General features: G+C 42.6%; 18 protein-coding genes across 32 annotated transcripts in view; 8 read left to right on the forward strand and 10 right to left on the reverse strand.

Annotated features, from left to right (window-relative positions):
• The first annotated feature begins 16,826 nt into the window (after positions 1 to 16,826).
• On the forward strand, positions 16,827 to 31,911 carry LOC121624662 (catechol O-methyltransferase domain-containing protein 1-like). Of its 2 annotated transcripts, none has more exons than XM_041962470.1 (7): positions 16,827 to 16,954; positions 18,673 to 18,797; positions 18,916 to 19,021; positions 20,095 to 20,213; positions 21,194 to 21,248; positions 31,315 to 31,448; positions 31,555 to 31,909. In XM_041962470.1, the coding sequence occupies exons 2-7, from the start codon at positions 18,693 to 18,695 to the stop codon at positions 31,705 to 31,707; spliced, it is 672 nt and encodes a 223-aa protein (XP_041818404.1). In that variant the 5' UTR covers positions 16,827 to 16,954; positions 18,673 to 18,692; the 3' UTR covers positions 31,708 to 31,909. The 2 variants fall into 2 exon arrangements, with proteins under 2 accessions (XP_041818404.1, XP_041818403.1); XM_041962469.1 differs by lacking the exon at positions 16,827 to 16,954 and adding an exon at positions 17,306 to 17,458 and having other exon boundaries at positions 31,555 to 31,911.
• Positions 31,912 to 31,986: 75 nt separating this feature from the next.
• Positions 31,987 to 36,854, reverse strand: LOC121624661 (voltage-dependent anion-selective channel protein 2-like). 2 transcript variants are annotated; one of them, XM_041962466.1, is made up of 9 exons: positions 36,740 to 36,854; positions 35,686 to 35,756; positions 35,509 to 35,558; positions 34,889 to 35,041; positions 34,748 to 34,800; positions 34,422 to 34,649; positions 34,097 to 34,247; positions 32,911 to 32,968; positions 31,987 to 32,815 (listed from the first exon to the last, which is right to left on the reverse strand). In XM_041962466.1, the coding sequence occupies exons 2-9, from the start codon at positions 35,750 to 35,752 to the stop codon at positions 32,724 to 32,726; spliced, it is 852 nt and encodes a 283-aa protein (XP_041818400.1). In that variant the 5' UTR covers positions 35,753 to 35,756; positions 36,740 to 36,854; the 3' UTR covers positions 31,987 to 32,723. The 2 variants fall into 2 exon arrangements, with proteins under 2 accessions (XP_041818400.1, XP_041818402.1); XM_041962468.1 differs by lacking the exon at positions 36,740 to 36,854 and having other exon boundaries at positions 35,652 to 35,733.
• Positions 36,855 to 37,775: 921 nt separating this feature from the next.
• On the reverse strand, positions 37,776 to 42,601 carry LOC121624815 (sphingomyelin synthase-related protein 1-like). Its single transcript, XM_041962734.1, has 6 exons — positions 42,429 to 42,601; positions 40,973 to 41,548; positions 40,432 to 40,527; positions 40,235 to 40,352; positions 39,987 to 40,137; positions 37,776 to 39,492 (listed from the first exon to the last, which is right to left on the reverse strand). Exons 2-6 carry the CDS (start codon positions 41,527 to 41,529, stop codon positions 39,188 to 39,190), a joined length of 1,227 nt encoding a protein of 408 aa, XP_041818668.1. The 5' UTR covers positions 41,530 to 41,548; positions 42,429 to 42,601; the 3' UTR covers positions 37,776 to 39,187.
• A 305-nt stretch (positions 42,602 to 42,906) lies between these two features.
• LOC121624816 (dual specificity protein phosphatase 13-like) lies at positions 42,907 to 43,827 on the forward strand. Its single transcript, XM_041962735.1, is given in 4 exon segments — positions 42,907 to 42,984; positions 42,986 to 43,167; positions 43,268 to 43,498; positions 43,635 to 43,827. Coding segments are annotated over 4 exon segments (684 nt in total).
• A 2,087-nt stretch (positions 43,828 to 45,914) lies between these two features.
• LOC121624821 (dual specificity protein phosphatase 13-like) lies at positions 45,915 to 47,855 on the forward strand. Its single transcript, XM_041962739.1, has 3 exons — positions 45,915 to 46,042; positions 46,216 to 46,433; positions 46,989 to 47,855. The coding sequence occupies exons 1-3, from the start codon at positions 45,915 to 45,917 to the stop codon at positions 47,198 to 47,200; spliced, it is 558 nt and encodes a 185-aa protein (XP_041818673.1). The 3' UTR covers positions 47,201 to 47,855.
• Positions 47,856 to 51,634: 3,779 nt separating this feature from the next.
• On the forward strand, positions 51,635 to 54,264 carry LOC121624819 (dual specificity phosphatase 29-like). Its single transcript, XM_041962737.1, has 3 exons — positions 51,635 to 51,804; positions 52,844 to 53,064; positions 53,845 to 54,264. Exons 1-3 carry the CDS (start codon positions 51,650 to 51,652, stop codon positions 54,069 to 54,071), a joined length of 603 nt encoding a protein of 200 aa, XP_041818671.1. The 5' UTR covers positions 51,635 to 51,649; the 3' UTR covers positions 54,072 to 54,264.
• Positions 54,265 to 55,662: 1,398 nt separating this feature from the next.
• On the forward strand, positions 55,663 to 57,555 carry LOC121624820 (dual specificity phosphatase 29-like). The gene is made up of 3 exons (XM_041962738.1): positions 55,663 to 55,790; positions 56,004 to 56,221; positions 56,846 to 57,555. Exons 1-3 carry the CDS (start codon positions 55,663 to 55,665, stop codon positions 57,067 to 57,069), a joined length of 570 nt encoding a protein of 189 aa, XP_041818672.1. The 3' UTR covers positions 57,070 to 57,555.
• Positions 57,556 to 59,328: 1,773 nt separating this feature from the next.
• Positions 59,329 to 61,037, forward strand: LOC121624817 (dual specificity phosphatase 29-like). Its single transcript, XM_041962736.1, has 4 exons — positions 59,329 to 59,416; positions 59,553 to 59,772; positions 59,847 to 60,070; positions 60,652 to 61,037. The coding sequence occupies exons 2-4, from the start codon at positions 59,591 to 59,593 to the stop codon at positions 60,864 to 60,866; spliced, it is 621 nt and encodes a 206-aa protein (XP_041818670.1). The 5' UTR covers positions 59,329 to 59,416; positions 59,553 to 59,590; the 3' UTR covers positions 60,867 to 61,037.
• Positions 61,038 to 61,418: 381 nt separating this feature from the next.
• kat6b (K(lysine) acetyltransferase 6B) lies at positions 61,419 to 83,988 on the reverse strand. Of its 5 annotated transcripts, none has more exons than XM_041962733.1 (17): positions 83,813 to 83,988; positions 80,856 to 81,714; positions 76,654 to 76,762; positions 75,120 to 75,235; positions 74,816 to 74,897; positions 74,189 to 74,318; positions 73,006 to 73,967; positions 71,769 to 71,890; positions 71,016 to 71,128; positions 70,751 to 70,892; positions 70,454 to 70,615; positions 69,781 to 69,874; positions 68,006 to 68,237; positions 67,553 to 67,712; positions 66,840 to 67,124; positions 65,682 to 65,973; positions 61,419 to 65,556 (listed from the first exon to the last, which is right to left on the reverse strand). In XM_041962733.1, the coding sequence occupies exons 2-17, from the start codon at positions 81,471 to 81,473 to the stop codon at positions 62,708 to 62,710; spliced, it is 6,468 nt and encodes a 2,155-aa protein (XP_041818667.1). In that variant the 5' UTR covers positions 81,474 to 81,714; positions 83,813 to 83,988; the 3' UTR covers positions 61,419 to 62,707. The 5 variants fall into 5 exon arrangements, with proteins under 5 accessions (XP_041818667.1, XP_041818663.1, XP_041818666.1 ...); XM_041962729.1 differs by having other exon boundaries at positions 61,419 to 65,559; XM_041962732.1 differs by lacking the exon at positions 83,813 to 83,988 and adding an exon at positions 82,476 to 82,586 and having other exon boundaries at positions 61,419 to 65,559.
• A 2,612-nt stretch (positions 83,989 to 86,600) lies between these two features.
• On the reverse strand, positions 86,601 to 195,784 carry LOC121624755 (adenosine kinase-like). 3 transcript variants are annotated; one of them, XM_041962619.1, is made up of 12 exons: positions 195,738 to 195,784; positions 195,409 to 195,589; positions 192,320 to 192,394; positions 192,159 to 192,212; positions 178,367 to 178,445; positions 146,456 to 146,628; positions 144,410 to 144,518; positions 116,684 to 116,854; positions 101,001 to 101,036; positions 95,777 to 95,891; positions 88,124 to 88,210; positions 86,601 to 87,802 (listed from the first exon to the last, which is right to left on the reverse strand). In XM_041962619.1, the coding sequence occupies exons 2-12, from the start codon at positions 195,456 to 195,458 to the stop codon at positions 87,678 to 87,680; spliced, it is 1,074 nt and encodes a 357-aa protein (XP_041818553.1). In that variant the 5' UTR covers positions 195,459 to 195,589; positions 195,738 to 195,784; the 3' UTR covers positions 86,601 to 87,677. The 3 variants fall into 3 exon arrangements, with proteins under 3 accessions (XP_041818553.1, XP_041818554.1, XP_041818555.1); XM_041962620.1 differs by lacking the exon at positions 195,738 to 195,784 and having other exon boundaries at positions 195,409 to 195,656; XM_041962621.1 differs by lacking the exons at positions 195,409 to 195,589; positions 195,738 to 195,784 and adding an exon at positions 193,339 to 193,431.
• A 1,770-nt stretch (positions 195,785 to 197,554) lies between these two features.
• On the reverse strand, positions 197,555 to 224,776 carry LOC121624887 (vinculin). The gene is made up of 21 exons (XM_041962846.1): positions 224,447 to 224,776; positions 213,206 to 213,276; positions 210,535 to 210,685; positions 208,856 to 208,964; positions 208,056 to 208,178; positions 207,741 to 207,901; positions 205,282 to 205,372; positions 205,023 to 205,170; positions 204,331 to 204,484; positions 204,061 to 204,236; positions 203,259 to 203,449; positions 202,150 to 202,349; positions 201,264 to 201,392; positions 200,976 to 201,125; positions 200,708 to 200,816; positions 200,322 to 200,624; positions 200,103 to 200,227; positions 199,829 to 200,014; positions 199,536 to 199,739; positions 199,336 to 199,440; positions 197,555 to 199,236 (listed from the first exon to the last, which is right to left on the reverse strand). Exons 1-21 carry the CDS (start codon positions 224,612 to 224,614, stop codon positions 199,090 to 199,092), a joined length of 3,201 nt encoding a protein of 1,066 aa, XP_041818780.1. The 5' UTR covers positions 224,615 to 224,776; the 3' UTR covers positions 197,555 to 199,089.
• An 8,229-nt stretch (positions 224,777 to 233,005) lies between these two features.
• Positions 233,006 to 236,830, forward strand: LOC121624997 (C1q-related factor-like). The gene is made up of 2 exons (XM_041962999.1): positions 233,006 to 233,671; positions 236,325 to 236,830. Exons 1-2 carry the CDS (start codon positions 233,024 to 233,026, stop codon positions 236,502 to 236,504), a joined length of 828 nt encoding a protein of 275 aa, XP_041818933.1. The 5' UTR covers positions 233,006 to 233,023; the 3' UTR covers positions 236,505 to 236,830.
• Positions 236,831 to 247,041: 10,211 nt separating this feature from the next.
• dcakd (dephospho-CoA kinase domain containing) lies at positions 247,042 to 251,120 on the reverse strand. Its single transcript, XM_041962974.1, has 5 exons — positions 250,808 to 251,120; positions 250,013 to 250,124; positions 249,263 to 249,466; positions 248,539 to 248,626; positions 247,042 to 248,274 (listed from the first exon to the last, which is right to left on the reverse strand). The coding sequence occupies exons 2-5, from the start codon at positions 250,122 to 250,124 to the stop codon at positions 247,989 to 247,991; spliced, it is 690 nt and encodes a 229-aa protein (XP_041818908.1). The 5' UTR covers positions 250,808 to 251,120; the 3' UTR covers positions 247,042 to 247,988.
• A 596-nt stretch (positions 251,121 to 251,716) lies between these two features.
• Positions 251,717 to 254,993, reverse strand: pus3 (pseudouridylate synthase 3). Of its 2 annotated transcripts, none has more exons than XM_041963120.1 (7): positions 254,899 to 254,993; positions 254,135 to 254,555; positions 253,721 to 253,992; positions 253,452 to 253,635; positions 253,075 to 253,184; positions 252,773 to 252,945; positions 251,717 to 252,139 (listed from the first exon to the last, which is right to left on the reverse strand). In XM_041963120.1, the coding sequence occupies exons 2-7, from the start codon at positions 254,549 to 254,551 to the stop codon at positions 251,868 to 251,870; spliced, it is 1,428 nt and encodes a 475-aa protein (XP_041819054.1). In that variant the 5' UTR covers positions 254,552 to 254,555; positions 254,899 to 254,993; the 3' UTR covers positions 251,717 to 251,867. The 2 variants fall into 2 exon arrangements, with proteins under 2 accessions (XP_041819054.1, XP_041819053.1); XM_041963119.1 differs by having other exon boundaries at positions 254,135 to 254,552; positions 254,899 to 254,992.
• Positions 254,994 to 255,862: 869 nt separating this feature from the next.
• On the reverse strand, positions 255,863 to 260,846 carry LOC121625262 (CD63 antigen-like). The gene is made up of 7 exons (XM_041963344.1): positions 260,736 to 260,846; positions 258,483 to 258,671; positions 258,101 to 258,175; positions 257,893 to 257,997; positions 256,812 to 256,949; positions 256,638 to 256,721; positions 255,863 to 256,111 (listed from the first exon to the last, which is right to left on the reverse strand). Exons 1-7 carry the CDS (start codon positions 260,790 to 260,792, stop codon positions 256,040 to 256,042), a joined length of 720 nt encoding a protein of 239 aa, XP_041819278.1. The 5' UTR covers positions 260,793 to 260,846; the 3' UTR covers positions 255,863 to 256,039.
• Positions 260,847 to 264,946: 4,100 nt separating this feature from the next.
• Positions 264,947 to 274,027, forward strand: LOC121624794 (myosin light chain kinase, smooth muscle-like). Of its 3 annotated transcripts, none has more exons than XM_041962698.1 (18): positions 264,947 to 265,079; positions 265,558 to 265,703; positions 266,502 to 266,648; positions 266,805 to 266,957; positions 267,080 to 267,220; positions 267,654 to 267,698; positions 267,782 to 267,915; positions 268,023 to 268,179; positions 268,457 to 268,768; positions 268,860 to 268,956; positions 269,088 to 269,291; positions 269,456 to 269,673; positions 270,370 to 270,493; positions 270,983 to 271,135; positions 271,510 to 271,639; positions 271,803 to 271,884; positions 272,077 to 272,217; positions 272,696 to 274,027. In XM_041962698.1, exons 1-18 carry the CDS (start codon positions 265,063 to 265,065, stop codon positions 272,899 to 272,901), a joined length of 2,607 nt encoding a protein of 868 aa, XP_041818632.1. In that variant the 5' UTR covers positions 264,947 to 265,062; the 3' UTR covers positions 272,902 to 274,027. The 3 variants fall into 3 exon arrangements, with proteins under 3 accessions (XP_041818632.1, XP_041818631.1, XP_041818633.1); XM_041962697.1 differs by lacking the exon at positions 264,947 to 265,079 and adding an exon at positions 265,234 to 265,335; XM_041962699.1 differs by lacking the exons at positions 264,947 to 265,079; positions 266,502 to 266,648 and adding an exon at positions 265,234 to 265,335.
• On the reverse strand, positions 273,469 to 280,067 carry coasy (CoA synthase). The gene is made up of 10 exons (XM_041962700.1): positions 279,924 to 280,067; positions 277,978 to 278,754; positions 277,639 to 277,853; positions 276,945 to 277,076; positions 276,356 to 276,545; positions 275,617 to 275,681; positions 275,441 to 275,525; positions 275,193 to 275,290; positions 274,766 to 274,912; positions 273,469 to 274,652 (listed from the first exon to the last, which is right to left on the reverse strand). Exons 2-10 carry the CDS (start codon positions 278,663 to 278,665, stop codon positions 274,566 to 274,568), a joined length of 1,707 nt encoding a protein of 568 aa, XP_041818634.1. The 5' UTR covers positions 278,666 to 278,754; positions 279,924 to 280,067; the 3' UTR covers positions 273,469 to 274,565.
• A 669-nt stretch (positions 280,068 to 280,736) lies between these two features.
• Positions 280,737 to 285,945, reverse strand: part of zdhhc6 (zinc finger DHHC-type palmitoyltransferase 6) — a 6,173-nt gene continuing 964 nt past the window's right edge. For 2 of the 4 annotated variants that reach the window (XM_041962803.1, XM_041962804.1), the window contains exons 2-11: positions 285,068 to 285,613; positions 284,804 to 284,895; positions 284,291 to 284,450; positions 283,992 to 284,150; positions 283,599 to 283,652; positions 283,157 to 283,324; positions 282,987 to 283,028; positions 281,654 to 281,802; positions 281,499 to 281,545; positions 280,737 to 281,404 (exon numbers count right to left, since the gene is read on the reverse strand). In XM_041962803.1, the coding sequence (XP_041818737.1) occupies positions 281,304 to 281,404; positions 281,499 to 281,545; positions 281,654 to 281,802; positions 282,987 to 283,028; positions 283,157 to 283,324; positions 283,599 to 283,652; positions 283,992 to 284,150; positions 284,291 to 284,450; positions 284,804 to 284,895; positions 285,068 to 285,334 (1,239 nt within the window). In that variant the 5' untranslated portion in view covers positions 285,335 to 285,613 and the 3' untranslated portion in view covers positions 280,737 to 281,303. Of the gene's footprint in view, positions 281,405 to 281,498; positions 281,546 to 281,653; positions 281,803 to 282,986; positions 283,029 to 283,156; positions 283,325 to 283,598; positions 283,653 to 283,991; positions 284,151 to 284,290; positions 284,497 to 284,803; positions 284,896 to 285,067; positions 285,614 to 285,945 lie in introns of those variants that run through there. The other 2 variants (XM_041962806.1, XM_041962807.1) reach the window with 2 other exon arrangements.

Here is a 285,945-nt window from a genome sequence, read left to right on the forward strand (position 1 = left end):
AGAAATGCTTAAAGAAGCAGTTTGTCCAAGTCCTGTACGGACTCGCATGGCAATATTCTTGATTGATGACAGCAGCAAAGTTTAGAAGACGCCCCAGAGAGTTTTCCAATCTCATTTGTTTGGGAGTTTTACATTTGAGCATAATTCCTGCTTGGCTGTATTTATGTGGGTTTTGGACTCCTCTACTCTGAGTCTTTTGTTCCCACAGTTCACTAATGAGGCAGAGCACCACCAGTGGCCGTGGTCATCTCAAAGAGCATTTTGTAGAGGGATGCTGAGATGTAGCCACCCGAAAATAGGAGTGTGTTTAAAAAAAGATTTCAAAAGATCTCCAGGAAAACGTTAACATGCTCAGCCAGCTGATAGGAGGTAAATAAGTTATTATACCATGGACGGTAACTTGGCAGGTGTATGCTTTTTATGAGCAGGTCCTGATAATCAAAGTATTTTTTTGGATTTTAATTCAATAACAGAATTATACTGAATAGTTCAATATTGCATGGGTTTATATGTTAGAAGACTACCATGATATGATAAGCTCATTGACTGTATATTGTAATGACACTTGACACTGACAATTTGGTTCAGTCAATATAAATAAATTGTGACCTGATTGCGCAGCCTATTCTTTTTGAGAATGGTGAAGTACGCTACAAGCCGTCTGGTCTCACTCCACAATCAGACGTCAGAACTAATACACAAACAGTCTGAGGCGTAAGTAAGCTAGTGCACAACAAAGCCACTAAAACAGCGACATTATGCCAGCATCAGCACCATAGACAGCACTACACCAACAAGGAAGACTACAACAGCGTGCAGCTCAGGCGACATTCCATCGTTCTCCCTCACATATGTATTACTTGACATTGGCAAACAAACAGTGAAAAAAAACAACATTTTTAATCGTCTTAAAGCTGGAGGACAATTCAGGAAAACAACTTGCACACAAACAATATGACTAATATGCTTGTGGCCTACTTACTACAATTTGGTGACTCAGGCAGGGCCGAATAAAGCTGCAGCCAACGTTTCCCAGACTCATGGAATCTCTTCAGTTAACTGTCTTTCCACTCTGTCTTGTGTTTCATGGTCAGGTCTTTCTCAAAATCAAGTAGAATTAAAAGTTTTCCGAGGTGTGACATGCTTCTTCACTGCTCAGTGAACACTTTTTTCAAAGTGGAAAAACACTTCTCACAGCCTTTTACTGTAAATGTTAAATCCGATGATGCATGAGCCCTAAAATGTCTACAAGGGAAACAGTACGCAGCCTCGCCTTTCACCGAGTACTCAAGCCAGGGTCTGTTTTGGTACCATGCACTGGCAAAAGTGTGTTTCTTCTCTGAGATGAGCTGAACTGGAAAACTATCCAGGAGTCCCTGTTTGGTTTTGTCCACCCCTAGGCCATCTGGAATTACACTGCTTAATTCTCCAAGATGAGGGTTGGGAAAAGGGCTGTGAACAGCTGCACAACTGCCATATGCTTCTGAGGTAGCTGCTGGGTGCGAAAACAGCGACCCAGGCCCTGGTAGTAGTGGTGGTGGTGGTGGTGGAGGAGTGGGTATAGGCGATGGCGGTAGGGGGTGGCTGCACTTGTCGCTGCTGTGGTTGCTAGCTCGATGGTAGCGCTAATGCTAGTCCCCATTTTAGTACTGGAATCTACAAAACAGCTAGCAGTTGCTTCATATTGTGTGGCTGCACCTGCTGAGCTACCAGCTCATAAGGTGAGCTTTTCATGCTGGTACACTACCTTCTTATGTCCATTTTCACAGATACAAATACTAATACTAAAACCAAGCTAGCCGGACGGTCGCTAAAATGCAGCATCATATTCATTTAAAAACAAGCAAAACTCTTGATGCTGACGTCACTCACATTGTTACACACAACTCAAAACCAGTCTATCAGATCACCAGCAGAGGGTTTACTTAGACTACATTATCAGAAACCGAGTCAATTTTTCCATCCCACTACAAAAACATGATATTCCATACACTAATGCTGCAAGAAAGTTGAATACAGAAGAAACATCTGGATAAACCACATGTATATCCAATAACAACAATAATGATAGAAATAAATCACAAAAAATATATATACTATGCTGATTTTTTTGAGAGGGTCAAATTCCATTATGTGCGGGCGTGGCCCTCTGGGGCCCAGACATAACACCGGGTCCGATCTTACCATCTGTTTAACCCCTCTTCAGCAGGCCCTATACTAGGATGGACAAACTGGGAGGTCTGTGTACACAACTGAATGACCCCCTGCTAAAAAATAACTCAGCGGGGCTATACATAGAGAAGAGCCCCTTTAGCTTTTTCTGGGACTGATATATGGTAGAGCAGCAGCTTGACAGAGTGACGCTATCCCAACCAGCAGCTCTAAACTATCGTAAATACCTCCCATTGCACAGAGGGGTGGGTCAGTGCTGGGACTTGTTGAAATCATTCCTATAAAACAAACTTTTCCCTTGATGTTATTGTTGATTGACTTTAAGCGGAACAGTATGGCAATGACATATTTATATCTAACAAAATTCAATAAATGATCTCAAATTGTAGCCAAAAACACAACAACTTACTTGTTTTTTTAAGTTTAGTTTTAGTTTAGAGTTTTATCTCCATAGCAGCAGATCATAGCTCACTGCTTTGAACATCAATTTTATGACTTTGTGTGTGATGCGTACTTTTTCCATGTTGTGACATATGTCATTATACTGTTAAAATACTGTTATTAATAGAGACACTGATTTCAACCATAACACCGACCCCTAGTTTCACCTGAAGTCTAACCTTTTTCATTTATCAAATGTTACACTCAGTTAACGACACGTTCATCCAAAACTTGTGTCTTGATGTCACAACTTTATTCTTATGTGAAAGATACGTTGATTAGCCACAGATGCAAACAGCGCTATTTTAATACATAGAATTAAATTAATTAATTGCTGTCATCGCATCAATCCAAGGCCAAGCCAAAGGAGATGACACCCAGACAGAATTAACTGCTTTCAACTAATACTTCATGAACAATGTCATTTCAAAAACAAGCTAACAGCTATAGGAGGGTGACATCTTAAGAATATATTTGTAGTTTGGGTAAATGATAGACAGAATAAAGAGAGACTGACTGAAAGTTTGGTGGAAGGCATTCTTTTCCTGCACCCTGATGTTTCCATGGCCGAGACATAATTAACACAATTAACTGTCCAAGCTAAGAATGCACTGAGCTTATAATGGCGGGGTGGACACAAGTTCATTAATCTGACCCATCTGTGTGTTGGCCTGCCTGTGATCTTCTCTCTGGTTTGAAGCACTGGCGGAATGTAACTAAGTACATATACTCAAGTACTGTATAGGTTTGCAGTGATATACCAGTTTCACGCTATACTGTAGTATGAAAAATGAATTTTACCAAATTAGCGTTTCATGCTTATATCAAGCTTCATGTCTGTTAGGACATAATATTTTATGAAATTACTTTAATAATAAAATTTCATATTAAGTCCTTAGCATCATCGTATCTGATATTAATTGTGCAATACCGTATACAGTGATCCCATGAAACCATGATATTTTCCAAGACAGTTATTGTACCATGAAAGTCTTATATCGTCGCAAACCTGGTACTAAAGCCTACTCAAGTACAAATTAGAAGTACTTACACTTTACTTGAGTTTTTCTTTGCATGCCACTTCCTACTTTAGCTGTGTACTTTTACTCTGTACAGCTTTAGTTACTAATCGTGTCACATATTGTGTACACAAAAATAATGATGGGCTTATAAAATATGATGTTTTGTTATAAGTGAAACTATCCAACACTATATACAAGTACAGCTAAATTGATAATGGAGAGGTAGATTAATAAACTTGATTAAAGAAAAAGAATTGGCAACTATTTTGATTAACATTAATATCACTGTCATTTTTCATGCAAAAACATTTTATGATTCACAAATGTGAATATTTGCTGCTTCTGTTTTTGATTGTTGTAATAATTTTAATTTCACAGTGCAGTGCCCTAACCCTACACGGCTATTTGTTTGGCCTCCAGTATTGCTCTTTGTAGCTTTCTCAATATCATAGACTTGCAGAGCCCCAGTAGTTCTAGGCGCAGCAGTCCCAGTCCCAGAGTTTGAGACGTATGCATGCACCACCAGTTTTTCTTTTCCTTTTTTAAACTTAATTAGCTACACAGTAATCTTACAACACGCCACCAATTTTACAGAGTTTGACGTATCTCCATAACATGAGCCACACCTAAATAATTAATCAGCATTTGCGGGAGAAAAGACCTGTCACTGATGCCTAATTCTAAGAGGGAACAATGAATGACTGAATGAAATCTTTTAACGCCATATCATTACTTTTCAGAAAAATTCATTAATTGATTAATTAATTAATCATTTGTCGTTGATTCATGCTGAATCTAGCCAGCAACCTCAAGTTATAGTTTGTTCCCAGGGCGTTAAAAGGATAGGCAGACATTATTCACAGAAGCTAGCTAGCTGAAGTTACTTTACATATCCCATCTAGACAAGTTTATGATGTATATAAAACACTATATTTTGACCAATAATGTGTTTCTGATATGGCTTTTCTACAAAAAAAATTCTATTAGCTTGTTGATATCCTTAGAATGATCTATCTACTCCTTCACCTTCAATAAAAATCCTGAATCTATGATGATGCAAATTTTTGTCATTTCAAAAGTTTAACTATTTCGTAGGAGATCTCTTACTTCACTGAAAAGTCCATTCTCGGTGTTTGTGCATTGAAGGCTTCAGGTTTGAATATTGGACGAGGATAGGATGGTGAACTATCTGTGACCTCTTAAAACTGTTTCTCCATTGAGCACAGAGAATCTTTCAACAAATGAACGAGAAAACATCCTTCTAAAGTTAAACTCTGTACATACATCGCTCTACACAGTGAAGCTCAAACATTCAACTGTGGGTACAAGAAGAAAAAACATAAAACCCTAACCCTCTCTCTACATGCCTCAGGCTATAACATAGTCATCGACTATCATTTAAACTCGTGCATGCACCCCTCTAAAACTGTGGATCTGAAACTGCTGGGTGTAGACCTGCAGAGGATCTCAGGCTCTGCAGGGTGATGTTTCTCGCTTTCTCAAGAAACACTCATCCAAACAACTTCACACTTGACACTTCTTTGGATCTTCAGAAACACCAAGTGTGAAGTCGAACGGATGAACTATCGCAGGATAGATGTACAGAGACTCCCTCTATTTTAGTTGCATTGTGAAGGTGTCGCTTTGGGCTTCTGTGTAATCCTGATGGCATTTTTGACTATTTTCAGTATCTTTACAAACCAAACAATCCATCAGTATTTCAGCAGTATATCAAGAACTAAAACTACTCTACTATATACCACTCTCTCCACTTCTCTACTTCAGTGACATTTTCAATGCAGAAAATGAAATTCTAACACTTTAACAGAGTACTTTAACAGTGACTCCACCATCCTGCCGTAATTTACATGGAAAAAAAGGGAAAAATATAATATATAGCTCCAAGTGATGGATAAATTGCTGAACCATCGAGCTTTTGTCACCCAGGTTCAAATGCAAACTTGACCAAAGGACCTGGAAACATACAGACAAAAAGCGAGCAAGTCTAAACAAAGACAATTTCAGAATCACTATGGCTTGCATGAAAATCTAGCATAATAAAATCCAGTTTTATAAATTACATCCGGGTTAAAATCCATTCAGAGGAGCCTATTTGGAACATGACAACTAGTATCAATGAAGGGGTACTAGAGCTCATCAGACAGGGCTATGGGAGAACATCAGACAAAGAAGACTGGGACCAACTGCTGTAGACTGAGAAAATTCTCCAACCACCTGGGATCAGAAAACCCTTTCAAACCCTGTCAGACTATAGCTAATTTCAAAACGAATATCGGTTTCTTCAATGACAACACTGATACATAAGCAGAGACCTGCCCTAATGCCTGTTGGGTGATCCGGAGCAGAAAGTGACAGCAGTGCTGTGAGCCAAGTGGACAAGACTTAATCAGACTGAACAACTGGCCCACATGGCTACCCAGATAAATACACTGTAATGCAGCATTTAGCGTCACATTACAGTGCCTTATGCTTTCCCAGTCAATAACAAGATGATTGGTTGGCAGTGGCAAGTCTAGTTAGCGGGACATTCTCGCGCTTGACATTTATCATAGCTCCAGGGTCGTGAACTTGAAGCTAAACAGCAATTGAATCATTAAATGTGTGCGGCTGCAACAACTTCGCCATCTCTGAGGCACTGACCTAAGTGTTTTCATGCTGAAACGAGTGACTGACTTCCGCTAAGCTAAACACGTCTTTGTTCAAACTGGGACAGTATACGCTAAGAGGGACATATACTCCGGGGTTGGTGAAACAATGGGCGCTTTAACAAGCAGATTATTTGCTGCATTTGATATTAATACCAATTACTATTGTAGATGGATGTCTTCCTGAAAATCAAGTCATGTGTTTTGTCTTGAGAGGCCAAGAAGGAACAATTACTCCTTTTTAGACTGGATACATTACTCACTTCTTGTGTCTGTAGAGGAGCATTATAATTGCACTTTACCAGAAAACAACTGGCACAAAGATCCAGTTGTACTTAGCTATATAAAACAATTGCTGCCATGGCCTTTCAGTTGTGCATTTAGCTAAGATTTCTACTAGCAACATCTGTCATGTTTTGTAACTCCACATTTGAAAACATTTCCACTGTGAATGGAAATTAAACAGGAAGAAGGCTCAGTTATTGGATAAATTAATCACAATCTGTAGTTCGATAAAGAATCCAAATAGCTCAATTTCCACTCCTAAGCTTAAAGCAAATAGGATGCTCAATGAAAACATTGCATTGGCCCTCTCTGTTAAAAAAATCAATAGCTAGAGGACAAAGAACCTATAGCCATCGCTTAATTCTCTTATCAGTGTGATTTAGGGGACAAGGATGATGTTAAATAACTGTAAATCCTTATCTTTGACTTTGTGGGTGGTTTATGGCAGTTTCAACAGCAGTTCAGAGACAGAATGTCCATACCTTCTGCCGGATACATGATTTATAGCTTTATTACTCTTTGTCTAAAAGAGCAGAGAAACATATAATTGAAAGGAAGAGATAGCAGCTAGCGAGTGGAAGAGCTGTAGAGGGGGGCATGCAGGAACTGAGAGTCATCATTGCTGGAGACATATCACGGCGACAGTTTTATGGCTAAGGAGCTGGCCCTCTGTTTTTTGGGGATCGTTTTTATGAAACAAGGGAGATCCAATTTTCTGATTCATCTGCAAACGGTCCAGATTGAGTTTAGTATTCTAACGCCGGGCTTCAAACTGGCCTACATGAGGAGTGTAGAGGTCACCGAGGGGGCTTGAGGAGTTGAAGTCATGAGTTTGCGCTCACACTGTCACAGGCGCGCTCATATTTTTGCCCTTAGTGACAACAAGCCTATTGTTCTCCCTGATAAGGCTTCAGTGTGCACAGTAATGGGAATTAAGCAGGGCATAAGTCACGGTGAAATTGGGTGACAGCAGATCAATAGATAGTGGTGAAGCCTCAGGGACCATTACTGAAGAGGACCCCTTTGTTTGTCCACCAGTGGGGAGCGTTAGTGGATGTTCGGTTTTGAATTAACTGTCGAAACTAAGAATACATTGAGCTCATAAGAGGGGAAGGTGCTTGGTGACACGAGTTCATTAGCCTGACCCGTGTGTTTCTGAAAACAGTGGGATGTCATTATGAGGTCACACCAACACAGGCAATCTACTGTTGTTACAGGCTGCATACAACCACTTTGAGCTGCAACTAAAACAATCTCCTTCATTGATAAATCTGTTGATTATATCTTTGATTAAAGTGTCAGTTCGCCAAAAACACAAAAAACATGTTCTCTACAGTGGGTGCCTGACCAGGCTGATAATTTTGGGTTTATTTGCAGAGGTTATGCAATAACTACTATACAATTCACCTTCACTGAGTTAGGGTGGGGACAGAAATCTCCTACCAGGGTATCTTGAAACCTATTGACTCTTGAATTGTAAACTACACTTCAAAGCACATTTTGTTTTTAGCTTAGCTTTCTTTGTAATTATTCCAGATATTTAGCATATTTTTATATATTTAAGCTATTCAGCTCTTGAATTGTAGCTCTTTTTTAAACCTTTGTACTTTAATTTGTTTATCGAATTATATTCATATTCATTACGTGTATTTTATTCCATTTTATTGGAATGCTGTCTTAAGGGTTGTCTGTCCTGCTGCACTATGAATTCGTAGAGGCAAGTCCCTAACATCTTTTATGTAAAAGCAATGAAGTTAAATAAAATCACCGTGGCAAAATAAAACCAAAGCCAAGCCTGCATGACTAGATGGTAAGTGAGAAGATATGCTGCATTGAAAATTGGGGGAACTGACCTTTAATTAATTCATTGTCTATAAAAGTCCATAAAATGCCCGGTAATATTTTAAAAAACCATCAAGTTGGCCACATTTAATTGCTTTTTTTTGTCCAACAACAGCCCAAAATACTTTTTTTTTTTTTAATTTAAAGTGACATAAGAAATACAAGCATCAGGTTCTTCATTTAATAAACCAGAATCAGCAAATGTTTGGTATTTTTACAACAAAAATGTCAAACAATTAATCATTTGTCGTTTAATTTTCTGCCAATTACCCGACTTAATGCTTAGAAACTACAATGAATTGAAAAAAGAAATCCATCCGCTTTCTCAGCAAAGCTGTTTTCAGCTTTCGTTTTTCAGTTGTTACTGAAAGCATGTGTTTTTGTGGACTGTGGGGAAAGCATACAGCGTGATTAGAGACGCCCTGCAGCCCTACACTGGAGCTGGAGGATGGAAATGCATTAGCCCCAATCTTTACAGTGTTCAAAATGATTAGCCAGAACATGTGACAACCCCGATAAAACAGATTCCCCCATTAAGTTCTTAAGGCAAATGCATATTGTGGCAATCACTCCGAGACATTCCCACTTAAATGCACAGATAATTTGTTGTTGCATTGCATTATTCCTGCCCCATAACCAAACCCCAGCTGAGTGAGCAATGTGCCAATGATAACTAAAGATATTAATTAGTATATCACGATGGCGGCACATGCATTTTCACTATTAATAAATTCCAAGCCATCGGGTTGTGATTTAATTATGAATTATGTAAATGGTTGCCATGAATCATTTAGGTCTATGCATTTTATTAGCTAAATGGGAGAGCAGAATGTAGGCATATCACCATGATGAGGATTTACACACTCGAGTGATGACAGCACAAGTACAAGAATATTTAGTGACTTGATCACAACTTCATGTAGGCCCCCTGCTAATGGCAGAAAACATTTCACATTGATGAATAATTGACGAAAGATGTTGTTTAATGGCTATTAAAGGGTCATGTTTACCCATAGGTCATAGGTTTTAAAAGTTCTTTGGTGTGTCCATTAAGATTCTAGCACTGCATTATATATTATTACAGCAACATTATTGTCATCATATATTCTATACAAGTTCCATACAGTGCAAGGAGGGGAGTTGTTCAGATTCTATACATATAAGGTTGCATATTGTAATAGTGGTAAAGTCACGGTCCATCTGTTTGGATATTCAATTTTTAAGCACTAATGCCAAAATGGTCTTTGTCCAGCTTTTCAATAGTGAAGATTTGCTGATTTTCTCAATTTTATACGATTGAAAATTGAATATCTCTGGTATTTGGATTGTTGGTTGGACAAAAGATGTATTTGAATACATAACCTTGGTCTCTGGAAACAACTGATGGATATTTTCACTAACCTGGTACTAAACCTCTGAACTAGGGCTGCAACTAACAATTAATTTCATTCTCTTATTTCATAAATCTATTGCTTACTTTGTTGATTACTCAATTAATCATCTTAAAATAATCTTCAAATGTCTTATTCTGCTTGACCAAACATCCAAAACCCATAGATACTCAGTTTACTATCATAGCAAACTGTGACAACCAGAAAATATTCACATTTGGGAAGCAGGAACAGAGACATGTTTGCCATTGCTGCTTAAAAATTGAATATCCAAACAGATGGACTTCTCCATTAATTGACTAATCATTTCTGCTCTATTCTGAACGGCTGCCTAGATCTGTGGTTTGTTCAATTCAAACAATTCAAATAGGTCTGTCGTGTGGTTTACTGATGGCTGTTTTCCCTGGTTGGAGAATTAATGGTCCAATCAGAATTTTGCAGGCAGAATCAAGAATGAGGACATCATCTTCCTGTGCCAGAGCGAGAAAAATAGCAACATAAAAAAGCCTGCAAAAATGGCAACAAGCACGGATGAGATACATGCAGCTGTGCGGTTTGTTGTAAGTCAATTTCCAGAAATGACCTAAATTAAAAATAAAGCTGAAATCTAACTAGTAACAAACAGCAGCTATGACATGGCAGGGCAGATGCATCAATAGTGACTGATGGTTAGGAAAAAACAAAACCAAAAAAAACCTCCCAAACAGTAATTGGCATAAATGAATAGGATGTGACTGACTGAATAAAGTTTCCTAAATGGCAAATCAGCCAAATTTGTCACTATTTTCAGACATTTTATGGACTAAAGCATTCATTTAAATCATTAATCAATAGATTAATCAATATTGGAGAGATAAGTTGCAGCCCTAAAACAATATAAGAGACAAACAAATTATTTCAACACTTGTCCGACAATGACGGGAGAGCTAAGCACTGGGTGGCAGGTTTGTGTATAGGGACATTTTTTCCTATTATTATTTCATAGTGAAATCTATACCAGAGTATAGATATCTACGTCTTTTTTATTTTTTTTTAACCACTTTTCTTCTTGTCAAGTTGATGTAGTGCCAGGAACAAGGAGTATATTTGGTTTGAAGAGGGCTGTCAAATCAAACTGTCAGGCTGCACTTTTTGATGGAGTCGTATCGCTCGCTCATCTGTCAGTCAAAGAGAAAGACTGCTGCCAAAGTCAAATTCGAGAGTTGAGAGGAGCGGACTTACATGACATTTCATTGTCTGGTGAGAGCAGAGAAGTCTGACGGGCTCTGATTTAAAATTTGTAGGGCATGTTTGCTAAGTAACAAAGTGTAGTAGCAAGTAACAATGTGGATGGTTGATACAGACGTCATCTAAATCTTAACGAGTGCTCTGAAATGATATGTAGAGAAAGATAATAGACTCATAACGTTTCCTGTAATGTGTGATAAAAACAGAATATTGCCTCATCACACATACAAAGAAGGCCTTCACATTTCAGAGCACATTAATCATCCCGGCATCATAAAACACTTCATCTCACAGACAGTAGACTCGAGTCAGGCCGGCCTATAAAATTCAATCACCACAACAGTGTCAGACATTGTTCTGGCACACCAGAAAATTCCCCAACCCGGGGAGCGTGTCTCTCTGCTGGATTGTTATGGTGTTTACTCACATGAGAGGCTTACCCCGAGGCAAGCTCCACACCTCAGCAGACCAGCTGGAAGCGTCCCAGCCACCCCTGGAGGAACACTCTGCCCTCCCCTGCTGTCCGGACTCTGTCAGGAAGCAGCAGCAGCAGGCCAGCAGCCAGGGCTGCCTGTGAACTGGAGATCAGTGAGCAGAGAGAGCATCAGGTAGCAAGCTATCCGTGAGGTAGAGCGGGTACAAGGAGGAGTAATCTAGAAAACAACACTTGGTCCCAATCTTACTCTCTGTGAGGATGAATACTCCCCTCTACACACTGACAGCATCACATAGGAACCTGTGCTACCATTGTGGCCTTCACATACACTGGATTTGGAGCCATTTGTATTTCATACAGCTTCTCTATCATTGTTTAGAAATATTAGACTATTTTGATTTTTATACTGTTTTCTAGTATGCAGCACTCATAAAAATAAGGCTTGTTTTCCCCCTCTAGTGGAGACATTTCTATCTGCATCTGCAAAACAAATAAAGGAAATGGGAAAGTGACTACATTGCCTCCACAAAGCATGCGATAATTTTGGCAGAGTGCTGCACGTACACTGGGGCACTGGAACCCTTAAACTTCCACAATAAAAAAAGAATTAAAATGAAATGTACATGGAATAAGTTTATGGAGAAAAACAAAGTGTAGCTCCAAATGCTGTTAATACTCCTGAGTTTGTTCTTACACAATATAAACGATTAAAGATTTTAAAACTTTGTTCAGTAAGTTTATTGACGTGCAGATTAAGGAAAGTATGAGGAATTCATTAAGAGATTCATGTGACCCTGAGTTATTATTTAGGGTTGTACGTAAGTTTTGGAATAATTAAGGCATTTTAAGGATTATTTTTCTGTTAGTCATTAGTTTTGGCCTGTCTTTACCACCTAAAACAACCTTTTTCTTATCACTAACACATGGTATCATTGTTTGCCTAGCACAAATATACCTCTTAATTTTGCTTAGTCATTTCAGTTGAAGGTCATATCATATCAGGTGCTATTCTCGTGCATTTATCAGAACAGTCTGACACCAAACTATTTCTTCCCATCCTCAGTATTTAAAAAAATGCAACTTGCAAATTGCAAATTTAATTGTTTACTAGGGGCAAAGCCAACATGTGTAGCATCAGTGGTGAGCTTCATTGTCTTGACAATACTGCCCCCTTCTGTATGAACACCAATATTACTCCAACTTCAACTTCATTACTGTCCATTTAATGTGTTTGTAGTTCAATTAACAGTCCAAATGCTGAGTTTTTATCCCTGATTGATTCTTTTAATTCATCTCTCTCACTAGCTGGGCCCACTCATTGTCAGGGCCGTATGCTTGATCTTTCTTCTTTCTTATAGTCTTACATTATCTGATTTGACATGCTCTGATCTCTATTGTACCGTATGTTTTAATTTGGTTTTACCTTCTTATTTGAGCAGTTACAGATAAAGTTGAGAGTTTTTAATTCTACCTTTATAATACTTTTTATAAAGCCTTTAACACTATATGAGACTGAGCTCCCATCACCAGTGGATGAGCAGCTAACACATTTAAATATTACCTGCAATTCCATCGCACCATTAAAGATCTGGAAACATAAACACACACCCCAGCCCGGCATGAACGAAAGCATTCATACTCTAAAATGTAGATGTCATAAAGCAGACTGTCAGTGAAAGGCCTCTAAGCTCCCTGGCCCCCATGAGGACACTGAAACCCTGATGAAGCGCTTTAATGCAGAGGTTAAAAAAAAACTCTATACACTCCAATATTCCAATCTTATTGACTCAAACAGTTTGAATCCCAAGGTGCTTTTTAACATTGTAAACTGTGCTACTGATGCCTCCCCTTCTGTAGATGTTACTCCTGAAACCAGCAATGAGTTTTTAAACTTTTTTAATGAAAAATTATGCCTCACTCCACAGAGTATTACCTCATCCATAGATCCCTCCTCAGTTTGTTTCCCCGCTCGGCCAAATACATGCTTCACTCTCTTCAACCCTGTCTCTCAAACTACACTGTTAGAATCTGTCAACAAAATGTGCGCCTCCTCCTGCCCTCTTGACATTCTTCAAACTTTGACATACTTTATAACACCATCCTCTTGTTGAGAGCAATGACATGGCCCTGGTGGGGATTAAGTCATAATTAACAGACAGGACTTTCTGTGTTGGCATTGCTGAATCTAGGTCTTCCACCTGTAGACTGCTTTGTGGAGTTCCGCAAGGTTCAGTGTTTGGCCCAGTTCTGTATACCATTTACATGCTGCCATTGGGACATCTCATAAGATCACACAACATTAGTTTCCATCTTTATACAAGCAGATACCCAGGTATCTGCCTGTGAGCCCAATAACTTCAATGAAAGTGAGACTGACTAATAAACTCTCTCGAGAACATTCATAAATGGGTGACTCAAAATTTCCTTCAGCTCAACTCTAAAAGGACTCATCTTGTTACTCCACAGTGTAGAATCTTTGGTGTTTTATTTGACAGCAACCTCACTCTGAACAGCCGTAACAAATCTGTCATGCAGCAATGCTTTTTTTTTTTTTTCAACTGAGGAAAATTTCTGAGATTAAGACTTTTGTGTTTGTGTCTGCCAAAAACCTTGAAACAATCTTTCATGCTTTTATTTCATCACGGCTAAATTATTGCACATTTTTTTTCTCTCTTCTCTTTACAACTATTTTAAAATACAGCAGCAAAGATTTTAACAGGTGCCAGAAATCAGAAGCACATTACAGTTATCCTTTCATCGGGCTGCCTGTTAGTTTTAGACTTGATTTTAAAATTTAACTGATCACTAAAGCACTTTGGAAAATGTCTTCCTAAGAGTTTTTGTTATCATACAGTGATAAGGTTTCAATCAGTCTCTCAAAGTTCAAGCTAATACTCGATGGTATTAATGGTCAATCATACTGATCAATAATGGAAGTCCCTCACTAGTTCCATTTTCTGTTAATTAATAACCACCACACATAATGCACCTTATGGAATATTTCTGTAAAGAGTGAGTCTGTCTTTCAATATAAAGTTTTAGTGTCACTAGATGGTCTAAAAGCAGTTTAAAAATATATTTGATATTATATATCGACACTTTGGTCTAAATAACTATTTCTAGCAGAAATAAATGCAGCTATCAGTCAAATCCCAAACCATTTTCTTCAGTCCATCAGTACTACTATCTCACGCAAGATCTACAAAGTCAAAACTAACAATGAAAGAAAAATAATGAAATATGCAGTTATGGACACTCACATAGAATTAAACACACTCCTGTTTCTTTTCTGCAGGACTGGCAAATGCGTTAACCGTATTAGCTTTTTTTAATAGTCTCTTCAGTATTATTGTGACATTGTATCTCTCTGTATAAATCTCCACAACATCTTTCAGTAAAAAGAATCTGCAACTGTGTCTGGTGTGAAGATCATTAATGATAAAACAGATGGTTATAAAGCCATCATTATAAATGACTGGTACTTTTTGGGGATGCAGAAATTCATTTAGTGGAGTGCTTCTTGCAATAAATGCGTATCAACCAGAAATGCCAAATATACACACAAACCAAACTGTCTCATGCACAACATTATTGAAGAAATATATTATATATTTACTGTAATTTATGGTTCAAGATGTGAAACAATAACATAATGCCTTCACAACTAGTAACCAGCAAAGTGCAGATGAACCATTTGTTAACACTGAGGACGTAGCTAAGCTTCATTGCCATGACAACACTGGCCTTCTCTGTACAAACACCTGTTTTAGAGGTCTTTAGGGTTACACAAAGATAATGGCTGGATATGTTTAATTTGTTTTCATTCATCCAAGAAGGAAGAGTCTCATGTTAACTTCACATTATTTTTCATTTAATTTCATTTTTATTTTCTATATGTCGAGTACATTGTTTATTACCTACTTCTAATAACATTAATGTTACTGTGTTTATTTTATCATATTTGAAAACAGTTCCAAATACCTTACAATAGCGTCCTGTGAAAATGTGCACAGTCAATGCTAACTGTTTACATTATATGTACAAAATGCAAATATGCCAAGTTACCAACCGTATCCCCCTGAGAATAAACCATACGTTTACAAGCCTACTGGGTTTTCATACCCAGGGACACAGTGAGAGTGTGCGTTTCTATTTAAAACTGAAACAGAAATTATGTAGTAATTTTATTTACTAATCAATTGAGTATTTAATCTATAAAATGAGAGAAAAACATGAAAAAGGAGTCCAAGGAGACATGTTCAAAAGTCTTGTTTTGTAAGATCAACAGTCCAAACCCAAAGATATTCAGTTTACAATGATACAAAACAAAAAAAGCACATACAATCTTCACACTGGAGAAGTTGGAATCAAGGATTTTTTGGTAATTTTGCCTAAAAAATAACTTTGTATTTTCTGGTGGTTTCACAAAGACATTATGTTACATGACTAGTTATTGAACTGAGTCTGTGACATCATCTTACTGTGACACGAAATCTCTTTACTAAAGGGGCTTGGAAAGGACGTGCATGTGTCTGTTACAATGAGCTATCATGAGAGCTGCAGATGGCCAAATAACCCTAACTCTAACCGCCATTATCTATTCATGACAGACTGCTAAGTTGCATAGAAACTATTCATTTAGTCTGATCATTATCTGGATTCGGGCAGTGAGGGTGCCACAGTGCTGCTGCAGTTAAATTGGATTTAAAACACAAAGCTTTTCTAACAGTGTTTGCTAATTAAGAAAATAAACAGTAATTAAGTAAGTATTTATTATAATTGTATTTTTTTCAGTCATGTCACACTGTCCTGCTTTGGAACTAAGCATTAATAATTTCACAGTGACTTATGGCATACTTTTAACTGTCTATAATCTTAAGTAGTGATAGAAATTTACTGTACTCTACTTGAGTACAAATTTAGATATTGCACTTTTTATGCAACTTTTATACTTTCTGCCCCTCTGCATCAATCTGACAGCTGTTATGAGTTACTTTCCAGACTTCAGATGCATGCTGTGTACATGTTAATTCATCTAATCCAATGATGTATTATACTGTGTATAATAACAAACGTGTAAACGGTACCATTCTGCATTGAAGGCACTTTCACTTTTGATACTTTAAGTACAGTTTGCTGATGATATTTCTGCACTACACAGGACTTTTACTTGCAACAGAATACATTCATAAGGTGGCATTGATGCTTTATTCAAGCAAAGGATTTGAATAAAACGACCAACAGCGTTCAGTCAAATGTCCGTTGTATTATCTTTCATGTTTCCATCACAGGAGCAGCAGTGATTCGTAACAGTGGGCGTCTGTTTTACAACCCTATCATGAGGGCTGCTGCAGGTCATATGACCGTCATTACTTCTACATGACTGACCGCATTTCAAACGCTCGTTTAGGCAAGAATTCATCCGCTCGCTCTCTCCGAAGACCATCATCTTCATCAAGACGCAACTTTGTGGTGAGTCGTTTCCTTCATGTAGCGATTTGCAGCTGCATAAAGGTTTCACTTCATGGCTCACGCCTAAGCCCTGCAACATGTTTCCTTAGAAGGGGTCCGTCTAGTTTAGAGGGGTTATCGAGTTCATTCGACTTTTATCACATGTTCCGCGTAACTGGCCATAGTTGGAATCGTATATTTTATATTTTCCTGGCTACGTTCCTGACAAACACAGCTGCATTGATTCGATAGTCGTGGCCCGACACGTACGATGCCGATGTACACCTAACAGACGTTTACCGTGCTGGTCACATCGCTGTAATCGGATCGGAGCGTCGCCTCTATTCGCAGCATTACGGCACAATGCTCAGCCAACGCGGAAGAGCGTGATCTGGGGCTGTTAAATCGTGTGGGGTCACAGTGAAATCGTTAAAGGTACCGGTATGTCTGTTCGTAATATCTCCAAAGAGGCTCTGGCTGGATCCATCACACTGGGAGTTGTTTTTGTCGCCGGCTATTTCTTTGGTAAGAGCGAAAGTGTTAGAGGCGTGAGACTTTAAAGCTTTACATTCCACCAAGGCAACCTGTCTGTAGTAAGGTGTGTGTCGGCTCACTTAAATCAGTGAAGGGCACATCACGTTTGTTTTGTCTAACTAAATGATATATATTCAGACTGGAGACTCTGCACAGACGAGGGAAAGCTCTTTGTGGAACTGTTAATTAATTTTTGCACAAGTAGAATAAAAGTTTCCCAAAGGCATACAGGGTTTAAAACCGCCTTTAAGGTCTGAGTGGAAATCTAGGACTGTGCCAAAGTGCAGCAGTTTTCAGTGCACATCTGGGCTTATGTGTTCTGGATATAGGGGAAACAAATAAAATCACTAGTTTTCATATGTCCTAAACAGTTTTTTTTAAGATGGTACATGTTGGATTATTGATTACATTGATTATAGTGTATTACAATTGAGAATTAGAGAATCATCCTTTAGGTTTTGTCTATATGACATTAATATGCTGCATTTCCATTTTTCCATATTCAACAGGTTTTAATGAAACAAACGTAAGCTGCACAGTGTCCCAAATTTGAGGTAGTGCTACGTCAAAGCACCTTTTCTTCACAGCCATGATTACATCATACACCAGTTAAGCATTAAATCCTGCGAATTACCAGGGTAGGCATGGATAGAAAAGAAAGTATTTATTAAAAGTTGGACTAAAAAGGCTTGCAAGGTCATGTGAATCCTATTTTTCACCTCATTTCAGTGTCATATAATCTATTTTCAAGAGACACTGCCTCGTGTTTACACAGTTGCACAATCAAACACCCACTACTGCTATTGACCCTCATTACAAAACTGCAAAGCCTTTGAAAAAACGTATGGCAGCTGAATATTAGAAACCATCTGGTGCATGCGCCAACCAGAAATGTCGGGACACAGATATCATGAGATTGTGTTTGACTAGACTAATTCATTTCATTGCCCTCAAGATGTCAAGCTATATAGTCTAACCATTTCCAGTATTCATTTCTTTATCTGGATCTGTTGCTGCTGGTGCAATAATTGCATTTTCCCCACTGAGGTCATTTAAGTTATATCTAATTCAAATAACTACTGTACATTAAGTAGACCAGACTTCAGTTTCCTATAAGATGTATAGGAAATGGATGGTAGGTCCCATGGCATCATCATGCTCTTAAGATCCTTATAATTGTTCCATGGTTTAATGTTCACCCTCAGGGAAAAAAAAATCTTCCACAATGAGCATCTCCAAAAGTCACTGCGGGGGAAAAGACAACCCTCTGTTGCAGTACGTCCTCAATCACTCCATGAGGGAGCATCCGGTCCTGAAAAGCCTCAGACTGGTAAGAATATCTTGGTGTCTGGAATATTGCTGTGCTCTGGCACAATTATACATTCAATGTCTGAATGTCACAACATGTAATCACTTTTCACAATGTAATTTCCGCCTATTGCATTCAGAGGACAATGGAAGACTCCTGGAGCATCATGATGGTCGCTTGTGAGCAGTCGCAGCTCATGGCCAACCTGGCAAGACTAATAAAAGCCAAGAAAGCATTAGAGATTGGTAAGGGCCTCAGACTTGACATTACATCTCGTCTCTGATGCGTGCACACCTGCCACAATCCTTACCCTGTTCAGACACAGAGTACATTCACATGCACACAGGCAACTAGGAGGAATTAGCTTGTTCCGGATTTTCGGCGCATAGGCGTAAGATATGATTTATATAGCATTTCAAACACAGGCAGTTCAACATGTTTTATACATAAAGTAGCTAAGAAGAGCATTAGGATGACAATCAAAACCAATAAGCAATAAAAACCAGAATAAAATCAGTTAAGATAGAAACAAATGAGTCCTGTGGTAACCTGGGTGCTCTAAAATCTGCTTTAATATGCACACCCACCTTATTCATGCTCAGTGGTTTACCTATTTTAAGTGTATCAAGTGGTAGAATATACTTCTTTTCAATTATTGTTTTTGGCTGAATATTTTGACTGTTCCTTAAAGCCCAAATTTTATAAAGAAGCTGGTTAAATGTTAAGCAGTGGAAACCGACTTATTTAGACTTACAGTGGCTACATGGTGTCAGTTTTAGTTGTAGCATGACTTTGAAGGCTACTGCATTAGGCGTTTTTTGTTTTTTTTTGGTACTTGTATGTTTGCTTATAAGATAAGCTTTTATTTGTTTTGTTTTTCTGTTTGTTTGCCAGAGGAAAGATTTGATTGTTGCAATAGCACAAGGACAGAAATAAGAAAAGATAGACAGAGAAAGTAAAAAATAAACCAGATTAATATATAACATGATAAAGTATACTTAGTGTTTGTCTGTATTAACATAATAATATAACAGAAATAAAGTACATATAATGTAATAAAACAGTATATAATATTAACATAATATAGTATTAAGTGTCATATATACAGTATGTCTCTTTTTACTCTGCTATATTTTTGACTCAGACCATTTATTTATTTATAGATCTTGATGCATCATTACACCATAGATGTTTTATGTTTTTCATCTTGATGCTTTCATGTTTTGTCAGTTTGCAAAAACAGAATGTTGTTTTAAGTGTCCATTTTGCATCTTCTATTGTCATTCGTCATTCTGATTTTAGTGTCATCTCGCTGCAGGAGTATACACAGGTTACAACACGCTGAACATGGCACTGGCTTTGCCTGATGATGGAGTTTTGGTGGCATGTGACATCAGTGAAGAGTACACCAACATTGGCAAACCCTTCTGGAAAGAGGTACCATGTACACCAATGTTTTATTATTTGTCAAACCACTGTATTGATATCATATCATAATGCTGCTGTTTTGTTACAAAGTGCTGATCAGTGCAGAGGATTTCATACATCACAGGTAATAGACGTACTGCATTTCTGTTTGATGCAAGTCTGTGTGCCTTCATGTGGAATGGGCTTCGGTGTCAGTCTTAATCTTTTCCTTAGGGTTTAATCTTTTCGATGACTCTTTTGATAATCCTGTCTGAAAAGAAAAGGTAGTTTGGATGAATCAACAACAATTTTGATCATCAATTAATCACTTAAGTCATTTATCAGGCAAAAATGACCAAGATTTGCAGTTTCCAGCCTCTTATATATCAGGATCTGCTGGTTTCTCTGTCTTCTGTCAATGCAAGTTTCAATATCTTTGGGTTTTGGACTGTTATTCAGACAAAACAAGTAGAAATTTGGTTTCCATTGTATACTATTTTGTGACACAGAATGAATGATTTATCAAGCAACTAATCAACTAATTCATCGAGAAATGTTATCATTAGTTGTCCTATGAGAGTCTGATTATACAAGTTAGTTACACCACCTTCAGACCTTTATTTTGATTGGTCAAAGTCAATAACTGCAGACTTCCACCTCCTTCTCAATGTTTCCGTGCAAACAGTATTTTGAATTCTGCTCATTACTGGATTAAGATTTAATTTCATACAAAATCTTGTGACATGCTTTCACATATACATTCTTGTACTCATTGGCAACGTGAATATATTGAATAGGCCTGACACGCATCTTGTGTACAATATGTACATAGTCAGATACATCCAGGCTGATATCACTTCATCTTATTTTATCCAGACAATAGCAAGACTGGGTTATTGTAAACAACATCCTGTTTGCACAACCACTTCATACGTTGTTTCCCATCTGTTGTCAGACAACAAAACTGCTGCACTTTTTTAGAAAATATTCTTGTTTCTTTATGTTTACAGGCTGGAGTCGAGCATAAAATTGATCTACGCATACAGCCAGCATTGAAAACTCTAGGTACAGTAATGCATGTCTTAATTTACTGTTCAAAATTTGACAGGGGATGTACAATTTCAGTGACAGTGATGTAACAGTGACAAGTCATTCCAGAAGGCTTGTGTGTACATCCATGACTTCTCTATTCTCCCTAGGGCTGTTGCTCTTTCATTACCTTAGCTGAGGTTTAAGGTATTAAGTGGGTATGTTTGTTAAAATCTCTTGCACACATGGTTAAGATGAGGTTAAAGTTCAGTGTAGGAGCAAACTATAGGGTCAAATTTCTAACAGACCGAAAACACAGCAACCATGTGTTGATAAATACACCACCATAAGTGCCACAGAGTGTTTCAGAAGCATCCCAGAGGCGGCTTTCCGCTCTGCTCAGATCGAACCAGGCAGGAAGTCAAGACACCAGAATGACATAAAGAATTTGGTCACTTTTCAAAATAAGGCACCCAATGCAAACTCCCTAGGGATGCACGATAACTGTTTTTTAAAACCGATACCGATAACCGATAACTTTCAGCTCCTAAATGCCGATACCGATAACCGATAACACACACATATACCTAACATCATGACATCAATACCACTAACAAAACCAAAAACAGTTTTGACTCTTTAAATGAAGAGATATTTATTTTTTCAAAGAAAAACTATTGGTAAGCCTCTCAAACATGTTCTTAAAGCTATTAAACAAACCTATTTGATATCTCACACCAATTTAAATAAGGTGCATTACTTACTGATATAAAAAATAAAGGCCCCTTAAAATGATGCAAATACATGCATCAGGATTACAAACTGAAAAAGTGTATTCCAGAAGTTTACAAAAAAAAATATACATAGAAAATTAATGCACTGGCCAAGCTCAATAACACATCGCCAGCTGATTTGAGAGGCAAAATATGGAGCATTTTCCGTACATTATTTTTAATTTGTTTGGAGAGGACCAAACACTTGGCTGGAGAATGATGTCCCCAGCAAAAAAGACGAGAAAAGTAAAAAACAACGCTGGACCAACAGGAGGAGCGATATTAAGACACAAAAGACTTGAGGACGCAGAGATTGACCAGACTGAAGCCGACAGACACGAAAAAAACACCAAGAGAAACACAGCATGGACGATCGGTCTGCTAAAAGACTGCTTAGTGGAGACAAAACTGGAGTCAGATTTTTTTAATGTCTGACGCTGAAAGCAGAAATCAGCTGATGCAGGACTTTTATCCATCAGTCCGAAAAAATAGCGGTAAACCAAACTCTGTCTCCAGCTACGTCTCTCTCAGGTCTGGGATATCCCATCACTTCTCCACATTTGACATGATTTCGCTGAATATTTGTAAAGAAATAAGTTTTCCTGCCTGCCGGTCTGCGCACAGTGAGAGGCGGTTGCTACGCAACGTACGTGTTTACTTTCAGAGCCGCTGCGCAGTGAGAGCGGTGACAGGCAAGAGTAGACTCATTTTAAATCAATAAAATATGTTTTGCTCAGTATTTTGTGTCACACTATTGAATGCTGTAGTAATAAGCCGTGTTCTAAGCGGGATAATGTATAGTGAGCAGTTTCCTACGGAGAAGCGTCGCATCGGGCTTCTATGTCATCCTGAAGGAAGATACATGATCCCTTACTTCGACTTATCTATGTAGACAAACTGAAGAAGGGCAGTCCATAGTAAGTCAAGCACCATCACGTCCATGATTAAATCTTCAATAACCTGAGCCTGAACCTGAATCTTTGGCAAATTTCTTGGACTTTTCGAAAGCCTCGCCTTCGCGTAAGTCCCGGTGGCTTCTTTGCGGCTGCCTTGCTAACGTTAGCGTCTTTAGCAGGCTTGGCGTCCTCATAAGCTTTCCAAACTCCGTCAAAGCGGTGGTTATGTTTCAGGTGACTGATCAGGTATTAAAGCTCGTGCAATTCCTCGCTCCTAGTGGAACTCGCTTGGATTTGTTATGAATAACCAGCGAACAATCTTCTTTGGAAACTTTGAAGAAGTCTGAACTCTGTTTTCATTAGCACACTGTGCTGCATGCTGCATTCAAGGTGTAACGTACATTCCCTCGTTCGACAGTCGTTCTTTCAGCCTATTTAAGTTCATGTTTCTATTTTTTGTGTGTAACATGTGGAAAAATACTGCGAATATTAATTCAAGTCAGCAACTAGCAAAATTATGACCGAGTTAACGAGTTGTTTTCTGGCATGTGGGGGTATTCTTGATTTTTCCCAGTGAGAGAGTTTGTCTGATTATGCCAACGTCACATGAACGCAGCACTCACTGCAGGCCATTCGGGTCTCATAGTGGGAGCGAGGCACTGCCGTGCTGACAAAAACATATATGTTATCTGGGCTATTCGTGATGATATCGGACTTATCGGAATGACGTCATAATTTCTTGTTATCGGCCTGATAATTATCGTGCATCCCTACAAACGATGATTTAAATATCTCAGAGTGATATAATTAGAAATGACCATCACTGTGACATCACACAGTGACATCACAATGTGACATTACACACTGACATCACACACTGACATCACACAGTGACATCAAACTGTGACATCACACACTGACATCACAGTGTGACATCACACAGTGACATCAGAGATAACACAGTGACATCACGCACGGACATCAGTGTGACATCACACAGTGACATCAGAGATAACACAGTGACATCATAATTTCTTGTTATCGGCCTGATAATTATCGTGCATCCCTCCAAACGATGAATTACATATCTCAGAATGATATAATTAGAAATGACCATCAGTGACATCACAGTGTGACATCACAGTGTGACATCACACACTGACATCACAGTGTGACATCACACAGTGACATCACACAGTGACATCACACACTGACATCACACACTGACATCACACAGTGACATCACACAGTGACATCACACACTGACATCACACACTGACATCACACAATGACATCAGAGATAACACAGTGACATCACGCAGTGACATCAGTGTGACATCACACAGTGACATCAGAGATAACACAGTGACATCATGATTTCTTGTTATCGGCCTGATAATTATCGTGCATTCCTCCAAACGATGAATTACATATCTCAGAATGATGTAATTAGAAATGACCATCACAGTGACATCACAGTGTGACATCACACAGTGACATCACACACTGACATCAGTGTGACATCACACAGTGACATCACACAGTGACATCACAAAATGACATCACACAGTGACATCACACAGTGACATCACACACTGACATCACAGTGTGACATCACACACTGACATCAGAGATAACACAGTGACATCACGCACTGACATCAGTGTGACATCACACAGTGACATCACACTGTGACATCACACACTGACATCACCACAGTGTGACATCACACAGTGACATCAGAGATAACACAGTGACATCACGCACTGACATCAGTGTGACATCACACAGTGACATCAGAGATCACACAGTGACATCACACACTGACATCACACAGGGACATCACACGAAACAGTCGCAAACTACAGCTAAACTAGCCGACCGCCGCAGAGTTAGCCGTGTTGTGCCTGGTTGCTGGCAGCGCGCGTCGCTCGAAAATTACATCATCCACGTTAGAGGTAGTTTTCTAGAGACTACACATGGTGATGTCAGTGACATGACACGCTGTCATCACACACTGACATCACACACAGTGACGTCACACACTGTGACATCACACACTGTGACAGCTGGCCAAAACAACAACAAACGGCTGCGCGTCCACGAGAAAACGGCAACTGGTGGTGTTCTTGTGGACAATGTTCATCGATGACAACAGAGAAGGAATGCCTCTGTTGCTCAGAGTGGGACTTGCGGCCAGGAGATACGCGTTTGTTGTTTGGCCAGCTGTTCCTCTCTCTGCCTCCGCATCCTCCTTTCAACGAGCTCCTCGTCCGTGTACTCTAGCTCAAAACGGTAAGGACGTCCATCGTAAACAAAGTCATCGTCCACCACCTCAGAGTCGGAAAAATATTCATCCATTTTGTGAAAAATAACAGTCGCAAACTACAGCTAAACTAGCCGACCGCCGCAGTTAGCCGTGTTGTGTCTGGTTGCTCGCAGCGCGCGTCGCTCGAAAATGACATCATCCACGTTAGAGGTAGTTTCCTCGAGACGCTGTATATTGATAACATGCCACCACGGGCTCAGAGGGGAATAGCGCCAGCATATCAACAAAAATATTGGAATATGACAATCTTCTTTGGAAACTTTGAAGAAGTCTGAACTCTGTTTTCATTAGCACGCTGTGCCGCATGCTGCATTCAAGGTGTAACGTACATTCCCTCGTTCGACAGTCGTTCTTTCGGCCTATTTCAGTTCATGTTTCTATTTTTTGTGTGTAACATGTGGAAAAATACTGCGAATATTAATTCAAGTCAGCAACTAGCAAAATTATGACCGAGTTAACGAGTTGTTTTCTGGCATGTGGGGGTATTCTTGATTTTTCCCAGTGAGAGAGTTTGTCTGATTATGCCAACGTCACATGAACGCAGCACTCACTGCAGGCCATTCGGGTCTCATAGTGGGAGCGAGGCACTGCCGTGCTGACAAAAACATATGTTATATGTTATCTGGGCTATTCGTGATGATATCGGACTTATCGGAATGACGTCATAATTTCTTGTTATCGGCCTGATAATTATCGTGCATCCCTACAAACGATGATTTAAATATCTCAGAATGATATAATTAGAAATGACCATCACAGTGACATCACAGTGTGACATCACACAGTGACATCACACAGTGACATCACACTGTGACATCACACAATGACATCACACACTGACATCACACAGTGACATCAAACTGTGACATCACACACTGACATCACAGTGTGACATCACACAGTGACATCAGAGATAACACAGTGACATCACGCACTGACATCAGTGTGACATCACACAGTGACATCAGAGATAACACAGTGACATCATAATTTCTTGTTATCGGCCTGATAATTATCGTGCATCCCTCCAAACGATGAATTACATATCTCAGAATGATATAATTAGAAATGACCATCACAGTGACATCACAGTGTGACATCACACAGTGACATCACAGTGTGACATCACACAGTGACATCAGAGATAACACAGTGACATCACGCACTGACATCAGTGTGACATCACACAGTGACATCACACAGTGACATCACACAGTGACATCACACTGTGACATCACAGTGTGACATCACACAGTGACATCAGAGATAACACAGTGACAACACGCACTGACATCAGAGATAACACAGTGACATCACACACTGACATCACACACTGACATCACATGTAACAGTCGCAAACTACAGCTAAACTAGCCGACCGCCGCAGAGTTAGCCGTGTTGTGTCTGGTTGCTCGCAGCGCGCGTCGCTCAAAAATTACATCATCCACGTTAGAGGTAGTTTTCTCGAGACTACACATGGTGATGTCAGTGACATGACACGCTGTGACATGACACGGTGACATCACACACTGACATCACAAACAGTGACATCACACACTGTGACATCACACACTGTGACAGCTGGCCAAAACAACAACAAACGGCTGCGCGTCCACGAGAAAACGGCAACTGGTGGTGTTCTTGTGGACAATGTTCATCGATGACAACAGAGAAGGAATGCCTCTGTTGCTCAGAGTGGGACTTGCGGCCAGGAGATACGCGTTTGTTGTTTGGCCAGCTGTTCCTCTCTCTGCCTCCGCATCCTCCTTTCAACGAGCTCCTCGTCCGTGTACTCTAGCTCAAAACGGTAAGGACGTCCATCGTAAACAAAGTCATCGTCCACCACCTCAGAGTCGGAAAAATATTCATCCATTTTGTGAAAAATAACAGTCGCAAACTACAGCTAAACTAGCCGACCGCCGCAGTTAGCCGTGTTGTGTCTGGTTGCTCGCAGCGCGCGTCGCTCGAAAATGACATCATCCACGTTAGAGGTAGTTTCCTCGAGACGCTGTATATTGATAACATGCCACCACGGGCTCAGAGGGGAATAGCGCCAGCATATCACAACAAAATATTGGAATATTGGAATATCTTCTTTGGAAACTTTGAAGAAGTCTGAACTCTGTTTTCATTAGCACGCTGTGCCGCATGCTGCATTCAAGGTGTAACGTACATTCCCTCGTTCGACAGTCGTTCTTTCGGCCTATTTCAGTTCATGTTTCTATTTTTTGTGTGTAACATGTGGAAAAATACTGCGAATATTAATTCAAGTCAGCAACTAGCAAAATTATGACCGAGTTAACGAGTTGTTTTCTGGCATGTGGGGGTATTCTTGATTTTTCCCAGTGAGAGAGTTTTTCTGATTATGCCAACGTCACATGAACGCAGCACTCACTGCAGGCCATTCGGGTCTCATGGTGGGAGCGAGGCACTGCCGTGCTGACAAAAACATATGTTATATGTTATCTGGGCTATTCGTGATGATATCGGACTTATCGGAATGACGTCATAATTTCTTGTTATCGGCCTGATAATTATCGTGCATCCCTACAAACGATGATTTAAATATCTCAGAATGATATAATTAGAAATGACCATCACAGTGACATCACAGTGTGACATCACACAGTGACATCACAGTGTGACATCACACACTGACATCACACACTGACATCACACACTGACATCACAGTGTGACATCACACAGTGACATCAGAGATAACACAGTGACATCACGCACTGACATCAGTGTGACATCACACAGTGACATCATAATTTCTTGTTATCGGCCTGATAATTATCGTGCATCCCTCCAAACGATGGATTGCATATCTCAGAATGATATAATTAGAAATGACCATCACAGTGACATCACAGTGTGACATCACAGTGTGACATCACACACTGACATCACAGTGTGACGTCACAGTGTGACATCACACAATGACATCACACAGTGACATCACACTGTGACATCACACACTGACATCACAGTGTGACATCACAGTGTGACATCACACAGTGACATCACACAGTGACATCACACACTGACATCACAGTGTGACATCACACAGTGACATCAGAGATAACACAGTGACATCACACACTGACATCAGTGTGACATCACACAGTGACATCAGAGATAACACAGTGACATCACACAGTGACATCACACAGTGACATCACACTGTGACATCACACACTGACATCACACAGTGACATCTGAGATAACACAGTGACATCACACACTGACATCAGTGTGACATCACACAGTGACATCAGAGATAACACAGTGACATCACACACTGACATCACACACTGACACCACACACTGACATCACATGTAACAGTCTCAAACTACAGCTAAACTAGCCGACCGCCGCAGAGTTAGCCGTGTTGTGTCTGGTTGCTCGCAGCGCGCGTCGCTCGAAAATTACATCATCCACGTTAGAGGTAGTTTTCTCGAGACTACACATGGTGATGTCAGTGACATGACACGGTGACATCACACACTGACATCACACACTGACATCACACACAGTGACATCATACACTGTGACATCACACACTGTGACATCACACACTGTGACAGCTGGCCAAAACAACAACAAACGGCTGCGCGTCCACGAGAAAACGGCAACTTGTGTTCTTGTGGACAATGTTCATCGATGACAACAGAGAAGGAATGCCTCTGTTGCTCAGAGTGGGACTTGCGGCCAGGAGATACGCGTTTGTTGTTTGGCCAGCTGTTCCTCTCTCTGCCTCCGCATCCTCCTTTCAACGAGCTCCTCGTCCATGTACTCTAGCTCAAAACGGTAAGGACGTCCATCGTAAACAAAGTCATCGTCCACCACCTCAGAGTCGGAAAAATATTCATCCATTTTGTGAAAAATAACAGTCGCAAACTACAGCTAAACTAGCCGACTGCCGCAATTAGCCGTGTTGTGTCTGGTTGCTCGCAGCGCGCGTCGCTCGAAAATGACATCATCCACGTTAGAGGTAGTTTCCTCGAGACGCTGTATATTGATAACATGCCACCACGGGCTCAGAGGGGAATAGCGCCAGCATATCACAACAAAATATTGGAATATGAACGAGTTTCGCCGCAGATTATGCGTTTATAGAGGCTACTCACGGATGCCCCGATTACTCGCATTATACGGATATACGCGCCGCTCCTCTGGGGCTAATTTCTTCAAAACGACTCCAAATGCCACCAAAGTTGTCTCGGTGTCTAAATGGTCGCATTTAATGCCACAAATAAAGTCCAGGTTGTAAAAAAATGAAAGTTATCCTTTAATGTACCAAGCTCAATAACAAATCATCAATAAGTTATCCTTTAATGTACCAAGCTCAATAACAAATCAGAAAAACAAAGAGTTTTTCTGATTATGCTAACGTCACTTGAATGCAGCATTCACTGCAGGCCATTCGGGTCTCATAGTGGGAGCGAGGCACTGCCGTGCTGACAAAAACACATACGTTATCGGGGCTGTTCGTCATGATATCGGACTTATCGGAATGACATCATAATTTCCTGTTATCGACCCGATAATTATCGTGCATCCCTAATACTCCCTGATCATATATCAATAAACACAATTAAAACTGACAAAAAAGAAACCATTTAACTATGCAGCCTACTTACGCATGGTAGAAGCACAAACGTTACCGGCTCCTGGTGGGGTTTAAAGCCATGACGAGAACTGAACAAAACACTGGATGAAGTCTATGGATCAAATTATGTGAAACTTCCTTTACCTTGTTTGTTGGAAGGCACTTTAGTGCTAAGGACCAAACTCCAACAAAATGTTACTGTAGGAACAGAAAACATGTTGTCCTGAAACAAAGCCCTTATTTTGGACTTCACACCTCTATTAAGAGAAAAACAAACCTCTTCTAATGGAAAATGAATTGTAACTAGTGGTTGGCAACCTTTTTGGTCTTTCAGTAATTGAATTGCAGTCTTGGATTTCCTATCTTTAGTAACTTGGACTCCAAGATGTGTTAGGGTTAGGGTTAGGTTTTTCATAGGAATATAAGAAACTATGGTCACTGCACATCTATTCAGAGTCAGTAATTCATGTTAATTAAGATTTAGAGACACCTCAGACGCCTTGGATCAGCTGTGATTTAGCTAAACCCACTGAGCGTGGCTTTTCAGATGCTAAGTAACACAGAAACAGACGCCGCGGCAGTAACGTTACCCAAAAATATAGCTAATATAAGCTAGCTACCTGAATACAGATAATGGCAGCTAACGGCTAACATTGGACAAGTTTTGGTACCTGGATTCCAGTTGTCCTGTCAAAGAGGTCCAGTTGCAGCGCTTCTCTTCATCCTTCACACAGTTTATAAAAAAAACGGAAGTGTGATTTCTTTCTGAATTTGCCGAATACACAAACGTGTTTACCAATTTCGGTCAGTTTTAAAAGTTTTTTCTTCTTGAATCAAACGCTAAACGTCGGCGTAACCGTGAAAACGTAAGTGACGTCACGCGCACAAATCGTCGAAGAAGTCACCGGGATCACGTGGCCTCAATTTTTTTTTAATTATTATTATTTATTTTCAATAATGACACGTTTCTAACTTACTTTACTAACCAGTATACAGAATCAGTTGAATGCTTCTAATTTGTTACTAATAATTTCATGTATATAATTAAGCTTTTACGATCAAAATAACACTAATTCCATCAGATCTTATCATGAAATATTTGAATTTGCTTTACGGTTAGAAACTTGCATGGAGGATTCATAAAATTACTGTAAAGTGGAACCGTTTGTTTTTAAAATCATGAAATTATGTTTTCCTCAAAGACAACATTTTACACTCTCTAAGATTTTTAGATGAGCAAAAAGGAGAAACATGTTGTGATTTTCTTGATTAATGGGTAAAAACTATGGACAATTTTAGTCAACTTATTTCACTTTCTTAGCTATTAAGAATCTGTCTTTCAGTGAATACTGATTAAGAATCTGTCTTTCAGTGAATACTGCTGACCAGAAGAAGATCAATGTTGAGTAATACAGTTAAATGAGATGGGCTTGTTATGTATAACCTGTAGTATAATTTACCTTTCTGTTTCGGGTTGTTTCTTTCAGATGATTTGTTGTCTGCTAGCCAGGCTGAAACGTTCGACTTTGTCTTCATTGACGCAGACAAAGTTAACTATGACAGCTACTACGAAAAGTCCCTGCAACTGTTGAGGAAAGGGGGTATCATTGCTGTCGACAATGTAAGGGCTTCAGCCAAGACAGACATTTAAGTATGACTTCTTGTAATAGGGTACTTCTAAATCATCTAAATCTCTAAACTTGTGGTGTTTTTTTCTGGTTTTACAGGTCCTCTGGGGTGGAAAGGTCATCAATCCAGCCCCTGACGACCAAGACACCGTGGCCATTGACAAGCTGAACAAGAAGTTGCACCGAGACACTCGAATCAACCTGAGCATGCTCACAGTGGGAGATGGGGTCACACTGGCGATCAAACTATAAGACAAAGTGTCTGACAGAAGTTTCAGATGTCATTCTGAAAATTATAGAACGCTGTATTTTTAAGTAATTTTCAATCCAGTTTAATTACATCAGTGAAAAACTTAATCATAGTTCATTTTACTGTTATGAGACAAAGTGCTGCATTTGAATAAAATAGTGATTGACTTTGATTAAAAAAAAACAACTGTACACACCTTTGTTTTTGTAGTGAATCATTATTTTACCAAACTTATACCATGCTAATTATGTATTATTGTCAAATTACAGGACAGGATGATAGTTGGTTTCAGGACTTTATTGCAAAGGTTAGACACACGCCAACACACAAACTGCTTCCTGATTAGTGTCACAGTTCTCAAAAATGGGAAGAAAAGTGGATGATTCACTCACGTACTCTTTCACTCGAGTCACACTGAGGAAAGGAAAATCCATTTAGCATTGTCTTGCAGCTTAGAAGCAGGTGCTCAAACTCATCACACAGCACAATTAAGCCTCTCTAGAAAGATAAGTGAAGAGCAGCCAAAAGGTTGGCTTCGACCTTGATAAGCATATTTTGTTGGAGTAACTTCCAACAGGCAGTGCATCACTACCAAAATACAAATAAAGTGTGCAAATAAAACAAGGGAGAAAGAGCTTAAATAAAGATATATTCTACTGTGCAAAATAACAGCTCAGATTTACATTCTACGTTATCACACTTCAGCAAAATAACAAGGTTTTGATTTGTGAAACCATTCCAGGACATCGTGCACTCAGCAGAGGGTTTTTCTACCATTATAGAGGATAAATTGGCATAAGGAGTGGCTGATTTATAAATATATGTGATTAAAACATGACTGGTTACTGTGACCACAATAAAAGGAGGCTGGTGGAAAGGTTTCCATCTTAACAGTGCTTAAGAACTGGGCTTCGTTTTTGTTTTGGCTTGAAAATATCTGTTGCTGACCAGACAGGAACACTCAGGGTTAGATTCAGCTGATATTCCTATTCCTCCTATGGACTGGTGGAGCAGACCCTCATGCCTCCAGCTCCAGGCCCAGACCAAGTTTGTGACCACCAGCATTGATATTCTTCCCATCCACCAGTGCAGAGAGGAGTAGTTTCATACCTGAAATACAAATATATAGTATAAGTTACTGAAAAAGAGGCCCAATGTGTTTGTAGATGTTTTAAATTGTATATTAGACTACAGATAGTTCTTACCAGGCCGCAGTGTCTGGGTGTATCCAATTCCTACCAAGCTGGCATTATTAACCTTGGCCTGGAGAATACGCATTAAATCATTACACCGGCATTCCAAGAGTGTATATAGTACTACCTGTAATGCTAAACAATCGGTCAGATGGTGGCGCTGTAATTAAGGCCCAAAAATTCTATTCTGGAAAGGCCACAACCCTCACACCATAAGTCTGATCAACTTGACATTTGACACACAGGTTGAGCTCAATGTGCTTTACAAAAAGGACCAAAAAAGTGGATTTTCTGCCATCCTGAATTTTTTGAGAAACAATAATATGAAAAGACCATGTTGGATTTTTACTGTATCAACACCAAAATCAGCATACAGCATTGCAGGGCTGAGATACACGTTTCTATTATAAATCAGCCAGAGCTTAGCAAGAAAATGGGCATAAATTGTTGATGATTTGTCCAGTCATCGGAAATCCTGATACACGTTTTCAGGGTGTGTTTAGGAATAGGGCTACAAAAGCATTCCCTGCCTAACCCATAGGAGGCGCCAAAAATTCCAAAACAGAACAAACAGAATGACAGCGGTTTTGGTGTGCGTGCTCGAGGGGCAAGTATGAGCCAAAATCTGAAGTGCAATATTGATTCAGTCATAACTCTTTAACTGAGCAATCCTAATTAAACTGTCTGGAGAGTGTGCAGTTATTGAAATGCTGCAGGCTTTGTGATGATAAAACAAGTGTGTGATTGATCTCACAACTCCTTTAAACAGAACTGAACTAGCTAGAGTGACTTTGCCCCCCTTTGTGAAGCAGCGTTGCTGCTCGCTGCTTTAATTTTGACAGACTGAGCTGCTGCCTTCTGTTGTGTGCATAAGGGCTCTGGCCCTTATGCACACAACAGGTCTCCAGGGTTCCGGTGACCTTGCTGGTGTCTACGTTGGATGAGAGCCCTTATGCACACTATATTTATCATGTGATTTACTGTATGTACTTAAAATATCAGTAAGTAAAAAATAGTCCATGAGAAAAAAGTGTAAATAAAAAATGTCCAATCGAAATGTTAAAAATCCACACAAACATCAGTCAATTGTTCCTTCCAAATACATTTTCACTGAACTGTTAACACATGTTTAAGACACCCGCTGGCAAACAGGAGAGGAAACATAACTTGCTTTGGGGAGGTAAAGAAAGATACTTACTGATATGGAGGCACTAGAGTCTAACTGGTATTTTGCAGCAATGCCAAAGCGAGTGCCGTTGCTGCCTGCTGTCCAGGCAAGATTCACAGCAGTCTCCAGTTTGTCGTTTACCTTCTGGTAAATGGATCCACCAAACTCTGAACCATCATTCCTAAGAGAGAAAAAAGTGCACTATCACCTGCATGTCAGTATTCCTTAAACAGTTTTACCTGACCAAAATACCACATGGTCAAAGATCAGTGAGTCCTTTGAAAAGCTTTTTGTTACTGTACAGTTAAGTCACTCATATTGCTTAGTTCAAATATTTGCTCTTCCCCAAACGTACACATTGGTGTGGAGCTGGAAGTCCCCGGTCTTGTAACCAACGGCAAAGTTGCTCTGGGTCATCTTGGATTTGGCTGTGTCAAAGGTCATCTGGTAGCCAGCCAGCCAGCCCTCGTAGCCGGCTACAGCTGCTCCATGGATTGTAGGACCAGCAAAATCTAAATCTACATCCACGCCGGCATTAAGGTATTCCCTTTTATAAGCCGTCTTGACCTTGCCACTCTTCTTGCTGTGAAATAAAAGAAAATTAAGTGAAGTTTGAAGGACGTTCTTGATGCAATGATTGCAAGTCATGATTTTATGATTAAGATACAAACTGTAACTTACCCAGTATTTGGTGAAAATGTCGTGTCAAAAGTAAGTTTCAGCCCTTTGGTGATCTAAAGAAGATTATTTCATCAGTCACATTTAATTTATAGCTGTTTAATTTGTCAGATGATCAGCAACATAGCAGAGTTTTCAATTTACCTGATCCTCAACACAAATTTCTGTTCCGAGTGTGTTTTCTGTGGTCCACTTCTCTGTGAATGTCAGCCCATACTCAGCCCACTTGTACTTGGTCTCCAGGGTTCCGGTGACCTTGCTGGTGTCTACGTTGGATGAGCCGGACGTTTTAAACTCCTGAAGTGAATACAAGAGGAAATTAATTATACCTGTCCTGGAAACAGCACAGCAGGTTGTAGAAGTTTATCCACGATCACTACAGTACACTACAGTTGAGATGGAGTAAATATAGTAAAATACAGACACTAATACACAGTTAGTAGATTTTTTTTTCTAATCTTCTATCATCCGAAACGTATTTCTAAACATAAACACATAATATGAACTAAAAGTTGGTTATTAAAAATGGATTGTGACATATGATATGTACTGAACACAGAATTTTACAGCTGAAAAATAAACTTTTCTGTGCTCTCTGATGGATAAACTATGTTTCTGAAATACCTAGAAAATGTATTAGGCATTTCTGTGCTGCATTTGCTACTTTCAGCCAACCTATAATATCATTATACCTGTGATAACCAAAAATCAACTGATAATACCTGCAATGCACTATGTATATTTATAGTAACAGCTGAACTCACCACTCCGCTTGAAGACTTTGTCTTCACATCAAGCTTAACCAGCCCAAAACCTGCAAGGACAAGGACAGTGAGGGACTACTTTCTGAGCTGGGTGGTGCATTTCAAACAGCCGGCCTGTCCTCTGAGGGGCAATAAATACACACTTATAAAACTGCCTTTTAGCTTGCTTCCAGTTACCATATCCCTTATTGAAGATGTCCTTTGCTGATTTTCCAAGGTCTGCATATGCTGGAGGAACTGCCATTTTGCTGTCAGAAAAAGGACATTTCAGAGAGTGTAAATGGTGACAAAAGGACCGTAAGTGCACTTGTTGATTGAAAGTAAGCATGTGTACAGAAAAGTGAGAACAATATGCAGCTGCAAACCGGTGAAGTCTTTAAAAGAACAAGAATTTTGAAGTTTAACTAAAACCAGGGCTGTAACTACCAATGAGGATGCTGAGATCATGTCCTCAGGATCTTTTCTGGGAATTTGCGCATTATAGCCAACTTAAATCTATTACAATGTACTACTTTTATACTCAATTTACTTAAAATTGCTTATTTATGGGCTAACAACTAAAACAATAATGGTGGAAAAAATATGAGGACAGTATTTCCTCACCAGAATTGTATTTCTTGCAGTGTGAAGAAGCCTACATGTATTCTATTGAATAGTTATAAACTGCTTGGTTCTTAAGACATTTGTCTTGTCAGACACCTGCAGCACTTGAGTCACACGGTCTCCATGACTCTCAGATTCTGATGTCACGCCTCCTCACTGTCAAGGTTAGAGGCTTGTCTGAGACTGTCTGCTTACAGTAACCAGCAACAGCACACCTGGCAAAATACCATTAAATATGTCTCTTTCTCTTCACCACTGCCATCATTTCTGCATGAATATAATTATCAAAGCAGCCGTTTGTAGAATAGCATTTTGTATAAAATGGGGAATAATGCTGAAACTTATCTGAAATTAGAAGGATTTTCTGGTAATTAGATGCATACGCAATTGAAGATTGCTCAATCGGCCTTTGTACTATTCAAAGAGGTACGAAACTCTGCCAGTGATAAGAAATATTATACTGTGACCGGTGCCTGCTTCAGTAACGTTATTTTGAAGGAGTTTGAACACATGAGAATGGTATGGGGCGTTTTCTAGCTAGCAAATGGGATGCTTGATAACCATCTTGCTGACATTTCAACAAAATACATTATGAACAACCCCAGTTATTACACGGCCATCCACTTACCGAGTATTAGTGTTGTTGGTGATGTTGCTGTGAACTTGTGAGGCAGGAAAGGCGGCAGGGACCGGTGTAGGACGATATGGAGGAGACACCGCAACAAACACCCTCCTGACCTCGGCGCCGCAGGACCCGAAGTTTAGCTGTTTACTGTGTGCCTGTGTGAAATCGGAGCGAGATGACAATTCCGTAATTCTTAGTCAGTTGGTTAGGTATTTGCTATACGGTTTGGCAGCATTATATGTAATTGTTGTTATTTGTGAAAGTCAATATTTGCCGTGTCAAACGTGTGACACCAGTACACCGGCATGTGAAAGCCCTCTAAATCGCCATAGTAACCAATACGCTAATGTGGCTTACCTTTTACTTATTACTATGATGAAACAAAAATGACAGTGTACTTAGTAGTTTTAGTATTTTTCATATTTTCTGAATTAATCATCAGTTAATTACTGTCAAATCTGGCCAAAGTTTGCCACGGTGTCAGGCCATAGCTCTTATGTAACTATCTTATATTATGTGGACCTAAATTAAACTATTACATAGAAAAACGAAATCTTAATAATCATCTTTTAATTAATAGTGAGTTTTATTCTCTTTCATATTTTATATAATTTTATATCCGTTTTTATGTTCATTAAGTCTTTTTATGTGAAGTACTTGGTGTATGTGATTTCTTTGTTGTAAAGCACTTTGAACTGCATTTCTTGTATGACAGTACTATACAAATAAAGTTGAGAATTATTATTACTATTAAAACAGAGTATAAATTCCTTGTAAAACTTTCACAGAATGTGCACATTATTTTTGCTTCTCAAAAGACAATATATGACAATTAGTTGGCCAAAACAACCTTCCAGAAACTTAAATTACTTCATTACTGACACAACATTTCTCAAGTATTTACATGTCCATTACCATTCGACGCTTGCTGTTTTTAGCTTTCGACAATTTCTATAATATCAAACTATAATAGACATTCCTTATGTAGCTGTGTAATGAGTGAGAAAAATACAAAATATCTGGTCTTCGATTTCAGCTCTTTATTGATGGAAATGACTGAACGAGACATGAAACGAGTAATGTGGCTTTGCAGGAGGACATGTACACAGCAGCATCATTCCACAATGAAAGGATGTGTTGCAGTCTGTCAACTCCTTTCAGAATAATCATGTTTTGAACATGCTGTAATGACCAAATCAATGACAACATGTGGCAAGTTTCACTCGATGAAATGCAGAGGCCAACCTGAAATCAACATTACACTTAAAAAGCACATTGTGTTTCAAACAAATACATAGTTAAGAGCAACTGTAAACATATTTTTCCATGTGCATGTTGCTATAACACCGTATATGAAATATAAAAATACCTATTGACATTTACAAAATTAAATAAATTAATATAAACAAAATACATACAAATTTAAGAGTCCTTTTGAAGAACTATTACTACAGTTTAATGTTAAAGATTATCATCAGGGAAAGCTCAAATCCTACACAAGTCTGGTCATTTACACGCTATGATGATTTTTAAAAAAGCACTATACAACTATCCAACAGTAAACATGAAAGATTTGGGACATTTCTACACAGAGAAATCTTTTGTAACACTCAAGGTAATTGGCAAATGGAATTATACTTAAGACAGGTGGAAAAAAAGATCTTTGACTCCATTTTTTTTGGCTAATAATATTTAGATAATTTCCTTCACTGCATCTTTTCTAGGTCTGGTAGGGAAAAGGCAGAAATAAGTGAACAATATCAACAAAGATCTGTTGTACTGTTTGTTTCAGTGATCCATGAATTACTCTGTCAACATTTAGTAATACTGTCAAAATGTAAGCATAATCTCACGGAATGAAAAAGACAGATGTGTTTCTCAATACTGTATGAAATGTAGAATTTATATATTGCTTTAACAGTGGTCCATAGTCTTATGTTTTGATAAATTCCACAGTGGGAGGTAAGACGAAACTTTCAGTCAAGAATCCAAACTTTAAAATGAAATTGTGGTTGCTGGGTACACTGCCTGAGAATTTTTTGATGTGGCTTCTTTCTATCGTGTGCTAACCAAATACTCTAACAGACAGGTATGTTTTGAAGTTGTGAGGTACTAACAAATGCATTTCATGCTACATAAAATGGTATCACTTTAGAGGAAAATAAGCAACCAACGCGGAGGCACGGTATCTCCACTGTGTTCACTTTTTCAAACGAATGAATGTAGGGTTTTGTGGTTTTTGTTCTATCCGCCTAAAAATGGTGACAGGGGAAGCGGGTCTCAGAATATAAGAACGTATGGCTCTGTGTATCCCATCAGGCCTCAGTGCTAACAGGATCACATCAGTTGTCTTTGTTGATGAAGATAACACACACACCGCCTCAGTTGGCAACTTGACAAAGCAGACACAGAAACAGCACAAGCTAAGAAGTGTCTGACTGATGCTGCTCATTATCCAATCAGCCTTCTCATCACCGCAGGTCTCGAGAAGGGCCAGCAGTACTCGTTGGGGACCGGCCCGTTCACATTGCACTCAAAGAAGGAGAACATGGGGAACCAGATGCGAGCTCGTCGACTCTGCTGGTAGGCCCGGGTGTTGGCCAGAGTGTGGTAGTACAGGAAGAGTCTGGTAGTGATGTAGAACGCTATGAACACGTCAATGGAGTAGTGTTCATGTGCAGCCAGGATGAAGAAGATGCCAAAGAGATTCAGGACCCAGGACAATGTGTGAATGAAGTTCCAGCTTCGTGGAGTGTCTGTTTAATGAGAAAAAACAGTTGAGGACACATTCAGCAGTATTGATTGTTGGTGCTGTTGTTGGTGTTTGGAGTTTTAGTGCACCATCCAAAAATCTACTACTTCTATCCAGGTGGGACTGAGGAAGGCTAGTTTTCATTTCAGTTGTAATACCAGTGAAGGACACTGGATGGCGACAATGGGACAACATTGCTAAATATGGTTACACCGTTTCTTCCTCTATATGTCTTCCTCATGATTTACTACTCTAATGTCAAAAAATTGTAATTAAGTTCCCATAATTTTCATGAATGAATGTGACTGAAATCTGATCAAAATTGTTAAATGTCTTCTGTGTTTTTCTTGGCCACAGTAAGGGAGGGTCACTACACGCCTCTAAATCCTACACACTAGGCCTTTAACATATAAAGTTTAAGGGGCTTTTGAAGTATAAAGCTGGTTCTGTTTTCCACTTAATGTAAAACAAAAGTGACCTCAGACTGAGACTACTCACACTCTGTGACAAAGAAGTTGAGCATGGTAAGGACCACAGTGTGGCCGCTGAACATGTAGTCACCACATGTATGAACTCCTGTCAGGGTCATCCCAAAACCGCTCCAGATAGCGACAGCTCGCTGCAGTTTGGCCCACATGTCACCATAGATCTAGAAGGAGAGGAGAACTGAAATTGTCAGTACTGTAACCTTTCAAAAACAGGATGTAGTGTTTCAGACCTGATATACAAGAAATGCATCATGTTACCTTTCCTGAGCATTGCAGGTGCTGTCCTGGCACAGAGAGGGAAGTGACAAACATTGTAATACAGCGCAGCATGAACACCGTCCCCATGAGGCTGCACATGCGTCGCAAAAGGATGGACCTACAAGTCGGGAGAAACAGTTAACCCGTGTATCCTACAGCACAGTCCCTGCAGTGGCAACTGACGTGAAAGACTCTACCTGTGCTTGTGGAGCAGCAGAACCAGCAACCAGATATTACAGAGGATTACTCCACATGCTTCAGCCATGGCAAAGGCCCACGGTATTCTAGGCACACTGTTTGAACGAAAAAAAAGAAAAGAAAGATGTTAGCGGTCAGGTGTCGAAAATACTGATCCTAAAACACAAAAAAAAAACCCTAACAAGCATTTCCGTGAAATTACATTTCCCAGTAAACTAAAAAATTCCATGAAAAGTTCAAGGCTGGTCATAAACAACGGGCCACATTACAAAGTAGGTCGCTTTAGAAAACACTCAAAGATCTCTTTGAACCAAAGCTAGCCCATCAGGAATATGTGAGGACAATAATAGAAACATGCTACAAGGAAGTAGGGCAATTATAATGTCCACCATCTGGTGTGATGTTCCGAAAATGTATATTTTTGTTGTACTGTCTCTTTGGAATTTCACAGCTGACTGTTTTTGTTGTTTTTTTGAAGGCTACCCAATGCCCCAGGTCAGAAAAGAAGGCTGAAGAGTGCCTTAGCTGTCACACACTCACCTGTCGAGGAAAATATCTGGCAGTGGAGGGTATGTGCGCATGTCAGGCACCCTCTCATGCACTATAACCATGACAAAGGACGTGAACCCAAACACAAACACCACATAGATGGAGCTGAGCACTGTTTTCCAATACTCTGGATCCAGGCGCCTCGTCTGCTGCTTGTACTTCCCATTAGTGTACTGGTGATACTCCTCTCCCACTGGTGCTGTGTCAGTGCTATCACAATCCCTGCCTGAGTCTCCATTACACAGCCAGTCCAAACTGCCTCCGGAGCCTGTAGGAGAGTGGCCATCAAACGGCAATCCGAGCTCCTCCAACACGTCTAAGTTCTGTTTCTGGAGTTTGCGGATGGACACCATCAGCCGTTTGATGTCCCCCAGCACCTTGAGCTCCAGAGGTGGCGAGCGGAGGTCATACTCGCTGAGGGCGAGCAGACTGGTGCCGTCCAGTCGGTGCTTGTTGCACAGCAGGTCCACATAGTCACAGAAGCCCTCTTCCTTCAGCCACTTGGCGACGTGTTTGGGCGTCCAGCGACGGACACTCAGCTGTGTCATTTCCTCCTCGCTCTGAAGGCTGAAGACAAGCACATAAAAAAAAATTAAGTGCAACTCTAACAACTGGACTCTCCCTTACTGTCTGTTCCGTACTGACTTCCTCACCAGCAAACAAAGGAATCATAAGAAGTAGGCACTCTTCATATCTACTGAATCAGCAATACACATTCTAAACCACCCACATAGTGGACTGTTGCATAGACAGAATATAACTTCACTTTATGACAAAATCATAAGTGATGAACAAGCTTAAGATGATCTCTGAGCTACAAAGGGAGGCTGAGCATTCACAACTTGAGCAACTATGTGAGGCAAGACTCTGGCCAGAGTTTGCTCAGATAAGTTTACACAATGGAAACCACACCTAAAAATTTAGGTGAAGGAGCAGACAAATTCCCCAGGCCAGATACTGACTTTAAGACTGAGGAGACTGACATGGATAAAGACATGTTTGTTATTATCCCCAATCTTATTTGTAGCTGACACTATCCTACACACTGAAAAGAATAATCTTTGTAGTCTGATCCAACGATTGTAAAGACATTCATACAACGTTAGCATTCTATCTGTTAAGGGATTACATATTGTGGCACTGTAGCTACAGGCGGACAGGAACTTGTCCATTTAAAACAGCTACCTGCAATAATCCACATCACCGGCTATCACTAAGGTGGGGCCAGGAGCTAATACTATTCACGTCTTTCAAGATAACTAGCCGGCCTGGCAGTTGACGGTGCACGCAATCGAAAGCATGTCTGAGGCTGACACGAAAACAAGCGAAAGCATCCTTTCTTCTATCACAACAACCCTGCCCCAGCAGGCTAATTCTGCTCTAGCTAGCGTTAGCTAGCAAGCTACTTATTAGCCTTGATCAATGCGTGCGCATTACCCCCACTCACCCGGACTGAGATGTAACAGAGGACGACACAGAAACTTGTTTATGCAGCTAGCTAACTAAAAGGCATCTCACAAGAATCTGGAGAAATCGTATTAGCATTTGCTGAAATAACAAGGGCTTGCTGGAAATCATTTCGCCTTGGCTTCGCGCTGGTTAGCATTTGTTGACAACAGAATGCGGTAATGTCTGGATTAGCTGCGCACGTAAAAAAGATCCGCTTCATGTGGTTTGGCTCCAGCTGGCCAACGTTGACACCTACTGGTGAAACGTGGATACTGCAGCGTGTTTAATTCTACAGTATTGTGGCTGTGAAGAGGAAAAGCAAGTAATTCCTTGGGCAGCTAAAAGCCACAAAATTAGAAATCGTAGCTGAACATAAAATGTGCTTCATAAAAATTTGGAGGTGTGAGGCTGACATTTAGAATATGGGTCACCGAATTAATTTTAGAACAGGGACACCTGTCCCTGTCAATACCAACATGGTTGTAGTAAAGGCTCAACAGAGTTTGAAAATAAATGTTGGGAGAAGAAAATCATACAAATGGGTTTTTTCAGAGTAGCATTTTGTTATGCAGGTAACTATAAATGTTCATGCAGTCAACTATGAACAATCTACACGACAGCAACGCAGTTTCCCCTGCCACTCCTTCTGTTAAAGACTTAGTGAAGGTTTTGTATGGAGGAAAAAGGTTTGGCAATCATGTGGATGAAGTCTGGCCTAACCTATTCATTGGCGACATGTAAGTGACATTTCTCTTGACGGTAAAATAAAAATAATCCCAGATTGTTTCTTTCTGTGTTTTTTTTTAATCATAATCCTCCTGTTTCCTTTGTCCACAGGTCAGTGGCCAATGATCGCTACAGTCTATGGAAGATGGGAATCACTCATGTTGTGAATGTGGCTCATGGGAGGATGCACTGTCAGGGGAGTCGTGACTTCTACGGCTCCACTGTGGATTATTATGGAGTGCCTGCTGATGACTCACCATCCTTTGACCTCTCTCGCTACTTCTTTCCCGCTGCTGAGTACATTCAGAGTGCACTTGACACAGCAGGTGGTAAATACCCATCGTGTTGCTTTATTGTCACTCAGTTTTATCTCAGACTGTGCAGGCCTCTCTGCACGCCCATCATCTTATCCACAATAAAATCCCAGTATCATCTCATGCTTTATGCTCATTGTAATCTTTTTCTTCTTCTTGACCAGCTCGGGTTTTGTCCACTGTGCTGTTGGAGTGAGCAGATCTGCCTCCCTCGTCCTGGCCTACCTAATGATCCACCACCATCACACCCTACTAGAGGCCATCAATAAGGTCAAAGAGCACAGGTGGATTTTCCCAAACAGAGGCTTCCTCAAACAGCTTCGTGCTTTGGATATGAAACTGTGCAAGACATCCTGAGTAATCCCCTGCACCTTATAGATTTTCTAATTTACAGAACCTCAAACGCCTGTTTTCCTCAAGATAAATGAAGGATTCAGCAACTGCCAGTGGAAGGAGATAGTGTACGTTGACTTTAATCAGTTTGTTTCAACAAAGGTATTGAATCAAATGTATTTTCATTAACTCTGGTGCTGTGCCTGATGTGAATCATGCTGCCTGTTCACAGGATATTGACCCTTATATTCATAGGAGATCAGTGTAATCAACACATCCTTAGGCAGAATCAATTTTAAGACTGAACGCGAGACGAAATGACTTATTTAGCCTTTGCATTATGTTGAAAAACAATTGCGACCCTGCTGCACACTTTCACAAAAAGCATCATAATTAACTTTCAAATTTCTTTATTTCATTTGTTACATATTGCTCTTTTTGTTCTGTATTAGGTCATGTTGGTACCACTTTATTTTGATTCAATCCCTTGAATTACCATTTATAAACAGTCAATAGGTGGTTTATAACAGAATAATGCAGTTGTAGTTAGAGTTTAGGACATTTTAAAGTGATTATTAATGACAACCTATGAAGCACCTATGACTAGCATGCAACACACCTGTGAATGATGGAGGTGCATGTGCATTAATAGTAAATGCTTTAAAACAGGGTGAAATGTTGGGACACAACAACTTCATGTGTATGTTTTAAAATTTATCTAAAACATAATTTAACTCTTGAATGAATAAATATGTTGTGAAATTTTATCACTGAAGTTTTAATTCTCAGGAAAAACATCATCAAATTCATTTTGGGGTTATTTGCCACCTTGTCTAAACTCTCTAAAATCGTTGGTGTGTTGAGTTGCACTGGGGAAGAATTTGTACTCGTGACTTCAGTATTTCTAAAATCATGGCTGCAACCCATCAGGTTCTTAAGACAAAAAACAACTGGTGTTCTTGTTGTGCACACTTGCTAATTTGTAAAGTATTTAAGCCCATAACCCAGAAACATCTCTTACATGAGCTCTTCTAAGTAAAACATCATTCTTCTTGCCTGGTAAACCTCACTATTAAGTGTCTCTCTCAGAAAAGTGCTTAAAATGCTTAGAAAACAGCTTCTCACACACAAGGCTTATCCACACATGATGAACCCAGGCTCTTCCCACACAGGAACGTACATGACTACAGTTTGTCAAACTAAAGCTGCATCTGGATCGCACCAGAATCACACATTAAGCAGCAGGTATGGATCTTTTTTATAAGTATAAGTATTACAGACATATCAGGTGGGATTTGTTCCCACCACATACGCTACCGTACATTGATCAATAAGCAGAAGCAGCACTTTAAATAATCAATCGATAACTGTCTCCAGGTCAGAATGACCCGCAGACCTTTATTGACTGATTTTGTGCACAACATCAGTACTGACTTTTCACAACACACCACCGCATCCACGTTTTACGTACACACACATGACCCTGAATGAAGAGAAGTCATTACATTTCATGCCTTAAAAGAGAGGTTAATTATGTTTTTCTTCCACTTAAAAAGCTGAAACGGGTGAAATTGACCTGCAGCATAACAGGAGGGTTAAAAGAGACATTTGCAGCAGTGTGAGGGCTGTTTGTTGTCATGTGCAGCCAACGGCAAAGCTTGGTTTTTAACTCCTTTTCAGCCAATTTGCTTTCACAAGACATCCGTGTCAGAGCAGTAAAGTAGCCACATGAAGCTGTTTCAGCATTTCCATTCCATGAATGCTGCATCACATTGGACTTTCTGTCATCATAAGCAATACTTAAACATTCTGTCCTTAATTACATCTAATTATCACTGTTTTATGAAATGGTTCATCTCTGTTTGAGGCTTATTAAATTAGAGTCCCTCAGCGGTGTGAAAAGCAGAGCCCGGGCTGCTCTGTTTGTTGTTCTGCCCTCTGCACGAGTAAGACTACACGCTAGGTTAAGCACTAAATTGGGTAGCTGTCCAGTGACAGCAGATAAACACCTGCTCGCACAGATCATCCTGAGCCGGAGCTGACGGGAACCGCTTTGATATAACAAACATTTGGACCAGTAATCGATCCAAGACGGGGCATTTGGACTTAAAATGTCAGCCCTGAAAGACAAGAGGAAAGAATATCTGACCGTGAAGGATCTGCAGAAGGTTTTGGACTCGTGTAAACTACATCTGAATGAAGTTGACGAGGTCTGGCCAAAAATATACATCGGGAATGTGTAAGTATGCATTTTATTTCAAATTAAACCTGACTTAGTGAGTTTGCCCTGTATGGAAACGTGAAACCTGTTACTTGTACTCTTTTACAAATAATTGTGTTGTTCTACTCTGTGCTGCGATGCTCAGCATTCACATATGTCTTGAACCTCTTTCTGTCTCTTTGTCTTGCTAGGGCAGTAGCCCAAAACAAGGCTGCCTTGCTGAAGTTAGGTATAACTCATGTATTAAACGCTGCACACTCCAAGCGAGGCAGCATAGGGAACCAAAGCTTTTATGGCAACGGCTTTGTGTATTGTGGCATTCCAGCAGATGACTCAACATACTTTGATCTGGATGTTTACTTCCAGCCTGCAGCTGATTTCATTCATAAAGCTCTGAAGTCACCTGATGGTAAGAGTCCTCGATGCTTCATTTTCACAAGAATTATCATATTTCTGAACAGTGAGCTCTAACTATATCAATCGGTAGCTAGGCTGAGTAATTTGCTGCAAAAAAATATGGTAGTTTTTTTCATTTCTGCACATCTTTTATGTCACTCCTTTAATCCTTAATAAACCCACCTACTCAAATTCTCCCATCATGCCGTCCTTTCAATGTCACCACAATGTAACCCACCTTGTAATGGTATTTAAGTGTATTTGCAGCCAGCAGTAATAATAAGGGTCTTACCTTGCAGAATTTAAGTCTATAATGTGACCATGGCTCTTTTCGGAGAAGCTATCAAGCAGAGGACGAGTTGGGATTAAAGAGACAGTCAGGCCCAGTCTGCAAAGGGACCTTAAATGAACAAAGGCAATGAATTGTGGGAACTATTTTTAGCTCACAGCAGGAAAAAAGAAAGGCCACAGCGTGAGACGGGCAGCCATGTATGATATTAATAAGACTGAGGCCTCTCGCTAATCCTTCCGTCACATCCCCTTCCCCTCCGTCCTGTCTGTTCTGCAGGGAAAGTTCTGGTGCACTGCATCATGGGAATGAGCCGCTCATCGACTTTGGTGTTAGCATACCTCATGATCTACCGTCACCTCCCGCTCAAACACGCTTTGCAGAAATTGATCCAGAAGAGAGCCATCTACCCCAACAGGAATTTCCTGGCTTTGCTGCTTGATCTGGATTTGCAGCTGACGAGAAAAAAGAAAACATGTGTGATCCTGTGATCACAAGAAGTACTAAGTACACTTCTTAGCCACAGGAGCGTGGTTTCTAGGGATGGTGATGCCTGTCTGTCTGTTGCTCCTGGTGAAATATCCCTACAGCTAATGGACTGTCGTGAAATTTGTTTGTTGTTTGTCAAGTTTAATTATCCTTTGAGATTCACACTAATTTTTCATGCTATTATAACAAGAAAAAAGAAGGGGAAAACTGAACACATAATGCATTTATATCAGCCCTCAGATTTTTAATAGATTGTTAAATAACATAATTAAATAACTTATGACACTAATTTAACATTAACATTGATAACTGCTGCAAAGTTGCAGCACATTTTGCCTTCTTCGTGTTATGCTTAATATTCGCATGTTACACCATCTTGCTAAACATTAGCATGTTAACATGGCATGTAGGCTACACCCATGTTAACACCCTAACGTACATATGCTGAACATTAGCAAATTAACATGTTGTTAGCATAGTGACATGCTATTGTAAAAGTAAAATTCTAGCAGAATGTCACCATCCACTAAGCTTGCTGTTAACATGCAAGGAAGCATGATAGTTGTAGGCATGTTAACACGCGAGCACATGTTAGGCTACACCCATGTAAACACGTTAACATACACATGCTAAACATGAGCATGATACATGGCAAGTAGGCTACACCCATGTAGACACGCTAACATACACATGCTGAATATTAGCAAAGTAACATGTTGTTAGCATAGTGACATGCAATTGTAAAAGTAAAATTCTAGCAGAATGTCACCATCCACTAAGCTTGCTGTTAACATGCAAGGAAGCATGATAGTTGTAGGCATGTTAACACACTAGAACATGTTAGGCTACACCTATGTTAACATGCTAACATACTAAAGGTTATATGTTAAACATCAGCAAATCAATATGTTGTTAGCAAGCTGATATGTTATTGTATAAGTTAGATTCTAATGGCATGTTAATGTCCAGTAAGCTAATTGTTAACATGGAAACATGATGGTTGCAGGCACGTTAACCCGGCAACACGTTAGGCTGCATCCATGTTAACACCCTAACATACTAAAGATGACATGCTAAACATTAGCAAATTAGCATGTTGCTAGCATGCTGACATCCTATTGTTAATGCTATATTCGAGCAGCATGTTAGCATCCGGTACACTAGTCGTTAGCAAGCATGTAAAAAAGCATGTGAACACGCTAGCACATGCTAGCATTTATCTCACTGCACAACTGAGCCAAAGTACAGTTGAGGCTGATACAGCACGAAAGCTGAAGAAACGAAGAGCAGCTGAGCCCGTGGATACAGTATAAGAGCTTATATTTTTTAATCTTATAATTTTATGATACATCCATGGCTGTGAGGTGTGGCAATAATTAAAGTAGCTACAACATGGCCTTTCCTCTGGCGCCACCATGAGGCCAAGCTTTACATTTTTGGCCTCAGGATGGAAGACAGCATTGCATTGTTACCATAGACTTTTTAGGCTTTTTTATCTTTTTGGAGGTAGTAGTGTTAAGAATGTCTTAACAAAAAGACGGGTTGTTTGCAGAACAAATTAAAACTTAATGTAACGTAAAGTCAAAATTGAACAATGAACACTAACAATAAGAAGATTTTAGGGCTTTTCATGTTTTTCAGTTAAGTCTTTACTTCTCATTCATGTAAGACGAGAGTTGTTTTTTTTTCTTCAGCACCCCACTTTGTTTTACAGCAGAATGGACCAAATGTTTTATGGAAAATGTTTCACAACGCATAATTTTTCTAAACTCTGTCGAGGACTCAGGAGAGACAGGACACGTTTCTTCGAGCCAACAAAATGGGAATCAACCACAGCGTCTGTCTCTGCACCGATCAGTGCTCACAGTGTGAAGCTCCTTTGGTGTATTCATCAAGCTGGTTTGAGCTGATCAACCCTGCACTGTGCATCAAAGGTTTCCAGCTCTTTTGAATGTCATCTGCAGAAACATTAGAAATGTCAAACACAAAAAGATACACAGATTCATCTGAAATATAGTTTGACAGCAGTGATTCCAACCTGGCATAAATCATTATCTCTCAAACTCACTATATCACACACACACATGCACACAAACACACATTTGAATCTTCACCAGTTCATTTTGAATAAGTCCTCCGAATATTATGGAATAAAACAGCAGCATGTGGAAAAATACACTGAATTATATGCAGGAGTTGTATTAGACTTCCAATTTCAATATAATGGTTTTATCCTTGCCTATTTTATTTGGATACAAGAAATATGAAAGAAAGTTTTGCAGAATGATAAAAAAAAAATGTTCGCATTGTTTGTACATATGTTCTTCTTTAAGTAATTCTTTTCAACATATTATTTCAATGCTTTAGCCAAGATATGTCTATATTGCAAGTGTTTTTTTTCTGATGCTGTGTTGAAATCTATTGAGATAAACCTTATATCGGCTCATGTGCTCTCATTCACTAAATGATCCACACATAAAGCAAGAGAGATCAGAAACTCCTGACTTGACCAAATGTCCGGGTGCTGATTTAAACACACCTCGCTGTAGAGAGGAATCTCAGCAAAGACTGTGTCAGATTTAAGCTCAAGTGCAGCAACACTGATCTAATTCTCTTGCTATTGAAAAAAGCCGTGTCCTATCCTCCCTCCTGCGCTGGCAGCTCGGGTAACCTTTAAGGAATGCAGAAGATGATGCCAGAATTATTTTGGGCTGAGATTCAGATGTTAAAATAGCAAAAAAGGTTGCAGGGTAGATTACCAAGGAGAACGCAGACAGTTGTGCTGTCGACCTACATGTAGCGCTTGAACAGAGAGACCTTGAAAAGCAACGTTTCCAGCCAAGGCAAGTGTCTACTAACAATGTGTTCTTACGAATTTATTGCAGATAGAGGTCCATAGTGGAAAATATTTATTAGTGTGTACAGTGTCTATAAACTACAGTGTATGGATTTATTGTACTGTATACCTTTGTTTGCAAGGTAAACATGTTTCTAAAGCACTTTTAGAAATGAGTATTCACTGTGATGATTCTGCATTGCCTGATGGATTACCACATTTTGTCCGTTTATTAATTTGCTCACAAATCCCAGCCACATCCAAAAGGCTAAAGAGAGAAGTGTAATTCATAAAACCACCAGGAAAAGGCCCAGAGGAGGTAAAAAGCCATTTTTATTTGCCCTCCATGTTAACCGTGGGCACTTTCCCATACATAGCATCTTTAATTACACAGAAGTAGAGCAGGAAGGACAGGTTAGCCTAAGGGGGGAGGCTATGAAAGCAGCGCTGCAGCTCAACATGTGCACCAGGGAAATCAGTTCTCTGCCCTAACGGTGGGAGGGAGGGAAGGGTTGTACTTATAGATCAATGAAGAGAAAGAAGAGCCTCCAGGTACTCTGGGCACATGTTGTACTTGTGCAAAGACACACTTTACTCTGCCTTCATGACTCACAGACTCATATGCATGGAACATATGCCGGGTCAGACGCAGCTCCTCTTGCATGCACATGCTCTGAGTGGCACACATGCAACCATGCACATGCAGAGACGGATAAAGGCATCATGATGTTTGAGTGCACCTCCATATGCCACGGCAGCTTAACAAAAGGTCACTGAAACAGATTTGGTCTCAATGACTCATCCCCGTGGACACGACAATAAGTCTCCGAACCCCGAATGCCACATTATGTCTCCACACACCAGCAGAATGCAAATAAGAAGCTGAGCCGCCATCGGTTTCTTTACTATAACAATGCATACACATCGTTCGTACGTCCTCAGCCTGGAGCAGAATCACACAGCTGCCTAAATGGATGCTAATGTATACAGTACCCATAGTGTAAGTCTCTCTACAGCCCAGTGTATAAATTGTAAATGCACAGGTTAGACTTGCCTGCAGGAAATGAAAAGCTGATGTTTACAGGCCTTGAATACCAATTTTCTGTATCTCTGGAGAAAAATAAACCCACCAAGTGCTACTGAACTGTAGATAAAATAATGAGAGCATCATAAGGTCATCTTGTACTTATGTGTTCTTGTGGTCCTTTGCCTGTGTGGAGTGCATTTATTGGCATATGTATAAATTTAAAGGCTACAGGCCTGTATACCTGATGTCCGAATTAGCAGTCCTCACTACTGCATTTCTCTTTCAGTGGTAACTAAAGTGAGGCTCTTAATTCAGTAAAGCCAATTAGAAATCATGTTCAATTGTTCAGCATTTACAGGAACATGCCTGAAACTGTATCCGCATTTCCTGTCTTAAACTGTGGATGAGCAAGGTGAAGAAAACAACATTTCCGACCCTTTTAATGACTCCTTAGCACTCATTGTGCTCCAAATGTCATAGCACCGACAAGTTCTGTTGGTTCAGCAGACCCGCTGGTTAAACTCTGCTGGAATATCATGTGGTACTTCTATTCGACAGGTTGTAAAAGCAGAAGTGGAGCATCCAGACATGCCCAGAGGCCTCAGCTGCTTGGCGAGCCCTGAGGGGGCAGACGGCAGGTACGAGACCCCCCCGGCTTCAGAGCTCCAGAGGCTGATGTGGACAAAGAAAGGGACCAGCAGCCATCTGGATGAAGTTCAGCCCAGAATCTATATTGGAGACATGTGAGACCAGAACAGAAAAAAAACTTTCTAACTCCATGCCTTGTCACCAATGAATCAGGCCAGAATTCAAATCAATGCTAAGTGCTACAGCACTTTTGGGTTGCCAGGTTTTGAACCCACGTGTAAACAAATGAAATTTCCTAATGAAGCCCTCAAGTTTTCAGCATTTGTCAGACAAATATGCTAAACATTAGCACGGTACTGCACTAACCCTACATATGCTAACATATTAACATAAACATTTGGCTATATGTTAAACATTTGCATGGTACTGCACTAACCCTACATATGCTAACATATTAACATAAACATTAGGCTATATGCTAAACATTACCATGGTACTATGCTAACCCTATGTATGCTAACACAATAACAAACATTAAGCTATATGCTAAACATCAGCACATTAAAGTCCTAACTTCACACAAATTAGCAATGGATGTAGCACTAGCATGTGAACATGCTAGCGAGCCAACGTGCTAAATACAAACTGTTTCCAGGAGATGCAGAGCTGGTCCGCCCAAACAGACAACAGCTAGCCGAATGTTTCAGCTGCCCACGTAAAGATAATTGGGTTTCCGTTGACATGCAAATACGACGGAGCTGAAATAAATTTCATTTGTGCTGTTTAAAGTAGCGTTTAAAAAATTAAACAGCAACTGGTCTCTCTAGAAGCAGCAACTGTCAACTGTTATACATGTATTATTTCTGTGAAGGAAAGTTGCGCCAATGAATTATTTATTGGTTGTTGTTATTTGGGTTTTAGAGCCTTAAAAATCTATCTAAACCAATATAACTTATAAAGTGGGTCCACAACTTGGCAACATAAAAGCTCTTCTAATTAATGCATCATACAGCTTATTAATTATCTATAAGGCATTAGTAAATGTTTTATTAATGCTAAATATGACAACCACTTATTAATTTATAAGCATTCCTTATTGTGCAGTGGTCATATGTGTTGTTTACAATCATGAACTGCTCTCATAGGAACGACTAATCTGCACCGGACAGATAATTATGCTTTTTTTCTTTTTAGGTATGCAGCCAAAGACAAGAGGGCTCTCCAGGCTCACCACATCACCCATGTGCTTAACGCCGCTGACGGGAAGTTCAACGTGAACACAGGGCCCAGCTTCTACCGAGACACCAACATCACTTATCATGGAGTGGAAGCTTTCGACATGCCGTCCTTTAACCTGAGTCCCTTCTTTTATTCGGCCGCCAGTTTCATCAAGAACGCTTTGAGCTCGCCCACAGGTGAGCAGCCCTCACCGTGCTCAAGGTACTTCTCATCACTTAACTCTGGGAGGATGTTTTTTTTTTTTTTTTGTTTCTGCAAGGCAAAGAAACAGAAACATTTGTCAGTCAATTCCCATTATGCCCCCCACCCCCCAGTTGTATTAGTCATTAAAATGCAAATCAAACACTAAACATAATATCAAGCTAATATCTTTCCCCCACGGTAATCTTCTCATAAGCTCAGACCTCGGCCAGGAAAATTGGTTTTAAATGGATTGCCCTGGTAATTTGTAAGCAACACTTTTATTGGACATGGAAATTACACAATTATGTTTGTGGCCTGTGCCTGCCTGGCCTGTTATGCAAAGTGAAGCCGGTATCTGACATGACAGTAATAATATGAGGCCTCCTCATTCACACGCTGGCTGATCGGGGGCTCCAGTGTGTGGCGGGGCCTACAGTAATCCCCGGCAGAAATACACAGACGCCAAGACAGTTCAATTACGCGCTCCTATGCCCCCTAATCCTCAGGCCCGATAAGGAACCAGGGATTACCGTGTGTAGAAACATTTGTTGCAACATTGTTGGAAACTTTTAGTCAGGAGTTAGAAGCACTCCTCTCTGTGATGTGCATGGTTTTTAATCCACAGAGGAGTAACAAATTAGACACCAGAATAAAGTTCACCACAATAATCCAGTCATTGCGTGCTTGTAAACACAGAAAAGGAGCTGGTAGAGGATGGCTGAGCTGTGCTCTGACATGCAGGAAGTGAGGTTTTGTCTTCCGCTGATTGGCAGGTAAGGTGTTTGTCCACTGCGCGATGGGTCTCAGCCGCTCGTCCACCTTGGTTCTGGCCTACCTGATGATCCACGAGAACATGACGCTGGTGGACGCGATCAAAGCTGTCAGCGCCAACAGGAACATCTGCCCTAACGATGGTTTCCTGGAGCAGTTGCGACAGCTGGACAAGGAGCTGCACTATCAGGGATCATCGAGGAGCTGCAGTGTCAACAGGCGGACTTGAGATAAAATCTATCAGGCTATAAATCTGGATTATATTGCTTCCTCCTGCCAGTATCTGTGTTTTGAGTAGATATTACAACGATGATATGAGTGTAGATTATCTTTTCTTTGTATGATTAAATTCTATTTTTTGTTAAGAATTTAAAGTGACTTATACTCCATTAAAGGCTTTTTATTGCAATGAATAAATATTATTTGAAGATCACAACAAACAATGACTTTATCCTAAAAAAAGAATTGTCTGAGCCATGACGTTGCACTGGGTGACATATACTTCTTTACAATAAACACAACAGCTATTAAGAAAGAGCAGCTACTAAATGGGCTTTGCAGTGTTGTTGTCTTGTCATCTGCTGTTTTCTCAACGTTTGACAAATCCCTAAAAGGAACAGTTCAACATTTTGGGATCTGCACTCACTGGCTTTCCTGCTGCGAGATAAATGAGAGGATACCACTTTCATTTCTGCACGCTACAACCTGATTCCAATAAAGTCGGGATGCTAACAGAATGTGCCGCTTTGCTGATCCTGTTTGACATTCACTCAAATAAAAACAGTACAAAGACAATATATCTAATGTTCAACTTCAGTGATTTTTGTAAATATCTGCTGATTCTGAATTTGATGCAGCAACACGTTTCAAAGAAAGTGGGACAGGAGCAACTAAAGACTGGGAAAGTTGAGGAACGCTCTAAAAACACCTGTTTGGATCATTCCACAGGTAAACAGGTTGATTGGTAACAGGTGATAGCATCATGATTGGGTACAAAAGGAGCAACTACTAAATGAACCTCAAGGTGAGATTGTCATCAAACAATGTTTACTCCTCTTGCAGTGATGTTTGTCTGACTTGGGGTTACTCTCCAAAAATCTGAAATGTGTCTGAGTGGTTTCAGAATTAAGTACAGCGTCCACACGCACGTCCATCATAATGACAAAATATTTCACCAAATATAAAATGTTTTCTGTGCTTCTCATAGTTTTTGTATGGTAATGTTATGCAGTGGCTGAATTCATGCAACTAAAATAAATTCTTTGTTGTTAGTCTCTTTAGATGATTTCTTGTTAAAATTGAAAAGGTAAAAAAACAGCAGCATTATCCTTTAAATTCTCTATATTACAAATTAATAGGTGGAGCGGTTTCGATGGACTCCATGTGGCAACCTGACAGTAATTCCTCACCATGCTTTGAATCACTTCCACCATTACAACTGTAAACACTGCTGTGGCTGCGGAGTAGCCGAGTTGAAGTTGTCACCACACGGGCAGCCTGGCTTCTGTCACACTCGTCTGAGGAATAAATAGTCCACCCAGACTCTGGCATCTTCAGCTGTCTCATTCCAGGGGGGCGCAGCCTCGAAACAACACTGATTCTCTGCTCAGATGGAAAACAGAGCAAACTGTACTAATAAGGTTAGAGTTGACTGCAGCTCCTTTTCCTTCAGGAGGAGAAACTAGCAGGAGAGCAGCGATAACTTCTCGAGTTTGCCACCCAGGAACAGCAAGCATTTGAGGAATTTATCTAACAGCTGTCTACGTGCTGAGTTGAATATAATTTGTGATAATTATACGACAACACCAAAGTGAAAAGACATGAGCCCAGAGGAGGAGCCAGAGTATCAAACACCGCCCACCTGCGATCTGCTCGGCCTTCTGCTGAAGAACAGACGCCCCACCGGAGCTGTCAACGAGGTCTGGCCCAACCTCTACATCGGAGACGCGTAAGTGACATTCTCACTTCAGGGCCCCGCTGCAATATGCTGATCCGATTGAGAAACTGTCGCCACAAACAAGTCCTCTGTTTGGCCAACTGATTGGATAAATATGAAATCCGTACGTTTGAGTCACAAGTGATGCATTTTCACACACATGCTCACAGAGCTGGTGAGAGGAATCCACTGCGTTCCTCGCGTCACCTCTTGTGTCGTTCACAGGGCGACGGCTCAGCGCAAACCCCTGTTGGCGGATCTGGGGATAACACATGTGGTGAATGCTGCAGATGGCCCCCAGCACATTGACACCGGGCCACGGTTCTACAAAGACACCAACATACAGTATCATGGGGTCGAGGCACCAGACCGCAAGGATTTCGACTTGCGCCCGTTCTTCGCCGAGACGGCTGATTTCATTGATGGCGCTCTGAGTCAGGAAGGTACGAACCCGTTTGAGCCGCAGAAAACAAAAGGCACACGCTGGGCCTGGGGTGTAATAATACTGCACAGCATCGCAGAGTACACTGTGGTATAAAAATGAGACAAGATGAGTGGTTAAAGCTGAAAATTTGACTGAAATATGAACTAGGTCTGAAAAATGATGACCAAAAAAATGCACATTTTATTGCTTAGTTAAAATTAATATTATCCATTAAAGCTAAACCGCCGTAAAAAGTGAGTTTTAATTGGGGTTTATGGCCAACTGAAGCCTTTGGAGACTCCAGACTTTGCTCTTTATTTTCATGATTCAGCCATTTTATTTAAATTTCTTTAACTTAATTGTATTTGAATTGTATTTGTTTATATAAGATAATCTATTTTTGCATTTTGCACCAAAATCTATAAGAAGAACAATTAAAGGAGGAATGAATATATAATTTGTATTTGTAGTCTTATCAGTTTGTTTTCATCCCAGCTTTGTTATATTGAGTTTATGAAATCTAGCTGTCTTATAGGAGGAAACACTAACATCCTGACAGTTATTTAGCTGTATAAGCTACAGATGGCAGGCCTTGTACAGACGGAGCTGATTTTTAACGCGACCCTTCCTCTTGTCCGAGCAGGTAAGGTGCTCGTCCACTGTGCGCGAGGAATCAGCCGCTCGGCCGCTCTGGTTCTGGCCTTCCTCATGATCAAAGAGAGACTCACCGTCGTGGAGGCTGTGGAGGCCGTCTGCGGGCGCAGGAACATTCTTCCAAATGTCGGCTTTCTGGATCAGCTCTGTCACCTGGACTCTTCCTTGGCCCTGCAGAGGAAGAGACATGGAGAAATAGAGCACTGGGGGTGAATTCCCTCCAACGAGGACTATCGCACTAACTTTGCATAACAATAATATAACTGACAAAAAGAAAAGCAGACTTGATATTCTCTGTAGATTAGAAAACTAAAGCATGTTTCCTGAGCCTGTTAATGAGGGCTGACTTCAAACATGAGCCTGACGAACAGAAATGAGGACTTGATAGTTGACTTTCGCTTCGCTGTGAGACCTGACTGACTTGAGATGTTCTGCTGAAGATAAACAACAGGCCTCACGCAGTCACACAGCTTGAATATCTGCATTTTAATATTGTGGCTGTGCTTGAAAGGAATTTATCTCAGCCGTGTGTAGAGGAGGAAAACGTTCAAATGCTGTGTCACTTTAGACTTTAGACTTGTCGGGAATGACTTGTATCCTGGCTTGGACTCATCTCAAGTTACTTGTGACTTGACTTCAACTAGTCTTGAATTACTTGTGTCTTAAGTTGGACTTGTCTCAAATTGCTTAAGACATGAGTTGGACTCGTCTTGCATTATTTGAGACACGACTTTGACTTGTCTTGATTTACTCGTGACTCAACTTGGACTTGTCTAAAGTTACTCTTGTCTTGACTTGGGCTTGTTTCAGATTACTTAAGACACTACTTGAACTTGCCTTGACTTGTCTTGAATGACTTGCCTTGGGCGAGTCTTAGGACTTTCTGCGCTGGACCTCAGACTTGGCTAGCACTTGTCTTTTATAAGTTGTGACTTGACTGGAACTAGTCTTCAATTACTTGTCTTGACTGGGACTTGTTTCAAATTACTTGACATAATTTGGACTTGTCATAAAAAACTTTGCACATGGTTTGGACTTGTATTATTTGAGACTTGACTCTGACCTGTTTTGCTTTTGACCTTACTCTGACTCGCCTAAAAGAACTTGTGTCTAGACGTGGACCTGGACTTCTGACTTGGCTAGGACTTGTCTTGATTGACCCGTGGCTTGACTTGAATTAGAAAATTCTAAAGAGCTCTGTCGTGAAGTGGTTTTAACCAGAAATGAAATCTGAAACCAGAGGCTGTCTGCAGTGTCAGAAGGAATGCACCGGAAACATTTAAAAACAGCAATAATGTGAAGTGTGCATGATTTGCAGTCAAGGAGCTGAAACATACAGACACGCTGGTGTGGCCCTTTAAGCTTATGTCAAATACACAGCACAATCAATGCGCTTCACAGGGGCCATTAAAACAAATGTAGCACAACTGCCAAAACCCCTGCTGCACTCGAACAACACGAAGACAGCGTATTCCTATAAATAAACAATGCTCCACTTATATATTCACATTTCTCAAAATACTGTGTCTTAACTGCTGCGATCCGCCGTCGTACAGTTAAAACTGTGATGTCTAAAGAGGCTTGATACAAGATGATAAAAATATGCCAGCATGGTTCTGAGTGTGTGTATACAGATTCAGGTCAGACTTTGAAAAGAGATGAAACGCTGAAGCCATCTTAATAAGAGATGCTCTCCAGAGCACACTGGGAGAAAGAGGGAGAGAGATGCTGTCAAAATAAAAGGAATTGGATATCACAGGTTTAATGATTTCACTGTCAGAATGAATGATGGCAGAGTATGAAGATATGAGGGAAAAATAAAGGAGTCTGATGGTGTGAAAACTCTGTCTGACATGTTAGCAGCTTCATCCAGCCATTCTGCAACACAGTCATCATCACACTCTCACTTTGGGGGCTTGCATTTAGATCACTGAATGGACCATGCATATCATATAACGGGGAATCAAAGACATGTGCCATCCTGTGAAAAACCTCATCTGTCTAACAGTCTGACACATTTCAGCTCTCTTTTGGCCCCGGAGAGGCTCCAGAAAATGCAGAACATCCTTAACGGGTGTTGTGAGGCAGCGCTTACACGGTTTCTCCCAGCGTCTGAAGATGTGCAGAAAGGCTAAGAGAGACTGACACAATTTCAAGGATTCGCTCATACGGCTGAGCAAAAGCTCCGAGTGTCCTGTTCACTCCAGTGAATATGGGCATCCTTTGGCAAGTGCAAAGTTTGGATAAGCACGGCTTCCTGCCAGCAGCGGAGATTAAAGTTGTGTGTTTAGAAGTGGATGGCAGGGACTGGCTGGGTGGAAGTTTTCCCCACAGGCGAGGAACGCGGCAGCTAAGGTCAGGGGCCAGCCACATCACAGCCCTAAAAATATCCTCCGCATTTGATGCCCGTCACAGAGCGGTTATACAATCTGTGCCCCGACTTGAGCCTGCCAGAATTAAACCTCACCGTGTTCTGCCTTTAAGGACTGCTTCACAACAAGCTGCCAGAATGATGAAAACGAAATTTTCAAGCAGGAAGACGGACGACTTCAGACTCCCGGTGAGTGGTGTTGGAGATGCATGTGAAAACAAAACAAAACGAAAAGCAAAGCCGTACTTTTTCATGAGTGCAGAGGGAAAAAAGTGGAAGGGGGGGAAAGAAAAAGCGAGTGTGGTATTTCTTTTTTGCCCTTAAGCTAATAAATCATGTGTGAAAGGAAGCCACAGTGAGAAAATGGCTTCTCACAAGTCAAAGACTGGCACCAAGATAAATGTTACAAAGGCAGCAGAGGAATCCAGTCCAGTGGATGAATATGTCACACCTGGGGGCTATGAGCTGGAGAAAATCCTCAACCGTGGGAGTGTGGCTTATACTCATGTCAACGAGGTCTGGCCTAATGTCTACATCGGGGACGAGTAAGTAAAAAAGTATTACCAAACTGAATAAAACGACAGTGGATTAAAATAATGTTCACACTGGCTTCTTGCAGGCAGACTGCAAAGGACAAGTATAATCTGAAGAGGTTGGGGATTACGCACATCTTGAATGCGGCAGAGGGGACGTGGAACAACGTAGACACCGGAGCTGGTTACTACAGCAACATGGACATTGTCTACTATGGCGTGGTGGCAGAAGACGTGGCAACCTTTGACCTCAGCCAGTATTTCTTCTCTGCGGCCGGGTTTATAGAAGAAACACTGCGCAATCCTCACAGTAAGACAACACGTAGTTAAAGGGTCATTTCAGCCACATCGCATAAAGGATTTAGTGGAATCTTGATGTTTGTTTTAGTACTTGTGACTTGAGACGTTCACGTGTACTGCCACCCGAGTGTGCAGTGTGATGATCATTTGCGATCCTCAAAAACACTGAAGTCTTTTCAATCCTTTGAGAACCACAGTTGAAATTTAATTCATCGTACTGGGTCGGTGGCAAAAAAGGTTTGGTTGTAGGCGCCAGATTTTTGAGATATTCGCCCCTGTAACATCAGCCACCACCCTCTCCTGGCATGAGGGAGTTTTAATTTCTGAAGATCAAAAAAATGAAAAACTCACCATCATGATCTTTAAAGGGACTGTGAGGTCTGTGGATCATCCAAGACATTGTTTCGGGAAACGTTCTATTCTTCGAGGACCACAAATTAAATCTGGTGGCAGAAATCTCAGTCATGGGTATCCCTGAGCCAAAACTTTCTGCATGGTTAGATACCACTTCTAGGAAAGTGAAAAATATTTTTTTTGTGGTTTGGGTTAAAGCGTGTTATGAAGCTTTTCCATGATTGTGTGGTTCTCCAGATAAACTGCTGGTGCACTGTGTGATGGGAAGGAGTCGGTCTGCCACGCTCTTCCTCGCCTACCTTATGATCTGTGAGAACATGACGGTGGTCGACGCCATCGAGCACGTGAAAAAACGCAGGCGGATCATCCCCAACTGGGGCTTCCTGAAGCAGCTAAGGGAGCTGGACATGCACCTCCTGGAGAAAAGGGAAGAGTCGACAGAGCAGAGCTGATTGAACGACTCGTGCGGCAAGTTGAGCCTCAGGTCGAGCCTCAAGTCAATGGAGACCAACTCAAGTTGAGTCTCAAGTGAACTAAGACAAGTCCCAGTCAAGTCCCAAGTGGTGTGACATAACTCCAAGTCTCATGTCATTCTACATGTCTAAAATGAATGCTGTCCATGAAAATTACACTGCATTTGAACACCACTTCCTTTCAACGCAGAGGTCTAATAATTAAATATTCAATGTGTGTGACCGTGCAAGACCTGTCTGATGTCCCGTTTTGTTTTTTATATTATGGGACTTTACCAGGTAAAATCTTGAGATGATAAAGTTTTATGTTTTCATATCAGGTTTGGAGGGGTGAAAGCTCAAGTGGATCAAGCCTCTGAGCAGTCACGTCCAAGTCAACTTCCCTTTTTTACTTCTTTATATTTTAAAATACTTTTCTGCAGAGGAAACAGCTGCCTGCCTGACCACAAATTCAAAATCGATCACTGCATTTTCATTCTGCGACACGCCTCGGGCTAGTAAACGCTTCAAATTAAAAGGAGAACAATCAAGTACATGGTCAATCATAATTTATTCTTATGCTAAAATGTACAGCATTTTAAGTAACTGACAAAAGGAGAAAAGTCATAAATACAAGAATGTCATTCTGTCCGATTTTTGTGCACATAGCCAGGTATTTCCCCCCTGTTCTTACCAGCAACTCTGTACAGGTACAAAGGCTACAAAAGAGCAATATAAACAAAAACACAAGTACAAGTTGCGTTTTACATGCAATCCATTAGCTTAGTTTGGTCTATTCACAGGCTCTATTCTTCTACACTTCGGTAAAATATAAATCCAACATTTTATAAAGATAGAAAACAAATCTACAGATGGAATGAAAACGTAGCTTTAAAGGCATTATGTAAAATATCAACTTTGGACTAAATTTATATTTTTCTTTATTGTTATTCATCGTTATAATCATTTAGTTCTTTTAAATTCTGCCACACTTCTGGACATTTTGAAATGTTTTAGAATTTTCAGGGTACAAACACTGAGATATGCTTTGTTATTTTGACAGAAATCAGTCTGCTTTATTAAACAGAAAGCTGCCTCAAGGAGATCTGTTACAAAAGACTTCAGAATTATACATACATAGCAATAAAACCTCTCAAACCGAACAGGAAACAGAACTAAGTTTACATTTTTTTACATTATTAGAATTAACAAAATATAGTTTCATCTTTCTCCCTGTGGAGGGAAACCTAATAAAGGCCAAATATCTTTAAAATGGCTTGCTATTAAGCACAACACTTGTACAGTACTACTCAATGCACTGTCACTAACAGAGACTGAAGCATGCTAGTTGTCACTTTACAAAATAAGTACAATAATTTAAATATACAAAGGCATGAGTATAGTACAAACTAATTGTCAGCACTGTTAGACAGGTACACTGAACAGGTTCAAACAGCCACTAACTCCACTTGTAGCAGGCACATTAAATGGCTTCATTTGAGGCTGCTACACGACTGCAAGACCACTGATGAAATCTCTACCTCTGAGCTCTGAACCCGCCTGCTCTAAAGACACATCAGAGACACTAACACTAATTAAATAGATTTTCATCGTAATGATGTAAGGCTTCCCATTTGGAGAAACAAAAATACTTTTTAACATTAGCTTCAAAGTTTACTCACTGATGAAAATTTTTGCATTCTTTCCAAGTGCTGCTGCTGGTTTTTAAGTAATAAACAATAACAAAAAGACACCAAAAGAAGAAAAACAAAAAGGCCAGATCAGTGCATCTCTAAACAGCAAAATGCACGTGAGAAGAAACAGCTCAGTCCTGCGGAGAGTTACCGCCTGATGAAAGGCCCTTTCAGGGACTGCTTGGACATGCCTGTGTTCATGTAACCATGGTGACCAGCTGGAGTGTACACCATGTTGCCATGTGGTGGAGCCTGCATGGGCTGCTGGGGGTATGGCTGTGTTCCCATCATTCCCATCTGCATAGAGTACTGGGGTGACTGGTTCATATAGGCATGGTTGCCATGGTAGCCACTGTTCATCATGGGCTGGCTCATGCTGTAGCTATTCATGGCATTGAGGGAGGGCATGTTCATGGAGCCGACATTGTACCCTGGTGCCGGCATGATGTTCACGCTCATGTTCATGCGCGGCATGGCGGCCAGCGTCCTGGATGGCGCCTGCATGGCCACAGTCTGTGGCGGCTGGGCGTACATCTGCTGCTGGTGATGTGACAGCGGGGCCGACTTGGAGCGTGCAGAGATGTGACTCTTGGAGGCCATTTGGGGCTGGATCCGCTGCGAGGGCGTGATGCCCATGTTGCGCTGTAGCATCATGGGTGGTGGGGAGCTGAGATTCGGGGGTGGGGTCATGGTGGCCTGCACCTGTGGGTTGGGGACTCGATGTGGGGTCTGGGACAGGGAGACCAGGCTGGAGTGCTGAGATGACAGTGAAGGGGTGTTTGCATAAGATGTGATGGGGTGTGAGGCCGAGTGGTTGAAAGGCAGCGAGTGAGGGTGGTCTATGAACGTGTTGGTGAACTGCTGCAGCTTGGCCAGACTGAGGCCAGACGACTGAGAGTAATGCCCGCTGCCATACTCCCCCTGGTGGTTGATCCTCTCATAGAGGGCGAAGTTGGGGTTGCCAGATTCGGGAATGTCGGCCAGCTGCATGGTGGTGGTGAAGTTGGTGGGTATGGCGCACTGTGCCATGGGCTGCTGCTGGCTATGCTGACTGTGTTGATTGTGAAGGCTATGCTGAGCGTGCTGATTGTGCTGGCTGAGCTGATTGTGCTGCAGGTGGTGATTGTGGTGGTGACTATGCTGGTTGTGGGGATTGTGTTGACTGTGCTGGCTTAGCTGATTGTGTGGACCGTGCTGATTGTGTTGGCTGTGCTGATTGTGTGGGCCGTGCCTGCTGTGAGAGTTGTGTTGACTGTGTTGGCTGTGCTGGCTGCGCTGGCTGTGTTGACTGTGCTGGCTATGCTGGCTGTTGCTGGGAGGCCTTTCCACCACCACGCAGCCCTGCGGCGACTTGACGTTGCAGTGCGGCGGCGAGCTGAGGCTGTTCTGCTGAATCATCCCGCAGCTGCCGGGGTTGACGGCAGCCATTTGCTGGCTCACGGCACAGCTGCTCTGGGCCAGGCCACTAGGGGGGATGCTGCCATAGGAGCAGCTGTTCTGGGAGGGGCCTGCCCCACAGATGCTGCCCCCCATGGTGGAGTCGTAGCTGCTGGGGTTCTCGTAATTCTCTGTGGTACTCTCGATGCTACCCAGATCGCTGAAGCCACTGTCCACCACCTGCTGCGAGTGATCCGACACCGACGGCACATCCATCATGGGGCTCGTCTCCATGTTGTGGAGCGAGGGCACTGAGATGGCACTGTGGTCGGGGCTGATCTGAGTGTAGCCGCTCTCCAAGATGGAGACAGCCGGGCTGTTAACAGAGCGTACCGACTGGCTGGGATGGGACTGTGCGGAGGAGAGGGGACTGCTGTGGTCTGACTGGGGGCAGTCATCCAGCGAGGTGAGCTGGGGGCTCTGGGCCACGTGGGCGTAGGTCTGCAGGCTTCTGCAGGGCTCCTGGCTCTCCACGCAGTCCTGGAAAACATTCTCCCGCTCAGTCTCCTGCGTCAGGGACTGAACAGCTTGGGCTGTCTCTGAGTCAATCTCTGTGCAGATTGGAGGATCCTCCCTCACCACGGGACTAAGTGTTGGCCTCTCTGCAGGCAGAGGAGGTGGGTGATCCGGACATGGACTGGGCGTGCTCTCTTCCTCTGACTCAGAGTCTACAGGGTTATCAGAGTCTACAGCTGCTACTGAAGCGACTGCTACTGCTTCAGGTGGTGGTGTTGCTGCTACTGTCGTTTCTGTCACTGCCTCCTGGATGCTTTCTGCAGCAGTAGCTGGTTCCTCTTCACGACATGGTACTGTAGAAACCTGCTGACTCAACTCAGAGTCATTGTCTTCTTTTGGATCTAAAAAAGGTGGGGTGCAATCGGGTATTTCTTTCGAACTCTGTTCCAAATCTACTTTGCTGCTCTCAGGTTCTGCTGTCTTGTTGTGACTGTCATCTTCATCATCTGCATCCTGATCCTCAATTTGAGTTCTCTGCTCATCCTCCTCCTCATCTTCCTCATTGTCATTCTCCAGTGAAACAGCACCCACTGTGCTGTGTTCCACATCTTTGGCTGGGGAGTCCTGCCCGTGTTCACTCTCTTGGTCTCTGTGGTCATCTTCAGGTGGTCCTGGGGAATCAGCTCTGTCCTCAGGCCTTGGGGACATGGCACTAGGAGAGGCAGCAGGTGAGCATACTGGAGAAGCCACTGGCGATCCTTCAGGGGAGCTCGACTTCTGGGAGCCATGGTCAGCGGGACTCGAGGGCTCAGAGGGGAGCCTCTCTAGCGTTATATCTGGACTAGCCGAGCCTCTGCCTGCTTTGCTGCCCTCGTCTGCACTGACAGTATCCTGGTCTGGTTCCCCTTTCGCTTCTTCAGTCTGAATATGGTGCTGCTCTGCCTCCATTGGGGTTTCAGGGGGTGTGTAGAGATTGAGCTTGAAGCCCATCTTTCGTTCATTCTTTAGCCTCCATTTAGGAGGGCCACGTTTCACTCCTTTCGGCCAGCCTTTCTTCCGTTTCACTGGACGTGGTCTGCTGGGTCTCTTAGAGAGGATGTCAGCTGCTGAGACAAAAAATAAAAATAAAATACCCTTTGGTCAGAGAGAGAGAACAATCACCTGTTCAACTATTTTTTGAGAAGTGATGTTTTATGGAGTATTTTTACGACAGTCGAGATGCAAATACCTTCATTCCAGTGTTCAAGATTGTCTTTCTGTGCATTTTTCTCCAGCCTCGGGCGACCTCTCCGGCGTTTCATTGGTGTTATCGGAGTCTTGTCCTCCTGCTCCTCCTCCTCTTCTTCTTCCTCCATCTCGCCCACTCTGCAGGTGCGCTCCAGCAGGGGCATAGGACGCTCATCCTCTGAGTTATCGAACGGCTCGTTCAGCACCTCAGTTGTCTCAGAGATGGTTTCTGTTGTAACACTGCTGTTTATTCTCTTCCTTTTACGCCCTCTCTTCTTGAGCACAATGTTTCTCTGAAACACAAATAAAAGGAGAACCAGTGAAAACAGAATAAAACCTCCAATCAGAATACAGTCGCTTTGTAAAGACTGAAAACTAGGGCACTAGGTGGATGACCTCCATGAGGATATAGCAGGAAGTCATTCAGGCTTTTGTGCTAAATGTAAAATGTTAAAACCACACTGTGAGACTAAATGTTTGAGCGATGCAGCCTGGTGTGGAAAACCACAAATGAGACAGGCAGAGTAAGCAGAAACCACAGTCTATATTTTACATTCTCCAGTTGTTTCCCACAGGCTGCCTACGACTCAACCGCTCTCTTCTCCGAAATCCTCCACAAGAAGAATGTGAAATCAATACTGTAACTAATGCACTAAATAAACTCCAACAGCCAGCGTCGTTCTTTCCTGGTTGCCACAATGTTTTTGTTGAAAAGGTCTCCCTGACATCATGCACCCGGCTGTAATATTATCTCCAGCACAAGGGGGCAGTGCCATATAAACAGAACAGATGTGAGAAGCATAGAGGAGGGCAGTAAATTAACCATGACCACTGACAATAGTACAAGGTTTAGCCTGCACAGTCTCGACACCAGCAGTGAAAACACAATCTATTATCTACAGCTGCAGGCACACAGGGAGGCTCCAGATGACAGGAGGAAGCCACTGAACCCTCCACTGAATTCATGAATATTTATCAAACCTTTCCATCTCACCAGAGTACACAACATGGTCCCTAATGAAGGAAAATACCTAATGATATACATTCAATTCCACTTTGTCCTAGAATAAAACTCCAGATAATCAATGAGATAATTCCACTAGGGAAAACAGCTGACTTGTAAGAGGAGCATGATTCATCAACAAACAATAAAAGTCACCTTTCTCTTTGCTGCGAGCATTGCATGGGCTTTTGTTAGGATGGGTGGTGAACCATCGGAGTCATCATCGTCGTCGTCGTCGTCGTCATCATCAGCTTCGTCATCACTCACTTCCTCTGACTGCTGGATGCGCCTAGTCCAGGACAGTGCAGGGCGGCGTTCGTAGGTCCTGTAGGGAACCTTGCAGTGGACCTTTGTGAGAGGTTGCCTGCTACTGTGAGTCATCATGTAGCCCTCTCTCTCCTCCTTCTCCCAGCAACTGGCCTGCTCCTTCAGCCGCTCAGCCTGGTAATTAAACAGACAAGACGCATTATCTCTGGGAAAGGCGCACGCACGGCTCCAACATCTGAGCAATGAGGCTAATGGGAAAACAAGAGATTGGAATTAACATCATGACAAATGAATCACTGCAGGTTTCTCCTGATAATAAGAACAGCGTCCTGATTGGATGTCTGCCCGTCATGGAGGAAACATTTCCGTTAAACAACCGTGGAAAGATTGCATTTCATGGAATATTCAGCACTATCAATTATGTAGTGAACTGATTTAGGGCAATTTTGCACAACATTAGATGCCTGCTGACAGTGAGAATGCTTTTCCGCTTAATGGCCTCTATTTGAACTCTCCAGCTAATCCAACAAACATCCAATAATAGCATTGTAGGGAAGTGTAAACAAATAACTACTGTGTCCTGATTAAACAAGAAAACCTACATCCATCTCTGCCTCCCTCTCCTCCTCAGACAGGACGGCACTGAGAGTCGTGGAAGGCGTCCAGCACAGGGCATCGGGGTCCACCTCATTCCGGCGTGGGTTAGCCCTCAGGCTTTCCATGTGCCTTTGAATCAATCGCTCTCTTCTGATCAACACGATCCTAGGTCACAGTGAGAAAGGCCCATGAGTTCACGTGCACAAAATAGTGAAGCACCAGCCAGGGTAGACAGAAGGTAGACAGAAGGTGATGTGTGGTTAAATACGAGCACAAAGACGGGCTCCTTGGGACAGCAGGTGCTCCATGTCCTTGGGGGTGCTTAACCTGACTTACTTCTGTCAATATTCAGCAGCATTAATGGATATGCTGTTAAAAATACCCGCTGGCCTGGATAAGTCAGACAGCATACAGAAGCGGCAGCACAGGCTGAAGGAGACTGCGGCTGCGGAACTGACCTGCCATCCTGTCTGTCAATCATGCCGAGCTGCTGGAGAGTAGCGGCGATGTCATGTGGACACATCCCAGTGGCCCTGCTTATTCCTTTAACACTGATGTGTTTATCTGGGTGCTTATAAAGGTACTCCAGTATGACACTTTTCCAATATGCCAGGTAGGATAAGCGACCCAGATCTGACAGCGGTTTCTCCGGGGAGCCGGCTTGTCCTTCTTGCCTGGTGAGAAGGTAACCTAAAAAGACAAGATTCAAACACAAACAAAATGCTTTAGTCAAGCTAGAGGCTGCTGCTGGGTTATTTCAGATTGCAATTCAGTCACTACACCCCCTCCCTTATGGATTACATATTCATGTAAGGATGTGACACCAAACCCTGGTTTGGGATTTCACCTTCAAATAGTATAAAGGGAAGCGAGGCAATCAGTTTTCCTCTCCTTCAACCTCTGTCAGAAGCTATGATACATGCTGGCAAGGGCAACAAAGGAGGTTGAAAGAGGGGAGTAAAGAGGAAACAAAGCGACAGAGCGAAACAGAGAAGCAGCTGGATGTCATTGCTCACAAGAGACTGCACTTAGGAGAGATAACGAACAAGAAAAAAACCTAATACTAATATGTATCTGTGTGTAATTAGTTTTATAGCGGCCCTGTCAAGGGTCATCCATTACGAGCGGCATGAAATTAATTAATGCCTTTTAATGTGCACCCACTACTGAAAACCAAACAAGCAAATCTAATCACCAAACAGTGAACACATAATATTCCAGTAATCATGACAATATTCATTACTAAAGCTGAGAAGAGGAGCCTGTGATAACAAACACTTAGCAATGAATATTCAAATAAATTAATTGAAAAAAGCCATATTTCATTCTCTGTCATTTTACAAGTATATTATCATTAATAAACGAATACAAAAGAGCTACTCTGCGTCCTTTGAATTATGATTTGAAAGAAAACATTTTTCACGCAGGCACCCCCTAATGCTCTGCTCGCAGAGCTACCTGAGACAAAGTGTTCCTCTAATACAATCCAATATAACAGAAAATCTTAATCTAAACAACTTCCAGCTCCAAAGCTACATTTTCCAATAAAGCCTTCAAAGAGCTCAGAACTCAGCTGTGTTCAATCTCCCTTAATCCCTGTCTTTGTTATCAGCACACTCTCAATATCACAGATCCTCTTGCATCTCTGTGTCTCAATGGCTCCCAAAGTGAACAGGAAATCAAATGCTCCATTACCGCCCGCCCACCCCACACTCGCTCCTTTTCCTTCTCTTCATCACACACAAACTCGGCAACGAGACAACTCTTGAAAACAATAAAACGCCTTTAATGACAAAAAAAACTGCCTGCCTAAACACAGAAATCCACTCAAGGCAGCAACTGTTTTCGTAAGTGGACCGCAAAGCTTTAAATATTGTATGTGTTGCATTTACTGGTCTAAAACATAACGCGGTATCTACGCCTCGTCACAAGTCAAGGAGAGAAATGGGGGCTTTTTATATGAAAAGCTATTCAGGCGAAGCTTGGATGAAATACTACTGGCCATCAAATAATGTATGCAGTCAGAACGTTATGTTTCTCACTCCTAATCTTCTGTGATTGCCTAAGCACCGTACATGAATGCTCTTGATTAGGCTACTTCAAAGCCTTAACCAAATAACAGCACCTTGCCACAAGCTACAAATTCACCCCTTAATCTGAAAGCGTTTGTAAAGACCAATGAAAGAAAAAAAAAACTCAGTTCAGTGTTCTAAAAAAGCATTAAGGAACTTACTGAAATCAATAAGGAACCTTCCAAATCCTTGCCTTTGGTACTGAGGCATGATCATTATGCAGGAGACATTGTACTTCTGCTGGCAAAGCTTTTCCTGAGGGAAGGAGAAACAGATCAAGTATGTCAGAGCTCTGCTGAAGCTGGCAATTTACTGCACCTGCCATTGTCCTTGTCTAAAGCTGTGCACGTGCACGCCACAGACACAGGGTAATGAGCTTTCACTGAAAAGTTTCACTGTTCTGAATTATGGCTCCAACAAATGATAATTATCTTTTTGTTGGTTAATCTGTCAATTATGTTTTGACTATTAATCCTTTAATTTATAAAATGTCATAATCGTCAATAATAATAACAGCCAATGATTAAAGGAGAAAAATGTGCATCTCATCTTCAGAGTAATTTTTTCAAAGTCCAAAAATTTATCTACTCAAATTACAATGGTGTCAAACACACAAAAGCAGCAAATGGTTAAACTTTTGAAGCCTGAACCAATAAATATTTGGCTTTTTTGCTTGACTAATTGATTAATCGATTCATTGTCCACTGTGAATAAGATAAATTCATGTTACAAGAACGGACAAATAACAGTGAGGTCTTACTGTATCAGCATCACCATTCAAAAATGATGTGCGGTATTCCTTCATTTCCCATATAATCACTCTGTAATTCTTACCTTGGAGAAATAGCCCACAAGATGACAGCCTTTCTCATCATTCTTTGTAAGTATGTAGAAGAGGAAAGGCTCCACATCATAATACAAGGTCTTGTGATCCAGGAAAAGCTTGGCTAACAGGCAGAGGTTTTGGCAGAATAGTTTGCTGACATTTCCATCAACCTAAACACGGAATAAAAAGAGCAAGAGGACACTATTCAAACAGTTCCCATTTTTTCCCTCCTCCTCCCAGAACCCATTCAGTGGAATCTCATGCAGCATACAGTTATTGCTTTATTGCTGTAAAGGGAGGCTGACCTCAAATACGGAAAGGTCGTCCTTTCTGTAGATTTCATTGGCTGGCGGGTGGAACCAGCCACACTTCTTTGTGTGTCTCTGGAGAATGTTTTTGCTTCTCATGTACTTCAGACAGAACTCGCACAGATAAAGCTTTTGTAATCTGACAGAGACAAAAGGGGGAGCTGTGGTTTGTGCTTCAGCGACACTGAAATAAACATTTAAATAAAATGCACCTCCAGTAACAAAGACAGCAGCATTATTTGTCACGTAAAAGCAGCATTACCTTGAATACTCAGGCGGGTAAGGCGATGAGTACCAGGTTTGAATCTCATACTTCCCAAATTCAATGATGGCAGGGCATCGCATGGAGTCTGTGTTCATCAGAGATCCGGTTCTCTGTGAAAAGATCGAATACAAGCAAATGGATACATGTGGTGACCCACATAATTGAATCTTACAGATTCTCAAATCAAGATTGTGGTTCACAGTTCTCATGGCTAAATGAAATATAGATGAAATCTGACCAAAATCTGTCACCAGTAAGATCTTAAATACTTTATATAATCTTTAAGTCCCTGCTGACATTTGGTTAGCTTCTGATCCACTCCATTTCTGAATAGCAATGCAAAACAAACTGGGATGAACTAGAGTTTAAATTTGTCCCATGGTACATTGAACACATATTTTAAATCAAGGTAGTACTGAGATACCTTTCAATATGTAAATTTTGTCCTTCTCATGTGCGTCTATCCTTAACACATCATTGAGGGTGAGGAACAGTTAGCAAACATTTGGGAAAGCCAAACTGAGACCACAAACTCATGGTCCTGTCTCCTCTCTCTCTATATATATAATATAAAGATGTATATATAGATATAAGATGCAAATTCCTTGTCACTAAAAGACCTTGTTCCTATCCAAGCTGTCCATGTCAGCCACCCTTATTTAACTTGAAAATGTCAATAAAAATAACCAAATAACAATGTAAAATTCCAGTTGATGTTTGAGATGTTTAGCCCTCTCCCAGTCTTCTCACCTGCACAGCGAGCTCTTGCACATGCATGAACGTCTCAATGTCCTCTTCCGTGACGTGGTCTCTGGACATGGCCGCAAACTCGGCTCTGGCCTCCTGCTTCACGCGCAGCTCCCCGTTGTGGCCTGTTACAGGCACAATAACACGACATCAACACATCAGACAGCACATCAACACCGGCCTGTTTGAAGCAGCCGAGGCTGAATAATCTCATAAATGCATTCTATGCAAATGTGTTTACTCTGTGAGTACTTCTGCTGAGCCTGTTTGAGGCCGTGTCTCTGAGGAATTTCATAATGTATCATCTTTGCATGTTTATATGAAAATCCCTAATGTAATGAAGTGAAACTAAATCACTCTAATTGCGTAACTGCTTTCATGTGCTTAGTCATCCACCAAGACAGTTTCCCATGAATGAAGAAGCAGATGCAGTGAAGGGAGCGAGTGTCGACATGAAAAGCAACTGATGTTGGAAAGCAGGCAGTAATTTTATGAAAGACATCAACACCATGACTTAACCACCAAAACAAAAACCCATTACAAGTGGACGTGATGTGTCATTAACATATTTATAGAAATGTGCTGTTGGGGTAAGTAGTGTTTGTGCAGTATATTGTTTAGAACTGCTTAAAACATATATCCATTTGTTTTTCTTTTTACCGTGTTATTTTTTTTTAAGTGTGACTCCACTCCTGAAGACAGTGAAATGTAAGGGTTACTGAACTTCTGGCTATAATCATCATGTCAGCTCTGAGTCAACTTGGGTGGGTGAATCACTGGGTTGTATGTGTCTAATGACCGCTGGAAGTGAGGTTGAGTGGAGACAGAGATTTCAAGAGTGAGGGTGGGATGAGGAAGAGTGCTGATGTGACTACAGCCTCTACTAGGTAGTGATCACAATGTGTGCACTACTGCAGAGGGTCAAGGACAGAGCAAGGAGCAACATGAGGGAGTTAGTGGGCCATGCACTATGACAAAAGCCAACGGGCGAGAGGATGGAAGCCACGTAAACTCCGCAGCCAAGTCAAAACGCAACGAAACTGGGTTAAGAAACTAAAAGAATTCAAATTAGGCAGAAGATTAGTAGTCTGTTAGAATGTTGAGGGTGTCTTCTCAAAGAAAAGATTAGCTCTAGTCTGGAAAAAAAAAATAACTGCGAGTGTCAAGCTTTAAAAAAATAAAGAAGAAGCTTAAAGGTGTGGAGACGCAGGTCTTGGCTGGAGTTTCGAGCCTTGCTTACCATGATTATTCTCAGGCTTAATTCTTCCGTCTGTCAAGTCTCCCTTTCCTGGTGAGGGGGCTCCCTTCTGAGGGCTCACTTTATACCTCAGCCTGCCTAGTGTCCTGTGCTTTTTAAGGAAGGGGTTACGTTTGAAATGACTGACAATCTTAAATGGGTGTCCTCTGGGTCGGCCCGGCCCAGCAGATGTGGAGTGTAACCTATTTTTATTAAACTCATTCTTTCCAAGGCGCTGGGGCCCCGTTTTGGACGCATGGGGTGAATCCTGCTTAGGGTGCATGCGCTTAGGCGGTGCGTAGCAAGGTAGTCTCTTTTTCCGCGACTGTCCCTGAGTAGTATAAATGTGAGAGAGTCCGTCAAATAGTCCCTTAAGTTGGCTGCTATTGCAGAGGCTACTCAGGGAAGGAACACTAGACTGGCTGGAGGAGCTCTGGGGTGAGTTAGCAGAGGTGGAGCTGCTGGACACCTGCGAAGGGGGGCTAAGTCCCGGCAACGTGGGAGCGGGAGGAAGTGCAGCGGACGAGGGGGTTATCTTTTGAGTGGCGTCAGCAGCAAAGGCAAATGGCTCTGGTGGCTTGGACAGTTTGGGAGGACCCTTGTCTCTAGAGCTTAACTGTTTGGCGGGTGACTCTACGGCAACAGCTCGCGAGCGACGGCCCACGGGGGAAGGGGTAAAGAATTTGGAAAGCCCATCGATAAGCCCTTTGGTTTTCTTGTTTACGGTGAGTGTAGCTGGGGTGGAGGTGGGCGTGAGGGGGGGAGTGGTGGTGGGGGTGGAAGTGGTGAATTGGGTGGCGTCGACCGCACAACAGGGGTCTGCAACAGCCAATCTGTCTCTGGCGTCCTTCACAGATGCAGCATGACCAGATGAAGGTGTGGAACAGACGGTAATCTTTTGACCCCTACCAGGTGACCCCCTTCCTCCAAGTGCTACCATGGAGCCGTCACCACTGGTTACAGACCTGCCAAGAAAAGAAAAACATAGATCTCACTGCCAGAAGTGGAATGCAACAACATTTACTCACGTACAGTCCTTAAAAACAATTTTGAGGTACACGTTGAGGTACTACTTAAAAATGCCCCGTTAGCAATTAACTTGGAATACAATGAATCCAATGTTATTATGACCAAAATGGAACTTCCCTTTAATAAAGTGCTAACATTTAGATTATTTCACACTTACATTCTTTGTTTAAACTTATTTCTCGGCCTTCCGATTGGCTTTGCATATCGACGTTTGATCTGATCGGCTTTCTTTTGCAGCAGTTTCTTCCCATTCTCCTTCGGCCTGCAGACTTGGCAGATCCAGGTTCCTGGAGGGTGTCCAAACACAGAGAGTACCGTTTGGGTGGGTTCATCAATTCAGAGGACATACAGTACATTCATTGGAAACATTTCCTTTAATACCGAGAGCTGGCGAGAATCCCACCAGCTCACAATGACAATCAATTACTCAGCACAAAGCGAAAATCCATAAGAAAAACATTGGGTCAATTCTCTGTCCAGTGAAATAGACTTCATGTCAGATTGCTGAGCAAAGCTATGTGACTTGTATGAATTGCCTGCCAAATGTCCCACTATGGTACGTGCACCATCATTACAAGCCTCAATGTAGGGTCAGTACTGTAATCCAGAGATAGCAAATCTCCCCAGGGATGCTGAAATAATTTGATATGCATGCAAAGCTTCTAATAAGCCACCGCTGCCTCTCTGTGCTGACTGACAGCCCCATACGGCCGTCTGTGAAGAAAAGGCTTTGAAATGACAGCAGAGAGAGAAACAGAGAAGCCAGACAGTGTAAACACCTCACCTTTTGGCATTCTTGAAAGCGGCGGGTCGCAGCATTCCATGTGAAAGCCCCGATCACATGAATCGCAGAATAGCATCTCATCCTGAAAGGGAACAGCAGGCATGTGTAAGGGATGCCCCTGTTGCATACATGTAACACCCCCCCTGTCATTTTTTGGGAAAATAAGCCCAGTCGTGCACAAGGGGCTTTTTACAAATCTGAGGGAAAACCAACAAATCCTCAGGGATGCACAAAATGAGATCTACCTCCAAGCCAACAACACTGAAAATGGTGTGTGTTAAGATGTATGCAATATTATACTTACAGCATTTTTCCCCTGTATTCTACAGGAGCTGCAGGTTTTGCATTCAATACACTGCCATCGTAATCTCTTCACATTTGAGGTTAATTCTGGGGAAAACTTCAGACATGATGGATGCCCTTCAAAAGCAATGGAAAATGCATGTTAGCCAGCCACACTTTTACCAGCGTTGACTGCATCACAGCGCCAGAGATGAGGCTTTCTATTTATTCACGCAGTAAGGTTAAATATTAACATATTATCTCATCAAAAACAATGGTGTGCCTGTATGTCCGCAACACTTTTCCCCCCTGCCACAAGTTGTGTCTAAAAACAGTATGATCAAACATCTGAGCCGCTAATTACAGATAATTTGATCTTAATGAGGCAGAAACAGTTGCAGCACTCATTCTAATGGAAGCCGATCCATGAAAGTCATGTAAAAGCTTGCCTTCTCCCTCACCCGGCTCCCTCTCATGATTGTAAAACAGCTGTTTTACAGTGAGAGCACAATTTGTGTACACTACGAGCGGTTAATGAAAACCACCTCGACGCTACTTAGTCAAATTTGAGCTATAAAAATGTCACCAGGAGAACAATTCCTTACGGCATTTAAAATAATTGTTCAAACATAAATGACTCCTTGGCAGAGGTAATTTTATGGGGGTTTAGCAGTTTTGTCTGGAACAAAAGAACAGTAAAGGAAATGCCACCAATCTGCAGCAGGAAAAGGGTTGATCTTTGATCCAGTGTGCCTGGTGTGCTCTATAAGAAGAATCTGAATTGAGGGAAAATGACTTGTGATTTCAGATTCTAACAGCCACTTATGGAGCATCTGCCCTTCTTGAGCCCACTGAGGGTTGCAAGCAATTTGGATCCCTCCAGCCACTCAATTTGAACATTGTTCTTCCATTAAATCCCTTAAAGGGAAGTGAAAAATGTGGAGCAAGAATGTGACATCTGCCAAACCAATGCTGAGAACTGCTGGGTGATATTATTGTACACTGTGTATTGTGAGGTGTAAGAAATCAGCCAACAATCACAGATTTTTATAGCCTTTATACCAAGGTAGCTTTGATATCTCTGGTTGTATAAGGTGATAGTAAGCAATTCTGCAAATCAATGGGAGGGAATGCCTTATGAAAATACTGGATTTGTAGGATCACTGTGGTCGAGTAAAATTATTTTTCTCGTATTTTCCTCGTATTTCAGGAAAATAATAAACATTTTTATTTAGTTAGATAAATATTTGGCCAAGTGAATTTCTAGAAAATGCACTATATGATAAAATAACCATTAAATACTCCTTGATAGAGGATGTTATTTTACATGGGATTTTGCATATATATGCAATATCATGATGCATAGAATATATATTGTTATAACTGTTCTTCTAAATATTGTGATGAAAATATTAATCATATCTCCCACCTCTATTCCTCCCAATTTTTATTGTAAGCCTTTGCTAACATAGACATTCAACAGTTTTGTCCAGACTACAGTATGTCATAGCTTGTGAGAACATCCAAAAACTGAAGCGTTACACAAGGCCACTTACCACTGCTCCCACAGTCTGCACAGGACAGCAGCTCTTCTGGCCGCTTGTCCCGATTTGACTCTTTCGTTCCAAGACAGAAACTGCATATTGGGATGGGGTCAACCCGGAGCTGGGTGGGAACACAAACAGAGACAAACTGTTTAAAAAACAGAAACGGGCACAGACTGTGTATGAAGTGCCTAAAAGCCTGTTTGTTTTTGGACATTTTATCCTCTCAGGATTTTTGAGATCACTGTAGACATATTGTTGGTTAAAGCAGGACATAAAAGCAGGTTGTGATTTAATGAAATAGCTGGAAAAATATGAACTAGAAGCATAAGCTCAGAGAATGGAAAAAAAGAGTTGACTTCTCACAGACTAGAAATTAATAATAAATGAATCTCATCCTCCGAGATACACTTCGTTTGAGATCCACCTCCTTTATCCATTACATCTGAATGGGTAAGTGATCTTAGTAATCATAGTTTAAGGGCTTAATCCAATTCTTAAAGCTTGCACTCCAGTCTGAAAGGATTAACCAGCATGTAATCAAATTACCTCAATAATAAAACAGGCTCTCATTGTTACTGCCATGATCCACTGTAAATGTTGCAAGTCTCAGAACAAACACTAATTTAAGGGCTTACGGTTAAGTTCAGAAGAAGTAAAATATGAGCTCAAGGTTTAAGAGGATTTCCCCATTGATCACTCACAATGAAGAGAGGCTGACTTCACAGAGGAAAACTGCAGAGGACTTAGTGTCATCTCTTCATAAAGCAGCCAGTCAAAACTTAACCAATCTCAGGCTGAAATCATGACCAGACTAAACTCAGACTGACGTAATATGGCTTTCACAAGGTGTCCCTTAAAATATGAGATCATATACACAAGCCTCTAGAGGAGCATCAAACAAACTGCTGCCTCTTTTCCCTGCTTGAGAGGAAGTTCTTAACAGAAAATAACACTCACAGGGTGTGACCATAAATAACCCACCTCATCGTCAGTTTACACACTAAGGCCTCATCAATTGACTGGACCTTAGAAGGGATCTCTGGGGATGCCCATAATAAGATCCTGGTTTCTATGACGCAGATCAGCATCCTGACCTCGACAAAATTTGCGACCTCCAAATCTCTATTGGTCATGACCTCCTCCTGACCCGGGGAGATGTTTTGTTTTTTTTCTTTCATATGTCAACAAACACAAGACAGGAGCATTCTTTTAACCTGCCACACCATCCACATGAACCCCAGGGGCAAATGCATCAAGGACACAGTTGGGATTTGGTCATTGTTCCTGGTTGTTGTATCAATTACTTGTTACGGTGAAGGGAAGCAGTTTACTGCCACATCAATGATTACTCTATTTTCCAACCTGCCAGGTCAATATTTGAAAGCAGGCACTGGCATTAAGAGCTGACTGCTGCTCACACAGCTGAGATTTTGGACATAAAAACACTGAAATGCTGCTGCGTGATGAGGCTGCACCTGTACGACATAGCACGGTGGCTCAGAGGTAATCAGTGATTTTCATACTGCCTCTTGCTATGAAAGAGAAACAGAATATATTTTGCTCAGATTCAAGGCGATCAGGTCTGCAACTGTGAACAATCTTGCTGAAAGGGGCTTGTTATTTGTATTCTTCATAATTCAAATGCACAGAACTGGTGCTGAAACACAAATAAGTGCAGACAAAATTTAATGGCAACAACTCTGAGAACTGTACTAATGGTTCAGGTTATTTATCAGGCTAAAATGCCAAACATTCTCTGTTTTCAGCTTCCCAAATGTGATGACTTCTCTGTTTAAATATCATTGTAAATTGAATATCACTGGGTTTTAGACTGTTGATCAGACAACCGAACCAAATCGAAGATGAGACCTTTGGTTCTTAGACCTTGTGATGAGTGCTTTTTTCAAACTATTTTTAGACATTATATAGACTAAATGAATAATTGAAAAGATTAATCAATAATGAAAACATAATGAAGAAATGTTGGCTTCTGTCCTCGATCACAAGCTATTCTATGTTATCACTGCTAAAAGACAGAGCCAAAGGCATTCGAAAGTAAGGCCTCAGTGAGTTATTACTTCTTGTTCATGCACATAAAGTGCATGTGTGTCATGTTTATTATGTTGCCTGCAAAGGCTAAATGAAATCCCTGAGTAAACAATTTTCTTAAAGGCCCTAAAACTCTGATTTGGGGCTACGAAACATCATAAATATGATTTCTGCAAGAGAATTATAGATACAAGCAAGAGAATGAATGTAAAGAACTTGAAATTAATAAGACATCAGTGCTGATATGCAGCCTGTGCATACTGCTGATGAAATGCTCCAAGCTGATAGGCAAGTATTTTTTTTAATAAGTCTTCACTTCATAACATAGTCTCCACTGACTGAGCTATGAAGTCTAATCCAGGAACTGGAGAATTAATTTCCATCAGGAATATTCTGAGGCCTGGTGATTAAAACCAATAGCAATTTGCAATCTGCACAGCACCAAAATGCGAAAATAGAGAAACAAACACAGCTGAAGAGATGCTGATGATTTACTTGGGGATTCTAAATTAAGTACATTACAGGAAATTATGCTGCTTCAAAAAGAGCAGGCTGTCCTGAGTGAGGGGGTGGGGTCCTATTAGAAAACTGCTGGTAGAGAGAGAGAGAGAGCTCAAGTGGTTGCATAACGCAGCAGGAAAAAAAAAAAAGAAAAACTCTCATTCCTTGCCTTTGTTCCTGCCAGAGTCTCTTCAGAATCTCATAAACTCTGCTCTTTTTTACCTCAAAGTATCTCTTATTCTCAACACACACACTCGTTCTTCAACAACTGAACAGGCAGAGCTGTCTCATCCTTTGAAGTGGACGGTAAACCTGGACTGGTCTAGGTGATGTCATCAGGCCGGGAGCAATAGGTTGAAATGTTCCAAATGGAAAACAGCAGGCCCTCCTCAGCTATGAGAACCATTGCAGGACACTGTGTCTCTAAACAGTTCTCAGTTTCACTTTTGGCCTGACCACAGACACAGTCACAGTTGTGGCTGCAGTATCAAGGTGTCGCTTCCTGATTATTCACTGTGAAACTGGTGGGGAGCAGGGTGACATTTCTATAGCCTGATGCTGCTAGCCACTTCAGCTGCATAACTTGTGCATAAACTATTAGACCGCACTTCGTCTTGATAAGCCTCAACACATGATCTGCAAAAAGCCTTCGCAACTATCGAGATGACTGTACACTGCATTTTAGGCCCACACAATGAAAACTATTTTCCATGAAACACTTGACTGTGCCTGACAGCGTCTTAAAATTGTGATGCAATTAGAAAAATGTTGTCATTTTGCAGACATTTGTCTGCAGTGTGTGTTATAGCTAAGTACCAGTAATAGAGACACAATCTGTGCAAACTATAAACCACCCCTGAGGTGCCAAAAGCAGCAGAAACAATGCAACCTGGAAGTTTGTTTATATGGTTTTATTTCCTCTCTGGGCCATCTCAGTTAGCACAAAGGTCATAATAGCTGCCTGCAGTCTGAGAATATTCTGTCCTACCACACATACCTCAGCTTCCATTTCTCAGCACTTAAAAAAAAGATTAGTTTATGCTCATGCTCTTGTAAATTACCAATAAAATATCCCAAATCTGTTCACTTATGCTTTGCTACTCACAAGACAGCCAGCCACATCCCCTAAGGTCATTAGGCTAGAGTTACATAACCTGTGGGAAGCCTACAGCAGACTGCCTACCACACACTGTCAGCATGACTTTCTGATTATCCAAGCGCTCTTATTATGGAGACCAAAAGCAACACAGCCCCAAAAGGACACACTCTAGATGGCGTTGTTTCTGACCTGCCATGATAGAGTGCCACAAATTAAGACCACAATCATAAAATCCCTATCAAGCAAATTCTGCTCAGCGGTGGCCCAAACTTTCTGGGCCCTCCTTGGTAATGATATAATGGAAATGCCACCGTGTAAGTTCCCAAAAAAGTCCTTAGTTTTCAAAAGACAAAGTTTTACTACATGTTAGAGCTGGGTAAGAGTTTGAAATCAATAACACTAATATCTAAAAAATTAATAACGAGAATATTTTGGCTGGAATTTTACTACTGTGGTCATTGGGATGTTCTATTAGGGTGAAAGCAGCATATGTCAGACCAAAGTCCACAGGGATAAGCATGGGGTGAAAAGAGTGACAATGCAGAGGCCAAGGTGTGTGTACCTGGTCTCGCTCATGGGGGAGGAGTGTCACTGATGACAGGACCAAGGGGGAAGCACTCGGACACCTGGAGCCCCTTCCCTCCGCACTGCCATGGCTGATCTTATACCGGGGCCCATTTTTTAACAACCTGCCGTTGTTAACTGACCGCTTGGCCGCCAGCCGTAACCTCTGCCGGAAAGCAGGGTTATCAACAATGTTTGAGAGGTCATCCTGGTTCCTCAGATACCTCTCGATGTTCTTTAGTGAGGAGCCATGGGTATCATCCAGGCCCTCGATGGCCCTCTTAAGTATTTTATTCCAATCAATATGGCGCAGATCACTTGAATTCCATATAGATTCCTTTGATGGCACAGATACATTTGCAGGCGGGATTGATCCAACTCTCCCGGGATATCCTGGGTCCTTGTAGGAGGCGCTCCCCTTATTTGTAACCTTGAGAATAGAGCCATCATGAACACTTAATTCCAACTGCTCAAGGACGGTCTTCTTGTCCAGTCCATGCGATGTGGCCACCGCATGACAAATTCTCTCCTCTGAGGGCCTCTGCTTTTGCCTTTTGATTTTCTGTATTGCTTCGAGAATCCACTCCGTGTACAAAGGGTTTGCAAGTTTTACCATGGTTGAACAATTAGACTCACAAAAATGTGATCCATACAGATTCCCCCTTTCTGCTGCAGAACACTGGATACATCCACATCCTTAATAAGGTCAAAAAGTTACGCTCCACGCCGGCATCCACATATTTCTTCTCAATCCTGGATATTTGACATTGAGCTTGAGGAAAAGTTGGCACGAGTAAATTCCACAATGGTTGTTACCGGCTGACCTGGAGCTTTAATTATTTAATCCCAGATCAAATCTAAATGGAAAAAGAAAAACACACACACAGATCAGATACATTTTCAAATTACAACCTCCACTGTAATTTCTAGTGTTTTCCTCTCATTCACAGCCTGAAACTAGCTTATAGCATGCTGGATGTAGAGGCTAAGCTAGAGGAATGCAGGACTTTAAGATGTGTTACAACATGAGAAACAGATGGATAAAAACAGATGCAGGGGCTGTCATGGTTGCTAAAGAAATTCGAGTGACTTAATCCATAGTCTGACACCATAATCCACGCTGCAAACCAGATGTCCATTTCCAAAGAGACTATTTTGTGAAAGTAACAAGTTTTCACACAATGTCAGGTAACGTTAGCTGGAAACTTCTACCCACTTCTGGGAAAGTATAAATAGTCTCCTCGACGGATAAATATTTTCGGTTTCAGATTCCTTGTCGACGTGAGAGCAGAAGAAGAAAAAACACTTACAAGTTCATATTTATTTCTGCAGCACGTAATTTCCAAAATGTCACCGTAACATGTCACAGTCTAACACGCAAGAGCTGACTAAAAGCACAAAAAGGAGATCGTACGTAAAGTTTAACCGTTAGTTGTCCGCACGCGACTTTTGACAGCTCGACGTCCGCAACGACAAACCGATCGGCGCGAGCGTTAATGACAGATGTATAATCAATGCTCACTTCCTGACAGCTGCCGTTAGACGCTCGAGGCACGTCTTCAAATAACCACCGAGCCGTTTCCCGAAGGAAGAAACCGGTAATAACTACGTAACAAACCCAGAGTTGTGTTCCGCTGAGTTGAGCAGATAAATGACAGTGTTGCCAGCATTACTGATGTCACCTAAACAGTCGCCATTTTGTTACAATGTTGTAGTTTACATGAATCCGACATGACGCTGATTACAATCCAATGGAGTCTCATTAAACCTTACCTACACTAATGTGCCCTCCCTAGCAACTTCAATATTGGCTGTAAAGACAAGATCCGATTTCTGGTTTGATAAAGCACATGTCAATCTTTATGTATGAGCTCACTCTAAGAGGCACGGCACTGGCTGTATGATCTGTCACTTCACTCAATTGACCCGCCTCTTAAGGTGCCTTCAGTGATGAATTTGATATCATTTACCTCCAACACTCATTATATCCGAACTTAAAGCTCCAACCGCGGCGATAGCACGTTAATAAGTTATAAATACACTATAACGGACATAAACTGGCTGAGTAACAATCAAATGAGATGAATATTTAACCTCATTTGCTAAGCGTTTAACACCGGCCCACCTTTACTTAGATTCCTCCTTGAAACAGTTGGTTACACTTGAAAGTGATTTGGAACATTTTGGACTTTAATTGGCTGTTTGTTAAATCTATCATTTCTTTGCATAAAACCTGCAAAGGCACAAGCGCCGATTTAAAGTGGAACACATTTCATATTATATCAATTCCAGGTAGCATATTGAAGACTCCTGCAGGCTAAACTGTGTCTAAGCTATCGCCTTTCCCCCTCCTCTTTATCTTCCTCCCTTTTCATTATTTCCCCGAGAGGAGCCGTAATTCTCCTGATATTTAACATTAAAACTACGTGACGTGAAATTGGAGGCGATAAATAAACGATCCGCAGAGCTAAAAAGTAGGTTTTCCGCTCGCTCCGCGTCTGCCAGCGGAATTATTAACGTCCTGTGCTGCGCTGTGCAAGGATGGCATGACCTCTTTATCACCATTAACTATCAAATATCTCCAATGAGGGAAAATAGTGAGCCCCGGAGAGAAAAGAGGCGTTCAGGGGGGAATACAAGTTAACACGACTGCTGGGAGAGCAGCTCCTTCATCACTGCTTCTCAATTATGTATCGCTGGTTTCTTTAGCTCCCATTTCTCAGCTTCAGCTCCGCTCTCGCTTTCCATATTTTATTAGGAAATGATACGCAGCCTCCTTGGGTTTTTTTTGTTACATGTTACACAAACAGACCTACCTATGCGAGCTGCCGCCGCCGTGGGCGAGAAGGCACAACAAATTAACGAGCAAGTTTCATGCAAGGATGAACATATAACTAGTATGGAAAAAAAAAGAACGAGGGCACAGGCTACCGTAAATATTTGCTGGTAGTTTACCTCTTCAAGTTTTCCCCCCCTCGGATACTCCTCTTCATTATCGGGGAAACGTCGAAGGATAAATGTACAGCGACATATCCGAGCGATTTGGTGGGATTTGATCTCTTAAAACGAAGGCTGAAAAGCTCGCGCCGAGACATGGAGAGGACCTGATAACAACTAATTGAAAGGTTAATCTACATAGCAGCCTGTGACAAAGTGGTACCCTCCCCCTTCTTCTTCTTCCACTGTAGACATCCCTACTTCAGTGTAGTGGAGCGGACCGTCGCCCCTTTAGTGCGCTCCTACAATGATATTGTCAATTTCACTTCCCCCCCTCCTCCTCCTCTCCATCAACATGTCCAGTGATGAGCCAAGAGAAACATTTTTACACTTCATATATATATATATATATATATTACTGGATTAGTCTCGGCAGGGTACATTGCACTTTCATGTCATAACACCCCTATTAACATTTATTCCCTATGGGCACTTTTAACTTCCACTGATGTGCTTGTAGATAGAAGCTCAAATGTGATTGATTTTGACACAAACACACAAATCTCAAGTCTTTTATTTTGAAAAACGAGCTAAATCTCGCACTGGCCAACGGTACCCAGGGCAGTTTGGGATATCATACACTAACACCCTAATCTGCTAATTAACTTCAGCATGCCTAAGGAAGAGCAATAGTTGGTAGCAATAACGTAGATCATTAAATTGTCAAGTCTTTAGATTTGCGCTCCCCTCGCTCATTCACCAACTCTTTAGCGCATTAGAAATGCCAGAAAGCTCATTTTTCATGCAGTAATACAGATGTAATTAGAGAGATAATTGCTAACTTCCCATCAGATTATAAACACATGCTGTACTGCACAGGCAGCTTTAAAGGGATCTCAGATGAAAACATTTAACCCTTATAAAAAGACACTGCATGTGTAATTTGCATTCATTTAATTCACGTGTCTTGTTATTCTGTCACCATCTTCTTCAGGTGCTCTTCTTATTACCTTGATGGCCTGGTTTTTCATTTACCTGTACACATTTACAGTGTTGATATCACTCAGTGTCTGATTGTCGTTCAGTTCTTGACATTTATTTAAATCCACTCACTGATAATTTGGGGTAAATACGTGCAAATAAAATACTATTTCACTGAGGCGCTGTTTTAAGATGTTGTTCGAGCAGGTGAAATGTGAATAATGGGGGACGCGTTTAGGGCTGGTGTCACGATGGAGGCGCTGACCAAACCTGCCTGTGTCTGGTTATAATGAATGCCACCCTGGGCCCCAGCAGGTCCTCCACTGCTGCATGGGTCCAGGGATAATTTGAATTGGAGCATGTGCCATTGCAATCTGCCCATCCCCCTCCTCAATCCCTGCCAACTGCCACACTGGTGTTCACAAACACTGCTGCCCATCTGCGGGGCAAAACACTGGCCAGGGCCCCACTTACTCCTTTGCCTGCATTCAGAAAAAATATATTCCGGTCGTAAACTCATTTTTGTAGGCAAATATAAGTTTTTCCTCTCCCTAATTCAAAGTTGTTAACAGCGTATTTAACTCAAAGCAGTACATGAAAAGAGATTTTGCAGATTGCTGCGACACAATAAAACCGGCATTAAACGTTTTCAAAATGCCTTGGGCTCACTAGCTTACAAAACAGATAGCGTAGGTACTGCGAAAAGTAAATTAAATGCACAGATTTAGTGTTTGTTCTCTTCCAGCCTTTGCATTCATTGAGCAGCAAAGCAAAAGTTTACAAGGAAGAGTGAGAAAAGTACATTTAGTAGTTTCCTTATTGTGGCAGGCATTCTCATTACTTGATCATGGCTCCCTCTTTTTGTGTTTGTGTTTTGCCATCTGTCATCTTGAGAGGCAAATGAACCAGCTGCCATGGAGTGTGATCTTGCCCAATCAGAAATGTGGTCCTTTTCAAAGCGCATCTGTGTGAAACCTTAAAAAATGCTGATGAAAAAAAAAGTGTCTCAAAGTTGTTAATAACATTTTGGCTGGAGAATGTTTTCACCTAGACGCCCCCAATTAGCATAAATGCATAAACTATGCCTCATTACGGAAAACAGAGCTCTTGTGCGGGGAGTGTAAAAACCGGATTCCTTCTGACATGCTCGGAGAAAATAAAAGAAAATATGATGTAACAGGTTGTTCTAGGGGAACCAAAAAATGTTATTCTCAATCACACTTCTTTGTGGAACAGATGAGTGTTGAATTGTTTTCCACAAAACACTTGAGACACTGCCCAACACTTCTGCTGGCCCACAATCAGCGGGAGCGGGGGGCGACAGGGGAGGGGCCTCCCTCTGATCCTCGTCTCCAACCCCCAGCGACAGCACAGCTGGGCACGAAGGATCAGCCTAATTTTCAGGTCCCTCTAATGATCGCCAAGAAGAGCAACCACTAATCCCTTAACTGAGAAAAATGATCTCCTGTAGCCCTGCAGTGCAGCTCCAGACCCCGAGAGTCCGGTTAGGACCCGACAGGCGCGAGTGTGGGGGGACTGAGCGGAGCCAGGGCACCAGGCTGGTCCTGGTCCCCCGCCCCCGAGTCCCCTCCATAATGGAGGGTGTTGAGCTGTCCAAAAGTGATTAGCATGAGGGAGCCTCTGGCTGATTAAATAATGCTGAAATACAGAAACACTGTCTGGTATAACTTCAACTGCTGGTAAAACAAATCTTATACGTCGAGCTTGACTTGGCTTTGGTATCGGAGTATCTTGATAATATGGGTTTGATATTCAGTTTTATTTGTGTAACAACAACAACAACAACAACAAAAAAAAACCCAACAACAAAGTTTCCAATTTTATCCTGTTAAAACTGTCACTTTTGAAACCACCTCATCCACAAATTCTGCAGCATGACAGCAGAATATTAAAGGAACACTCAGCCGAAAATGTACTATATTCTATAGTGTCTAAGTATCACAACTCTCATCCCCTGCAGGCTTGAAAAAGGCTCTAAAAAGTTTGTAGCCTGCTGCTTCGTGAAGTGTGGCACTCATAGTTTACGCTACTAAACACACCACTTCTGTGTCGCACTACTGCCAGCTCATAGCTCAGAGGATCCAATGGAAGTAGTGTAATTAGCAATTTATTGGCAAACCCATAATTGCTTGGAAAATAGTCAGCGTGAGGATCGACGGCGAATAAAAGTGGATTGTGCAGCAGGAGTGATTTGAGAAGTTTCTCCGGACGTTTAAATAAGTTTTTTGGCCATGACTCTGGGTCACCGTGAGAATCGATTGTAACTGGAAGCGGACTACAGATGACGTTCTTCATGAAGTATTTAACAATAAACTTTTCAGAGGCACTTTTCTATGTCCGTAGAAACTTTTCAAACCTATCCTGCAGGATAATTCACTTCTCCACCGCGGATCCAGTTCTTCAGCGTGATCCAAACTATCGTCGCTGTGCAAATAAATCACTAAATACGCTACTTCCAGCAAGGCTTCGGAGCAGGAAGCAGTACTGGGACAAAGAACTGGAGTGTAGCTGTCTTGTGGAGGTCCTGAGAGTTTGAAACATACAGAGCATATGGATCAAGATTGGAGAAGTTTCCACGCGCAGTGACACATTCTGACATTTTTTTCCCCAACTTTCAGGCCTACAGTTTGCTAAAAAAGATGTATTTTCAGCAGAATGCTCCTTTAAACATAACCATATCATTCAAACATTTGCTACTGGTACGTTGTTTGAATTGTATTAAGACATCTGAGTTGCTCATTGGAGCTTGATTAAATATTCAAGCTGCAGCACTTAGTCCCATGTAGTCAGTTATTGTAAATAGCAAAATTGTACAGAAAATCCTGAAGCATACATATACAAGTATCTTGTGGAAAAGACAAATATGCGGTGCTTGGTTGCATCAGTGAAAGTCTGGCTTCTCTGGGAAGGTGCATCCGACCCGTCTGATGATGACGTTGGCGGCGTAGTGTCCGGCCCGGATGCACTCCTCCAGCGCGCGCTCTTGGACCAACGCAAAGAGGAATCCTGGGTAGACAGAAGAGCAGAGGTCAACCTGTAACCATGCATCACCTCCGAAGTTGTTTTGGGAGCAGTTAGCATTAATGTGAGCCAGGTGCTAATGGTTCCTGCAAAAGGGGACAATGCTGTTTCATCCTCAACAGGACCCAAATGATGACTGTTTAATGTGGTGCAAGGATCAGCTCATACAGAGTAAAAACAGCAGGCTAAATGTCACGCTCATATAATCTGGAGACATAACTATGTGACATAGCTGGCCGGTATCAAAGGTTAATTGGGAATGTACACAGAAATCAAGCTGCGCAGAAGATGATTTTCATGCCGTACCTCCCACGAAGGCGTCTCCCGCTCCGTTAGTGTCCACGATATCGTTCTGGTCGATGTCCACAACAGGAAACATGGTCACCCTCTCACCTGTGGTCAAGACAACGGAGGGCTGTTAATTAGAGCTGAACACCAACCAACCAAGATTTGGCTTATTTCTTTGATTGTGACTTGATATTAAAGAATTCATGGGTCACGTCACACAGCAAGGCTTTGTTATAATTGGACAAAGTTGGGTATTGTTTTTTAGCACTTCAGCATGGCGTAGTTTTATTAATAGCATGTAAAAAAGAAGATTATGACTTACGAGACGTGTACTACATAATTAGTGCTGAGCAACCATTAAAGAACTCAAAGCTAGTCTAGTCTAGCCATAATAGGACAGGAAACAGCATCATTATGGTCACCAAAGCTGAATATATGCTAACACTTTGTGAAGTTTGGGAAGCTAAGAACCATGCAAGGGTTGAATTTCAAAACGTTACAAAATTTGTTCACTTAGCTTTATGACCAAATACCTGCGAAACAAATAACACTCCTATCAGCCTCAGCTGTACATCGTGTTTAATGCTAATTAGCAAATGTTAACATGCCAACACGCTAAACTAAGATGGTGAACATAGTAAACATTATACATGATAAACATTAGCATTTTAGCATTGTCATTGTGAGCATGTTAGCATGCTGGTGTTAGCATTTAGCTCAAAGCAACAGCTTTATAAGTATGGTCTAGTTAATATATTTGTGGATAAACCCTACACAGCCTATCAAATGTCAGAAATTGTTAATAATGCCCATTAAGTTCCCAGAGCCATCAGTGACTTCTTCAAACTGTTTTGTCCAATCAGCTGTCCAAAACCTAAATATGTTTCATTTATTTAAGATTTAAAACAGAGAAAAGCAGCAAACCCTAGCATTTGAGAAGCTGTATTGAGTGACTGTTTTTGCATTTTTGCATCATAAATGAAAAAAAAAATCTGAAAATTGTTCTTTTTTGTCAATGGACAAAGGGATTATTTAACTATTGTTTAAGGTAAATTAGATGTTAAAGGCAGAATGAGTAGGATTGTCCTAAGAAACAATGCACAGGCTAATCCCTCTCACTCATCACTTATGACCGACTCGTGTGTGGGAGACACTGCCCTCTGCCCTTATTTTCTTATTCTGCTGTGTTTGGGCCATTTCTGGGTGTCAACCTTTGGGCAGTGGGTGTGTAGCCCCCGGCCAATAATGGCGCGCAGATCCAGATCGGCAGATCGCAAGCACACAACCCAGAGGAAGCTATGAATGTTGTGTTTACAAACTGCAACCGTCTAATTCTGCCTTTAAAACAGGGGATACTCCTGTAACTAAAACACTGCAATGTCCTGCAGTGGCTTAAATCAATTTTCCAGAAGCAACAGATGATCAAATGCAAAAATTCTCAACCTCTCTAATGCTTTAGGTGAGCGCTCTGATAAACAGTCACTGTAAGCTGTTTCAGCTAAAAACGGAATCCATTAAATGAGGGTCTCTTTATTATCTTCAGTGGATTATATTGCTTCAATTATCAGTAGCATATGCACTTCAAAGGGACTTCCAGTTTGAAGGAGAGGGGGAAAAAAAGAAACAAAAATCTACCAGATGACAAAGTCTGGAGGTGTAGAGTGACATTAAATCAGCAACTTATGTCAGAACAATCTAAACCACACACACAATCTTCAAACGATCCGAGGGCTCTGGTGCCGACGTGAACCTTCAAAAAGGTGCAGGAGACAAAAGACTGACATGTGGATAAAAGGAACACGAGGAGGCTGACAGACCTCTTATTGAGAAAAAAAAGGTCGGAGTTTAAGAACATGAGGGGAAAAAAACTACAAAAAAGTTGTTTAATGAGGCTCCCTGCTAATCTAACAACGGCTCACAGAATATCTGCGCCGCACAGAAGACACCCCACCTTATTAATTTTTGAATACATTGCTGTCCTTGTCCTACAGGGCAAAAGATACGCAACCTGCCGCCGAGCATATGCTCAACACATGAAGTCAAGGAAAGGACTGTAACACACCAACTGTGAAAACTCCATCAAGTTGTGGTTGAAAGTGACATCTAACGGAGCAGAGAGTGACTCTATTCCAGGTCAGCGACTGAAGATGGATCAGATATAGCGACTGTTTTAATAATTGTATATTGTATTTAAATAATTTAATAATACACATTTTCTCTTCAAAAGGAAAGCAGGTGATTGTCACTTTGATAATACATTACAACAAGACAAGAATCCTTTTAGGATCAGCTAATTAGCAGCATAACGACTTTGCTTAATTAATGCCACAGATGAAGAATCCTCCGCCCTCTTGAAACGATTAACCGCAAAGGAAAATGTGCTAACAATAAATTACACTTTGTCAGCCGCTCCACAGTTAAGGAACTCGAGTCGTTAGATGTGGTTGTGTTTATGCGGCGCACTTTGCGGTTTTAAAGGCGGATGCTTTAAAATCTGAAGCTGCTGCACTTGTTCAGCAGGCATTCGGCTGTTCGTTGGACCTGAAGAAATCCAGCATGAATACCTGTGTAACCTGTGGTTGTTAAAAAAATGGTTACTCTCTCCAGTGTGGGTGTCAGGTCTGATTAGAAATTGGCAACCAGGTAACTTCTCACATAAAGTGATGCTCATCTTTGTGATAACACTAAATCCAGAGGTGTCAGAATTCACTGAACAAAGCTGAATCTGTTACACCTATTGCTATGTTGTGGCATTAATTAATTAAGATTTCTGGAATTGGCCTCGAGTTAAAATGCTTTAAATTCACTGAGAATTGGATAGTTGCACTCGAACATGCATTAGGGTGTTTTTTGTCTTTTTCATCTCTTTGTTTAGTTTTATTTCATTCAACCAGTACTTCCAGGAAATTGCCATATATACCATTTTTCCACCAAACTAGTACGTATTTCTTCCTTCCTATTAACGTGATGCTCTAGCGCCATGATTAGGTGAAAAATACTTTGGTTTATGACTCGCAAAACTAAATAAATTCCCATCAGTCTCAGCTGCACTTTGTGTTTAGTGTTAACTAGCAAGTGCTAGCATGCTAACACATTACTTGCTAAACATCAACATGTTGGCATAGTCACTGTGAGCATGTTAGCATGCTGGAGTTAGCTCAAAGCTCGCAGAGCAGCTAGCATGGCTGCAGACTTGCAATGACTGCAACTTCCTATAAAATCACATCAACATGGACAAATTTAATGCAACTTTCTTTGAAAAGCACGTGCATACTCATTAATTTTGGCCACAAATCACATCACAAAAAAACTCTGCTCAGCAGGTACACATAAGCATTTGAGCGTGCACCTTGAAATTTGGTTCCTGACAATACATGTTTAAAAAAAAAAAAATCGTTATTTTCATAAAACATGTAGATGTGAAGATGTGAAGTTGAATTTCAGCCCCTGAGAGATGAACTCTTTAACATTTCCAACTGATCGGTTCATTGTGGGCGGCGTGATGTTGTTGACGGCGTACAGAACTTTCCGAGAACTCTTTCTAGAAGCATGGCACAACAGACATCCAATAATTCTGTTCCTTCTCCCGTCACGGCCAGAGCTTGTACTCTGCTGCTGGGGGAAAGTTCACATAACCTCATTGATGCAAATTATTAAATTTGACTGACATGTTAACTCAGGTTACAGTCCAACAATTCCCCGGCCGTCTGCAGCAGAGATCCAATTGGCAACAGTGGCATAAAAAAAAAAAAAACATCTCCTGCCAAAATGCTCTGTTGTTACTGGCTTGTAGAACGTCTGAAAACATCACTTTGCTGAAATCATTTCACATTTCACTGTAATGAGATCGGCAACATTATTTTCAATCTCTGTAACTCCGCGGTACTTTTTAACTGTACTTTAACACTAACATATTCTCGTTCCTAGAGTGTGGTTTGACAAAATGAGTGAAGCAGCAGACTGGTGGTGAATATGTGGGAGTGTAGTGTGGCTGTGCTTTGACAGGTAAACTGCAACAGAGAGAGAGAGAGAGGGGAAAAAAAAACTGTGAGAAAAAATTTGAAGGAACTCAAATACTTCCTTCGAGTAAGCTATAATTGTGTGCTTTTGTTAATTCGCTCTTCATAATTCCCTCATTACAACTCTTGAATGGTGGTGATTAAACTTAAGAAATTCTTTCAACAGGCGTCTCTTTGAAATGAGTATCAATTAAGCCCTTTATTATTGGCTATTCTTTTTAACAATGCCAATTCACAGCACAACACTGACTGAGAAAATGCTCTCCTGTTAAAAAAAAAAAAAGAAAAAAAAAAAAAAAGAGCGACTGTACATGCAAATAAGACGACCTCGGCTTTATTGGAAAATGAGCATATGGAGCGATGTTCTGACTCCGACTGAAATTATTACACGCTTCATTTGATTGTGTTCCAGCGCTCACTATTGTTGCTTTGACAGAAAGCAGGTAGATCAAATAGTTGGCAGGTCATTAAAATTAACTTTGATCCTGTCGCACTGTATCATCTTCGCGAGCAAAAACGATTAATACATCATTTTAAATGATGAGCTGCTAAGTGACTGGAAAGTACACACGCATATTTAGCTGAAAGGCACGAACTAAAGGCCCGAACGGAGTTGAAGTACAACATCTTTATGTGAGAAACTTCCCCGAGAATACTACTTCTTCTTCTGGAACGTTTCCTTTTGCTTCCCGGCCAAACTCCGAGCCTCGGAGAGGAAAACAACGTCCCGCTCTTGGCAAACGCGACAGGTTAGGAGCAAGTTGACATTCAATCTGTTTCCCTATCATAACCAGCATCTTTGTTCACAATTGAGTTAGAAAAAAAAAAATGCATATGCCTGTAATTACTGTAACCACAGGCAAAAAGATCATCGCCAACCAATATCCTTTCAGGGAGACATGAAAGAAAACATTTCAACGTGAGATGCCAAGGGAAAAGGGAGGCGGTCTTTCTCACAGCGCTGAATGTTAATTGATTTAGTCTATCACGAAGTATAGACCATAAACATCCTGCTTTTTAAAGAGACTATTCAAGTCGACCTGTCAGTAATTCTGCAACGCTTCATCTGCTGGAACTTTGGAGAGCCTGACAAATAAACCTGCTTTAAAGAAAGCCTTCTGCCGTGCAGTCAGCATTCATTGCTCACTCCACCTTATGTGATTAACATGTATAGATCAGGGTTTTTTTTTTTCCAAGTCGAAATCTGCCTGCTCGGCCCCCTCGAGAGCCCTAAAACTCCGCGAGGAGCCGAGTCAGGCTTTATCAAGTCCTTATCAGCGATTAGAGCGGCGACCCCCGCTGAATGATCGTTTATTAGATCTCCTCACCGTTAAGGTTCAGGGCACAATGATCTTAATTACTGCTTTAATGGGTGTATAAGCAAAAGCCCAGTGTAGTTCAGCAGTGTCAGTGGCAGCTAAATAAAGGGCCATTTCCCCTGCTCCCAGCTCTTAAAAGGCACGTTTGAAGCGGTGGCGTGATGAAAGGCTCCAAATGAAGGGCAGGGGGGGAAAAAAAGAGAACAATAACAAATTGACATCTCTTTTTGGAGAATTATACCACGGGGGAAGGCATTCTCCCATCCTTAATCACTATAAAATGGTTTAACATGACATGCAGAGGCTGGCAAATGATCAAATCCTGACAGGAGGACAAATTGCAAACAAAATGAGAGATCAAGTTTATTAGAGCGCCGCCTCTGGGAAATGAAAATCTTTAATTCTCTTTTTACATTGACATTTATTTGGCTGGCATGAATAGCGATGTTCTCACACACACACACACACACACACACACACCGATTCTGCTGCACCGACTACTGTAACTGCTCCACTGCAATGATAGCACAGTCAATGACATTTATCATGTTTGCCTTTGTAGATGACATCTGAAACACATTGTCTTTCATCCCGCCCGCATTCATCATGTATTTTATATAAAGTTCACAGCGGCGCGCGGCTCTGTCTTCATGCAGGAGCAATGAGAGGAGCAGGCAGGAATTATCCATCACCTCCAGCACAATGGATGGATTCTTGTTCTGTTTAACTGTCGGGCTCCTGCTTAAAGATTTCTTTTCGAATTCTCATGAAAGGGAACGTACTTCCAGGAATTCTGCTTTGAAAATGAATGCGGCCACTGTGTTGCCCTTAGGAGCAGAACAGTGGCTACACTAAGTGATTTTTTATATGTTACTTTGCATATATTTGGCACGTTATGACACACTGTTCTCATTAAAAGTGTGATATAACCGCATCATGCACAGAGTAGATACCACAGTGACATCTTCGTTACACATCCAAGAGACAAAGCAACATTAGCATTAATTTAGGGTTTTGTTTGTGCGCATCAGTTTACAATATTCGCCATCCCTTAATGCTCTGTTTTTGTTCTCCACCAGCTTCTGAGGGAGATGTCTGGATATGTAGCTGCTAAATGCTCCACCATCTAGTCGCTGACTGTGTCTATAGTGGGTTTATCATAGCTTTATTGCTGATAACAGCTGCCTGCTGTGGCTGTTAACAACACTGATGACTGTGAACCAAAACAGTAAGGTTACCGGCCATTAAACCAAAAAATCAGCTAAAAGACGCAAACAACCACAGAGTCGGGTATTGTATCATTCTGTTAATCACGTCCCCTTTGATATCCCACAGTTATCTTATCCATTTCTTAATATAAAAACATTGATTACAGCCACTCTCACCTTTTATTATGCCACACTAGTCTCTTGAGACAATTAAAACACAAATCACAATAGAAAACATTACCAACAAGATTAATTATTGATTCTTTAATAATGCCACCAGTGACATACTGTCGCTTCAGCCCGTAAATCCTCTTGCCAGCAGTATGAAATTGAGGACATTGGACACATGTGAAGGCAGTGTCCTGCAGTGCTAACAGTCCTGCTATAGCTGTGCTTCTCTGCAGTCCCCAGTGATGAGTGATATGTTGGAGTCTTTACCTGAGGCCATCTCTCCCCGCGCACGACTAGTCTGAGCTGCAAGGGCAACGAGGAGAGACACCCTGTGGCTCTAAACAAAGGCAAAGGCTCCCAGCAGTAATCGGAAACTATCGTCTCTCCCCACACCGCTTAAACCTGCAACCCCTGCTCAGTTGTGATGACACTGCCTTTTAATGTCCAACTAACAAATACGCCCTGAATCAAAGGAAGCTGGATTGATTTGTGGACCAACATTGTCAAGCCTCTCTTCAAGGTCACTATGCCAGCATTTTGCAGGGAAAAAAAAGGGCAGGATGTGAGAGTTGCAGCATTAAAAATTGCTGAGGACTGGCCTGGAGTCTGTCCAAGACAAAGTTAGAAGTACTTCACAAATCAATGCCTGCTCTCTGCATCCCCCACATTTCTTTTATGCTCTGAAATGACAGAATGTAGTGCAAGCATTCTTTTTTTCAACATCTGGTGTCAATATTGCAGGTTAACTTCAAAGAAATTACTGATAGCATTCGACTCTCTTCAGTCAGCAATCTACCATCTATTTAAGGCTGCGCTCTGCAGCTTTGAGATATGAGGTTTAAGTGAAGGGTAAAGATGTCCGAAAGGGGCCAGCGTTGGGGTGGTTTCGAGTGGTACTTTAGTGGAAATGTGAGTAAATGAACGGATAAAGACCAGAAAACAAAATTGGCCTACCGACAGTTGCAACAGTGTCATCCTTGCCCTGGGTGAAGACCACCACTCGTTGCCTCTTCGTGTTGTCCTTGGGGAGGTTTTGGGTTTTCTTTGCAATCTCCGCAATGTCATCTGTCTGCAAAAACACCGGACCGCTGGGTGAGTGTGTGAAGCTGAATGAATGCATCATGAAGAGCAATTTCTCAGGAGTTAATCAAAGATCACAAGTGCGACTGAGAGAGGTCAGATTTTTCCAATGCTGGCAGACGGATCAAGTGATAATGAAACCAGATGGGCTATGAAACCACTTCGAGAAAGATCAATAGGACTGCTCAATGATGTTTCCATGCAGTTACAGGAGAGCTGTAAAATATTAGAATGTCATATTCCCTAAGTGAGATGAAAATAGGCGTGTGAAGATACGCTGTTGTCAGATAAAGCTACTTCTGCGAGCTGAAGGGATAGGTGGTGCGTGTACTGTATCATTCTCTTCCTGAAACAGGCCATCTCTCCTCAGCATCTGCACAGAATGGATATTCTCGCCTGGAGACGACAGAACTCTCCGGAGTGCTTGCCTTTGATCATGAGAGGGATAAAAAAACCCACACCTGTCAGTGCTACTTTATTATTAACTCATCATGATGTACTATGAGCAGGTGGAATGTCTTTATCGCCGCCTCGCAGCGGGGTGGACTCTGCTTTTCCGTAATACAGCACACTGAGGAGCTAGCATTAAGGGTCGTAGACGCCTCTAGCATCTGTATCAAAGCTAACACTCGAGCACCTTCAGGGCGAGCAAATACTGTGGTTATGGGAGTAATCAGAGAGATAGGCTCCAATACAAGCAGCCACACTGGCTCACTCAAACCAATGAGCTTTTACACCTCTAAATGCTTCCCAAATGTCCTTTAATCAGCCCTGAGAGGTCCAGGGAGACCCTTGGCTGAGGAAAAATGGGTGTAACACTCTAAGTAAGTGCTAATGGTGAGGTTAATACAGAGGCTGTTAGCAGGCGATGGCAAAAAAAAAAAAAAGGCAATTTGTCACTGTGACTGGATGTAACCACAAGCACTCCTCCAGACACTGAATGCAAAACCGCACAAGGCTTCGGCACATTGTCACCCTTCGGTTTTATGTTCGCTGACATAAAAAAAAGCGCTCTACTCAGGTTTAGGAGCTAAAAGGTTCTAAGGGCCAGAGGTGGTAGGGTAAGCATCATGGCTGTTGAGCAGGCTACACACACATAAACACACATTATCACACGCAGACAACTTCCTCCGTTTTGCCTGGCAGAAAAACTTACCTGTCAAGTTCCTACGGCAAAAGAACGCAGAAAAATAACGTGAGTGCAAAACAAATGAACTGACAAATGATATGGTCAACTGAGTTGACTGCTGACAAATGGCAATAGTTTCAACTGTGCGGCAATTGATCGGGCATGAATCAACAAACCGAGTTTTACAATGGTGCTAAAATGTGTTTTTTGTGTTGAAGCCAGTGAGGCAATGATCATCTCCATTGCAGGCTGTTTGAGAAACACAGCCAGGGAGAGATTCAATTAGAGCTGCGATGCACATAGTTCCTTGAGCATTTAAAGGAAACAGATCACAATCAGGCGACTGTGTTCACATCTGCTGATTGCTGTTTTGGAGAGGACAAGTGTTCTGTCTTGTATTTACACTGAAGAAGTGCCGCTGTCATTTTTATTTGTCATCCGTAATGTGATAACAATGTCTCAGAATACATTAAAAGTGCATCATGCAGTGTTTTTGGGTCAGGTATTGAAGACTGGGCAGCAGCTACAACAGCATCCAATTATAGAACTGACTGGACTTTAAGAGAGTTTAAATGAACTCCACTGGCCTCTAAAGAGGAGATTCAATCTTGAATGCACTAATTACTTGTTTTTTAGATGTTTAGTGTAAATTTGACAGAATAACTTTTGAATCATGTTTGCGCTACAAGTGAATCTTAATTCTCAGTTTTTGTTTATTAGCTTATGCTACAATCAAATTTAATTAAACCGTGCTATCACTTCACAAAAGCCTGCTGTAAAAATGAATGACTGATTATGAATGATGGCTAGTGTGTACACATGTAATTTTGGTTGATAGAATGCATACTAATTAGTGGAGGAAAGTTAAGTGAATTTAACATTTAACATTTGAGTTTGGCAAAAAAAAAAATTCTCAGCACAAGATCTACTTACTGGAAATGTTCCAGAGCCTTCAGCCACATCTCACCTTCCTCACAGGATGGAATTTGCTCAGTTGGGTAGGGCTGTGCAGTATGACCAAAATCTCATATCCCGATATAGGTCTTTTTCTATCCAGATAACGATGTATAATACAATACAGCACAATTTCTGTAAATTCAATGAACAGAAGCAGCCCCTCTTTTAGGTACGACCTCATGGTTTTGTCCCGGCTGGTCGGAGTCCTTCTCCTGTTTGCATGTCTGTGAAGATTTTCACTCATCCAGGTCATGGTACTTCTAAGTGCTTTACAAAGGCAACTGGACTTGCCTGATGATCTCAAAGACGTTTCGCCTCTCACCTAATAGGCTTCTTCAGTTCTAACTGACTGGTGGGGAGTCCCAGGCATTTATCCTCTTGCAGGAACGTTGAACCACCCAGCCATCATGTGTTTGTTAGGGTCACATGAGTCAATGGGTGTTAAAGGGTGAGTCATGGTTTGAATGGGTTGTCCTTGTGGTCTGGCCTTTTTGGATTGCACAGTACACATTGAAGATGAAAAAAAGACTTAACATCGAGGTTTACAGAAAACCTACACACAGATCACATTTTCGCTCTTTGAGTCTCACCACCCACTGGAGCATAAGCTGGGCGTCTTCAGAAACCTACACCATCAAGGTCAGAACGTGGCCACAAGGACAGAAGCTTAGTACGTATGGTTACCCAAACTGGGCCTCCATAAAGACCACGAAAAGACACAGAACATGAAGAGAAGAAAAAGGACCATAAACAGAACAATATTGTCATCCCTTAAATTGCAGGACTATCTGAGAAACTCAGGATGACTTTCAACAAACACCACATCTCTGTGCACTTCAAGCCCAGCAACACTCTGAGGCAGAAGCTTGTCCACCGCAAGGACAAAACACCTGGGCACAAGCAGAGCAATGAGGTGTACACAGTCCAATGCAGAGAGGAAAACACCAACTTGTATATTGGGGAAATAAAACAACTGTTTCGTAAGCACAACACAGGAGCGACACCTCAGGTCAAGACTCAGCAGCCCGTCTACATCTTCAGGGAAAGGGACAGTTATTTGAGGACAATAATGTACATATTTTTGCCAGGGAAGAACATGGTTTGAAAGAGAAGAGAAAGAAGCCATCCATGTCAAACTGGAACTGAAAAGAGTAGGTGGTGGTCTATGACACCACTTATCAATGCAGCCCTGAGATCTCTCCCCATGTGGCTTAACACTCATTCACACCACGACTCACCCATTAACACCCATTCACACCATGACTCATGTGAACCCAACGACTCAAATGATTACCAGGTAGGTCAACAACCCTACAGGAGGATAAATGGCTGGGACTCCCCACCGGTCAGTTAGAACTGAAGATGCCCTTGGATAACAGGCGAAACGTCTTCTAGATCCTCAAACAAGTCCAGCTGGCTTTGTGAAGCACCTAGAAGTTCCTGCTTGCATCAATGTCGTGCCAAAACAGCGCAAAGTGTTGTCCAGAATGACGAACAATATTGCTGTCAAGAGCGTGATTTGCGACACAATAAAATGAACACTAAAGCACAATATGACACAATTTTTCTATCTTTTCGTCACATGATAAATATTGTCAGATCACACAGCCCTAGTCATGGAGAGGGTTCATTTGGTTACATGATAACTGGTGGTTGGATGCGACCATCCTTTAACAATCTCCATAACAACTGAGCTAACTCTTTCTGCTGTTGAAAGCCATAGGATATAGCTGAAAACCTTGGAAAAGACTTGTGCTAAGGCGTTTGAAAAACTATTGTTTCCAAGATCTGTAATTCATCTTGAAAGTCATGGTTTCTGATTATCGTATGTGATTTTTGATGAATATCCTTATATATATATATATATATATATATATATACATACATACGAATTGTGTACAAGTACAGTATGGGGCCAAGTGAAATTGCCATCAGAAAGTGGCAAGAGAAAAAAAAGGACAACTGTGAACCATCTAGAAATGTCCTTAGTACAGTACACACCACTGATGTTATCTGAGAAATCACATTCATCCAATGCAATTTCGCAGAGTGTTCTGGCAAATCAGGTTGACATGGAAAATGTCAAAGAATTGTAACTACTAGGAGAGTCTACACTTTGCCCTTTGTGCATTTTTTTTTCTGATGTGAGGCCCCTCCATCACTGCTACCCCCCCCCCCCCCCCATTTTCCCCTGCCTTCATCCCTTCTCCTCTCTTAAACCTGTCACTGCCATCAGGATTGCATTTCTATTCCAGTCACGTTGATCACACCGTTAGTGATTCTGGATGACAATTATTCACACAGTGCAGAGCCATATTCAAGGCAGCGCTACCTATGAAAGAGAGAAGGCACTCAAAATACCTGAGCGCATTTCAAAATCTCACATACACCGGCCATTTGTGTTTTTGATTTCACATTTAAGAAGCAGCGCGAGGAATATGCAAAATACAAGCAAAATCTAGACCAAGGGAACATTCATTTTACACTGAAGAGGCAGCCCCACTTCAAAACACATAGTGCATATTCTATGGGGTAACAAGCACTGTAATTTTCATTTCCATAATCCAAAACCACAGGTGGCTGTAATTTGGTTATTAAAAGACTACAGTGTGTTTCAGTGTGGTGTGATGCTAAAGCAGTGAAGGGAAGACATACAGTATCATCCCTGAGTGCAATGAAGATAATGAGGAGGCTTTTTAACCAGGCAACCTGATGAGCACCAAGCCTGCAGAGAAAGGCTTGAAACCATGCCCAACTTCTCAGCTTCCCAAGAGGCTTTTCAAAATTCAATAAATAACATCTGTAGGCGATGTTGGGTGCAGACCTAGCAGAGTGCGTCATAACAGAGAGCTGGCTGAACAAAGAAACCATGACGACTGCCAGGTTTCCATAGCAACTGCTGCAAGGCCTGGAGAGTATAATAGCACATCAATCACTGTCCAAAAAGAACTTCATTATCAGCAAAAACAAACCTTTAGAATCTGTTTAGTGTGCAATTGCTGGTCAACTCACCTCAAAGCCCAGCTCTTTGGCAAATGTGGCCGCCTCCTAGAAAAGGAAACACACACACACACACACACACACACAAATGAGCAGTTAATTACAGAGTCAAAAACAGAGCAGAATGTCACACTCCAGACGTGAAGTAAAGACATCTCGCTTGCCTCCGCTCCTCACATGTGCAGCCATGTCACTTGAAAATAAGTAACCTGAGTTAGTGTTGCTCTGCCAACTCCTGATTTAATAGGCATGCAGCCCACCCATTTAATCTATTGCCCCACTTCATCTCATCTTACCACGGCTGCATGAGATAACGCCATGTCAGCCTCCAGCCATGAAACCACCACTGAAACCATGAATATGTGCTGGTATGTGGGATTCCCCAACACTGCAGGCATTCAACACCTATTCTTGTAACAGGTGCACTTTAAGGGCCCATACCAGTGTTTATGGAAGCTTTTGCCTCTTAACTACAATTCAAGCAGCACTGACACTTAACTTTTTCAAATATATGCTGTAGATTTAGATTTCGAGATTTTTTTCCCCCCACTCTTCAGGCAGCCATTGATTTTCATTTATTAATATATCGCAGAAGAATTGGATGGTGAACTCTTAAACCTGTTATAGTTGTCTAATTCGAATAAATCATGTCAAGTTTAAGGTATTACGGATGTCATTGGTTTCTGATCATTTCCATACAATATTAGAAATTCTCTTGAAACTTTTCAATCATACTGGGCACGCCTGCATTATTTGCATTTTTCACTTTCTTGTTGTGTTGTAAAGCAGTGTCAAATTCTTGAATTCATCTTTAATTAAACTGCATTACAGTTTGATTTAAGAGTTCCAAATTTCAAGAGTTTTCAATTTGATTTTCAATGTTTGATTTTTATATCGATATTAAATGAGTGGAAATCAATGGCTGCTAGGAATGAAAACTTTCATCGAAATGTTCCACTAAACTGCCTATATATGTAAGTTATAAAAAACAACAAAACAAATCTATATATCATACTTTTCAGTGTTTCAGTGTTATTGGGACAAATTTCAGAGTCTGCAAATCGATTTCACATTGTTCAGAAATGGATGGAAACCAAAGGATACTTGGACTACTAGGGAAAATACATCCAAAAATCTGCATCAGCAGGGTTTGCAATATGGCTGTGATGTCCAATTTGTGATTTGTAGTAAATAGGCCAGAACACGAACAACCACTGGTATGATCCTTTAACTGGTGACAGAAGCTGTTGCTCGTCAGTTCAGAACGATGCCACAAATTGTGACAGGCAACCTTGTGCACTAAATTCACTTTTGACCCCAGACGGCGCAGTAAGTTGATGCTATGATTCTAAATAATCCAATTATCTGCAGAAGGGGGGCTGGTGTTTGCGTGACCTTGGGGAGAGGTTGACAACCTGGTCCTCAAACAGAAGGGGAGGAGATGACATGAAACAATAAGGTTACTGGGCCCAGGAGGAAAGCCTCACGGCTCTCTGCCTTGGATCAACATCACAGCGCCAGCAATATGTCAATTCATCAAACCCCCCCCAACACGCACACACATACACACACACACACACACACACACAGAGGTTGAGAGGCTAGTCAATTAGCTTCTGTAGCCAAGAAGAAGTTTTATAATGCGTAAAGGTGAGTAGTCCTTTCTCCTCCCATTGCCTTTTCAATCCACCGAGGGCTTAGGTCTCACATTTGTTTTCATTTATTTACAACCACATATTGACTTTTCTCCTCAGGAACGTTCCATCACCGACCAGCATGAGGCTTCTCGCAGGGACACAAGCAGCTTGGAAAACGTCTTGTCAAAACAGTGATATTTCATCTCAAAGCATTTAAAAGAGACACATGAATGAAGGATGGGATAACAATGGTGCTGTTGAGCGGCACATGCCTCCATCTCACCCTCCGTCTCTCTCTAGTTAGCAGCTATAATATTTGTGAGAAAAGCCTTTCGAGAGAGCGTGGGTGTTAGAAGAAAAGATAATTGAAGCGATGTCTATGAGCCACATGTGTACAGTGTACTCCCTTTCAGGAATTTATTAATTTCTGTGAGCTCTTATGAATGCCAACATCAAAAATATTTGGTACTATAAGCTCAGCTAAACCTAATACATATATTGGTATGATAAATACTGCATGCTGGTAAATATGCAATTACTGGGACTACATAGGCAAGCCAATAAAACTGAAAAGATAGGAAATAAAAGTCACAATTTCTTAAGGGGCTTACAGCATTAATATTCAAAAATGTTCCAGGCTGTGCATGTTTCACATTTGACGTGTGCTGTTTTGGTACGTTGCGGTAGACGCTTTTCAAATGACAGTCCATGTGCTCCTACAGCTGTCGCAACAATGACAAGTGCTTCGAGTGACATCTGGGCAAAATCCTCTCGTGCTCAAAAAAGCATCTCGCTTGTTCGGAGATTGCTGTGATTGCACGCTCGCCTTTGATGATCCGCTCCGAGTCTGATTCCGAAGGAGAGAGGACTGTAGCAGATTTCGGGGCCGGCAAGTTCTCCTCCTTCTCCTCGGGCAAACAAGGTAAAAGATAACAAGGCGGGCTGAGTGCATGAGCCCTCTGCAGCCATAGTTAGTATAAAGCTATCAGAAAGTGTGAGATGTTGCTGCTGTCAGAGGCTTAAACAGTCAAAGGGATATTTTTAGAGAGCTTAAGCTAATAATCCAAAGCCCAGTCAGGGGGCGGGAGTCTACAATATCTTGCCAAGCAAAATGAAAGAGAAAACACACACTTCATGCAAAGGGCAGTTTTCACACTTTGTTTTCCTTGACACTGTATGTGACAGGGGCCAAACAGGCCCGGTTTATAAACAGTCTTTACAGCCACAGTATGTGGGTATTCTACATGAAGCTACAGACTTCATTTTCTTCCTTTTAATGAAGCTAATTTGGTCAATCTGCAGTCACTGTTTACCTAAAAAAGGAGCAAAGTGGGCATTCAGGGTTCTGGAAGTAAAAACTTTTTTCACTTCCTTAGTGATTATGTTAGGTGACTTGCAGTAAGGGGACTTCTGAGGCTTGGATGGACAGCAACATTAGCAGTCATATGGAGCCTTGTCTCTGTCCGCCTGGTGAAGTTAACTCCAATATTCACACGCTCTCCCTTTAGCTCTGCTTTTGGTCTCTACCAGCTCATGAGTTGGTCAGTCACAGTGTGCGAGTCTGTTTGGTGTTGAGCAGGTAGTGCACGCTGGGTTTTTAGCAGGGTTGGGTATCATTTCAATTTAATCGATTCCTATTCCGACTCTGTTCATTGATTCCAGTTGTTATTGATTCCCAGTTTTGATTCCAATATGGTAAAAAAAAGAAGAGGTCAAACATTTAAATGCTGATTATATTTTGTTTCATTTTACTGTATATTGCGCTTTCCATATCTTTGCCTATAGCCAGCGCTATAGTTCACCCTCATTCCTGTGTTTTTTATTTGTCGATAGTGTATTTTAATAGCATTGATCAAAAATTATTTTAAATTATTTTTCGCTGAAAACAGCTGCCTGCTGCAAACGAACATGACACCATGAGAGCCACGAGAGTGAATCAAGGCAGTAAAGTTATGGATTGGAGAATTGAGCTAACAGTGAGCTAACTGCAGACTCAGGCGAATATATTCTGGAATTTGCTCAATACAAGTGTACCCTTTTTACATTGCATCATTTATTGCATCATCATTTAAAGAAAACTATTTACTATTTACACTATTTAGCTTTTTTAAATCCATGGCGCTGCCCACTTTGCTACTATAACAGACATTTCCTATTGGCCATAATATTTAATACATGCATGTTTGCTTGTAAGAGGAAAAAAAAGAAATTACTAACTAGACAAGCCACTGGCTCCCCTCATATAATATTCCAAGCACCAAACCAAAGCAAGCATTTAGTTTTTTATCCTGTGTAACAAGTTGTTGAGCATATGTCACAGCAGGAGTGAGAGTTGAAAAAAAAAAAAAATCCAATTTCAGTGTTTCCCAAAGAATCTAAATCAAAGAGCAAACCTCTGTGCTAAGGTTAATAAAAGTTGATAAGCTGAAAAGCGTAACTCCCCCGGGCCATTCAGAAAATAGGCATTTGCTTGACCGTGTTAGCCTAAGCTGATGCTGAAGCAGAAATTGAATTGTATTTGACATTGTGTGTGTGTGTGTGTGTGTGCAGGGGGGGCGAGACACTGAGGAGGGTATAACCCTGACAAGCTATTTACAACAACACCCTTGTTTTCTTCTTCCTTTCTGGGCCCTTCAATAAGAGCTCATTTCAAAGACATTGGAGTCTTAAGCCTTCAACCATTCAAGGGAGAACTGACTTCCACAACTGAAGACTTAACATCATGGTAGGGTTGGAAAATATGCCTATCTGGCTTGGTCGTCAAACTGTGCAAACTGGAAGAGAACAAATTATCAGGTCTGGACACATCAGTTGGAAATGACAAATCACTTACGGTAGGAAGCCTTTTAAACTAAACTGAACATGACTGGGTCATGACATCTCAAATAATTCAGCCAATTATCACTGCTTACAGATATATACAACAATGGCACAGGACATATTTTCCTCATTCCCCGCATGTAAGCGTAAGACATCACTGAGGCGAGTTAGACAGCTTCCATTAACGCCCAGTAAAAACAACATCTGGCATTCAACTCAAGCGTTTCCAGCCAGATTACTACGGCATACATTACTGGGCGGTGGGTGGGGGCGGACAACGAATAACTAATCAAGTCGATGGCATCAGCGGGGATTGTCGGTGCCCTTGACTTGGCCTCTGGGTCACAAACATGACTCCTCCCGGGTGTTGGGACGTCAGGCCCCAGCATGAGCCCAGGTGCTGCTGAACAGGGAGCTGGCACCTCAAAGATATGTGGGCTGATAATACGATCACGCGAGCTGATAGAACCTCACTCATGCTGGGTGGAGGGAAGGCGGCCGCCTGCTACCGTGCAGGACAGATTAGGTAGGAATAAATCACCACGAGCCCTCCTGTAGCTCCCAGGAGAATGCAGCAATCCTGCTCAAGCATGACATGCCACAAACATGAGGGTAAACACACAAGGAGCAACACACTCCAGAGAAGCAGGAGTCGCTTTTACTACCTCTGGGAATTTACTCAACGACAACTGATGGAATTTCACTATCGTTTTTACCAAACCATTAAGTGCCGTGTTCCATCTCCACCTAGTTATTTTCTTGCATTCGAGTGTGATCTTTCGGGATTAATCTGCAGGGTTTTTTTTTTTTTTTTTGTCACTGACAGACTTACATCTGCCACGCACAGGCAGTTTAGCCAGATTTCAAACTAAGGCTTCCTCTAACTCCCAAATGCATTACGTTAAATGTGTCCTCTTATCAGTGTTTCTCGAATGTTGTGAAAAAAGTTGTGAAAAGTCAAAATAAAAAAAAAAAGCACCTGCTGGAAAAATGAGATTTTTTAAAAAATAACTCCATTATTTCTCCCTGTACTTTATACAACTTCTTCCACTGTTCACCAGATGGTGTATTGTTGTGAGATAGGGCATCTACTTTTTCAGTACCTTCTGCAGTGTATAAGATGGTATTAATTTTCAACTTCTGTCAAACCTCTCCTCTAGCCTCAGGATATGTTCATTATATAATGCACTGCTGTAAACTGTAATGTCACTTCTGCATAGAGAATAGGGATGTCTCAATCATGTTTTTTGCCCTCAATCCAAATCCGATCCAAAACACAGTCTGCATAATATTTTACTCTAATAGAGTCTAATTGTGTTGGACAAGATTTGGATGTCTCGTCATCTTAGGTATGAACAAACACTGAAGCACATTTATAGTTTTTAATGGGGATCTTTTGGCAGGTGCTGCTCCTGATGCAAACAATGGGCTTTACACTGCTCAGTCCCGATTCTGTGGACTGATTCAGGACAACCATTAGAGACGTCCTCAGGATCGTACTCAGGGCATATTGTAACGATTCATATCAGCTAAAGTCAATAAAAATCTGATCCTTTGAATTTTACTGTGTTTGTCCGGCTAAGCCTGCTAGTTTCTTTGCGACAGCCAGGCTGCACGGTGCAGCGTTTCGCTCTCATGCCTGAGAAAATCAGAGTGTGTGAATATGACAAATTGCGAGTGACTCTGGATTCAGGCACTGAAGTTGCTAAAATGCACAGATACGCTGAACTCTGATGCTGATTATCATTACAAAGAGCACTGGACAAAACAATCAGGTGGCAGCCAACATGACAAACGTCAACGACAGCGAATCACATCAGCTGCTGCTAATTAATGTTAATTCTGTGATGATAGCAGGCCAAAATTAAACTTGTCTGTTGTCGGGATCGTGTGCTCTCTGCAGCCGGTGCTGTACTCAGCCGAAGAGCATCATTCTGTGACACCCCTGTGCGATACACACAAACATATGTAACTCATCTGATATTAAAGGACTCAGAGCCGCATTGGGGCCACAAAATTTTATTAAGACATTCCCAACATCTATACTATAAAAATTAGTTCTTGTTCATGTTGGCCTTTGGGGCACACACTTGATCACTGATTACAAGTATTTGATGTCACACACTAGGGAGATGTAATGTGTTTAAATGAAGGGCTATGAAGTTTTACCGCACAGCAATACATGGTGTGCAAATTCCCCGGCATACCCGCTAGTGTTGAATTTCGCCAATTCATTAGACAGCACTGCAAACTGAGCCAGAATCAAGGAAGAAAACGAAAACAATTTGGTTGAACACTTCCCCTTTGAGTCCATTTGGATGAGATCTGTCCAAACTTGAAAGCAAGTGACAGGCTCGACCTAAGCTTTCATGTGACCAATTTCAACAGTGCCCTTGCCTGCCAGTCCATTACACACCTCCAGCAACAGCCTCTGCTCCCATCTATCTCCGTCTGCCTACAGGGCCAGGAGAGAGGTCCCTTAGCAAGCCCACGGGGACAGCAGCAGCACCTACAGCGCAGGTCCAAAGGTTAAACAATCGGAAACATGTGCGGTACATAAATATCTCTGCTGATAGCAATCTCGGCATGGGAAAGCAGGGTTTGCATAAGGGGCTCTGAACAGAGGATGTAACCTCAGATAGAGCAGGAGGGAACAGGCAGAGCATTCAGCCGGCCCGGTGGGGCTAATGGAAGCCGGGGCAGCAGCAGTAGCAGCTTTGTACTGGGGGGAGTTAGTTATCAGCCTGATGGCCTTATCAGCTCTGAGGGCCTCTATCACACATCTCACCTCTGGGCTCTAACAAGGGGTCAGCACACAACGTCAGACTGCCAGAGACTGGCTATCTCTCAGGGAACGACACCGGATGAAGGCAAAACTGGTGGATGACTGCTCAGACAGCAGAGCTACCGCAGCAGCTGAGATTAGACTTTAAAGATTCTTCATTACCTTTCAACATAAACTGCTTATATTCACATTATGGAGACTATAGTCTTGATTCAACAGATCTCATGTCTCTTGATAGTTTGACTCCGCAATGGAGTCAAAATGTGATCAAGCAAATGCAGTTAGGGCCCTTAAATTTACCTGAATGGCTGCTGACACAACTGAGAACTCGCATTGTTCTCAAGTGAAGTTTTGCTTTTGCTTTGGCAAGTTTTATTGATTATGTGGAAGTTTGTTCAGTCAAGGTCCACCTGATTGAATTTTTCAGGATTCAGGACTTCCACAGTTCGGAGATTACTGTTTCTTAGTCATGCATATGAAAGCAACTGAATTGCAATCTTGATACCAGCTCTTTGGGGCAAATTTTCAGGGTCAATACATCACTCGTAAGATTTCAGTGGTAGAAATAATGTGTTTGGGTGCAACGGCAAGTTAGGGAACTGTTTAGCACTCGTGGAGTTGAAGTTCTCTAAATGCCCTCTAGTTACAACCGGCTGCTGAAGGCCTTGAAAACTTGTTTTCTTAACAATGCACCTTATTTCACATGAAAGATTTATTGCATTGGTGTTTTGCCTGTGCTCTCCTCTCTTCTCCTAAGTGGGAAGAAAAAGGTGATGCCACATTTTCCGTGCACCCGTCAGAGAGGAACAATATAAGAGTCAACAACATTTTGAGTTGTTTGCTTATGTTGTGAGTCAGTGAGTAAGTCAAACCTGATCAAAGCACACCCACATGGTCCTGATGAACCTTTTGAGTTTTAAGATGTTCTTCTTAACTTTAACAGCGATTGTTGTTTATTTCCTATCAAATATTTAAAGTTACGGAGAAATAAAATAAGCTGAAAACCTTGCATTCCTTCGCTGTTCGTCGCTTCTGTCACGTTTGTGTAATCCAGTCTGGCCACTCTCCAGTCTGCTTTAGGTTTTGAATGAATATATGCATGCATGTTCGATATGTGTAAACTCTGCTTCAAATAATGACTTGTGAATGTTGATTATGATTCTGCATTTATTTTTCTCTGCGGGTAAAAGCCGTCTTTGTTGAAAAGTGCGCTAGGAAAACTTTTGATGAGGTTGAACTCAACGCCATCGCAGTCCATCACTTTCTCGCAGCTTATTATCCAGTAAATTCAACAGACATTTGGTTGCAGCTGCTGCAAACAAAGGTCAAGAAAGCAAACGGCTTTTTTTCTGCTGTGAACTGTTGAGAACAGTGACCATGTCCTCCTGTGTATAATAAACATATGAGCATTTGGCCTGCTCTATTTACCCCCTAATGAGAAACAAAGATCTGCTCTGGAGGGACTTGCATGCTACAGACAATGAAAACCCAGGGAGGGGAAAAAAAAAAAAAAGCTCTCAGAATAATTCAAACCATTTGTGTGCACAAGGGGCATGAGAGCTTTGTCTGAATAAATTGGCCATACAAAAATTGAGATGATGTCCAGTGTGTTATCTGTTGATGTGGCATAAGATGGCCATTTGCCAGATGAAAAGCTGTACCGAGGGCAGGGGCCCGTCGACACGGAGGCTAAATCACTTCACATATATGCACAGTGCTAACATGCGATGGCTGCAGGGGGAGGGAAACAACTGTTCGGCTCTTCTGAGAAACAAATACCTGGCATGACGAAAAAAAACACACGACAAATCAGAAAAACTATCATTTAATTCAGTTCAAGTCGGAGCAACATGCAGATTGAGCGAGGCAACACTTCTGAAATGAACCCATGAATTTCATTATTCATTGCATGGGGCAAATTAATTTGGTATTACCGGTGAGTAGATTATGCTTGTTGATTATGTCTTTGTTGTTTTCTTATCCAGAATTTTCTAACCATGAGGAGAATAGGGGAGACCTCCAAATGACACTGGAAAACATGACTGTATCGCCCGGACTGTGGGAATACAATCATGAGAAGACAAAGGCCAGTCCTCCCGCCAACTCTGTGTGGATAAGAGGATTGGAGATGGGTGGAGAGCAAGCAGCCAAACGCCAAGCAGCAGTGGTTTGGGGGGTGTTGGGGTGGGGTGGCGGGCAGGAATGAGGGTTGTAAGGCTATCTGGGAAGCCCGCCGGTGTTCAAACTTCTGCGAGTCCCTCCAGCAACAAGCTGATATCCTGCACTCTCTCCTGCTGTGACAGAAATACACTGGTCTCAGCGCCAGCAGAACGTGGGCACTATTGATCTGCTCCCAGCGCAATATCTCCTCTTACATCCATAATTATTCTCCTTCAGAGGACTCCACCTCGTGCCCCGGCTGCCCGACTGGCAGGCTGGCCGGCTCTCTATCCGCCTCCTTGTTAAAGATGCTCTGTGGTCTCACATTTCACGATGCACTGCCAAAGACCCCCCTCTCTTAACCCCGGCATTTTCGAATATTTCATGGTTCAATCCCAGGGTTGGGGAGGGCGGCTTCGGCACAGCACAATTACAGTGGTTAGTCGGACTCCTCTGGTGGAGCCATGCTGGCTCCCAAAGTACCATGACTCGCAAACAGACAGGCCAGGAAAAACAGAGGAATGTTGGAGCGCTCGTTCTTCTTCTGTGCGGAATCCTCTCACTGCCAGTGCGCACACAGGAACGGGCTGGTGGTTTGATTGTAGCAGCTGCAGTGTGATGTGGCGACACTTCACTTTGATCTCGCAAAGTGCTGCCTAACATTTCTGGCTTGTGGCCCTTTGAGGTGAGACTGTGTAACCTTTGAAGGAAATAACGCAATCTTCCAACTACAAATGAAAAAAGTTCACAATAAAACGCACTATTTCTCTAATTAACACACTTTTACTACTACAGCCTCAAGAGCTGACAGATGCTAATGTTAGCTAATGTACGAGCATCCTTTAGGTAGAGATTGCCGCATTAATGATATTAGTGAGTTGCATGTCAAACTTTTTCATTATTTCGTCACATGAATAAAACAAGAAGTAAACACCTCACAAGAAGCCTTGTTAGTTGTTCCCTGCTGTTGGTTGACTGGATACCATTATCCAAGGGGGCAAAATGTGTTATTGGACCGAAAGGCTAAAACTGTGGCTGCAGATACACATAGTCATTTTGGAGTGTTTGCGATATTCAGAAAATTGACTGATTTTGCTGCTATTTCTTTTGTAACGATTGTGCATGGGAAGACATGTTTGGTTCAGTGGATGTCATGTGACTTGCACCTCTCATTGAGGCCACTATGCTAAAATTGCAGCGCAGCCGAGAACTTCTTCCACTCGCTCTCAGTCAGATTGGCGGATGCAGATGTAATTCAGTGGTTGGTCGCAGATCGACTCTGAGTAGTGTGTGTGTCAACATTGTCCCAAAAAAACACCCCAAAAATGTTGAACTGTAATGAATTTTCAGTACAGCTGCTGTTGTGCAGTCCTGTATATTTCATCCGGCCTGTTTACACGATGTGCCGAAAAATATTTTTGCAAGGCTGAACTAGTTAAACTGCTATCTTAATGCTTTTAGTGTTTAAAGTCAGTTTTAAGCCATAATTGCACTCTCTTGTTGTAAGGATTCTTATTTCATTGAGCTTTGAGCCCAAAGTGTAGTAGCAGTAGTAGTAGTTTTGTTTGCATTTTGTGAAATAAAATTAAAGAGCAATACAAATAAAAAGGGTGAGAAGGTCCTGGGTTGTAATGCAATGATTGGCTGAGTGGAAAAGAACTGAAAAGATGTTACATGGGTTTGTGGTATATGTGTGACATCTATATTTGGATTCGTGAGGCTAAAGCAACTACAATCCAGGAAATTTAACGTCAGCAAAATTTACATAGTCCAAGACAAGCAGTGTTAACTTGCAACTCCTTGTCACATGATTATGAGCTGTGAGAAGTTCAACTATGGAGTGATTGAAGATAAAAAATGTAAAAAATTTATGTGGCTTAAAGTGCTCTTTTTTTTTTCTCATCCTGTTTTCGAATTCAGCAAAAACCAAAAATAAATAAAGCGAACGAAAATAAAGACGGCAGCTTTTACATTTAGCGAATCATCACGGCTAATGTGCGCTGTGACTCATCACACAACTCGCTGACTGTACGTCACACTGAAGGTCAATGTACTCTGGCGCTGAACGGAAGGCATGTGACTCATCACAGAAATAGCACATTCAATTAAAATTCAGCTGTGAAAGACACAAAGGAGAGCAGCAGCTAATACTTCATGTCTTTTCCTCCAATGACACATTGTGATTGTTCCGCTTCGCTAGCTTTAGAGATGGTTCTGTGTTCATCCTCCCAGTTGGCCTGTGGGGTCTTGTGAATAAACACATGGAGGTTAATGTCTCATGTTCTTGCCCGTTCTCTGCAGACAGCTCTGACAGGAGGGGGAGAGGGAAGAGCCTAAAAGGAAAGCTGTTTCGGTAATACGCTAATCTGGCTCTCACATCTCTTTGTTTTAGGCAGTGAGACAGGATATTTTCCCCAAGCTACTGTTGAGAAGTACGTCTCGAGTCCGCTGTGGGTGAGCTGTCAAGGGGAAATTCTTTCTCCTATTCTTTTTTTTCCTCCTTTTTTGTGCGAGAACACCCCTCATACCCTAAGGGGCCTTTAGTGAACCTGCCATCATCCACACATACTGACAGCAGAGAGCATGCACTTCCATCGGCCCGCATACGTCACCGTGGCGATAAACAGCCACGGGCCTCGCCACAGAGATAACGCTTCCAAGCAGTCTATCAAACAAACAAAGCCAAATGACGAATCTGGAGAGATGTTAAGGAATGACGCCATATTGCCCATGCATCTCCTCCGCCTGCCTCTTTTTTTTCCAACCACACAAACACGCAGACACGCATACATATATATACTTGTGCACCCACTTCAGCCTGTCCTGGAAAAATCATTAGAGCCCCCACCACCTCACACACACTGCATGCAGATGGAGAAAAATAGGGCTGAGAGCCAAAACGCCTGAGGGGCTTTTCATGACAGTAACCTTCTGTAGAGCTGCTTGTATCCCTCCACCTAGATCAGGGAGAGGCGCTGAGGGATGGATGGGAAAATAAGCGAGATAACCATACAAAATATTAGGCGAGGAACATTCACACAAAGTACAGAGGAGGAAGAAATCCGTGTCATTTTGCTCTCATGGCCTGGAGAGATGGCAGGCTAAATGCTCTTTTAAAACAGCTTGAACATTGAAATGATGATGGCTCCTTTCGCCTCAGCAAAGCACATTAATACATAGCCGAATGCCATTTCCACTTTTGTTAAATGGCTCACCTATTGAGTATTCAATTACAATGGCTGTCTCTCGTTTGGAAGACGGGGCTGGGACCCATAAAAATAAGCTCCCTCTGAGTGTGGAGCTGCAGAACGCATTGGACAGCAATGGAAGGCATGAAGGGCTCCTGTACGGGGGTGGTATATAATGTTAATGGCAGAGGAGCGAGGAGGTTGTTGGGTATTGACTGTGGGGGGAAAAAAACTAAGCTCCTCATCTGCGGTACCGTTTTATTAAGGAAGCACATTTTTAAACCATTTGCACACATAAAAAAAAGAAGAGCCCAAGCACATGAAATGATCTAAATTGAGAAAGCCACGAATCTCGGCTTAAAAAAACATCAGTCAGGGTGATTAATTCAGTCTTGATTAATCGTTCCATTTGTCTATGATATGTCTAAAATTCCACAATGCAAATCTGCCAGTAATGGTCCAATCCTTTCCCCCCATTGTGTGGTTTATCTCTTATGCTCAAATAGCAAAAGCAAATTGTGGCTAATTTTATCGGCGAATCCACTGGCATGTGGTTTTTCCAGCGGTAATGATTCCCTCATTCGGGCCTAATTAACTGCAGCCATTAAATGGAGGGAAATGTAATGCCCTGGGTTCCATGTCAGGTAGTCAGAGGAGGACAGCACAGGAGGACTCAATTAGGCCTGTGCTGTTCCCAGGTTATCACACGACATGTTTGCCAATTAAGTGAAGTAGCGTTTGATGTCTATGTGCCTCCGTCGGCACCATCTCAGAGGCCCTGGCAACGCAGAAACGGCGTCGCTAGCCTGTCCACCCCCCCACCAGTGAAGGAACAGACACTACACTATGCCCCAAAAAGGCAGTAATTACAGGATGGATGGGAGACTGTTATATAAGTAGGAGGCTGCCGATAGGCCAGGGAGGGCCTGCTGATGCCAGGTTTCAAACAAGTACCAGCAGGATCGAGTTACAGCAGAATTACCAAGGGTAGACTCAGTCAGAAACACAGACACATTTCAACATCACAAGCAGGCAAAAACAAGAGAAGAAACAGAGGGAAACAGAGGCTATTGACATTTTTTGGAGTCTGCAGTGTTGCACGACTGTTTCAAACGATCAAAGGGGAATTGTGATCTGACTGAAATGAGATCCCAGTCATGACAAATAATGCAGCACTCGATTCTCAAAACCTTCAATCTTGCCCAAAATTATTATTAGTCGCTTTCAAAACATGAGATCTCGCAGCTGCCTTAAAACATATTTCCCCAAGTGTGCGCAGCTCTGTATCGTGACTCAGTAAGTGTGGGAGAGGAAGGCAGAGACAGGCAGACACATTAGCCCTCCCTTATGGCACATTCTGCTGGGCTATAGGAGTCAGTCTGCATGATCCTGACTGTCACTGACTTGTTATGAAAGCATCATGGGCTGAGGCTGATCCATCACTTTGGGGGGTGGAAGTTGGGGCGAGAGGACGGCCAGGGGGGCTGGATGGGCGAGCCAGCCCTGCTGCCTGTCACTCACCATGCACCACTGCATGACCGCCAACCTTGTCTGGCTTGTGCACAATGGGAGGTCTAGGGCTCGACTGTATGAGCAGTCATTCCCCGCTTCCCCCCTCCCAGCAGCCAACACAGAGGAAGGCCAAAAGGAGTCAAAACACTCTGGACAGGCATTAGTCCTATATAGACCCTAGAAGACCTCACTGCTTGAGGCAGCTGAGCAGTGAATATCTGCTCTGTTTCCCACTGAATCTCTGAGTCTGGCGGTCTTAGCCGGGTTCAATTCCGGAGAGCAAGCCCTGACAGAGACTCCAAAAGATAATCTCCCTCAACAAACATGCATTGCAATTATCCAGAGTCATTAAACTGTAATGACTGGAGGTGTGAGCAAACTTCTTAAGCAAACAGTTACAGTACCACCCACCCGAAAATACATAACGCTTGCAAAATGTACACCGTGGTGCTGGAGACAGAATCGTTGCTCACAGCAATTAGGGAGCAAGAGAGAGAGGTGCATATGTAAAAGGGAGGTCTTATGTTGGGAGAGGAAAGAGAGGAGGAAAATGCTGAAGTCAGCAACAGCAATAAATCCTCCAATGCTGAGCAGCGTCTTCCAGTTCTGTCCTGGTCTGTGGACCCCATCTCTAACCCGAAGACAGGGCTCTGTTTAGTAGCTTTAGCAGTGGGGAGGCAAGCTCAGTCCAGTGATTATCCACCCCGCCCCCCCCCCCCCCCAAAGGTGCAGTTTGTCCAGGCGGTGCCTCCGAGTCAAGCTCAGCTGGCCTGTTAGAGGATACTTCCCAGCAGCACCACGGTCTGTGACCACAGCTTGACCTCCAACCAGCTACTCACTTCCACAGAGCTGCGAAAAATCAATGGATCAACCGGCATGAAATGGTGACCCGATTGAGATGAATGATTACTGGGCTAATTCTTATTCATCTCTTTATGGGGCAGTGATAAGTGAGAAGTTAAATGGATTCTGAGGAGGAATGAGAGCAATGAGTGGAAAGAAACAGTGGACATGGCATTTTGATTGATGCCTTAAACAAGGTGAGAGGATGTAACGTTAAACTACATACCTCCACCAAGACTACTCCATCCTTTGAATTTATTGCATTAATGCTAGAAAATATATATATCCGAAGTATTTAATCTGCATCTAGTTCTGGGTTTTGCATCTGCACACGCATTTAATGCCAATTAGCTGATAGCAGCCTTGATTTTTTGGAAGAAAACCTAAATCCTGACTGGGAATATTAGGGCTGGTACGAAGATGAATTGTGACGATGCTAACATGCCTAGCAGGTATAATGAGCATTAGCATTATCATATTTATTTATATTATATTTATGTTTAATTTATTGCCAATCCATCTAAGAGCTGTTCAGATACCAAAGTGGTGGTCAGGCCTGGTGCTAGTGGCTATATTGAAATTCACAGGGTTATTATCCCACTAAAAAAATAAAAACTGAAAATATGGAGTATTTTGTGGAGATAAATATAAGCATACACAGAAACATGTCCTGCACATCTTAATCAGAACAACGTGTTAGCGAACAGAACGTCTGCACAGGCGAGCGTGCACACGTCTCGTTTCACTTACCGTCTCGTTGCCAAACAAGATGTCGACATAAGGCATGACCTTCATCAAGGGCTCTTTAAAGAACTGGCTGATGAAAGGCGCTGAGAGGTTCATGCAGAAGATTTTGTTGTTATCTGAAGCGTGCTTCGCCACCTTCAGGATCGACTCCGGGGACACGGTCAGGAAAAAACCCTGAAAACAAGAATAATATTCACTTATGTCATGTTTTCAGCAGTTTGACTTACCTCAACTGAACCAAACAAATTAATCTGTACAGTAGCGCGTCACAGGCAGCATTATCGATGTTTTGACAGCACAACACGGGCCAGAACGGACTGAACTAGGGGCTCCAATAGACTGAAAGACCTTAAATGCTAATTTGTGGGTTCTGGATTCTGACAAGGCAATTTTAGGATGACAAGGCTGGGTAATACTGAAATAACACAGGAGCCAAAAGGAAAAAAAAAAAAAAAAAAAAAAAACAGCAGTGGTGCTGAAACATTTATCTGAAATGGTTTCTTAGAACATACACAGTGCAACAAAGAAGAGGAAAAAGGGCAGGAAAAAATCCATCCAGGACAAAGCCCGTGGCTGGGCTCCAAGGCTCGTACTGGAGGAAGCAACATGCACGTATCCGATGATAGGGCGAACAAAAGTCTCGTCTGGACTCTCCTTACTTGGAAACAAGAGAGGCAGGTCCACTCATTGTGTGAATGAATACAAATCAGGTAAGAAAACACCTTTGTGTTTCAGGTGGAAACCTGAAGCGAGACTCTCCTGCAAGCCACACAAAAACACTCCTCCTTTGATACTGATCTTCTTAACCTTGTTTTTCAGCAACAAGCTGCTCTGTAAAACCACTGTGTCACAATAGGGGCACAGGGGGGAGAGAGGAAAGGAAAGTTTCAGCACAGTGATACATTTAATCTGGCTGAAAAGCTTCCATTGTGGGCTACAGTGCAGTTCTCATTAAAGCACTATGACATTTGCAGCAACGGAGGAGCCACCTCCATGAAAGAGAAAAGGGTATAATACCGATGAATAGAGGGTGACTGTGTAGTCAATCAAATGTACAAGGCATTACAATACAGCCGAGCTAAGCAGGTGAATTCTTTATTACACATTCATGGTGTCATTCACTCTCCGGGCAGCCATTCTTATTCCTCCGTGGTGTTGCATGTCCTGAGGTTTTTTGGAAACGTCTTTAAGTTATGGCCCAGGTCAGTGCCTGTGGTTGCTGTGTCACGGTACCATCTGTTGAAGGCTAAAAAGGTGTTTTAAATGGATCTTGGAGCACAAAAGGAACTCACTCTGGGCTAATGGCCCGTCACTGACCCTGACATTTTTCTTTTGCGGCGTGCCAACGTGTCAGAGGAAGGGGAGATTGTTTTCTGACTCAAATGGTCTCTTTTTTTTGGTAGTTGAAAATAAACTGTCATGGTTACCGTAATGTTAACGCTGATCAAAGGCCGGCGGCTCGATCAAATATCCCGAGGGGTGGTGAACTTTAAAAGCTGTGCCACAGCTTCTCTAATCACACACTGGCTCTGTGTAATTCACTTCTAACCCTCACTACCACTGCCAGTGCCATCGCATTACATCGCTCAGATCTGTAAGGCATAAGCTGATTCCTGAATGGATTACATCCATGTAACACCACGACAATACTCAAGCATTTAACACTTATTTAAGCGCTCGAGTCCATTTTGATTTGAGGCAACACATTTGCAGATCTGAAGAATGCAAAGTGAGGATGGTTTTAAAATGCTACACAGGCAAAAACATGCACCATAAAATACAACAACACATTATATTAAGGTACACATAACTGCTGCTAAAGAGCTGCATCTTTCCATGCATATTAGTAGCATACTGGCTCTTTATTAGTCATTATAAAGCACTTATTAATGCCTTATTTGGCATGACCACATTCTACAATACTAGGCCATTAACTAGGAGTTTTCCCTCAGTAACCTCCTAATTACTGCTTATTCATAGTTAGTAAGGAAGGTACATAAATAATGATCTTAATAACCTAACCCTTACTCTGAATAACCCCACCCCCAGAATTAAGGATTAATAAGTGCTTTATAATGACTACTAAAGAGCTCAGCCAGATCTTGACACACATCATCTTGTGATGAAATTAGTTAGAAAATGACGGTCAAAATAATTAAATATGTGGAATTTGCTGAGTGAAGCAGTGCTTCTGCAGTTTTTGGCTACGGCTTTGTGCTTTATTTCAGTGAGGTGTATTAATCTATGATGTTAGCCCCACGTCCACTGCAGGATACCCTGAAAATGAACCCAGAAATGAAAATCCATTCAAAAATGCTAAGATACAACAATGACAAACTTCTAATTGATGACTCAATGGATCTGCAGTTGATAGCTGTCTTTCAGCGTGCACACTTCATCAGCTTTGATGCACAAAAATGAAAAATCCAGTGGACAAATAAGAACCTTTTTGTGCGCCTCTGTGTTTCAAGCCAAAGTAATGCTGCAGGAATCTCGTTCATAAAAATCATAGGGGCCATTTTTTCCACCAGGCTCCAAATGTTGTGACTCCAGTGGCTTGTGGGAGAGGAAAAAAAAAAAAAACCCTCAGCCTGAGCCATGTGAAATTCCAGTTCCCATCAGTAGTCTCTGCCGACTGCGAAACAGGAGAAGTTAAGTCTTTAGTGCTGCGGTGCAGATCATGTATCAAGAATACCAGATCCAGTTTCCCAGGTGTCAGAGAGCCCTGTGAAGTGGGGTGACTATCGCATTTCAAGGTCAAGATGATCAAAGCGCTGGGTACACTTCGTACAATTTCCACCCAGCCAAAACATTCAATAAAGCGTTCAGAAATGCATTTTCCTGGCAGACAATAATGCGGAGCGATGTTTGGCCATGTCAAGTGGTAATTTGAGGGAAGAGCTGGAAAGGCAGGGCATCCATTTTCAATGTTTACCCTAAAAAGAGGAATGACTTCCACTTTACTCGCACAAAGAAAATGTCTAAATGCTACTCCGAGATGAAATTAGTGGCAGTCTAACCATAGAGGTCCTAACTACACAGCAGCCAGCACGCTATCACACTTTCCCTGCATTGTATCAGTGTTTTCCCCGGGGCTGCTCACATCTGAAACGCTGGGTGTGATGGATGGCATGGTGTCACCGAGCTTAAAATAAAAGTGGACATCTGAAGGGTAAAAATGATCTATTTTGGGAAGGGCATTTTCATTTGCACCAGCAGCAGAGGTGGTCATGGAAAAGAAAAAGCCTTTTTTTTTCTTCTTCTTCTTCCAGGTCTATTTTAATTCTGCAGGGATAAGGGGGAGTGTTCAAAGCACTGTGTCATGAAGGTTTTGTTTGACACTTCCTATTACTCAGGAATGATGGAGGGAATTTAAACCATCACCACTTCAGTGAAAAGAGTAATTATGGCCTCTGCAAACGTACTAAATTTCATCAAATCCCCAGCTCTTAGTCAAGTTTATTTATACAGCCAGAAATCACAAGTTTCTCTCAGAGCGTTTTACAATCTGAGGTCTCTCTATCCTTAAGGCTGCTCTTATCAATATTTTATATTAAAATGGATGAAATGACTGTGCAAAAGGGGTCAGCTGTATCACCATCTCGTTCCCCTGAGCTCTATGTAGCTTTTTAGCGTCTTTTATCTCATTGTTTCAGTTTCACAGCACAAAATTGCACCGTTTTGGCTCAGTCTGAGTGCTTTCCACAGAGTTCTTTCCAGACGGAGGAGGCAGCTGTTTTCAGTGGGAAAGCTCAAAAGTGATAATCCCACTGTGCAATACCTGCCCAGCGCCGAACGGCAGACAGACACGGTTCGCGACTAGCTGGTGAACATAGTGGAGCATTTAACAACTAAAGAGCCAGATATTCCCGGCAGGACTTAAGGAGACCAAACCAAAACTAAAAGGAAAGTGAATGTTGGGCTTCCATTTGCCAGATGGTCCGAAACGCGACTCCAGATAAATACCAATGGTGTTCCGTGTCTGCTGGACGTGTAACAGATTTTTTTTTTTGCCACTTTTGACATAACCGTCCTGAGGTTTCTACCATTTTTTCCATTTTTGGGGGGATGGGGGTTGGGGGTGGTTGGGCCTTTTCCTATCCAAATCGAGGGTCCACGGACAGAGGGTGTCATATGTTGCACAGACTGTAACATAGCACATAACTGCTTCGTAATGCGATAATATGTCAATGTCGCATTTACAGCATTTTTTCCGATGCCCCCTAGTGGCCATAAAAGTTAACGCATGTTTAAAGCTAATGTTAATATTAGTGCTGCTTCGGGGACCACGGCCTCCTTGTTCATTTCAATGAACCATCGCAGTGGCACAGCAAGGGCGCAGATGCATACTAATGGTCAAAGTGATCACACAGTTGTAAAATCCTTTCTCAGAGTGTTACAAACGCTGTCATTTGCTGCACGTTTAGAGCCATGAATGCTTCCTGGATCGTATTTCATGTTCTCACCTCTGCCTGTAAAAAAACGCCATCGCAGCACGTTACACCTCTTTAACGTGGTGCTGTTTTCACGCTGCAGTCGCACAAGCTTCAAATTCTGTAGAGTATCTTCTTTTGTACGGCAGAACGGCCGACGCTTTCAAGGATGTGTTCCCTGTTACGGCGCGATCGCCGGCCTTCTCGAGCTGACTCTCGGGTTGTGTTTAACCTCTGTTCAACTCCTCTGTTGGCCAACAACACTTAAGCACTGTGCTTGAAAATAAAAGACATTAATGGAGCTGTGTGCCTTCACCCTGTTCAGTACAGTGCCACAAACCACATTATTGCTCTGATACACCTTTCACAGTTCGTGATCTCGCTGCTCAGCATTTATGTCAGTGTTTTTCACTATTTCAAACGACGGAGGGAGAATGTGATGTGGTTTAGACCCTCAATTCAGATAGGCAAACGGCTCTATCACACAATCACATCTATCAGAATAAAGATGGGTGGAAACTCAAGAGGAGCGATAGAGGAGGGATCCCTCTATCCATCTAGGATGGACGAGTATGAAGCAGGTGCTGCTTGCATAGAGCAGAGACTACAGCAGGCTACAAAGTAACAGAAGGACTTCATTTATTCACCAAATGTACAGGATGTTTAGGATTTTCTAAAGCAACTTTGTTTCAAGTCATTTTATAGAGGCGTTGGTTCGAGCGATCAGTTCTTTGTTGTCAGGAAAGCCCGGCGAGCTAACCAGCAGTGTTTTAAAGCTTTTCAAAAACCACCCAGGCCATGCTATCCCTGTCATTACCATAGACAGCCCCCCATCACGCTCTCTGGTGCACAGGGTTCATTACACAGAATTAGATGTCACACAGATCAGAGCGCACGTGAGGCCACACACTGCTCTCCTCCTCAGTTATCTCTGTAAAGCACCATTGCGGGGTGGATCGATAGCTGAGGTTTGGAGCTTCATTAGCTCAGTATGACTCCATCGCCATCAAGACACCTCTGGCACGCTACGCCGGTGTTGCGAGATACATTTTACTCCCCGATCCTGAGGGTCCTGCTGTTTTACACACAAACACGCAGGGACAAACAAGAGCTTCGCACATGACGAGGGCCGGAGGGGGGGGGGGGGCTGTGTCAGTCTCAGGCTCGATAAACGGGGAAAGAAAGAGGACAAACAAACAGAGGTAAGTGATTAATTGCGTCACAAAATGCCTTGAGTGCAGGAGACAAAAATTATCAGGACGAGAAGCGCTCATTTAAGGCTTTCCATTTCAAAGGAAAATGAGTGGGAAAAAAGCTACAAAGCGGCCGGGACTTTCACGACGCTAATGATGTTTTGTTTGCATCGAAGCGGCCAGTTGGTTTCATTTAGAAACGAGTTCAATTAAACCAACAGAGAAGATAAATGTGCAACAACCTTGCGACATGATTCAGCATTCCCTGCACTTTAAGGATGTTTGATCTGACTGCGAGGCGATTCAAGCGAGCTGATAGCATCTGTCTCCTCTTCTTCTTCTTCTTCTTCGTCTCTCTTCCATTTAGAATCATGTTCTGCTGAAGCTTATCAGACATCTAGGAATTCATCCGCTTCTTCTGAGGGAGCTGGAGGGAGGCCAACTGTACTGGAAACAGGAGGGAGGGCTGTGCTTTTAAAGGCCGCTCGGAGATGAAGAAAGGGGGCTATCATGTCAGCCAGGATCTCTGGGGCAACATAAATGTGCCACAAACGCTGGATTTAACAACTGGGCAGAGACATCACTTACTAACTGTTGCAGTACTTACTTCTAAAACATTTTCTCTGGAATAAAAATTATGTATTTTCAAGCTAGCGGATATTCTTCCTCAATGTCGTGAAGGTCTCTCGTGGTTTACGTGAAATACAGACACGCAGCTAGAAGGTCCTGGCAATAGCTAAACATACCTGGCCAAGGTCGTCTTAATGAGCGTGGCTAAAACAAGACATTAGAGCCAACCGCAGCACACTTGAGGGGAGAGTGTGTCACACTACCAGCCTGCAATTTGTACAACCATCAGAGGCCGTAATTACATTAACCTCAGACGCCTCCACTCGGTAAAGTAATGGATGGGGGGGGCAAAAAGGAAAAAAAAACTAAAGGTTTTTAACCCCAACTGGAGGTTAAGGGTTTGTTGGCATCACAACATTGTAAGAATTGGTTTGATTTGAGTGGTATCTCACTAAAAGTAATTCAAGATCAGCTTCAGGGTCTCTTCAAATGGCTGCCTTTTGCTCTCCTGTTAAGCTCTGCAGTTTCAAAAATGTGTTGGCCGGGGGAAGAGGCCAGCCTGAGCGGGAGAGCGGGATGCCAAGGAATGTACTTAAGATCTAAAACAGACAAGATTTAAAGCCAAGAGCATTTAAATGCCAATACTAATCCACAAAATAATTCACCGCATAGCACAAACTGACTCTCCCTTACAGATACCATATGTTACCTCTGTGAGGAGATGAAACGAAAAAAAACGATGCCAGAGGAGACGCTTTCTTCTCCTGAAACTGTGTTATCTTGGTAATGAAAAAGAAAACCATCTCTCTCTCTCTCGCCATGTTCTAAAGCTAGTCAATATTTCTACTCTCTCTGGTTCCTACTGTTGTTCTTGCCTCCATTATTGGGAGATTAGCCCAGAACAAACTGTTTGGTTTGCAGGGAGTTAAAATTTGCTAATGCATACACTCTCAAGTGTCCTTGTCTGCCACACTGCACTTAATTAGCATTTTAGTGCGAGCAGTTCTCTCTCCTTCAGTACCTCTGAAGGGGAAACATCACTCTGACTCACACATATACACTTATAGAGTCAAGTTGAGCTCCTGTAGTTTCTTACACGATTTGAGAACAGGATGGGGAACGGAAAGGGGGGTTTGTGGGGGTCGATGGAAAAATGGGATAAAAGTCTGCAATGTGAAAACAGATGTCGGGGCTGCAGAGTTGTCTCCTCTGAACTGGCTTGAAAGGACGTATTAATATATGGGTCAGATGTATAAAGCAGAGGTTCAGTGTCAGAGACCGACAGACAGAAACCAAATCTCTGCAGACATTCCCGCTGCTGGGAAGTGAACATTTCCAAATGTGCCACACTGTGGATGTAAATGAATTAGTGCACTTTACTTGAACACCAAAACGAGGAACCAAGGAGACAATCTTTTACTGTTCACAGTCGCTCCGGTGAAAGCTAGCGCACCAGGTTGGAAAATTACAGGTAATTGCTCAAGCCATTGAATCCAGTTTGGTTTTGGTTGAAAGACTAAAATAACAAAGCTCTGATTGCTGAAAAGACAAGGGCAGGGAGCTTGGAGGCCCTGTTGCTAAGAGTTAATTTGATACATATTTCTCCCCCTTGAAATGTCTGAGGTACTGGCAAGAGACGGCGAAAAAAAAAAAAAGAGTGAGAGGGAGGGTGAGACCCCCGCTCTCCCTGCAAATACTATCCATCTGCCATATTACATTTAACCAGCATGAGAAGCTAAGGGAGCGCCCTTGCACAATATTGTGTGAAGGCTGTCAAACTCAATGCAGGAGCTCGGTGCCCACTGCTCAGAGAGGAGGACACGGGGCCGCTTAAATTCGGTCTAATAATAACTTCTGACTGTGCGCGCTCAGCACCAGCAAAATGGGCGAACGCGTGGCAGAAAAAGAACTTTTAATTATTTATGCTTGTTTAAAAAAAAAAAAAATCTAATTGAAACTATAATATGATGACCCCCAGATGAAAACACCAACAGCTATCAACAGCTTTTCCCCTTGCTGCTGCCTCAAAAGTGCTGCTTTAGGTTGTTTCTATGGTGTGATCTATGATCCTTAATGGCGATTTATGTTTCAAAGAGGTCTTCCAGTGATTCAGGCTGAGACATCCTGACTTTTAGCTGCTAGGATGGGTCAAAAACACCAGATCCTACACTTTCCACAATGCAACGTCACAGTGTCTTTTCATTAAACCCTGTCTGCCTGGTTAATGCCCATGACTTTAAAACTTCATGTCTCCAGCATGCCTGCATAGTTAATTTGTAGTCTCCAAACCCAAGCTGAGAAAATAACTCCAGATGACATCATCAAGGGCTATTTTCTCAGCCTTTGAAAAGCTTCTGCAGAGCCACAGAGGACAATATACTGTAAACTGTTTGCACAGACTGAGCAGTACGAGTAGAAGCAATGGAGTGGCCCATTGTTACATATTTTGTGTTATATGATCACACTCCCGCTTTTAATCTCAGTGAGGCTTTCATAGTTAAATAATAAAAGAAGAAAAGAAAAAAGAACATTTTCAGGTTGGAGAAGCTGAAAACAGTGAATGTTTGACATTTTTATTTTCTGGATGACTTGTTTCTAGGCTAAATCAACACACTTTGCCGTTAAATTTCAACCTGCCAACTTTAAAATTACAAAAATCACGCTGAGTTCACACTAAGGTTCGAGGATCTTTGGACCTCTGTGACACAACACGCTGCTAACACTCACCACTCGCATTGCTACAGCACTAAAATCAAGCTCAGAAAAATCAATTGCCTGGAGGCAAGAAGTGTGAACTTTCATACCCTAAGCCCAATTTCCTTGAAAGTGGAGGTCCTAAATCAAATCAAACCAAGCCAATGCACCGTGGAATTATGCACAAAATGACACAGCTATATAAAATGACAACTGGTTAGAAATACTGTCAAGGCCAGGAAACTTTAGAGCTTGTTTATCCACTCCACATGTTTTTATCTTCCCGGTGCTGTGATGATGTCAAAGCTGATTGTCTTTGTTTTTATTCGGGCCAAGAGGGAGAAATATATTGACTGCACGCAGATGATGTAAACATACAAGGAGGAAGAGCAGAAACAGTGCAGAGAGTTGGCTCGTCTCGTCGGTGCGAGGATGCGTCCTGTGAAGGCTCACTTGTTGCTGTGGTTTTTTTTGATCGTTCAGAGAAGGGGTCGGTTTCGGCTGAGCTGCTGAGCGACGGCGACGTCTCTACCTGTGCGCAGCTAATCACGGCTGAAATACCTCGGGAGGATTTCAAAATCTTAGTGATCAAAAGAAAAAAAAAAACAGCAAAGACACCGAAGGAGCTTTCAACTCAAAGTGAATGCATGATAATACCATTAAAAGTTGGCCACTGCGCCTGTACTTATACTCTGTCTGTGAGTTATTGTGAAAGTTATTGCTTTCAACTGGGCTAAACAGACATTTTCCTCCCTCAAAGCACTCGCATATTAGCGGTGCAGTGTACTAAGAGCTTCTCCCACTTGAGAGTTGCATCGCAGACTGAGATGGCGATAATCACAGCCAGAAAATATGAGTCTTTCTTAAGCATCAAACAAAACCTAAAAATCACAAAATTCAGATGCTGCTGGTAGGCGTCAGGGTTGTCTGCCAAAAGCACAAGTAACAGGGTGAAGAAATGTGTTAGATGTTAAATCAAAATTGTTCAGAGGCATTAGTATGCCGCTTGCCTTTGATAATTCTGACTTCAAGACTTATTAGTCGCAATGTGGTTAATATTGCCTGCCTGTATGACAAGATGACTAACACATCAGGGACTTGTTTCATGAAGATAATGTTGTGCTTATCTGCGGGGTTGAACCAGTCTTGGACTAGTCTAATACAAGGTAGACAGTTTAACTGAAATTAATGTTTGTCGAAATGTAAAAAGATCCTCTCCAGGCATGTTTCAAAATGCTCCTTCTCCCTCAATAACAAATCCTGAATATACAATTATGCAAATATGTGCAATTTGAAAAGTTTCACTGCTCTCTCACTTTACTGAAAGGTCCATTCTCATTGTCTGCGCGTTGTCGTGTCTATTTGTCATGTCACAATATCCTGCCTCTTTAAACTGGATTTTCAAAGAGCACAAAGTTCCCACTTTCAGCACAACTCTGCACGTACATCAGTCTGCACAGCCAAGCTCAAATGTAGGAAGAAAAAAAAACGACAACAGATTTTTGAGTGCCTTAAAAAAAAAAGCAGGCCTACCCCCAGGCTGCCTCAGAGCTTAAAGCCACTACGTTTCCATGGCGACAATCAGGACACTTGTGGACCAGTGACACCATCACCTCCCCCTCCGAACAAAAAAGCGGTGCACGGCTCATGATAGAGTACTGCAGGGGTGACGGGTTTTTTTAGGCCAATCCGGAGGTCAGCATCGACTAAAGTTTGGGATACTGACGGGTTTTCTTAATTTTTCAGGATAAACACCAGCGCTAAGCTTCCCACTACACTGATAAATGTACAAGTTGGAAAGTTTGAGTTAGAATAGTTTGCAAGAATGCGTTCAGAACCACAAGGAGGCTGGAAGTAGATGAGTTTTCGCCGGGATGACGTTTAATGTCAACAACAACCTCATTCAGTCTCATTTAGCCTCATTTAGTGAGCCACAAATTGAAAATAGTCATTAAAATCTGTTCCTCCTTCACTCTCCACATAATAAACAACTTACTTTACTCTATAGTGGGCAATTACTTGACAGGTCTAGTACAAACAGTAACTTGCACATCTTGTGGGATTTGTAGTGTAAAGCTACTTTTTTTTTTACACACAGAATCACTAAAGTAGTCTTAATTTACTCAGAACTCATTGCAAATACATTTTATTTACAATATAACTACAAGAGCTTTGCATAACTGATGAGCTTAAACATCTATCAGAGGAGTTTCTTCATGAAACCAGACCCAAACCAGCATCGAGCTCAACTCGCTGAGTCCAGGTAAGTGTTTCAGCTCGAAACCAAGAGCTTAAAGTGGTCGTAACTCTGTTTGTGATGACAATGTTACCGATAAAGCAAAATGTTCTCCTCTCTGTGCGGATTATAAACCTCTTTAGCCAAGACCTCAGAAAAGACCAGTCGCCCTCCCGCCTGATTTATTATAACGAGAGCCTCTCAGACGGACAGGAGAGTCATCCTCAGCTCCTACAGCCACATCCATTTTTCTAAAATTTCAAAGTGCTTGAGGTTTCTAAGTGGAGCTGCCTAAATGAAACACACTGGATGTGGAGTGCTACAAAGGAAATGTGTGAATCATCCTGAATTTACTACAGTGCGCTGATTGGACCGGAGAAATCTCCTCTTCAAAGACAAAGAAACATTAACAAAAATTTGGTATCCAACACGTCAGCCTGGTTGAAGAGTATCCATTACTTAATAAACACCCACACTTCTTAAAGCTTAGCCACAACATGAAAAATTACCACTTAAGGGAAAAATAAACGTATAAAGCTGGTCTGTGGAGCAGGAGGTGGAAGGTTGCCTTCTAATTGCTGGAGGGGAGAGAAACCATGTTAGAGTAAACAAAGTCTGATCGATGGTGGGGATTATATCAGAAAGAGCCTTTGGCCTTTGGCCAAGACGAGCAAACACACTGGTCTCTGTCTCTGCTACAGATGGAAAAAATAGCCAAGGCAAAAAGCTGGTGAGTTAAAAGCATTATATTTCACAGAGGGGGGAGCAGATAGAGCGTAGTACAATGCCAGATATGACATGTAGCCAACTATATCACGTCTTGGCTATTTGTATCAGACAGAAATGCCAGTAGATAAGAGAGGAGTGTTGTGAGAGTTTGATGGAAGGCTGTTCCGGCTGGGGGCTTAGCTGTAGGTCAGGCTATACTCCCACGGCGCTGCAGTGCTGTGTGTGAAACCTCTCCATCACCACACGCACAAGTTCAACGCGCTGTTAGCTGGTCACGGCCGGGAAGAAATGTATTCTGTATACTCCCGGCTTCAGTGTGGCAACTGCAATTCACATAAGCCACTTAAGGAAATCTGCAGGGGGAGAGAAAAAGGTATAAAACTGAGAAGGGCTTACGAGTTATTGGAGCCTTTTAAACACGGAGGCTCCTCATCAGGCTGGGTTTCCTTTTTTTTCCCCCCACCAAGTCTTGTAAATGAGTTCACTCCACTGCTTTTAAAACCCCTGTAAAGGTATTAAATCTGAAAATAACATAATTCATTACCTCTGTCTGAAACATGTTTAACTTGGAGATGTAATACGAGCAAAAGTGCTTTGGTCTCGGTTGCAAGGATTTAAAAAAAAAAAAAAAAAAGGCGAGCAAGTATGTGCAAAATGTACTCTATTCTGTCTGAGATGTCATTCAGCACAAAAGGGATACTAATGACTTTTGAATCCATTTAGTGACTCACTTCAATTTGTGATTTATATTAATGGCCCGTGTATTGCTTTCTCCACATCCAACAGGGCTGTGTTCTGCTAAATTTCACCATAATATTCATGTCGATAAGCAGGTGACGACTTGGGAGAAAGGACTGATTATATTTGCTAATCCCCAAAGAAATTAGGCGAGATTGATGAAAGCGTGCATATACTCCACACAAAGCCTTGGGAGTCTCTAAAAGCTGTTACCATGGTGGTATCCCATTAGAATAACAAACATTTCCCCTGGATGTTTAACATCGCTTCCCAGTGAGCACAGCCCTCCCTAAGCCCTCCCCTCTCTCCCTCTCTCTCTCGAGCACCTGCCTTCACATTTTCCACTTCTAAAATTCCACCAGCCGCTTGGAAAAGAAAAAAAAAGGAGGGTGAAATATGAAATGCAGTTGCGAGAAAACTTGAGTGCCAAAAAAAGGACTTTTCTTCAAACCCGTAATAACTTTCCATGGGAATAGGGAGAAACTTAAAAAGAATAACACTTCCCCTTGATTTTCTACTCCTACCACTTTTTTAAGCAGGCAGTGAATTTCCTGGAGTGATAAGGGCTTAGCCAATGTAATCCTCAGAGGACCCTTCTCTGGCATGCCAGGAATCAAGAAACCTTTCCCTCTTGAAAAAAAAAAAAAAAAAAAAAAAAGTAGAAAAAGACAGGGAGAGGGAGGCAACAGTAGGTTTGGGAACAAGGAGGAGAGGCAGCCAGCACGCCATCTCCCACACATGCTGGCGAATGCAAATTAGCATGTGCGGAAAGAGCAGCCGGACTCGCCTCAGCTGGAGATCAACAGAGGAATATTGATATGACAATGCAAGGGGCTTCCCTGACTCAGACAGCAGGGGCCACCGAGGATGCTCTAATTGGCCTCACGCAAAGGGTGGGAGGAGGGGGGGTGCGACACACATAAATGTTTCACACAGATTGATTCATTATCAGTTTGCTCGACAGGCTGGGTGGGCCTCGTGAAAGCGTACCATCTTGAACTGGTAGCGTGTAAGTCACTGTCACCGCGGCAGGACAGAATATATCATCCCGACCTTTCACTTCAGATATTGAAATGAGAGCCAGTAACATGACTTGCCACACTGCAGGACTACTACTCTTGCATTTCAAAACGCAGGAGTAGAGGGATAGCGCAATGATAGGTGACAGTGCAAGGGGAAAAATTAATAATTTACGAATGTCTCCTCTGTCAGGATATGCCAAGCTATGATGTTCTGTCTTTTTTTCTTTTTTTTTTTGTACGCCAGGCGTCAAAGCCGGCTGGCAAGTTTGAGGTATAAATATTCTGTTGATTAATGAGCAACTGCATGTACAAAGTAAAAGGTATCCTGTCTGTGCTGTCATGCAAAACAGATCTAAAAAGTTGAACTAATGAATCTATTTACTGATTGTAACTTCTGGTTTACATTGATGGCCAATTAAAGGCTTCTGTATCATTATACTGTAAAAGCTTACACATATCCACTGCAACACTTTGCTACATGTGAGGTCATAAAACTTTACAGCCAAACTGTCTTCCGTCTCCTAATGTGGTTAAACGGAGACGCTTTTGCTCGGTGATAAATGTGCACAAATTATTCAATATCCCACAAAAACTAATCTGTCTGTTGAAAAAGAACTGCAGGCTTCACAGACACGCAGAGCTGCTGAAGATCACTAGCAGCCATTTAAGAGCCGTGAGAAAGGCAGTTGAGCATCTCAACTTCTCGCTGGGTGGTTGGTTACATGTGGTTGACACATTTGCATCTTCAAAGATGCACACAGGCAAACTCAATATGTGTGAGAATGTCTGGGCGGCATGTGGAAAACCCCGCTCCTTCCTCTGAAGAGGATTCCTCCCCCTCTCAAAGACTATACGATGTTTTGAGGTCCTTTATCTGTCGAGCAGTTGCTTCAGCAGCGAGTTGTAAACAAGTTGCTTGGACTGGATGCACGGAAAACAGTTGCTGTGTACCGTGCAGCACTGTCTGCTCTGCACCAAACCAAAAAGGCGCTGCAGGAAACTACAAATCAGGAGCCATTACACAGCAACAAATATGACAGGAACAGTGCTGCACATTATTTGAGCTCCAAGACTCATTCACTCAGTGTCTCTTCCAATGAGCATGAACAATGCAAGCAGAGTGTGCATTGTGCTGCAGAGCAGGAGACTGCTCCTCTGAATTGGGGGTAAATTACAAAAGAGGCCTGTGCAAATTAGACGTGATGGCTTCATAATACGTCTGAAGTGTCAGCTTCTCCAGAAACCTATCCCCAGGCTACACTCACGGATCGACGCCTTGAACTTCCAATTATTCCTGCCAAACCGCTGCAATCACCACGCTGTAAAACAATCATTCTAGCATTACAAGGCGCACAGGATCAATGTTGACTCAGTAGTTGGCAATGACAGGGTTACCAACTGAAAGTACGCTTTCATAGCACGATGTAGCTAATCTATATCTGCATGGAACACAGATATCCGCCTTGGCGTTCATCATACGTGTGTACAGTCTTCTTTTTTTCCTCCCTTTTGAATGCAACTTTTGAATGAGGTCCTGGAAGAAGATTAATATCCCAAGTGTTTGTAGTGGTTTTAATCCTGAGAGACCATTTATTACAGAAGGAGGACGAGGACCGGAGGGAAACAGCTGTATTTCAAGAGGAACCATCCAGAACTGTGTTCCCTCCTGATATTCATTTGGTGAGGGGATATATACAAGTGCTGTCACAGTTCCATAAGATTACAGCACAGGGAGGACTCATAAACAGAAACACAAATCCCAAACAGGATCTGGCATGTGTGCAACTGCTGAGCAATTTCATATTACAATATGACCTCTTACTCATGCATAATTTTGCTCGCAAAGAAATAAATTACCTTTGCAATTTGGGACACCTCCAAAAAGGCGCTACTGGGTGCCGTTCATCGACAACGCGTCGAGTGATTGCAAACTGAAAGAGAGGCTGAGCCCGGGCGGGATGACCGGGTCGAACACCTCAGCTGAACCGGAAAAAGTGACCACCAACGGTTGAATAGAGTGAGAGTCTGAGAATAAAATGGAGCCCCAGGGGGAAGCAGGCAGAAAGACAGAAATGCCTCCTGTAAACACTGGCTAAGAGTTATTTACTCACAAGGCTAAACATTAAAGCGTCCTCTCATCCTTAATTAAGTCTTGTTTATATTTCCCTACGACGAGTGAGTAATATACATAGGATGTCTAGTTGAGATGCATCAATATTGTCTCCTCAACTGCGCCTGCTACATAATTAATACACACACTGACATGACATGGATATGATATGACAAGGGTATCAGAGGCGAGGAGTTAGAAAAAGAGCGGAGTGAATGCATTTTTCATGAACTGCAGAGCTCCCCAGCCAAAGTTCTAGACATGATGTTTCAGTTTCAGAGACGAAAAGGGGCACGGAGGGCAAGGGAGGCAAATATGTGGCTGTATGAAAACAAACCTGGGATTTCACATGCAACTGCGCTCACACTGATCTGTCCACATCTCCGATCACACATCCAGAGGTCGACTTTGATCGGCCCCGTGCCTCCCTCTTGGCTATCGGATTGTGGGTTCTGCTCAAAAAACTGCAAATGTGATACAGCATCCTCTCATCTTTTTACTTCCACTGATGTCTCAACATCTGATGGGCTGTGGCGTTACTGCAGCTGCTGATACTTAATAAAAGTGAAGGCTGGATTTCTTTAAGGGTAGCATTTTCCATTTCTTTCACCATTTCTCCTCAGATTGGTGTGGCTATAAATAGCCTCAATTTCTAGTTCTGTAGAGAAAAAAACCCCACACAGGTGTAGAGAAGAATTCATTTTGCAGTGTATTTGGACAGGGCTGCTCTGCTCTGCCACTGGGAGAGGGGCCTTACAGGGGCCATTCCTCCTCATTCAGAGCCATTACCACCCCACTGTCACTGTCAGTCTGTCCCCTCACCCATCACAGAGCCCAGAGCAGCCCCGCAGCCCGTCTCAAACCTTACAACTAAATCACATTCTACGCACAAACGGCCGGGGCCGTGCAGCATCCACTGTATCTAATCTAATCTGTCCATCTCCTGTGTCCCTACACATGCACATCAACACATACACACGCACACACACACACACACACACACCCCAAGTCTCTGGGAAGGCAGGCCAACATCTCAGCACCTCAATCATGTACATTTCCGCCGTGTGTGGTGAAACAAGAGTCGGTAATGCAAATCAGAAATCAGGATTTGCCTCCATAATTGGGGCTTTATCAGCTCATTAAGAAACAGGGAGGCATCGCTCAAATGAGCATGCAATATACCCATTAAAACCGCCAAAGGAGAGAGCACTTAGAACATATCAACACGAGTCCTTGGGAGAGAGAGGGAAGCAGCTGTGATTGATAAGGTTACTATCTTGTCAGCTAAAAAAAAACACCTAAGGGAAGCAGCAATTGAACAGAGCAAAATGTTCTCAGGTGGCCCTGATGGCCACTTGGCTGCCCCTCAGTGCTATAATGCCCAACACAAAATGGCACATCTTATTAAAAACTTGACAGATTTATTATTACAGTTGTTTAACCTCTTTATAATCAAATCATGTTAGGGGTTCAAGGAGACTCTCTCCCACTGAATTACAATCATTTTTAGCTTGATTTAAATGCTCACATTGTGGCAGGAATCCAGTTACGCCATGCAGGCAAATTTCCTGTTTACATCCAGCAAAGTTCAGACTCTAGTGTACATGGGGGATATAAAAAAATTACTATGAATCCGGCCACTTTTTACACTTTAAGTCCTCTGCAACCCAATAGGAAGGTGCTTTTCACACATATTGTGTCATAGGGAAATGACAGGGCATAAAGTTGGCATTCCACCCTCCTCTGTTCCACCAGTCAAACCTTTGTGGTACAAACTGTACCGCTAACACTCATAGATCTGACTGGCAGGATACAAATTCATCACTATTAAAGTGAGTGGGCAAAGCCACATTAATCCCACAGCCTCTGCGTGACAGACAGGGAGGGTGACATGCTGGCATATTGTGTTTCATGTACTGTAATTGCTGCAGCTCAGAGTGCTCAGAGGTGAGATCGTAGCGTACAGTACGACGATGAGCGAAGCATGTCATTGGGCCTACGGGGAGAGGACTGTCGTTAGGTACAGGACATTGATGATTGAGTAACACTTTCCTCCTGCTGCAGAGGAAAAACAACCGAACGCCTTCAGCAAAATCAATACGGTTTGAGCTGCCGGAATGCAAATAGCGACTATTCTGGCTGCATGACACGGGATGATGCACCATTACTTATTCTGGCTCCATTCAATGTCATCATTAGCCTTTACAGTGTCAAATCCGCTCAATAAAGGGCATTATTTCCAAAAGGATAAGCGCTGCATTAATCCTTTTATGCTGCTTTCAGCAGGATAGAGTCTCCCATAGATAATATTAATGTGCTGGGTGTCAAGAGTGAGATGGCTAATCCTGATAACTCAGGATGTACAGTCAACTTTGCAGATGGCTATCTGCCCTGGACTAGCACTCCTAATAGGCGCAGGAACAGGATGTGCTTTTAAAGCTGCACTTCCCCAACGTCGTCTTCAAAGAAAACGATAATTTTCAACGGGGCTTTCTGAACTGAGAAGATAAGCCAGAGAACGGGGGAGGACAAAATAAAAATGATGCTCGCCTCAGAGAGGAAAAATAGCTTCCTGATATAGTCCTAGCTCCCTCTTTAAAGCTGACACCTAGAACATACAGTTTATCAATTATACATGAAGCCAGAATCCATCTTCTGTTGGCAGCTTGTTTGGATCCGGCCCGAGCCCTCTCACTGGTGAAATGTGTCTGGGAGCCCCCATCCCTCCTGTCGCCTTTTTCCACTCGCAGCCTGTCCTTAAATCAATCCCTTTTTAGGCCTGAATTTATTTTTACTGTAACAAATCTGTCTTGGCAAATGATGTCACATAAGCGGGGAGAATGACAGCCTGATGTCTATGCGGGGAACATCAACCTTGCTCCAGCAGCCTCCTCCCAAGGTGAGTAATCATGCTGAGGAGCGGTGCAGTGTGTGGATGCCAGCCAGAGTCCAAACAAACCCAGAGTCTGTTGCTCAAGATAAACAAACCAATTAGGGGAAAGGCATGTTATTCCTCAGTTGGTGGGATATTTGCTAGATGGAAAATAATCAATGCATTCTTATTTCCACGGGGTGAAGCTGAAAAGTCCTGAGCAGAATAAAATCTAGGCGGAGAGGGAGAGTAAAATTATTCATTAGAAAAAATAAATAATGGGACTAAACTAGCTACTAGTCATGTAATTAATCCATGCAGGCTCAGTGGAGAGAGGAGAGCACAGAGGGGAAGATTCATCATAGCTTTTCGCCCCTCGCTCCCAGGGATACATGCCCTTCTTGTGTGGATGAGTCAGCTTACATCTTCTGACAATTGAGAGCCAAGGGCTTTGTCAAAAGGAACCACAGTTATTGTTTTGATTGGTTCCCCCTTGTTATGTTGGGAGCGCAAAATGCTTTCAAATGTGATTGCGCCACAGCATCTGAAAATAAGGCACGCAAATATAGAACATCAAAAAGGAAGATGTCTGCTTTTTATTTACAGAGGACAATGATTTGGCACTTTGGCGCTCTCCCTGGCCTCTCCTCCACACTGGAACAAGCAGCCCTATCAGTAATTGCAGGGAGCGGCCCCGTTGGCCAGCCGGAGCATTAGACGACTGGGCTCACGGTGCATGACATTCAAGCTGGCCAATAACGACGGACATGCTAATCAAAGTGGCTCTGGCCTCCCGATCACAGTGCGACTGGAGGACTTTGCCCAGACAGGGTGGATGTGCAGCTGCTCTGGCTGCACTTCCACTCTGCCCCCTCGGGGCCTGGGCACCAGGCTAACCACTGGCACAAGAGTTTAGATGCCGAAAAAAACAGAAGAAGAAGGCAAAAAAAAAAAGGCGGAGGCTAACAACACCACACATGAAAAATAAATCACAGCCAGCTTGTTAGCATGGCAAGGGGAGAGGGAAAGAGGAAGAGGGAGAGACAGAGAGAGGAAGGGGAGGGGAAAAAGAGAACTGGGTTAAGAGATTTAATGTGCTGCTGAAAATCTGACACTTGCCAGAGGTCCAAATGTTCCACCAGAGCAACGGCAGCCCTGCTGGCTAAGTCTCTATAAAGCCTCCAAAGCTGCTTACAATATACACTTGAGAAACAATAGATAAGGTCAGAGTACTAGCCTATGTCTGAGTGGGACCATGTATGAAAAATAAACACTTTTCCAGTGCATGTGCTAACCCCAGACACGCTTACTGGAACACAGAGGTTTTACTGCTGCAGTGAAACTATCTGTCAATTAATGGATTAGAGCAATAATTAGGGTCGTTTAATCTGCATTTGTCAGGCCAATCTCCTGCACAGTCTTTGGTTCGAGCCTTTCAAACTTGAGGTTTTGCAACTTTTTGATTTTTTTACATACTTAGATGTAAAAATCAAGTATTATGATGTCACCTTTGGCTCTAGGATCCAGTGATGGGCATTTTCATCAAATACCCAATAATTAATACAAGAAATAATCCAGACACTAATCGATTACACTAATCATTATCTATGCATACGCTTATTCACTATCTTGTCAAGAGCTGGATGAGAAGAGAGATTCCACTCTCATATCTGTCCACTGAATATAAAGCTACAGCCAGGATACGGTTAGCTTAGCTTAGCATAAAGACTGGGCACAGGGGGAAACAGCTAGCCTTGAATCGGCTAAGGAGTAATGTGTAGTACGTGGATCTTGACTCAGGATTGATGTTTGGTCAGATTTTTGTGGAATTTAGTTCCTGCTTGGATGATCTGCCAGCAACAATGGAAACAACTTAACTGAGAGGTAATTACACACTGCAAATCCCCTCAATGGCTACCTCAGAACCAATGCCGGCAATAAATAGCATCAAAATTGAGGTGTAATATCATGAAAATCTTGAGGATTATAACTTAAATTAATGAATTATCAAATCCTTACAGAATATTATATTATCCTCAGAAGTCATTAGTCTCCTTTAAAAAGGGAGAGGAAAAAAATTACTGGCAGTTTACAATGGATCCAGGCCAAACTGGCAGAAGGAAGATATGCACAGGCTTATTACAGACCATAAACAAATTACAACGACATAAAAGGGAAAAATGAAACCTTGCAGAAGGAAACAATTCTCAAAGAACAGTGTCCAGCATCTGCTGCACAGAGATGCACATCTGTGGTGATTCTTTGTAGGCCGCTTTCAGGAACTGTCAAGCTGACCCGAGTGCTGCGGATGGTTTGCGGTGAGGAGAATATTCCAGCAATATTTATTCAGTTGAGGCTTTATGCTCCAGCGTGATAATATAACAGTGTCTGACACTTAACTCAACTCACTATCTTTGCCCAGGAGACACACTATCCTAAAGCGTCTGCGGTTTCATCATGTGAATCTTAATCAGATACTTAGCCAGTAGAGCAGGTTTTTACTCTCCCTGGTGAGAGTATCAACACATGGCCATCAGGCACAATTCACGGCCGCAAAGTGGCTATTTATTTTCTGCTCAGCATTACTTGACAAATAATTACTCAGTCTATTCAATTAAGCTGTGGAACTCGCACAAATGGCCACAACATCCCAGTGTAGGACTGAAACATTATTCTACACTTTACAACTTGGTCTCATGAATACAAAGGCACACACACACACACACATGCCGGGTGCTTTGATGCAGAGGGAGCGAAAGGACAAGGTGATGGAAAGTAGAAATATCATTAAGTCTGAACTATTTCATCCCTTTTACAGCAAGGCAGAGGAAAACAGACTTGTTGCCGGTGGAGCAGATGCACACAGTAATCCAGGGTGAAAGGACATGGTGTTTTCCCTGCTGAAGAAGAAAAACTGTTTTTACAAGGTAACGTGGGTGTACAAGGAGAAAGTCACTGCATGCTGGCAGAGTAATATGGACTACAGCCTGGACGCCTGCCAGAGTCCAAAAATGTTGCCCCCCAAGAGGCAATTACTCAAGATACAGTGGATTAAAGCATTTTTTTCCCTGTTGTTGTTCAAATTAGGATGCTGGAAATAAAGACTCCCAAAATAAAGCCAGCAGAGCCCTGCCAACTTTTAAGTATTTCCACACACATTTCTAACAAAAAATAAATAAAAATAAAACACACAAATACACAAATCTAAACCAAAATAGATGCCATTCAGCGAGATTAGAACTCCTCCTCGATAATAACAGAATGAGGTGAACCCTGACATCCCGTCAACTTCCTCCACAATCCAACAATTACACAATTTCAAAACATAGCTGCTTTTGCAGAGCTTACTGTGTTTATATTGCAGATAATAAAATAAATGAATGCAACAATCAATAGTCGGGCCATAATGTAGATATGTTAAGGTACTTGTATATTAATTTTGTGTTACTTCATACTTGTACTCTGCGGCATTTCAAAGGGAAATACTGTAGATCTGTAGATAGATTTGACAGAGTGTATACGATTATCTTGTAAAATATGACGCACTGTTATAGAGTATCAACAGTTTATGATACAACCCTGATTCCAATAAAAGTTGTCATTGATTTTTGTAAATATCTGCTGATTCTGAATTTGATGCAGCAACATGTTTCAAACAAGTTGGGACAGGAGCAACAAAAGACTGGGAAAATGGTGAAATGCTCCATAAACACCTGTTTGGAACATTCCACAGGTAAACAGGTTGATTGGTAACAGGTAATAGCATCATGATTGGGTATGAAAGGAGCATCCTGGAAAGGCTCAGTCGCTCACAAGCGAGGATGAAGCGAGGTTCACCACTTTGTGAACACATGAGTGCATAAAGGAGATTAATACATGGGGTCAGGGACACTTTGTAGTCAGTAACCACAGTTTGTTTGCAAATGACTGCATTTTCTTCTCAACTTTTCTGGAATCAGGGTTGAAAATTAAGTTAGCTACATCTCGACCAGCGATATTAAAAATGTAAGTAATAATAATCAGTACTAAAATACTGTGCAATGGACCAATCTGCATAAAGAGTGCTTTTACATTTAAAGCTTAAGTAGATTTTGCTGACAATATTCTCAACTTAAACCTATTGTGTGAAGGATTCCACATTTCTGTGTTTGCCTCCAAATGGTTACAGTAAAGACACCGTAGGACAGTAAAATGAACGGACTGAAGATGACACAAACTGCACCAATTTACTCCAGAGCTGTGTCCGAAATCACTCTCTCATTCCCTAATTCACGACTCACTGTATCATCAAGAGCTTACTTCATAGAGAGCAGTAAATTCAGATTTCAGACACCATCATCAGTTTGCATCATCACTGATGGCTGTCGCGTCATACAACTTTTAATTTTCACATCTATAAAACATGACGCATTGTGGGATCATTAGAGAAATGCAGTTTACATGCCATGGACACTACGTTTGTCGCTCCATTGTTGGAGTGTTTTGAGAGCACTACAGATGCAACAATCCCATAAATCATTCACCAAATGCTGGACTTTCACTTTTAATGGAGAGTGTTTACAGTGTGATGTTGCTGCTGTTACTTATGCAAAACATCTGAAATCTTCTTCCACCTTGACGTGAAGAAGTAAAGCCAAATAAGGAGCCAGGATAATTGTAAACAAGCTAAATAAATCCCACAGACAAGTGAAAGCCACAGGATGTCTCCGCAGTCAGCGTCGTTTGGCCTCTCCACCCTAATTTGCCACGCTCCGCCCACTCAGGCCTGCAGGGCTGCGGAGCTGGCTGATCCTCCAGCAGGGCCGGGCCAGCCAATACGTCCCACTGGCACGGGACGCCCCGCCGAGAGCCAATCACCAAGCCCGCACTCCTGACAGCTCATTACCACTCAATTAGGCAGGTGCACCTCCACGCACAGCCTTCTGACAAATACAGGCCTCCCAGATGCATGTTTAACATTCGAGAGAATTATATAGTGACAGCAAACACTAAACGCCTCACCCTTATCACTTGATTGCCTCAAGATTTAAATCCTATAATTGGCCCAGGCCAGCGGGAGAAAAAAAAAAATAAGCCAATAAATATGATGCAGTCGGCTTGTAATTGAACAATTATGAATTCATATTCATAAGATGCTTGCTGGCAATTACAAAATGCCATCTGATTAGGCACAATTTGAAATGACATTGTTCCATGCTAAAGACACTGTGGTGTCAGCCTAATAAAGAGAAGACACATCATAGCAGTTGCTCGCCCACCGACATGACCTCCAGAGACGGGAGACATGCTGACACAGTGGCTTGGCCGGTGACGGACGGGACTTGGCACCCATTGCTCTTTGTCCCCTAAACCTACTGCTCGCGCTCACTCGCACAGAAAAATAACACCACCGAGGGTTGACTTTCAAATTTTTAACACCAGTGGGCACAGATTGTGCACATAACAAAACACAAGCAAGGCGAAAAAATGTTGATCCCTTGAGAACAGATTCTAATCAAGATGAAATGATTTACAAATCTATTTAATAAGGCTTGCCAGAAGTCAAACTTGGCATGTAAATGCGGTGGGGATTAAATTTCATCGGCAACCAAGACTGTAACTGATCGCCTGCAGACAAAGGGGGAGCCTGCCAGTTTTTTTTCTCCCCCCTCCACTTCTCTTCCCTCCCTCTTTCTCTCCACCGCCTGCATTTTGCCTCGTGATCCCTCCCTGGCTATGTGGAAGGACAGGGGCAGTGCAGAGTGGTGCAGTACAGAGTGGAGAGGAAGGGGAGAAAAGACAGAAAAAGGAGAGGAGGGAGGATATGGAGACAGAGGAAGGGAGGAATACTGGAGATAAAGAGCAGCGGTGAGAGGGAGAGTAGGGTGAGAGAGGAGGATAGAAAAGAAGGACAGAGCGAGAGGGAGCTCAAGGTCAGCGTGAGGACAGTGTGGTCCTCTGAGTTGGACAGAGACACAGCCGCAGTCACCTCTGTGCTAATCAGCCCTTCGGCTGGCTGATGAGATGTCAGCTAGTTGTGAGTGTGCGTGTGTGTGTGTGTGTGTGTGTGTGTGTGTGTGTGTGTGTGTGTGTGTGTGTGAGTGTGTGTGTGTGTGTGTGGAAAACCTCTCCCTTCGCCTTTTTGGCTGCAAATTGCAGGGGCTGGTGGGGCGGAGTAACAATGCGTGTGTGCATATAAGTGTGCATGTGTGCCACTCTGGAGTGTAAGCAGACTGACGTGCTGCTTGTGGTGCCAGTATTGCGCTTTTTTTTTTTCCCCCACTGCTTTTGCCCTCCCCTTCGCCTCCTCTCCTTGCATATTATGCTACGGTGACTGAAGCTGAACTCAGCTTTCCCCTGCAGTGAGGGCAAGAATACAACTGCCAATTAATGCTATATGCAGTGTGCCAGTGTTAACAGTGTGAGGCTTTCCTCTTCAAGTTGCTGCGCCGTTTGAAAAAAGAAAAACGGCGGGCTAGCAGTTTTCCTCAGGTGTGGCTAACCTCTTGCAGGCTAACGGGGACTGCGCCATTAGCTCAGGGCGTAAACGAAACAGCGCGCACAGCTGTGATCGGGTTTGTGACCTAACAGCACTGCAGCTTGTGTCTCATTGGGTGAGTTTTGTGTATCAGGCCAGTTGGCAGAGGCGAGCGTCTCCTCCGTCTATCCTTGGGTTATTTCTGACCATCTGTGCCCAGTCATTAACAGGCCTTTTCACAGTCAATTGTCTTGTTCGTCTCCCCTCTTCTTCGTTTCTGTTCCTTACCCCGTGCATGACCACGAGATGCACCAACTGCTTTCTTTTTTTCCTGAATGTAAATGGCATAAGTTAGGAGGGGCTATTTTATTAGCCGGGGCTAAGGAGAGCTGTGGAGCCATAGGTTAATTCAAAGTGGCATCATGGAGGATGCATCAAGCAGTGGAGATCAAATTACAGGGCAAAGCGCTCAGTGGTAAGAAAAACAAGCCAGTGGTATGCTGCAGAATGTGTGCGTGCACGCTATGTGTGTTTAGCAGCAAGTGTATGTGTGTCTGACTGGAGAAGGGGGGGCAAAGGAGACAGCAAAAGGAGAAGAGGAAGAGGAGGGGGGTGTCCATAGAGGGCCAAGGGGGATGGGGATGGAAGGAAAGAGGGAGCGGAGGGAAGGAGGGGGGAGATGAGGCTAACTGGGCCAGCACGCACACATCACCCCCACCAATTAGAGTCACTCATCTCCCCTTCACACAATACATCACCCTCCATTTCTGATGTTTACAATCGTTGGGGAAAGAAATAACTGTAAACATCACTGCAGCAGCGATGGCATTCAACAACACCAACAAAAAAAAAAAAGAAAAGAAGAGAAATCCTCTGCCTGAAATGCGTTTAGCCATTCCTTCTTCCCCCTCACGCCTTTGTTATTGGTCTTTGTGCAATGATTTGCCTAAGGACCCAGATTTCCTAGCAACAGCCTGCCACCAAACATTTGGCAGGAGTTCAACATTCTCTCTCTTTGTGAGAAATGGCAGTGCTGCCTCCCTGCTCTGCGTCTGCCACCAGCCCTGCTGCTGCCGCCGCTGCTGCTGGATGAGCCAGACTGGCTGCAAGAGCCCTCTAATAATTCTGTTTTCATCCAATCACACCACATAGTAGCAGGCACCTTGAGAGCCTCTGCCAGGAATCATCAATCACCTCTTTAACACACATGCTCCGACAAACACAGGCGCACGTGCGAGCAAATAACATGCTAACATACACACATGCGCGCTTTTTCGGTAATTACATTTACAGATTAGAGTGTACAAGACTGCGTATACCGCCCAGCAGCCGTTTAATGAAAATCAACAAAGCACATTAATACGTGGCAGAGGTTGGTACAGTGAGAGAGGAAGAGAGAGGGAGAAAATGTACAATCTGGCTGTAAATTGGGTAAATACATCTGAGTGCTCTCGACAAGGTTAATGGAGAGAGGAGGCCTTAGTGAACGCCGGTCTAGACACGCCACACAGTATTAAGTGGGAATAGCTGTGGCAGTGTATCTGGCTAAGTACTTTAGAAGTGCGAATGGGACTCTAATAAAGCGAATGATCCCCCTGTTTTGACAAAGAGGCCCAGGAGGGACGCTGGAAACGACGTTTGAGATTCCAAGCACTGACAAACACCCATTTGTGGCCCTTCTATCCCCCCTCAAATCCCACGGAAGCTTTTCCCTGCGCGCAAGACTGTCGGATGTGGGCAAAACCCAACTGCCAATTTGCAGAGGATGTGCCGTGTTTGCTAATGCGAAGCAGAGGCTAAAAATGAGACCACACAAACTCTGGAGGATGGACCGACTGATCTGCTTTCTGGCACAAGCACTGACAGCTCTTTTTTTTTTTTTTGGTGTTTGTTTCTGCGACTGGGCGGCTAATTATGAAACCTCTGTCATTATTGGACTACAGTGCACTCGTGTTTAGAGGGCTTGTGGGCAACAGGGGGAGCATTGTGAATTTCACTCAGGACAAGGAGTGCGTTGATGGCTCGGCTGTAATGCTGATTTATGCCGATAATGAACTGCTTAAAGACGTGGAATGCGGTGCAATTTCATGGCTATCATCTTGACTCGAGATGAGAGAAAATGTTGATCTGCCAGAATTAAACATAATCCCGAACAGTGAAACACGAGCAGGCCATCCTACTCCAGGAGCTGTAAGTTAAGACATTACCTCAGTGGTGCAGCTTGAGTGTGTGTGTGTGTGTGTGTGTGTGTGTGTGTGAATGTCTAAGCGCACATCTGTCCTCCTCAATCTGTGACTGTGTGTGTTTTATCTGTAAGGGGAAGACTGTGTAGGAGGGGGTAAAGCAGAATGAACTCGAATAATCAATTTTCACACTTTCACAGCACCTGTTGGCTTGTCTTCACGTAAAAAGAAATGAATGAATGCATTACATGTAGAACAATTTCACACTGTGCTGCAGCTTCGTGCACAAAGACGAGGGGAAAATAGAGAGAATGGAGCTGTATTGTCTCAATAGGTAACATAGCTCATTTCACTCTACAAAGGATGAATGGCTATATTGACAATGCAGAAGGCGCACGGAGGCATTTTCTGAATAAAGCCTCTTAACATTTTGTCCTCTTCTGGCAATAGAGTTGGGGAACAGTCATTTTGAATGTAGAGGGTCTCACTTACCGCAATATAATAGACCTTGGCTTTCTTCACCAGCTCCCAGTTGCTGTCCAAGTCCAGGTGTTTTTCCTTTTTGTAGCAGTTTGCCGCTGCCAGGTTAGCAACAAGGGACCTGCCGAGACAGACCCCATAAATCTTCTGCCTCGCTTATCATCCATCTTAATTTTGTCTCAAAAATATCCCTAAAAACACCCGGGCCCCAGACTTTCCTTTGTTCTTTCATGATATAAAAGGATGATAATGCTTTCTTAGAATGTCTGCACCAAGGTGAAATCTTCCTGATTTTTTTCATTCCTTAAAAAAGGGGTTATCTCACACACCAAAAAAAGGAGAGACTGAAATAAGCAGAGGGATTTTCAAGGCCAAGAATGAGCCACCTTTAAATTATTCATATTATCATATCACCTGAATAGTGGTCCGCTGTTAACAAAGGTGGAAAAACAACTGAAACACATGACTAAAATGAACACTGCAGTTGAGTAGTGAGTTGTGGGAGCTGGAAAGTGAAGCAGGTGGCATTATCTTAACATAGCTCATTAGCCAGTCCTCGTGTGCTGTCGCTTTATGAGCAGCCATCAAAATGAGTGCAACCATCATCGCTACTTAGGGGGAAACTGTTCGGCGACCATATGATAGAAGGGTGCTGCTGCTGGGAGAGATCTGTCCTCACGTGGTGAGAAAAAACTGCTCGCCATGGTTAGCATGGTGAGCTAAGCGCATCCATATCCAGCCGCTTGTCTTCTCAGGCTGTGTATGCCCCAACCCACATTCGCCTAAATGAAGCCACCAAAACTATTTCTAATAAACACATATAAGTAACCATTTGCTTATGGAGCTCAATGCTCAGTGGTATGATAGGAAGAACTAGGGTTACCTTATAGACCAAGTTCAGGGGAAAATTAGCTACACATGTCCATTTAATACATCATACCTAACTGCGCAGGCTAACGACATTTCATCATAGTTAAGTTGTGTAAACACCTTATACTCAGATGCTTAATTATTTAAATATTATCACAATTTATCACAAAATAACAGAAAATTGGTCACAAATTCTTGCAAGTTTTACTTCAGAAAAATAAGGATGAAAAAGAAGTCTTGTTGGACTCTGATCCTGGAGGGACTGACTGAACCTTTGATTGCCTAAAATACAACGATTCAACACACAGTATCTTTACAGACTGGAACTCAGATAGTCAGATTTAGTAATGGAGGTTTTTTTCTTTGAAGACTTGCACTAATCAAAGCCTGGGAGCTGCGACATACTGGCTCCCAATCCTTCAAAGCCATCACCCTTCCAATCTGGCCCTGCCGGCGACCTTTCCTCTGGCCTCCTGAGCTGTCTGTTAAACACCTGTAAGAAATATTACAGAGCTCGTCTCCCTGAGCACGGCACCTGACCTTTTCAGGTGTCAGAGCCCACATCAAACAAGCCCACTAAGACCATTCAGCGGGGCCGGCTCCCGGGGCGGTCGAGGTCCAGCCGTTGACTGACTGACAACAGCAGTAGCGGCGGATGAAGGGCTGCAGAGGAGGGGAGTGTTTAGAGAAGGAGGTTATTGATCCACACTTGGTCTATCATGAACTGGAGCCCTCACTGTTACTGATATACTGTATGTGTGTGTGTGTGTGTGTGTGTGTGTGTGTGTGTGTGTGTGTGCGCAGGCTTTGACCTCTGCTGTCTCAGACGTGCTGATGATGATGCTAGCGTGAGAGTCGCCAGAGACGCTAAAGCCCCTTTTACAGCCAGGAAGGCTGACAGGTGAGAGCTGGGATAGCCCAGCCATCTCACAACACATTGCTACTGTCAGCCTATAGATGGATGACAACCCACTGGGGCGGCAGAGACTGAGTGGGGGCCTGGAAAAAACACACTCAAGCTGTTCTTTTTCCTTTTGATGTGTGAGCCGAGCCATGATTCCCTGTTATGACTTCCAGCCCCGAGGAGTCAACTGCCTGTCCGGGGATGTAAAAACGAAACAAACGGACTATTTGGAATCTGGGATAGAGGGTCGTTTCTTGGTCAGGGGTGAGTAAAAGGTGGCTAACCTATTGTCCCCGGTGATACAGGCCGCGCAGGTACCAGTCGGCTCCTCGTTCTGTTCGTAGTAATGTGCGTCGACGTGGGCTTCTTCGGCCTTCTTCTTCAGGATCTCCCCAAAGCGGTCGGTACCGATGCACCCGAAGAAGGTAGCCACCTTGTGGGGTTTCTGGATCATCCACTAAGAAAGAGAGAGAAAAAAAAAAACAGCAGCTACAGTGAGCTTAGTTTACAAAATATAAGTCTGTTTGAAGGGTCAAGTTCAGCTAAGGCAGATGGCATACAAACTGTAGCTTCACAGCAAACATACTGCTTGTGATATATGAGGGCTGTGAGCTGTCGTAAACAACCCGAGACCATTTCCACTCAACATAGAGGCACTATTCTCATCCAAGCACTCCCTCTTCCCTGTGTGCTAAAAACAGTCTCATCTCCTTATTTACACAAACCCCATAATTCAAGGCTCCATCCTACTTATGCAAACACAGACTCTGTGTGAGTGAGAGAGTGTGTACCTGCTACCGCAGGACACTCCCCGAACTGCTCGTCGGCCATTTTTTGGACTCGACAGTCCTGATGTACTCAGTGACTTTTACTTGATGGAGGCGGCGGCGGTGGGGGTGCTCAAATTCTACAGCGCTCAGGTTTAACCTCCAAAGATTTATTGACGTACAGTACGTGCTGCTGTTTGCTCATTTTATTGCAGCCTCCTGTTTTGTTGCTGACGGGGGCCCCTTGTGAATGAGATGTTGCTGCTTTTGGGGATGACCTGTATATGTGTGAAATTAATCATTTCACGCGACCAAATAGCATCTCGGCGGGGGAAGAAAAAAGCATTTTCATCACCCATCCAGAGATGCTCTCCCCTGTTATTTTGCCCCTCCTCCTCCCCAGGTAACTAGTTCAGATGGAAAACATAAAAAAAAAAATCAAATCGAAAAATAAATAAATAAAAATTCATTACTTTAAGCAAGGGTCAGGTGCGTTTGCAAACCGCGGCTGATCTGGGATGGTTTTGTGGCTTTTAACTGGTAAAACATCAGGCTGCATAATAATCATTATTTTCACTATCCATTAAGTCCTTTGTTTTTGTGTGAAAAATTCCCTATCATAATTTCCCATAGATGACATCAAACTGCATGTTTGTACCAACAACTCAGAAATACTCAATTTAGAAGGAAATAAAGAAAGAAGAGTGACAAATCCTCATGTTTAGTAGTAGCTGCAAACAGCTTTTTGCTTCGTAAATGACAAACTATTACCTGATTATCAAAATAAATGTCATTTGATTTTCTGATAGACCGGTCAGTTGATCAACCCATCCTTTCAGCACTAGTGCCAGCAAAATGAACAGTAACGCCACATATGCCTGCTGCATCTTGGTCCATGAGTGGTCCCTACCATGTGTCATTTTGAGTCATGGTTCAGTCATTCAGCTGTGTACCCCCACCCCTCCCCACCTGGCTGAAATACACACTAACATGTACAAACGCGCACGCGCAAATCCACAGCGAAAGCCGACAGAAGCGAGCTCTTCTTCCCTAACCGCTTGCTGCAGGCACCTCACACTTATCAAGGTCACTGGCTCGGGTACACGTCAAGTCCTATCTGATTTTCCCTTCGCCGTGATGAGCTCTGAATCCAAGGTTAGGAGCTGCGGGCTGTAAATAATGACAGCGCGGCCCCTCCATTTGCAGGCCTCTCAGGTGGGAATAGAGAGGGCCACTCAGGGGCCCCTGTCCCTCTGATGACAGCGTGGTGAATCACAGTGGAACCACCGACCTCGCAACCATACCCCGCCCCACCACCACCACCACCTCCATCTGAACTCTCCTGCCTCTTCCACCTCCTCTCCCTCTCCCTCTGACCGTCGGCTGTACTCTCACTGCCAGCTCAGCTTGTCATTTTACAGGGTCATTAACAGACGCACATACACACTAGCGTGCATGAGTACACAGTGCACCCACGCAGGGAAACGGCTGATACACACACACGCACACAGAGAAATCCTCTCTAGTGCCACAGCATCAAAACTCCCTTCCTTCCTAAAAAAAAAACCCACCCCTGCTTTTGCCAGAAGCTGCTCTCCTACTCCAATAAACACAAAGCAGCAATAGATAAGAAGAAATGTCTTCATTATGAACATGTAAAAAAATGTATCTTGCAGGGCTTTTTTTTCCCTCCTCTGTGCTGCACAGGAGCGAGGAGTTATATCAATTCATTTCCATCCCTGGCACCCTGCAGACAATCCCTCTCCATTCCCAGATTATGTGAGATAATACCTCCATTATGACAAAAGCGCTATTCGCGGGGTTGCAGAGAGGTCAACCAACCCTGTGCTGGGTATTCATGCTTAGTCACATCCCAATTATACCGCAGTGGCAGAGGCAGAAATTGGCAAATGTACATCAAGGCGCTTCATTACTGAGGGCCGCTCCAGTGAAATTAAGCAGCAGATGAGACAGAGTGAGATTTGCCCCCAGGCGGCATGTTAGAAAGAGAGAGAGAGGGAGGAAGAGAGAGAGGGAGAGGAGGTTGGGAAGAAACAGGGAAGCTGAATTAACAGATTTTTCTGAAGGTGCTTGGAGCTTGTATCATGCACAGCAGCTCATGTATATTTACTTAACTAGGGAGAACGCCGGTCCCCAAAGATTAATAAGTTCCCATGGTGCACAACAGCGAACGATCTCTAGGTGCGTTTAGATACGGAAGGGAAACCTAATACAAACAAGCGAGAAAAATATCCCTGAAAAGCAGGGGGTAACATGCTGCACGGGCGCACTCGCTGAAGGCAAAGAGATGATAAGTATGCATTATGTTAACTGGAGAATACGTCTGGCGTCTCTTTCTGTTTGGCTTCCATTTATCCAAATAGTCTCACCCACCCGACGCTGGCCCCCGGGGGCCCCCAGATAGCTATTAATTATGACATCTCATGGTTGCAAGGAGCCCCACTTGGGGAGCTGACCCGGGCCTGCTCCTCAACATCCAGCAGCTGCCACTCTTCACTACAGCGGCAGCCGCTTCGCGTGGCAGCTTCCAGGAGGGCAATTACACAGCCCAGATGAGATGAGGCGGCTGAATGTTTGGGACTTGAGCGCTCAGACTGCCATTAGCACTATAAGCTATTACATTCCCTCTTCTTCAGCTTTTTTTTTTTTGCTCCCCTCCCTTTTTCCGTCTCCTCGCTCACTTGCTGCTGTATATTGATGAAGTGGTAATGGGACCTTCTAGTTAGATATTCCTCCTGTAAAAACATTGTCTTGTTTCTAGTCTCCCTCAGGGGTCAATGTATTCTCCCGGAGTTGCTGGGAATCATTTCTGCTCTATTAATGATGCAATTCCAATGCAATTCAGATCTACTGAAGACGCTGCACAGTGGGCTTTTGTGGGGAGTTGATAGATGACGCTGTGCGTTATCCTGCAGCTTGACAACAAAGTGGCGCCTTCTGCACATCACCGGGAAGCTGGTTGGCCGTCACTCCAGTTTCCACCCTCTCGCAGTGCTCAGTTCATCCTTAAAACAAGGACAGAGGAGAAGTCTCCATTCTCCTCCCTTCACCTCACCAGCGGGGTCCTCTTGAGAAGAACATGTCCGTGCCTAATGATGGTCACATTAATTATAGGCTTATCAACTCCGGCAAAAATTCAATAGGGCTATTTATAGAGGCCTAAAATAGCAGAGGGTGAGGGTGCAGCACGCCGGGGTGGCCTGTAACAGCCTGCTCTCGCTCCACAGCCTGTCTTTTAGAGCCAGAGGTGGAGGCTGATATCCGTGTTTCTTTTTACTGTGCAGTTAAAACAACTAGCAAACATCTGTCCATCAGGACCTGTCATGGCGAGCGCTTTTATATAAAGCACGGCGGAGCGGAGGGCCTTCACCACAAGCGCTGACATTGATGAGGTCTGGCAGCTTCCATTAAATCACTCTTTCCTGTAAAGTGCCGGGCATCAAAGCAACCGGCCGAGGATTTTTCACTCAATCAGGTAACACACAAGCCACCCCCCGCCTCCTCCCTTGTCCTCTCAGGGGCTGGAGCCTTCTGGTCAATAACTCCAATCAGTTCAATTTCATGCACAGTTAGCCATGTTGGGGTGCTAGGGCACTGCTCGCGTTGGGGTTGCATATGTTGTCGTTGCTGTTGTTGTTTTTCTTTAATTTTTTCTCGTCCCCGGGAGGGTTGATAAGTGGGGTGGGGACCCGTACTGTGTAAAAGTGGAGACTAGCCAGGGCTAGCATGGTTGTTTTAACTCTGCCTCACCAAAGCGGGCTCCCTGCCAAGCCATTAAAAGTCTCTGTGCTCTGCTTCAGTGACACAGCTAAAAGAATAGAGAGCAGACGAGGGGGAGAGCTGTAAATGATCAACACGATAATGAGCTGATTATCAGTCAAAGGCATGGATAAGCTCTCTCTCCAGTAATTTCCTTTCAGATCAGTCAACCACATTCTCCTCTCTGCAATCAACACTCAAAGGGGAGGCATAGCGTGTAGCCTGATGGGAATCCGGCCCAATATCAGCTTCAAATATCCAGATCCTCGTTGTCTTCAGATCAGTTCCTGGCTCGTCCCTTGCTGACACAACAGCATGGTGGGGAGGCTTGTGTATCACGACTCGAGTCTGCCTTTGTAATGGTTGTTTCACAGTTGCTGTGCAGCTTTGTGCTCTGGCTGCAGGACAATATAAAGCTGACTGATTTTCTAATGATGTTCAAATATATTGTACAATGTGCAGGTATTCCCTACTGTTTTGGCTCTACTTCAGCATTACATTTGACCCACGCATCAGCTTTTCCCATCAAATCAAACTGATCCTGATGTCCCATTGGTTAACACTTCAATCCCTCGCTGTGCTACGTCTCACCACAACAACCTGTTTGAAGTAATGATACAATTTCATGTATCATTAAGTGTGTCTGAGGATGTTCCCTGTTTTCATCCATACTGAGTTAACAACACAGGGATTTGTGCCAGTGCAACCAGATGAAGATGGGGATTCATTTCCTCATTAGTTTGTTATTTTGCATTAAAATATTGGGCAAATGCAAATCAATTTGCGTTTCCATCATTCCATCATTACTGTTACGCTAATAGACTCGACGCCACAACAAGATTACATAATTAATTGAGGACCAGTAACTTTGATGATGGCTTTTCAGTGCTGATTCCCACTTAAGATGGCATTTGTATTATGCATGTGATCTATGTCGCATTTTGAAATCGCCCACTGGGAATAGAGAGGGGGGTCGACGTGCAACATGTCAGGTTCATAGACAGACATTTCACCTCCGCTCTTTATATTCTTAATTCTTGGGGATTTCTGACAGTGGAATGTACCAAAAGGAAGTGGCACCAAAATCAGAGACGCCAGGGAACCCCTCAAATATAACCCTCTCTAAAAAAAATGGGATGCTGCGTAAAACATAAATAAAAAGAGAATAAAATCATTTGCAAACAAACTGTGGTTACTGACAACAGTTTTACAAAGTGTTCCTGAGCCTGTGTAGTAATCTCCTTTATACAATCATGTGTTCACAAAGTGGTGAACCTCGCTCCATCCTCGCTTGTAAACAACTGAGCCTTTCCAGGATGCTCCTTTCATACCCAATCATGCTATCATAATAGCAGAATAAGCAGATATTTACAGAAATAAATGAAGTTGATGAAGCAAAACATTAAATATATTGTCTTTGTACTATTTTCAATTGAGCATATGTCAAAAAATATTAGCAAATGATCACATTCTGTTTTATTTATGTTTTACACAGCAACTTATGGGTTGTATTTTCCACATCTAGTATTCATAAAAACATTATTTGGTAATTTCTTTTTTTTCCATCCTGTAAATACGTACATGGAAATATTGTTTTATTTTGGAGTCAATATGAACAGTACAGAGCCAACACCATAACCATAAAGGTGTCACTGTCTAAATGCATATGGACTGCACTGTACATGGTGTCAGCCATATTTAAAACCCAACACATAAGAAAAGCCACAACAGAACAGGGAGAGGATGCCTCGAGTGAGAAGGAAATAAACAGTGTGTCTATACTAGACACTGGTACACTACCCCAGGGGAGTGATGTTAGACAAACACCAAAACAAACGAAGGCAGCTTGCGTGTCCGCATACACGTGTGTCACAGACGGGGCGGCGGGCGGGGAGGTGACAGCTCCGAGGAACAGACCCCGATGATAAGCATCAAACTCAGACGACGCGCTGACACACTCCATAGGTTCTGATGTTAAACACGACAAGAATGTCCCCGACAGTATCTCTGCACCCTCTTCAGAGAGCTATCAAAGGGCAAGTTCAGTGAGCGCACAAAATAAACCCCTCCACACGCGCACACACTCACACACACACCTCCTAACACATCTCACTGCAGCATCTTCTCACTGCATAGGAATCAGGGATGTGTCGCTGTCCCCAGGCGGCAAGTTTATCTGAAAAGGAAACACCTGATTTCTTCTTTTTTTTTTCTTTTTGGCTTTTCTTCATTCCTCGCCTCCCTTGTTAAACACACAACCTTGATTTTGTTTCTGTTGCCCGGGAGGGGTGAATTATTTACAGGATAAACAAGGTGATGTTGTTTCAGTCAGTCAGAGCCAAACTCCCCTATCGCAACAGCAAAGAGGCAGACGGGTTTACCTGGCAGGCATGAGGGGCTGAGCTCGGATACAGAAGCCAGGGAGCAGCTTCACAATCACGGGTCGTACGGTGATACCTTTCTGGAGGGGGGGGGCGAGGAGAGAAAATGCCTCCACACCAGATTCATGGGCTGGGAGTCCCAGACTGCTGGGTTGTCCTATTTATCTGCAGAGACAATGGTGGCTATAAAAGCACATGAGCTGATTTACAGAGCGTGTGCATGAAGTGAAGATGGGGGTGTTATTAAGTGATCATAAAGTGGCATTTGTGTTTGCGGGGGTTGTTGCTATACAAGGTTCAGACGGGGAGATGATGAGGGACCTTTGCAGCCAAAGCCTCTAATCCTATCTGTGGTCCATGGGCTCCAGCTGGTGGGAGTGCAGCTGTGCTCGACCCCTGCACAGGTGAATCAGTTCTACCCCCCGGCCCCCCTTCCACAACTCCCCTGTATGCAGTATGGCGGATTTGCACGGTGCTTTGATCTCGTAGAGGTGGCAGCGCCACCCCTGGATACGGTGACAGCGTGGGTTATCCATATTACCGAGGAGATTTTTTTTTTTTTGAACATGCGCCAAATGACAGCCCCGGTTGAGGGCTTAGCACAGGTCAGGCCCGGCTAAATTTAATGTGACAGTGCGGAAAATTCACTTCAAAACATTAGCTGCTGGGAGGAAGTGGGCTCTAATGTGTGTAATGACTGCATTTTGTGACATAATTCACCATCAGTGGAATGATGATCAAGATTATTCAACAAAAACTAAACATCCCAGACAATATTGACCCTAATCCCCTTGTATTATTCATTGCTGGATCACTGCCACACTGTTTAACAGTAATTTAGACATACATAAAATAGGTCCCTGAACATAAGCAGCTTAACACAAGACCGCCACATATTCTGTTAATGGTGTTCATGCTGCATTATTTCAGCCAGATGCTCGTGTTTTCGAGGAAACCAGGCTAGCAACATCACACACTTCACATTCATCAGAAACAAGCAGACAAAACAACTGCGCTCCCAGTTTGACCTCTGACCCCGTCTGCGCACTTGCTGCAAACTGATTCACATTTAACACACTGCTTTACTTTGACAGAGACACAATGGGAGGATATGATTCGGCCCTTTGGCGCAGATCAAAAAACAACATTCCTAATGTCTTTACGCACTGTAGCAAGATCCCACTTATCATATTACTCATGCCTTTGTGTCCTTTTCTGCAGGCAAAGAGGTTTCTCTTCATGTTACCAGCTGGAAATATCAGTGATGAGCTTCTCCGCTTACTAAGCTCGCTGGTGTAAAGGCAGTTTGTGTGCAGATTCTGTGGCTGGCTGGCTGCACAGGTAAGCAGAAAATAGCTCTTAGCTCCGGCCTGACCTTGAGAAGGATGCCATTCAATCAGTGAGCTCGCTGCAGTAAAGGCCCTATCATTTCACTAATAGACTGAAATCTTCCTCTCTGCCCGGATCATGGACAATGCATGGATGGCTTCCTCCTGCTTGGCAAGTTAAAGGGGCAATTGATTCAATAAATTAAACAGAGAATATAAGCCATGATGAAAGAAATACTGCTGTTGGGGGGGGTATAGATTGAACTTGTGTAACAGTCTGCACACCTAATTTAATTTTCAGTTTATAGACATAACAGAATTGGATGACAGCAATTGACAAAACAGTTAAAATGCAAGACTGAACAGACTGTGCTCGTGCTCTCGTTGCCAAGAACGAACATCAGAGGTGGAGAGAGTGCGCGGTGCGCTCCTTATCTACACCCCATCATCCAGCTGGAAGCAGACAGAATCAACGTAATAAGGAGAAGATTCAAGAACAGTTGCCCGCTTTGAACTCTGAGGTTGTGCGATCAAATTCCACCTTATCAACTGGCAGCTTAAACAAGTTGTGTTATTTTTCTGACGGCTTACAGAGAGAGGGAGAAGTGGGGGGGGGGACAAGCTGGAACCGTCATAACTACTGGCTGCTGCAGTGCATCGTGACAAACAAGGGCGAAAAAACTTGGGATTTATTGCTCTGATAACCTTCCAGATTCCTTCGGCTGGTGCTGTATGCCAGACAACTCCGACAGAGTTATGCATCATTAATCCCCATGAACACTGCCAGTGATAAATAATGCTGCGCGTCCCTATGAAAAATAAGGCAGTTATTACCAAACCATAAAGAATGGTATTCGTATCATCACTTCAAGCAGATAATAATGCGAAGATACGATGTTTCAAGGATTCAAAAGCACACTCACAGTGACAGTGAGCTGTATATTTCTGCTCTCATCCACAGTATATGCTGCTGCAAAGAGAACTCCTAATAAATAACAGCACTTGAGCCGTGTAGATTAAAGATCTTTATATAAGTGTTGTAATGCTTTCAATACTGAGCAGGCACTCAACCGATCAAATACCATTTAGTAGATAATAAACTAATGTAAATAACGACTTATAGCTCCATATTTGCAATCGTGAATAGCAAAGTAACAAGTAGCAGGTAATCAGTTAGTAACAACACAACAAAAATAATGTGTGTCTCGTAACGTCTTGCTCAACGTTTCCCACAAAGAGTAGCTTATTCCACTCATCTGATAATTTCTCAAGGCTCAGACTTGAATCCAGTCCAATAAACATAGTAATACTATATCCCCTACAGGTGTAAATTCTTGGTGGTTAAGCAGCGCAAAGAGAAACTAGAAGGAACTCCGTTTGATACAGAGATGTTTCCAGCACCAGATGCTGTGGGGCCCTCTCTTGTGAGAAGCCGGGCGAAGATCACTTACTTTCCTATTGAGAGTTGGAACATAAATTCAAACCCAGCAATAAATCAAATATAAATTTTCAGCTCCCCTCACTTTCCCGGGAACGGCTGCAATAACAATGTCATTCGACTCTTGCCTGGTTACCATTAATGCTCTGGATTCCATCCATGCTAATGATTTGGTCCTGTATCCTATGCGTTTAACAACAAAAAGAAGGGGAATATTACTGACCTATTTAACGCATTGCAGGTTAAGAGAAGAAACTAAGGTCTGTGACAGATGCTCTTAACATATACAGTATTTCCAAACTCTCTCAAAATGGATTCTCCTTGCCAGATATAACACCCCGTGTGCCAATAATGTTAATATACCGAAACTCTGCGGCTGCAACTTTCACATTTCTAGACAGCAAAGTTTCTGAGCCAGAAAGGAGGACAATGCACTCCAGTTAAATCTAACTGGAGTGAAAAAAGTGATTTCTATTTAGATATTGTTCTGTGTGCCAACCAGCCTTTGCTTCTGCCAAAAAAGCAAATTCGATCTCATTCAGTCTATTTTCTCCTTGAAATCACAGTCTCATAATAATCTTTATAAACTGAGCGTGGGCCAAGGCTGATTCACCTAACTCTCATCCTACTCTGAATATTTACTGGAATGGCCACATATCACCATCTGAGCAGTTTTCATAACCCAAATATATACAGTCTAGCATCAGAATCCAATTCATACTGTATATTTGTTTCGCACAGTGTAAACAGACTTTTTAATTCCAGTGAAACCATAACCCCAAAGTGGAGCACAGGGAGCCGATTCTGGTTACAGGGAGTGTTTAGAGAGAGCCATTCTGGGTGAAGCACACTTTACTTTTTAAGCAAAAAGCAAACCAATTTCAGTGCAGCACCTGCACCCTTCTGCCCTGTTGGCTTTGGCGAAGCAGATTCAATGAGTTTTCAGCCAACACTACACGGCTGTGTGCCTGTAAGAATCTGCACTGACAGAAGGCTTTTAGAGAAGAACCAAGGTCACCGCTACAATAACACAGCACAGAGGATCTGCTCGAGCCAGGGGGAAGTGCTGTGTCTCTCTCACACCCTTGAAATAAAAACCAGTGTGTGCAGAAGGATACTAAGTTCAATAAACTTAACTTCTCTTTGTAACCTCTGCAGAAACACTGCATAAGCAGAGGGAGAAATAGCTGCCCTTGTTTTTAAGGTATTATACATTTAAGTCTAAACCAACTGTGTGTATAAAACAAATCACACTCATTGCATTGATTAAGTCTATCTTGTGCAGCATAAAGTTTGCAGCATATAGTGTAATAATGTCACAAGCTAATGCGAGACATGCTAGCATTTTTCAAAGGAAATGTATAATCACACAGCATTAAGAGAGCAAGAAAACATATGTGAAAGACAGAAAAAACACGTTGACCAGACGTTTTATCTATAATAACCAGAAAAACAGAAACCTCTCTACAGTGTAATTCAATCCAATACAAACACAACTGCGCTTTTTGTTTGCCCAATGTGCAATAAATACATGCTACTTTTGCAAAACCTGTGGTCACCTCTGCCAGGGAGCTTAGGTTTTTGGTCCAAATATTTTTCTATTAGTGTGTGAGTGAGTGGGATATCTCAAACTCTTGTTTATTTCCAATGAAATTTGGTGAAAAGTTGGGCAATGAGCCAGGAAACACGCACTCAGTCTTTGGTGCATATTCAGGAACTTATTAGCAGACTAATAAAGATGCAATTCTTCAATAACAGCTCAAAAGTATTTAGTTTCGCTTTATAAAAAGGTGCAGTCACTTCACTAAACAGCTGGGCACTGTAGTTGTCAGCAAACGTTACTCAAAAAGGAATAAACAGAGAATTTATATGGAACTATTTTCTCCAGCGAATTAATACACAATTCTTGCTGTAGTGACTATTTACTGCTGCAGGACAGTATGTTTGTAGGATTGGCTCAAAATAAAAACAACAGCCATGTTCATTGAAATGAAGGAACAAGTCAGCTAAAGCATCAGTGTGGCTCATTTAATGTGTTTTTAACAGTTTTTGGGCTACAGTGATCTGATCTGTCCATGGGATTTGGTGACAATAAGAAAAATACAAACCTTTATCCCTTAATAATTCAAGACAATACGTTCTTGCTGTTTTTTCACAATCTATATTGCTACTGATCCCGGCGCATACAAATGCAAAACAACATTCTGAATCTATTAATGTCTTAATAGAATCACATTTAATAGTAACAACATTTCAGGGGTTAGAGGATTTTGCCGCCTTGGTAGAGCAAGAGTTGTCCAGTTTCTATTTGTTCAACTATGTTTTCAGACTGTATTTTGTATGATCTGATTAATTTAAGAGCATTTCTAACATTTTGGCTGCCTCATTTGATAACACACAGTGCCAACAAAAAATGAGTTGACGAAGCACTCGTGCATCTCGTCTTGTATCACGATGTATCGGGTTTCTATTCTTTAGGCCTCCCAGTGTAAAGTATGTACAGTACAGTAGTACAGTACATCACTGCATATGTGTGTGCATGCGAGGAGAACATTTTTTTATATATATAATTGTTAATGACGGGAAAGCCCCAGCAAGTTTCTTTAAAAGCCTGTCAGAGAAATCGCTAACAGCTGCCAGCCGCAGGAATTCAGAAATGCCAAACCAGCACTTTGTGATTGGCACAAGGAAGTTACACCCACTTTGTAATAATATGTTTCTCTTTGGTGTGTTGCCAAATGGTTTGCTGCCAAAGTAGACATGACAGACTGATCAGATCAGTCTGTACAAAAACATCAGGCCAAGGAAAACTATAATTATTTGTCTGAGGCCAAGGTCAGGTCGCTGCAAAGCTCGTAAATACAAATGAGATGTAACTTACAGAACAAATCTAATAATGGTGACTCCACTCAAAAAGTCATTTTGATGAATAAGCCTTAATTATAGCTATTTGCCTTTACATTTTTACACTTCCATACCTAGTAGCTGTTTTGACAAGGTAATAATGGCATGCAAAAAATCTTGGTACAAATATTTAATGCTAATTCTTAATGGGAGTCATTTTATGTTATCCCAACCGACTAACAGCTGATTTTGGTGCAGTTGAGCAGCATGATACTGCACTGCTGTGTCTATGGAGACTGTTGCGTTTAGAAGAAGAAAAATTCAAGCACACAAAAGCACCAGAAAAAAAAAAACTTTCAGAGGAAATTACCTCAACAGACAGACTGCGGTCGTACATCTTCCTCGACTCCACCACACCTGCTCAGGTCTGTCTGTAATAACCTGCTCTGTCTGCTCTGCAGGTGTACTCTGCGTATTTACTCCCAGACCCATTTACCACAAATACATGCCACTGTATGTTATGTTCCACCAGCAGCCGCGTTTCTTCTTTTGTCTCCTTCCTGTCAATCTGCTCCACTCCCAGTCCCAGTCCTAGCCTTGATGATACATTTACTTTCCATAAATCAATTTTGGAAACTCAGCAATTACCCCACACCACAGGGAGTCAGAGGAAATCTATAAGTCAAAGGTCCTGAAGATGCTCAATAGTCAGTTCTGTCACTTCCTGTCCGCTTGCTCCAAAACAGTGATGGACCTCGGCGGTAAAGCTAACACGGGTCAATAATAACCTGAATCTGACAAGAGTGAAAAAGAGGAGGTAGGTGGGGGATACAAAACAAAGAAAAACAGGAGAACTGTGTGCACACCTGCACTGGTGATACACAATGTTTGAAAATGTGCAACAACTCCCATCAAAGCTACATTTTCTTACATATGAAAAGAGCTTATCTGCATTTCTGTGAGACTTAATGATATCAACACCCTCCACATAGAGGGCAGGAAGTAAAGACTGAATAAAATGACTATTACATACATGTGCTTTTCAATCTCTGACCATTGAAAAACTTTGCTACCTAAACTCGACACACTTGACACATGCAAATTATGACTGATTTTAGTCTGATTATTATCAGGTTACAATAAACAGCACCATATGTTTTGTCTCAATTTTATACTATACATTATTATGACAAAGTATGTAGAATACACTAATTTTAATTGTCTACTTGTTGAACAGTTTGTTTATTAAGAAATCAGTGTACCCTCCGTTTTGTGCCAACAGAAACTATTACAAGACTTGCATAAAGAGACGTCAATCAAACTGCAACTTTGGAATACCCTCTGCTAATTAATCCCCACAATAAGAAAAAATACATCTTTTTTAATGCTTAGTTTTTGCTTTCTGAGACGTCCTTGTAGCTGCCTCGACGCCGTCTCAAATGTGACTGCATTTCTTTTCAGCTGCGAGAAGCTCCTCTGTTTCCTTTGTGCATTACTTCCTGGAACAATAATCTTCGTGAGCGTTGCACTCAAAAATCAAGCACATCCTCGACTATTGTACACTCAAAACCTGCCGGGAAAAGCTGGCACACGCGGATTGGCACACCGAGTCTCTTCAGTGTTGTTGTAATTCCTGCTGGTTGCAGATAGAGGTCAATAAAGGTCATAGATTACTTAATGCCCCTTTAATAACTTCTTGATGCAGGAAGTAATACTTCCAAACACTGGCAGTATTACCAGCGAGTGGCATGTGCAGCTGAAGTGGCTGAAAGACCCTTGAGACAAAAACTGATATGTGATATTCGACTGCACGTCCCACTGCTACTTTAACAGCAGCTTTCAAGAGCGGAGATTTAATTTCTTTACATGTTTACCTTTGTTTCATCCCTACCTACCCCTCCCCTCTAACATTTCCCTCCTCTCTTCCCTCCCAGGAGACAAAGCAGGCAGACAGCTCTAATAAACAGCGGTGTGAAGCCTTACAGTGATGGCGTATGCCGAGGCAGCCGATGTGATCAATTATCGAGTGGCCGATTCTCTTTAATTAGAGGGTTTAAGTATTGAGTTAGTCTGGGTGGGAAGCTGAGAAGCAGCATGTAAACCAACCTCATTACACTGCAGTGATTCACCTCCCAGGAGCTGTGATCCACGCAGTGTTTACACCATACATTTGTTTCTGTGGTAACATATCGAGTGGAGGAATGGCTTGGTGACAGACCCAGATTTTTTTCCCCCCTCCTCTTCTCTCCTCTCCTCTCCTCTCTCTCCATTTTCTTTCTTTCATTCTCCCTCCCACTCACTGCTGAAGAGGCTGTCACACTGGTTTGCCTTTTGTTGTGGAGAGTCTGGAGAGGTAGCACAATGTGTCCTAGTTAAAGCAGTGCCCCATCTGCCCGGCATAATTAGACAATTATGCTGGAAGGATCCGTCATTAATTCCTTTGTGGTGGCCAATTTCGCACCACAAAGAGGTCTCAGGTTTAGTTTTTCTTTGCAGATATCTGTTCATTTACCCTGGCCCCCGTTATCGTCCTCAAGTATTGATACTTTGGCAACTTGGGGCAGGAAAATATTCTCCTGCCAATATTGACTGGTTTGTACTGTTGTAGTGAAAAGGCCAAGGGGAATATTGGCTGCTGTCTCGTGCTGAATAAAAACAAGCAGCTAGGAAGCAGCACTGTGAAAGCACAGGCAGACAAACAACAAACAACCATAGTTAATGTATTGAGGTTAGGTATACTGATGAAATATGCAATGTGTGGAATGATCCTGGTGATGCATTGTGGGGTGTATAGACTAATCTGAGCAGCAAAACCTTCACATCAATTTGAAATGCCAGTTTGACCTACTAAAACACAATCAATTCAATCTGGAATTCATTCAATATATTCATGCTGTGGCGGTTGGTATTGTCTGTGCTGTTATTTTGAAGGTCCATTTCCTGTGTTCTGTTTTGTGGGCTGTAACTTTACGTTTTGTTTTCCTGAGGCTCCCCTCCCCCCCGATGCGTCGAGGAGTGTTTGGGCACACCTGAGTTCACTTCAGGAGATTAGGACGCCTATTTAACCTCTGCGGAGTGACTCCTCGACGCCAGAGTATACTTCCGCGTACCGTGGTATCAGTTGGTCTCAGTCTCCTGTGGTATAGTACGTTTTGATAGCTTGCTGAACCTTTTTGATTAATTGTTTGTCTCTTCTCTTTTTGTTCCAGTGCCTCCCTTGCCCACACAGCCCAGCACTCTCTGGACCTCTCTGAGTTCGTGTTTTGTTTGGACCTCACGCTGCCAGCGATTGTTTCAGTTATTGCCTGTTGTTGCAAAATAAACTTTTGTTAACCTTCTCCGTTTCCGCTCCTGGGTCTCTCTCTGCACCCGCCGTCACAGAATACTCTGGCCAAACATGGACCCAGCGGATTCGGACCCCTTTCGAGCGGCGCTCGCCCATCAAGGACTACGTCTCGGCCAGCACGAGGACATGCTGCGGGGAGTAATGGAGGCAGTACAAGGTCTCAGCGTCCAAGTCCGTGACCTCACCGCTTACCTCAGCCGCACGGACACCCGTGGCTCTCCTTCCTCCCCAAGTCCCACACCAGCGCCACCCCCACCGGCAACCGCTGCAGCCCAATCTACCTCTCTGTCTGTCTCTCAGCGTGAGCCGTATGTGCCGGCCCCCGAACCCTTTTCAGGTGAAGTTGGTAATGCTGGGGGGTTTATCTTGCGCTGTTCACTAGTATTTGATCAACAACCCCTTAGTTATCCTTCTGATAGAGCTAAGATAGCTTATACAGTTAATTTGTTACGGGGCAGGGCAGCGCAGTGGGCTACAGCGTTATGGGAACAGCACTCCCCCATTCTCTCGTCTTTCGACAGTTTCTCGAGGGAACTTAGTCGTATTTTTGATCATTCACGACAGGGGCAGGAAACTGCTAAACGCCTATTCTCCTTGGCGCAGGGAGCGAGATCAGTGGCAGATTACTCTATTGACTTCCGTATCGCAGCTTCAGAGAGCGGGTGGGGGGAGTTAGAGCTACGAGGTGTTTTCTTACGGAGTCTTTCTAGTGAGTTAAAGGACGAATTAGCTTCCAGAGATGAACCCGATTCCTTAGAGTCATTAATCTCCCTCGCCATACGCATAGATAACCGCTTGAGAGAAAGACAGAGAGAGAAAGCCCAGACTCGCCTCTCTCATGTTCACGAGCCAGCTTCCCTCGCTCCCCCTTCAGCCAGTGGCGGATCCTCCGGCCACTCCGCTGCTCCCTCCACGTCCTCCTCTCACCCTTCGGAGCCCATGCAGTTGGGTCGGACCCGTCTCCACCCCAGCGAGCGGCAGCGACGTTTCAGCCAGCGGCTCTGTATCTACTGTGGCCAGGGAGGTCATTTTCTCGCTAACTGCCCTCAGACGCCAAAAGGGCAGGCTCACCCGTGACGGAGAGCGCACTGGTGAGTCAGACATCCCCTAATCCCAGCTCTCCCTCCCGTATTACCGTGCCCTCCTGTCTGCTTTGGGGTCGTGAGTCGCTTCCCATGAGGGTCCTGATTGACTCAGGGGCAGACGAGAGCTTCATCCACACCGAACTAGCCACCCAGCTTAAGCTCCCCCTTGAATCCCTCCCGGTGCCCAGAAATGTAACCGCCTTAGACGGCCGACGTATAGCTCAGGTCACTCAACGTACGGTCCCGGTCACGCTCATAATCTCTGGGAATCATAGAGAAGACATCCAATTCTTCGTCATTCCTTCCCCTCAGGTTCCCCTGGTGTTGGGCCTCCCCTGGTTGCTTAAACATAACCCCCAGATAGACTGGACTACTGCTAGTATCTCCACCTGGAGCCCATTCTGTCATGCCCACTGTCTTCGTTCGGCCAACCCCTTTTCTTCCCGTGTTTCTCCACCACCTCCCACGCCCCCTGTCCTCACCTCCGTGCCTCCCGAGTACCATGACCTAGCCCCTGTGTTCAGTAAAGAGTTAGCCCTGTCCCTGCCTCCTCATCGCCCCTACGATTGCTCCATAGACCTCCTCCCTGGTGCTCCTCTCCCTTCTAGTCGGCTGTATAACCTGTCACGCCCCGAGAGGGAGGCCATGGAGACATACATCCAGGATTCTCTAGCCTCTGGACTCATCCGCCCCTCATCCTCTCCGTTAGGGGCTGGCTTCTTTTTTGTTAAGAAGAAGGACGCCTCCCTTCGCCCCTGCATCGACTTCCGTGGACTTAACGACATCACCGTTAAGAACAGGTACGCTCTCCCTCTCATCGACCCCTCCTTCGAACCACTCTGCTCCGCCACCATCTTCTCCAAGCTTGATCTGCGTAACGCTTATCACCTCGTCCGGATAAAGGAGGGTGATGAGTGGAAGACAGCTTTCAACACACCGTTAGGTCATTTCGAATATTTAGTCATGCCTTTTGGTCTCACCAACGCCCCCGCTGTCTTCCAGGCTCTCATTAACGATGTCCTCAGAGACATGTTAAACCGGTTTGTTTTCGTTTATTTAGATGACATATTGATTTTCTCTCGAGATCTAGAGGAACATAGACAGCATGTAAGACTAGTGCTTCAGAGACTTCTTGAGAATAAATTGTTTGTTAAAGCGGAGAAGTGCGAGTTTCACTCTGACTCAGTGGGTTTCCTCGGCTATATCATCGCCAAGGGTCAGCTAAGACCCGATCCTGCCAAGATCCAAGCTGTCACGGATTGGCCCGTTCCCACCACCCGGAAGGAGTTGCAGAGGTTTCTCGGCTTCGCTAACTTCTACCGCAGATTTATCCGTGACTACAGTAAGGTAGCTCTTCCCCTCACTAGACTTACTTCTGTGAAAATCCCCTTCCAGTGGTCTCCCGATTCCCAACAGGCTTTCGCCCAGCTTAAAGCACTGTTTACCTCTGCCCCGGTGCTCAAACACCCCGATCCCACTCGTCAGTTCGTGGTCGAGGTGGACGCTTCCGACTCCGGTGCTGGTGCCATCCTCTCCCAGAGAGACCCTCAGACTCATAAACTGCATCCCTGTGCTTTCTTTTCCCGCCGCTTATCCCAGGCCGAGCGGAATTACGACGTCGGGAATAGAGAGTTGCTGGCTGTGGTTTGGGCGCTTCAAGAATGGAGGCACTGGCTGGAGGGCGCTACGGTTCCCTTTTTGATCTGGACTGATCATAAAAACCTCGCCTACTTACGCACCGCGAAGAGGCTTAATCCCCGCCAAGCCAGATGGGCTCTGTTTTTGAGCCGGTTCAATTTCACCCTCTCCTATCGCCCCGGTTCCCGTAACACTAAGCCCGACGCCCTGTCCCGTCTCTATGCCCCTCCCCTGGACTCGGAACATCAGGATGTCATCCTCCCGCCGGCTTGCATCGTGGGGATGGCTACATGGGAGATCGAATCCCTCGTGCTCCAGGCGCAGAAGCAACAACCGGACCCTGGTTCCGGTCCCCCCGATCGCAAGTTTGTCCCGGATTCGGTCCGGTCGCAAGTTCTCCAGTGGGCTCACTCCTCTAGACTTACCTGTCACCCTGGTTTCCACCGCACCCTCCAGTTCCTCCGTCAGAGCTTCTGGTGGCCGAGGATGTACCGCGACACCCGTGCATTTATTGCCGCTTGCTCAGTCTGTGCCAGGGGAAAAGCTTCTCATCATCCCCCTGCGGGGTTACTGCACCCCTTGCCCGTCCCAAGCCGCCCATGGTCTCACATCGCCGTGGACTTTGTTACTGGTCTTCCTCCATCTGAAGGTAACACTGTCATCTTAACTATTATTGATCGCTTTTCCAAGTCTGTGCATTATGTTCCCCTGCCTAAACTGCCTTCTGCCCTCGAGACTGCTAGTCTACTCGTGACTCATGTGTTCAAGCTTCACGGAATTCCCCTCGACGTGGTCTCGGACCGGGGTCCACAGTTCGCTTCCCAGGTGTGGCAGGAGTTCTGTAAGGCGGTGGGGGCCACGGCAAGTCTGTCCTCTGGTTACCATCCCCAGAGTAACGGCCAGACAGAGCGAGCTAACCAACATCTGGAGTCCGCTCTTCGCTGCGTGGCTGCTCATCATCCCGTCTCTTGGAGTACACACCTGCCTTGGATAGAATATGCCCACAACTCCCTCTCCTGTTCGGCCACAGGTATGTCACCGTTTCAGTGCTGTTTGGGTTATCAACCTCCCTTGTTTCCCGAGCAGGAGACTGCGGTATCCGTCCCTTCTGTGAAGGAGCACCTCCGGAGGATTAAGGAGGTATGGCAGTCTGCCAGAGCTGCTCTCACCCGCTCCACGGAGAGGAACCGACGGCTGGCCGACGCTCGCCGCGTCTCCGCCCCCGAGTACCGACCGGGTCAGCAGGTGTGGTTGTCGTCACGGGATCTTCCGTTGGATGTCGAGTCACGTAAGCTCTCTCCCCGTTTTGTCGGTCCTTTCGAGGTGTTGAAGATCATTAATCCGTCTGCCGTCAGGCTCAAGCTACCAGACTCTATGAAGGTCCACCCCACCTTCCATGTTTCCCTGTTGAAGCCGGTGCATTCCAGCGAGCTCAGCCCGCCGGCCGCCGCCCCACCTCCCCCCCGCCTCATTGATGGTCATCCCGCCTACACGGTGTCACGGATCTTGGATGTCCGTCCACGCGGCCGTGGTTTCCAGTTCTTGGTGGATTGGGAGGGTTACGGTCCAGAGGAGCGTTCCTGGGTCTCCAGGGGACTCATTCTGGATGACTCTCTCCTTCGGGACTTTTATGCCGCTCACCCGGACAAGCCGGGTAGAACGCCTGGAGGCGTTCGTTGAGGGGGGGGTACTGTGGCGGTTGGTATTGTCTGTGCTGTTATTTTGAAGGTCCATTTCCTGTGTTCTGTTTTGTGGGCTGTAACTTTACGTTTTGTTTTCCTGAGGCTCCCCTCCCCCCCGATGCGTCGAGGAGTGTTTGGGCACACCTGAGTTCACTTCAGGAGATTAGGACGCCTATTTAACCTCTGCGGAGTGACTCCTCGACGCCAGAGTATACTTCCGCGTACCGTGGTATCAGTTGGTCTCAGTCTCCTGTGGTATAGTACGTTTTGATAGCTTGCTGAACCTTTTTGATTAATTGTTTGTCTCTTCTCTTTTTGTTCCAGTGCCTCCCTTGCCCACACAGCCCAGCACTCTCTGGACCTCTCTGAGTTCGTGTTTTGTTTGGACCTCACGCTGCCAGCGATTGTTTCAGTTATTGCCTGTTGTTGCAAAATAAACTTTTGTTAACCTTCTCCGTTTCCGCTCCTGGGTCTCTCTCTGCACCCGCCGTCACACATGCTGGAGTAATGAGATGAAAAATAAACACTTAACCACCACTTTTAAGAAGTGTTGATCTGTTTTATGAGGTCACACTCTCTCTTATTATACATCTACCTTAGCAGAGTATCTGATTTATAATGATACGAAAAGTAAACAACTACTTCATGCACTCTTGCAAAGCATCTTTACTTGATAAACACCTCAAATGTTGCATTAGCATGTACAGCATTAATGCTGCATACACTTTGCATGCTAACAGGCTAACTTCAGCACATAAGCATGCTATAATACATGCTAATGTTAGCATCATAAGCTAACATTAATGCTAGCTGCATGCATACAGGTAGCGGGCATTGATGTTGGACATCCACTCATTATTTTAAGGTATCTTCCCATGAACTAAAGTGTTGGACAGGTGGAAGTTTGACCCTTTGGTGGCACTAAACAAGAAAACAAGATTCCCTTCCTTTATTATCCTTAATCAATAAATTCAATACAAGGTATTTTAAGACCGGCCGACTGCAAAATCTATGTCGCTACCTTGGCTAAAAGGTCAATTTATCATCTATTAGCAGCTAAGATGAAGACAGGTATGAAGTATCCAAAATCAGAGTGGCCAAAATTGTAGTGTAAAACTTGTGTGACGTATAGTGCCATAAACTGAATAAGTGTAATAATGTACAGTAAAAGTGCAAAAATGTAAAGTAAGTGCAATACTTGTAGCCAAAATCCCCTTTATGCAACAAAGAATCACTGCCAGATGTGCTGCAACACCGTCAGCGATGTCCCAAATCTGTTTACTGCTAACAGTAAGAGCAAACTGTTGAGTTTTTATTATGTAAAGAACAGTGCACCAGCGAAGGAAGGAGTGGCTTCACAGTACAAGACATCACTTCAACCCTGTATTCAACTAACCAGCCTTTATACTTAATTATAGGTGTCTGACAGACTGCCGTTCCACCTCAGTTTTCTATCTGTTGTTATGGAGCAACCTGCTGCTCGTAAAAGTACAATTTCTAAACTCCCTATCGAACATATGTGTTGTCACATTAACTGTTTCACAGTTACACTGAGTAACTCGGCTTGACAGAGACACGTAGGAAGCGATCTTACAATGTAACTCAAATCTGATTAGAGCAGCGATCTAATCAGCCATGAATTCATCTGTGAAGACAAGCAGGCAAGAGAAAATCACCGCGGAGAATTCTGTATAATTATCAAAAATCTCACAGCGGTACATTAAAATTCTAATTACGACATATTATCTTAATTGCTAAGGAGATGCAAATCAAAACAAGGTTAACGCTGCTCCCTTAACATGCAGGAGAACATGTGGTGGGAAACTCTTCAATATTCACTGAATCAGCTTGACTTGTTCGACATGAGAGGCTGTCATTTTGTAATGCTTCCCCCTCTTAGGGGCGATAATCCTAGCTGAGAGCACAAGCAGCAGTGGCGCAGTCGTGCAACAATAAGACAGAACAAACATCTAATTGCTGTGCATTCATTTCCTTTTATTGTATCAAACAAAGCTGGTGACAGCTCATCGCAAGCCGACTAATGTTGCTGTCCGGAGAAAACCATGTACCTCCAAACAAATAAGGAAAAGCAGCGTTGTCTTAAGCTTTGTGACAATGCACTTTTTCGATTAAAGGGGGGGGGGGGGGGGGGGGGGGGGGGGTAATCCATTCAACTTATCTGAACACAACAAACAAATCACAAAACAGATACTTAATTTTCACTCTTGGCCAGAATTACCCATGTCTAATGTGCAACAAATACAAGAAAATAGGAAAAAAAAGTTGTCAAAAAAAACTGTAACTCCCATGGTACACAACAAATTGCTCGCCATAAATTGCATCTGACAGGTGCACACTGTAACTCTGCAGACATGAGACAGCCGGATGACAGCAGGCACAAGGGGTAATGGTGAAAGGAGAAGAACATGCCATTGAACATGGATTTATGAGCAGGTCCACACTGAAGCGATCCATCAGTGGTGTCGCATAGCATCAAACATGGTCACGTTCAGGACACGTTTAGATGAGGCTCTGGAGGGTTTCAACGGGCGCCAACAAAAAACATCAAAAAACATGTGGGGCTTGTTGGGAAACAAGTAATTTGCTGCTTTTTAGCGAAGAGAAGTCTGTTGCCACCCACAAACCCAGTGCACTCTCTTAATTGGAGTAGTTTTGCTTTGATAGAGAGCTCCCATTTCTCCGGAGGTTCCCGCAGTAGGCTACTAACAATATGTGGCAGCTTTAAACTAACTACAGCCATTTTTGAAAACATCATATTCCTGACAGAAAATAATAAACCAGAGGTGCCCTGTGTTTTCACTAAAAGATATTGGAGTTTCTCTACCAATTGGCAATGGGATGGTGGTTACCCGCATACTGTAAATTGAGTTTCTCTTTCTCACTTGCTCCCACAAACACAGACAGTGCAAACACTTTCCCAGACACACAGTCCTTCCCTTGCTGGACAGAAATAAATGGAGACCCCAGGAGTTCCCTTTGGCCTGGCCCTAGCAGTCTATAGCAGAGCCGACAGCTCCGATCACTCCTGAGAAAGCAAAAGCTGCTCAGGGATCGCTTTACAATTCTCAGGGGCTCGAATAACCTGATCTTGAACTGATCCCGTGCACTGATCCTTTGGTATTGGGTTAGGAACGTGTGAAGGGGCCTGTTGAATGAGCTCGCTGGATATCAACATCCTCACTCCGTGTTGCTCCAGCCCGGCAGATTGTTTGACTTGATTAGTCTCTACCCGAGTGTTAGACTACCCAACGCCAAGCCCTCCAGACACCGGTATCAATGTGTCAGAGGGAAAAGTGCTCTCCCAAGTCTCAAGGTGGAGCCCATTACCCTGAGTGAGAGCACTGTAAGTTAATAGGATTTGCTCGCGATCAAGAGACTGAGCTATTTCCTGGGGCTGTTACAGACCGAAGCACAAAAATAAATGTTCCTTTATTCAACACTATTAAGCACCCCCCCACCCCCCACCCCCCCAAAAAAGAAAAAAGGAAACTCCCCTCCACCACCACCATCCCCTCTGACCCCACCCCTCCTTTTTCTCCTTGTTGGAATATCTGTTTTTACTGCAGGAGGCTGTGCTCACTCCACTCTTGTTCTCGTTTTTTTTTTCTCCTGAGCAGCCAGTAAAAGTAAAAGGTTGGCACTTTTTGTCTAAAGGAGCCATTTGTTCAGGTGAAAATGAAACTTGCATGGTAAGCAGAGCCAGGCCTGCGGTTGGACAGGGGCAGAGGGGATTCCAGATTAATCATATGGACTATACACCATGAGGATATTCATTGAGGAGTAATTGCCAAGGGGCTTTATGTAATGTATTCTCCCCATGAGGTAAAACCTTGTAGCAGTGAGAAAGGATAATAGAGTAAGAGGATCATATAAAAATGTTTGCTGCTCCAACCTTTAACTCAGAGCTTAACCCTGACCTCGGATAGTAATTACAGAGTTAATTGCCAACTGATCTGAGGAGGAGGCTCCATCCAGCTCTGCTGCAGATATCAGTTGGGAGTCTTAAGTTAAGAGCCTCCTTCTGAAGTGCAACAGAACACAGATTGTCTTGCATGATTTAAAGAAAGGACAACTAGCAGAATAGGGTCAAGTGGTGTTTGGTGTTTTTTTTTTTGGTGTTTATAGCAGCTAGCGGTGGGAGGTAATTCAATAATATCATTTACTGATTTTCAGTGGAATCATGTTAGAACTGCAGCTAACACATGTATTATCAATTCATTTTGGTTTCTTGAGTCCAAAGCACAAACATATTTTGTTGACAATGGTATAAAAAACACAGAAAGCAGCAAATCCTCAAATTCAATAAGCTCTAACTGGAGTTTTTTTTTTTTTTTTTTGCATTTTGGTTTGTTCAAAAAGAGATAGTTGAAATTGTTTGGTGTTTTAAAGGGCTAGTTAAGATTCACTGAAGTCACACAATAACACAAACTAACCACTTGAGCCAGCAGCAGACCAGCAACTCACAGGTTCTGCAAGGTAAAATGACTGTTTTTGTCAAAGGAGTCTGGTTTGGACTGTGGCTTTGGAGACAGCGATATTAACAGCTTTAGTTCCTGTTGGAAAATGCTGACTGATGGCAGGGTGAGGTGGTAGAAACATTCTAAATAGAAACTTAAACGGACATGACTTTTTTAGGTGGGCCCTCTATAGGCAGATAAAATACATTTTGCTGTTGACCCCATTCACAGTAGTCCATTGCTTAGCATCTGTACCTGCGTAATACACTAACTGCTTCACACAACCCCACATCAAATAATCTGAACTCTCTCTCCACTAATTGTTTCAGCACTAAATCATATCAAGATGGCATCATATCTTGATATTGTTTTTCAAAATATAGTTACCCAAGTGAAAAAAGTAATAGCTTTAGTTATTGAAGTTTTTATTTTTTGATTCATTTTGTCTGGTATAATGCAAACAGTGGAGCACAGTTCAGTGTAATGACCATCCATTTGGTTATTCTATGTATGATTTTGCATATATTTGCAATATTGTGATACACAGTATGTCAGTATTGTCAGAAAAGTGTTTTTATTGATGTCATTCAATGGATTTTAAAAAGGGTTGGGCGATAATTCAATGTCAACATTTATGGATTTTCAGTGGAATCATTATTAAATGATAATTTTGTGTTATTGTTTCATTTTACACAGTACAAAACATAAATTATAATTGTAATAAATTTGGTAATAAGTTTGTGTCTTATACATGCTGAGAGCCTTGTTTGACATAATTAGCAGTGGAACACAGCTACATGTTGCATTAAACATTAAACACAAGTTGTTTAAACTCAAGGTGTTATGTTTAGATTGCTGAAAAATAGTTATTAATATTGTGAAACGCTCATTTTTACCACATGCCCAGCCCTAATAGCAACCAGTCTTTCTTTGGTGTGCGTGACAACACACAAGTGAAGTTTTGACAACTCAAGATACACAGTAAAGCACATTAGACTATATAATAAGCCTCTCTGAGTGGGAAAAAAAAACAGACAGATTTCCTCTGGATTTGTTTAAAACCTTAAGAGAGAATAGAACTGGCGCATTTCACCACAGATCTGAGCACAGCTCACTCAGGAAACCTGAATGTCTTCACTGAGTCAAATAGTTAAGTTGAGCCGGTGCTGCCATAAACCCGGTGGGAGAGCTTGGAATAATCTAGGCGATGTTAATGATGCAATTTATATGTGAGGGGACCGGTGTTTGGCAGGCTCTTTCCGTCTGAGCGGGCTGCACAACCCAGCGAGCTCCCAGCACCCCCTGCTAGATGGAGGGGGTGGAGTAGGAGGAGGATGTCAGAGCCCATGTGAAAAGAGGGAGCGAGCGAAGCACTGATAAGAGCCATTACTATTAGTGTCTGTCTGTCACCTGCTGTGCGTCATCCAGCCTTCTCTCTCTCCACATGCGCCCCCATCCCCGTCGCTCCATCCCCATCCGTTTTCCTGAGGCACATCACTTCAAATTTGCACTCACCTACACATTTTCCATCCTGTCACAGATACACTCAGTTGGCTTGAAAAACTGAGCCAAGCTGCACTCTGAAAACTACTGCGAGCTTTGTTTCAAAACAGTTGTGAATTAGTGAAGGTGCAGGCAGCTGCCAGCATTTATTCGATAAACAAAATAGCTGCAGATGAAAAACTGAATTGGCACAAGGGGACGCAATATTCTAGACATACCGCTTCTCAGTTTTTCCAGCAAACACAAAGCCTAATTTGGTATTTCATTTATTACTTGGCACAATACTACAGCTCCTTAAACTTATGAACTCGGGAGAAATGAACAGTAATTGCAGGCTGTTCTTTATTTTCTTAAAACCTTTTTAACCAAAATATTTAAAGCTGTTTTTCTCAGTTGCTATGCAACACTTCAACCGCAAGAGTGGGAGCATGCTGAGAATGTGCCAAATAAATGCTACTGCCACAGACATTCTGCGGGGAAATATGAGAGAGGGGCATCGTTCAATCATAATCATATAAAGATGTAGAGCAGTTGTGTAAAATGCACAATCATCCTTTCATTCATCAGTTACTTGACCTGTGTCAACAGATGATTCCAACCAATAGTTCGTTTAATGAACCATTGTTTACAGTCTGAAAGGCTCTCAGACCATTCCGCTGCCGTGTGAGCAGACTTTTTTTCATCTCCCGTGCACCAAACACACAAGTGCTCGCTTTTAACTGCAGAATACAGCGACGTGGCAGGCGAACTAAGTGTCCTGTGCAAAATATCATTCTGTAATTTGACATGAAAATGCTGCCAGATATGTAGACTACTGTCTGTTTCACAAGTCCTTTTAGATTTCACTCAGAGCTCGCCTGGAGCCCGGGCAACTGTACAACAGCCAAGCAAAAAAAAAAAAAAAAAGCAAGCAAGCCAATGGTGCAGCCTTTCTTCCTGAGCCTGGAACCAAGGACTTAAAGCAAGGACACGTTATGCAAGATATCACATTCAATTCCAGTGCCAGCCTCTGAGGCCAGATGATACACATTGAGTGCGTCTGTCTCTCGAGCCCTCAATGTTAATCAACACTCTTTCCAATGCATACTTATGAGTTACAATCTACTCCCCACGTCTTCCCTTTGGCAGCTTAAATTAAGTCGCAAATTTGACGGCAAATTAACTTCAACAGGGACGGTAATATGTCACCTATACAGCAACCTGTGCCATTTCTCGCCAGGGCAACGCAAATCTTGTGAATCTGAGAGGAAAATTAAATCAAACATCATTTTCCTGTGAAAGTCAAATTTGAGGAAACACAAGAAAGAAGGCGCCACACTGCGGGGCCTTCGGCTGTTAACAAATCCCTCTGATGACAAAGCCTTGCATAATCGCCTAGTCAACCTTTATCACTGTGATCACAGAGCTCGAGATTTGATGCACGCCGGTATTAGCTGTGACATACAGTCACAATACAGTCGAGGTGGGAGGAACACATGCTCAGGCGGTGCGTGTACGTACATGTGTGTGTAAAGGCGCGGTGGATGTGGAACCAACAGAGATCTCCCCACTTCATCATTGAGTAAATGGCAGCACAGACGTGAGCTGCGACTTCACAGCTGCCTCATGGCGGGTGACATTGAAGCCCACGCATGAACACATCGCTCATCAAAGCGAATGAGGCGTTCGTTGCTTCCTCTGCTTGTGCCGAGGAAAACAATGGCAGCCCCCCTCAAGTGCACACTTGCACACCTGGAATGTCGAGAATGAGTGGAAATGGGAATGAAAAGGGAGGGGGGAGAAAAAAAATCCATTTGGTTTCATGCATCTCTCACAAGAAGCTTAACAGACTGTGACCTTCCACTGCTTCGTAATGGGAAGGAAACGGCAAGACCCCAGTGCCATAAAACGGCTCAGAGCGGGTGCTAACAGTGGTTCTGCAATTAACCTGTCTTAAAACAAACAAGAGGCTTTTGCTTTAACAACAGGCGCACACTTTAGAGGGTTGATTTCTGCGGCGTGAACCTCAAAGGCCCACCAGGGTTCAGGTTTTAATCAGTCATTAGCGTGCTCATTTCGGCACAGCTGCGCCAAGATCTATGCAGCTACGAGCTCACTCGATGTGATCAAAAACCAAAACGGAAAAAGTCAAAGCTCTTCTGTGGACCCCGGCTACAGAATGAAACGCCGCCGAGCGAAAAAGCCCTCCGAGCCGTTCTACAGACAAAGAATATTTGTCTGAGCGCTAATCGTTAAGTGTCAGAAAAATTTAAGCAGAAACAGAAAGCAACAGTAAAATTGTGAATGCCCGTTTTTTTGCACATAAGCACATCCTCCTGAAAGTTCAGTCACATAGCTTGAACACAAAAGCTCCAGTCTTTCTCCTTAACTGTCCTCTTTTCTCTAAGTGGAACCAGACGTAGGCATTTCTTCATTTAGCCCATTCAAATGGAGGCAAGTTGCTGTTCTTTATTTATTTAACAAAACGAGCTGTAAAAGCCAAACATTAGGTCATGGAATATTTTCAACCCGAGAAATAAGTCAATGCCTTCAATGAGACATCAAGCCCAGTTTAAGTATTCCCCTACAAAATATGAGCTGGTGAGGACCTTTCTCGAAGTCAAGTAGTGCTGTGGGATTTTTCTGTTTTTTAAATACAACTTTCAACAGTGTGGTGCACATGCGTTTCCAATTAAGAGCTCAGAGCCAAACATCCAAGCCTGGGCCCCATTCACCCCTTCCACGATTGACCAAGTCTGAGGAAATGTTAAACAGGCGTCATAACCATAACAGAGACGGCAGATTTTTCAAAAGCCTTTACTTTCTAAACAATAATTAAGACATCACAGTGGATTGATGATACAGACTGCAAACATCGCACAAAATCTAAATAAAGAAAAGGGAACGCACTTAGTCATAACTTTTTGTGACGCGTTCACAGCTAGGGCACTTAAACATAACAACTTGTCCCGTTGGTGAACGGGTACAAAGCGTGCTTACAGTGCAGAGAAATAAAATATGTCAATGCTGTTGATTTGTGGGGATCATAATGAGAATGCACGGTTTACACGAGGCACTCAGAGTAGGATCTACTTCCCTGGCAGCCGCAATAACTCCCTATGAGCCTGTCTCTGCTCAGACTTCAATCTCTGGGCCCTGAGGAGCTGTTGGAGGACTTTGATGTTCTGTCTAAATGAATTGACTGTGCTTCTTGATACAGCCCTCCAGTCAACTGACTCCCCCCACTGATTCAGTCACCTGTGATAAACACCACGCGAGCTCGGCGGTACCAAATTCTGGATCGCATGCTCAGAAAGGCCGCGGTTTGGGTTTTTTTTTTTTTTTCCTTTTTTTTTCCCTTCAACTTTGTAAATGACTGAAAAAAATATGATTCTTGTTTCCTGCCGTGCCCTATCTGAGCAGAAGCCCTTTGATGTGTGAGGCTGTATGTGAGCAAGCAACGCTGGGCTGGTTTTTGTTACCTTACAGCCCTGCAACATCCAGTAGGTGAGCCTTTATGTCGGATGCCCCTTCAGGGCATGGTGTTTGTTAGAGCCTGGGCAAAGGCAACAACCTCCAACCCACTTCTATCATCGCAGTTTTTTTTTTCTTCTTCTTAAGAACCAGAGCCAGAGAGCTCTGCATACTGTACAAGCTTGCAACTTCACTGACTTGATCCAAACAAGATCTAAGGCTTACTGAGGAGCACTGGTGCACGGCTAAGGAAGTACAAATGTGTTGATACATCTACCTTGGGACTTCTAGTTTGTCACAATGTGTGCTTTGAATAAGGATAAGCAGTGACAGGAGCCATAATGCATGCAAAATGAAAAGGAAAAAAAAAAGTAATGTCCCAGTGCTAAAGATAGCGCTGACTGCAACCAGTCAACCACGAGCAAACACTGCAACGTTTGATTTCGATCAAAGAGCAGGGCAGAGACGGTGGTTAGAGGGAAACAATACTTATCCATCTAAGCTTCGGCTTGGTCAATTCTCATTTGACTAAATCCAATTACCATCGATTCTGCATCTTCTTAAAGCCGAGGTTTAGGTGTTCCTTGATAGTGCAGAAATCTTAACTCGGATGAAGCGGCAGTATTTAACCTATTACAGCCTCCGATGAAGCGGTTGGGTTTTGGAGGAAAGTGCGAGTTCTACTGGCAAAGGCATTGATCCTCCCACACCCTGGGTTTTCCCAGCGTGTGCAGCGATTCCTTTGCAAAGCCTCTGAACACTTCTCTCTCTCTCCTCCAGCAGCGATGGTGCTCCTGAGCAAACCTGCCCTGGATCGAGCATCTCATTTAGTCACCGGGCCCTTTGATGTGGATTCAGTGCTGCATCGCATATCATTCGTGTTTGAAGGTTCAGCTTCCACAATACAGCGGGGTTTGAAGTTTCACATATTGCAAGTGCTACAATGTGATAATCTGGGAGCCGGTTATGCATTATACATTTTTCATAAAAGAACACCATCACCTGAAAGTGAAACGTGGAAAAGTCAGCGCTTCAAGGTATATATTGACAGAAACTGTTTCTGAGACTTCTGGGTGTGGGACGAAAACACTCTTGTTATCTTGAGCATTTCAGAATCAGCTCTACATCTTCCCTCGGAAGGGGGTAAATATCCAAATAAACAGAGCAGAATAACATTTGACTGGGGTCTGCCATGCCATTATGAGACAGAATGATTTAGTTGACTGAATGCTTCTCGCAGGGCACAGAGGCCATGACGGCTCTTTCTCCAGCGAGGGCCTGCAATAAAAACCCCATTCTCCATCTGATTTCACAAGGGAGCCGATACGCAACTTGGGGCACTTCCTTCAGTGTCTTCCTAAATTAAACATGAAAAAATCCTTGTTGAAGTCAATGACCGACCAACCTAAATCTATAGCTTTGGCTGGAGCAATGACGAGAAAGGAGGAAGTAATCTGTTGGAAATTCTGCGAACTGAGTGGAAGAGTGAGCCCACCAGTTTTTAGACTCCAGCTGCATCAAGCACACAAGGTTTAAAACATACAAGAAGAATAAAATCAAGTTGGCAGTTAATGTCTGTGAGTGACTGAGGTTTATGTAACTGCTTCTGATCTTGATAATTAAAGAGTGTTTGTATGGCGCTGCACAGCTCCGTGTGCCATTTTAAAGGATGCTTACCATCTCCAAAGCGTGGAGACGGTGGCCGCCTCAGGGCCTGCCTGCTTTCTTTTCCCTCTCTCTGTAACTATCTTGTGCTAAATACACACCGACACACGAAAATGCGCACATGCACAAGCACACTTGTACAAATATGAACTCCGCACGCTGCGCCGACAAACAAAAACCCACACACAAGAAAGAGTCGGCGCTTTCACAAACATCAGCCTCTCAATTAGCTTCTGCACTCATTTCTCCTTGGAAGAGAATTATTTTTCAGCTGGATGCTTTCTCTTTGTTTATTGTGAGCAGACCAAAGCCTTATCAGCAGCTAATCACGGCATGTCAAATTCACAGACTGACTGCAGTCACTTAAAAAAGAAAAAAGAAAAAAAAAGGATTCAGTGAATAATCTTCTCAAGTTCAGATTGCCATTTTAGATTTGGACAATCACCAATTTCTTTTAGATGCTCAGATCTGTCTAACAGCCAGAGAGAAGATCAGCATTTGTTTGATGTAATTTGTTGTGACATGTTAATTGCATCTACTTGTAATTCTCTCTAATTGATGTTTGATATGTCTCAGGAAATTAGGCCAACTAGATAACACTGCAAATATTATGAATCCTCCCTGCCTTTCTCTTTCCGTGGCAGTTCTGATGAATTCACAACACCTAAAACTGTAATGTGTCAACATGCTGTGCGGCTATGCTCTGTATTCCCAGGGCTGCCAGGCTGACAAATCTAAGGTTACAAGCATACCACTGTATATTCAAAACACATTCAGGCGCACTGTAGAGTGCCAGAGAAGACTAACCTGAGCAATTTTCACCGAGTTCTGGGTCGAACCACCGGCGTGGTATTCAACTTTGTTCCTCTTGACAATTTCTTCAAACCTGAAACAAAGAGAGGCACAAGAGTTGATACAGTGGACGGCGATCGAGATTAACTACACAGTGAATTGGACCACAGCTGCTGATAAAGGCTTGGCGTAAGCACCACCTGTGACATGGGCAGACGACAGGTTTCTCAACACTTGTCACATTGCAACGCACGTAGGAGGAGTGAGGCACAAGCGCCGCAAATTAGTCAATACAAATTCCATCAGGGGAGGTTACACGGGTGTAGCTGAACAGCAGCTGTGAACAAAGAGGGCATGAAAGTGTCTGAGTGAAATATATCTCAAAACTATTGGATGGACTGTTGTGAAATTTGGTCTTCGGAGAATGGATCCTAATGACTCTGATGATCCCTCAACCTTTTATCACTATCAACATGTAATATTTTCCAGTAGGTCAGTGGTTCTCAAACTGGGGGGCGGGTGTAGAGCCACTGCAGAGGGGTGTATTGGCCAGGGTAAAAATATGGAGTGAAATTTGAATGCATATGATTTAAATAGGGAAAATAAACAAGCAATAGTTTTCTGATGCTTGTGCTGGCCTTTACTTCACTAAAATTCACTTCCTTTTTTTTATTAGTTGCTTCTCTATCATTGTTAATAATTGATTAAAATTGTGGGGTGGCGGAGCGTGACCTTTTTTTCAGCTTCTGAAGGGGGGCATGCCAGAAAAGTTTGAGAACCACTGCACTAGGTCACCACAGGATACAAAAACCAAACGCCAGGGAGGCTCATGTGCACTATGAAGTCAGCTAGCGTGGCCTTCTGAAATACTAATGTGAGCATCACAACCTGCTAACATGCTAAACACATATTAAACACATCTTAGTCTGCTTATATAACATTTTAAAGTAAGCAAGTACACATGCCGATATACGACAGCCAGCATGGCAAATGCATGTTAGCATACGACCGTGAAATGCCACTTATATAATAAACTTGTGCTTGATGACATGCTAGCATTATGATAACCTAATGCATTTGGGATGCCAGCAGAGTCTTTGCACATCAAAATGCAACACTTAAAGCTGCACTAATCAATATTTTCAATGGCTAAAATGACAAATGTAATATGAAAGTGGGCACTTGCAGATGCAGAGTATCACCAGAGTGCAGTTCCCTTTAGCTGGACATAGCTTTTCAGTCTCTTTTAGCTCAATGTTTTGGCTATGAAGTCCACAAATGAACTGTTTAGGTTCAGTCTCAGCACTCTCATCAAAACTCTAATAAACCAACTGAACACCACTATTTTCCCAACACTTAATGTCACACACAAAGCTCGCGACTAGCTGGTAAACATAGTGGAGCATCTCCAAGTGTATAATATATATGTATATAAATAGACTCACTAAAGCATATGAAATGCAAGACAGTTGATAAAAAGAAACGGAATGGTCAAAGATGTCATATTGACATTTAAGGTTGATTGATTCGCGACATCAACTCATGAGTAATTCTGAGTAACATGCAAGAAGACATTCCACCTTAAAAACTGTTGATAGCTGCTAGTCGCCTCATCAAATTATTTTTTCCTCCAGTCTTAAAACTACCCAAAGTTAACTAGTAAAGATGCACTGCATGCACTGCAACTTTTTCTCCAGATGGATGTTTCAATTGCTGCTTCATTCGCTCTGCATAAGTAAATAAAATCATCATTCAAAACAAAAACTACTTGTGGTCATTCGCCTATATTGCGTAATGGAACAGTAATTACAAGGCACTGTATCCATGGCATCGCCAAATACTACTTAGCCCTCCACAAAGCCGGTCTAACATCAGCCGACGAACGTATGTAGACTTGCCATCTGTCGGAACAGTGGTTACATAACCTTCAAAACAAGTCACAACTTAACTACGTGTGGGCATGCATGTGCACATCAAAGGTGCGCTCTGGACCAAATAGCACTATAGCTCTGTGCATTTAGCGGCCAAAGAGTCAAATACTGCTCTTAGGAACTGGTGGAGACCAAAACAGAGCTAAAATGAGAATTATTATTGAGCTTAGATTGATGGATTTCCTGCACTCTCAGTCGCAAAAGCATAATGTTCAGGTGTTATACTGTAGCTTACTGTATGAAGATATATTTTTCTCATCAAAACATTATTTCTGCTCTACAGCCTTGTTGGGATGTTTTGGGTTTTTTTTCACCTGTCTGTCCTGGCTGTAAAAGAAGACAGCAGTATGTCAACTCTGCAACATAATAAACTTGAAAGAGGCATACATTTTTTATTGCTGTCCTTCAAATGTGACGTTCCAAGTGCGAGCTGTTTATATAAACTGCTCAAAAAGACAAAGGAGGAGGGCAAAAAGCAGCAGGCAAATGCTGGGTTTTGTTAAATGGGATACTTGACCACAAATGTTGCTGCAGTTGAAAAGAGCCAGTTAAGGTCTGAATGTCAGCTTGATAAAAGCGAAGGCGCAACATTGTCCACACGTGGTTGCAGTTAGCTATACAGTATTAAAGTAAGATGAGCACAGAAAGTTATTTCTGAGGAACTTGAACTGCTTCCTCAAAGGGAATCATGAAATGAAAGAAAGTATTCATCTTCCACTTTGCAGAGATTCTGCAGGCAGGTATTTCGCATTTTATAGGTGATGTTTTCAGAGCAATTAGAAAAACAGCTTATGCAATTTCTTTGTGGACACAAACCTCATAGCCAGAAAACTTGTTTAGGGATAGACCACGTCTGATTCAATGTTTGATGTATGAACCATACAGCAAAGTTTAGAAATGACTGTGAGACTAAACACAATGAGTCAAGAAAACAGACATGACATTGGGGAATGGGGAGTAAACAATTGCTGAGTTTTCAAACATAAGCCACAGGAACACCCTCGGGTCTACAGTGAAATACTGAAGGCGGTTCTATCATTTCTGTATTTTCCCATCATACTGCCATTTCAAACATCAATAGCTTCAATGCTTAGGCGTAACATGATGCAAAGCCAGCCTACACTGCGAGATAGAGTCTTTATCTGGGGAGCTGAGAACATGAATAATGTGTATTCTCCGCATCGTTCATACAAACATCCTCCCAGGGGGCTGGCTATACAAACGTGTCCACCCTGCTAGAGAAATTGACCTAACTGCAGTCAAGATGATACGCCACATTAGGAGGTCCTTGGCTTTTTTTTCTCAACTGTAAATTGAAGACTGTACATTTGTCAGTGTATTTACATCAGGGGAAAAATAGTGAATGGTGAATAGTTCAAGGTGCACCATACCATTCCCACTGGTGTAATGTGTAATTCCACCTTAAATTAGCTGCGTAAGAGGGGCTGTTGAGGAAATGCTTGAGCGTAATCCCGAGGGGCGCTGGTTATGTAAAAGCTCTGCTACAGAGTGCCAGTGCATTCCCTTTTTAGGATTAAAAAAACATTTTCAGGGGAGGTCAAAGGTTGCACGTTTTGGGGAAGCAAACATGCTGCGCCTAGAAATATGTTGCATGCACTCGCTGCACACGGCAGTTAATATGTATGCAAAGTGCATCATGGCTTACCAACATATGTCAGCCAGAGGTGTTCAATACTTCAGCACAACCTGGTTTAACTCGGCATGGCCGAATTTTGAGCAAGTGTGAAAGTAACCTTTACTGCTTCAAAGAAAGTCTGCATATCATGTCTCGAGGCAAGGGGTCTACCCAGGGCAGAATGTTCCTAATAAAGAAAAAAAAACTTTCCATGCGAGTGGAAAATATGCTAACTGGGAAAAAAATCCTTCCTGAGACACCTGTTATGACTCCTTGACAAAGGAAGAATTTGAGCACTGTGGGTGTTTATAACATGGAGGCAGCCGAGGGACTCCAGAGCCCATTTCAAATAGACACACAGCTTCTGAGGATTTCAGCTTTTTTTTTCTTCCTAGAAGTATTTGCTCCACCTTTCAGTGCAGACAGCATGGGGCCCTGCTCTTGGATGCCTCGAAAATCCCATCCGAAAAGGAGCAGCTGCCTCGAGACCTTTACACCCTCAAACATCATGTGATCCCATAGTAGTGACACCGTAAACGGCCCCCTTGGCCATTTAGGAAGAGAAAATCCCTTCCCATCTACTGCAGTCTGCGCTCACTCTGTGATGGGAGGGAGCGGAGAAAAAGAAATTGTTTTGAACAAAATGTCCTCAGCCAGTAACCTCTGCTTTTAAAACCCGCTGCTGTTGTTCAGCGGAAGAGCAATTCCAACTATGCCATGCATCCCACTAATGTATGGACAGCCTGTGTTATATAACACATGCTTTACAAGAGACTGCCCCTGACGCCCTGGTTAAATACCACTCTTAACGAAAGGCACTGTGCTATTTTTCAATTTCATACCTTCCAATTTGAGACTAATAGAGGCACTTATTTATTCGGCTTAAATCAAATTAGGGGAATTAGGCTACTGAATGGGATATTTGTATTCAGAGGACGTGAGAGTCCTCCTCAAAAACTAATACCTCCACATCTCCGTGGCTTAACACGTTCAAATTGTTGGGGCAGATCACGCCAGTCAGGAACATCGTGTTGTTTACATTCCTGGGGATGGAGCCCCCCGCCGTTGTTTCCCATCAAGGGAAATATGAGAGCTTCCAAAGTACTATGAGTGTTCTCTGCCCCGGGTGACTCATGAGTTCCTCTCTCACCTCCCCCCAAAAACGAAAAAAAAACAAAAAAAACAGCCAAGTAGATTATTTACATGAGGCAATAATTCAAGATTTGCTCCTCTAAGTCTCTTACATGGAGGGCAAGGCGAGCCCATTTACCCAATCCCTCTTCATTCGCCTTTGATGTTAGCCTATCTCGATAAGACCGGATGAGTGCCCTAAAATCCCCGTCGAGTGATTTCACAGGAAGAACAAGTCTCTGTTAATCAATGGCTAGATTGGATCTGGATCCTCGGGAGTGGTCCGGCGTGAAAGTCCTCCCGAGTGTTTGAGTGCACACCGGGGTAATTCATCGCTAATGATCACCGCGGCACCCACTCTCCTCCGTTCGTCCTTATTTAATTGCCTCGTTCACGTTTAAACAGCTTACAAATCACAAGGACAGGCAGGGAAACATGATCAAACAGCCCCTATCACTAATCAGGGGAGGGCAAGGGAAGAAGTGAGAGGACTGGGGCTTCTTTGCTGCTCTCCTCGGGGGATTAGGAAGGAGGAGGGTTGCACAGGAACAGTAAATTATCTCTGCTTCAGCTATAGCAGGCAGGTACATTTAAACAGGCAGATCCATCTTTCTCTCTCTCTGACAGAAGCAGGGAGGGGGCAATACAGCTAAAAGGCTTTGGTAATCCCAGTTTCAACACAGGCATCTGGAGTGGAGACAGGTTCCACCATTGATTAGATTCCCCAATCAGTGTGTGCATCCTACACCAGCCTTCCTTGGTAGTCTGGAGGCAGTACAAGGCCTGATGCACAGTAATTGTTTCCATAGGTCAGGCAGAGGAAAAACAGCTCGGGGACGTGATGAAAGGGAGATGGAAAGGGTGAGGAATATTGTTGTTTTTTCCCCCCAATTAAATTGTTTGTCAAACCCTTCACAAAGGGTTACGCAGTTTATCTGTTTAAAATCAATACGCTCGTCTCAGTGTGAAAGCTTGTCCCAACACAAGACAGGCCCATTAATTATTCTGTTCTGCGCGCTATCGCCGGGCTGCTCAAGGTTGAGCCTTATCTTTTCTTATTTCAAATCAATAATTATCTTCTACCGCGCTCGCGCTGCCCCTCAGAAATAGATGTGCTTTTCATTCAATGCCTGTAGAGTCTCTCTCTCTCAACTCTCTGTAGCAACTGGTGAAGAACGCAGAATGAATAGGACATTCTTATCAGTGGAACATTAGGGCAGGATGGGAATAGATGGCGAAGAATGAGGCGCATAAAAGTACTGAACACAAATGAGTCATGATTCAAACAGTGAGCGAGGCCTTGTTCCCGTCCTCTGACATCTTCTAATACACTAAAGTAAGGGATGAATGTTGATTTGCACAAAGGCATTACGATATCGCCGTCGTTCAGGTATCTCAGTCCAATCCCCGCTAAGCCGAGAAAACTCGCCCCCGAGTCCCTCGGCGCAGGAAACGTTGGCCGCGAAGAGCCTTTCTGCATTATAGACTGGATGCACAATTAATGACTGCACAATTACATGGTCATAATGGGTGAGTAATTGCATTAGAATGCAGAAACAACAAATGTGCATCCCTTTAATAATCGGCCGATCCAGCAGCAGCAGCAGCAGCTTATTTGTTGGCATTAACCGAGGACTGCTGTTTGTACTTAATTAGGCTGCACTCAAGGATTAGGCGGCGGGGGCAAAATCTGGTCATGGAGGATGAGTTCATATTATTTCCTCTAAAATGTCACAGGTTTTTGGCTTCGCGCTGCAGAGGGTGGCGTTGTTTGTCACACTGTACTGTGTGGCTGTGGGAGAGGAAGTGTGAGGGAGTGTGTGTGTGTGTGTGTGTGAGGACATGAAAGAGAGAGAAAGAGGGACACATTGAGGGAGAGAGTGGAAAGACCGGGTGTGTAAGCAAGGATGGGGCTTCTGGTGTTCTCCTGAGGATTGAGATTTGAAGCCGGAGCACAAAGCCTTTGAGACATTCCCCTTATCTTGGAGGTTGATAGCAGGATCTCGGTGATTCAGAGCGCTCCGTGTGAATAATTCCACCAACACCCCCTACTGCGAGGACCATATGGCCCAGTGTGAACTTTAAACACACGGGGAGCATTTCTGCTCACCAGTCAGGCCTCCCATCTCTACCCCCGCACAGGCTAGGTGTAGAGAAATGATCAGCACAGATAGTATACTAACTAGCCTACATGTATGAGGGCTGCTGCCATCAGTGGCTTTTCCTGTGTGGCTGCCGGGGATCAAAGATGACTAAAAATAGCCCTGAGCATGCTTTTCTGAACTGAACATGCTGTATGTACTGGCTGAGACGCCCACATTTTAATTATAAAACGCTCTTTAAAAGGGGGAGTTGGAGGGAGAGGAGGGGAGGATGGGGGTGGGGGGGGGGGGGGGACGCCCACATGCACAGAGATGTGGATTATGTTTGTTACACTCCCTTTGACTTGTGATGTTTCCTTCTGGCACCACCTGCTGGCAGCCTCCGTCAACAAGAGGGAGGCATTTGCAGCACCGGCGAGGACGAGCCTTAATTATGATTGCATCAGCCATCTCTCATGATGCAGCATGTATGCTTTTAAATACAGAGCAATCACCCTGCATCCCCACGCGATAACCGATAATCGCATCAAAAGACGACAGCGGGACAAGATGCAAGGGTTTCTGGATTTCCATCATTTGAAAAGTTTTCTCGTTTTATAATTCAAAAGGTCTAGATCCACATTTCTTACGGTTGAGTACAGCTCTGGTGAGCACGTCAGATTTATGCAAGCGTTCCAAATCGCCGGATTCATGCATATCAATAAAACATCGAGAGCAGCGCGCGGCTGATGGCTGAACATGTTTCTGATGTCTCAATTACCAGTTGAGTGCCATTAATCTCTGCTCTCTCTTTTTGGCTCAGAGGCCGGCTGATGGATGCAGGCCCGCGACCTTTGCCCTCAGCAGCAGGGGGATCCGGATGTGCTGACCCCCCAGAGGGCCGGCGGAGGTGAGTTTAAGTACTGTAGTACAGCACTCAGCCTCGGCAACAGACAAGGGAGCTGGGAAGTAAAAAAGAAGGGGGGGGGGTTGTAATGTGTCTACACACTCAGTCAAGCATGAGTGCATCCAGTGAAGTGGCACCACGGCAAGCACATGCAGCTTCTGCACGCATGCTTGCATGTGAGCACACACAAACACACAAACACACACACACAAGGGGGAGTGTTTCTCCTCCTGACACACCAGGATAGCTCCGCCGGGGGTTTCTAGCACTCACAATTCGCTTATGTATTAAAAAAAAAAATAGAAATAAAAAAAAGAGGGGTAGAGTCAAGTGTGTTTACAGAGCAGAATCTATCACACACACACACCCAGGAGCCAGAGTGTTTAGCATGTACTCAGTGAGAGAGGCCTTTGTTGTTTTCCTTCCAGTAAGCAGATTGAGCTGCACGGCAGCAGCAGGGGTGTGTAAGATGTACACAGACAGCGGGGTGCGTGAGTGGAGAGGCACCTCCACTGATCTCCTGTGTCGTGTGATGATGTGTGTGTGATGTGTGTCTCAATCCAGGGCTGATCCCCCTGAGTCAGCCCCGTCAGTGATATGAGCCTCCCACCCTCTCTCTCTCTCCCTCTCTCCCTCTTTCTCCCTTTCCTTCGCCATCCGGAATGCTAATAACAGCCAGCCACTAACGCTGCATCCCTGAATTATTCATGCAGCAGAGGGTCACACGGCATAATGAGGAGTTTACTCTCATTCTGGATGCGATTGTGACGCTGCTAATCTGCATTTAGCACAGAGAAAGAGAGAAAAGGAGGGGGGGGGGGGCAGGGAGAGGGTGGCGGAGGAGGAGGCGGAGGGAGGATGAGCACTGATGAACTTAATTGCTGTGAGCAAACAACCTCTGAAAAGAGTCACGCCATCATCCAGAGATGAGAAAGTAAACAATTAATTATCATTGGACAGAGGGAGTCATAAAACAAATGTTTGAACGCGACTAATATTCAGGAGCCAGCTGATGTTTTTTTGCTCCCCCTCGGAGGTGATGATACACTCACTGTAACAATGACTCACTCATTTGACACACTAATAATCATTAGCTCTAATATGATATGGTTAACAAGCCCAAGAGGGTTTGGTTGGATGGTGTGTTATGAAACGCTGTGTGTTCTAAACAACCTGTAATGCCTAGTTATCCTGAAATAAAACGTCTATTTGCCCACATCATAATCTCCTGCAGAAAGAGGCGTGTTTTCATTATGTTGACATGTTGTTTCCTATGGAGACTCCTTGGGGTAAAAACAGCAGGCTACTGTTGCCCCCTGCTGGATATGAAAGGTACATACCCCTTTTACTGCAATTCAGTACTGAGCAAAGAAATCCACAACTGGAAAAAATATAAAACACCAACCAGCTGCAGAAATATCTCAAAGGACTCCAATCAAAAATAAAATGCAACAGTGTAAACTAAAAGAGACCACACTTAAGTAATTAGAATATGCTGTTTTTCTTAGTTGTGTGCTCATCGGAGCATGAAGACATTATGTACCCCAAATCTTTGCGAGCTATAAAAAGGCATTACATATTCCCCCACCATGCAGGTACTAAACTTAAGCCACATGATGGCAGCAGTGACTACAAAAAGGGAGCGAGGCCTACAGGGTTACATCTGACAATATCTCCCACTGAAACGCAGAGCGTCGCATCTCTCGGCAGGCAAAAAGGAAGTCAAACGCGGTGCTTTGGTTAGATGGTTTCCTCTCACACCCCAATTTCCAAACACACAATGCATCCTCTGAACAGAAAAAAAAAAAAAAACAGCTGACGACAACCCTTTCAACTGCAGCTCCAAAACCACAGTGGAAATATCGTTCAAATAAAAGCAGTTAAAGTACTAGACCCGAGCTTTAAGTGCAACATGACTCACTAACCGCCACACTGTAAACTCTGGATTTAATACAGCACTGAGAGGCAGCAGCTGCCTCACATGGAAGAAAGAGTGACGAGGTTACTGGTGTGTGATTCTAGCAGGGCCTGAGATTGTGCTACGTGATTTATGATTTCGCTTAAATTTGAAGCTTATTTTAGGATTTGGGGCCTTTATTTGATAGGAGACAGTGTAGAAGAAGACAGGAAACAAGAGGAGAGAGACAGCTGTGCGAAATGCAGCAAACGCCCGGGGCCGGAAATGAACCGGGACTTTGTGGTTACACGGTATGCGTATTCAAAGTTTTCACTCGGGCTGCAATTAATGATTGCTTTCATTAAGAATTGACAGTATCTCTTGATTATTTCTTCAGAATTCAGTCTCAGGACTAAGAAAAACAGAAATATTTCCATTTGAGAAGTGAGTATCAAAATAGTTAAATACATTTTCTGATGATCAAATAATGGTTTCAACGCTGAGGTTTCGAGGTGAGGTCTTTTAAATGTTTGTTTCATCCAACCAACTGTCTTAAATACAAAGATATTCAATTCATTATGATACAAAGCAGAGAAAAGAGGCAAATTCTTAGCATTTGTGCTTGTTAAATGAAAAACAATTGTTGTGTTCTGACCAGTCAACCATATCAATTAATCGACCAGTTTTTTAAGCTGTCGCCTCCACGGCAAGAAAACTGAAGCACTCTCAATTAAAACTGGGAATTAATTGTAACTTGTGCAACATTTGAAGCGAAATAAAAGGCATCAAAAGTCACAGCTGAGGCTTATTCGGGATCTAAAAAAAAAAAAGAATGAAACAACCTAAAGTCCCCAGCCAGTACTAACAGGGATGTTGATGGTTTCTACAGCAGGCAATTTCTCAGCCACAACAGGATTATATGGGCTCTGCTGTGACTAGATAATTGAATTCAGGCATGGCCACAGTGCACTGCATCCAATGATCTCTCTCCCACCAGGGTGATGGGGAGAAAAAAATGAATCTTGTTACACTCTGTAGATTCAGGGCCGAACAATGGTGTTAGTTGACTAGCCTTGTAAGTCTATTGTGGCCTTTTAAGTCATGATGTTATATGTCGCAACACTTCAGTCAAGTTCTTCTTCTTCCGTGGACCAATGACCTTGTGAACGACCTCTTCGCACTTTGTAGTCACTCATCCGACATCCTTAATGGGAATGCTGTGACTCATATCATCATCTTCATGTTAAGAATAAGTTGCTACAGGTTCATAGATTATGGGATTGCGAAAAAAAACAAACAAACCACTACACGTACGTTCAGACAGAAATTGACGGACATGGCGGCGGAGCATGCTGTTTGTGTGTGTGTGTGTGTGTGTGTGTGTGTGTGTGTGTGTGGTACTGGAGGGGACATGCATTGAGATGCATTGTGCTGGGAATAAACCACTAAAGCTGCATGTTAATCCCGCCCTGACCTTGTGCAGAATGTGGAGGGAACGATGTCTGTGGGGCTAAAGATAACACCGCTGCTTTTGTGCTGCAGGAGAACAACACTGCTGATGATGCTGCTGCTTTGTGCTGCCGCTGCCGCCCAAGGTCACATGTGTCCCTTTGTCAAGTAACAAGACCTGACAAGGTAGCCTATTGTAAAGGTACAGACAGTCTAATGTGCCGATCTCTATTTTACTTTCTACACATTACTCTGGCGCATTATGATTTTACAATTACTGCACTTGCTTAGAATTTACACACGAGACACTAAAACAGAATTTCTCAGCTCTGAAATCATTCACTCAACATGCACTCTACTAAAATTAGGCGAAAACGAGAAAGCACTCAGAGAGCAGACACCTCTGCCAAGGCCGCACAGTCCTCTAAATCTACCATTTGAATAACAGAGAATGTTTACAAATGTTTGCTCAACATCTGGATCCAGATCTGCATCAAGTATTTGGCTTTCTTGTGCGCCGCTTTGTTAAAGATTTGTTCGTGGTGACAAATCTGAAATGAATGGTCCTGATTATATGAGTGTCCTGACAAAGATTCAATGTCAAGATACATTTTGACTGGAGAAAAAAAAAAAGTATGCACATAGAAATACTTTGGAGAAATTGTGCAAAAACTGAGTTTGCCTCTGACTGCATGCACACTCGTTTTTTGGCTTTTGGAGTATCCTGGTTATGTTTCGTGCATGTAAACACCTTATCCAGGTTTCTGAATCATCTCATAGTGGCTGAGAAAATCCTGCAGGCGGATGATACTGGATTTATCAATCATGTATACAGAGATATAAATAACCAAGTTTTTCATCTTCCATATAAATAGTCTATCCCACATATATTAAAAAACAACATAAGGCTCAAAACCAGGATACTAATGCACATATGAACGCACTCATGGGCTCAGTACGGCGACCAGGAGGATGAACTTTAGAAAGTTAAACAACAGCACTACCCCTCTATCCTCATTACCACGACTGAGGTGTCCTTGAGTAAGATACCCAACAGCACTGCGGAGCTGCTCAGTGTCCAGCAGATAAGAGTTATGTGGTTATCTTACATCCAACAGATAACACTGCTGTACCGGGCAGCTTCGAGGTGCGAATGTGACCAAGTGTGGAGCAATGAATTCCTGTACAAGAGCATTTGTGCTCAGTGGCCCCGGATAAATAAAGGCCTGAAAAAAGGCCATTTGTTGCACTCTAGTAAGAGCGGGCCAAGTGGAAACACGCAATCTGGTTACAGGCTACGACTGAATATTACATGCAATGTCTGGTGAGCTCCATCATGAGCAAGAGGAACAAGAGAAGCTCAGGGATCCAGTCAGTGAAGGCATGAGTCACCGTGGAGGCTGCAGGACCAACATTATTACATTACATGAAATGCTGGTTTCAAAAAAGGAAGAAATTGTCAGATTTATTAACTAAGTTAAGCTAATTAGGTTTCAAGCTCTTTATCGCTTTCCTGGTATAGAACTGATCGCTAAAAATAGATATTTCACATGTGTTACATCTTTTTATTGTAAATTTCTATCTTATATTTATGAGATCATTCAATAATAGTTTGTAAACAAATCACACTTTCTCACTCTCATTTAGAAGAGGCAAGTACATCACAAATGTTTACATATCTTAAATAGGGCTGCAACTGGCGATTATTTTCATGGTCGATTAAACAGTTAGTTGCTTGCTCTATAAAATGTCAGAAAATGGTGAGAAATGTCGATCAGTGATTCGCGAAGGCCAAGATGACGTCTTCAAATTCCTGTTTAGTCCACAATCAAAAGATATTTAGTTCACTGTCACAGGGGCATAAATAAACCAGAAAATATCCAAATTTAGAGGCTGGAATAAGAGAATTTTGAATTTTGCTTCTTAAAAAATTACTCAAAGCGATGAATATATCATCAAAACAGTTTGCTATTAATTTCATACTTGACAACGAGTCGAAAAATCACTCTAATCCCAAATGCAGAATATGTGATTCACGTAATGAATGTGAAACTTGCTTAAAACCCTCCCTCTCGCCATCATCTTGCTTACAGATGGTGAACTTTTTGTGTCTGCACTAAAATCAGCAGAGACAGATCCCCTGAAAAAACAGCATCTGCACTATCAAACACAGGAGGGAGGGCAGGGGAAGATCAGCCAGAAGTTAAAGGCTGAGTTCAGTTATAATTTTGGTTTGGCTTTCTGTTGCTTACAGTCTGTGTTTACTTTCAGGTGCACTTCAAAAGAGCGGAGTGCTACGTTCAGGGACACCCGAACCACGTTTTTCGAGGAAGGCTACACTATTTTTGTTGCATCTGGCATGCAATTTTAAGGAGAGAGGGTCTGAGAAAGGAGCATGCATGCTCAGCAAAACCCTTCTCTGAAGAAATAATAGCAATTCATTCATTCTGTGTCAATGTAACAGGATGCAGTAAAAATACGTATTTATATATGTATGTTTATTTAGTATTAAGTCCAACGCTGGAGTATATTCAGAGGCATCTTGGTGTAGTTTGGCTGTAATTCGGTATGGGAAAAATGTGGGAGTGTCTATCTCTGAGGCTCCCAGCTACAGAGGGCTGATTTATAACTCGGCTATTTTGAGTGCAGCTTAAGTGTCAAGATGGTCGTGGCAGGTATGAATGACAAGTGTACCCCTTATTTGGTTCCACGTAATCTTGACACTCTGCATTACACTACTGAAGCACGTGGTGTCCCGATGAAGTTTTGACTCACAGGGCTTTGTGTTTGTCCTCAGCGAGGATCTGGTCATTCGGCTTCAGTCCAAACCTTAAGGGAAAGAATATAAAAAAACATATATGCATAAAACGTCTGAGTGTTTTAAGGCACAGAAATATGAAGGAATCGCTGACAACAAATGAGTCGTCTGGACTTACTTATCAAGGAAATCTTTGTCCACAACAGCTGAAATGTCAAGCAAGGGATTTCCCATCCCAAAGAGCGTGTTTTCACTGCGGAAAGACAAAAACATATTGTATTATGCAGACTCCCACTCACCAGCTCTGCACCAACAGAGGACACAAACAATCTGCTATGGTGCAGAAATCTGTTTCGAATTTGTTGGACTAAATCAATGAAACTCTGTTGAGGGATTAACCTGTGTTTCACCAATGGCTCTCTGCTACCTGACCCTCTCTCTACGGTCAACATGTGTACAACACATGCTACAGAAACACTGTACAACTGCAAATTTATGAGCTCCTACCAGACTAATGAATCAACTTTTATGACTTTAGGAGAGATCGCTAATCAGCTTGCACAAAAAAAAGCCAAACCAGCATTGAAAGAGTTTACTTTTACCCAATCAGATGGATATTAGTCAAATGAAAAGCAGGCACTTTGGCACGTTGAAAAGATCAAAGAAATCTATCCTTTTCTAAACAATCGATTCGTCAATGTTCTAATGTTCAGCTTACGTGTCATTCAAAAGCTTGAGGATAATGCATGCTCAGACTAATGTTGTGTCAACCCAGGAAAACACTGCACTGTTTGAATTGTTTTAAATGCAGCATTTTCCCCCATGACCCATTAATCTAGAATTTTTGAGCCACAAGATACCATAGCGGTCAAAGTCTACTCCTGACAACAGCGTTTTCACAACAGGTGACCCAACTTTCACAAAACATAGGACACAAATGTGTTGAATTAAGGTTAGAGGGAAGCAGTTTGGCTTTTACATGATCAGTAATACTTTGGATGCAAGAGCATCCAGACTCATTGAAAGTGTCTGAACTTTATACATCAATCTAACAGTCTGACAGACTGTTTCTAGCATTACTTTCAGTCAACCCATTGAAAGACTGGCAGCATTGTGAGCACATTTTAAAAAAGACAATCATAACAGCAGAGTTGTTACTTGTGGAAACACTGGAGGATGTTAGCATTTGGCTCTCACCTTGCTGTTGGCATTGTGTCAGAAAACTCAGCAGCCTAACCTGAGGATTAAATTTTAAACAGCTTCCTCCTCACCGTCCAAGCAATGTGCTTTTTGACTACAGGAACTATAGCTGCACTTCTGGCAACACTGACTGGTTGGCGGAGGAGGTGGGTGGGCCCTCGGGATCTTCTAGGTACATGATTGGCTACACAGCTTCCAGCTTCGCAACGCTTTCCATGCTACGTTTAAAGCCATTGGTAAAGAAGTTCGACGGTATGATAAACACCAACAGCAGCGAAACGATGACATTTAAAGGACTAATCTGTAATTTTATAACCATACACGTTACATTTTTATTTACATGTAATCCAACTGGCTGTATATAGAAGATTAGCATTTTATATATTTGGTCAACTGATCACAATAGAAAATACTGTCAAGTCTAGTAGCTGCATATTCAGATGATGTACAAAATCTTTGATAGCACCAGAAAAGAAGAACTGATGATTATTTTGCTCTTCTCCGACTGAAATGTGTCTTAAATTCAATCTAAATGGGAGTGATAGCAAGTTCTAATCCCCATGTGTTTTAAGTTTAATTGGTGGGGTGACACACATTTGGAGCCTTCTGGTTCCCCCGGGTATTCTGAAGTAATTAAATTAAGCGTTTTCATTACTCTTTGATCGATCTAAGATTGTTTATTATCATTAATATTATTAATACAATGCTATTACCTGGTCATCTTCATCTTTACATCAAGGCCCGCAATGAATATAAAATGGTCTTAAACTTATATTGTGGCATCCTTCAAATTTTAGACCATATTATTCCCATTGTAGTTTACCTTCACTGGCTCCCCATGAATTCTGTCAACACTAGTGCAACATGACTTTCTCAATAGCATCTGTAAACTATGCAAATCGGCCTTTTTCATGTCATACTATGAAAAGCACAGGTGTTACTAATAACCATAAACCATGACAGTGAGCCAGCATGCACAATAACTGTACCCTGAAACCCGATGCAATAATGTGTTTGCTGTCTGTCTGTTAGGACTCAGCATGAAATGACTGTGCTGTGTTTAAAGTATATGACACAGGTCATGTGGCGGTGAGTGTAAAAATTCTGAGAATTACCTCTGCAAAGAGCAATTCACATTAAACCTTTCTCATCCGTTATTATTGGCTTTACCCATTAACTGGGAATCGTGAAACTATGGTCAAGTTTTCCGCAACTCAAGTGAACGCCGCACCATTCACTAACATTATGCAAAATGTCAACAAGACACTAGCTTCCTGCCAGCGCTGTGCACATTATGCTAATATGCGCTTCACTTTGGATGTTAAGACACATGAAGCAGACAAATGTTGAAACGCTGGGCTAATATTCTAACTAAAACATACAGACACATACGGCTATTCTTTACGTTATCGTTTCTACTGTATATTTGGATAAGTAGCATTTTTCCTATGCCCTGCTCGTTTTTCATATTTAACAGTGACTACTGTACGTTTGTTAGCTAAAGTCGGTTGTGTTTTCACAAGAACTGCATTTTTTATTTGGTAAATTAAAAGAAATATTTAATAAACATACAATCCTTGTACTTCATGATGAAATACCGTCACTGGCAGTATCGTTGATGTTTAACATAAACTTCTAAGCTAACATTAAAGTTGGTCTCATGCCTGTCAAATCCTTTCATTGCTATCAATACGTTTCCCGCTGTTTTCACACCAACATATTGCACGCACGCTATTAACAGCTAGATGTTTTTAATAAAAGCGAAATGACAGGTTGTGAGGATATAGACAGTTCTTGTCCACCAGTCAAAGGATGCACCCACCCTCTCCTGCTAGCTGCGGTTAGCATCGTTACGACCGAACAATCAGTGTCTAAATGCTAACAGCTGCTTTACCCGTACACTTGTGTTGGTGTAACGTTCAAAGGTTCAAGCTGCTTAGCGCCTTATCACCCTGCACCTGACAGCTAGCCACCACATCAGAGACGTTAGCGGGAATTAAGCTAGGTACAGCGGCTAATTACACAGAGCAGCACTCACTAGTAGCACAAATACCGTCGGTTTACTACCTTAACGGTGTTTTCCTCCCTGTCGACATGTTTAGTTCTTCGTCAGACATTTATTCGGCAGCGGCGGTGTTGACGCTCTGGAGCCTGGGAAGCCACTCCTTACTGCTGGGGCAGAGTAGTACGAGGCTGCGGCTTCCTTCCCCACAGATGGTGGTGGAGAAACTGGTCGACAGCATGCGACCTGGAGAGAAAATTAATGGTTGTGCTCAGGGCTTGTGTTCGTAATTAGCTGGTTACTTTCCCCCGACCGAACTGATGTGCGTTTGAATCACATTAAAAGGAGAAAGATGTGTAGTTATCTCGCGTTATCGCGGTGCTTTCCCTTTCACCTGTTTCACTTCGATCGGGTTCGACTTCACAGAGAGCCCACTTCAAACAGCCGAGCCTGGTCCAGTTAATGTGGTAGGCTGCTGACTTCAGCACACTATATGACCATAGTACTTTATAGTATTTATAGGGTATTGTTGCATTAATGTAATATTTACTAAAATGGAGTAAAACTACACACATCAGCTCAGCTCACCAGGCTGTGGTACCAAAAGGACCCCAGACCTTGAAGGTCCTTGAGGGGCTCCACGTTCATTGCATGTCGGCTAGTTTAGAGTAATTTAATTGATTGCAAATTAGTTTGGTAATATGCATCAGCAAAGCATATCATCTCCTTAATTATGACTCCTATTTGCTTGTCTTGTCAGTCTCAAAATATCTCTAAATATAATTGTGTATAACCAAATCACCAAACACAGGGGGCACAACCTCACCTTGACACCAAAAAGAGTTATTATGCAAATTCAGGTGATTTGCACAAGTTCGAACCATGAGACTGTCCTGATGGACCCGTGGATAAGATGCACTGCAATGTTATTGTTTCAGTCCCTGCCAGGCATTTTCCTGTTTGATGTTGCTCGTCAGTCTTGTCTGCTGTCCAGTTAAAGGCAAAATACACAGGAATAAAAGCACATGCAATAATAACAATTAGAGACAAGAGTATCTCAAAGGCTCCAAATAAAACCAGAAGTATCAACACGGCTAGAATGAACACATAACTGTTTACACATCAAAGATGAATATTCACGCCTTTGGCCATGCTCATTAGTTCAGGCTCAGCTTCACTCATACTGTCTCCAAAGACACTGCACCAAACCCCTTTCAAAAATCCTGCAATTTTGCTCATTGGCTAAGAATTAGAACACAAGGCTTTATTTTTATGATTAATTTACGATTTTGCAATGTTTAAGTCAAGGCTGGATTACAGACTGGACAAAGCGGGCATCTAAATGTCATTGGGTGCCGTTGTGTGGTAACTTGTAGTAATAAGTACAGAACTAAACAAAGGGCCTTAAGGCAAGTCCTGTATTTGGTCTTATGTCAAAATGTAGCTTTAACACCATTATTTAGTTTGTTGATATTGTGCTTACGTGATGCATATCCCTAAATTACTTGGTGTGTGATTCACTGAATTCTGATAATCACATAGCAAACCCAGAGGCAAGTAAAATTCCAGTAGAGAATTGGTTTCTGGGGCTCTAGGCAAAATATAATTAAGTTGTCACGAGTACTCTGATGTGTGAACTGTACTTTATGGGTATGGCCTTCTCGACAGTCACACAGTGCACAGAACAAGGGGCCAGTAGGGACCAAAACAGCTTATATTTGCCAGGGCCCCCTAGTGGGTTAATTCAGCCATTGTTAATGCAAATGCATGAAAATCAGTGTGGAATGAGGGTCAATTAGTCTGCTTGTGTGCAGAGAAAGTGACTGAGTCTAATGAGCAAAGTTCAGAACAAGCAGAGCCTTTACATGATGCAGTTGAAGACATCTGCACAATGCCGACAGGTTGTTCCAGGTGGTGCAGGAGATGTCAACAAGTCATAGATGCAGTATATTTAACTCTTCAGTATTTATATTACACTGTATGCTATATGCAGCTGTTTATGTCAACTACTTACAAGATGTTCACAAGCAGTTTTCATTTTTAGCAGTTTTTTTGCACATAGATATTTTCACTCATAACAAGCAGGTGCTGACATTCACACAACTGCTGAACACAGAAACAACTTCAGTATAGAATGAGAAATAACACTACAATAGAGGCGCATATTGCATTTGAGAAGAACAGAAATTATAGAGCAAACACACCTAAAAGTGCTATAAAATGCTTTATTACAAAATTGTGAGCAATGCCTCAGCAAAATCTTGTTCAGGCCTATTAAAACCCACCTAAGTTGCATAATTTTGATATCTTTTTAGACAAACTTCTTCAGGGTTTGCATAGAGCATCATCTTACTTGAAGTTAAAGTCACGAAGCGGATGTAGCTTTATAGATGAAACATGTACAACAAGTGTTTTGAACAAATCAACATAATTTTACCTTGTACAAATGATACAAAACATCAAGAAACGAAAACTGTATCAATTGCAAATAAAGTTTCTTTCTCAAGGCACATCAGTTGGTATTAGATACTTAAAAAGACACATTCACACCGACGGTCTTCAGACATGTCGAAATATCAACTACAGTTGCCACTAACTGCGGCCAGTTATGTTTAGTGTAAAATGACGATTTCACCAGCTGCAGATGACACGGTGCTTCATCTCTAAACTCTGGTCATTCCCTTGACTACCTAGGAGAGGCGTGCAATTCATACATCACAAAAAATGATTGTGCACAAGAGGACATGAGACGTACAACTGTGTGTGGTGCTTTGAAAAACAGCAACATAGCAAAAAAAAAAACAGCAGTCAAGACGAGCCTCTCTGAATAAGACTAAGCTCTGCTAGCTTGCTGAGTGAAAATCAAGGTAATAATTTTTGGCTATTTGGCCTCATACTGTAGCGCCAGCCTGTTTCTTCCATGTAATCTCAATGCAACATTAAACAGTGAGAGTCAAATGCAAGCTAACAAGCAGTTTTCATCTTTACCTGCTGCTGGTAGAAGTTTTACTTTGTTTTTAAATTAGCTTGTCTAAAAAACTAGCCCTTAATACTCAAAATGTGTATGACGGACCAAAGAAAACCTGTTTTCAGAGATCATGGTAGAATGTCTTTGGCAGAACTCGTAAGAAAATAAAGATTGCTACAATTGCATTACAGTATGTAAAATAACAGTGTTTCTCTTTCACTTGTGATAATATAGTGTAAACAGGCATAATACCGCTGAATACATGTCGCGTGTGCTGAGCGTAGGCCTATACTGTACTCAACAACTCAAGTTCATGTGCTTCTCCAAGCAAAGGCAAATGAATGATAGTGATAATAAAATTATCAGTACAAAGATATAAAAATGTTTCCAGGAAATCTAGTTTTTCAAATTTAACTTAAGGTTTGTGTCTAGACGAGGCCAAAAACAACTTTGCATTATATGAAATCCAACCTCTAATCAAAACAATATATAACCCCGGGATTTGTCAAAATAAGCTTTAAAACAAATGTTTTACACACTCTTAGGAGAAAAAAAATATTCCCAGTAGGGGAACCCATAACTCGCACTGATAGTCCCATTGTTTACGCTCTACCAGAACAGCAACTGTTACAGACAGGACACGGGACTACTAGAGAAACTTTGCCCATATTGTGGGGAAGGGCACTGATATCATGGTTCTGATAAAGTGTATATATCTGTCCATTCAATGTCCTCCTGGATAGAACCAGCATGAAGCAGAGGAACAGTGGCCCTTCTCTTACTGGTACCACGGGGTCTTTCTGACCCAGTGGAGGGTGAAGCCTGCATCTGTTCGGATCTTAATGGACGCTGCCTCGGCCTCCCTGACTGTCTCCTTCACGGACTGCATCAGGTTCTGAGCATTGTGGACCAACATCTCAGTAGCCTGTCGGAAGAGAAATTAAAAGAGATGCAGTGATAAGAGGGCCGAAATTATCTTTTTTTAAAGGCTGTTGTAGGAAAATAATGGAAAGACTCTGCTCACCTGCTCTGACTCCTCTTCACTGATGTTGGTACGACCCAACATGGTGGCCTTGACTGTGGACAGGATTTTGAGCTGAGTGCTGATGGTGGGAATACGCTCGCACACCTGCAAGTCAGAAAGTCAGGTGAGGTTGAAACGTCGGGTCTTTCCACATTGAAAAAGCCACAGCTGAACCTTCTGGTGAGGACGACTGAACTGACCTGCAGCAGGTTGGTCCGGATACGCTTGTCAGTACACTGCTTTGCCACTTCCTTGGCCAGCCGCGTGACTTCATCAGAAGCTTTAGCGATGTCCTTGGCGCACTGGATGAGGGCGCGCTTGTTTCCGCTGCCTCCACGCACCAGACGTGACATCTCAGCCATGAGCAAGGCCATTCGTTTGGCAGCACCAATGATGTCATTTCCCTATGAGGTACGACAGGCAGATTGACATCATCTGAAAGTATGGGATTTCAAAGTAAAGGTCCATTACTCTGTTTACAGTGTTGCCTTACTTTGCTGGACCATTTGCGGGCTTCATCGTGGAGCTGCCTAGCAGCCACCATCATTGGTTCGTTGACCATATCACCAGCCTTCTGTTCAGGGAACTCCTCATCTTTCTCCTCTGGGGGTGGAGGCCTGGGGGGAGGAACCTCACCCTCAGGAAGAGGAGGTTTGGGTGGTGCTGCTTCATCATTAAGCTATGAGGATACATTAAAGTAATTATGGCTAAACAATCACTAAATCAAAGCAGATTGAAAAGCAAGTTGTGCTTATTTGAGGACTCACATTAAGTTGATCCAGTTCAGGCGGGGGTGGTGGGAAGTCTGGCTCCTGGGGCTGGAATGCTTCCCTGACCTTTGCCACAGCACCAAGAATCTTGTAACCTGAGTCCAAAAAGCCCTTCTGAAGACCTGGTAATCACAAAAAGAGACATTCATCACTGATCAGAAGGTTCCACATACGTATAAAACACAATCCTAAAACCTGTTCATAACATCAGCTTACTTGGATCCTGGATATTTCCAGCCACAGCTTTAGCATCCATTACCATAGGAGAAATTGTCTGGCTCAGTTCATCAGATGCAGCCTTCACCACCTCCCTGAATTTAGGATCCTCAGAGTTCTCCACCTCTCGCTTCGCCACCAGGAGGATGCGGTTGGCTCTGCGGGCGATGCTGGTCGCACCGGCAACCAGCATCTGAGGCTGGTGGTTGGCCATGGCCACACGACACTTATCCAGGTCCTTCTTGATGGCCTCCTCTGAGGCATCCAGCAGAGATTTGGTATCGATGGCCTCGTCCACCAAACCTAAGCATCCATAACATGTTAATATAGGAAATGACACTAGGGTGTACGAACGGGCTCCGATCAGGGATTATAAGGCACGTCACCTGTCATTTTCTCCACATTGTCAATCCATTGATTCTTCATGGTTTCAAAATGTTCATACGCAGCTTGGTTGCCAGGGTTTCTCAGCAGAATACGAGCTGCAGACACCACCTGAAAAAAAAAACATTCAGAGCCATTAATTGTCAGCCCAATGACAACTGCTACAGACTTGGCTCAAGAAGCGAGAAACACTTAAGTTCTGTGACTGCTGAAGCAGAGTGGAGGGCAGACACAAACGGAAACAGATATAAACACTAAACCGTGACATACTTGTGGTGTTAAGTCTCTTGTTGACTTGACGGCAGCCTGGATCCCCTCCACCGTGCTCTTGTTGGCAGTGCCGACAGCAGCAGCCTTCTCTGCTGTGGTGCCAAGCTTATTGGCGTGGTTCTCAAAGTTGGCAGCCCTTTCGTCAAAGACCTACACATCATCAAATAAAACAATTATCCAAAAGGCTTGTTAGAAATAATACAGCACCTTGCCAATAAATATTACACCACTGAAGGAGGCTGGCTGCAGTGAGATCACAGTGAGGAGCAGGGTGACTGTATCGCTGACCTCATCTCTGTTGGGGGCGTCCAGAGGGGCGGTAGCAGCCACTGCCAGTAACTTGATGGGGGTGGTGGTGTCACTGAAGATGTCGGACACCTCCTGAGTCATCGCCTCTTGCATCTTCCCTTTCAGGTCCTGGAAGGAGCACAAAGAGATGTGACAACCGGTCAGTACACTCGGGTGGCTCGCTGAGATTACAGATCTTACATCAGAACAGGTTTGTCCAAATAAACCTTGCTGATTTTGTTGATTAAAAAATAAATATTGATTGATTAGCAACTGTTTCAAAGCTAAACTGATAGAAACACTGAGTATATACACTCTGGAGAACAAACAGGGGATGGGAAGCAAGTAAGTACTGTAAGAAAGCACATTTTTGAGGTTTTGCTTATAAATTTTCATTTTTGTAGAATTTATACACAACATTTCAGTGAAAATATTACACCTTTTACTCCATTATATTTAATCTGATGGCTGCTGTTGCTACCTGTCTTTCAGATCTAGTCCTTATATTCAGTTTGAACAACACAACAACAACACAAAAGTATGGCTTCTACAAAATGCAGTTTAAAAGAGTTTCTCAGCCTGTGGCTTGTTATCTTTTAACTCATCTGAAAGCATGGAAACCCTGAAATGGATTGAATTGATCTGACATTTCTATTATTTCTCAAAATCTTATAATTTCATTTCCTTCAATTCTGCCACTTTTCATCATTGAGAAATTACATTTTGTTATTGTACTTTGTATTCACTACTGGGTGTAACAGCTTTTTGTATGTCTTCCACCATTTTTAACCAGCAGAGGGTGGTGTTTATCTGTCTACGTGTATGAATCCTGATCTATCACAGTGAAGCTACAGGTCTGAATGATAATGAGTGCGAGCAGTCTTACTTTCAAAGCCGCCTGGAGCTGCTGAGCCACAGCACGTGCCTGAGGGGAGTCCCCTTCACCGCGGGCAGCCAGGTCAGCCAGCTGGGCCATGAGCTGCTCCACCTGCTCACACTTACCCAGCATCTCCTGCCTGTAGGGGCCCGGCAGAGCATTGGCCAGCCTGCGGCCCTCTGCCACCAGGCCGCGGATGGCTGCTTGGCCTAAACACACAAGGACGGAGACAAATATATAAATAAAAACAACATTCTGCTTGTTAACGGCTAATTAACGTTCTGTTTTTTGCCTCTGGGTGCATCAACACTAACAAACTTATGTACTACAGTGACAACTCAGTCTCTGCTTCTGGAATTTTTTGTAAAATCAGGACATAAACCTCTTCTTTTATATCACTTCTAAACTATTTTAAGTTTTAAAATTACTATGTCATATTACTTAATTTTTATTAAATCAATCGTCTACAAAAATCTTATGAAAAATGCATCACAATTCCCACTGTGACATTTTCAGATTGCTTATTTTGTACACCCAATAGACTCAAAGATCAATTTATGATGAAGGGAGTAAAAAAAAAAAATTGAGAATCTGGAACCAGAGAATGTTGCCATTTTTGCTTGATGAATAACTTAAATGAAATACTAATCTGAAAACTGTACTTGTTTTAGCACTACTTAACTGTAAAATTAGCTTGTTAATGCCAGCATTGAACTTCCTGCAAATAGCTGCCCATAAAATGCTGGCTAGTTTTACAGGGTGCTTGTGTCAACACTGGATGGGAAATAACCAATGACTTGTATAATTTCATGTTGTTTCTTTGAAGTAAGCACTGCCCCCATTATATTGCGAGAACCAATCACTCTTAGAGCAGCAAGCCTTGCTGCTCTATTGTAAACATGTAAGATGATGTCCAGGTTTGAGAGGAGACAAGCCAAAACCAGAAACAAATTGCAGAGCTGGGAGAGCATTGTGGAATGTCGAATACAGTAGAACGCCACATGTACACTAAGTGTCTGGTCTGCGATTTAGCCACAGGAGCAATGGAAAGAATGTGAAAGAGTGCGAGAGAAAGATAGATAGACGAGGAAGTTGGGGAGGATGGGAGTCAGACTCACCCACGCCGCTGTCATCTATGGTGGGATTGTCAATCCAGCGCTGCGCCTGTTCAATCTTTCCTTCCAAGTGCACAGCTGCCTTTGCAGGCCTGCTGTTTGCCACAGCTTTGTTGGTCTTGGACTGCAGGTTCTGCAGAGCTGTTGCAATCTGTTTAGCCAAAGCTCTGGCCTCAGGAGTGTCACCTTTACCCCTATAAGGAGATAAAAGCAGCAAAAAAAGGTCTGTGGTGGTGTTTCATCACACAAATATGACTGAAATGAAGTCTGTAAATGGCCAGCTGCAGTTAAAAAACAAACAGCTATCAATCAGTTTGACTATGACCTCGTCAGTTTAGTCCAAAACTTGAATAGTTAACCTAAAAATGTGGTAAAATCTGTGGTTTCTTGTTGTTGTTTTTTTCTACAATTCCTGCTGTACTACAAAAACCATTATTACTCCAGTCTGCTTGTACAAGGTGGAATGATAAAGGTTCCAGTCAAACTACAGCATGAAATGTTCCCTGTACTCCGTGCAAGTTTTGACAAGATCTTTGGAGGAGAATTGTTATAGGGAAAACAAAAGAGATAAAATACTCACTGATTTCAAGCCTAAGTTGATAATCATTACTGAACACTGACTGACTGTATCAAATTTCCCAGCATATGTAAAAACACCAACAGTTCCCAGCAACAGTGGTAAACAGATGCAATTTGATTTACACCAGTGGGGTTAGGAAGAAGGGAAAGTTAATCTTGGGCTCAGACAAGAAAAAAAAAAACCCAGCCTTAAATGATGCAATACTTCCACCAGCCAGTAACTTACTGTCTTCTGAGATCAGACAGCTTGGCAGTCATGGCAGCGATCTCTCCAATAGAGCGCAAGATGTCATCTCTTTCTTTGGGGTCCTCACACATGTCTGCAATCTTTTTGGCCTCAGTAAGCAGGGCCTTGATGTTCTCTTCTCCCTCTGGGCCACCGTTAGGGTCGGCCAGCCAGTTCTGCAGGTGCAGGAAACGCACAAGACACCATCAAATACTTGCTTTTAGAGGCTGGACTCCATGTATTGTAAGTCAAACAGGGTTAATGACTCGCCTGTGCAGCATCAATCCTTTTGGCGATGGCCTGCTTGGAGTTAGTCATGGCCTCCAGCTTGCGAGCAGCATTTTCCACCTTGCCGGTTAGCACGTCAAGCCCCTGGGAAACCTGCTGTGCCTTCTGCATGGCAGCTGGGGACGCGCCCTGACCTCTGGGGTGGACAGAAGGAAAACACATGGATGCTGTGAACTGCAGCAACGCTGTGCCTATAAAGGCCACACATGCACACTTCTTTGTTTGTTTACTCAAAGTCTCATGGTCCTTCTGTTTAAGAATAATATTTCCAAATTGAACGTTTCTATTTCCAGACTCTCAGTTTTCAGAGGAGTAACTCAACCAGGGGTTAAAGTAGATTATAGATTAATACCAGACAGCTGCTTTTAATCTAGCATGACTCAGGGTCCCTGGTGACAATCAGATTTCATATCACTTCCACTCTTACACAATGTGATCCCCTCTAATATGCTTACTGCCTTACACTGCCTACCGTTAAAAGGATGAATACTGTTTAAAAGAAGCATTAATCGATAAATATATCCAATGCAAATGTGATTATGGAATCTAGGAACCATACAGTAGGAAAACATGAGACTATATAATGAAAGAGACATGGACTCCATGAAATATGAAAGGAGTTATCTTGCTGTAATGTAGTTGTGAAACATTGTGCTTTTTGGTGTGTAGTGTACCTGGCCCTCATCTCAGACACCTGGTCAGTCATCTGGCCCAGCGTCTTGGCCGTGCCCAGGATATCTCTGCGCTCCTTCCCAGCACACAGTTCTCCGACTTTCCCTGCTTCGTCGAGGATCTGGCGGATGGCCTGCTCACCTGCGTCCCCTAGAAGCAGAGCACAAAGTCAGACACAAAGAAACGACTAGATTATGGGTCTGAGGAGGTGATTAACGGTAGAATGAACAGTTTAAGGTAGAGGACATGGATGTTTATTACCTGGTTGAGCGTTTGGATCCCTCAGCCAGTTCTTAGCCTGGGCCATCTTTGAGTCGATAAGCCCCAGAGCCCTCTTCATCGCCTCTGTGTCCTTTGGGTTTGAAAGACAGAATAAATAAATAACTTCTAAGGGAATCAATGCAAACCAAAGAAGTCGATCAATGCTCATGTTGTCATTCCATGTATACATGTTCTCTCTACGAATCATGACATTATTATTAGAGACACTGGACTTCGTATTCCTGTAAATACCATATTCTGTGTGAATGAGGTTAACATGTGTTGTCATATAATCATATTTCATTCTGAAGTTCGGTCATGACTCATTGAAACTGAGCTTGGACTGTACGAGTTCCTGACATGGTCAAGAAAAGTTCCAAGCTCTCGTCATCGTTATGATAAAACTCCACTGTTTAGTCATTCCAGTAAAAGAAACATACAGCAAAGCTCATGTGCAGCATCACTAGCATCTGTCAGGCACAACCACGTAGTGCATGCTGTTTCTGTCATTCTTTTACATCATCAATCATGAGCGTGTCATGTTATAAAAGCCAAACGACTCTCCATTGTATCTCAATCAGGGAGGATGGAAATACAACAATTGGTCCAACAGTGGCTGACTCGACAATGAGTCCACTCATTGCCGGAGTCTGCAAAACAAAGCAGAGTCCTGTAGGACATGGAGCAAAGCAGGACACCAGGGCGGATGAATGAGCGGTTAAATGAGCTTATTTTTCATGGTAAGAGAGTAGAAGAAAACCACAAGTGACTATTCTTCATAATGCAGCTTGAATCTTCATCACAGAGTTCAGCAAGGCTGCATTAAAGTGAACAAGAACAAACCTCTGCGGCTCCTTTTAAAATATTCATCACAAAATATGTCTGAGCCTTCACAATAATCCTTTTGTCAAAACGAAAGGGAACAACAAGCCTGTTTGTTTGCGTAACTGGGAGTGTGGAGCTGAACAAGGGAGGGGAAAAAATGTACAAAGGTGCGAAGTGATGTTACCAGAGCTGTGTGGGTGTATAACTGTGCTGTTCACACTTGTGCAGCTGCTGTTCTGTTAGCAACCACCTGTGTATTAGAGTGAAAAAGGCAGTGGTGTGAAGTGAAAGATTGAAAGATATAGGATCTTTGCACTCATATCAAATGCAAACACACATTCATTACAGCCTATAATCAAATGCAACATGGTATAAAAACTAGACAAGGTGTGGTTCATGGCATTAGTAATAGGGATTAAGTGAAGTTACAGAACACGTTTACTGTTCATGGAAATTAGATCTGGAACAAACTAGGCCACACCTGTTGGGTGAAAACTAAAAATTAGCCATTCATAAAACAAAATCCATATCAGCTTTTCTATGTGCCCACCTTCTATGGCCATTTAATGCAAGTGCAGATGAGGAAAGAACTAATCATCATGGCAAAGAGGTGACTGCTGAGAGAAATCTCATTAAAGACATCCAAATCAATACTGCACAAGTCAGGTCAATCAATAATCTGACAGGCTGAGGACATGTATATAGGGATTTAAATGACATAGGAGAAGGGCACATAGATGTTGATATAATTTCATGTTATGGAGCAAAACAAATCCAAAAAGAGGTGAAAAAATACTGCAGAAATCAACATTACAGTAATTCAACCTGTTCAACACTTCAATAAACACCATTCCATTAGCAGTACAAAAATATCCAAACTGCCTAATTTACTCTATTAATAGTCGCTAGTGTAACCTCATGACTGCCTCACTACTGATAAGCACACAATGGCACCACAAAGCAGACAGCACACACATCCGTCAGACATGCTGCTGCACAACCAAGGGCCGAGAGAGTCAAGGCTTACCTTCTACAGGGGGTGAAGGGGGAAAGAAATGGTAAAAAGAAAGGAAGAACGACATAAATACAAATATTGAACTGGACGTACCAGCTGAGAGCAACAAGACAAAGTGTCAACAAAAGAAGAAAAGTGGCACAGGAAACAGCCATTTAGAGAGTGTGTTGGGACAGGAAAGAAGCAGAACTTGCAGAGCAGGTAAAACCTAAAAGAACCCAAAAGACTAACCAGCTACAAAGAAGCACAGAGAAAGTTAAAGCATTCCTACTTTTATAGTTAACAGCTAAAGTATTGAAAAAAGGTCATCCTGATGAAGCAAAGTGCATGCCTTGTTAAGACACTAAAACGAAATACACCGAATAATAACATCACTTAATCTCTCCAGTTTGCAGCCTCCTGCCAAAGGCATTCTGGAAGTGTGTGAGAGCACAGTGGGTACCTGACAAAATTCAATTGTTGCTCATACAGACACTGCTTCCAGCTGTGATCCACGAAGAATGCACAGAAACAAAGTAAACACACAAAAAGCAAAGCAGTCTCTTCCTCGTGTATATTTCTAAAAACAGTGTGTGCATGTGACGTCGACGACCGCAGGCATGTGCTTCGTCGTACGTACCTTGTTGGCCCACGCATCCTCGTCCCAGGACGTAAGCTGCAGCACTCTGATGATCTCGTTGATCTCGGCACTCATCTTCTCAAAGGTGAAGTTACGGTTCTTCAAGGCCTCCTCCACACCCTGGCTGCCAGATGTCTTGGTTGTCACAAAGATTTTGATGCCTGAAATACAAAAGACAATAAACGACACAATATTTAAACTCAAAATACTGACCGACAATACATTGTGTGGGCCAGTGAATTTACTTTGCAAAGAAAAAAAATGGAATAAACATTGTGTAGGAATTCCCTCTTCATGAAGTAAGTGTGTGGTCACCTGAGATGAGGATGGGCAGCAGCTCTTTCACTGTGTTCATGGAGTTGACCAACATCACGCGGTGCTCCTGGTGTGTCAGCTCCTGCTGTCGCTCATCTATCATCTTTGCCATCTTTGTCATCCCTGGACACAGGCAACGATCCAGAGGGGGGAAAAGAACTAAGTACATTCACTCAAATACGATCCTTTAAGTGTAATTTCAAGGTAATGGTACTTGAGCATCTTAAAGACATTTCTGAGGGAAATACATACACAGCTGGGGTTAAGATTATACATTCAGCAAGAGAAAAGATCATGAAATATGATGATTCTAGCAAAGTAAAAACTCTTTTATCTCTAAAATATAAACCTTTCATGAACTCTGAAAAACAGACTTGTTTTAGCCTGATGGTAATTTTGGACTTTCTCTAAAGAGCTTTAAAGAATTTAATCATCATGTGGAGGAGCATGTAATCCCTAAACTAATCGGAAAACATAAAACCCCTTGAAATTGGAGATTGGAGGGATTATTGATGGATACTGCAAATAATTCAACAATGTGACAGGGACACTTCTAAAGACAGGTTTATGTTAATTTTAGGCTTTACTTTACATTTTATGTATGCACCTTCAAAAAATGTGAAGTAAAACTTTAAATTCAGGTCTTACTTACTTACTTAATTATTGATTTTACTTAATCTAGAATTTGAGTACTATTTTCACCACTGAAACAAACACTTATGTAAGATAACATAGCAAATCTCTGAGATACTGTCAAGACTTAAGCAAAGTAATCTTGCCACTACTGTATCAGCACTGACCCGGTCCCAGGTTCTTTGTGTACGTGACCAAGTCCCCCATGGACTCCACCACTTCTGCCACTGTCAGGTACTCCAGGATGCCTTTGCAGACCCGGATTATTTTGCGGACCTAATGGTAATGAGAGGATAAAACAACAACAAAAGATACTTGAAAAACAATGTCGCATTCCCAGAGAGAAGTGATTATGCAAACACAGCCCCCCTCTTCCCATTCACATTCTCTCTAATTACACTCTGATAATGCTGCCTACTGACATTCCAGCCTCTTTGTCCTGCCTCACTCCATCTTTATGTGGACTGCTGGAGTCACCAATCCACTATACAGAGCCCTGGCTGGGCTGCATTGGAAAACACGATGGCACCACTGACCGATGAGTCCTGCTGACTGCTGCAGACAGACAGCGCTGGGACGCCTGATGTCTGCTCCCAGATAGCTGATGTGCAACATTTTTTATTCTACTCTCCATCCCTGAGAGGAAAGGAGAGATGGGCCTGATAGATGATACTCCTGCCTGGATCAAGATTTAGGAAGGGAAGGAGAAACATGGAGAGGTCCACAGATATGTGTGGTATATTTATCTACTTCTGTCTTCTTTTATAAGCATTACAGTGCCCAAGGCGAAAGCAGGAATGGATACTATCCTTGTACCAGCAGAGCCTGTGACAGCGGGACTCTGCCATGCTCAAGTTTCCTTTAAAAAGACACTTTCAGCTCAGCTTCTGCTCAATAAAAATCAATGGTTCTGCCTTTAATTCAGTTACAAGGTATTAATTATGCCCACTTCTCTCCTTCTGTTACCTTCTGGTGTTTAGTTCAAGTCAGTTTACGTAAGTAATGTTGGTAAATGGTACAAATACAGATAAACAGTATCCTTTACAGTCTGATCAGTGGTGGATTTTTGAGGTTATCATTTTTACTAATAATAAAACTCTAGTAACAACATATCAGCTGATATTTCTGTTTTTAACAAACAAGTTTTAGTCAAAGAACATTTTTATTAAACTTCAAAATTAAGATCAAACATACAAAATAAATGTAAAAAATATTCACTGCTCAGGCTCTTTATGTTACTCTGGCAGCCCGGTTCAGTACATATCTGGCTCCCTGGTGGTGCAGCTGACTTTCATGCAGGCGTGGTAATTCCTGTCATGCCATTTTTGTATCTGGTTGCACTGCGGTCATCAGCTTATCACAAATTCTGCTTCCTGCTTTCATTTTATGCTTATAACCAGCCAAGTGCAGGAGAAGTGATGTAATACTGGCACATTTCCGGTAATCTTTAACTTCGTCTGTTAATAATGGGCCAGTCCAGGTGAAAAGATAAATGTAAGCACATATAAGGGCACACCATTTTGCATCAGTGCTTTAATAATGCACTGGGAGAAGTCCAGTGCACAAAAGGCAAAGAAATCAATCCCTCGGTGGTCTCAATAAATCATTATTAAATTCACATGTTTCTGAAGTTAGAGGCGCAACCACACACTGCAGAATGTAGAAATTCACTACATGGAGGAGGCGTGCTGGAATACACTAAACCTCTAAAACTGAAGATAAATAGCAGTGTCATCTCATCAATATTTCTTTCCTGTAACCAAATCTGCATTCTGACCACATTGTTCAGCAAACTTCTGCTGGTTAACACATATTTCAAATGCATAAAATATGACAGACTGTATACCTCGGCCTCATCAAAGGTCAGGAGGAGGTCAGAGGTCCCAGAGAGGATGCCCCGGGAGCCATCGATGAGGTAATCTCGAGCGGGAACAGAGTATGGATCGGCTTTCAGCATGGAGGCAGCCTGCACCAGCTTTGTGCATGCATTCTCCACTCTGTGGAAAGCAGAAGATGACTGATGTGAAGACCATTTAAAAAAAAAAAAAAAAAAAAAACTCCTCATGCTGATGATACAAAGCCCTTAAGAAGCCAGATGGACATTACGCATGGAAACAGCAAATTGCCTACAGCAAAAACAGATGGAAGCTTTGGGACACAGCTAGCAATAACATCCAGTAGCTGCTGTCTAAGCATGACTTTCATTTCCTCTTCTTATATACTTTCCACCATAGTTAAGGCAAATACTAGTGTAAAAGCTGGTGGAGTCTAAATCCAAGATGAAATACTTCTGATATCATCATACAGGGATTGAATTGGGAGTTAAGAAGGGGTCTAAACCTACAAAGTCTAAAACTATAATTCTTCAAACATTTATTTATATAGGAATTTAAGGATTGAAATTACTTAACCTGATTAGCTTTGAGTGTAACTGATGCTGAGCATAATCACAAATAACCACGCGAGCTGAATATATTTCAGCTTGACAGAAATGTGAACTGAAAAATCTGCAAGCAAAACTTCACACCATTTACAGTGACGTCAAATATCATGTGCTTACTGTTATCTTACTCATCCTAATGCTATTGTCATCCACTTCCTTCCTGTAATGCAAAATGTGTGTGTGCGATACGCAGCTTGTGTGCAAACCAATCCTGTTCCAAACAAGCTACAGCTCAGCATGCACCAAGACACTAGTTATTATCTGTCTTAACCAAACTATGTTCTTTAGTGAGCAAATTGTGGAGACATAATTTTATAGAATCAAAATGATGACATTAAAATGAGTAAAATCGAACTTTTTCATTACTTTAACCCAATCTTTTGGCATTTTTCTTACAATTAACAAATTTATCTTGGGAATTACTGAAGCATGAAAACACAACAACTGAATGTGTTGTGGTACTGTTACTGCCCTGAAGAGAGACCATAGAAAACATCCTAATGAATGGAAATAGTAGTTGGATTTCAGTTGCTTTTTGTGAACTGAAAGCTCCAGAAGAAATCTACTGGGACAAACTGAAGCTAAGGTTGTTGGAGTTGTTTTTTTTTCCAAAAGGCTATTAAGGCTATTAATTTATTTTATGGGAATTCTTGATTAAGTGGGCTATAGGGGAGGGAAGTTGGTTCAAAATGAAGCACACTTTTAACTGTTCTCGTGGTTGAGGTATTAAGGATAGAGAGTGTCGTGGTGTACAGATTGTAAAGCCCTTTGAGGTAAATTTCTGATTTGGCTTGATTAATAAAATTGCCTAACTTTGACTTAATGCACATCTGCAGCACAAGTATATAAAAAAAACATTTTTGCATTTGGATTTTGGACATCAGCACTCTGGCTGGCTCCAGCCTAATTTAAACCATTTCCACAGAAATGTACATGATTGATAGTCGCTTCCTGGGTGTGATGCACTCAGTGAAAGGCAGAGCAGCAAAAACTGCAGGCTCAGTCCTTTGACTCAGTGTCATACATGCCACCGCCGTAGTATCACAACAGCCTTATAGCACATAGAAACAGGCAACAAGCCAAGGACCGCCACATGTTCTCGTTCCCACAGTATACTTTCCAAATGTTGCTCTGGTGACGAGGGATCCTTCTTATCATTTTTATGCATTGCAAGGGGGCCAAATAAGAGGAGCTCAGTCTCCATTCTTGTGGAGAAGCAAGTCTCCTGCAGGATAAAGGCTAATGTATGTGCATGACATCGATGCTGACATGAGTGTGTGTGTGTGTGTGTGTGTGTGTGTCTCTTTGCAGAACCAGCCAGCAGTGTCCTTCAGCGTGCACTAGTGACAAACAGCCATGCATTAACCGAGCCCCGACAGACACTATATTTAGCGAAGGAGACGCATTCCAGCACATGTGCTGATGGATGACGACAGGGTGACGATGTGACTTCGAGGCGCCAAATGTGTTGAGCCCGGTGACCTGTGCCTGCCAATGTGTTTCATCCCTGACCTTGGGGGGCCCCAGGTCTCGCCTCTCCCTCTCTTGACTATAGTCTCTCATGTTATAAGGATCGGTGAAAGACTGTGACACGAACGGACGGCAGCTGGGCACAGGTTAATGATTTAGCTGATATGGAGTGAGTCAGGAAAACAAATACATTGTTTAAATAATTTAATTTAAATACATTGCTCCTTTTCCACATCAATATAAAAACTGTTCTGTGTTTTATGTTTAAAATAAAACAAAAGCAGCAGAAGCAGCAGCACGTGGCTCTGATGCATGAGGACATGTATGAGTTTGCGGCCCTTGTCCTTTAGGGTAAAGGAACTCCTCAGTGTGCAAAAAAGTATTTATGTTACACCAGGGCAAGATTTTGAGGCACTTAAAATGCCATATCTGACCTTTGTGTGGGCACAACCAGCCATTACTGCAACAGATAGAGAGAAAGAGAGCCAAAGAGAGGCTAGTGGGTTCCACATACTGTAGAGAGAAAAGTATTTCATCTAAAAGCATTTGAGAGGTTTGTCACTGTATGAAATTGAGGTCTGCAAAGAGATCCTCCCTTGCTTACTTGATAAAAGCTGGTGGCATGTCCCTTTTCATGATCTGGTCCTCTGTAGTTTGTACAGTCTCCTTCCCCACCTGGAAAACACAGATTCTTTGTGAGTAAAAATAAATCGACGATGAGTTCATAGAAAAAGACATTTCAAGGAAATAAAGAGGAGGTTTAACATATCAAAGATGATACTGGTTGATCTGGAACCTAAATCTTATTATGTTGCTCATGTAATGTCATAATTCTGCCAACAAATTTAAATACAATGTTGGCCACAGTGGGCTGGACGCTGTCACAGCATGCACTGGGCAAAGGTAGAAGAAACCCAGTGCAGGTCATCGGCCCCTGACGGAGTCAACACAGTCACAATTTAAAGCTGTGGGAGGACTGGAGGAGGAAACTACAGAGCAGGCATGTCAAACTGATTCCATAAAGGGCCGTGTGTCTGCAGGTTTTCATTCCAACCAAGGAGGAGCACACCAGGCTGGAATCAATTAATCAGCTGATCTCAGTCTTCAGCTGATAACTAAGTGATTCCTTGATGTTGATTGGTTAGCCTGGTGGTTGGAACTAAAACCTGCAGCCACACGGCCCTTTATGGAATCAGTTTGACATATGTGCTACAGAAAGTAATCCAACCCAGAAACAAAGGCTTTTATTCGTGTCAAACATACTGACATTTGTCATTCAAGTTTAATTTCTTTGGATGCCTCATCGGAGCATTATCTGCTGACAGCTCTGAAGAAAAATGTTGAGGATTACTGTATAATATCACTACAGGGAATACCAGTTCCAAGGTGGTTAAGCAGTGGCGGTTACAACTCAAATATAGTTCAGACACAACAGTATAACCACTGTTCTGTATCAGTGCACACGGTTGAACTGCAGTAACTACAGAAAAACTGCACTAAGGTTTCACACTTGATCTTCCAATTCTGATTTAGTCTTGGGCTAATTTGACCATAAACAAACTTTTAAATAAGCTTCTCCTTTTTCCTTTGATAAGTGGCCATGAAACGAACGTGACAATGCACTCTGTGGTGTAGTAATATAGAAATGACTGGATTCAGTTGAGTTCTGGACTTCCTACTTGATCCATTTCTTCTTATAATTTTTATTGGAAGATACTACTTTTTATTTCTTTATCAATGCCGAGCCAGTCAGCTACTTAATCATATTTAGAGAGTGGTAAAGGCGGCACAGAGGGTGGTCACACGGTCCCCACTGGAGAGAGGAAACACCCTCCCCTCCTCACCCCAGGCTCAGCCCTGATGACTAGTTCATCCGTCATGAGGATTTTGTATCACTCAACACTTCAAGCTCTCGCACTAAGTTTCAGACGACATGGCACAGTTGTGCTGCCCTAGTAACTTTCAATTCCCAAGCTTTTACGCAACTTGAGCATGCATTTTATACATCAATAGCATGTCATGTGCATGAGTGAAAACTCTGTTACCACAACTTTCCCCCTAAGGGAGTTTTGTCTTCAATCATGCAGTTTTCCAGAATGATGTCCGGTTACATGCGAACCATTATTTCAACAAGGCAGCTGCTGGGGGGATGCCAGGCCCGAGCAGTTATAATGTGTAAAGCAGCTGAACGCCTCCTCTCCCTCAAATGCCAAAATGACTCACCTCCCCCGTCATGACCTCAGCTCTGTAGGGAGACACAACTCATCCACGTCGAGCTGCCACGGGTGAGAGAACACACACGTTTATACCGGGACACGGATCACACTGACTGGGTTAAATGAGCTGCACCCCGGCCCAGCAGGGAGATGTTAAACCTTTTCTTCTACCATTCACATTATTGCTATAACAAACATGAACTACATGAGGGATAACCTTACTGCCAGACACATAATTTAGCAATATATAAGATTTTCAACATGTTTCACCGTGCTGAACTTGGCTGTCCAAACTTGCTCAGTGACTGGCTGTAAGATAGCCAAGGCTTAGCTGATATCCACTTTAGGCAACTATACATGGTAGAAATGACTGCTGAAACAACTATTTTTATAACAGATGACGTCATTTATCTAACAAGTTTGAGTCATTTACATCATTGGAAATGTAATATCTTTGTGTTTTGGTCAGAGTTTCAGGCACTATTTACATATTTTAACAATTACTTGATTAATCAAAACATAATCAAGCAGCCCTACTGTGGAAACTACAGAAAAAAACTATGCTTCTATTTTGGAAATTTGGGGAAGTCTTGATGCTGTGGTGAGCACTCCCACAGAGCTCGTCAACGTGTCCAACTACAGGCAATAGCAGGGCCATTCCAGGTGGTTGACGTGGAGGCTGCAATGGAGCAGAGCACACATCCATCTCCACACTCTCTTTTCACTGGACCAGAGGGACTCGGAGTAACGGAGGGGTCATAAATTAGGGCCAAAGGTTGTGCCAAACTTAAACTGGAGCTAAGCAGAGGCTGTCCATCTCAGAGCGAAGTGGCAGCGTACATATACCACCCTGACATTCCACCAGTGAGTGGCTCTGAACAAAAGCCAACAGCACAACTAAGGCTGTTCTGTCCTGTTCAACTAAAGGGCAGCAGGGCTACAGACCAGGGATATAGGGCACTGACAGAGAGGTGACCATAAGTGATGGGGGAGGAAGTAACACAAAGACCTTACAACCTTGTGAACACAGCATTTAAATAATTTTGGTAACCAGTTAAACACTCAAGTCAAAGTAAACATTTGCTGGTTATGGTCTGTTTCATGCGAGGATTAATTTGATGTCAAACAAGGTATGTAATTTTTCTGGACTTTGACAGCTTTTGATATTGTCATATTTTTGACATTTTATCGATAACATAATTTGCTACATAAATAAATATATATCGTTTTTTTCAGATTCATTGATTATGAAAATATCAATCTGCAGCCACAAAATAAGATACTGAACTGCAGTTCTGACTGAAAAACTTGCTTGAGCAATCTCAGAGCAGGATTGTTAACATAACACTAACATTTATATGAGATCAAGTCAAGTTTAGACATGACCTAAACTGAATAAACAAGAGAAGCCTGACTACAGCATGGGCCAAAAATGTGAAGGCCAAAATCTGAGCGCACATTTTAACGAGTTTAACGAGTGCTAAGTCATATTCTCCTCAAAGCTTCATGCAGGAGTGTCTGAAACCAAATGCTGAGGCTTTTTGTACTGTATTCACCAGGCCGCCGCTGTCTTCCTTTTCCTTCTCCCCGTGGAGCCATTTCCTGCTGTCTGAAGTTCAAAAACAGTCAGCAGCCGAACAGCGATCCAAACAATTCGCTGCAGAAATAGAGCTGTGACCCAAGTTTATGACTGTTGTTGTCAAGCAGTTCATGATGCCTGGCCTCCTCTGCTATTTTGAGCCTCTGTGTAAATTTTAGATCACATTCTCATGATAACAACACTGGCCAAGCTTGACATTAGTGCTGCAACTGGAGATTAATTGAACTACTGATTCATCGGTTGTTAATAGTTTACTACATGGTATCTTAAAAGGTAGTGAAAGCATCCATCTATAGTTCTCAAAGTCCATGTTTTGTCTGACCAACACTGAATTAACTATTAATTATGAAAATTCTTGTCAATTACTTTCCTCTCATTCAACGTATCAATTATGAAATGAAAGGTATTATTTATTGCCATTTTGCCTACATTTGATAATTGATAGTGAAGACAGGAAACATGGGGGAGAGGAACAGATGACATGAGGTCACCCAGTGTCAGCTCATTCTTAAACTGAGTCGAGAACCACGGGCCAAACCACTACACACATATCCTGTTCCTTGAATAGATTCTAGCAGGCCACTTTAAAATAGGGCAGTTGTTCACTTCCACCTTCTTTTTAAAATCTTTCACTGATTCAGTGTCATCTTCTTCCAGGCTGTCACGTACCACGCTGATAGTCTCATTTAGCATTTGTGTCTGGAGTGGAAACACTGACACTCCCTTTTACCATCCAAGAGCGCTGTGTGGAAACCCTGTGTTGTGAAGTAGCTCGATAAAGTGGCTGCTCCTTTAGAACAGACTCGGCTTTGTTGACAGCAGCCCATCGCTCTGCTGGGAGAAGAAAGGCCACTCTGAAAGCCTCAAGGCTGCCAAGACACAGCCTGCCTTTCACATGTTGGGTAGTTTTAGCACAATGCTGTGTTAGTCATGGTGACCACTAAGATCTATGATGGCAAAATTCTGGCGAACACTTTAACCGCTGCCCTTAGCAATGCTCTGCTACAAATAAAGTGTGTTATGCTGCAGGGGATTAGTTCCTGTAGAACTCACACACCGACCCCCACTTGTGTGGATGTGACTTTGTACTGCAATCTGATGAGACATGCTCCCACAAATTGATGGCGCAGCAATCCATTAACTTCTCTTGATCAATAGTCTCAGCATCAGCAAGTGCTGCGTTCTGAGATATCAAATGACTTTTGACTAATAATGACTCAGAGGGTCAGCAGAGAGGTTGCCCTGAAGGTCAACGCCTTCATCATCCATCTGTCAAGCAGTGTCAAACATGGTTTATAATTTGGTTCAGGAAGTAGCTGCACATGGGGTGTCCAAGGCGATGAAAGTCACAAATCAAATGGCCTCCTCGGCTGTAGCAAAACAGGTCCTGCAGCCAGAGAGAATATATCACAACCATCTATCTCATGTTACAGGAGCTTAGCAGCTTGTGCAGTGTTACTGGGGAGGGGCACCCATCAGCTTGAATCCCCCTCTTAAAAAGAAGACTCAGTCGATACAAGGCTCGTCATGGACGAGCTGTCAGATTTCCTTCAGAACAAGGATTGCTAAAAGAACAGAGATAACAAGAGATTACTTTTATTGCATCTACTGAGGGTCGGGGAGGAAGGGACATCACACTCAGGCATCAAATCAGGTTTCAATGGATCATAAACCTATTTGTTGCTCTCTAATGGATCTTTAATCTTTCAGTGCATTGCAGGACTACCACATTGAATTTGGAATATTAAAACCATCGCTGAAACATGGGAAACATTGATGGTTTGCTTTATAAAGAAAGATCGTGGTCAATAAATGTAAATGATCAAATTAGTTTTCTTTGTATCCCTGCAGGGGCTGTTCACCGTTTACTCAGTACACTTGCAAAAGTCTGAGAAGGAATTCGTCTAAGTATTATTTTGGGTTTTACTGCATAGGTGGGATAATTATGGATAAGGGTAGTAAACAAACCAGAATACCAACATGATAGATTTTTGCCAACCTGCTTACTGCAACTTATGATTCAGTACTGCCACTTTCTAATGAGGCACACATGATACAAACAATATTGGCCTGTTTCCTGTAAAAAAAAAAAAAATCAAAGCTAGGAGACAAAAATGTGCAGCTGCTATGTGAGGTCCAATATGTTGTAGCTCAGTTGGGAAAAGATATAAACTCTCTGAAAACCTGTCTCGATAATTACATTGAAGAAGCTGGCAGGGGAATTAGTATACTTGAAGTATGAATTATGCACTAGCAACTTTTCTTATTCCACATGAAGCATTAGATAAAGGAAACATTTCATTAAATACAGAACAGGCTACTTGGGAGTAAGCATTTGTTCTCAATCATTCAAACTTGATTATTTTGGAAAAAGTGACAACCCTACAGGAATGTATCCTCTGTCATGGTCTGCAGCCATAAACATGTCATTGCCAAAGGAGAGGGGTTTCCCTTCACTGGGCTCTCACTCCTGCTCCTGAGTGGAGCCGACAGCTGCCGGGTCTTCCTGACTTGGCTTCCTGCATTTCCTCATCTATTCAACGCTCCTCCATGTCCTCCTATCCAGACAAATTTTCATCTGACCCATGACAAAAAATAGACTACAGGTCCAGTATGAATCCATAACACAACAAAGCATTTCTGTGAAGCTCTCTTTTCACCAAGCAAACATTTCAGACTGTGATCCTTGTATTATAACCAGAATGACAGAATCGAATGGTGAGCAGCATGAAATGATTTACCTTGACAAATTGCAGGAAGCAAGTGTACAAGGTAATAGGAAGCGTTTTCTTTTGCATGCCTTTAAGCACTTTAGTTAATGAACACATTTGTTTCCCATCTGTGAATGATTGAAGAAGTATGTACTTGAAATGACTGTTAAAGAGCTCATCAAATACTGATCTAGCCATAGCTTAGTATTTAGAAACGTCCTTGTGTTACATCTGTTGTGTCTCTCTCAAAGTTTAAGAAGCTGAAGACTAACAACACTTCCATATGTGCTGCTGAAGTTTCCTGTTGAACAAGTGAAATGTATGAAGTCATATTTTTCATACAACTCACAGCTCAAAGACCACCGTTGAGTCAAACTTCAAGTACTAACATTTCTTTGGTGCTGTTGCAGAAGCACAGTGGTATTTGGTAACCTCAGCAACATTGCAGAAGATGAAAGAAGAAGCTTTTTTTTTATTTGAATTCAACTGTACAGACATGAAATGATCTGCACACTGGAGCAGCTCTACAAGTCGTGAAAGCCTTGTGATCTATGCAAACATGTAGACTAACGCTTACAACTTTATCTGTTCTAGGTACATCACAAGCATTCTTTTCTTTATCCAAGGCCTATAAAAGGGAGCCATAAAAATAATGAAGTACAACAGGCCTGAAATAAAAAGGGCCTGTTATACTTCACAGACCAGTGACACAGCGAATCATGTTCTTCTTCCAATTACCCCTGCAGGAAAATATCTAAACTCTCAGAATCAATATATTTCTACATCATTTAGCTGTGATGTGAACAGCAAATATAATTGAATGCTTTGGATGTAATGGTTTCATTGCGATTCAAACACTTTCTAGCACCACATCATCAACTTGAAACTTAAACCTGACAGATACAAAACTAAACTAATCCCAAACATCAGCTGCATATAATTACAGACCAAACACTGGAGTTGGTTCTCTTACTTTAAGTTTTTGTTGCACAAGCCGTTTGTGCAATAGGCACAAGTGTTGCTGATTGCACACAAACTGAACACATCATGTTCACCAAAGGCACCACCATTATCACATGTCCATTGACTATGGTGAGCCACATCCTGCTGGTAACAACAGTCACCATCTTCAAGCTGCATTGTGAGTCAAGGAGATATCACAGACAAAGATAAAGCTGACATGAACGGTAGTGTGAACACAAGCTTTTCTCTGGGGAGCTTTGTTGGTCAATAAACGTACTCAATTTTTCAGGAAACTTGTTCATTCAAAGGATCAGCTCAACCCCCCTCCGAGCAGGGACGCATTCCTGCTCGCTGGGAATTCTTCACGTTCCTCACATTCATCTTTAATTGAGGTCTGGCTCATTGTCTCAATCAGAGAACACTGAAGTTAGAGATGCTGAGCACTAGTGAAGGGGTCTCTGTTAGACCGGGCATATTTGACTCACAACGGTTTGTGGTCATGCTATGGTTGCAGGGTTACAAGGGCTGTACTTTCATCTCCATGCATCTGGAATAATAAGATTAGGCCCTTTCAAATTAATCATTTAAATGTCTAGGCATTTATCACAGTGAGTGCACCAGATTGTCTCAGACAGACTTAAGCATCCAAGAGCATCCTTAATGTTCACCTTCCTTTTTCTTTGTCTGGCAATATAAAGTAACCTGACACAACCATCCCAATATGTCATTTGAAATGAACAATCATTTGTCATCCAAAACCCATCTTGATAAACTGTGTTTAAGCTTCTGGCTCAAAGGAAATAATTCAGATAGGAGGCAGTCTGCACAACGTGGTCTTCTAGGTAATGCACACAATGAGGTAAATGGCTTTTCTTTGACACAGCCCCGGCCTGAGGCTGTCTGAAGAAATGCAATTGGACGGCCTCCTCCCTTTCCCTTCCATGGATGATCCTTTCCCTGACAGTAATAAGCTCTCCACTTAGATGTTTACTTTGTCTAACAGACTCAATAAAGCCAGGCTCAGACTACAGGTGTCACAATCCTAACCGATTTTGAAATCAGGTTGCGTCATAAGGAGAAATTTCACAGATGTTCTACTCTCTAATCTCAAACATGCACACACTACACAATTTAAAAATAAGGGTGCATCACACACTAGAGGATAATGTGAAGATCATCGTGCCAGAGGGAGCAATGCACCACCTCATGCGATCTCTCTCAAGCGATCTCAAGGGGAAGCAGATGAAAACAAAGTGCGTTGCGACAACTTGCTCTAGAAATGAAGTGAGAAAAAAAAAACAAAAGCAGAAGGCTAAATGAGTCTGGATGAGAAAATGCTTGGAAAAAACACGGTCGACACTGGTTGTCTATTCTTCAGCGAGAAGTGGAGGGGAGGTAAGATTTTAACTGTCAGTTTTAATATCTGTCTACTTCAATATGCTAGCTAACATTAGCCTCAAGGGTAAAAATGTTTACCGTTGCCTGGCAACATGACAGAACAAGATTTTAACCTCTAAATATTAATAATGTTTGAAATTATCGGAGCAGCCCACATGACTCTGGAAGCAGGTCAGGAGGTTTAAGACTGGATCTGTAAAATCGCGTTTCCAGATAATCTGGGCTGATCATCGGTACCGACCAGTGTCCCAGACCAGATTTCTCCTCTGATTGTCAGGAGGGGGAAATCAGGGATAAATGACTAACCCCTTGGGTCTGAGGCCAGATTTAAACTGGGTGATTTACAACAGCTGCAAATACTGAAAATGATATCAATTAAAATTATGAAAACTTGCATGAGCAAAATGGCAACACCTTCACAGTAAAAAGGTGAAAAACAACAGTTTTTTGAAAATATTCATTGCTATCGGTAACAAAGAGGTAAGTACCACACAGTGTGTTTATTCTCTCATTTGAGCTCTGCAATGTATGACTCACAGGCCTGGTGGGGTTGAGACCATAAGAAATTACATCTGATCCTTAACTTCAATGAAATCATAACACTGTCCATGTTGTTATGTTGCTACAGCAACTGGAAATAATTACAGGCCTATCCATTCATTCATGCCACTGTTGGAAACATCTGATCACAATTCAGAATATCCAGAGAGCCTGGATCATTTCGCCCCAAGCGAGCTGAGATTGCATAGGAAATTTCACATGTGAGGAAATGCTGGCAAGTGCTGCATTCATGTGGAACAATGTAATGTTTCAATATCTAAAGCTGCATCCATTGATGTTCTAGCCACTTGGGGGAGAGGAATGAAAATTAAAACAAGCTGACAGACATCCAACATATTATTGTGTTTCTAACATTATATGTATTAGCTATCATTTGTCTTACCCAACTAGCAGACACCAAGCAACATTAGCATTCATTAGGACTCATGAGTCAATCTGATGAAGACTATAAAACTTTGTAGACAGCAGAGCTGCTGTTATTTCTCTATTGGTTCATTATTGCAAGCAACACCTTTCAAATCATTGTTGATATTAAAAATATCTCTTCAGGGAACCATTAGCACTATTGCAATGTTTGATGAAGTTTTCAACCTTGTTATTTTCAACGAACACTTTAACTTTAGATGTAAGCAGCATGCATCTAAAATTACAAGTGGTTTGTCTAAGTTTCCTTATCATCATAATTCCTTTAAATTACAGACTAGCACAAACATCTTCAATGACTCTTTAACAAGCCTGAGTTTACATGCAGATCATGTCACCCTTGGTAGTTACAGTTTTGATTACAAAACCAAAAACGCAAGTGGGTAAGGAACTACTGCGATTGGATCATGTCAAAAGTTTTACTGAGTAACCAAGAACTGTTTTCCAAGGTATGATTTGATAGAGGGTCTTCTGTCAACATATGATGTCAAAGATAAACATAAAGTAACACACCATTTAAACACTTCTTTATAATGACCCTCAGGGGAAGGAAGTGGGTGTAGACAATTGTGCACACAATGGGGTACAGACCTATAGTTTGAGAGCAGGCGCTGAGGAAAAATAAAGGCGTAGAACCAAGTCAACTAGCTTGAAATGGTTATGGACCATAAACCCGACTAAATAAACTGCAGGCCAATCGTAGGCAATCCTTCTATACAAAGAATTCTTTTGCTGACACCAGAGCAATTGTCCAAATTTATCACCCAGCAACTGCCGGGGGGTCTGTGCTTGACCAGGCTGACAGAGAGAGCACCACTCAGGGAGGAACCAAGCATGCCTTAAAATGAGTCTCTATCTCTTCCTCTCTTCACAAGCCACAATATCTGACAGCCCCCACATAGCTCCTTCTTTCCTTCCAAAGAAACTTCCCACGAATCGGTGCGTGTCTGAGGCCAAAACTTGCAGAAACAGAACAGTCATTTCCTCACTTGCTGCCATGACAGTTGCGATGTAGCTCTGAGGAACACCATTGTGGTTAGTGGTTTAGTTTTTGATTCTAAAAAGACTTGAAAACCACAGCTGCATCTGGTCAAGAGGTAAACATAATGTACGGCTTTCCAAAGCCTTGTCTGGAAATGCATAATTAATAGCCCCAAAGACATTTTAATTGCTCTGTGGGGGTTGAAAAACATCATGACCCCCAACGAGATATGAGGAATGTATGAGCACATGACATAGTACGTCAGACGTGAGTTAAAATGAAGCTACTGTACGTGTACCTGGAAATGTTATATTTCTAGATCACTTTACTTGTTTGTTAGTTGGCAGGTTCTTTCAAAAACAATTTTGGTTAAATTTTGTGGTTCTGGGATCTCTAGGCCGTAGGTTACAAAACAAGTGATTGGTTGTTCATTTTGACCGGTCAGATTCTTTGGATTTACAGACCTCTGCTATTAAAGCTATCAACATGCCATCATCATTTTTGTTGACAGGTATAAAATCACAGTATGTGATGGGGGAAGTTATACAGGTGAGATTCTTAATCTGACTCGTCACAGAAAATAGCATGAACACCTGAACCACATTATCAACTTATGCCCCAGTTATGCAGCCCTGCTTCCTGGATAAGAAACTGACAGCAGCCTGCTCCACTACCTGGCTCATGCATACTAGCAGCAGTGCCTACGTCAAGATATGGCAGTCAGCGACAGGGGAGGCAGGGCAAATTTTCAAGGGGAAAAGGGCGTCGATGCCCTTTGCCCCGAGTCAAACAACTTCAGAAAAAACTTTGATAGCGTGCATTAATATTCTTTAATATTCAACGCACGAGGCTAAGCTAGCTACATTCGTTGTGGGTCAACGTTTAAGTAAGTTATTTCGAGAGTGGACGGTGTGGGACAAAGAGCGACAGGTAGCCTACAACACCCGACGAGTTCAGGCAGACTTTACCGGGCACAATTTTTGTTACTCACCCGGACAAGGTTGCTAACAGCCGCCTGCACGGCAGCCACCGGCGCCGTCAGATCTGGAATAGCTTTCCCGTCAACTTCACCTTCTTCGTGCATTATCACCAGATGGGATATCTGCTGAGCCACTGGCTCCAGGATACTTTCTATCGTTTTCGTGTGGAAAACCGGCATGGTGACAACTTTAGACCACTATCCAAGAGAAACACAAGTAAATCTCCTACTACCCAAGGTAGTTTTCTCCCAAACTCCCGCTGCAAAAGCCTAAAACAATCCCGATAGCTTTTTTTCCAGGACAGTTTCACCCTCCGGCATGAAGACTACAACTACCCCCGTGAAACCATGAACGTAAAAAACTCCCTGCCAGAGAGGGAGAGCGCGAGCAACCTAAGCGTCACCCACGTTATCCGCCTCCCGACCAATCAGCGAGCGAGACGGCAAATTCCCTGGCGTCTGATTGGTAGACTGGGATGCCGCTCTGTCTCAGCACATCCCGCTTCAACACAGGCGAGTTTGCTCGAGATCCGAGTGCTCCCTAAATTACGTAATAGACTCTCATGCCCTAAAAAGGGAAATATGTGTCTACTGTTTGTGAGGAGTAGATTCCAGCCACAGTAAACTAACCAGTCAGACAATCTTTTCGCGCTTCCAGCACAAAAATTTGAGCTGATAGGAGATCAGAATGCAGAACTCTGAAAACTAACAGGAATGAACAGGCTATTCCTAATCAACTTCAAAATGTTCCTTCCAAATAATGAACATCCTTAAAAGAAGCTGTCTCACAGCTATTTTTGTCAGCTACTCGTCACAGAATAATCTGTTATAGTCTATATGAATGTGTATCTCAATTCTGATGCAAAGGAATTAAAAAAAAACAAAAATGAAAGAGATGTGTAAGCGTATGCATCAAGGAGACATCACAGGTCTGTGGGAGACCAGTGATGTTACTTTGCCAGTTGTCTCTCAAAATAAGAGACTGAGTTCCTTTGTCACTTCTTATAAATGACACCAACCACACGCAATTGTTTGCAAACTCAAAACAGAGCTTTGTCAAAATTGTCATAGTACATTTTTTCAATTCCTTCTCAGTCCCAACTTCACACCCTGAAATAACAACATTTGAGGATTGAAAACCGACTGCCAAGCAAACCAGCTAAGGAATTCCCACAGAATCCCAAGAGGGACTGCAAGGCAGCGGCCTATTTCCTAAAAAGGAAGAGTCCAAATAGAAAGAATCAAGGAAGTTACTCTGTTTGAACCCTTGTGTAAACATGCAAAGAGCTGATATGCTTTCATTTTATATCAGGGGTTTATTAGACCAACCAGATATTGAAGAGATCAGGATTCCAACATTATCTGGACTTTGCTGTTTGATTATGATTCACATCATTTTGTTGCTTTTTTGTTAGATAAACATGGCTACGAAGGCAAAACTTGAGTACAAGATTTAGTTTCTCCATTCAAAAATATATCATTGAAACCTTAAAAAAAATCAATGAAGCCAATCAAGTATGTTTCACCTTGCATCACCCAAAAGTCAAATAAACCATCCTGAATATAGACATCAAAGATGGCTTGCCGTTTCCTCAGCTCTCCAGTTACTGACAAGGCCGTCACGAGTGTCCAAACTGGAATGTGAGCAGAGCTGCTCAAGATGGGTGGTCTGCACCTTCCTAAATACTGTAGGGCTGATCACCTTCCTCCTGCTGCATCGAGGTGGGACAATGTCCTGACATAGCAGTGCAAACAGTGTGTGTACTCAACACCATAAATCTTGAATTTGTAGTGCACATACATACTGAGCATGTGTGTGTTTATTGGACGTTTTAGCAGCACACATCACAACTAAAAGAGCTGTAACTAGTACTCAATATGACAATCTCGATATCAATCTGTTGACAAGAAAATTTCAATGTAAGGTTCTTGTTGTGACACAGTCAGTAGTGGCTTGCTGCTTTTTTTCTTTTTAATCTCTACAAAGAGTGAACAGTGGGCGCCATCCTCTGGTTGAAAGAAGTAAATACAGTCAGTAAAACAGAAAACAACCAATGTTAACATTACATGTGGGGAAAAAATGGCCCACTCATTCATCTTATTTCCCTAAAATAATGTTGGCAAATGGCCACTTTTCCGGGAAGTTGTGAGGCAAATCAGCTCAGAGGCACACATTGCTGTTACATTGATTTCTGTTACTTGAAATGTTCATGCGTTCAAGAGAGTTGCACTCCGAGCCAATCAGTCATGTCACAGCAGGTGTATTTCTTTTGAGAGTGGATGGAGGACACTTGATGGGACCTCACTGATTGCAATGAAGCGAAAAGCATCATCCCAAAAAGATCAAAACCTAGATATGCATGTATTAGATATACACTGCCACCATGTTTGGAATTAACAGTTGTAAATCAGTAAAAGAATGTAACATGAGCATCATTATGTTTATTCCAAAAATCATATTAGCATCAGATGGGACAAGAAAATTAGGCAGCTTTTAAAGGAATAGTTCAACATTTTGCGAATTAATACTTGTTTGTTTTCTTTCTGAAAATGATATAAAAAGATCCAAATCAGTTTAATGGAACTGTGTTAAATATGGACTTACAGCCAGCATGTGTTAAGCCATGCAGCGGAGGTGCACACTCGGAAAACATTCCACCTTTCCACGACGTGCACTTGCACCATGACAGGGCGCCCCCGTATGAGGATCTCAATGCATTTTTCCACAACTGAGCCCTTTCAATCAGACGTATTGATCCTCCACTGACAATCCTATCACATGTAATATTGTTTGGGAAACAGGAGCTTCTGAAAGGATGAGAACTGGAAGTGGCAGAAAGAGTCCCCTGGTTACCTTCTGTATTCTACTGATGTCATCCCTGTACTGTTGTACTTCCTATCAAAGTGTGTCCAGTAATATCTTGTATGCAGAATCAGTGCAACTGACATAAAAGATGTATAGGCCTAAACATGTTATGTGACAAACAGCAGAAATAAAAAAAATATGTTTTATAACTGTCTGACATGATTGAACAAATCTTCTTGTGGGTCGTGTGCACGTGAAGGCCTCGAGCAGGGGCTCGGTCGATCTTACCAGAAAGACTGGAAACAAGCAAGCCTGTCTTTGCCCACAGTTATAAAAAATATCAACTTTATAATGAGAGATAAGAAATAAAGAACAGAGGCTATGTCTAGTGCTAGTTCTAGTACAGCCTCACAGAGCTGCTAGTGTAGCACACAGTAGACAATATCTTTTGTATAGCTCTTGTCTAATTTTCGTGATTTGTAGTCACTATTGTCATTGTATTTAACACTGTTTTCATAGTTTCATAATTGCCTCCAGTAAAAGCCTTAAAGGGCAGCTGCTGTCTTGAACTTTCATTGAAAATGTGTTTGCGTTGCTGTGTAACTTTGAATCTACACACATAATAAGGGTAGAGGAATTCGAGCAGCGGTCTACTTCTGTTGCATGTACATGACATATTTTGTAATATGTGAAAAGGCCACATGGGGGCACTAAAGTCTCTTAATAGAGCAAAGTTGTGCAGCACTGTCTAGTGAAGGCCAGACAGGTGCCTGTACCGTAAAGCCTGTTGTGCTTACTCTTAATCACTCTTGTATTTTTGTTTGTTTTGATGTTTTTGTAATGTTTTAGCAGTTTTTTAAGAACATTTTTAGTTTTGGCCAATTCCTTTTTGTCTGTCCCGTGCATTCAAATCAGCAGTTTCTATAATATGTGATATACACTACTTGCACAAAATTGTATATGCAGTCTTACATGTAGAATTTGTTGGATAATAAAGGATTTAAGAAGCTTAAATATCTCTTCCGTCATACTGACTATGCGGTCATCTCTCTGATTTAGTGTATTTGGGAGAGACTCAGCAAGAAAGCGCTGCTCGAGGTGTCTGACTCAGAACCATTGTCGTGTCCCGTGACAACGGCAGCATCAAAAATGAGGAGAGGACTCACAAAATTACCCTCTGCTTATACCACTCTCATGAAAGTCTAACAACGCTGGACGATTCGAACATTTTCAGTCACACTGTAGCCACATGTATGTAGTTGGCTTCAATGTGACTCGGTTTGTTTTGTGGTTACATCACTTGATTAATTCGTAGGAGGGTAGCTATATCTTCAGAGAGAAAATGTGCATAAAATTGAGTGTGTAGAGTTACAAGATGAACATATTTTACTTTAAAAACATGAGCATCATGTTCAGTGCTTCACTGAGGATACGCAATACCTTCAGGGAAACAAGATCTGCATGACTACATGCCTTCCTTTAATACTCATTTTCCTGTATTACAATACTACATATTTAATGTCTGTGGAAAAGTGGGATCTTGACTAGATTTTACATAAATATTCCAATGGTTTGAACAATGTCTTCATGGGTTAAAGAGTTTTAAGTTGATAAGCCAACCAACAAAGGAAATTGCTATCTGTCTTCCTTACTGCAATTTTCAGTAGGGTAGCAGTTATGTTACTTAACAAATTGTAAAGTGCACAACCCTGATTCCTAAAATATCATACATACAATCATGTGTTCACAAAGTGGTGAACCTCGCTCTGTCCTTGCTAGTGAATGGATGAGCCTATCGAGGATGCTTCTTTCACACCCAATCACCTGTTACCAATCAACCTGTTTACCTGTGGAATGATCCAAACAGGTGTTTTTAGAGCGTTCCACAACTTTCCCAGTCTTTTGTTGCTCCTGTCCCAACTTTTTTTAAACGCTTTGCTTCATCAAAATTCAGTCTTTGTCCTGTTATCAGTTGGGTATATGTCGAAAAGGATTAGAAAATGTCACACATTCTGTTTTCTACATGTTTTGCACAGAGTCCCAACATTTTTGGAATAAGGGTTTTATTAGTAGGTGTATGAACAAATGTATGTATAGTTTATTTTTTATTCATTCATATTCATTTATTCATTTACTTGACCCATTCCTCATGGAATTATTCAGACACATTAATATACGATAAATCAGAACAGTACATCAACTCAGTTTTAAAAACTGACTGAACAGATTGCTGGCAATGGTTGCTGAATCAAGCAGAACCCTGTCTGCCAACACACTTAGTTTGGTGAGTGTGTGTTTACTCAGCCAACTGTGGAACTGATTTATCTTAATACAGAATATGCACTGTATCGTTACTTAATGTTTAGGCTTTGACATATTCATTTTCCACGAGCATTAACGCAGTCGAGCACAGCAAAAATCGAAACATCTCATCTGCATTAGATGCAGAGCCCAGCGCTGGCTGTTATGTAACCTACTGTACGAGGACACCAGCTACCATGGGGCCATTCTTCAACAACACATCTTGAACCATTGCAAAGAAAATACCAAGTTAAAAACTGCAGATGCACCGATGCGCATGTGAACCTCGCAATCCACCTGATAGGTATCAGCAGAATAATCCTCACTAGCCATGTAGTTTATTAAACTCATTAAGATTCATGGCTCGGGGCAGAAAGTCTTATGTGTTGTTACACTTCAGCAATAATAAGCTGTACATGACAACTTGTATACATGGCTGGAGTGCAGAGTGTACCTATGATGAATAGTGACACAACCTGAGACACAAATCAATTATTTTTTAATTATTTAATTGTTAGATGAAAATAAGTGTGCAGCAAATCAGCAGCCAGCAGCCATATAGCATGCTACCTGCTGAGTCACATGCTAACATCTGGACCAAGCGGAGCCAAGACATAGATCCACAAGACTAACATAGCTTAAGCAGCAAATGCTTAGCTTAACCGCTGACAGGAAGCAGTGGCCGGCGGCATATCGGAGGAGAAGTCTCCGAAGGGAAAACATTTCTTCCACAAACTCCTCCTGAAATGACATGTTAGCTTAGTTATCTAATGAAACGCTACAAGAGCAGCCCAACCAGTCCACATGTGTTTTGTGGACTTGGAGAAGGCATTCGACCGCGTCCCTCGTGGCATTCTGTGGGAGGTGCTTCGGGAGTATGGAGTCCGGGGCTCTCTACTACAGGCTGTTCGGTCTCTGTATGACCTGGAGCAGGAGCTTGGTTCGCATTGCCGGCAGTAAGTCAGACCTGTTCCCAGTGCATGTTGGGCTCCGGCAGGGCTGCCCTTTGTCATCGGTTCTGTTCATTATTTTTATGGACAGAATTTCTAGGCGCAGCCAAGGGCCGGAGGGAGTCTGGTTTGGGGACCTGAGGATCCCATCTCTGCTTTTTGTGGATGATGTTGTCTTGTTGGCTGCTTCGAACCAGGACCTTCAGCATGCGTTGGGGTGGTTTGCAGCTAAGGGCCGGGATGAGAATCAGCACCAGTCCGAGGCCATGGTGGCCGCAGTAATGCGGTCATTGTACCGGCCTGCTGTGGTTAAGAAGGAGCTGAGCCAAAAGGCAAAGCTCTCGATTTACCAGTTAATCTAGGTTCCTACCCTCACCTATGGTCATGAACTTTAGGTCATGACCGAAAGAACGAGATCTCGGATACAAGCGGCTGAAATGGGTTTCAGGTGGGAGCGAGCAGGGCGCTCCACGTCGAGAGGAGCCAGCTGAGGTGGCTTGGGCATCTATATCAGATGCCTCCTGGACGCCTTCCTGGGAGGGTGTTCCGGGCATGCCACACCAGGAAGTGGTCCCGGGGAAGACCCAGGACACGCTGGAGAGACCATGTCGCTTGGCTGGCCTGGGAATGCCTAGACTGCTGCCAGACAGGATCCAGATAAGCGGGAGAAGATGGATGGATGAAGAGCAGCAGTGGAGGCAACAAGTGTTACAGCAGAGTTAGCAGCAGCACAGTGGTTAGCATGCGGCTAGTTCAAAAAAACCTTCTTGCTAAGGGAGCGTTTGGTACGTGTTCAGTTAAGTCAACTCAAGCTGTCTGCCTGAACTACTGTAGCTTGTGGGCTTCACTCTATTCAGACTGAGATCATCATAACAGATATAAATAACCAAATTCATATGAAAACAAAGGAGCTTGCCTTTGCTAATCTTTCCCCCGTAGGTATTTATTACCTTCACATATTTAATTGGACCATCTGCTGTTGCTGCTAAATTATCGCAGGTTACATTTTAATAGGAAAATTTCATAGCTTACAATTTGGCACGTCATAGCAGGAAAAGCACAGGTACAAGTAACAATATTTATAGCAGCTGCATTCTGTTGAAGTGTGCCAGTTCTGGGGCCCTCCTCCTGTGAATCCAGGCACACTGTCATGGCTTACTGTGACATTTTAAAGCTGCGTTTGGATGACATTATAATGATCACCTTGGATTGCAAGAGCGGTGTAGGACTTAATTAACTGAGTGAGTAAAACACTTTCATATTCATTATAAAACAGATGTTGTAATAGAGTTGAATGTGACTTGCACATTCTGAATTGCACCTTTACTGGCCATTTATCATCCAATAATGCACAGTTTTTAACATGTGCATTTATCACTTGCTGTCATGGTCAACATCAATCCCTTCGCACTGTAAATTTCATTATATGTAGTGTTTATTGCTGCATCATTCTTTGCATTTATTTTTTTATTGGTTATTTTAGATTGAGTGCAATGTTTAAACCGGAGTCACATTCCTTGCATGTGCACACATACTTGGCCAACAAAGCTGATTCTGATTCTAAAAGTTTGCTAATTTTGTGAAGGTTGCAGTTTGAATGGCCGCGGATGCGGGGAATCAGTCCAGCGTACAAGAGCTCCCAGCGCGCGCACACACACACACACACACAAACACACACACACACACACGCACACACACGTAGGCAGACGAGTGAACATTCACATTCTGACCTTGAAAAATGCAGTCTTACATTAAACTGAAACATCTATATCAGGATAAATCTGTATCTGTAGCTGGCTGCTGACTATTAGATGTCTCAAATGGGTTCTTCTTGTCCTCAAAATAATATTTATTTGTGCATAAGTTCACAAAATCAATGCTAACTGTTTAATATTATTGAAAAATCTAAAGTATGCAGCACCAGAATACATTTCAGTGGTCCTACATAAATGGTCTTTCCAAAAATGAGAAGCCTTCTTATCCATGCAAACTTCCTTCAGATCTTTTTCTCCATCTCTGTCTTCCCCACCCAGCGAACATGAATTGACAGATTATAATCTCTGTGCTCTATATATCACACTCCTTCTTTATGTCTTCCCTGGCTTTTCACATCTGCCAGCAGGAAAGTGCCCTCCTCAGCCCTGACTCAGATGGCGAGTGAGTGCATGTTGCTCACTCTCTCCTCCCCTTGCTTCTTTCCTTTTTTTTCTCTCAAGCTGTCTTACTCTCTCCCTCCTCCTCTTCTCTTACACTCTCTCCTCACTCTCTCAATCTCTCTCTCCTTTTGATCACTTCGGTCCCTTGCTCCACTCCCTCTCCCTAACTCCTACACTGCTCTGTCACTCACTCACACACTCATACCAGCTCTCTCTGGGCACCATCTCGGAGATCCTCAGTGTGTCTGCGTTTTGCCAGGTGGACGCACTCCCCACAGTCACCATTTCCACCCCGGAGAGCTCCACGGTGGCTGCGCAGCCCCTTCCCCGGCTGAGCATCGGGCGGAAGACCCTGGTGGCAGCTGCTGTGGGGGTCATGCTGGTCCTGGTCCTGGTGGTCCTCATCCCTGTGCTGGTCAGCTCCGTTGGCACGGGTGGCATAGATGACAGTGCGAGCCACTACGAGATGCTGGGTACCTGCCGCATGGTTTGCGACCCCTTCCCCAGCACGGGCACGACGGGCACAGGTGTGCACGCGGGAACAGATACAGCAACCACAGGCCTACAGGTTGACAGCGACGCGGATCTGAGTGATCACAGCATCGGCCCACCGCTGCCTACTTACAGTGCTCACGGCCCACAAGGCAAACCAGGCCGTCCGGGCAAGCCTGGACCCCCAGGGCCACCTGGAGAGCCAGGCCCACCAGGACCCAAGGGACCACCGGGAGATGGTGTGGACATTGTACGGACGGGGATTCTAGGTTTAGGGGGTAAAGGGGCAGTTAGCACAACCACCTACAACACCATGCCTCGGGTGGCATTTTACGCAGGACTACGAAACCCTCAAGAAGGTTACGATATTCTACGATTTGATGACGTGGTGACTAACATTGGTGGTAACTATGAGGGCGCAACGGGCAAGTTCACCTGTAAGATTCCCGGCACCTACTTTTTCATCTACAACGTGCTGATGAGGGGAGGAGATGGCACCAGCATGTGGGCTGACCTGATCAAGAATGGTCTGGTGGGTAACACCTTTAACTCCTCAGACACCTTTTTTAAACACTTGTTTCATGATTTTCTGTTGATTCTAATAAAAGGAATACGCACCATTTCGCAAATAGTAGCAAATTATCAATTTACTGACATTATGAGTTCCCTGAATCATACACTGGGATGAACCCACATCAAAATGCTCAGGCAACAGTGTAACCAGTGTGCTGGCAGTCTAAATTGAGTAGTCATGCATTCATGTGGATAGTGATTTCGGGTCTGTCTTGGTCTGGTGTTGTAGTCCAGTATAATGACAATGCACAGTGGCACGCTGCCAGATTGTGTATCTGTGCATATTACACATCCAGTGATGTACACGTTGAAGTGAGTGGAAGGAGTGCAGCGCTATCTCAACTCTGCACACATCAAAACACAGCCTGGGGTAGTGGATAGTTCAAAGCTGGTGCCCTTTGAAATACAACAAACTTCATGGAGCCATGATGTGCCAGTATGCGTTATCAGACTGCCTGTCAGGGCCAGGCGTTTCAATATCAAATCATGATATTTGCCATGTTCATGGATAATTTTGTAATGTCTTTAAAGCCCCAGGTGATGACACTGATCAAACGCCATGTAAATCTGAACCTCGACATTTTCTTGCAAACATCTAAGCCCGGCTGCAACAGGCTGCACAGAGAGTGGACACAATAACACAAGCTCCTGTGCATTATAATGCTGTCCAGCACAATGGCCACACAGTGAAGGCTACACTTGCAGAGCTAATACAGATCAATTTTTGTGAGTTGAACTCTGCGGCCATAGTTTTTGGTGTTTTACTAGGTTGCATTGCAAAACCCAAGACACCACAAGACTTTCAAATAATTTCCAAATACTCCACATTGAACACATTTTGCTGTCATATTGGACTCTGCCATAAAAGGACACTGCAATCTCCCTTCCGTCCATCTCCACAAAAAAGCATGTGCTATTTATTTCACGTTATTAGACTGCATCCTCAAAGTATTCACCTACATACCCCATATGTATTGTTTATACTTCTGTAAATAAGGGTACAAGCAGGGAGGTACATGGACATTTAAGAGACAGAATTTTAAAAAAAAGGCACTCCCACCCTTCCTCACTCCTCATCCTGCATGTTATACTCTGCATCATTTTATCGAATATGTGTGTCCAAACACATGCTTCACTTCTTACCACAAAGACTAGAATTGATTGCTTACTGTGCATTGCTAAAAATGCATTAAAAATACAATTGGTCAGTGAAAATGAAAGAGAAGGGTCCACAAAACCATCTTAATTTTAACTTCAACTGAAGAGACAAATATACTGACTGGAGACACAGTGTTAGCTAGACACTTAAATCACAGTGATTCACCTGTTGTCGGACTGTTGCATTGTAAAGACTTCTTCAAGCTTCCTCCTCCAGCTCTTAACCCCTCTGCCTCTGTCTGCTCTCTTTAGAGGACAGCAACGCTGCGCGCAACACCAGATAAGAAGTTTCACATATAGAGCTACATTTGCTTAAGTTTACCAGAGTAGAAAATGTAAATCATAGTTATGTAACACTAACACCACCTAACCACACACAAATACAGCCTCTATGTGGCTAATGAGGACCGATTAAAAACAAAACGGTCATGCAAACTTGGTTTCAGGCAAACATGCAAACCCAACTGCAACTGCTAATCAACTCGCCTACATAATGACGCAACTTAATTGGTGCTGATGCATAGATAAAGAAAAAGGCTGCATCGTCCTCATGTCTCAGAAATCCATCACCATGCTGCCACCTGTGGCTCAACCTCTCCTGCAGCCTCTTGACGTACACCTTTGTACTCCATTGGCACTAATTAGAACATATTCCTGTTTTGGTTCTGACTTGGTTTGGAACCTGTCGCCACAAGTTGGTTGGAACAGGGCTTACACTTTTATGGTTGGTCTGGTGAAGCTGCAAGCCAAGCTGGCAACCCTGATCAATGCGCATCAGCTGAAGCTCAGAGGGGATGTGTCCTTCTGTGGCCAGCTGTACATACAAAGCAACTTCTGACACCCTCAGTAATTACCCCCTGTTGACATGATGACACTTGTATTTGGGAAAACGTGGCATATTCAGTAGTCCATCCTGCAAAAGGTGGATGTACTGTAAGAGAAACTTGAGGCAAAGGGGTAGTATGTGCAGCCATCCTTCCTCAGAGGCAGACTGACTCAAGCCTGACCCTTTCTGTTGAGTCATGAGAGAAAAACAAGATATTCACCACAGGGGACACACTTTACACCATCTCTCAAATTCAATCTGCACTTCTTGCAAATATTCCTTTTCTAAAATAAAATCTTTTTCTCCTATGTAGAAAATAAATGTGATCTCATGTCAAGTGAGGCAGCATTTCATTTAACGTGTGTGTGCATCAAATTAAGCATTTCTTTCAATACCATCATCCACTTCACTAATGTCATCTTAATATTAGCCTTTGGGCCTTATTAATAATTATTATAATAATTAATACTATCATTTTATTATGATAAGTGAATGCATTATTCTAATATTTGTTAATTAAGTGATGCATTGTAATAGTTCTTCAATGCAAATCTCTTGCTCGGCATTCTACAAGCAATTACATTCCTTCACCTCCTCTCCTTGTCTGTGTGTGCGTGTCATATTCCAGGTCAGGGCCAGCGCCATTGCCCAAGACCAGGACCAGAGTTATGACTACGCCAGCAACAGTGTCATCCTTCATTTAGACGCGGGCGATGAGGTTTTCATAAAATTGGATGGGGGCAAGGCTCACGGGGGCAACAGCAACAAATACAGCACCTTCTCAGGGTTCATCCTCTATGCCGACTGAAGGCTGAACAGGGCGTGGGCTCAGAGGTGAAAGGCCGCCGCCAGAGGACATTCACTTCCTGACTTTCGCTTGGATCTCGCCGTACTGTTAATGTTGCCCATAGCCACCGATCCGCAGTCAGATTGTTTTCACAAATGATTAAGCTCAGCGTTGATGCAGCGATAAAGGCTGTGGATCTGTGGTTGTCGGTAACCGTCTACACCACCTCATCCATACATTCTGTTGTATACAGGGTGCCTACGCCACTGTTCTGATGGACGCGAGCTACGTAAAAGTGACAGTCACTGCCATGTGTCATGCTGAGGTACAGTAACAATTCTGACAGTGCAGAAGCCTCACCATCATTTCTGAGCTGTCATTTCAAATACAAGTCTGGAAATCCAACGGTCGTGGCGACTGCTGTGTTTGTAAATGTGCTGTTTGTTTTTTTTCTCATGCTGTTCGTATAAGATGTTGTGCTTCAGCGACTGAGGAGATACATTCTGCCCCGTGAAAGAAGGCTAATTTGGCAAATATTGGAGATTGTGTTGAATGGCAGTGTCACAAAATGTATTGTGTCTCAGTGTGATGATTTGGAAAATCATGTCATATCAGCCCATTATATTTGGCATATTGTTAGTGTACATTTGATATTGAATCTTGATGTCTGAACACAGTCAAAGTGGTCTACATGCACCATATTGTGTGTCTATTAAAGAATATAGCTGTTGATAGATAGTTGTACAATTATATCATGTAATGGTTAATGTGCTCATTTGTAAAGACTAATTTATTTAATTCTTGCATGCAGCACCTGCTAAAATGTTCTGTATGTTTCCACAGATGATAAAGAGAAATACAGTGATTTTAAACAAAGTCTGAATAGATAGGTGTGGGCTCAAGGAACATCTCTTGCTGTTGTTTTTACTTTTAATGTCCATGATTTTTCATTAAAAATTGTTTTTTTGAATTTCCTCACACACGCACTTAATGTCACTCACCTCATCTATTTCTTGATCAGCTGCTCTGATCTCTCATTTTCCAGTGAAACCCGCCGCTTCGTCCCTCAAATGTTACCCACAAGACACCAGCTCAGCGAGAGGCAATCAGCGCTGAGATGATCATTGAGGGAAAGGCAGGGGAAATCACAGCTGTGTTAAATGCCAAATGAAGCGGGAGATGATTGTGTTTCACAATCAAAGGAGGGATGTGTTTTTGCCTCTAATGGGTGTGGAGACGTCGAGATATAGCGGGAGAAAGTCAGGGGACGGGTGTTAGAACGCATCATGACAAAGCTTAGATCAGTGTCGGAAAGTAATCCAGGCAAATTAGGCTCTGCTGTGACGGCGACACCAGTGTCAGAGACAAGAAATAGCTTCCAGGGCTAAACTGTTAAAACCAATATATTTTTTTTCTGTTTTCTTAAGAGCTCACTTTGATATTATGAAATTCTTTGGACATAATTCGCCTTTGACACGGGCCACATAGGGTCCAAAACTGTCTCTTATATAGCTTGAAACAACAAGTTAAGAGTCCAAGAACAAAAGTTTTGACAGTGCGATGACACGGAAACAAGGAAACCATGTCACAGTGCGCATTTATTCATTCACTGAAGCTACTAAAACTGAATGTCAACCCAGAGTTACCTCTCAAAATGTCACTTGAAGCTCAATTAAATTCAGCATTTTGTTGTGAGCTGTAAATTGGTGTGATAGTGTACAGCTGATGGAAATGAAGCAGAGAGACTGGGCTGCAACACTGTGCAGCGTTAGAACATCCTGTTGTCTGTTTAACTGCTCTATGCAGAAAAGGCCAGGAAGCCCTCTGGTCTAAACTTAAGCTTGTCTTGAGACAGCAGAATTCCTCCAGACACAATTAAGACTGAGGGTCCGTGCCTAAGCAGAGGTCACCCGAGCCACGGGGCAGCTGAGCACTAGCACGGACTGTTTTCTCCTTGCAGGGTGTATGAGCACATCGTCAAATTAGAGACTTCATGTCACAATGTCAAAGACAAACGCCCCAGGTCGGCGAGAAACAGCTTTCACTGCTGAAACCGCTGGAACTGAACATTGCCCGAGAGTTTGCAACAACTGTACTTTTCCTGAAGTCCACGGGGAGAAACGCAAACGCTCCAAAATCATTCTTATATAAAAACGCTTAAGAGACCTGGAGGATTAAGCCACAAGTTCAACAGTATTTACCGTTTCAATATGTATGAGTGAGGAGAGTGAAATGAAAATGCACCTGAATTCATTCGTAGGCTGCTTGTTCCTGCCTTCATTCCCAGAACATTAAGCACTTCAGCCGTGCCATCACCAAATCAAATGGTCATTGCATCACACTGCGCAGACAAAAAAGGAATCCCCCGTTTAGCCATCTATGCATCAAGGCCCATTTATTGAGGTCAGAGTGAAACTGGAGACAGGGGTAAGCCCAGAACCGTCTGCAGAGAAACGTGGAGAAATTCTCTTGGCAGGCACCGTCTGTGCCTCATCCTGCAGAACCGGGTGATCCTTGCTCAAGCTATTGTGCTTGTGTAAGCGACACAAACCCCTCCTCAGGGGTCTGCGCTTTTGATGGTGACTTTAGCTGAACAACCTACCCCAACAGGACACTCTGGGCCTGGTGTTTTAATTTGTGATGAAACGGCATCTGGATTGTACGCGACGCTTGAACCTTTGACTCACATTTCAGCTCATGTCCTCCCTGACTTTAAGCAGGTCCAGGGTTTGAAGATAAGTACTCCTCTGAGAAGTGCTGTAAGCTGCTTTTTGTTGACGTAAGCTTCGTCTCTTGGACTCGTCTGTGGGGATATTTTGAGATTTTCTACTGTACCTCTTTTCATCATGTATAAGTAGAGGGATTTGAAAGATTATGCCTCTGCTGCAGACTTGTTTTAATTTAGGTAATCTCCAGCGTATGCAAACGTAACTGAAGGAAATTTTGATTCATTCACTCCCACCCACTCGCTATCAGTAAACTGAGATGGCTTCCGCTTGACATTTGCAGGGGCCAATTGGTGAGGCGTGAGGCTTATCAGGCCACTGCAGTGTGCGCATGCATGTGTGCGAGTGTTTGGGTCAGTGTACGGGTCAGCGTGCATGTGTGTCCCTGCATGCGTCTTTAGTCCAAACGAGACAGGAGAACACTTTGCTTGGAAAGAGTACCTCCTCTGAAATGTCTGAAGTGACGTTAATGAGCCCTTGGTGTTGTTATCTTGAGCGTCCCCACTTAGCTCACCAGGGGAGATCCAAATTACAGATAGATGGTTTAATTGTCGAGCTAAATTGCCCTTCGTGCTCATGTGCATTTCTTCCCACCTTCCCACACTTAAAGCACACAAATAGCTCTGCTTATTTGAATGTGCTCCCAAGAAGATTCGTTTTCCCATTTTAACACGATAAAAATTTCTATTTGGCTGTACGAGTGGTCACACATGTCCTAATTCTGCACACACACACAGGAGGAAACATGATGGACAGCTTTGCCAGGGTCTCTGCGAGGCTGCACTACTTTGCTAACATGCTACAATGATAATGCTAACATTATGTTTAGCAGGTATAGAGTTTATGTCCACTGTCTTAGTTTAGGTTGAGTCGTAATTCACACTAAACACAAAGTACAGCTGCAGCTGTAGCAACGTCGTTAGTTTTGCAGGTATTTAGTAAGCAACCAAAGGTTTTGGAGAAGATTAATGGATCATCAAAGTTATTACAATTCAACCTCAGGGGGACAAGAGCGTGTGCACCAAATTTAAAGGTAATGAGATTGACGTTTGACCTACTGGAGATGAAGAAAGGTCAGTAGACCACAGTCTTTAGGATTTGTAAGGAGTCAGTAAGACCCTGTTTACGCATGCGTCTTGGGTGATTGGATCACAAGTGGACAGCACTGCATGCAGTGAACAACCACCATAACGCAGCTTGATCTGATCACTCAAACCACCTGCCAAAAGTGGTCTGGGACACACGTGACCGCATGTCATTTGTAGTGCAATATCATGCTAATGCTAATGCGTCCCCAACGAGGACGTGACAGGAGCATACCTCGTCCCATAGGTGTGATGGTTGTTTTAGTCATAACAAACCAACACTCAAAAAAAAAACCCTGATGTACGTGGAGTACAAGTTCCTTTTTTGTCGTGTCCTGCGCTCTAATGACTTTGTCCTGTCCATCTCAACAGTTGGAATAGCCTGGACATGTGTAACAGTTTTTGACACAGTTTTGTTTTCTTAGCTAGCTGTTAGCCAGTGCGAAACAAACATGGCAACACGTTGTAACTTCTAGCGGAGGTGACGCATTGACAAAAATCTGAGTGGTCAGCTGGACACCTTGGAGACACATGGTCTGAACGACGATGTGTCTTGACTGTCCAATTGTGATCACCCAAGATGCACGTTAATCCAATATTTATCAAGACATTTCACTGAAAATTAAAAACGTCTACCGGCTTGCGAGGGGTTTCATACTCTGACTGTATTTCATGGCAATCCATCAAGTAGTTTTCGAGATATTTCAGTCTGGACCAAAGTGTTGGACCAACGGACGGACAGACGTCTCCATCCCTGGAGCTGTGCCGCTAGCATGGCTTAAAATCAGTGTCTCCTCAACACCGCCTGCCTGTCAATAACTGCCGACATTGAACAGAATCTTCGCAGCTGCTATGCCATCCTCTTCAGACCTGTCATCTCAAGGGTCACCACAAGCCTGTTCTGTATATACTGTGTATGTATCACCTTGAATACTAGAAATAAACAGGAAGTGTTAAGTGTACACAAGCTGACCACATCCTTCAGGGTACAATCGGAAATACAACACCTCTCTGAAAGTTCCAAATGCTCAGAAGGTACAGATGTAATATTGCTTTAATGCAACATGCTGTCAGCAATCCTGTCATGCCTGCCTAAAGAGGCCCCTGTTAACATCTAAATCTGGTGTAAAATATGCCCTCAAAATCTCAATGAGCACAATAAAAGGCATGATTACAAGGGAGGAGCGGGTAGCGATTGATCTTTGCGCGACCTTAAATCTCGCACGCATTGTGAAAAGGACAATGCTCTCATCAGTTTCTGCTGCTTCCTCATCAGTTTTCTCAGCTTCGTGGCAGAATGGTCAGCAAAGCCAGAGGGGAGGTATGCATTCGTGACAAGCTCGCCCTGTGCAGTGCTTTTTTTTTTTTAAGTGCAAGTTATACTGCTAATGCTTAAGAGCTGATTTGATATGATTCACCACCATAGTTACGTAACATGCAAATGTCTGACCCTGAGTATTTTCAAAAATACTGGGTGACCACGAGGTACAGTACTGACAAACAAAACTAAAGTTATTTACATTGATATTCATTGAAACCTATGAGATATTTATGGTGTCATGTGGGATTTGCACCGTATTGCTAATCCTTTATTATTTATTTGTTATTTGTTGTATTTATTTATTATTTTATTTGTTTTTATTTGCAGTCTGTATTTGCACTCTTTCCTACTTTGCACTGCAACTGCTGCACAATTATTTCCCTCAGGACGCATGAAGTTCTATATTATGTTATCTTATGATATGCTACCAGAACTTCTGGGGCACAGAAAAGTAACAAAAGGCCGTTTAGGAAGATTTCTTGACACTCAGATGGAGTTGGTCTAATGTATAATATATACAGGTTACATCTCAGAATGGCAACAGGGGTATTCACCAATGTTGAGGTACAGCAAAGTAGTTCTTGAGTACACAGCTTGAAGAAAAGGTGGAGAAATCTTGGAATAATGTTGGATTTGTGTTGCCCTATATTCTTTGGACTGGCTGCAATGTAGGTTCTCTGATACAACAAATTAATACCTCTTTGCTTGTGGCAGTTATGAGGTAAGGTTGCCTTAGGACAGAAAAGCATGCACAGAATCACTGCATCTTGCGTTATGGTAGGTCATGTAATGTATGCATGGGTGTATTGCCCCTTGTCCTAGCACTCCTTTTGGAGAACATGACAACATGCATCCCCCACTTTCCTCCCCTCGATCTGGGGACTGTCCAGTGTGTCAGTGACTCAATACCAACCTCGTCCTTGTTCCCTCATGGCCCTGACTGAGCCGGGGCTAACACGTGAGGACAGGTTGAGTCATGTGGCCGGGGACGCTCCGCTGGCGTGTTGCCTGTCTCTTCACCTCACCGCAGTCTCGCGGATGCAGCCTGACAACGGGCTACGGAGGCGCTGCGAGTGCCCCTTCCTCAGCATGACACCAGATGCCAGAGTTCAAGAACACTACAGTCGTTACAGTTGCTCAGGCCAGCGTGTTCTACCCGTTGGTGTCGCGCTGCATTTGTGACCTGTTGTACTGAGGGAGAGTGGACGCCTCAGTGGGGTTTTCATCATTGCTCCTTTTGTTGAAAACTTAAGGCAGCATTTCATCTTAAAAAAGTGGTCCTCAGCAGTCAATAACTCACAAATTTTTTTTCTGTAACCTGCTTCAATCACTGCTGCTTCAATCAAATATTTCCCACAATGACCGCTGTCAGCCCAGAAAGATGAAACCTCCTTCTGTGCGTTCCTTGAATCTACAAAGGACAGCCACAATGCAGCAGCCTTGTCAAATTGCTTCCAGTCAAGAACAAGTGTCAGAACAGTGCAATTAAAAACCTCACATATATAAAAACCTGTCACATTTAACAGACAACAAATCCATAAATGTAGAAGGTGTGAACGCTTTCTATTTTGGTACACTGAGGTCATTGTTTCCACACCTCCTATATGTGTTTTTTTTTCAGTATCATTATCGCTGTCTGTGCAAAATGTTGAGTTTAGAAGGACACTTTTGAGTTCAAACAAGTGAAATGAAGACATTTCCTATTGATGCTTTCTACAGAAGTATATGCCATCAAACACTGCAGCTACACAGGAAATGCCTTGATGGATATTTACTTTACGGCACCTGGTCGGCACCTGTTTTTAGCCATGCTAGCAGCGTGGCTCCAGGACTGGCAACAACAATTGATTGGATTGCCTCCTCCAGCACCACCATGAGGTTGATATTTGAAGGTTTGGCTGATAGAGCTCAGTAACTATTGCCTGAATTGTCATGAAATTGGGATTAATGTTCCCCTCCAGATGAATTTTCATAACAGTGATCTCTGCAAAAACGGAATGACATGCTCATTAGCTTCAGCTGCGCTGTGTGTTTAGTGCTAATTACCAAATGTTAGCATGCTAATGTGCTAAACGAGGGCTCAGAGCACTGCTGTACAGTCCCAGTAACAGAGAGCCAGCATCCACAATACCAGGACTAGTGGTGGAACATAGAGTACATTTACTCAAGTACTGCACATTAATGCAATTTTGAGGTACTATTTTGAGGTATTTATATTTTATGCAACTTTATACTTCTGCTGCACAACATTTTAGACCGAAATATCATAATTTTTTTACTCCACCACATTTATTTGACAGTTGTAGACTCATTCCTGGTTATTGTGCAGATTTCTTTTCATACCATTAATATGATCAGCTTCTAGAAACAGATGCAAATCGACTTCTTCAAGTCAGCAGGTGTAATTTTGTCATTTACACCTGTGCTTTTCCTGCTGTGACATGTTTAAAGGACCAATAAGAACATGAGGAAATGTGAGGAGTGATTTTAGTTTATATCTGTGAAACAGTTCTGTTAATGACCCACACAAGTGTCTGCCCTCTATCTGGATGATTAGACCTTCGCTCAGGTTGAAGTCAGAGCGAAGTTCCTGTACTGATAAAAATCATAAAGTTGTAAGTTGGCCCGTCCTAACACTTTAACAGCTGCTACAAAACAGGATGGCGAGGGAAATGTAAATCAAACACAGTCTGTTCACGCCCACGCAGCCCTGAGAGGTCTAATTAGTCGAGTAAGTAAAAGATTAAAAAAAATTATAGGGACTTCAACATTTTGATCCGAGCCAGATTTGAGACCTCATTGTTGCTCCTACAACCACCCCAGTCACCCTCCTCCACACCACACACACACTCACACACAGTACATGAATACTAAAATGTGTCTACAACTGCAAATGTCTTATTTTAATTGATAATTCACTAGAATGGCACAAGTGAATTGCTTTTAACAACCCCTGATGAATACTGAAAGCCTGTTACCCCTTGGGACGGCGCGCACTTCCATTGTGGTGATTAACAATTAGCCCCTTGAGTAAACAATTCAAAACTCAAAACAAGCCTGACTAATGCAATGGTTATTGAAAATTAATTCAGACTGCCAATTATACCGAGTTGCGGCCGGGTTTGGCGCAAAGCTATTTATTTTGTTTGCCTTAACCCGAGCTGTTTCACCTTCCCTGACGGCAGTAGGCGGGGGAAATGATGAAAAACCACTCAGACAGGAGATTCCAAAATGTCGACACACTGTGGTGCCGTAGGCCAACTCTCTGAACATGATGGTGAGATTATAGAAGTCTTTACCCCCTGCCATCAGAAAATTATTTGCTCTGCTCCCGGAGAGGACCCACATCACACAATAAAGCAGCGGGTTGTGCCTGCATCCATGCACTTTTGCAAAGTGTTACGAGGCAACTTAAGACTTTCACCTTTTAGCTTGACACCTTCAGAATTAAACCCAATTTATATTCAGGCTGAGACTTTGCCACCATTCTCCGCCTGGGGCATTCACACTTGCTGGTACAGATATAGTCTTCCTTCCATGCTCTGCATCTGGCCTCTGTCTGTGTCTGAGAAAGAGACTGCGAAAAGGAACACTTTAAAATCTCTGCCGAACAGCTGGCTGCCCAGTAAAGCATATTACCCCCTGGATCACTACGGGGCCAGATTTAAAAAAAAAACAATCTAAGAATAGAGTTAATTTTTTATCGTGACTCTGAATGACGGACAACCCAAGGCTGATTATGTTCCAGTGCGATTGTGTATTATGTACACAGTTGTATGTACTATTTTGCGAGCGTGAGAAAGATTACACTGTGTTCACAGCTGTGACTTTGTGTTGGACATAGGTATCCGAATGTGCAGCCATACAGCCTTGGTTGACTGCCCGCCGCCCACTGCAGCCCGAGTCACTTTGCATTAATTCTGCAGCGGCTTGATAAAAGCAAGGAGCAGACCAGTAGGGGCTTCAGACGGAGCCAAGTGAGCCACACAGGCTAGTGGGACCTCGGTGCCAGGATGATGTCACCACGCCTGCCTGTGGGCCTCAGTTTTCATGCCTAAGCCCTGATGTGGACAAGAGCAAGGGCATCACAGCTGACCATTAATATAAGTTCATCATTTCCTTCTCCTGAAGTCCTGTTACTAACACATTTTCCTGTTGGATCTAATTATGTCAGTGTCTCTGACCAAGAAGTTGATGCATTTCAGTATCAGTGCGCAAGACAGTGTGATTTTTTTATTCGTTAGTATGGGGCTAGAGCACCAAGGATTAACCGAGTAATTGAGATTAACAGAAATTAACCTGGTCTATTTTGATATTTTAATCATTCTGGGGGGTTAATCTTAAAGCGAAAAGTGCCAAATGATTGCTGGTTCTCGAATGTTATGATTGTAAACAGGAACTCTTCTGGTTTTTACTCAAACAGACATTTTCACTACTTTATAGTAAAAATCAATTGATACTAAAATAACTGACAAATTAAACAACGATGAAAATAATCGTTAGTTGCAGCCACTGACTTTGCACCGTTATCAGTTTACTTCTCCTCCGTGGCGTCTGATGATGTCATAGTGATGTCATCAGGGTTACCACTGTTTAGGCTTCAGGCATCAGATTTTTAACAGAAAGGATATCACAAGCTGGGGAAATATATGGGCTTTTACCATCCAGGGAAGGTCTAACAAACAGTTACACAGCTGAGTTGCATTATGGGAAACGTAGGAGCCAGTGGTTTTGGAGTTTGACCCATACTCATGACGACAAGTCAGGACTCTGTTTTCAGTTATGACAATTCTTCTTTTGCAAATCTGTTGAATAAATCCCTCCTAGTCCAGTCCTAATTGCTGGAGCACTCCTTTACCCCCCTTTCATTTCATTAACTTCTGACTAATATCTTGATGGAAGTAGATAAATGTTGTTTGAAGATCTCCCTCAGACATGTTTTCAAACATACAAATATGCTCTGCTTTAAAAGAGTCTGACATTAAGTCCAATTACCGAAAGAAAAATTCTCAAATTTACATCTAATCCAGAAATCTATAAATATTCAGAATATAAAAATAAAGGTTAAACTACAATCCTACTTCACTGTAAAGTCCATCCTCAATATATGTGCACTGGAGATTTGAAGTTTCCAAATTCCACTGGAGTAATTGCACATTGGACCATGACTGGCTTCCATATTAGCTGTAATATCTGTATCTCCGATCCTGCTCGTACGTATTTGTACTGAACTCAGATAAAGTGAGCACAGAGCGCCTTTCCCCCTTCATCAGATGAATCTAAAAACAGCCTTTTAGTGTCAGACTGCAGAATCATCCGTCTGCACAGCCGAGCTCAAACTCCCAAGGGAAGGAACAACAGGAAAAGCCTATTTTTGAGCGGAGGGGGACTTGGCATGTTCAAAAATGCGAAACACTTACACCATCTCAGAGTGTCCGTTTCTTTAAAACAGTAGTAATAGATCATTTACAGTTTGTTTAGGCAGCTAATGTTACAAATGTTTTAGTTACAAGTGAGCGTGCACAGAAAACAGAAACCACAGACTTAGTATTTACAGGGGACAGCTTCAAGTGTAAGAAAATACAGTGATAAATATAAAGTCTGTTAATTTGTGGAAATTCACACCGCTCCCATTAAAAATGGATTGTCAAATACATTCTGTCATATATCTTCATTATACAGGTCAGTAATATACAATCACAACATATTGTGTAAGCATCAAATTTTTCCTTTACAGCATTTTAATTTTGACTTTTAAAATATTCAGCACTGGCATTCTGCACTAAAAACCGAGGTGACAGTTTGTGTCAAATAAGCCACATACAAACCCCGCAGTGACTCTTGCACATCTACAGTGGTGAAGCATGTACAGCCTTTCACTTCTCTCTCTACCTTCTGGTGTTGGTATTTACAATCCACAAGTGCAGAAGGTGTAATAAAATAAAATCTCTTAGTTTGTACACCTGTCAGTCGTGCCTGTTCTACTGGTGTTAGTTATGAGTTGCACCAAAATGAAAAGTTGGACCAGGTTTTAGGCCCCAGACTGATCACTGTTGAAAGCAGCTTATGCAGCGACTGAGCCTCTACGGTGTTGCCTTCATGTTTTTAGTGTCTCTGAGGAAAATCGGCTGAAATTGCACGTAGAAACCCTTCACGCCAAACCACATTTGTCAGTGCATGTTGTGTCAATAATGTAAGTCAGCGTTAACTGCAAACAGAGCATGTCATACCTCTGAGCTGTAGCAGAGGTGCTATGAAACTAATCTCACACTAAGTTGCACCAGTACCCCCGACATGCCTTCCCCTGCTTCTATTCACACCTTCGTCTTTCGACCTGGACCAAAAACCCCTTCTTGCCCTCATCTGTCCTCTGTTAGGACAAAAGTATCTTGGCTGCATATAGCAGTATCCCACCCAGACCAGCAGTGGCTGCAATTGCAATGACCCTCACTAAGAGGAAGTCCATGGAGTCCTCTAGCTTCGTGTGCAACCGCAAGACCTGCCGGTGGGTGTCCTCACGGCCGCCTGAGTTCTCAATAACGTGATTGGCCAAGCCGCGCTTTTCATTGAGCGGCATCTGCGCAGCCATGCGCTGCTCGGCCTGCTCCTGGGTCAGGCCGTCCCTCTGCATCAGGCGCGATAGCTGAGTGGCAGGGTCACTGAAAAGGAACAGACAATGGAGGTTATTTATGGTGCAGCCAGGGTGCCTTGTTAAAAAATCCAGAGGCGGTGAGTCACACTAATAAGGCAGAGAGAGACGGAGAGAGGTAACCAATATCGCACAAAACAGGGCTTAATGGCCCATTTCTGTCAAAAACAAACCTCCAAATATTTAATGATTTAAAATACCTGTAAACAAACAATCTAAGAATAAAACTCTAAAGTGATGAGGGAGAATGGAACAAACTGAGCAGCGGCCTTACCAGTAAACAACGACAGTGTGGTTTAGAAACTGAGTGAGACGTCTGGTTTCAAAGAGAAGGGGCACGTCCAGCACCACGTAGCGGTACCCTGGGGAGACGGAAGAGGAGAGGAACAGAATTCATCAGCGTTAACACGTTACACTCTAACATTGCGAAAACACTGGCAACATGATTAAGTCATTTACTTTTCAACAACATACAACAAGCGGTGTATGAGAAGTTTATTTTAAGGCACCTGAGTGATCTTGAGATGTTCAAGAACAACAAGACATCAGACCTGTGAGCAGCACCTATGTATTACTTTTATCTGTTACTTTCACCTTCTTCTCAATCTCAGAACCCATCAGCTATCGTCTGACAATGATTTAGCCTCTGAGGGCAGCGGTCAAGGTTTCAGGTCTTCCAGCACAGGCAGAGGATATCCGGGACGAGACTTCCTCTTCCGTGTGCCGGTCTACAGTTTGATTAGAAACTTGACTTTCAAATGGAAACCAGAACGCATAACAAAATCCTGTCCCTTGCCTACAGAATCTGCATTCATATACAGATATCTGTTTGTAGAAATCACCTTCTACTTGATAAAATATTGGGGAATATCTGGAAAAATCTCACTATCTGGCTCACAGATTCATAAACTTTGAGAGAAACGGCCTAGAACCCTAACGCCCATCCATCGCTGCAAAACAGCCTCGGTCCGCTGAGCCACACTCGGTTCCTCCCTCACCTCTGAGAAAGTAGAACAGGATCTCTTTGAGCATTGCTTTATGGATCTCTGGGTGGGTGATGGAGTTCAGCAGCTTCCTCTTCTCCTCACTGGCGAAGATGAGCTGACCCAGCTTCTTCCGGTCGATCTCCCCGTTCTCGAGTAGGACCTCCGGCCCGAAGTGGTAGACGATGCGGGAATAGGCAGGAGTGTGCGGCTCCACGACTGTTGTCGAGAAAAGGCAGCAACATTTGGTGTTTTCTACTATGGCATTGTTTTAAATAATAAAACAATGTGTCAAAAAACGGATATGGATACAGTACAAATACAAAATACAAAATGGATACATGGATAAGAAAATACTTATCTATTTCGAACAGACATCAACCAACCAAACTTTAATCATTAGTCGGATGCTTTTTATGTTCTCCTACATGCAGCTGTGACTGTTCACCTAGTTATGTGACCTTATCTTCACCACATAATAAAAGCATCATCCCTGCAGTCAGCCAGAGACAGCCATCGTGATTCATGCTCTCTCTCCGAGCGTTCGTCTTAACGAACCTCCTACAGGCCCGGCCTCTTTATATCCATGTCAGGAGAATAATAAACGCTGTTACACAAAGCGTCAGCGGTGTAGGACATGTAGGCGAATCCCACTTCCCACATCAGAGTTTATTTGAGAGACTGTCTCCTGGAGAAGAATTCAGCCTCATGACGGTTTTGACTTTGCCATTCTGAATAGTTTTCAGGGGAGATATATTCACCAACCTTTCCTGGCCACAACGTCAGCCTCAATGATGGGGCATCCAAGCTCCCGCAGCATGGAAGACACTGTGCTTTTCCCTGAGGAAATGCCTCCTGTCAGCCCCACCAGGAACATCTTAAAGCAAAGACACGGAAAGATGCATCGCAGCAATGTCAGGAAAGTCGGATTCAACCCCCTTGCAGTTTACGCTGACTCATAGAAACTACAAGAAAATAAAGATTTGTAAAATAAGGATTTGTAATGGTGGCACAAAATAAAAACAAGGAGATATCATACACAGATATGTCAACGATGCAATAGGAAATGAATGCTGAAAAATAAACAGGCTATATAGAAATGATAAACAGTATAGTCAGACACAATAATGTCAAACGTTGTCATATACAGGTATTTCGTAAAATCTTAAACTAACAAATACCAAAATCTATGGGCACATACATGTGGTAGATATTAGTGTATATGTTGTTACTGGACTCAACCGTCATTCAGCTCTAATAATCTGAATCTTTTCTTTCATTTTAAAGAATTTTCAATGCTGTCATGAGGTTAAACAACACGCCCCCTGCTGTGCAGGAGCGGAGCTACACTCGGTTCATGTACTACTTGGCTCAGCAGCCAACTCGGGAGTCAAACTTGACAGACTGGTAGAGTATCAGCTTTCAAGTTATTCTTAACTGAACGCCAAGATAAACCCTGACGAGACTTAACAGCTCCTTAACGTAGAGAATGACTGGCAGTCTACAAACTTATGTTGCCGTGGTCCACAAACACACACTCGTTATGCATTTTTGCTTTACCTCGCGACCGTGTGATACCCCTTAAATCAAGTGAATGTACAGTGGAAATCCGTGCGGAGCCACAGTGGTGGGGCTGGTGCAGTAAACAACCAGGACTGCTAACAGGCTAACGTTAGCACAAGTCTTGATCAGGTCAGAGCGACCGCAAACACGCAGCCACACGACGCCGCACCCATTTCCGCTCCGTCCTATCAAATATACAGTCAGGTTGGAGACAGTCGCTTTGCTGGATATCGCTGTTTGTAACTCTGACTTGTACTACACTATCTGCTACCGACCTAGCTTCTTAGCTTGGCGTGCGCCACCTCAAAATTCTTCCGACTGGTCTTCCTACTTGACGCTACTTCCGGTCTGCTAATGTCATTCCCATTCAACTCGAGATACGACAGCCAGTAGAGGAAGTATTCAGGTTTTTTAATAGAAGAGTAGGAATACGGCAGTGTAAAAATACTCTATTAGAAGTAAAGTCTCAGTAAAAGTAAAATTTTACTTAAGTAAAAAAGTACTACCATCAAAATATACTTAAAGTACCAAAAGTAAGATACTCAGTATGCAGAATGGCCCATTTCAGCATTACAACTGTTGATGCATTAATGTGTATCACTTAAATTTTTCAGCTGGTGAAAGTAGGGCAAAGTATATGTACTGTATATACAAAGTAAATTAAAAACATATATATGTATCATCATGTATTAAAGAAATTTCAATCTGACAGGAAACTAAAAACTAAAACTGCCAATATTTACCTCCAAAATCTCGTGGAGTAGAAGTCTGAAGTAGCATAAAATGGAAGTATAGCCACCTCAAAATTGTGCTCAAAATTTACATAAGTAAATGTACTTACACTTCACTGCTGACTACAGCTGTGTTGTAAACCAAACTCAGTGACAGACACTTTCTACACAACGGGTTTATTTGCATGAATGAAAATGTACACTGTTGTTATGAAATGAAAAAGATACATTTGTATCATGAAATAAAATGTAAATATAGAGTTTTCCCATGAACAAAAATCACTACAAAATTAACTCTGGCAAGTCCATCCTCCTGTGAGAAAATATCAGTGTTCTCCTTCTTGATCTGCACTTTGTTTTGACGATGGCATCTCTGCAGGACCAGACAGACTGGAGGAACTGTGGGAATGTTTGGACCTTTTCCCTCTGTGGACCATTTCACCTCCGTTCTCACCTTCCTCCCGCTCCAGCCTGCCCCTTTTGACAAAATGGTTTATCCTGGACTCCAGGCTCTCGCAGCATGGACGCTCCAGCAGGGGCCGGTAGTTTCTCTGCCTGCTGCCTTCTACTAGCCAGCAATGGTTAGATGATACTCCACCTGTGGATGGAGAGAGGTGAAACAATTTACATCCATTTGATCTTCTGATGTGTATAACAGATCTGGCCTCAGCAAAATATTGAAAGGACGCAGAAGGATGTACATAGCGCAAAATCAGGACTTTGTGTCAGAGGGCTCTGCATTCTGTCAACATAAATACCATTTCTGCCTGTCATTACGCACCATTGTTCACAAGACCGTACACATTAACACAATGTTCAGTCAGCGGGTGCTCAGATCGTTATAGTATCATAACAACCCTTCCTGAGGTGATTCTGTGCTTTAAAAATCTAATAAATGGCATTTGACATTTAATCAATGTATATATGAATGCAGGAGAGGAGATATGCTTGGAAATAATGTTAAAAATAAAGACCTGTGTACTCTTTTCTGTCAGGTGGAAGTACCTCCATTTCCTCCAATATGCACATGTGAACATTTGTTCCTGTAAACTTGATTATGGAAGTAAAAAAGTTAGAATATACATGGTCTGCTATGTGGATATTGGCCTGGGCTGACTTTAGATTCCCAGTTTGAATTATTATCCCTGTCCTGGCAGAGATCTATTGCATAATCCCTTTTGTTCAAATCTGCTGAATCCTAACATACTGATGATTTCACTGAACATCTCACCTATGGCCTCCAAACCCTGGATCATCCCATGGAGGACATGGGTCTTGACCGCATTCTGGGTCCAGTGTTGTTGCAGCGCAGACAGGACGTGGTTCACCTCTTCATTGTCCTGTTTCCAGCTCAAACCTTCAAAGTGGCAGTCGTACAGCACTAGCGGGTAGTCTACTGCCATGCTAGAGACAAGCAGGAAAACATTTAAGAAGGATTCACACTGATGCAACTGCATTTCAACTGTATTGTTACGATTATCCACTTAGTTTGCACAAATAAATGCACAGCCACTTCAACGGCAGTCAATTCACCTGTACTGAGGCTTCCTGGGGTTACTCTGAACATCCAGGAGCTGATTAATTATCTCTGGGGCTTCTAGTTTCTGCCCTATCAGGAGAAGCAGTGCCATCATGCATCGTACCTGCAGCATAACACAACAGGAAATTCACTGCAAATGTCATGAATCAAAATAATCACATCATGAAAGAGATTAGTGCCACAAGAAATTGAATCTAAATTGCAAAGATGGAAACCAGCCTTGCTGCTATTGAAACTTTGCATTAAAAAACATTTTATTGTGAGTGAAAAACGCTCAGCTTATATGATTACGATGGCTTGAAATGAACAGGATTTATTGTTGAGCAGATTTAGTGTTCAGCAAAGTTGCTGAGTTAGTGTCTCTTGATACCTGGTGGTAAAGGAAGGCCAGTCCTTTGATCTCAAATATGAAGAGGTCATACTGGTCTGTGCTGGAGATGTGCTGAGGCTGCACAGGCTTGACTGATGCTGACAAGATGGTCCTCTCAAACTGCAGGACTCCGTTGCCCACATCCATTTTGCACACGTTGCGAAAGTCATGAGTGCCCTCATATCTGTTGAGAGTCAAAGAGCTCCTCCAATCAGAACTGTTATGTCATGCATTGACTTCAGTGTTTGTCATGTTGTGTCCTCACCCACCTTTTTGCAGCATCTGCCATCAACGCCACATCCAAGGATCCACGGGGGAAGTAGTACCGGTACGTGCGGGACTGACAGTCAAAGCGTGCACTGAAGCCCTCTGCTGCTGGCGCCCAGTCCAAGATCCTGATGTCCTGGGGCAGGACTCTGTTCAGCATCTTCACATATGGAAGCTCAGAGCCAGGTGCTTTATTCTTGGTACAAACATTTTCAGGGAGTGTGACTCCCATCCCTCCACAAATCTGCGTGGAGCGCAAATCGATGGTTATGACCTGAGGAGATGAGACAGGTTTTTAGTTTAAACACTGTATGGACAATGATAAGGAAGGGGGCATCGAAACATTAGTGTATGCAGGAAATTGTATGATTTTCGTTTCATTTTTGAGTACAATAAATGAGTCTCAGTGAACTCACTTGGGAAAAGGCGCTGACTCCTTTATCAGTGCGACCACACCGGTGGTAGTTGGAGCTCTGTCGGTCCTGAATCAGCCGCGTCTTTAGCAAAGCTTCAAACAGTCTGGCCTCCACGGTGTTGTCTGTGTTCTCCTGAACTGCAAAGCCCTGGTAGGCCCATCCCAGGTACGCCAGCCGCAGAGCCACATGGCGGCGAGGGTGTGCAGAGAAGTCAAAAGGTCGCTCTTTGCCTGCTTTCTTACCCTTCTGACTGCTGCTGGTGTTGCCATTGGGTCTGCAGTCTTTGTTTTCATTAGCAGATGTTTTGGACATCAGCTCCATGTCACATCCAGCTTCACTGCTCTCCTTCAGCTGGGACTTGAGCTTCTCCAGCTCTGCCTCCAGCTCCTTTATTCGCAGGATCAAAGCCTCTGACATGCTGCTTGATAAATAAGTGTGAAGAGAGACCATTTATAGATAACTTGAGTATTTCTTTAAATACTTTGTTAGCTAATACATAAAGATACACTTAGCGACTTTATTATTCTTGTTTTATATTTAGCGTGAAACCAGGTTAAGCAGTATAATTTGTACAATTGCTTAATTCAAAGTTGGATGTTACCACAATATGTAGCCACACAGCTAGCTTAAATCAGTACACTTTATGTTTACTGGCTAAATGCTACATACACAGTCTGTTAGCTACGGTGATATGTTAACATAGTTCAGTGATATTAAGACTGGTGGTGTATGTATTTCATTACGCAATAAAACAATTTATTTACCTTTGATTTTAGTCTAAATGACGCAGATAAACTTTGTTTTTCAGCTTGTTTTCTGGTCGCACGCGCACACGTTACTGTCTGTGGTCATACCGGTCGGACCAATTTAGAGAGCGGACGCACTTCCTTCAGAGGGTTTCTGGGAAATGTAGTTTACAACTTAAATTGCATACCATTCAGCTATTACAACCGTTTTCAGGGTTTTGGCTAAATACACTAAGAATAATATTAATGCAGAACATATTTTCTCTAATCGATCTAGCTATTTTTTTTTGTAAAATATTGGATGATTTTACCTGTTCAGCTCTGACATCTGACGAAGAAACACAATTGCACTTTGTCCACCTTCACCTGCACCTTCTCTGTACTTAACATTTAAGTACACACACGCTTACCTGCATCTCAGTATATACATTTTAGTATATATTAAGCTGTTGTTGGTATATTTTATTGTTTTAGTATATTCTTATTGTCTAAGTATATTTTTGTTTCTGTGAGGACCACATATCCCTTAAAAGTCAACTTTTCATGAACTCAGAAAAACAGCCTGTTTTCAGCTTTGTGAGGGTGCATTTTCCTGCAGAACCAAGAGGGTTTTAAGCCGTTTATTTATATTAAGAAGTAGGTAAAGCTGTCAAATGAATGTAGTGGAGTAAAACAGTACAATATTTTCCTCTGAGATGTAGAGAGATCTTATGAATCGTTGAGAACATGTCAGAAATCATTTTGTGCACATATCTACAGTACATAGAGCTCTCTGCTGAAGCCCCCAAGTGACTCAGAGTGTTATCAGGTCCATGCTCATCTCCTCATGTGTAACTCACAAACCTTTTCAAAATTAGGTCTAAAGAAAACACTGTCAAAGGTTCTTAGGCCACATGCAAAATCAGTTGTAAAATGTGCACATTGATCCACACAACCACTTGATCAGAGTGTCCCACATTTATTGACTGTCACAACAGGTGTTTTCAGTGTCAATGGACAAGCTGATTTCCATTTGTCACTTAACTTTTTGAAATGGTCTAATTTGACAAGCATGAAAGTAGCAATAAGGTACATTTTAGTTGTCAAATAGATCAAATTTGAACAAAAGAGAAGAAGTCAGCGACGTGGTAAGTCATCTGTGCTCGGGCAGGGGGGCACATCAGCTGAGGTTTTCATAGCTTTTTCGCTTTATGTCCAGACACAAGCACACCCCGACTAACACTCCCAAAACCTGCAACAGGCAAAAGGTCAGAACTTACTGGCAGCAAGTGAACTCACAGACAGGTCAAAAAGGTGCTTTTCTCACTTCGTGATTTCTAATTAATGCTGGACTTTACTTCCCGAGGCAAACAGGATGAGATAGGCTTTATCATCATTCAGGCCATCCTCCCTTTACTTTTCAAATGTCTGCATTACCATTGCTTACATGAACATTTTCTCATGCAAGCTGTTTGAAAGTGCATACAAATAACTGATTTAAATAAATGACTAAATCATGCAATTATACATTCAGGTTTATCGCTGTAAGGAGGAGGGATTTGAGCTTGTTCCCAACAACAATGGATACAATTCACAGTTATTTTTTCCTGTTGATCACTCAGCAACTAATTAATGGTGGAGAGAGCAGGATGACATGCAATAAATGTCTTGGATTAGATTATGACTGACCCTCCATGACAGTATTATTCATTATCTTTGACATGAGATTCTCATGCAGGATAGTTATGTCACATCATATTCAAGGGCCAACAGTTTACCTCTGTGACTCCAAGAGCGATGCAGACAGCACCGACCCACACCAGGTTTTTCAACAGGAAGTGCTTCATAGCCCAGATACAACCCTGAGGAAGAGCACACGCTCAGAAAATACTGTATTCTCTGGAAATGAGATGAAATGCTTGTGAACTTTAAAATGAGATTTCCCAGCAGACCTTTGTGTGTACTTCCTCCTTCTTCTGTCCACAACCCTCGCTCTTCACCACGCAGCAGGAATCTGGCACGGCATTGTGGTTTTCCCAGCCCACGCTCTTGGACCAGTCAGCGCTGCCGTCTGCGCCGCAGCACCTGAACTGTGACATGGTTTATGATACATGAAGCTGGTGCCAAAGCGCTGAATGAAACCAAAGTGCAGGTTCACACATGCCCATACGAGCACTGAAGGAGCTGTCGCTGTAATCATTAGTCCTGCTCATAGATGCTGTGAAGAAATCCCCTTTAAAACCGAGACTCTGGTTGTTATTTTAAATCATAAATACTGAATACTTTTAGGAGATGTTGCTCAGTATATAAAAGCTCCTCCAGCCATGTTTGTCCCTGAGAATTTCATTATAATCAGAATTTCACGTCATAGTGAAGTTATTTATTTATTTACCGGGATAAAATGTTCTTTTTACAGCATATTTAATTTTGTGATTACTAATCAGGACCTTTAGGGGCCCTGAAGGCTCTGCGTTCTCATGGCATTAAATAAAATGATAAGGGCCTTAAGGGGACACCTGCATTTTTACCTCATCTCACCTTGCAGAGAGGTTCAAATCTAGATTAAAGGACTAATAATTTCACTCTACATTGTACTTACTTAGTGCAAATTCCTGAACATTTCTGACTCGTTAAGTACTTGCAGCAATTTTTTTTAAACTCTGCAGCCACAAACCAGAAGAAAGGACACTGACCGACGACGATCGTTGTATCATCATGCACACAAATGTAATGTAAAAACAGCCGTCGCTTTTCCCTTCTCCAGCCGGCTAATTTGCCTAATCTTGATCTTCGGACCTGCAGTGGAAATGCAGACAACAAGAGGCTGAAGGAACATTTCAGCTCCATGAAAAGAAGTTCCCAAGACTAAAGGTTTAGGGTACTTTGAGTGGAAGTGCAGCTCCACTCAAACACTATCTTTGCTCCTGGGGCCTGCGGGTTAATGTGGCCTTGTGTGCTACCATGTACTACACATTCTCTCCGGTCTATGAGGCGCCTCTGGCAAAATACCAAACATAAATCTCAGCATGTCACCTTCTCCTGAATTCTGTTGATGGCGTGTCTGTTCTCCGGCTTGTATTCATAGATCACCTCTCGTGCTTTGGAGTTGATGCCGCTGTTCATCTGGAGGAGGGCAGTCTAGAGACGATCAGATTAAAATATCTTCATGGGTGAGAAAGGGTTGTTAATTTTCTTACCTTGATCTCAAATAATGTCCTTACGGGCAGTGTTAGTGTCTCACCCTGCTGCGGAATATGTAAAAGGCAGCCCCTGTCAGTACCTCCATGATGATGATCACTATCAGGATACAGATGAACTAGTTCATAAAGAAACACATCGAGCAGTGTTAGTGATCAGTCTTATATCCTTTAGAAAAAACCTTACAACAATCTTCCACATTAAAGTCAGATTTGACCACCTCTTGCACCAGAATAATAATAAGGAAAACTGTCAGTTACATATCTGGTGGAACATCTCTGGTGACTGTTACAAAACATATCGACTCATTTGATCTACTTACAGCTGTTCAACCACAAATATCCAGAACTGACATCCAACATCCACACAATCTTTGAGGAAACTCCACAAATCTCCACCTCATAAAGGAGCATTATGTTACTTACACAAGACACCATAGAGGAATTATTCAAGAACGCCCCAACATGGCCCAAGAGGGAGACGAGGGCTATGGTGACACCCACTGCGATGAGGACGATGGCGATTTTAGACAGGCCGCTCCCTGCGAACGTGCCAATCTGTGAGTAAGTCGTGTATTGCAGCGCTCCGATGATGATTAGGGCAACCCCAGATGCCTGAAAAACAAATTTAACAACCGGAAAATTAATGCAGCGCTTTATATAGCAGCATTAAACACAGCAAACCCAGCTCTGACGGTGATTTCATGCTGGTCCGCTGCCAACCTGCTGCAATGTGGAGCTAAAATCAACGTACGGAAAAAGCCAGAGGCAGAGGCAGAGGCAGAGGACAAGTTTGATCTCTGAAATGATGCAAAATGAGAATTAACACTGAAATCAAGTTTAAACTATGTCTACCATCTCATTTGATATATTTACTTTTTTCTAAGTTATGAAATTTCCATGTGCATAATATTTACATAAAATGTTGACTTTAAACCCTTATAATTGGCCAGCATTGCTGAATAACCCAGAGATTTTGACTTAAATAAAGTTTAAAGAAAGTTAGCATTGTATATTATCTGCTGGTGGGTTCCCCTTTTCACGTTATTTTTGCTCATAGAAAGGCCCACTGGCATGCTGGGCTCCTGTGTGCTGATCCCGGACCCCCTGCCGGTACATCCAACCATGAGCCGGATGATTATCTTCCCTACTTGTTGCTGATCCCTCTGCTCAGTGCATCCACTGAGACCCCTGAGACCATCTGATGTGAATATGTTTGATATGGTTGGAAGAACAAATTAATTCTGCAATTCTCTTTCAAATGATGCCTCAAATTACTTCCAATCTCCTGCGTCTTCTTTTGAATTCCATACATACATTAATGGCATCAAATGAAGGATTACAGTCACAGCAGACTTTCTGTACTTCTTCAACACCATGTACTGTATTGAGTGACAGAGATTCTGTCTATTAAAGGTTTAGGTGGGACATTTATTTGAATGAACAAGCAATTTCATTCAAGATCTGAAAACAGGAATTCATATTTTTTATGTTCTTTTTTGGTAACACTCCACATTAAGATACACACATCCATCATTAGTTGGTTATTAGTGTGCTTATTTGAGCATACTGGCTATTTATTAGTCATTATAAAGCACTTTTTAATTATTCTGCATGACTATTTTCTACAACTGCTAGGCCAAACTAGACGTTTTCTCTCAACAGCCTCCTAATTACTGCACCCATTAACACCCACTGACACCATGAGTCCTGTGACCCTAACGACTCACATGACGGCTGGGTGGGTTAATGATCCTGCAAGAGGATAAGTGCCAGGGACTCTCCACCAGTCAGTCAGTCCGGCAAGTCCAGTTGCCTTTTAAAGCACTTAGTAAAACACTAACTATTAACACTAACTCCCCTATGAATTCACATTTGAAAGACTGGAAACTCTTGGATTTGACTGTTTTTGGTGTATTGACCATATTACTCTAATTGCCAAGCTCACCTTCGGCCCTTGCCTGATAAAGAGTCACTTCGTTAGTGTCTTTCAATGGCAGCTTTTCTGACACTAAAAAATTATCCTGCGGCATCCCACAAGGGAGATGCTTGGGCCCACTTTTGTTTTCAGTTTTTCTAAATAATTTACCATGTGTCATTAACAAAGCTGAAGTAGTTATGTATGCTGATGACTCAGCTTCGTGTTGTGCATCACCAACTTTAGCAGAGCTGAGTGTGCTCACTTTGTCTATAGATGAAATATCAGTTGAGCTGGTCACTAAAACCAAATTACTGGGTGTTAAAATAGATAACTTACTTTTGGTCTTGGTTCTAACACACCTGCAATACTGCCCAATCATCTGGTCAAAAGCTGCTGAGAAACATTAAAAAAATACATCTAAAATCATAAATTGAGTAATTTGTCATTGATGCTATTGATATTATAGCTGTTTTGTACCATGCTGTTTTCACCTATGGGTTACTGTTGTTGGTTGCTTTACTTGTACAGTTATTTGATATGTTTTCTGATCTTCCTATACAGAATAAAGAATAAGTACTTTATGATAACTAATAAAGAGCCAATACAATACTAACATGCATGCTAATAAGCTACTGGTTAATGGTGAATATGTACACCTCAATATTACAGTTCTACTTTACTTCTACTACTATTAATACATGCATACCTTTTAAAAAATCCCTTTTTCATTCATTCACTGAATTACTTGCATTACTCACCAAGAAGACCGTATTGAAGAAAATGAACATGCATTTGATGCTGCAAAGTTTGCACATCGTCAGAACTTGATGCGGGCAATCCCAGTGTGCACCGAATTCAAAGAGGACAGAGAGATCGCGAGTGTGAAGAGATGCGTGCTGAGCTGCTAAATGTCATTCAATGGCGTGTGTGTCATGTGACCTTATGAAAATGAACAGGTAGCCTGATAAAATTTAAACTGAAGTATCACATGAAAACATCAAGTCAGAATATTTGAATAGTAGCATCAGTGAAGCATGAAAAGCACTATAAAATATGATAATGGGAATATAGTAGCTTCTATATACTGTACGAATATAATAAATGAATATTGGCCCAATGGAGGAGCTTGTATTTAAATTACTGCAATCTTTCTGAATTCTGACACGGTTTGCAAGATCCCTAAAGGGTGCATTGAAGACAAAAGGCGAGGCTTTGCATCCTGTTACATGTGTCCAGTAACTCAGAAAAATAGCTCATATTGTCACGTTTTAAAAATTAGAATTTAATATTTGAAAGCTCTGGAGAGTCTCTCCTCTTGTTGTTCTACACTTATCAGGATTCTTTCCTCCTGCAGGTAATTAGAGCAATTAAACTATTCAATTATTTTTTTATAGCCAGTGAATCACACACCACGTTGCCTCCATGAACTATTTGAAAAAACTCACAGAAAAATAGTGAGAGAATAGGAATGTTTATTCCTAAAGAATGCAGCTTCTTTCTGTCACAGCTTTACTAAAAGCTTTCTGACCACTGGAGCTTGCTTCAGGGATCCTTCCATCCTTTTGAGGACCGAGCTCTTCCCTGAAGCGTCTCCACCAACATCTGGAGCAGCTGCGGGAAACCTGACCCAGCTCCACGGGCTGGACGAGGACCGAGGCCTCTGGCTGCAGCACAGTAATCTCCGTCACGGCAGAGTGAGCGGCTGAGCTCGGCTTGTGTCGCGCTGCCAGAGTGTCCTCTGTTCTTCCCTGTCTGTCCACTCTTGCCATTTTCTGCCTCCGTCTCCTCTGCCCTGTTCTTCTCGCCCTTTTTCTGCTTTGTTAGAGCTCGAGCCAGAGTGCATCAGACTATGCCGGACCATGCTGCTTTCTAATTTCAGACATGGCATCATAAATTCTGTTCTTTACTCTGCGCTCATTAACACAGCAGAATCCCAGCAGGCCCTTTGAACGTATGTGAGGGGAAAGATTGTGACAAAACACGCTCGCTTGTCGGCTGTGTCACAAAATTTTACCCCCAAAAAACTGTAATTATTAGAAGGACACAGTTGTCTGTCAGGAGAGAGTGTGTGGTTTTGTCTTTCTATTTGCGCATCACTGACTCTCTGTCCATGAAGCCTTATCTACTTGTTCTTATTTGCCTGCAAAGAAATTCAGGCTGAGGAGATATTTTGGATTCCTGAAGTTGAGTCTGCATCTATTTTACGATTTTCAGAGCTCTGACCGAACACTTTAGTGGACTTCACTGGCCCTGATTCGACCGTCGTCCACGCTGGTTGACAGATTTTGGTCATTTCTGCAACCTGAGGCGTAAAACCACAGGAGGGCCCCATTCCACTCTGTTGAAAACGAGCAAACGCTTTCAGTGCTCGGGCTGCCATCGCTCCACACGAACAGAGTGATGGAGCAGGCATGTGTTTGAAGGACTTTGTGGGAACAGGATAACACAGAGGCCGCATGTCTTTGTAGGACTTCATGGGAACAGGAAGGAAAATGATTACCATAATTGGAGCACCCAGTCACAGAGAGAGAACATTGTCCTTCCCACTCTTTGCTTTTCCTGTTTTGAATTCCATGAGACTTGGTCAAAACCTTGTGCGAATTCCATCTGATAAGAATAATTGTCGAGGAATGCAACAGGGTTGTGCTATTTGCTCTCCAGAATATTAAGCTATACGTTCTTTGCACAATAATAACATTTTGGTAAAGTGGAAAGGTTCAAGCATATTCTGTGCCATATTTTTACCTTATATGGCTCTTTCTAAAGAATGCGCCAGAGCTTAGAGGACCTATCTTCTGTGGCAAGTCCACATTTTTCAGGTGCTACGTCATCTGCTTTGATGTTCTTTCGTTTATTATATTTACACATTTCAAAATCAGAACGTAAAGAACACAACAGCAGTCTCATAGCAGACTTTACAATGATCCTAAAATGCACTAACTACATAATTGGCAAAATTTACTGTAGGAAGGCACCATTTAAGAGTTTTGGGGGAAAGAAAGAAAGAAGAAAATTAATGCATGTAAATTTTGCAAGGACCAGAAAACAGATACAAACCAAATTGCAGTCTGGTTAACAAGGCTAACAGGTGAGACGGCTTAAAGCTAATTCATCCACTTTTTGCTGCTTCCTGTGACTGCAAAATTTATTTCAACTCCTGCTAAAGAGTAACTTGGCAGAGCAACGTTAGAAGATAAGTTAAGATAATCCTTTATCCATCACCCAGAGGGTAAAATTCTGCAGTGATGACGTTAACCAAGTGAGGTGCAAATAAAGTACAAGCAAGGTGATTAGATTGATTTAAATGACAAGAAGCTAAAGAAGGAAGAAGAACACATTTTGTTTTGATACTGCACAGCGTCTAAATCTGTGTTTAATAATCAGTCTAAAAAGGGATAAAATGAAGGCTACATACTGTAGTTTGGCGTTTCTGTATGTACTGCTGTCTACTCTTCATCGGCCTTATTTATTTCTTGAACCACATCTGTGTAAACTGTTTCTGTCTCTCTCTCTGTGTGTGTGTGTTAAGCAACATTTCAGGCTTTTCTTCACATAGGACAGCTAGAAGTGGGGACAGCGGGACTGTCCATCAGTAAACACCGAAGCTTTCGTCGATGTCTGGTCCATCAATCAACCTGCTTTTAGCGCCGGGGGACATGTTTGTAGTCCAAAGTGAATTATGTGCCTCCCACCATGTGGTACCACTTACACATACCAGCCTGTGTATCTGCTTTCTTACATTCCTGCACTGGCCGCCGCTGAGTGAAATGTGTCCATTTGAAACCACAGCAGAGAAACTCATTTATTTGAGGGTCGCTTTTCGAAAAAATATTATGCAACCACAGTTATTGTTGCAGCACTGTAAGTGTGCTGCACAAGACTCATTCTGCGTTTGTCTTGAGCCGCAAATACATCAGTTTTCCCATGTTAATTCCATATTTACATGCTTATTTATGGTTTATACCAATATGAGGTGTATCTAGACAAATGACCATGGTTCATCTGTTGATTGTAGTGAAAGGAACATTGACTAACAAATACAGGTAAGGTTGAATGTACATCATTGATCTAACATTTAGCGGGGACAATGATTTTACATTTACTGTCAACCAATGGCTGCGATTCTGTGGGTTGATTGAAGGCAGGACATCTGGGTGCGCCTCTGCTCTGTGGTCTACCTATGCCACATGCAGCAAACACTGCTGCCGCTCATCCCAGGTGCTGTGGTTTATGGTGCAGAGTTTGGCTTCCTGGAGGCTGAAGCATGTTGCACGGTGGAGGTATGTCCGAGAGGACGGCCATCAGGTGAAGTTGTCAACTGACCGCGAGGAAGCAAGCAACCTGCAGCGGACCTTCGGCCTAAAAAAAAGTGGAGAGACTCTCCTCCAGCTGATTGTTTTCCCTATCCTTGAATAGTTGAGCAATTAGCCACAAGCCTTAATTATTTATCTTTGATTTTTTATGGCTTTTATATGAAACAATCAGCGTTTAAACCTTGCACTGTGATGTGGTCTTTTCCCCTCGCTGAGCATGGTTGGTCAACTGAGAACCTGCAGGCCCTCTGCACAGTCCTGCAGTCGGTGTTGCATACAATAAAATTAAAGTCAGTTCACTTTTACACACCTGAAACCACTTTTCAGAGCAGTAAGCGAAAGAAAACCACAACGGCCAATCAGCTTGCTGAGAGAAAACCAGTCTGTAGGTAACAACCGTTCAACAAAAGGAAAACGAGAACACACCTTGGAGACACACCCAGCCAGCTGCCTCCTGCTGTTCCCATAACAATAGAGCTGCATGCGTGTCATTTACAAGTGGGGTTTACTCTTTGTGGTCACATGATCCCTCTTCACTTTCATTCAAAGAAGCTCTGCTCCATTAAAACGTTGGTTCAAGAGATCCACTTCACGTCTGCGTGTTGTCTGACGTGCAGCAGCAGAAAGCTGCCCTACAGGCTCTTCTTGATTCCTGAGGCGGCTCCAGCAGCGTGGCTCAGCCTACTTTACTAAGTGTTTACAGGGGGGTTAAAATGGCAAAAAGAAGCTGACAGGGGGAATTTGGAATAATGTTCAGAGAGGGGATGTTTTGATGAAGAGGAGAAGCAGGTAAAACTTTTTTAGACCTATTTGGTGTGTGTCTCTTTCATCACTATCCACTGTCTTTCTCTTCGACTTGAATGTTATCTCCCTCCCACACGCTTCCTACCCTTTCTGACTATCTCTTTTGTTTTCTGGCACATGTGTTTCTGTCTCTGCCCCGTCTGTTCTGAGCGCAGCGGGGACAGTGGGGGCTGGACATGTGTGTTTTTAATTGGCCTTCCGATAAAACTGACTGTTTCCTGTGTACTGCAGGGGCTGAGAGGTGGGTAGTGATTTTAGGGGCTGTCTGAAAGCCGAGGCTCCTCCTAGCCAGCATCTATGGGGATGTGTGAACAGATGCAGGGTGGAAATTCAACACATCAGCTTCACACTATACGTGTTACTGAGCGCAGCACACCACAACCGAGAGCAGAAGAGGAAGAGGCCTGACTGATGAGTGGCTGTTTGAAACTCAGCTGTTGTCTGGTTGTCGTTTCTACTCAAGGATGGACGAGGAAGGCAGGCCAAAGACCTATGTCTCTACTTTCCGCTTGGCCCTCAAGCCTCAAGCCAGACCTCTGTGTGTGAAGAGGCAGAAAGAGGATGGACTGGAAACCACTAACAACAAACTGGGAGTCTCATCTGCAACAGGTAAAGACTTGAAGAACAGGCGAAAAATTGACTTACAGGCTTTTAAATTTGACTTTCTTTTTTTTAAACTTCTTAATATTGTTGTATAACTGGATTGTATTCATAACATTTACCACAATTACACTCCATCCTGAGCCTCCAGCCACCGCAGCTCCTGCAGGCGCTTCATGTTTCAATATGAATAGCAAAGGTCTAGCAAGGAAACCAGGAATACTGGAATCAGTTTGATTGCATATGAATGATATAGTTAGCTTCCCTGAAGTTATTTGCTGCTTCTCAAAATATTAGTTAGGGTGCAGCTTTCTCTATATAACAGATCATTACGAAATGTGTTGTTTTTGTTGTTACCGTGATAGCGTGATAGTCAGAAATGTCCTCAGGTCTCTTGTTTCTCCACCAAATGTAAACACACTGATGGCGTTCCACCGCCCACTGGTGACCACCCCTGAAACCCACCCTGTTGGACATTCCAGCACCAACATGCACATGTGCAGACACACATGTGGTGGGAAAATCTTGTGCACTGTGTCAAACTCCCCACACTGTAACATACTGCAGGGGGTGCAGCCAGAGGTAACTGATTAACTGAAATGCAGCTCTGCCTGGAAGCAAAAACATTAACATGTACAACTACTACACGGTGCATTTATAGTTCCTTTACAGTTTGATCGTATGGAAAAGATACAACTGTTTCTGCTGCAACATAACTTTAGAATAAAGTGGCCCATCCTGATTGGTCAGCAGTTGAGGAATGACTGTTTGCAAAGCCATTGTCCCTAACTTCTGCTCTCTGCTAAGACTCCAGACTGACACCCGTCCAGGCGCTGCAGTCGCTGCACTTCAAACAACCAATCAGCGACTGCACAGTCTGTGAAGGAAGTGATGCTACTTTTCAAGGCGTTATTACAGGAAGTAGGCCCATGAACATTTCCTGGCAACACAATGGTACTTGACCAATTATCATACCTCAAAAATATCTACTTCTTCATCATGAGCAAGGAAATTTTGCTAGAATATGTCGACCAAAGCTCTTATGTTTGGATTCAAGCCACAAGGTCCTGTATTTAAAAGGATTTTCTCTTTTGTTATTTTATCATTTAGGCAAGAGGATGCATTCAAGTAATACTTCTTTCAAAAATGGTGTAGCCAGTCTGGCTCTGACTCAGTGTTCACTTGGAGATGCTGGGATGTACACCTGCATCGCTGAGAACACTGCTGGGAAACGGGCGAGCAGCGCTGTGCTACGTGTAACAGGTGAAGCAGGGGCCAAGGATGCAGAGTTAGAAATTCCTCACAGTATAACCCGTCCTTAAATGAACCATACCGACTTGGTCTGTGTACAATAAACCTGTTTCACTCTGTTTGCAATGGAGCAGCACCAAAGGAAATCCCCAGAACAGGCAACCATGAGCTGCACAGTGAGGTCACGTTCAAGGCTGCTTCATGTGAAAACACCAAACTGTCTTCAGCCTCTAAAGAGAAAAAGAATCACAGAGAAGAAGAAGAAGAAGACAAAGGTAGATGACCAGCTTTTGACTTTCTATTGTTACACACCCATAAAATCCCCCCTTTTTCTGCTTTTCTTCTTACTATGAATACTTTTCTAAATTCTTCTGCAGAAATAATGTAAATTAATACTAGATATGCTGATAATATAGAGGTAGGAAGCAGCAACAAGCATGCATGTCTTTGTTTCACTAATAAAAACACTTTTGGTTTCAATTTTGCTTTTAAACTTCACTCAGTTTCAAATTCAGACCTTTTATAGTCTATGAAAAAAAGGTTACCTGCGCCATTTTCATTCGTAAATGGGGTGCATGGGCTGTCTGGTGATTGCAGTGCAACTGCAACCAAACATGACTGCTCACATGTGATTGGTCAGATACTTCTTAAATCTTCCTATCGTAGTACACGCACCTGTAAGTCCACCTACTGCTTCAATCTCCACAGATATCACAGGCATCAACCTTCAAACAAAAGTCTCCAACAGTAAAGGTGAGTGTAAGCTACTGAGGTAAAAGCTTAATTTTCGTGCACTCCAGTTTTGTTGTTGATAAAAGCAAACTTAATCTCCTCAGGACCTCCTGGTGTGGAGTTTCTAGACAGACCAGAGCAGGTGCAGGTGCGAGTAGGAGAGCAGGCCCGGCTACGCTGTGAGTTCAGGAGCAGCTCCGTCCCTGTGGCCTGCTGCTGGATTTACAACAGAGACAAGGTAACAGTGGGTGCTAGCATTGTTTGATCCACCGCTTTGTACCCTCACTTTAAAGTTCCGTGCCAGTAAAGCTCCTGGTCTGCATGCCAACCTTGCTTCCTCCTCAGGTGGTGGTTGGAGGGCCGAGGATGTCTGTCAGGAGCAGCGAGACGCACAGCGAGGTGGAGGTCTCTCAGGCCTGTCCGGCCGACACAGGCTCGTACACTGTCATAGTACAAAACAGAGAAGGCTCTGCCCAGCATACAGTCTCCCTCAGTGTAGTAGGTGAGACTCACATGGTCTACAGTTCACTTGAAATGATGCAACACTGGTATAAGTCCCTTAAATGCATGCTCACACTCAAATGCCCTATCAGTACTACTTGTTGCACAGATGCAAATGTACAAATCAGTGACAGAAAATATAATGAAGAGGGAAATGTGGTGCTTAAGGACCGTAATATAAACAGCATGCATGAACATTTTAAACTCCAAAAAGCATAAAATGCTACGACCTGTCAGTGGCTCAAATGTTGGCATTCTGTACTTGAATTTCTCCTCAGACCGGCCCGACCCTCCCGCATCCCAGCCTGTTGTTTCCCAGCTGTCCGCCCAGTCCCTGGTCCTGTCCTGGACGGGGCCCAGCTACGACGGAGGAACAGCCGTGCTGGGCTACATCGTGGAGGTCAAAGAAGAGGGCTCGGACAAGCCGGGGAGCTGGACTGAAGTTACAAGTAGCTGTAAAAGCACATCCTACCACGTCCGCTCAGGCCTGGAGCATCTGGGCCAGTACCGCTTCCGTGTGAGAGCCTACAACTCAGCAGGGGTCAGCGAACCAAGCCAGGAGTCTGAAAGTGTCAAGATGGCGACTGCAAGTGAGTGACTTGTAAAGTGTCTGAGAAGAGGACGTTTTCGGTTGGGGGGATGTGCTTATTTGTTACCTCTGTGTGTTCTTTGTGTTTGAAGAACAAAAGAAGGAAGAGCCTGAGTCGTACCTCACAGTGATCATCGACACCGATCACAAGGTCAAGGAGCACTACAATGTGCACGAGAAGCTGGGAGTGTAAGCACAGGTTCTTTTTATTTAAAACAAACTTTAGACTTTCAGAAAACTTCAGATGAATCATTCATATTGCCAATAAGTAAACTGAAAACTTACCTTCAAAGTGAAGTTGTGACGCCTCACATTTCCAGCGGCAAGTTCGGCCAGGTGTTCCGCTTGTCCCACAAAGAGACGGGTCAGGTGTGTGCGGGGAAGTTCTACCGAGCCCGAACGTCGCATGAGAGGGCGGCAGCCCGCAGAGAGATCGAGCTCATGAACTGTCTTCACCACCCAAAACTGGTCCAGTGTCTGGCTGCTTATGACACGCGCTTGGAGATGGTCATGATCATGGAGTAGTAAGTAATCTTGTGATGGGAAAGTGACGAGTATCTGAATTTGATCAGTTCAAACCATGAAATGCCTGCAAACCATGTGGGTAATGTTGCTAAATATGAGTGTACCACCTCTACTGGAGCTAAGGGTTGTGTTTGGACCTTAAAGGTATTATTTATCCACCCAGTATTGCAGGTGGGGAGCTCTTTGAACGCATCGTGGATGACAACTTCGAGCACACGGAGCCCACCAGTGCCCGCTACATGCAGCAGATCCTGGAGGGCATGCAGTACGTTCACAAGCAGAACATCGTCCACCTGGACCTCAAACCGGAGAACATCGTCTGTGTGGATACAACTGGTACACAGATCAAGATCATTGACTTCGGCTTGGCTAGTAAACTGGGTGAGTTTGCTTGATTTGTGGGAACAACTCTCATGATGATCTCATTGGGATCTCTCACAGGGATCTGTTTATATATATATATATATAACTTTTGCAGTCGCTCACCAGGGACAGTGGATAATTCACCCTGTGTGTATTCTGATGAATGGCATATCCTGTTTGCATCCTTGTAAAATTTGCAATGCAGGGAAATCCAAGAGTCCTTATAAGGCAGAGGTCAGTGTGGTGCAGCCAAAGTCTGGGCCATCAACTTTGTACAGCCTTGTGCACCCAGCACAGGCTATAAAATGCTTCCTGTTGTGGCTGCACAAGCCTCACAATATGAGTTTACCATGTTTTTACCTGACAACACAGCAGTGTCTACAGAGGATCACTCATTTTAACACCTGGCAAAAATAAACCAAGATAACATCAAGGAGTGTCTTCTCTAAATTCCTAGTGGTCTGCAATGCCAGTTATGCAATAACAAATCCTTAAATAGACCGCTACCTCAGCTCAATAAATGCAGCAAAGCCTGTGAGGCCAATTCAGGCAGAAAATTTGGTAATGTTCCAGACGCTGCATCTCCACACTGGGTGGTCTGTTTAGAGATGACTAGAGCCGTCTGTAAATAGGCGAATACAAACAAGCAAATAGAAAACATTCAGGGTGACGGCTTTGAGTTTGAGACTTTCTAACTCTCGCCCTGTTCTGCAGAGGAGGGTAAACCTCTGAAGGTGATGCACGGCACGCCGGAGTTTGTGGCCCCGGAGGTGATCAGCTATGAGCCCGTGGGTCTGGAGACGGACATGTGGAGCATCGGAGTCATCTGCTACATCTTGTGAGTTGAGTGAAGGCGGTAGTTGTTTAAACTAACATAGCAGTAAAAGAAAAAATGAAACTGGGGATGTGGGACAGAAAAAGAACAATAAATATATATTTTCCAAGTTGACATATATAGGCAAAGCCATTTGGTAATGGCTAAAAGTAAAGGGGATACATTCCCAATGTGGATTATGTCAGTGATGCAACACTTAATTACATAAAAATCTAAAATCTATGCATCCAAATGATTCTAAAAATACAGATTTGGCGCCATCTCGTGGCAACTTTGTATCACTACAGTCCTCCATAATATAACAGTAGTGCAACACTTCTTCAAGTTTCATGATAATTAATTAACCCTCAGAGTTAATCAGAATATTTGCCTTGTTAATGACTACAAACACTAAAGGTGAGGATATGTTGTCTGTGCAGAAACGAAGCATTCAGGTAAGCTTGCATGAGACCGTGTGTGCTCCATTCATCGTTCTATTGTTTTGTGTCGTAGGCTCAGTGGAGAGTCTCCCTTCCAGGGGAACAGCGATGCTGAGACTTTTGCTCTCGTGACTGCTGCTCGCTACGAGTTTGACCAGGAGAGCTTTGAGGACATCTCTGATCAAGCTAAAGACTTTATTAGCTCCCTGCTCAAGAAAGACCGGAGGTTGGTCTGGTTTCTTTGTTCACCCCCTTTTTATTTTATGATTATGGCCCATAGCAGCGTACTGTGTGGCCCTGTATGATAGATTCACACCGTGCTCACAATCTGCTTTGATTCAAGTATCATTTTGTGATACAGTCGGAAAGTTTCAAGCTCAGTGCCCATGAGAAGCAGATTCCCTCCAGCTGATAATATCACATTATGAAAAACATATTCCTTGAGACATTTCCAACCATTTTCATGGAATCAAACCATTTAGCAAGCTCTGACTATGAGATTGGGAGAGGCAGGGTCTCATTTTTTGCAGCAGGTAAGCTCAGGAGAACTGTTTTTTTTGACAGCCATTGCTTCTCCCTCTCTGTCCACCCGCACTTTAGATGCAGGCTGTCATGTGCCAAGGCCCTCGCCCACCCCTGGATGGCCTCTTTCACCCCCCTGACCCGCAGACCCACCAAGTCCCTCAATAAGGGGAAGATGAGACGCTTTCTGGCCAAGCGCAAGTGGAAGGTAGCACAACTGAACAAATGACTGTTTTCCCATCGGACAGATGTACAATTTTCTTATCAGGGTGTCCATATAATGACCTTTCAGTGCATTGCACTATATAGACCTGAAGCTTGGTTATAGGTGCAGTTAGTCATGCAGCGCTATTTGTCCTTTAAACTTCTAGAAAACTGGCAAGGCTGTTTTGGCCCTACAGCGGATGGCTAACCTCTCTAACAGGCCAGACTCTCCTGGCAGCTCCTCAGAGGGTAAGACAGATAAAGACACACACACACACACACACACACACACACACACACACACACACACACACAAAATGCCCTCCTATGTCCTAGAGCCCCATACATATGGCAGATGACTCACAGTTTCCGATTGTCACTTCAAGTTTACCCTTTTGTGATCAGTAAAGCCTTGTTTCTGTTTGATTCCCTCTCATCCAGAGCCAGGCTGGAGCCAAGAGGCAGAGGAGGCCATCCAGTCGCTGGATAAGCAGCTTCAGAGTGAACCTCGCTTCCAGCAGGCCCTGAAGGACACCACCCTTCCCAAAGGAGCAACTGCTCAGCTAACATGCCTTGTCAATGGTAGAGTGACAGGACTGTGATGCACTTCATTAAATGATGCCCCACCACGTTCTACAAGGACCATGTTAACTATGGATCAAATTACTGTGTGTTTTTGAAAGGCATCGCTCGTAGGGACGAACCCACAGATAATTAATCACCCTGCCATCTGTGGTTTCCATCAGATCTATGGAACGTTTCGCCATCTTTCAGCTCATTGCTGTGATTTTACAGACCCCAACTAAAGTGTTTTGAACAGCTAGCCTGGTAGCTAAACTCATCTATCAGCACCTTTTTAAAGCTCCTTTGTTTAATCTGCAGAACTGGAGCCAACCACACATTTGTCCATTGAAGAATTAATATTGAACAGTCTTGATACAACAATCCCTTTCCTACACACCATTCAGACATTTGGTGTTTGTAAATTTGACTGTTAAATATCCTTTTGAGTATTTTATGTTCTTGATTCTGCAGTAACGTCTTATGGTCTCAATCCTAGGTTACCCGCAGCCGGAGGTGAAGTGGCTTCAGAACGAGAAGCCCGTGTCTGAATCGTGCAGAGTGTCCGTGGAGCAACTTGAAGATGGGCTCTGTTCTCTGGTTCTGGCCGGTTTGGAGCCTTCTGACTCTGGGGTTTATGTGTGCAGGGCCAGCAACAAGCTGGGGGAAGCAATGTGCTCTGCCAGACTGAGAGTGGAGATGTGACTGCAGAGAACACCAGAGGAGGCAGCAACTTCATTCAGATGGAAGGAGAGCGTTCTGATGGTTTGATAAAAGCCTGGATGGACACTGATGGACAGTTTTTCACTGCGACACAGAAGGCTTACACACAGTTTCAAGTCATTAAGGGTGCGTCGTGGTCTTCCACCATCAAGAGGATAATGTTTGGACACACATACCCAGAGCCGTCTGTTTCCCACCGTTTACTAGTATACTGGCCAAGTCTGTTTTCTTTTCATGTGTGGCTAACAACAACCAAATGCACGTTTTTGTTTTTTTTTGTACTGAAATAATGTAATATCATGCTACTGTGGCTGACCTCACAAATAGTCACAGGAAAATTGTACATTTTGCACATTTAAGTATTATTAAAATGTAAATGTTTTAAAGACATTAAAATTAAAGGCTGAATTTTTTACAAAGAAAACCTGCTTGAATTAAAGTAATTGAAAGGCATTTCATTAAAACAACATGCTAAAAACTAAAATTAAGCTGTCCATGAAAATAAACTTAAAACGGAACCAAACTGAGAAGAAGCTCACTCAGGGTTGGAAAGATTTAACACCAGTTTATTAAAGTATTCCACTGAGGTTCAAGATGACATACAAGACGATGAAAAGCAAAGACACTCGAAGTTTCTCACCAACTGTATGAACACATTACATTTCATTGGACAATCCTCATAATACTAAAGGACATTTATTATTGTGGACTTTGACAACATGAAATCAACCATGAGCTGGACCCGTCATGACTTCCACTCTGCTGTCCCTCTTGTCATTTTCAGGTGCTTTTGGAGATGTTGAATGTTTGAATGGGTACGGGTGAGCTCACGTGGAGATCATGCACTCATTACAATTCAAGATTTTTAAACAGATTTCATTCATAGATTCTGTCCCTGTGTATTGATGCATTTTCCTTTATTAGTCAATGTACTGATCCTGACTTAATTACCCTTATTCAACCTGACAGCTACACTGATAATAGGACAAAATATAACCTATTGCACATATTCCTACAATACAAGGACCTTGTTTGGTCATTTAGAATTCCTCATAATGATAGTGAATTTGTTAAAATATTCTCCGACCCCAAGGCTGCAAAAATAAACACGTTTCATTCTATGGTTAAATGTGGCAACTATACAATCTGTCAAAATGATACCTCACTTTATCCTTACTATTAGCTGCTTTTCTAAGCTACATTCATTACACTTAGAAGACATGGAAAGAGGACACTTATAGTGTGTCCAAAATATTAGACTTTGCTGAATGTTGGGCCTATCTTTTAAACGTCAGTAACCATTTAAAAGCAGGCCATTCATTAAAAAAAAAAAATCTATGTATGAAAACAGAGCTGCAATTCTGGGGATAAAGTAAAACTTTATTAATATGATCATCCAGAACTTATTTTTGTTAGGGATCATTTATGTATAAAGTTCTCTTTTTTTCCTCACCCATCCATCTTTCACTTTCACAAAGCATCTTAAAAAGGGAGCTTAAAAACGTGTGGAAAGTCAGTCAGGCACTGAGTCTTGGTCAAAGAAGCTGCTTGGGTTTGCTGCAGAAACCGCTCTCGCTTCTTCCTAAGGCAGCGTTTCCTTATGTGGATCAGTCATTTTCGCGCACATGTTCCTTCCTCTGACACTCTCACAGCTGAGATGATGTAGTGACCCACTTCTGTCCCTCTTGCCTCTGTTGGATTCTCTTCTGAAGAAGATTCCAAGCTTTCAGTACCTTTAAAACAAAAGACATTAGAAAAAATTACTCCAAAAACACAGTTTTGGAATTGTACTTTTGTGTAATGCAGATGTGTAGACCCTATACTGATGGCACGGTGAGCGTCTGACCTGTTTCCGAGTGACCTCTGGCTCCCACAACGTGCTGAGCACTACATTGGCGTGCTCTACCTGCTTGGCGTTGGACCACTGGCTCTGCAGCCGGCGCAGCGCGTCTTCTGCTGTCACGCCGTCTCGCTCCGTTATCCTTGACACTGCCTGGGAGGGGGAACAAGGGGAGGCAGGTGAGTTAGGTTAACAAATCCAGTGTTGCTAGTTTGTTTGTAGATTTCAAAATGTCTAACTATGGCGCCCCCGAGTGGCAGTATACTGTACTGAAACTTCTTTACAAATGTAGACATGTCTCTTCACTTCCTCGACACATTAGTGCATCGAGAAACTCTCTGAACCACTTCACTTCCTATATACTTATATATTTTGTTGCTACTTTCTGTAGCCACTGCTTTCAGTGAGGAATGCTGACACAGCGACTTATTACCTCCTCGTCAGGGATGACGGTGACCCAGACCTCGTGGACCATGTCTATCCAGCCGGCCTCCAGAAGAACAGCTGCATCCAACACACACACCTGTTTACCTGCAGGGAGCAAAGGATCACATGAACACTGAGGGAGTCTCATCTAATACAAAAAGAGGGCAACTTCTCTTTATTACAACCCTGCTTCCCAAAAAGCTGGGATGCTGCGTAAAACCACTAAGATGAACAAATGTACGTCCCACACTGTACCTTCCTCTCTGGCTTGGCTGATTATGCTCTTCACCAGAAGTGCAATCTGAGGCCATACGATGTCTGTTAGGGCTTTTAACCGCTCCTGCGAGAAAAAACATGCATCTTTATAAAATTGCTGATAAACAATGTAGGCCATGAATGAGCTGAAACATTACTCATACTTGTCGTGTTACCTGGTTCCCAAAAACTTTCTTTCCTAACGCCTGTCTGTTGATGGTTTTATCTTCTTTTAGGAGATCTGCAAGTGATGAAAACCACTCAAATCACTCCACTGCAACACATGAGATTTCATACAGCACAACATTCACAAGACTACATTAAAAATGTATAGCTGTATAGTGTCGTGTACGTCTATTGATGGTGGATTCAAAATCTAATTAGTGCTGCCAAACTATAGCTCTGTCATATTTTTGCCATGAAATTATGGCACAACCTGGAGGACATGTCTTGAAAGGAGCTGCGGGTTTCTTGTCAGTCTGACTTGAAAATGAGCATTTATGGCCTTTCAAAGTTTCAAATTACAATATTTCATTTCCCCACCTGTGTCAGGTTTAGCTGGCTTACAATCAAAACCTGTCTTTCCAGCAAGTCAGAAATTGCAGTAATTATAAAAGTATATAAAAAAAGCATAATTACTAGAAAAGTAATTATGCTTTTCAAATGTCAAGACACTTGTCTTTGTCTTTAAACAAGGATAGTTTTTAGAAAATAGAACATTTTTGATCATAAAGTACATGTAAATACTGTAGAGGAAAATTAATCATGGGAATTTAAAGTCTGTATCACTTTAAAGTCCCATAACAACAAATTACAAATGCAAAGGTGCGTCATTAACAAAAGCTGAACGACACGTCTCTGACTGTAGCCCAGCCCTTCAAATAATCACACGTCCTCAACGCAGTGTTTCCTCACCTGAACCAAATTCTTCGAGCACTCTGTGATAGGCCGCTGTGCCGGGCTGGTACACCTCGTGGCCCAGCTTGTCGCAGTCAATCCGGACTGCGCCCAAAGCCTCCAGGTGCCTGGCGATGGAGCTCTTTCCGCTGCCGCTGCCTCCCGTCAGGCCAATCACATATGGAAGGGCAGGGAGATGGGACGTGTCCTAGCGCAAAAGCAACAGGGGATACACAAGGGTGCAAGATAAGAAAAAAGAGAATCATTTGATTCATTTGTAGTGGTTTGTAGGTGTTTCGTTGCTTAACACTTTGCACTTTGGCATTTGCTGGGAAGAAAAGCTGTTATTTTTTACCTGAAAGAGACACCTCCTCCGAGAACAGTTAAACATTAAAGTTTCCAAAGACGGATATGTGTGTTTGACCCTTGGTACAAAATGCTTGGCTGCCGTTTTTTGAATGAAAACACTATTCCTCACCAACTGCGAGAAAACTGACAGTTGACAATTACTGTAGCAGGCCTGGAGGCTGTGCAGAGCTTCTTTAACATTTGAAAAGGAATTTCTTTTAACAGGAATGATTGATTGCAACTGATGGTCGTGACCTACTTTAAGAGGGGTGAGGAGGGTGCCCAGCAGACGAGAGCGTAGACTGGAGGAGCTGATCTTCTCCTCCTCTGTCTCAGTGTGGTGAGCATCTTTCAGCAACTGGATCTCATGGAGGACGAGAGCTGGAAGGCCCTGAAGCAGAGAAAACATCAAATATGTGCTAATGTGTCACTCTGGTCACTAATAGCTTGACCATCAAGCTGCTCTGATGGAGGAGAAATATACTGTATTATAGACCTAGTTTCTTTGGTTTCCTTTCCAACACCTCTCACTTTTCTTTCAACGAGTCACAGTAACAATAATTTTTACAAGCAATGGACCACCAGCGGTCCTTAAAAGTGAAGCTTGGTGACTTTCAGAATAGAAGCTGGGAAGAATTGTGTAATAAAATGTGCTGTGCGGAAAGCAACAGTAGATACCGGACGTATCCTGAGATAAATGAACAAATTTACATAAAATATTAATATGTGGAGGAAAAAAACTGCACTAGGACTAAATGATATTGACATAAGCAGATGTTAAGGGATCATCTGTGACAATTTTGTTTGTAGGTAATCAATTATTCTACAATTTTATTGCAAAAGTGGCCTCTGGTAAGTCAAAACTTCAATAAGTATATTTTGCCAGTTGTTGATTTAAAACTCTAGTTGCCACTCCTGAAGAGATATCCAACAAATGGTAAATGTCAGCTTACATTCTCAATGCGTTTCTTATTGACGGCCTCGCCTCCCCTTCTCGTCTCCTCACTAACCACAATGCACTGCAGCAAGGGGTCAACCACAGAGACGCCAAAGGGGTCGTCGAGGGGCACGATCTCCACCTGCAGCGAGGGTTTGATGTCCTGCAGGAACTCCTGCAGTCTCTGGACCCGCAGAGGGTAGGGCTCCACCAGCTCCTTTAGCACTTTTTCTAAATTGGGGAAGAAAAGGATGCCTTCTGATCTTTGTTTTCACACATAATCAAAATATAAGACATTCATCTGAGAAATGTCACACAAATACCTAAAAGGAATTGCTGAAAACGAGCTACTCACTTTTCAGCATTGCCTGGTCACACACACCAATAAGGAACCTTCTATTAGCTAGCAGGCATGAGATGTTGAGCAGCGTCTTGTGGGCCCCGTGGAGCCGGTCAAACGTCCCCCCTACCACCACATCACTGTAGGTCTCCAGGGGTTCTGCCTTTTCTTCAGGCTCTTTCAGCCCTTCCTCTTTCTCCTGTAGCCTTATTAGTTGTGGGTGAAGCAACACTGATGGCAGGCTGGGGCTACAGACGTAGCAGTGGCCCATGTATTTCTGCAAACACTGCTTAACCTGATGGAACTCGCCTGGATCCTGCAGAGGGAAGTCTGTGAGCACCACATCTGGGGAGTGAGACAGAGATTGTGGTGTGGGAAAGGGGCAGTTTGGGATTGTCTGGGTCCCACTGCAGGCAGCTGACTGAGCGCGAACATTGGTCAGCAAAACACGGACATCCAGGTGCGCGCATACGTCGGCTGCATTGCTGTAAAGGCGGGAAATGAGCGTAGACAGGTCAACCACTGGTGGAATGAAAACTGGCCGAGGCTGGCCCCCGCTCCCCAGGTTCAGCCCGGGGTGGAGGTGGACGTACAGTGTGCGCTCCACAAGCTGAGCAGCTGAGCTGAGCACTGGAGCGATACGCAAGGGGAGGATGTGGAGAGGCGACGTCAGCACAAGGATGCCCGTGCTAAACATGGACATGTTACTGGCTGATATCACTGGGAATCTCAGTCGTTGCAGTATCTGAGGTGTCACTGTTAGGAGGTGGGTAAACACTGAAGAATGGACAGCTGAAAGACAAGTCAAAAAAAGCAGCAGCTGAGGTTGTGTTTAAAAGAATGTTTGTATTACGACCAGATCAAAATGCTAACTACACACTCTGCTTTTACACTGCTAAAAGACCTTACAGGGCTTGAAATACTTAAACAACAGATGTAGTTTCTCTATTTTCAACACTTTGCCAACACAAGTTTTTGTCCTGTCTGGCATTTTTTACACACAAATCATTTGAATAACATTACTTTTTTTTATTATTATGGTTGCGCCACTGGTTTAATCTGCTGTTATAGGGCTGTAACATGCTATTCATTGTTTGTTGTTACTGATAAGCCCCGCTACACGAGGGAGTGTTCAGAGAATGTCTAAATTAGAGATAATATTATCAGCATGCTTGTGTGTCTCTATGGGCCCTCTGTTATGTTTACATGGTTTATTTGGTAGAATGGAATGACTTGACAGTAATGCTCCTGTTTTAAACTCCCCCTGTTGTTATAACTTCCTAGTCCCACTTTAACTAGGGAGGTACGGTGACTTTCCAACCTGTGATACTCTGTCAGTATTTGCTGCCATTCATTAATGGAATCTGACATTTCTGCTGGAGGAGGGTAACTTCAAAAATATTCCTCAAATTTCCTTGAATTCAGCAGCTCAACATAATTTGGACAGCCCTAATCCCGACCATGCTATTGCTCGTAGCTTTGCCTACTCTATAACACATAAGCATGAATATAAAGTGTACAACAAGGGATTTAAGCTGCTAGTTGCTAAATGTTTAACGTTAGCCACTATGACTTCCTGCTAGCTAGCTAGCTAGATCAAGAGGGCAACAGCAGGAGTGTTCACATGATGTCTGGCAGCTGTAAAAGATGAAGCAATGTCATTTTTTTGCCATGCTAGAGCTGAGATTACCTTTACCTGTTTACACAAAGTCGTTGCTAGCTAGCTCTGTAGTACCACCACCACACTTCCTGGAAGAAATGCAATAAAAATCCTTTATAAAGCTATCCTGCAGAATCAAAATGATGCGCCTGACGAAACGTTGAAAGAGTTAACATTCCTTGACCCTGTAATAACGGACACGTCTGTGGTCTCTTACGAGCAACATTTGGTGCGGCCCATAAACAGAGCAATTGTTGACAATATAGCAGAAAGGCAACCTTGCAATTTAGCATGAGCTTACCCGTGTCGAGCAGTCCAAAGGGACACGAGGAACGGATGAGTCGTGCACTATGTAAGCAGATCTGTCCACATATCAACTGTATAAGTCGTTTTCCTAATAATCTTCAACGAGGAACTGTCTTATCCAGTCCAGTCCAGTCCAAATACCTGAGCACCCACTAGTGGAAGTCATTCACACGTGAACTGGGTTGGATAATCACGTGATATTTTACGTGCACGTTGATTGGTTGGGGGAACAGCGGTGCAGTGTGGGACACGTAGTCAAGTGTTGGTGTGGCTTTTTGATAAATAGGTCGCAAATAAAAACTCCACCACAAGTCTGATATTAGACAAGTGCCAGAATCTAGTCTAGCAAATTGCAATAATTATCATTAAGGTCATATGAATCATTAGTTCAATGGGATGTATTTCATGCTTATCTTTCAGAGACAATGACTGCACACATGCTTCTGTTTTTAGAGACTATCACAGATTTGTATATATATATGCTTTATATTTAGTTTTACAATTTGAATCATATTTAAATTCCTGGCAGCTAAAGAGTCTCCAAAGATATGTAAATTTCTATAGTGTTATGCTGAGGTAACACTTAATTGCCAAATCGGTATAAACCTGAAAATCAAAGGACATGGCATAACATCAAAATTAATGTAGGATAAATCCAATCAGCAGCATCCTAGACTTGTGTGTGACGCTAATAATTAAACATTTGCAGAATCACTGTTTTCCATTAAGTACAAGGCACTTAAGGCAATTTATATGTATTGAAACATGACAATTTATATCAATCACTAAGACAGACCACATTTGCGGAAGATTTTTTTAATTTTCGATTTATACCTTGAGGCCAACAATTGGTTTTTACAAAAATAATAAAAACAAATTAAGTGTTATCTCCATACTGTAAGAAAGAGTTGCATGACGAAGCCCTGGGGTTAGCTGGGCTGAGGCATTGCATAATTAGCAAAAAAGGACATCAACACAAGTAAAAACAACAGGTTCAAGTAAAAAGTCATGTAATCACAATGCAGTCACATTAAAGCCTGGTGGCAATTCTTGGAAATTAAGACTCTTGCTGGGTTTTAACTTTTGGTCAGAGGAGTCAAACTGAACCCATGGGACCAGTCCCTCTCATGAACTCTGGAGTCCTCGTCACATGACGGCGAGGTGCTCAGTAAGACTTTCAGAACAATGTTGCCTTTAAAAAAATCCATAGTGGTTTTGAAATGTGTGAGTTGTGTTTAATCAAAGTATGAAATTCTTGATGGTGAGCCTGCAGCATCAGGCATGACATCTTCAGTGGATGTACATTTATGAACCAGGACACACACCTTTTGTTCAGTTTAACTCCCCTGCTCTACATAAAGCCTGTTCAAATATATTAATTTACTTTCTTATCGCTGGTGCTATCACTGGCAGCTGTGTCATAATGGCACTTCTCCACACATCGCCTTGGAAACCATCCCCTTACACGCTCTCCCGCTGAAAGCCGAAACAGAAAGAAAAGGCCACTGTTACACATTTGCTACAGTGACATTAAAAACTTGACTAACACAGAAAAAGCACCTCATCTCACCTTTCATCTGCTCCTCGCTCAAAGCTTTGTCTCCATACATCCACCATCTAAAGAGAAAAAAAACAGCAATTAGGAGAATTCACGTGGACAAAAACCACAGAGTTTTGGTCCAACATTGGTAAGACGTTGTTTTTGCTTGGCCTGAATAAACTCACTTGGTGCCACGGGTGGCCAGGATGGTGTCCCCCTTGCTGAGGGGGATCCTGGGCTCCTCGGTGCAAGGGGTTCTGAAAAAGGTTTGGAGACCTTTGCTCAGAGGGCAGCAGGCTCCATTATAGTCCTCCACTGCCTGGTACTGGACCTGCTGGCCAAGGCATGCAAAATATCTGGTTATTCTACTGCTCTGACCACATGCTATATTCAGACACAATACAGGAATGTGTTTACTAAGTCTGACCAGTTTTACAACATGAAAGCACAGCACAAAGAACTGACAAAGCTGCAAGAAAATAAGAGTCGTTCTTCTAGAGCAGTCCGACATACATGGACCGCTATTTACACAGAGGTACTAATAAGTTCTCCCACACAACTCTGAGATCAGATGGTCATTTTACTGATATAATGATCATGGAGACTGATCAGAATGTGTTGCATTTTATTATGTGTTTACAGCTACGATTTCATAGCAGAGGTTCTCTGATGTGGTGGTTCAAAACTTGTGTCAATGCAAAGCTTCTCCATCCAAAACAGTCACAGTGGAAACTCATTTGGTTAGTTTCACTAGTCCACAACAATTTATATAGAGCTCATTTTTCAATGTAGAAACAGCTGCTGCTACGAAACAGTGTAAGGTAGTTTGAGAAAATTATATTAGGATGAGTGAACCTTTTTGCTTATGTTTACTACAGCAGTTGTTTTAGTTTCCTTAAGTTTAAAGACAATTATCAATGCGATCCTCCATGCAGGTAAGTTTACTTTCCTCAATAAGGAATGCCAAATTCTGTCTCCTGATTCAGACCTTTGGCACACACCTAAAATTCACAAGTACACAGAAAGAGCTGAGGCTTTGAATGCAGGAGAGGCTCTTTTTGCCCAGTTAGCTTAGAATTGTGAGCCCACTTGACACCTCACAAGCTTAGTTTTCGCTGCAAGATTTCAATTTGGAGACATCTACTGTGAACTGACTAAGCATCAATCAGATGAAGGGCACACAGAGCTTAGTTTCCTGCTTGGACAGTAGGGAATTGTTTTAACACTGGACCCTGCCAATATGCACATCAGCACATAATGATATACACTGCAATGACAAGCTGTTATGTTTAATTCATTACAAACTGCCTAACTAGCATAAAATCGCACAGTTAACTGCTTCGATGAGTACTACACATAGGAAGTGTTGGCAAATGTATGAAATACAAATCTTGCAAACTTTTCTCTGCAGTCACGCACATCCTAGCCAGTACAGCCTAAAAGCTTCTCTTATGTGTCTGTGCTACTTTTAGATAAGCACCACATGATTGTCACAATACGGATTTGGCAGGTACTTACACTTCTCACTCGTTTATCAGCTTTCTGCTTCAGTTGCTCAATCTGTTTAAAGGGAAAATAAGATAATTACAATACCTACCACATTAAAGATAATTGATCATTTAGCATACAAAGCCCTTTCACAGAGCACGTCACCAAACCAAATCAAAGTGAACTGAAATGAAACCTACAGTTAAGGTGTGCTGGTGACACTTGGGATGGACTGGCCATTCGAGGCCATCACCCTTGGGCGTCCCTGACCACGTGAAGACTTGCTTGAAGTTCAGCCAGCGGCTGCCGAGGTCGTACGGGAAGATGAAGTCCTCCCCTGTTTGGTAGTGCTGTATTCTGTCTTTGGCCTAGTGGAAAAGACACAGGGAGGGGTAGTGTGTGTGTATGTGTGTCAGTGGGATCGAGTGGGTGGGGTGGTGTCAAGTTTCTGTAACTGGCGCACTATATTGTACTGACAAATGATCCTCGGACTCATGTGCATTAGTTATGAATGTAAATTTTTAAATTTAAAGAGCTTTGACAATGAAATGTTGAAAATGTTGTTAATTGAAAGCATTTTGACACTGATTATTAAATATCATCACAAAACAAACCCATTGAAAATCAAACAGGCATCCTGACCTTTTCCTCGATCCAGGACTCGATCGAGGTCTTATTTCGAAGGATGACTTTCATCTGAAAAGGTGGATTATTTGATTATTATTATAGTTTCTTAAATAGGGAGTTTATTATTGCAGAACTGATTTTTATCTGACTTTTTGGCTTTTTTTGTGCCAGGTTCTTTATTAATTTCAGGTCACATCTATTCTGTATTCACAATTTCTTTTTTTCAGTGTTTAATTTCTACATCTTATACACCTAATTAAAACATTTGTTAAATGAGGTTTGCAAAAGACTCTGTTCACAGATGGTCTGGCATTGCAAGGCTAAACCGATAATTTTTAAATGTAACACTTCCCAGCAAACAGCTTTTGTAAACTGCACACCCAATTAAAACCTTATGGAAGAACTTACCTGTATGAAGAAAAGCATGCCAACGGCAATAGTGGTGCCCAGTGCCAAGCCTAAGGCAAAGAGTGTGGCAGCAAAGGCGGGCACACTGAAGGGCATGAGGGGCTGGAACTGTCGCACAGCACTCATATCAATCTTCACAGTGCTCCAGCCAAATGATATCTGCAGTGTTGGAAAAAGAAAATTGTTGTACATGTGTAGGAACATTAGAATGAAATGAATATGGTAAATCCGCCCGCAGAAAAGCTTACTGATAACAGGCCATCAAAAGCATGTTGCTGTGGGAAAAGGAGACTACCCACCCTCTCATACAGCTGCGTGTACATGGTCATAATGAAGATGATGGCAGCGTGTGAGCAGCCCAGTGGAGCCAGCAGCAGGAAGCTGGTGAAGTAGGCGTGGTTCAGGTGGCCGCAACAGTTGTTTATCCAAGGGCAGTGGTGGTCCATCTTCATTACGCACCTGGAGGAGGGGATGCAGAGGAGGACAGGAGTGCTGGGGGAATTGACTGGTTGTTTGGGAGGACATAGAGTGACACGTTCATCAGCAAGTCACACTGCATCCTTTGTTTCCCCCTTAAAAAAATAGATTCATCGGCATATGATGTTAATCTATTTGACATCACATAAATAGATTATGTGATGCTGTAAAGTCATTGTGCAGCATTTTAAAGGCTGTACAGAGCCCTAAAAATAGCTCAGTGATTTTCTAGCTATAGTAGCTCTCTGTGATATTTTATCTTCTTTAGGTCTGTTTTACGTAGGTGAGCAAAAACCCAGTCTTACTGTGTAAATGTTATGTGTTTTGTTAGCTACCTGTTACACTTGCGACAATGGTGGGACCTTGGGGCCTTGTACCCTTGGCACACTCTGCAGTACTGTAGGTACTGGGTCTCCTGTTCATTTTCCTGTTTTGGGACAAACAAATATGTCAAATGTCTGGTGTAACATCTTTCCTAAGATAAAATGGTATCACTCTACATCTTACAGACGTGGTCCCAACCTGTTCTTCACATTATCTACATGAACAAACACCAGAGACAAATGTTGCAAGCCTTTATCCGAATTGAGGATCCTTACTGGTTTCCAGCCAAGAGGGATGTACCCTGGTCCAACAAACATAGCGTTGAAGTAGTTGTAGAGGATGAGGACAGTCCAGTTGATGAGCATGATGAAATTAATGCTGCCCCCTGTAGTGTCTAGTGGCCAGTACCAGATAATAGAGTCCAGAACTGCCATGGTAGAACATATAGCAATGACAGACAGGGCTATAACTGGACCCCAGTGGCACAATCTCCGAACCTCATGGAGGTTCTCAAATGTCACAAAGGCTGACAGGAAGTTCATCTTCTTGCCACAAGGTTAGTACTAGTATTTTGGCTGTTGAGTTCCTGAAATGTATTGACCAACTTTCAATGTGTTACTTTTTTCCTCTGTTATCTTGCAAAGTCAGCGGTGCAGATGATGCACATATTTTTTCTCGTCTTCTGAGTACCCAGCAACTGGACTGGTCTTGGGTCACTGGGGCTCTCTGTGTCCCATTGTTCCTCGCACCAGCAAAGAGCAGCATCCTCTCTTGCCAATCTTCAGAGCACACTATCCTTGTGACAGACTCAAATTCCCCATCTAAGAGACAGAGAGAGAGAATTTTAAAACAAGCAAACCAGTGCTGCTACATTTTATAATATAACTGTTGGACATAACAGTGAACTACTGACAGTAAAGAGAGGCTCAATGTCATTTTTAAGCACTTTCTGCTCTCAACTATGTCAACTGTAGTTATATCTGCCTTCTCTACTGACCACGTTTGTTGTAGTATATATGCACTCAGTTGCCAGTTTATTAAGCACACCTACCTAAAACTAATGCAGTCAAAAATAACAGACCTGTAATAAATCATACCTTCATGAAGGTATAATGTTCAGTTTTTGTTGGGACTGTTTTAGAGACGTGTTGAT

Source organism: Chelmon rostratus, chromosome 21 (assembly GCF_017976325.1).
Source record: "Chelmon rostratus isolate fCheRos1 chromosome 21, fCheRos1.pri, whole genome shotgun sequence".
In the NCBI taxonomy this organism is placed as follows: domain Eukaryota; kingdom Metazoa; phylum Chordata; class Actinopteri; order Chaetodontiformes; family Chaetodontidae; genus Chelmon; species Chelmon rostratus.

Bases quoted from the DNA above. Each gene is read 5' to 3' on its own strand.
- LOC121624662 (XM_041962469.1), top strand. From the start codon at position 17,377: ATGTCTGTTCGTAATATCTCCAAAGAGGCTCTGGCTGGATCCATCACA. The intron at 17,459-18,672 runs GTAAGAGCGAAA...GTTCACCCTCAG, and splicing joins TGTCGCCGGCTATTTCTTTG to GGAAAAAAAAATCTTCCACA. The intron at 18,798-18,915 runs GTAAGAATATCT...TATTGCATTCAG, and splicing joins TCCTGAAAAGCCTCAGACTG to AGGACAATGGAAGACTCCTG.
- LOC121624661 (XM_041962468.1), bottom strand. From the start codon at position 35,733: ATGCAGACCTTGGAAAATCAGCAAAGGACATCTTCAATAAGGGATATG. The intron at 34,248-34,421 runs GTACGTTTGGGG...TTTCTCTCTTAG, and splicing joins TTCCAGCTCCACACCAATGT to GAATGATGGTTCAGAGTTTG. The intron at 32,816-32,910 runs GTAAGAACTATC...TTTGTATTTCAG, and splicing joins CACCCAGACACTGCGGCCTG to GTATGAAACTACTCCTCTCT.
- LOC121624815 (XM_041962734.1), bottom strand. From the start codon at position 41,529: ATGACACAGCTGAGTGTCCGTCGCTGGACGCCCAAACACGTCGCCAAG. The intron at 40,353-40,431 runs GTAGAGTCTTTC...CCCGACTTGTAG, and splicing joins CTGCTGCTCCACAAGCACAG to GTCCATCCTTTTGCGACGCA. The intron at 40,138-40,234 runs GTAACATGATGC...CTCTCCTTCTAG, and splicing joins ACCTGCAATGCTCAGGAAAG to ATCTATGGTGACATGTGGGC.
- LOC121624821 (XM_041962739.1), top strand. From the start codon at position 45,915: ATGTCAGCCCTGAAAGACAAGAGGAAAGAATATCTGACCGTGAAGGAT. The intron at 46,043-46,215 runs GTAAGTATGCAT...TTGTCTTGCTAG, and splicing joins AAAATATACATCGGGAATGT to GGCAGTAGCCCAAAACAAGG. The intron at 46,434-46,988 runs GTAAGAGTCCTC...TCTGTTCTGCAG, and splicing joins AGCTCTGAAGTCACCTGATG to GGAAAGTTCTGGTGCACTGC.
- LOC121624819 (XM_041962737.1), top strand. From the start codon at position 51,650: ATGCCCAGAGGCCTCAGCTGCTTGGCGAGCCCTGAGGGGGCAGACGGC. The intron at 51,805-52,843 runs GTGAGACCAGAA...TTTTCTTTTTAG, and splicing joins AGAATCTATATTGGAGACAT to GTATGCAGCCAAAGACAAGA. The intron at 53,065-53,844 runs GTGAGCAGCCCT...GCTGATTGGCAG, and splicing joins CGCTTTGAGCTCGCCCACAG to GTAAGGTGTTTGTCCACTGC.
- LOC121624820 (XM_041962738.1), top strand. From the start codon at position 55,663: ATGAGCCCAGAGGAGGAGCCAGAGTATCAAACACCGCCCACCTGCGAT. The intron at 55,791-56,003 runs GTAAGTGACATT...TGTCGTTCACAG, and splicing joins AACCTCTACATCGGAGACGC to GGCGACGGCTCAGCGCAAAC. The intron at 56,222-56,845 runs GTACGAACCCGT...TTGTCCGAGCAG, and splicing joins TGGCGCTCTGAGTCAGGAAG to GTAAGGTGCTCGTCCACTGT.
- LOC121624817 (XM_041962736.1), top strand. From the start codon at position 59,591: ATGGCTTCTCACAAGTCAAAGACTGGCACCAAGATAAATGTTACAAAG. The intron at 59,773-59,846 runs GTAAGTAAAAAA...GGCTTCTTGCAG, and splicing joins AATGTCTACATCGGGGACGA to GCAGACTGCAAAGGACAAGT. The intron at 60,071-60,651 runs GTAAGACAACAC...GTGGTTCTCCAG, and splicing joins AACACTGCGCAATCCTCACA to ATAAACTGCTGGTGCACTGT.
- kat6b (XM_041962729.1), bottom strand. From the start codon at position 81,473: ATGGTAAAACTTGCAAACCCTTTGTACACGGAGTGGATTCTCGAAGCA. The intron at 73,968-74,188 runs GTAAGTGTGAAA...TTTTCTTGGCAG, and splicing joins AATAAGTTTAAACAAAGAAT to GTCTGTAACCAGTGGTGACG. The intron at 70,616-70,750 runs GTCAGCCTCCCT...TTCCGTGTTTAG, and splicing joins ACGACCTTTCCGTATTTGAG to GTTGATGGAAATGTCAGCAA.
- LOC121624755 (XM_041962619.1), bottom strand. From the start codon at position 195,458: ATGTCTGACGAAGAACTAAACATGTCGACAGGGAGGAAAACACCGTTA. The intron at 144,519-146,455 runs GTTAGCCACCTT...CTGTCTCGGCAG, and splicing joins TGTATCACCGGGGACAATAG to GTCCCTTGTTGCTAACCTGG. The intron at 101,037-116,683 runs GTAAGTGAAACG...TTCCTTTTCTAG, and splicing joins TCTTGTTTGGCAACGAGACG to GAGGCGGCCACATTTGCCAA.
- LOC121624887 (XM_041962846.1), bottom strand. From the start codon at position 224,614: ATGCCGGTTTTCCACACGAAAACGATAGAAAGTATCCTGGAGCCAGTG. The intron at 205,171-205,281 runs GTAATAAACATC...CTCTGCTTCTAG, and splicing joins GGATCCAAACGCTCAACCAG to GGGACGCAGGTGAGCAGGCC. The intron at 200,625-200,707 runs GTGACGTGCCTT...ATGGATGCTTAG, and splicing joins CAATGTGGAGAAAATGACAG to GTTTGGTGGACGAGGCCATC.
- LOC121624997 (XM_041962999.1), top strand. From the start codon at position 233,024: ATGCTGGTCCTGGTCCTGGTGGTCCTCATCCCTGTGCTGGTCAGCTCC. The intron at 233,672-236,324 runs GTGGGTAACACC...GTCATATTCCAG, and splicing joins ACCTGATCAAGAATGGTCTG to GTCAGGGCCAGCGCCATTGC.
- dcakd (XM_041962974.1), bottom strand. From the start codon at position 250,124: ATGTTCCTGGTGGGGCTGACAGGAGGCATTTCCTCAGGGAAAAGCACA. The intron at 249,467-250,012 runs GTTGGTGAATAT...TCTCGACAACAG, and splicing joins TGACGTTGTGGCCAGGAAAG to TCGTGGAGCCGCACACTCCT. The intron at 248,627-249,262 runs GTGAGGGAGGAA...CCGTCTCCCCAG, and splicing joins CCTGTTCTACTTTCTCAGAG to GGTACCGCTACGTGGTGCTG.
- pus3 (XM_041963120.1), bottom strand. From the start codon at position 254,551: ATGTCAGAGGCTTTGATCCTGCGAATAAAGGAGCTGGAGGCAGAGCTG. The intron at 252,946-253,074 runs GTGAATTGACTG...GCTTGTCTCTAG, and splicing joins CCCAGGAAGCCTCAGTACAG to CATGGCAGTAGACTACCCGC. The intron at 252,140-252,772 runs GTGAGATGTTCA...CTCCATCCACAG, and splicing joins CCAGGGTTTGGAGGCCATAG to GTGGAGTATCATCTAACCAT.
- LOC121625262 (XM_041963344.1), bottom strand. From the start codon at position 260,792: ATGTGCAAACTTTGCAGCATCAAATGCATGTTCATTTTCTTCAATACG. The intron at 258,672-260,735 runs GTGAGTAATGCA...TTTGTTTTTCAG, and splicing joins TCTTCAATACGGTCTTCTTG to GCATCTGGGGTTGCCCTAAT. The intron at 258,176-258,482 runs GTAAGTAACATA...TTTATGAACTAG, and splicing joins ATTCCTCTATGGTGTCTTGT to TTCATCTGTATCCTGATAGT.
- LOC121624794 (XM_041962697.1), top strand. From the start codon at position 265,271: ATGTGTGTTTTTAATTGGCCTTCCGATAAAACTGACTGTTTCCTGTGT. The intron at 268,957-269,087 runs GTAAGCACAGGT...TCACATTTCCAG, and splicing joins GTGCACGAGAAGCTGGGAGT to CGGCAAGTTCGGCCAGGTGT. The intron at 269,292-269,455 runs GTAAGTAATCTT...TTATCCACCCAG, and splicing joins ATGGTCATGATCATGGAGTA to TATTGCAGGTGGGGAGCTCT.
- coasy (XM_041962700.1), bottom strand. From the start codon at position 278,665: ATGTCCATGTTTAGCACGGGCATCCTTGTGCTGACGTCGCCTCTCCAC. The intron at 276,546-276,944 runs GTAGGTCACGAC...CTTTTGCGCTAG, and splicing joins CCCTCCTCACCCCTCTTAAA to GACACGTCCCATCTCCCTGC. The intron at 275,682-276,355 runs GTGAGGAAACAC...CATCACTTGCAG, and splicing joins GCTCGAAGAATTTGGTTCAG to ATCTCCTAAAAGAAGATAAA.